This window comes from Physella acuta, unplaced genomic scaffold (assembly GCF_028476545.2).
Source record: "Physella acuta isolate Inbredline_101_S28 unplaced genomic scaffold, ASM2847654v3 ptg000470l, whole genome shotgun sequence".
Taxonomy (NCBI): Eukaryota; Metazoa; Mollusca; class Gastropoda; family Physidae; genus Physella; species Physella acuta.
In genome coordinates this window covers 1-267,500 of record NW_026731989.1, presented here as the reverse complement: position 1 = coordinate 267,500, position 267,500 = coordinate 1, and the positions used below count along the sequence as shown (strand labels likewise).

The window sequence follows — 267,500 nt, the reverse complement described above, 5'->3', positions numbered from 1 at the left end:
CAAATTGTAAAATATTTAAGTTTAAAAAATCTCGTTTTCTCTAAATAGTATTGAGTAATTCAATCTCTAAACAGATGTTAAATGAATTCAATGTATTGATTTGAATGCGTGTGGTTGGTACTCGAAACACTGTTTTTGTGCTTAAAAAGATGAGATGGGGGCATCTAATTAATTTTTAAACAATTATCAAACAACTGCTAGCAACCTGTATTTTTATATTAAAAGAACTTTTTGTTTTGTTTTTCAAGCCATACGATCCGTCTCATGTGATCTCTCTCGGAAAAACATGTTTAATACAATGTTAACTTATTTAAAGATTTAACTTTCTAACTGAAACAATCTTTGTCTGTCTTTTTGACGAAGTATTTTCAAAAAGAAAAACAATAAACTTTACTTAATTTCAGTAAAAAAAAATCGTATGCGCATGTAGAAAAACACGCTTGTCTTTATATCAGTGTAGACTATATGTCCTTTACATCACTCTGAGACATTCAGTAGATAATTATAACCTGGTGTCATCAACGTTAATCAAATCATAAGTATAATTAATGAATAGAAAAACGTCCATAAACTACTGAAGCCAATGGATTCATGTACACGTGAATTTGGCTTCGTGTGTACACGTAGCTAGCCACGTGGTCAGCCCAACGTTTACTCCCTGAACAACTCACATTTTTTATTTACCTCGCCTCTAAACTATCGATAAATGTAACACGTGTTGGCCTAATCTTAATCCACGGAGCCTTAAGCCGCTCAAACTCCAACTTTCCACCGAACGTGTCGCCATTGATCTGCCATGTTGGCCGCTTACAGATTCCAGCCTTCTGATTGGTCCGAGGTGTGCACGTCTTCGTGGCGCGTGCATGAGTTTTAAAGTTGATTTAACTTCAACCTTTCTCTTCTAGTCTACCAAACCGCGAGCATCTCCCACCACAAGTAAGTTTCTCGAACATTCCAGACTTACCCTAGGCCGGGACTTTGAAATATTTTGTGTAGTTATTGTAGTATTAATACTCAACTTAATAAATAGTGAGTAGAGCCGTCAACTTTATAGCTTAAAAATATTTAATACAATATTTTATAAACCAGTCAACTCAAGTAGTTGATAATATTAACTTTTCAAATCGTTTATAGAGTCTATCGTACTGCTTGAGGTATAAAGCATGATTACATTTTAAATTATTATTTTTTTAAACGGTTAGTACCTAGTAACACCGGGTTTCAATGGCGAATAGCAGCTTACAGCATTAGATTCTATTGGCGATTAGCTTATAGCACTAGATTCTATTGGCGAGTAGCTTATAGCACTAGATTCTATTGGCGAGTAGCTTATAGCACTAGATTCTATTGGCGAGTAGCTTATAGCACTAGATTCTATTGGCGAGTAGCTTATAGCACTAGATTGTAAAGTTTAAATTAGCGAGTAGCTTGTAACAGCAGGTTCTATTGGCGAGTTCCTAGTAACACCAGATTTCACTGGCGATCAGATTATAGCACTATATTCTATTGGCGATTAGCTCATAGCTCCAGGTTCTATTAGCGTGTAGCTTGTAAACCAGGCTCTATGGTAACACCAGGTTTCCTGTCAACAGATCAAACGATGAAGTACGCCTGCCTGTTGACGGCCGTGCTGGCCCTTGCTGTGTCCATTGTGGCAGCGGCAGACAAGAAAGAAGAATGCCAGTGGCAGTCCGTCAAGGTCAACGAAACAGTTACTGCAGGTACACGCCCTTTTTCATTTGACCTTTCTTAAATTTGGTCCCAGTTGAATCGGGACAATCAACTTGAAGCTTCTAAACATCTGATATTATTGATCTCATTATAAAGCAAAACTAAAAAACAGTTTTCTCCTAAACTAGCTTTAAACTCTGAGAAAACAAACGTGTCGGTTCTGTTTTTATGTAATCTCCGTCCTGTGGGTACTTATCGTCTACTTTGTACTTGCTTCCCCAGAGGTTACATTAGACATTCTAGTGAAAAATTACGACGCTTCCGGTGACCTCCATGGCACTCTCAGAATTGCTCTCTTCGGCGAGACCGTCCCCATGACCGTCCTCAACTTCTTCAGTATCTGCAACGGTGTCAAGAGGCCATCAGTAAGTCTGTGTTTTGTCTGCTATATAGGCCATTAATAAGAGTGTTGTCTGATTTATAGATCAGCAGTAGGTCTGTGTGATATCTGATAAATAGAGCATTTGTAAGTCTGTGTGCTGTCTGTCATAATGGCTATCAGTAAGTCTGTGTGATGTCTGATATATAGACTGTCAGTAAACCCTTTTTTTCGTTTGCTATTCACATCCCCTTTAATTATTCAAATGATGTATTTACACGATGTATATAATATGAATATTTCACGTACACATAAAATGATAAACGTGTAGAGGGTGTGTGAGTAGATGATTGGCACGTGTCTCCTCCCCCAGGGTGAGCTGAAGTACGCCAACACCTACTGCCACAGGTTCATCAAGGACTTGAACTTCCAATGTGGTGACACAACAACAGGCGATGGCTCAGGAGGTCAGTGACGTCATCGTTATCTTAGGCTGGGTGTCTTAGTTAACTAATGCGCCATGTTTGTGGGTGTCTTAGTTGACTGCTCAGAGATGCTTTAGTCTGAAGACATTCTCCCTTCCTGAACTCACTCTAAACGTATTACCACGCTGTGATTATTGTCACGTGTAGGTACCTTATCGGGTCTGTCTCTTGCAGGTATCTCCATGTACGGTGACACCTTCAACGATGAAAACTTCAACATTGGAATCAGCGAGAAAGGCACCATCGCCATGGCTAACAGAGGCCCCAACACCAACGGTTCTCAATTCTTCATCACCTTCAGGAGCTGGCAATTCCTTGACAACATGCACGTCGGCTTCGGACAGGTCGTAGGCAAGGAATCACTGGTGAGTTTCTGGTGCTTTAAGCACTCACAGTTGACCATCCTATAGCTGACGATAGGGCGAGTAATTGCTGACTAGTATGAAGCTAATAGTTTATGATACAGCTATTGGTTTCTGACTACATAGCTATTGATTTCAATCTATTGAACGACTTCCGACGTTACAGTAACTAATTGTTATCTGAAAGTAACGCTCAGTTTTTTTGATGAGACAATGCAGTAAATATAAAAAAAAAATTAAAACTGTTCAAATGCTGCCTCGCACACTAACATTAAGAAATAACACAAACGTATACATACTGTAAAAATGTATGATAAAAAAAATATACATCTTTTTGAAAACCAAAATATGAACTTAAATGACGTATAGTTAAGAGATGTAATCAAAATTATGACGCGATTGAGTAAAAGTAGATGAAGTAGAGTTTATCAAAACGTATGCATCTATCGCAGGACTTCCTGGACAAGCTGGCCGAGATTGATGTTGAAGACGATGGTCTGACACCCAAGAAGCGTGTCAAGATTGTCGACTGTCAAGCCAAGGACGTCAAGAAATACAAGATCCAGAGACGTGCCTCAGTCAACGACGACAAATTCTAGACATTTCTAACGCCATCATTTTGTGTCAATAGCCATTTTTTAATCTTTTCTCAGATTACATAACTGTGTCGTCTAAAAGTCGGTGTGTGTGCGTGTGTGCGTGTTCGTGTGTTTATGTTTGACTATTACATTCTCCTAAAGGCGCCAGCCTTGATTGGTAGACATGACGTGAGAGATGAATTGTGAGCTGTTATTAGGTCAACATGGCGCTCGGCGCATGATGATCACGTGATCACAAATAAAGATAATACTTAGTATAACGGTCTATGAGTTGGTTTGTGAATGCGTGATGTGGATGGGTGGGGTCAAATGGTGACCCGGATGTACTAAGCTCTGGTCCCGTGCTTGTGTCTGTACCACATGGTAGAGCCAGTCAGCTCTAATGGGTACCCACTTAAGGTTGGGTAAGTAGAGGACGCGAGGCACCGTTCTGACGTCATCGCCTCATACGTCTGTCACGTTTTGTAAGCCTGACTAGACGTCAGCTTAAGGTTAGACAAATATCTAATTATATTTTAACCTCTCATCAACATGAAAGTAATTTAAAATACAGTTACCCTTTCGGACCTGTCAGTGTAGAGGGAGATGAAGTAGAGTTTTTTTGTTTCTATGACATCAGCATATCAGATATGTTCTTTGTCCATTGGAGCTGGGTGGAATCAGGGTAGTCCGACGAACTCTAGAGTGGGATTCGAACTCGAGACTTTTGGGTTAGCATGCATGACCTTTAGCGCCCGACCAGGCCGTCCCATATAAGTAATTTAAAGGATGGTTTAATTTTGGAAGTTACTTTTTTTTAAATATGTGCTACACTGGAAGACTAGACACATCGCACTGGGACGTGAGTTAAAAATAAGCTAAGTCTAGTCAAGGTACGGTCAGACGCCGCTTAAAGTATGGAGATAAAGACTCAGGATCAAATCTTCTGCAGTCTAATTCAACAATATTTATGTACGGCTATAGAAATGTTGTGTTCAAAAGTGAAATCTGGAAATTTCTGTAACAACTAACAAGGAAAAATGTAATTTTAATTCCCCCAGTCTTTGATTAAAAGAAAAAAAAAATAACATTAAGGGAGGCTACTGTAAGCTGTCCAGAGCTAAACGAATAATAGGTGTTATCCCCCTTTCATTTAAGATGTGAAACTTGAAACAGCCTCTGCTTATTATTTAGTTTGAGGTAGAAAATACTTTTTAGTATTAGGACAGATGTCATAGTTTGGGCGATTGCAGCTGGGGGGTGGTACTCTGTCGCAGCTGTAAGTGGTACTCTGTCATAGCTGTAAGTGGTACTCTGTCGCAGCTGTAAGTGGTACTCTGTCGCAGCTGTAAGTGGTACTCTGTCGCAGCTGTTAGTGGTACTCTGTCACAGCTGTAAGTGGTACTCTGTCGCAGCTGTTAGTGGTACTCTGTCGCAGCTGTAAGTGGTACTCTGTCGCAGCTGTTAGTGGTACTCTGTCGAAGCTGTAAGTGTTACTCTGTCGCAGCTGTAAGTGGTACTTTGCCGCAGCTGGGGCAGTACTCAGTCGAAGCTGGAGGTGGTAGTATAATTTCGACGCAGGAGCTAGAAATATCCACCAAGTAAAAAATGAGTTTTTGTTTTGATGTTCTTTTATTTGGTTTGTTGCTAAACGTGAGATCCGTCCAAAGCTCAGATTCTTTGTTAGCCTTAATGGTTGTTTATACAAACATTCTTTCTTTCTCTCTCTCTCTCTGTCTCTCTCTCTCTCTCACACACACACACACACATTCTCTCTCAAACACACACATTTACTCACTCTCATCTTTTACACACACAAACATTTTCTCGTACTCACACAAGTTCTCTCTCTCTCTCTCTCTCTCTCTCTCTCTCTCTCTCTCACACACACACACACACACATTACATGAGATTACAAGATCACAAGATCATGTGACCAAAATATTTGCCAAACGGTGTTATTGATTTGTTAATGTTAACAAATAACGTCACTCTTTTATCTTAAGACCATGCCCCCCCCCCCCCCACATCGACGAACATAGTCACAAAAAAGTCACTCACCCCCCCCCCCCCCCCACACACACACACACACCATACCACACGCCATACTTAAGCTTAGACTTTTAAAACATTGTTAGATTTTTTTCTTGACTTTAGTTCGTGGTAAATTGTGTGTATTGGGGTGTTTGCCCTTCTCGAAGATATTGAAATACACAACAATACGGATTTAAAAATAACACATACAGTGCGGGTTTGTTTTGAAAATTGTATTCCCGACATTTAGATAAATAAATAAATACACAAATAAAGTAACAGCATGTCCTTAGATTTCTTTATGAAATAAACATCGCTTACAATCAACAGCTTTCTCGTCAATATAGAGAATCATGGACAATTTTAAAATCAACAATATCTCGATATCTCGTCAAAATAGACAATCTTAGACACTTAGAACATTAAAAAACCATTCAAAACATTAATACTTAGTTATCATAATCTCCACTATGCACCCCAACCGCATATAACACACAGAGCATCCGTGCATTTCTTGTCATAATCCACTCTTTAAGCCTGATTACCTGTTAAAATACCCCCTCTCACCCCACCCCCGCTAAGGTAAAAAAAAAATCTACTTCCCTCCCAATGCTCCCGCACCTCTCCCGTCAACTCCCCACCGACCTCCCAACCAACCTCTCTACATCTTTGTTGTCGCCTAGCCTTAGCCTCTCTCTACAGCTTTGTTATGTCACCTAGCCTTAGCCTCTCTCTACAGCTTTGTTATGCCGCCTAGCCTTAGCCTCTCTCTACAGCTTTGTTATGTCGCCTAGCCTTAGCCTCTCTCTACAGCTTTGTTGTCGCCTAGCCTTAGCCTCTCTCTACAGCTTTGTTGTCGCCTAGCCTTAGCCTCTCTCTACAGCTTTGTTGTCGCCTAGCCTTAGCCTCTCTCTACAGCTTTGTTATGTCGCCTAGCCTTAGCCTCTCTCTACAGCTTTGTTGTCGCCTAGCCTTAGCCTCTCTCTACATCTTTGTTGTCGCCTAGCCTTAGCCTCTCTCTACAGCTTTGTTGTCGCCTAGCCTTAGCCTCTCTCTACAGCTTTGTTATGCCGCCTAGCCTTAGCCTCTCTCTACAGCTTTGTTATGAGTGTCTAGCCTTAGCCTCTCTCTACAGCTTTGTTATGAGTGTCTAGCCTTAGCCTCTCTCTACAGCTTTGTTATGAGTGTCTAGCCTTAGCCTCTCTCTACAGCTTTGTTATGAGTGTCTAGCCTTAGCCTCTCTCTACAGCTTTGTTATGCCGCCTAGCCTTAGCCTCTCTCTACAGCTTTGTTATGAGTGTCTAGCCTTAGCCTCTCTCTACAGCTTTGTTATGAGTGTCTAGCCTTAGCCTCTCTCTACAGCTTTGTTATGAGTGTCTAGCCTTAGCCTCTCTCTCTCTCTCTACAGCTTTCTTATACCTGAGCCTCACATAACCTCCATCAACAAACGATCACCCACATACATATTATGTCATCTGTCCTCTATACATCCTAATCTCTCTAACATCTCTAAATATTCTCCTTCAGCTAGCCTTAATCTTATATTCTCATTTTCTCTGTCCCGATTAACCTTAAAATTTAAAAAATACAAAAGCTACAAATAAACACGTCTAAAATTTCTATCACACAAAGAACAAGGCATCAAAAATTGGACGATAAAATATTGTTTACAATAATTACATCAGCTGATTAAATTGTATGTACAGTTTAGATACAAGGTCTCACGCTGTGTAAGATCTCCATATCGTATGCTGCACTGAAGCACTCATTAGTTTAACGCTTCTTCTTAGCATGCACTAGCTGTATGCTTCTTAACAGCATACACAAGCTGCTGGCTCTATTTTGTAGCGCACACTTTCTGTATGCTGCATCACTATATATATATATATATATATATATATATATATATATATAATGCCATTTCATAGCATACACTACATGTAGACTACATTATACCATGCACCTGCTATATGCTGCAACATAACATACAATACCTGTATGCTACATAATAGCATACACTACATGATCAGCATAAGATATGTAGCATATCCAGTTCATTCTGCTTTGATTTGCTGCAGTTCAGCAAACAATTCGATATCTTCAGTGTAAGATTGTGTGAGTGGTCACACGTGTTAAGCACGTGCCGTTGAAAACACTCCAAGAGGATAAGTTTCTGGCCAACGAATCGAACAATAACGTCGTTATTGCTCACCACGAACTGGTGTGCGTCTGGGGCTGAGTACTCGCTCACGTGCAGTGATTTTTTTCTTTACTGGGTTGTGGTGATCTTGTGTCTCAGTGGTAGCACTAATGTGTACGTGTGGCTAGATGGTAGAACTAGTGTTTACGTGTGGCTAGATGGTAGCACTAGTGTGTATGTGTGTCTCGGTGGTTGTGCTAATGTGTACGTGTGGCTAGATGGTAGCACTTACGTGTATGTGTGGCTAGATGGTAGCACTAATGTGTATGTAGCACTTACGCGTACGTGTGGCAAGCACTAATTTTTACGTGTGGCTAGGGTGGTAGCACTAATGCGTACGTGACCATATTTTAGAAACATTCCGCATGAACAAAAAATGTTACTCATATTTTTAGGATAAATCTCAAATGAAATATTATATGGCATGAAATATGAGTTTAACTCACACGCTCACAATGCACGTGAAAAAGGAGCTCCTAGCACTGCTAAACAATGCTATCTGAAGCACGTGAATGGAAACGTTTTTTCCCTAATCCATTGACATTTTTGCTGCGTGTTAAATGTCAGCTACCTACCTCCCTTAGGATCGGCTGAAAACGCTTTGATATTTTAGCTGATCAGCTGACATCTGTTGACATATGTCATGTTATGAAGATGTCGTGAAATGTCACACGGTTCCCATTCCAAACGTGTTTCGCTATTTGTGTTTAGAGCAAACATTTTCCCCAGCACCGTAACGACAGGTGAAGAGACTGTTCAGGTCTACACCAGTAAATGCAACAGCGATATTTGCTCCCAGGTAGAGATCAATTCTCTATGGATTCGATGAAAATGTTCTAGAAATATTATCGTCCACACTAGCTAAGAATCCGCCTAAAAGTTAAAGTACTTAAAAATCGTGAACATGTGCAATTTCTGAGTACAGCGGTAAAAAATGTGTAGTCTACATACCGAGTTCTCGCTTTGTACACATTCACCAAATGATATGTTGATATAAATAGAAATGTTAATAATATACACTGAGCCTAGCAATTTTCTTCTATAAATAAACTTTGGCAATTGCTATCCATCGTTACTTAGTTTTGCCATACGGCAAAAAGTTGATGTTAATTGAAAATTTTGAAGAATTTGTTCAAAGTTTTCTTTTGTTGTATTTTCTCGTCCTTTTTGTCCGTGGCGCCTTTGGGAGACTTGGGTCTCCGTTGTAGGGTCATCTGGGACTGGGCCTGCTGCTGGGGCCCCCAGTGGGCCTGACGGTCGTCTGCTATGTAGACGGGCTGCATGATGTGACCGTACTTGTCGTGGTGGGCCTCCTGGATCAGCCGGTGGAAGACCTTCTCCACTAGCTCGTACTCTTCCGTCGCTGTCGTCTCGTAGAACACAGAGTCGTACTCGGTTGCTAGGGACGCTCCTTCAGATTTATTCACCTGTCTGTTTGAGTGTGAGATAGAGATACAGGGAGAGAGAGGTTATATTTATATGATAGTACGGTTGTTATATATTTAAAACACTGAATAATGTTTAGATTTTTAATTATTAATCGGAATTCAAAGAGTCGAAGCCAATTACAAACACTCAATTTATTTACAACACACACACACACACACAGAGTGAGAGTAAAGTAATGCGCAATTGATTTCATGTACAGTTTCACCATCTGCAGGTTATAATTTCAATTCAATTACCTCGAAGTTAGGTTAAAACACCGAATGTGTACACAAAGATTATTTTTATCTAAGCCAGGACACAACAACAGGAGCCATGTTTTCCTACCCTGAGTTGACCTACTTTTTTTTAGTTCTCTCACAGATCACGAAGTCGGTCAACTTTTCAGACCATCCCCCCAATGTATTTAACCATCTTCTAAATGTACGAGCTCTGCTAGTTACAACTTAAAGACCCAGATATTCTACTTGTAGATAGTAGATGCGAGTAACGCTTCTTTCAAAAGTTTATCCTACCTTGTGAAAGCTGACAAGATAACACACACTAGCGGTTGCCGGCGTATGATTTAATAAATTGAATATTTTAAATCTGAGTCACGTGATATTATTTGATTATTGAATTCATGTGATGCTGTATGTTCTGTAATGGACAGTTCGATCTCCAGTAATAGCAGCGCCTTCAATCTAGCACCAGACGGATCTATACGAGGTAAAGGTTACTTTTATCTGTGGTACAATCAGAAGGTAACTTTAGACGGGTCTACCGCTGGGATGGGGAGCTGAAAATGGCGGAGGACATAGAGGAATGGAGGAAGTTGATCAAAGCACACTCGTGGAGCCAAATGGGTCCATTTAGAGTGCGGGGCCGACGATGAGGTCGCAGTGTTATAACTTTAAATAGAGAAACTTCAACTAGAGACCTAATCACTCAATTAAATATTTCATTAGATGAGCTACTAGCGGGATCACAAATAAGTACGTTAATCCCCCACCTGATTTGTTAATCCCCCACCTGATCTGTACATCTGTAACACCTACAACAGGTGCCGCACTTCTTATCTCACATTCGCCTTTTACATTTTTTTTAAATTCATCTTTTATTCAGAGGAACCTGCTACAAATTTTTTTATCAACCTTTAATCTTCTAATGAATACAACAACACACCTGTTTAGGTTAGTTTAACCAACCCAATCCACCTACTCAACCACTCCTACTCCCTACCACTCTTCCCCTATAAATCACTCCCACAACCACACCTTCTCCGAAACCACTCCCCCCCCCCCCCCCACACGGTGCCAAGAAGCGCCGATTCTCTCTACCAGATGCTCACCTGATAATATGGACTCACCTGTAACGTTCCAAATCTATTTTATTGCCCACGAGAGCTAGTGGGCATTCTCGGCCTTGACCTTTGAGGTAGATAGAAATACTCTCCATGTACTCCTTGGCCACGTCATAGGTCTGTCTGTTGGTTATACTGTAAACTATCAAAAATGCGTCGGCCCACTTCAAGTATCTGCTTGGGTCACAGTCCTCCTAAGCTCCGTCAAAAAAAATATTTAATTTTACATTTGATTTATGTAGAAATATTTGAAATGTTTACATTAGATTTAAATAGAAAATTTGAAATTTTACATTCGATTTAACTTAAATAGAAAATTTGAAATTTTACATTAGATTTAAATAGAAAATTTAAAATTTTACATTTTGCACATCAGTATCATTTATTTTCAATTCATAAGAATTCTCTAACAGTAATTAATAGCAGCACGAAGGTTCACTAATCAAAACTACGGTTAATTCTAAACAATTAATACCATGTTTGTTATGACTTAACCAAGTAAAACATTTGTTAATTATTGCTCATGTTGTTGTCCATGTCTTTCTACAAACTGTAGAGCATTCTAGATCAGATAATTTTTGTCTGTCTTGGTCTGTGAGGATTAATGTATGTGTAATGGTAGGCCTTTTGTGACTTTATGTACCAGTTATGATAGGTCTACACTTACACACTGTAATAGAAGCTTACACTTACACACTGTAATAGTAGGCCTACATTTACAGACTATAACAGTAGGCCTACAATTGCAGAATGTAATAGTTGGCCTAAACTTACAGAATGTAATAATCGGCCTAAACTTACAGAATGTAATAATCGGCCTAAACTTACAGAATGTAATAATCGGCCTAAACTTACAGAATGTAATAATCGGCCTAAACTTACAGATAGCTTCAGGTACATGTGTAATGCTAGCTTACTTCTAACAATGTACGAGTAAGAATTGTTTTATAAGTAACTCGTGGGTGGGTTGTGTTCAGAATTCTACGAGAATATGTGTTGAACACGATTTGGTGTGATGTAATAAATTAGGTGGTAATTAATGTTTAATATATTAGATGGTTTGTGTTAGTGGAAACATTAGGCCTAAAACATGATTCGCAAGACTGTAATTCTGCCTTCTATGGACCTCAGACCTTGCTGTCCTGTCTTCTAGAGACCTTAGACCTTGCTGTCCTGTCTTCTAGAGACCATACAATTTGTCCTGTCTTCTAGAGACCATACAATTTGTCCTGTTTTCGAAAGACCTTAGACCTTGATGTCCAGTTTTCTAGAAACCTTATCCTGTTTTCTAGAGACCCGAGCCTTTGCTGTCATGTCTTCTAGAGACCTGAGCCCTAGCTGTCCTGTCTTCAAGAGACCTAAGACTTTGCTGTATTGTCTTCTAGAGACCTTGGATATCGTGTTTCGTCTTCTAAGGAATGTTTTTCCAGTTTTGTTTTTAAAAACACACCATGAAAACCGTTGTTGAATTTTTCAATGTGCGTTGTAAATCTTAATGTGAACAGGTAGTTCATTTTTACACCTGCTATCACTATGTCAGGGGGAAGGGGAGGTAGATGGTGAAAGGTGCATGCATCACGTATTTATCTTCCCCTGGATTCTGATCATTTCTCTCTCCATATCTCGGCTTCTAATCTCCCAGAAAACAGCCTGCCTCAACAGCGTACTTATGACATCATTAGAAATGGCGGATGTTTGTTTATAATCAAATGAAGTACCAGGGTATTAAAAGAATGGACGCCGTGTGCGATGCAGATTTCACGATAAAATAGAAGGAGAAAAATATGAGAATGTTAGCTTTTGGAATAATGGGTGTATTGTTTAAAATGATAAAATCGGACGCACGCTGAGCTAAACTTAGCTTGCTGACAAATTCTTTTAATAAACTATTTTAAGGGAGCTTTGAGAAGATATTTCACAAGTTTTAGACTTGTAGTACTCTCTAGAGGCACAGTGTAAAAACGTTAAAACTCAACCTTAAAGAATTTTTTAAACGAACTAATTTCGACTTGAGCAATCTATATGTTAAATAGATATAAGAGATATGATCACGTGTCTAATGGAACTTTGGAAATCTCTACAAGAAAATTCTAGCAGACAAAAGTCCCAGGGGGTGTTACCTTCTCTAGTGCTAGAGCTTAGGGCTGTCAGGTTTTTACCTTTATCACTAGTACCAGGTGAGTGCTTGGGTGCAAGGTAAAACACCGGTTGGCTTGCAGGAGAAATCTAGATTCATTTGGGGGATGTCCAACCTAGTTGAGACCCGTTGCAAGACACTTCGGGGATTGTCCAATCTATTTGGGAAACTTTGCAAGACACCTTAATTTTGGGGATGGCCCAGCCACGTTGAGAACCAACCAGTTGAGACCCGTTGCAAGACACTTTAAATTGGGGGATGGTCCAATCAAGTTGGGGACCGCTTAAATAAATTTTCCTAGTAGAAAAGCAACCAATTCATTCTCGGAGTGAAAAAGCAATTCACACAACAGCTTTGTGAAAAACTCTATCCACATAGTATCATGGTGGGAAAGGCTGTCCAAATAGTAGCTGGGTGGAAAAGGCTGTCCAAATAGTAGCTGGGTGGAAAAGGCTGTCCATATAAATCTTGGTGGAAAGCTACCATCATAGTATGTTTGTGGGAAAGGCTATCCACATTGTACCTTGATGGAATAGGCTGTCCAAATAGCATCTTGGTGGAAAAGGCTATCCACATAGTAATTTGGTAGAACAAACTGTCTATATAGTGTCTTGGTGGAACAGCAATCCACATAGTATCGTGGTGCAAAAAGCTGTCCACATAGTATCTTGGTAAAAAGGCTATGCACATAGTATCTGGGTGGAAAAAGCTATGCACATAGTATCTGGGTGGAACAGCAATCCATACAGTATATTGAAGCCATCACAACACAGGGACGATAACTCAATTTGCAAGGTTTGACTGCGCCGTTTGTTGACTCGACTTTCTCAAATCTGCAAGCCTAAGCTGGTAATTACGGTTGAAAGCTGCGTAAACAAGACGTCAGTGCAGGACGTGCTGGCTCTAATGACGTCTGTGACGTATAAAAACACGACTGCAGAATCAGTGAAACAAGATGCTGGGTATTTTAATTAGCTGAGATCGTAATCTCATGTTTGTTAGGTGTAGGTCTTCAACTTGGGAGCAGTAGGGTAGTTTTAAGTTAGGTAAGTTAGTGAAGGTGTCAAGATTTTAGGGGTAGGTCTTTAACTTTGGTGGTTTGGTAGCTTAAAGCTAGATAAATTAGTGGAGCAGACTTTCTTCCAGGCATCTCTTCGAGGGGGGGGGGGCAGAGCCGAAGAAAGTATAACGCCCCGCAAATGGAATTTATATAGAAATATATACTTTTAACAGTGTCCGCCCCCCCCTCCCCGGAGAAAAACGTCTGGAAGAAACACTGCCTATCAGTATACGTGGGTATAGATGAAGTGGGTAGATTAAAGTTAGTGTGTAAGAGATTCATGCTTTTATTTTTATTTAGGTTTGAACTGGTTTTGTTCAGTTTAATTTAAAATATTTGGAATTTTTTTTAAAAGAAGGTTATAACATAAGAAAGTTTCCAGATAAGTAAGTGCAGCTTGGAATAAGTCAATCTAGAACTGACTCCTGTACAATCCAGTTATACAATATTACAAACCCTGAACGCAATACAAACAATTAATTAAACTTGCTATAATGAAACGAAAAATCTTTTAAAACCATTTATTATGTGCTACTGACCTATCACATGTGTCCATGATGTGCTACTGACCTATCACATGTGGCCATGATGTGCTACTGACCTATCACATGTGGCCATGATGTGCTACTGACCTATCACATGTGTCCATGATATGGACGATGTATGATGTGCTACTGACCTATCACATGTGGCCATGATGTGCTACTGACCTCATCACATGTGGCCATGATGTGAACGATGTATGATGTGCTACTGACCTTATTGTGGACGATGTATGATGTGCTACTGACCTAATCACATGTGTCCATGATATGAACGATGTATGATGTGCTACTGACCTAATCACATGTGGCCATGATATGGACGATGTATGATGTGCTACTGTCCTTATCACATGTGTCCATAATGTGAACGATGTATGATGTGCTACTGTCCTTATCACATGTGTCCATGATGTGGACGATGTATGATGTGCTACTGACCTTATTGTGAACGATGTATGCTGTGCTACTGTCCTAATCACATGTGTCCATAATGTGAACGATGTATGATGTGCTACTGTCCTTATTGTAAACGATGTATGCTGTGCTACTGTCCTAATCACATGTGTCCATAATGTGAACGATGTATGCTGTGCTACTGTCCTTATCACATGTGTCCATAATGTGAACGATGTATGCTGTGCTACTGTCCTTATCACATGTGTCCATAATGTGGACGATGTATGATGTGCTACTGACCTATCACATGTGTCCATAATGTGCTACTGACCTTATCACATGTGTCCATGATGTGGACGATGTATGATGTGCTACTGACCTATCACATGTGTCCATAATGTGCTACTGAACTTATCACATGTGTCCATGATGTGGACGATGTATGATGTGCTACTGATCTTATTGTGGATGATGTATGATGTGCTACTGACTTTAGCACATGTGTCCATGATATGGACGATGTATGATGTATGATGTGCTACTGACCTTATTGTGTACCATGTATGATGTGCTACTGACCTATCACATGTGTCCATAATGTGGACGATGTATGATGTGCTACTGATCTTATTGTGGATGATGTATGATGTGCTACTGACTTTAGCACATGTGTCCATGATATGGACGATGTATGATGTATGATGTGCTACTGACCTTATCAAATGTGTCCATAATGTGCTACTGACCTTATCACATGTGTCCATAATGTGCTACTGACCTATCACATGTGTCCATAATGTGCTACTGACCTTATCACATGTGTCCATGATGTGGACGATGTATGATGAATGATGTGCTACTGACCTATCACATGTGTCCATAATGTGCTACTGACCTTATCACATGTGTCCATGATGTGGACGATGTATGATGAATGATGTGCTACTGACCTATCACATGTGTCCATAATGTGCTACTGACCTTATCACATGTGTCCATGATGTGGACGATGTATGATGAATGATGTGCTACTGACCTATCACATGTGTCCATAATGTGCTACTGACCTATCACATGTGTCCATAATGTGCTACTGACCTTATCACATGTGTCCATGATGTGAACGATGTATGATGTGCTACTGACCTTATTGTGAACGATGTATGATGTGCTACTGACCTTATCACATGTGTCCATGATGTGGACGATGTATGATGTGCTACTGACCTTATCACATGTGTCCATGATGTGGACGATGTATGATGTGCTACTGACCTTATCACATGTGTCCATGATGTGGACGATGTATGATGTGCTACTGACCTTATCACATGTGTCCATGATGTGGACGATGTATGATGTGCTACTGTCCTTATCACATGTGTCCATGATGTGGACGATGTATGATGTGCTACTGACCTTATTGTGAACGATGTATGATGTGCTACTGACCTTATCACATGTGTCCATGATGTGGACGATGTATGATGTGCTACTGTCCTTATCACATGTGTCCATAATGTGGACGATGTATGATGTGCTACTGACCTTATTGTGAACGATGTATGATGTGCTACTGACCTTATCACATGTGTCCATAATGTGGACGATGTATGATGTGCTACTGACCTATCACATGTGTCCATGATGTGCTACTGACTTATCACATGTGTCCATGATATGGACGATGTATGATGTGCTACTAACCTTATCACATGTGTCCATGATATGAACGATGTATGATGTGCTACTGACCTATCACATGTGTCCATAATGTGGATTATGTATGATGTGCTACTGACCTTATCACATGTGTCCATGATGTGCTACTGACCTTATCACATGTGTCCATGATGTGGACGATGTATGATGTGCTACTGACCTTATTACATGTGTCCATGATGTGCTACTGACCTTATCACATGTGTCCATAATGTGGACGATGTATGATGTGCTACTGACCTTATCACATGTGTCCATGATGTGCTACTGACCTTATCACATGTGTCCATAATGTGGACGATGTATGATGTGCTACTGACCTTATCACATGTGTCCATGATGTGGACGATGATATCTTGACCGTCCAGGTCCTCGTGTTTTGTGTACGTGCCCTCTAGAGGAGAGAAACATGGTCTATTTTTAGCCTGACTCTTGAGTTCTATATTTAGATTAAACTTCTTTGAACTTCAGGAAAACTTAAAAATTATGCGCATTTTTAAAACATCTTAATTTTGTAATTTCGAATCAGATTAATTAACAGATATTTTATATGTTGTAATGACATATTATAATGCTGTTAGTGTTTCTTAATAAAGCGCTTACACAGTGATCTTTTTACTATCTATTTGGTTTTTTGCCATTGATGACGTAAGTTCTGTCATGTTACAGATATTGAACTCTGCACCCCTCTAGAATCCCCCCCCCCTCCCCAACCCCCAACTAACTAGCTCTAACATCAACACATATATGTTAAGCCTATATTTATCTGGCATGTGTTCTTGTGGTGATGATCCGTCAAAACATCTGTCATCGTTTTTCTCTTTCCAGATAGTTTTTATATCCGTCGAGTCTTTGAATGAAAATATTGTTTATACCTGTCATGTTTCTTAATGAAAATATGTCAAGCCTTTGAATGGAAATAATTTTATACCTTTTATGTCTTTGAATAAAAAATATGCTTGCACCTGTCATGTCTTTGAAAAGACATTTTTTATATGTTTTATGTTTCTGAATTTTAAAAAAAAATGTGTGTTTATAAATCGAGACACCTGGTAGGGCCTACACACTTTCCTAAAAGAAAAACAAACGCTATTTTTATACTGAATACGGTAATGATTTATTCCAGTTCAAATATACATTGATAGCGCAATGATTTAAGAATTTAAAAATTTGACAATCTTTCAAATTTCGCAAGTACTCTTTGTGAGAACTTAAGTTTATGATCTTCGTAAAATGTCAATTTTTCTTTAATTAATTCACCCAATTATCATTTTTTTTAAATATTTTGTACATAAAAAAAAATAAAAGCTGGATAAGAAAATAATATATTTGATTATATTCTTTGACATGTTTTGATATTCAACAAAGTGATGATTAATTGCTGTTTTTTTTTCTTCCATTATTTATTCAATTTACTGTTAGTTTAACTTTTCTTTAAGTAATCATATTTCCTGCACGCGCGAAAATCACGTGACTTCAACTTCCGCTCACGTGGCTAAAGGATAACACATATAAACTAACATGGCTTTCTAAAACCTATCATTCACCTGTTATGCTAGTTAAAAGGTCGATAAAAACACTATATTAGTTGTTATCGAAACTTTTGTTTCAAATTTATTGTAATAAAGAGATTATACGTCACTTGTAGAACTGCTGAACGTAGTTGTTTAACTTGATGTGTTTAAAGTGATATAATCTGTCTGCCGGGTTTAACTTAGTTTAACTATTATTTTGCTAATGTTGTTGTTAAATGCTGATTTGTTTTGTCTATACAACAAACCATGTGGCAAGGCTAGTAGAAACTGTCACGTGACTGACCTAAATCAGGATCGTATTCCATGATGAACCTCCTCGTGATGTACTTGACCGTCAGAGCTGGAAAAGTGAGAGCATAGATGTTCAGGTGTTAGGGAACACGAACATAGAGTATGTTCAGGTGTTAGGGAACACGAACATAGAGTATGTTCAGGTGTTAGGGAACACGAACATAGAGTATGTTCAGGTGTTAGGGAACACGAACATAGAGTATGTTCAGGTGTTAGGGAACACAAACATACAATATGTGTCGACGTTTGGGAAAACAAACATAAAATATGTTTAGAACTTAAGGAAAACAAACGAAACAAACATAAAATATGTATAAAAGTTAGGGAAAACAAACGAAACAAACATAAAATATGTTTAGAACTTAAGGAAAACAAACGAAACAAACATAAAATATGTATAAAAGTTAGGGAAAACAAACGAAACAAACATAAAATATGTTTAGAACTTAAGGAAAACAAACGAAACAAACATAAAATATGTATAAAAGTTAGGGAAAACAAACGAAACAAACATAAAATATGTCTAGAGGCTAGAGAAAACCAGACACAACAAACCTAAGATAACAACACACAAAACCTCCCCAATTAACTAATTAACCCATAACAACAGTTACAACCTCCTCTTTACACCTATGAAAACAACCTTTACAGATTCCCTGATAAACATTTAACAGCAACATTTACAACTTCGCGTATAAACCTTTGACTACAACTTTTACAATATCCACTATACACATCCTCTGATACACTTTTTAAAATGTTTCTAATTCTGTTGCCTTGCCGAATCCATCCACCCCCCCCCCCCTCCCCAACATCACTCCCCCCCCTCCTCAAGATGTTTTTCTTGTGTAAACTGAGACACAGGGACCTGACAACCAGCCCCCACCACTACACATGTTTTCCTTAAGCACGCGCTAGCACGAGTAATCTGATTGATAGGACGGCTTTGTAGAGTGTCTACTGTAGTGGTTTTATAGTGTCTACAGTACTCGATGTCATTTGTAGAGGGTCTACTGTAGTGGTTTTATAGAGTGTCTACAGTACTCGATGTCATTTGTAGAGTGTCTACTGTAGTGGTTTTATAGTGTCTACTCAGTGACTTTGTAGAGTGTCTACTGTAGTGGTTTTATAGAGTGTCTACAGTACTCGATGTCATTTGTAGAGTGTCTACTGTAGTGGTTTTATAGTGTCTACAGTACTCGATGTCATTTGTAGAGTGTCTACAGTACTCGATGTCATTTGTAGAGTGTCTACTGTAGTGGTTTTATAGTGTCTACAGTACTCGATGTCATTTGTAGAGTGTCTACAGTACTCGATGTCATTTGTAGAGTGTCTACTGTAGTGGTTTTATAGTGTCTACAGTACTCGATGTCATTTGTAGAGTGTCTACAGTACTCGATGTCATTTGTAGAGTGTCTACTGTAGTGGTTTTATAGTGTCTACAGTACCCGATGTCCTTTGTAGAGTGTCTATAGTACTCAGTGGCTTTGTAGAGTGTCTGCAGTACTCATTGGCCCCTTCTGATTTGAATGGGCCTGGTCTATTGCGCATTGTGTTAAAGTGCCATATCATTCATGACCATCCTTTGAGATTTATTATATATTTTTTGTATACGGTTCTTTGGGTATGATTTAGGCGTGCTAGATTTTTTGGGGGTGAGCAGTGTTGTTGATTAAATGTGTAGACACGTCGGTGTGACCTAGATCCCGCTCACGGCTGCTGCTATGATTATGTTATGATGAGCGTCAGCTACGGGAGAGAGAGCAGAAACGCCTGCAGTAGACTGGCGTCTGCTACAGAACTCAGGTATCGCAGACTTGGGTTACAAAAGGTAAGGCACGGCGGGGGTCTCGGGGTGCGAGCTGTAACAAAAGGGTTATATCATCTTTTGCTACTTCCGGTTTTTATTTGAAACATTTCAACTCACATCCGCTCTCGGTTGTTGCTAAAAATAGCCGCCCTATATTCGCCTAATGGCTGTAGTACATGTTAAGTTTAAACAACCTCGTGATGTAAAACACATTTTTTTTTCTCGAGACATACAAGTTACATCCCATATCTGTTTGTGCTTTTAACAGAGTGCTATAATTACATCGGCAGTATAGTACACAATGGTCGCATGGTAGTGCTTACGAATGATAACACTAGGGTATCGAGTTCGGATCCCGGCATCGAGACCTACTGACGTCTGAGTCCACCTAGCTGTAATTGGTACCCATCTCACATTAGGGAAATCAATGCGGCCGGGCATAGTACTGGCGACACTACCCCCTGAATGTTGAGATCATTAAAACAAATGAACTCTACTGTATCTGCTTTATGTGTCTTGATCACGAACGGAATAAACCGGGAGTGATCTCCCCTAAACTTTCTCGAATATTCTTATGTAAAATAACAGGGGATGGGAACTCGGGCTATAGACATGATTTTTAATCCATTTTAAATACTTAAAGTTTTAAAAATATAATAAAATCTAGTAGACAAATTAATTGCACACCAAGTGAACGCCAAATAAAAAAGCGCATAATAGTGCGCAATATTATTAGTACTTTTAAAATTTACATTAGTTTTTTGAGAAATCGGAAGTAGCGTAAATTACTACTTCCAGTCAACGGAAATTACTCAAAATTTAACAGATGGTAGAGAATTAGATCTTTTACTTTCATGTGAAATTTCGTTTATCTATCTGAAATAGTACTCAAGTTATAGGCTTTTGAAAAATTCAAAGTAGGAAAAGTACCACTTCCGGTTATCGGAAATCGCTAAAAAGTTGATACGGATCTACGATTTTGATAAAATACTTATATATGAAATTTCATCAACCTAGCTGTAACGGTACTCAAGTTATCGTGTTTACACACGGACAGACAGACAGACAGACACACAGACAGACACACAGACATACGGACAAGATTGCAAAATTATGTTTTTCCGTATCAGTGAGGTGTAAAACGTCGAGATTTGTAAAAATCTCGATTTTTTTTTTTGCACGATTACAACTTTCTCTATACTTCGTATATACGAGAAAGTAAAAAGAAGATGATATTACACAAAGAAGTTTAAATCATAAAAAAGAACTATTGCAGCGTTGTATCTTTATGTTTTTCATCTGGGGTTTTAAGCTGTGTCGAAGGAGCGAAAGACGGTTATACGAAGCTACAAGATAGGTTTAAAGTGGTTCAACAATGTTTTTCGTTACGACTGGAACTTGGCCAAATCAAACAATAAGTTCGCGTGTTGAGAACACACCCTGGGGAAAATACCTGCTTGTCTTTCAGTCAAATCTATTGTAACCTAACACTTACTGTAGACAGTTTCATTTCAAACCTTTTATCAACAAGTTTTAAAATAAAATCGATGTTTCTGGAACGTTCGGTAGCTTACATCTATTCCAGCATGAATACCGTGAAGCATGTTTTATACAGAGATGTTAAGCTACACTTACAGCATGTTTATCTCTTAAAGTACGGAAGCGGGTAATAGACCGGGGGTAATGTTATATTGCAGTTGTTGTTTTTTTGTTTGTTTGTTTGTTTTTTTTGGGGGGGGGCTGGTGGGGGGAGGGGGGTAATTTGACAGGGAAGTAATTGGCTTGGGGTAATTGCTGGGAGGGGGGTGCGGAGGCCATGACGTGGGGGGACTGTCTATAGATAATTGACTGGAGGGGGGGGGGCGGATAATGTCCTACGCCTATCTTTAACAATATTTTGTTTTGGTGAGAGTGTAACCTAACTCTATTGATGTAGCCTGGTTCGAATCCCTACCCTTTCTGCCGTCACGTGACGCATCTTCCCACACATCCACTTTGTACTTTACCCCTCCATAGACTGTTCTTCGTTAATCCACACGTTCTATCCAAGTAGTTTTCACCTTTTCCTATCAGGTAGCGTAGCCTGTCTAATTTCTGAGTTGTATCAAGCTAGTGTTATATAAAGCCAAACACTATTATAATAAATTTCAAATTATTTTTAAAACCATTTACATACATCAAGTTCAGTGATATTTTTTTTTAAACTATCTAAGATATTTTTCGTTCAAATAAAAATAATTTCAAGGTGTGATTAAAGCTGAGCAGTCAAAGCTCGTGAGCTTCTGCACGTGCTCCTGGCCAATCACCTGATGTTGACGTCACAAGATGGATGGTAATGACCTACTTTAAGATAAGATGGGACATTAAGCATCGCTCGTATCGTATAACAATCAACATTACCCGGGGTTTTTTTTAAATGACATTTTGTGTAATAACATTGAGAAAATGTTTGCATGTCACTACGTCTTTGAGAGTCGGGAACCAGAACACTTCTGCCATGTGTGACCACAGAGATTTGCCCAGATGTGGAGCTGGGCTAATCGTAACCTAGATCATCGCTAATTTGTTAACTTCAAAAGAAGACTAATTGGATAGCTCGTAAAGTGTAGCGCCACTCTTTGTCTACATACATTCTGAGGGTTTGAACGGCCTTGTTTCCTAGGATGAGTTCAAAGAATAGTCTTTAAAGTTTTAGAGATAATTTACTGGATTTAGGACTTACCAGTCAATTAATAACGAAGCACAAGATTAATTAACTAAGAACCACCAAATGTATTATTAAGATCCGCTGCCTTAATATAAGAGGATCTACCACACTTTAATTAGGATCCGATACATTAATTAATTAGGAACCACCAAATTGACTAATTAATAACCACAAATTTATTTTAATTGTGAAACACCAAATTTATCATTAGGGTCCGCTACATTAATTAATTAGCAACAACCAAACTAATTAATTAAGAACCATTAAATTAATTAATTAGGAACCAGCTCATAATTGATTATTAGCCATCTAATTAATTAATTATTAACCACCACATTAATTAATTCGGACCCACATAATGTCGGTCTTTAGGCGTCAGCTCTGAGACTGCCTTTAATTTTATGTCCTCATCTCACTGAGTCCGAGTGCCTATTCCAATCAGTGAAGGAGAGAAGTAGGGCAATGGCTGACTGACACACTACCGAGCGGATTACATTACAGATTCCCACCTTCCGTTATCTCATGCCCCGTAAAGTGGCAACAGATAAAATAAGATTTGAACCAATTAGATGTGAACCAAATGTTCCTGTTTGATTACGATTCTCGGTAAACCTTGTCACGTGTGTCAGTCACATGACCACGGGGAGACTTGTTGCTGTAGGGCCTGCCGGATCTACCTCAAATTTCCCTGGAAATGACTTGCCTACACGGCACATGTAAGGTGTTTTGTTTCCCCAGCGTGTTTTCGTCCCCTCAGCTATTTGTAAAGCAAACAGCAGTAATCCACACAGCCTGTCGACAGCCACAGGCAGGCAGGGGCGGCACCAGGCTGGCAGGAAGAGCGCAAATGACGCAGGTAACGGGCCCAAATAGACCCCATTCAGCCTTATCTCCCGACTCAAGCTTGACGCGTCTTCTTATCTGTTATCATTGTCGGGGATTGGCGGAAAGACCCGATTCATTTTTGTGTTGATTTGAAGTATCATAGCTGCCCCGCAGTTACAGTGTTGCTAATAATAGATAGAGATAAACAATATCAAAGCACAAGAATACAATAGACGTAATTCCCGTGTTTGTTGTTATGGCAATTGTAAACACAGATACATAATTCTGGTTAGGTCATGAACATTAATAGGTCCTAAGCAAATAGAGCAATTGCGATGGTAAACCATCAATAAATAGGACATACCACGTTAAAGATTATTTGTCCTAATAGTCCGAAAAAAGTAATAGAATTAAATACAACGAGCCGACCCGCGGCGTATCATACGCCGCTATTTAGTTGTTTAATTTTCTACTTTTCAGTAATTCATAATTTGTGAGTTCGACAGTATCAATGCTGCCACTGAAAATATATGCTTTAAAACACTATCAGTAGGCCGTTAAGGACGATAACCCCCCACCCCAACCCTCCTTTCCCCCACCCCTACCCTACACCCCCCCCCTCCCCGTGAAAGCAGCCTTCTCTTAATTACCTCCCCTAAGTTTAAAATAGTTTCAAACTAAATTATCTGCCCCTAATAGGCGTCACTAAACCCGGCTGTACGATTGTAAACATTTAGCGTGAACCACAGCTCACCAGACTATGTTGGGGTGGGGGAGGTTGATTTATGCCTTACAGCTTGTTTTCTAGGGTCTCCAAGAAGAGAAATATATATATATATATATATAGATGTGAGAGTTAAATAATCCTATAATCCTGGACTAAATTGGCAGGGGGTTGGAGGTTATTTGTCCTAATAGTCCTAAACAAGTTGAACAGGACGCAAGATTTTATGGGTCTTAACAAAACATGAACAAAAGCTTAGCCAACAGCGCCGGTAAGATTTGAAAGCGTAGGATGTCAACATCGTTAAAAATGTTCAACAGCTTTTCTGTGAGGAGCCGATCTTTAGAGGGATTCTGAGCCAGGTATGTGCCCAGTGGGGTGCAAATAACTCAACTTTTGAAAGCTGTTAAAAGTCAGGTGAGTGTTTTGAGTCGGGTGTTGTGTTGATCTATGTGTAGGGGTCGGTACACGGCATGTAGGGTTATGTGTACATGGTGTACTGAGGGATGTGTTCACGTCAAGTAGGGTTTTGTGTACATGATGTACTGAGGGATGTGTACACGGCATTTGTTTATCTGTACATGGTATATTTTAAGGATGTGTACACGACATAGGTTATGTGTCAATAGTGTACTGAAAGATGTGGACTTACGGGTTCTAGCAGTGTACACGTACATTATAAAAATGTACACCACAAAATCTAACAATGTATAGAAGTACGTTTATGAGTGTACACTATAAATACACCAAGATCTGTCATTTTTAAATGTAGTGGTGGATTTATCTATTTTCCACTAATAGCTGACTCAAGTTACGAACAGAAAATTACGATTTAACGGCCTCAAATATTGAAGGCGGCTATTTTAATAACTCAAAATAGGTTTTTGCATCTGATTTATGTGCGCTTATGGGGTGTTTGTGTGTAAAACTGTAATATAGGGGGTGTTACGGCTGTACAGCAGTGATTACTTGTTTGCAGTGATACCCTGACACCACTAAAGATAAAAAAAATACAGCAAAAAAAAACCAGTTTAAAGAGATGCAACTCTTCTTGTAAGACGCCGAGCCGAGTGGCAGTGGACAAAAAAAAAACAAGAAGTAAAGAAAGGTACAACAGTACAAAACTGAGCTAGTCGCTACAGAAAAAAAGGTCACCAAATCTTCCACCCCACATCTTCATCAGAATCCCTTGATTATTAGACTTTTTTTGTTATATGTTACAACGCTTTCTTTATCTAGGGACTCAAATGTGTTTTGTAGTGACCGAAAAATTTCACATCGGCTCTACTTCTACTGCTCCAAATGACCGACATTATTGAAATTCTAATTTTTAGTATTTTTTTAACATGGACACGCCCTTGATATTTAGCATTGTGTCTTTTGTGTATTGGTTAAAAAAAACTTTAATATAAAATAACGGATTAGAAGTAATTAACTTTAAATTAATGATCATCAAAATCGCATACCAGCTTTAAAAAAAAGATATAAAATTTAATTTTACTGAAGGTGTTTTTATGTTGACGAGAAGGAATCAGTGGCGGATCGACTAAATCAGAAGGGACTTCGACAAAAGGTATGCATCAATACAATTATCTGCTGTAGGGCCCACGTCAAAAAGCCGTGCAAGTAATGATGAAACGGGTATAAATTTCCCGAAACATACTTCAAAAGTTTTCAATTCACATCCATTGCTCGTTTCAATTAGAAAGGGACATTACAATTTGAAAACATCATTGCTAGTTTTAAAAAAAAACAACTAACTAGTACGTATTTACCAATAGTTTACCTATAGTTCTAGTTCTGCTTTAAATGTTAAACATCCTTTTTGTTAAGAGTTATTTTTTGGATGGATAAATTGTTATTTTTATTTCGTTTCGATTCTTTTGTGTGCATGTATATTTATTTTTTTATGTATATGTACGTTAACTTGTTTACTTTGTTTTCCGTTTGTTTATTTGTGTCTATGTGTGTGTCTATTTTGTGTGAAATTTAATGTGAAAAACCACATCCCAACTCAAACAAACGCCAGTACTATCCAACGTCTGCTGCGTGTTTCCGGTCTGTACAGTTTTCACGTCATCACGGAGCAGACGGCAGGTTTTATGGATTAATTGCCGCGCGCCATCTGGCGGGTATCGGGAGCATCTTGCAGGGAACAATAACATTTTCATCTCGTCTGTTTGAATAGCGGGCCAACCACACAGCCACTTAATGGCGGGACAACCACACAACCACTTAATGGTGGGCCAACCACACAGCCACTTAATGGCGGGCCAACCACACAGCCACTTAATAGCGGGCCAACCACACAGCCACTTAATGGCGGGACAACCACACAACCACATGATGTAGGGCCAACCACACAGCCACTTAATGGCGGGCCAACCACACAACCACTTAATGGTGGGCCAATCACACAGCCACTTAATGGCGGGCCAACCACACAGCCAGATGATGTAGGGCCAACCACACAACCAGATGATGTAGGGCCAACCACACAACCAGATGATGTAGGGCCAACCACACAACCACATGATGTAGGGCCAACCACACAACCACATAAATACGGGCCAACTACACAGCCACATGATGTAGGGCCAACCACACAACCACATAGAGACGTGCCAACCACACAACCACTTAATGGCGGGCCAACCACACAACCACACGATGTAGGGCTAACCACACAACCACATAAATACGGACCAACCACACAAACATATAATGGCTGGCCTAGCTCTTAACCACATAAGGCGGGCTAACCACACAACCACATAATGTAGGGCCAACCACACAACCACATAATAGCGGGCCAGCCTCTCACTGCTGGACGGTTTTCTTTAAACCAGCATGTAGTGGTAAGTGCTAGGGGGGGGGCGCTATTCTTTACCCTTTACAGTCGTCTGTAATAGTTATTGTACTTTTATGCTTCAACATTTTAAGGTAACAAAAGACACACCCATATATTCCCATCGAAAACACTCAAATACTGCACCGGAAATCATAGTTTAAAAATTCGAAAAAATGATGCCAAACCGGAAATACCTGATAGCACTACGGAAACACCCTAAAATACACCCGGAAACAACCGACTGCCCAGACACTGAAACAAGACACAAATCTGCTAAAGCTGCCACTATTCTGCTAATCTACCAAACAACCAGGTCTAATTAACCATTTGACTTGATTGTATTAGATCATGTCGGGTTACCTAACATTTTAATTTAGTCCTGATCAAGCGTTGACCTAATTTACTGACCTGATTTCCCGACGCCCAGTGCACCAATGAGAGCGATGTTAAACTCCGGCGTCGCCCCATTTCTGTGGAACGGCTTCCTGCCACTCATGCTGACCACCTGTGTTCTGCGAGTCTGGCACCCTCGACTGGGCCTCGTCCGCTGCCTGCACGGTTTATTTATGCTCCGATCTAAAGCTGTTCACAATCCGTCACCCTCTCCACAGAAAATATCCACCTTGCTTGGTAACACACTAGATCCACTGTAACTCAAGCACATTATTCCCGTCCACACAATGTATCCACCTTATCCAGAGCAGACACGATATCCACAGTACCTGGATAACATTAACCCACAATTCTCCCTGTCTTGAAGCCGCTTTGAACACACTAATAGGCTAATATAAAATTAGGTGTAATATTTGTAGCACGTTGCCCACTTGACGCCAGCTAATTGACTGCATTGAGTTCCATCTACAAAGTTTACAAAGATAAAAGAATATTTGACATCACACATAAAACGAATACTGGGATAAAAATACTTGAAGGATTGATGTTTTCGGGGAGTGTCGGGGTATTCGACAAGTAAGATTTTGTTTACTTTACACGTACAGGGGTAAAAGATGTTTGAGTTCAAGTACTCTTCGTACTGACATTCAGCTCAGCGTTCACATTAACATTTGCATTAACTTTTGTATCAGGATTCACATTAACATTTGCATCAACTTTTGTATCAGGATTCACATTAACATTTGCATCAACTTTTGTATCAGGATTCACATCAATCTTTTGTTTTAACATTCACATAAACTTTTGTATCAAGATTCACATCAACATTTGTTTTAACATTCTCATCAACTTTTGTATTAACATTCTCATCAACTTTTGTATTAACATTCACATCACTTTCGTATTAGTTAACATTCACATCAACCATATTTATATAACAGGTGAGTTCCAATAGTTACATCAATTATTGCATCAACATTCACAATAACTTTGCATCCAACACTCACATCAACGTTCCCATCAACATTTGTTTTAAAAAAAATTTCAATTTTTGTATCAACATTCTCATCAACTTTTGTATTGACATTCACATCAACGTTTGTATCAATTAACATTCACATCAACAATATTTATATTACTGCATTAACTTTCAAATCAACTTTTGCATCTAATATTCACATTAACATTCAAAATAACATTTCTATCAACATTTACACCAACAGTAACAGCAGCATTTGCATCGAACATTCACGCCAACACGAATATTAATATCAACATTCACAAGCCCATCAACATTAACATGCACATCAACATTCACATTAACATTATATCCATCGCAACATGCGCATCAGAAATTCATCCATAATTACAACTTAAAACCCATAACTACGGATGCATTGTTATAAACATTGACAATAACATTTAAATTTAACGTTTATAATAACATTGACAATAACATTTAAATTTAACGTTCACAGTAACATTTACAATAACATTTAAATGTAACGTTCAAAATAACATTGAAAATAACATTTAAATGTAACGTTCATAATAACATTGACAATAACATTTAAATGTAACGTTCATGATAACATTGACATTATCATTTAAATTTAACGTTCACAATAAAATTTATAATAACATTAACAATTCATTTAAAATTAGCATTACAAAATACATTAAAATCAGCATTTACATTTCAAATAAAAATTCACCCTAACTTTATACAATAGACATCATATTTCAGTTCGTTATACACATCAACATTCCTGATAACATTTGACATTTACATCAAAGTTCACATCAAAAGTAGCCAACATTATGTGTGTTGTTTTTATTATTTCTGAAGTTGTTTCCACTAATTTTGTTTTTAATTTTCACAGTGGTTTCCAAATGTTTGTTTTTCCTTTTTAGTTCATAAATAAAGTGTCTTTAAAATATCTCTAAATATTTTTTCGTTAAATTATGTTGTACTCTAGACGTAACTATTCACTGAAAAAATTATTTTTAAAATTGTATTCATTCATTTTTTTTTAGATTTTGTATTTGTTTCCTTATTAAATGTATGAATTATTTTCCGACTTCGAATTTTAACTGACCTTAATTAACAGCAATTAATTTAAAAAGCAATTTTAAAAACATTTAAATAGCTGCTAATTGAGCCAAGGGTAATTAGGATGGAAGTTTTAAAAAATTAATTGCCAAGTCCGAGTTTTAAAATTATTGATTTGACACCTACAAATATATGGCAAAAACTTTCTTAGAATAAACACCACGTACGGCATCTTCTTATCTAGTTCTTTTAACGTAATATATCTACTTCAACAACCGAAACACCTTGATAAGTTTAGATGTTGATTATCTGTTGTTGTCCTTGATCTCACATGTTCAAATATTAAGTTTCTTTGTGTTTGCTTTACTTAGGATTAGATAACTTAAAATGTATGTCCTGGTTATATTTGGCTCACTATATATAATGATCATTTAGTTTCTTTGTGTTTCCTTTACTTAGCTTTAGATAACTTAAAATTTTAATTTTTTATTATATTTGGCTCACTGTATATAACGATCATTAAGTTTCTTTGTGTTTCCTTTACTTAGGATTAGATAACTTAAAATTTAAGTCCTGGTTATATTTGGCTCACTGTATATAACGATCATTTAGTTTCTTTGTTTTTCCTTTACTTAGGATTAGATAACTTAAAATTTAAGTCCTGGTTATATTTGGCTCACTGTATATAACGATCATTTAGTTTCTTTGTTTTTCCTTTACTTAGGATTAGATAACTTAAAATTTAAGTCCTGGTTATATTTGGCTCACTGTATATAACGATCATTTAGTTTCTTTGTTTTTCCTTTACTTAGGATTAGATAACTTAAAATTTAAGTCCTGGTTATATTTGGCTCACTGTATATAACGATCATTTAGTTTCTTTGTTTTTCCTTTACTTAGGATTAGATAACTTAAAATTTAAGTCCTGATTATATTTGGCTCGCTGTATATAACGATCATTTAGTTTCTTTTACTTAGGATTAGATAACTTAAAATTTAAGTCCTGGTTATATTTGGCTCACTGTATATAACGATCATTTAGTTTCTTTGTTTTTCCTTTACTTAGGATTAGATAACTTAAAATTTAAGTCCTGATTATATTTGGCTCACTGTATATAACGATCATTTAGTTTCTTTGTTTTTCCTTTACTTAGGATTAGATAACTTAAAATTTAAGTCCTGATTATATTTGGCTCGCTGTATATAACGATCATTTGGTTTCTTTGTTTTTCCTTTACTTAGGATTAGATAACTTAAAATTTAAGTCCTGATTATATTTGGCTCACTGCATTTAACGATCATTTAAAAGTCTAGCTCCTGATTATATTTGTCTCACTGTATATAACGATCATTTAAAAGTCTAGTTCCTGATTATATTTGTCTCACTGTATATAACGATCATTTAAAAGTCTAGTTTCTGATTATATTTGTCTCACTGTATATAACGATCATTTAAAAGTCTAGTTCCTGATTATATTTGTCTCACTGTGTATAACGATCATTTAAAAGTCTAGTTTCTGATTATATTTGTCTCACTGTATATAACGATCATTTAAAAGTCTAGTTCATGATTATATTTGTCTCACTGTATATAACGATCATTTAAAAGTCTAGTTTCTGATTATATTTGTCTCACTGTATATAACTATCATTTAAAAGTCTAGTTTCTGATTATATTTGTCTCACTGTATATAACGTTCATTTAAAAGTCTAGTTCCTGATTATATTTGGCTCACTGTATATAACGATCATTTAAAAGTCTAGTTCCTGATTATATTTGTCTCACTGTATATAACGATCATTTAAAAGTCTAGTTTCTGATTATATTTGTCTCACTGTATATAACTATCATTTAAAAGTCTAGTTTCTGATTATATTTGTCTCACTGTATATAACGTTCATTTAAAAGTCTAGTTCCTGATTATATTTGTCTCACTGTATATAACTATCATTTAAAAGTCTAGTTTCTGATTATATTTGTCTCACTGTATATAACGATCATTTAAAAGTCTAGTTCCTGATTATATTTGTCTCACTGTATATAACTATCATTTAAAAGTCTAGTTCATGATTATATTTGTCTCACTGTATATAACGATCATTTAAAGGTCTAGTTACTGATTATATTTGTCTCACTGTATATAACGATCATTTAAAAGTCTAGTTCCTGATTATATTTGTCTCACTGTATATAACGATCATTTAAAGGTCTAGTTACTGATTATATTTGTCTCACTGTATATAACGATCATTTAAAAGTCTAGTTCCTGATTATATTTGTCTCACTGTATATAACGTTCATTTAAAAGTCTAGTATCTGATTATATTTGTCTCACTGTATATAACGTTCATTTAAAAGTCTAGTTCCTGATTATATTTGTCTCACTGTATATAACGATCATTGAGAGGTGGGGGTAATGCTGTGATGTGAGATTTTAATTATAAAAATAGTAACTGTGTCAATGTTTGATGCAGGCAGTGTTACACCTGTTTGATCGTAGGCGTATTGAGGTGGATTTTCCAGAGTAGTTACTACTCTAGGCTCATCAAATAGGCGTAGGGCTAGGCTAAGGAAACTGCAGATCTACGATAGGCAAACGTTAAAACATTTTAGGCTGGTTTTTATGCGAAGTTGTTTTAATTGTGTATGCTAGGAAAAATGTTATATTGGTTTGGTTGAAGAGTGCCTAAGATGTTTCAAACGAACATGTATTCTATTATAGCATCAGGGCCGCTTTACTGAGTGATCGATGGTCGCTGTAACAAATATTTTAAGATATTCGCCATAACAGTGACTTTAAGACATATCCTCTTTAAGATATTCGCCAACGTATATAGTAAGATTGTCGGAATCACAGTGCTTTTAAGAAATTCGCCATCAAGGCAACATGAATACATTATAAATTCGCAAACACTTGTACCTATTAAACCATATTTGTAAATAAATAATATTAACTCACTAAGCATTAATACACATTTACAATCACAACAATTTGCCATCACAAAACATATACCATAATGATATATCTGTGATCTCAATGCCGCTGCCATTGTGTCAATACATCACATATTATAAATAATAACAGCACATCTACCATATCAACATATTTACCATCAAATAAACCTTCATACCATCATTACATCGTCTACTATCAGAATACTTCAATCATAATAAAAAACACTTCTAACATAACAATACAGCTACCGAAACATAGACCTTCACAACTCATCCCCTCAGAACAATTACTATCTATCATAGCATATCTACCATCATACCTACCACTTCAGCACATTTACCATCACAACTACCACGGCAACATATCTACCATCACAACTACCACGGAAACACATCTACTATCATAACTACCACGGCAACACATCTACTATCACAACTACCACTTATGCACATCTACCATCACAACTACCACGGCAACACTACTACCTTCAAAACCGCACGGGCAACATTTTTACTATCACAACAACCACGGCAACACAGCTAACACCACAACAACCACCACAACACTTGGACCACTTATGAATTGATCCAGGCAGCGATGATGTCGACCTAATCTCTCCCCCACTAGATCACCCGGTGTTCATCCCTCTAAGGCACGACCGTAACACGTACTTGCCTTGAACCGGGGCATGTCTAGAAATAGCAGATCAAACACAATCAGACGTAAACAGTTTCCACCATAGTCCCACACGGTGCTAGAACTCACACACTAGTGCTAGAACTCACTGCACCCCCGAGTGCCGGGCCTTGCCACTGGCTCCTGCCTGAACACGCGCGCCTACACGCTCCGAGCACCTGTCTCTCGATCGTTCCACTTCTGCCAGACACGGCCTGGACAACACGAGCGGGAACCAGAAGATAAGACCGGGGATTCTGGGAGTGGAATAAAAAAATGGTTGATTTTTTTTTTAAACTAGGTAAGGAGGGGGAAATTAAAGGTGATCTTTGTCTAGCATGCTTTTGTAAAAAAAATATATAGTGAAATAGATGAAGCTATCAATAGTTTAATGGCTATCAACAATTCAACAGGTATCAGCAATTCAAATGTATCGAGATTTCAACAGCTATCCACCATATACCATATACACCTTTCGAAATGTATCAACAATTAAACAGTTCTAAACTTTTCAAAATCTATTAACATTTGAACCTCTTTTAATCATTACACGTCATCAACTCTACATCTACAAGCGTCTTTCTTCGATACACTTTACACACATGTTTTATGTGTTACTTTCTTACACTTTACACGCGTGTTTTATGTGTTACTTCCTTACACTTTACACACGTGTTTAGGTGTATCTTCATTACATTTCACACATGGGTTTTAGCTGTCTAAGTGCTTAGCTGCCCAAGTTCTTAGCTGTCCATGTTCTTAGCTGTCCAAGTTCTTAGCTGTCCATGTTCTTAGCTGTCCAGGTTCTTAGCTGTCCAAGTTCTTAGCTGTCCAAGTTCTTAGCTGTCCAAGTTCTTAGCTGTCCAAGGTTTTAGCTGTCCAAGTTCTTAGCTGTCCAAGTTCTTAGCTGTCCAAGTTCTTAGCTGTCCAAGTTCTTAGCTGTCCAAAGTCTTAGCTGTCCAAGTTCTTAGCTGTCCAAGTTCTTAGCTGTCCAAGTTCTTAGCTGTCCAAGTTCTTAGCTGTCCAAGTTCTTAGCTGTCCAAGTTCTTAGCTGTTCAAGTTCTTAGCTGTCCAAGTTCTTAGCTGTCCAAGTTCTTAGCTGTCCAAGTTCCTAGGTGTCAAGTTCTTAGCTGTCCATGTTCTTAGCTGTCCAAGTTCTTAGCTGTCCAAGTTCTTAGCTGTCCAAGTTCTTAGCTGTCCAAGTTCTTAGCTGTCCATGTTCTTAGTTGTCTATGTTCTTAGTTGTACAAGTTCTTAGCTGTCCATGTTCTTAGCTGTCCAAGTTCTTAGCTGTCCTAGTTCTTAGCTGTCCAAGTTCTTAGCTGTCCAAGTTCTTAGCTGTCCAAGGTTTTAGCTGTCCATGTTCTTAGCTGTCCAAGTTCTTAGCTGTCCAAGTTCTTAGGTGCCTAGTTCTTAGCTGTCTAGTTCTTAGCTGTCCAAGTTCTTAGCTGTCCAAGTTCTTAGCTGTCCATGTTCTTAGCTGTCCAAGTTCTTAGCTGTCCAAGGTTTTAGCTGTCCAAGTTCTTAGCTGACCATGTTCTTAGTTGTACAAGTTCTTAGCTGTCCATGTTCTTAGGTGTCAAGTTCTACTGTTTCTAGTTGTGTTCACCCTTGTTTATTTCAACGTACAACATCACAAAAGCTGCATTAAAATAATGTTTATCCTTGTTTTTTTGTTGTCTCACGTTGAAGACAACATAGAAAATGAAACGACCGTATGGTGAGCTGCTTTCGTATTTTGAGAAGATTTTTGAGATGGGAATTGTGTTTTAGATTAAAACGTCTTTTGAACTACTTCTATGAATAATTTGGGGCGACTGGCATGTGTTTATAATTTAAATGAACAATGTAAGTATTTGAGTGAATAGGAGAGAACGTGTAAATGACTTTTGTGACTTTAATGTATAGTTTGTGTGGGATGACTGTAAAGATCAACTTTAATTCATAATATTTGTGTGAGTGACTTTGATGAGTGACTTGTGTGAGGACTTCAGTGACGCGAACACTGAATACCACAGCAATAACAATTTGACCAACAAAGTACCCAGCGTTCTTTAAATCGGCAGAGCTGAAGAAAGAAAGCACTAATTGAGGTGTGAAGTGGGGGGAAACCTAATTAACGGCACTGCCAAGGTAAGGCCGGGTCATTGTGCTAGTAATTAGCCAGATTTGTTACAACTCAGCAAAGTTCTCCAACAAATTGATGGCTTTCTCTGTAATGAACGAGACAAGCTATCTACTATAGTGCATCAGGACAGGCTAATATTCTCATTAGATTCGACGTATCTTTAATCAGAGCAGCAGGAACTATGTTTAACCAACCCTTTTTGTTCCTCTTTACCCACCAAACTCTTGAGACGAAAACATGTGTATTGATCTTTTATATAATCAGAATGTTATTTGTGTTTATCAACTGTTCATCAGATAAATCAAGGTTGGGACTTCAGAATTTCAACAGCTTTGAATAAACTGAACCATTAACGTTAAGAATTGGATAGTTGGTAAGCCTTTGATTAATACATGCGTCACTTTTGTAGCCGCCACTACCTGCTTGTATTTCTTCTTTCTGATAATTAAAGAAAAAAAAATGATGCGTCAGCCGGGAGTCGAACCCGGTCTAATTGCTTGGAAGGCAACTATGCTAACCGTTACACCACCGACGCTTACATATACTATTATAGTTTTTGTCAAGATATTGCTTTTCAAATGGCGGCTTTAAAACTGACGTTCAATATTTTCAACTGAAGAATTTCTCCAGCAAGGATTAAGGCGAAACATCTGGTTCTTATTGATCTCAAGTACAGCTACCTCAGTAGAGGATATGAGTCACGTGGTACAACACAAGACATACATCATACCATACATTACAAGACACATAGATGACACATCACAAGATACGCATTATATGTGTTATATCACAAGATATCACAGAAGACACACATCGCAAGATAAAAGACATAAAGCATACATGACAAGACGAAATCAAATTAGACACCACAAGATAACATAAGACCAATATTATAAGATATATAATACTAGAAACATAAGACAACACAATACAAAACGCATTGCTTGTAAATTCACAAGAAACAATACAACAAACATTACAAGATACACATCAATAAACATAACAAGAGACATTGTATGAAACACAATACCACCTTACTCTATGTCATGCCAAAAAAAAACTGTCTGGTAAAAACAGGTGAAATAGATTTTTTTTCAATTTCTATACATCAGACTAAAATTGTTTGGTAGTTCTTGCACTGTATATTACCCCCATAACCCCAGCAGGGGCGGAACGGCTAAAGACTTTCTTTTAGTGTTGATTTAACATGTAGACCGATATCGTAAGCACCAGGTCACCAAGGTAAGGTCCATCACACACCACATCACAGTAAATAACACAACATTTGCCCTTTTAACACCTAGTACAGCATAGATTTTAAACATTTTTCCAAGCTTTTCAGGTATTTGTTTTTTGTTTTCATTTCTCCAACCTTTCCATAAATATTCTCGTCTTTTGCAATGCTCCAATCGGTAGGCAAGAACTAATCAACTTTGTTTATAGTTTAGTCCAGTCCACGGCCAAACGTATTACCTCTGTTTACCTCCGAAAGGAAATGTACTGATGTCGATGTGTTTGGTGTCCACAAAAAATTGTGGGCCTTAGGATGCTGCCCGGTCAGCCTCCCCATTTATCCGCCCCTGAATACACCCACTAAGGTACACATGACTGAAACAAACGCGACAAGAACTCTCTCGCTTAAGGAAATAAAAAAGTTTTATTCTGTAACAAATGTGTCATGTTCAGGTTTGTTGGTAAACACTCGACGTTTGGTAGACCGTAGTCAGCTGACTTGATGACCCCGTCCTTGACCTCCAGCCTGACGGCGTCACGTGATCCGACAGACGGACACTCGTGGAAGTAGTTGTAGGGCAGGAGCGAGATGGTGGCGCTGGTGCCTACAGTCGGGGTGTTGGGGATGTCCTCCGTGTGGGGGATGTGGTGGAACCCCACAGTCACCCAAAACACAAGGTCCTGGGGAGTGTGTGATAAAGCGGGTTAAAAATTTTAACATAGAACTTTTATAGTTGTCTGGGTTTAATATTTTAATTTTAGCCCATATAGTTGGCCAACTTATACAGAGAGCCACCTCCACCATCTGGCCACCTCATACACCTGGCCACCTGATACAGCTGGCCACCTCATACAGCTGGCCATCTCATACACCTGGCCACCTCATACATCTGGCCACCTCATACAGCTGGCCACCTCATACAGCTGGCCACCTCCAACAGATGGCCACCTCCACCATCTGGCCACCTCATACATCTGGCCACCACATACAGCTGGCCACCTCATACAGCTGGCCACCTCCAACAGCTGGCCACCTCCACCATCTGGCCACCTCATACATCTGGCCACCACATACATCTGGCCACCACATACATCTGGCCACCACATACATCTGGCCACCACATACATCTGGCCACCACATACAGCTGGCCACGTCATACATCTGGCCACCTCATACAGTTGGCCACAAATCCCACCTCCACCATTGGCCTCCATCCCTAGCTGGCCACCTCATACATCTGGCCACCTAATACAGCTGGCCACCTCATACAGTTGGCCACCTCATACATCTGGCCATCTCATACATCTGGCCACCTCATACAGTTGGCCACCTCCACCAGCTGGCCACCTCATACAGCTGGCCACCTCATACAGCTGGCCACTTCATACACCTGGCCACCTCATACATCTGGCCACCTCCACCAGCTGGCCACCTCATACATCTGGCCACCTCATACAGTTGGCCACCTCATACAGCTAGCCACCTCATACAGCTGGCCACCTCATACACCTGGCCACCTCATACAGCTGGCCACCTCATACAGCTGGCCACCTCCACCATCTGGCCACCTCATACAGCTGGCCACCTCATACATCTGGCCACCTCATACATTTGGCCACCTCATACACCTGGCCACCCCCACTATCTGGCCACCTCCACCATCTGGCCACCTCCACCATCTGGCCACCCCATACATTTGGCCACAAGTGACGCCTCACCTGGTCCACGATGCTCTCGTCGTCCCTGAGGTAATGGTCCAGGTCGACCTGTGGCCCGGCCCCGTCAAACATGGAGAAGATGGAGCTGCTCGACTCCTCTTCTTCCTTCCTTCTCGTCACCGCCATCTGGTACTTGCTCCACTGCCGGCTCTTTAGAACCGGCGACTCGTCCGGCAACAGCTGTTTGGTGAAGCCTTGCACGGCCAACCTGGATGGGAGAAAGGTGGGTCTGTTCTGTCATGATGGCTATGCTGGACCACCCCGTCTTACCATCCACCCTTATCTCCTTTCTAGTTTCAATTACGTGACTAATGAGATCAATGTGTAAGTTACCATGGAAACCAATGAACTCCTCCTACCTGTAAGCCTTGTGGTTTCCAAACGAATTTTTCTCCCTATCGTTGTAGACGATGTGGTACTTGGGCTCTGAGAAATTGTAGTGTAGCACAGCGTCCTGCTCCGTCTGCCTAAGGTTGTGCTTGAAGGAGATCTGGTGGAACTCCTCGCTGCCAGACTTGTACCAGGGCCAGGGCCGCTTGTCTAGGGCCAGGTCCAGGCTCTCGTAACGGTTAGATTGACCTTGAATGTCAAGGTCAACTTTAAAGTTCATCAAGTGGTGGTGGATGGAGCCCACAGAGTCGCCGTGGATTCTGTGGAACGATTAAAAAAAGATGGTTCATGTGACCATTACAGTAACGAAGTGCTATTTGTGGCTAACGCGTCTCTTATATATTATCTTACATCCAATCGACGAAATAAACACTGTGCTTATTTATTCTCAACCTTAAGAGGATATAAGCACAGTGTTTATTTCTACGATAGAATGTGTGGTGGTTTAAGCACTCTGCGTATTTTTTGGCCGAAATAAGCACTCCATTACAGTAGATACCACAAGTAGTTAGTATAAAAATCATACGTTAAAATTACACTTTTTTGTCATGTGGATTTCTTACTTCTTATAGATTCTGCAGTTGTGAGTATAAAATTATCCTACACAAAAATTAATATGAACTGATAGTGTAAGTTTCTTTCAGACCATTTTTTTAAATTTAGCGAATAATGCATAAAATGCTTTATTTCTCCTAGATCATTGTTTCGTCGAATCCGTCAAGCAACACGAACAGTCTTGAGAGCTATACTAGCCTGGAACAAACCACCCCTCTTACCACATGATATTCAAGTAGGCATATTTTAAAATATTTTTGACTGGTAAAAAAAGTAGCGTCAAAATTAAGGCATACTTTTGTATGAATTAAATATGAAAACACGTGTTTACAATACTAAGCCACGTTTAAAAACAAACCAAAAAATCAAATTTACATTATAATAACTATATTGGGAATATAAAAAAAACATCTTTAAAGAACGAATTACCTAAACCCAAATGGCTCCTCCTCTTTGTGAAATATCTGTGACATAATGTACCCAGTGGCGTAAACTTTGACCTCCACGGCGCCATTTTGGTGAAACACCCAATCAAAGATGTAGTCGTAGTTGTACTCAACAATGATGGTGCGCAGGATGAGAACACGGTCCAATAGACCACCGTAGTTGCTGGCAGATACAGGAGGAGAGGGGGGGGTCAAAGGTGAACAAATTGACTTGCTGGTAGCATAGTTGTGGCATTGCTGTGTATTTACATAATGGTGGAGCCTTGACAATATGGTGGAGTATGGATATTTTTGGTGGAAACTGGACAAATTGGTGGAGTATGGATATTTTTGGTGGAGCCTGGACAAGTTGGTGGAGTATGGTCGTGTTGATGGAGTATGGGCATGGTGGTGGCAAATACAATGCGATAACGATTATTGACATGAATTGATGAAATCAATGAATAGTATTGCCATTGATGTGGGGTAATAGCTTGTAGGTGGAGTATAGGCATATAGGAGGTATAATGACATTAATGAGGAGCATACCATGTTGGTGGAGCATACGTTATTATGGCGCATAATTTAGAACAATGGTGGGTTAGAGCATAGCATGGACTAAAGTCTTGAAGACCCACCTGCCAATAGATGGGTCATTCGTGTAGTGACGTCGTAGGGGAATCCCCATGTTGTGTTCAAACAGACAAAAACAGTTGTTCAGTGTTCTGGTTACGTGTTGCTCATTGTCATAAATTGCCTGAGGTAAAAATGTGGCGTAGTCCGGACAGTCCACTCCAGGCACGAGACCAAAGGCCTGGAACAAAAGTCACAGTACGTCAGCTGTCAAGTCATTTCACTCAAAACTTAGGCTGAGGGTCTCTGGTTAGCTAATTTTGTTGCTAATTAACCATCTAAAGTAATTACCTGAACCATCTTACCTGGTTACCTAGACCCTCAGAACTGTCAGACAGGTGAGTGTAAAAGGCGTTAGGATTAGCCCCAAAGTAGATAACCGCGACCTCCTGTAGGCTAATCTCAAACGCGATTCTCTCCCCTGCCCAGCGAACATCCCACACCTGGGGGCCAGCAACTGCGGACATTCGGACATTGAAGCTCCACTCCAGGTACTCCACATGTCCGGCACTTACACTGTATAGGGAAAAAAAACAACTACCTTAATGTAGATTTCCATACAATAAATTACACTAGCTACTTGTGAGTAAAACCTTGACATTTAACCTGTTGTGTCATCTGGCATCTGAAATTGGAGGGTATTCCCTCTAATAAAGATTTAAAGATTTACTTGTCAACATGGTCATATGGTCCCATGGCTCCGACTTCAGCCTGCTTTTCTTTCTGCATTTGCTTCGATAGCCTTTTGACCATCCAAGAATTTTTTTAAACTGTGATCTTACCTTACATTAAACCTGCTATATCGCCTGTCATCTAACTATAACCTAACCTGTCACCTCAGATGTCAACTCGATAGTCCCCTCTGTCATCTCGACTGTGATCTCACCTGTCATCTCACCTGTCATCTCACCTGTCATCTCACCTGTCATCTCACCTGTCATCTCACCTGTCACCTCACCTGTCATCTCACTTGTCGCTTGTCATCTCACCTGTCATCTCACCTGTCACCTCACACGTCAACTCGATAGTCCACTCTGTCATCTCGACTGTCACCTAACTTGTCATTTCACCTGTTAACTGTCACCTGTCATCTCACCTGTATCGTTTACCTGAAGGCTGGTATTCCCTTGAGCCTGACAGACCTGCGGCAGGGAAGGTCCTGCCCCTCAAGTTGACCGTCCCTGGCACAGAAGTCTGCTGGGGCCTGGGGAACGTCTTGCGGACCTTGGTCATCCTGTCCCCCTCATAGGCTGCCACAAAGTCTCGGACTGACGTGAAGTAGTAGCCGCCATAGAACACAGAGTCCACCTCAAACTTCAGGCTGTCTGAAACGTCACGTCACGGTAACCATTTAGTTGCGACTAATACTTCAAATTTTTTAACAACAACAGGAATTTTCCACTTCCAATCAATAATTGAGCGAATTAGTTTTAGGAAATTTGGATGAATAGACATTAAATAAACCGGGAGTGATCTCCCCTAAACTTTATCGAATATTCTTATATAACACTACTGGGGATGGCAACTCGGGATATAAACATGATTTTTAATCCATTTTTAATTATTTTAACTCTTTAAAATGGAATAGCATCTCCTAGAAAAAAAAATTGCGCACCAAGTGAACGCCAAACAATATGTATATAATAGTGCGGAATAGTATTTATACTTTATAAATTCACATGCGTTTTTTTTTCGAGAAATCAGAAATAGCGTAAATTACTACTTCCTGTCAATGGAAATCATTCAAAATTTAACATAAGGCAGAAAATTAGATCTTTTACTTACATGTGAAATTTCATCTATCTGAAATAGTACTCAACTTATAGGCTTTTGAAAAATTCAAAGTAGAAAAAGTTCCACTTCCGGTTATCGAATATCGCTCAAAAGCTGATACAGATCTACGATTTTGATATAAAACTTATATATGAAATTTCAACATAGCTTTAACGGTACTCAAGTTATCGTGTTCACAGACACACACACACACACACAGACATACGGAAAAAACTGCAAAACTATGTTTTTCCCGAATCAGGTGTAAAACGTCGAGATTTGTAAAAATCTCGAATTTTTTATATTTTTTTTACACGATTACAATACTTCCTCTATACTTTGTATACGAGAAAGTAAAAATATATCAAAGATCAAAAAATTTTATCGTCGAAGCATATTGTTCTGTACTGTGGAGGTAGTGTTTACTTTCACTCTATGATCACCTGGTTAAACTACTGGTTATAGTATAAGAAGAAAATAGCCATCTCAGGGAGTTAACTCAAATAAAGAACTTAAAATATACATGTGTTCTCTCCCTTGTGCTGAGTCTGTCTATCACACACAAATGGCTGCATTACATTTACCTAGTGATGTTTCTTTCATCGTGATCATCAAATCTCCAGGATTAATAGTGGGGAAGTCTGTTTGGTAATAGACCCCCATGACGATGAGGGTCGTGTCGGTGTAGGCGGAGCTTGTCTTCTGGGGGATGATCATCAGACACTCACCCCCGCACTCGGAGAAGAAAGTCCCGTAACTCTCGAGTATGATTTGTTTTACCCTGGGGCTCAAGAGGACCTTCATAACTGCCGCTGTGGCCTCATCGACTCCGTAAGTTGGGTGGTATCTGTTGGTGGTCACAGGGAGATAACAAATGTCAGATTTCTTTTTAATTAGATCCAACCAAATTAAACCAAATTAATAATTCCTTATGTTTGTTAACTGTTTTGCCAAAAATTGCACAGGTTTTAAAACTCGAAAATAAAATGAAACTTCCAGGGTGGATTTAGTTAAAAACCTCATGTAACAAAGATCTACCCGTAAAACTAATGTAACAAAGATCTACCCGTAAAACTAATGTAACAAAGATCTACCTGAATGGAAGAGATTTTATTTCACGCCTTGGGTTCGGATCCATGCGAGTCGGGGACGGCAGAGGACCGACAACATACTCCTCCACCCTGGGCACGTCTGGCCGCACGATGACCACCCTCGCCTCCCGAACTGGTTTCGAACCCTGTCTGTCCAAGAAGTTGATGGCGTCGGTTTTGTTGGGCACGTGAAGCTCAATGCCATACACACTGCTGTTCTTCCAGTTGACCAGGGCGGTGTCTGATGGGATGGTCAGGTCATTAGACAAGAGAAGGGATATTTGGATGGTCAGGTCATTAGACAAGAGAAGGGATATTTGGATGGTCAGGTCATTAGACAAGAGAAGGGATATTTGGATGGTCAGGTCATTAGACAAGAGAAGGGAAATTTGGATGGTCAGGTCATTAGACAGGAGGAGATATTTGGATGGTCAGTTCATTAGACAAGAGAAGGGGTATTTGGATGGTCAGGTCATTAGACAAGATTGACAAGAGAAGGGGTATTTGGATGGTCAGTTCATTAGACAAGAGAAGGGGTATTTGGATGGTCAGTTCATTAGACAAGAGAAGGGGTATTTGGATGGTCAGTTCATTAGACAAGAGAAGGGATATTTGGATGGTCAGTTCATTAGACAAGAGAAGGGGTATTTGGATGGTCAGTTCATTAGACAAGAGAAGGGATATTTGGATGGTCAGTTCATTAGACAAGAGAAGGGGTATTTGGATGGTCAGTTCATTAGACAAGAGAAGGGGTATTTGGATGGTCAGGTCATTAGACAAGAGAAGGGATATTTGGATGGTCAGGTCATTAGACAAGAGAAGGGATATTTGGATGGTCAGTTCATTAGACAAGAGAAGGGATATTTGGATGGTCAGGTCATTAGACAAGAGAAGGGATATTTGGATGGTCAGTTCATTAGACAAGAGAAGGGATATTTGGATGGTCAGTTCATTAGACGAGAGAATGGATATTTGGATGGTCAGTTCATTAGACAAGAGAAAGGGTATTTGGATGGTCAGTTCATTAGACGAGAGAATGGATATTTGGATGGTCATGTCATTAGACAAGAGAACGGATATATGGATGGTCAGTTCATTAGACAAGAGAAAGGATATATGGATGGTCAGTTCATTAGACGAGAGAATGGATATTTGGATGGTCAGTTCATTAGACAAGAGAAGGGGTATTTGGATGGTCAGTTCATTAGACAAGGGAAGATATTTGGATGGTCAGTTCATTAGACGAGAGAATGGATATTTGGATGGTCAGTTCATTAGACAAGAGAAAGGATATTTCGATGGTCAGTTCATTAGACAAGAGAAGGGGTGTTTTTATTGGTCAGTTCATTAGACGAGAGAATGGATATTTGGATGGTCAGTTCATTAGACGAGAGAATGGATATTTGGATGGTCATGTCATTAGACAAGAGAAAGGATATTTGGATGGATAGTTTAAAGTAGTGTATTTGTCGCTTAAGGTCTTTCTTGACCTCTCACTTCACAAGTACTTGTGACCCCTTTACCTCTATCCTTTAGTCACGTGTTGACCTTTCACCTTCCATGTTCTTTTTAACCGGTTATTTTTCATGTACCTGTCAATTTCTCACGATACAGTTGATGGTTGACCTACCTCTGACCTTTCGTGTAATCTTTGACCTCTCACCTTTCAAGAACTTGTTGACAGCCTCGATCTCCTCAAAGCTCAGATCCAGAAAAATGTTCTCATACGTCACGCCAGCACCGCCCAACACCCCGGGACAGCGGGGCAGCACGGTGCCTCCACACTTCTCTCCCCAGGTCCCCCCACCCTGGGGCTGTGAGCTGTTGGGCTGGGACTTCTGCTGGCCACCCTTGTTCACTATGAGTATCCAGGTCAAGGTCACGTTGACGATCAGAGACAGGACGAAAAGTGCCAGGATCAGGTGGACACGGCGGTTCTGAAACGGGTCAAATATTTCAAGAGGTTGGTCTTTTTCATTTGTATAGAGCAAATAGATGGCCCATAGGGCAGCTCGCTGACTACAGGATAACTAGCTGACCCATAAAGCATGTAGTTAACACATATGCTAACCCATAGAGCAACTGTGTCAAATACTTCAAGTGAATTGTCCTACACATTCTCAGAGTGTGCAGTTACACACCGACCTGGTTCAGTTGTGTTCTGACATGTGTTCATTTAGTAAGCTCGTCTGACACAGTACAGTTAAATATCTTTCATATGTGATTTGACATGGATGACCTGTCAAGCTATTTTTAAATACGCCGTTACGATTATGTAGTTCAAGAGTCAGTTCTTTTCAAATGTCTACACACTAGACAAACTTTCAACTAGGGGAGACTACTGCTAATATATTTTGACTGTTATGGTTGAGCAGGTTTAACTGTAACTATTTGGTTGGCTGTCAGTGTTAGAAGTATATGCTGTGTAGCAGGCAGGAAGAGATAAAGCAACAGAGACACAATAACAAGCTGACCTATAGAACTAGATAATCTCAATATAACTGACCCATGCGGCAACTATCTGACCCACAGAGCAACTAACTGACCCATAGAGCAACTAACTGACCTTCATAGAACTGACCCACAGAGCAACTAACTGACCCATAGAACAACTAACTGACCTTCATAGAACTGACCCACAGAGCAACTGACCTTCATAGAACTAACCCATACAAAAACTAGATGACCTATTGAACAAATAGATTATCCAATAAAGTTTAGCCACCCACAAAAATGAGCGAGGAAAATTCGAGTATGGGGGTGAAGTTAGTAGTCTGGTCTATTGAATTTGAATCCGCTGCGTTGACTACACAAGGGCTGTTAGTTCAGGTTAGAGGATCGAATCCAGCCAAGCCTTACCTTGTGGTTGCAGCCATTCTGTCTGGCTCTGTTTCTCAAAGCTGGAGCCGTGAACAGCTGCTCATCCTCCGACTCGGTCAACAGCTCTTTGAATGAAACGCTTTCAGACATGTTGGCTCAGGTGTCTCAGGCCTGTAAAACACGAAACCTGACTGTGACAGAGGAAGTAGAGTTTACCTGTTTCTCTGTCACATGTGATGTGCTACCAGATCAGAAGACCATGCCTTTGCTTTCTCAGAACTTCACCGTCCTTTTATACTACTGAGCTATGCACACATTTACTGAGGGTTTTAATCATGTTTGCTTATTGCATGTCAATATTAAAACTTTAAAAAAATTCCAAAGCTATAAAACTACCGACAAGTAGAACGCTAACAGCGTAAGACACCTACCTGTTCCTTCCAGCGCCCAGCCAAGCGCCCCGACTGAATCAGCGAGTTTTTTACATTGCTGTCGAACCATTACAAGTGTAGGGAACCAGCGAAGCGTTCACATGACTAGGTGCTTCAATAAACTGATTTCTATGATACTGCACTCTTGTGGAAAGGCTGTTCGCCTCGCGTGTAGAAGGGTCAAAGTTCAGGTATGGGGAGGGCCCGGTGGTATTGACGATCTGATATCTGAGAAGTTCCATATCCGAGTTGGTAATTCGATCAACGGAACTACAATCTACTGCCACTTCCATCATCTACTGATACTGGCACTAGCACCTTTTACTGACACTAACACAATTTACTGACACTGACACTGATATCATCTGCTGACACTGACATCTGTACTGACACACCTTCTAATGGCACTGTCACTAAAATCATAAACTGACACTGATACTGATACACTGACATCATATACATTTTAAACTGTTCTCAATGTCCTCTATATGACTGAGGTCGCTTAATTTTTGTGAAAGCATAGTTGCGAACTACTTCTGTGAATAATTTGTGTGATGGACGTGTGAGACACGTGTGTAAACGGCTTGTATAAAATGAGTGAATGATTTTACTGAGTATTCACAAATAGCACCTTTAGTAATGGAGGTTACAATTTTTGTAAACGCTCTAAAACATGAACCCATGACAAAAAGCTTTCGATAAATACATATACTTATACATATCGGGTTCTTGTTAGTCTTGGAAAAATTAATGTTGTCATTCGAGCCGATGTCCAGTGAGGTTGTTTATTACATGTCTAGAAAGTCTGGGTACGTCTAACAACATTCATGAGACATTACAACAGCGCAACAGCTCAGTTTATTGTTTACACCAGTCCACGAGCACTATGTGTTACATCTATTTACATGAGACGGTCAAAGAAAGTGCACTGATGTTGATGAAGTGTTGTTTGATTTTTATTTATTTTTTTCGGTGGTGGGGGGGGGGGGGGGGGTACAATATGCTTTGGGCCTTAGGCTGCTGCCCAATCAGCCTTCCCATTTGTCCTCCACTGAATACATCCACTAAGGAGCTCGATGATTGGAACAAAAGTGACAAGAACTCTCTCGCTTAAGGAAATAAAAAAGTTTTATTCTGTAACAAATGTGTCATGTTCAAGTTTGTTGGTAAACACTCGACGTTTGGTAGACCGTAGTCAGCTGACTTGATGACCCCGTCCTTGACCTCCAGCCTGACGGCGTCACGTGACCCGACAGACGGACACTCGTGGAAGTAGTTGTAGGGCAGGAGCGAGATGGTGGCGCTGGTGCCTACAGTCGGGGTGTTGGGGATGTCCTCTGTGTGGGGGATGTGGTGGAACCCCACAGTCACCCAAAACACCAGGTCCTGGGGAGTATGTGATAAAGCGGGTTAAAACATTTTAACATAGCACTTTAATAGTTGTCTGTGTTCATTGTTTTAATTTTAGCTTCGTACATTTGGCCAGCTCCAACAGCTGGCCACAAATCTCACGTCCACCAGTTGGCCACCTTATACAGTTGGCCACCTCCACCAGTTGGCAAGCTCTAACAATTGGCCACAAATCCCATTTCCACCATTTTGCCATCTCCACCAGCTGGCCACCTCCCCCATTAGGCCACCTCATACAGCTGGTCATTTCATACAGCTGGCTACCTCCACCATCTGGCTACCTCCACCATCTGGCTACCTCCACCATCTGGCCACCCCTACATCTGGCCACCTTCACCATCTGGCCACCCCTACAGCTGGCCACCTCCACCATCTGGCTGGCCACCTCCACCATCTGGCCACCCCATACATCTGGCCACCCCTACATCTGGCCACCTTCACCATCTGGCCACCCCTACAGCTGGCCACCTCCACCATCTGGCCACCTCCACCATCTGGCCACCCCATACATCTGGCCACCCCTACACATGGCCACCTCCACCATCTGGCCACCCCATACATCTGGCCACCCCAACATCTGGCCACCTTCACCATCTGGCCACCCCTACAGCTGGCCACCTCCACCATCTGGCCACCTCATACACCTGGCCACCTCCACCATCTGGCCACCCCATACATCTGGCCACCCCTACATCTGGCCACCTTCACCATCTGGCCACCCCTACAGCTGGCCACCTCCACCAGCTGGCCATCTCATACATCTGGCCACCTCATACACCTGGCCCCCTCCACCATCTGGCCACCTCATACAGCTGGCCACCTCATACAGCTGGCCACCCCATACATCTGGCCACAAATCCCACCTCCACCAGCTGGCCACCTCCACCATTTGGCCACCCCATACATCTGGCCACCTCCACCATTTGGCCACCCCATACATCTGGCCACCTCCACCATCTGGCCACCTCCACCATCTGGCCACCTCATACATCTGGCCACCTCCACCATTTGGCCACCCCATACATTTGACCACCCCATACATCTGGCCACCTCCACCATCTGGCCACCCCATACAGCTGGCCACCTCCACCATCTGGCCACCCCATACATCTGGCCACCTCATACATCTGGCCACCCCATACACCTGGCCACCTCATACACCTGGCCACAAGTGACGCCTCACCTGGTCCACGATGCTCTCGTCGTCCCTGAGGTAATTGTCCAGGTCGACCTGTGGCCCGGCCCCGTCAAACATGGAGAAGATGGAGCTGCTCGACTCCTCTTCTTCCTTCCTTCTCGTCACCGCCATCTGGTACTTGCTCCACTGCCGGCTCTTTAGAACCGGCGACTCGTCCGGCAACAGCTGTTTCGTGAAGCCCTGCACGGCCAACCTGGATGGGAGAAAGGTGGATGTGTTCTGTTATGATGGCTATGCTAGACCACCCCGTCTTACCATCCACCCTTTTCTCCTTTCTAGTTTCAATCACCTAATGAGATCAATGTGTAAGTTACCATGGAAACCAATAAACTCCTCCTACCTGTAAGCCTTGTGGTTTCCGAACGAATTTTTCTCCCTATCGTTGTAGACGATGTGGTACTTGGGCTCTGAGAAATTGTAGTGTAGCACAGCGCCCTGCTCCGTCTGCCTCAGGTTGTGCTTGAAGGAGATCTGGTGGAACTCCTCGCTGCCAGACTTGTACCAGGGCCAGGGCCGCTTGTCTAGGGCCAGGTCCAGAGTCTCGTAACGGTTCGATTGGCCTTGAATGTCAAGGTCAACTTTAAAGTTCATCAAGTGGTGGTGGATGGAGCCCACAGAGTCGCCGTGGATTCTGTGGAACGATTAAAAAGAGATGGTTCATGTTACCATTACAGTAACGAAGTGCTATTTGTGGCTAACGCGTCTCTTATATTATCTTACATCCTATCGACGAAATAAACACTGTGCTTATTTATTCTCAACCTTAAGAGGATATAAGCACAGTATTTATTTCTACGATAGAACGTGTAGTGGTTTAAGCATTCTGCGTATTTTTTTGCCAAAATAAGCACTCCATTACAATAGATACCACAAGTAGTTAGTATAAAAATCATACGTTAAAATTTCACTTTTGTCATCTGGTTTTCTTACTTCTTATAGATTCTGCAGTTGTGAGTATAAAATTATCCTACACAAAAATTAATATGAACTGGTAGTGTAAGTTTCTTTCAGACCATTTTTTTTTAATTTAGCGAATAATGCATAAAATGCTTTATTTCTCCTAGATCATTGTTTCGTCGAATTCGTCAAACAACACGAACAGTCTTGAGTAAGCTATACTAGCCTGGAACAAACCACCCCTCTTACCACATGATATTCAGGTAGGCATATTTTAAAATCTTTTTGACTGGTAAAGAAAGTAGCGTCAAAATTAAGGCATACTTTTATATGAATTAAATATGAAAACACGTGTTTACACTACTAAGCCACGTTTAAACACAAAAATTTCAAATTTACATTAAAATAACTCTATTGGGAACAGAAACAAACATCTTTAATGAACGAATTACCTAAACCCAAACGGCTCCTCCTCTTTGTGAAATATCTGTGACATAATGTAACCAGTGGCGTAAATTTTGACCTCCACGGCGCCATTTTGGTGAAACACCCAATCAAAGATGTAGTCGTAGTTGTACTCAACAATGATGGTGCGCAGGATGAGAACACGGTCCGCTAGACCACCGTAGTTGCTGGTAGATACAGGAGGAGAGGGGGGGGTCAAAGGTGAACAAATTGACTTGCTGGTAGAATAGTTGTGACATTGCTGTGTATTTGGTGGAGTATAGACATTTTTCGTGGAGCTTGGACAAGTTGATGGAGTATGGTCGTGTTAATGGAGTATGAACAGGGTCGTGGAAAATACAATGCGATAAGTATTATTAAAATAAATTGATGAAAGCAATGAATAATATCGCCATTGATGTGGAGTAGTAGCTAGTAGGTGGAGTATAGACATGTAGGAGGTATAATGACATTAATGAGGAGTATACCATGTTGGTGGAGCATACGTTGTTATGGCGCATAATTTAGAACAATGGTGGGGTAGAGCATAGCATGGACTAAAGCCTTGAAGACCCACCTGCCAATTGATGGGTCATTCGTGTAGTGACGTCGTAGGGGAATCCCCATGTTGTGTTCAAACAGACAAAAACAGTTGTTCAGTGTTCTGGTGACGTGTTGCTCATTGTCATAAATTGCCTGAGGTAAAAATGTGGCGTAGTCCGGACAGTCCACTCCAGGCACGAGACCAAAGGCCTGGAACAAAACTCACAGTACGTCAGCTGTCAAGTCATTTCACTCAAAGCTTAGGCTGAGGGTCTCTGGTTAGTTAATTTTGTTGCTAATTAACCATCTAAAGTAATTACCTGAACCATCTTACCTGGTTACCTAGACCCTCAGAACTGTCAGACAGGTGAGTGTAAAAGGCGTTAGGATTAGCCCCAAAGTAGATAACGGCGACCTCCTGTAGGCTAATCTCAAACGAGATTCTCTCCCCTGCCCAGCGGACATCCCACACCTGGGGGCCAGCAACTGCGGACATTCGGACATTGAAGCTCCACTCCAGGTACTCCACATGTCCGGCACTTACACTGTATAGGAAAAAACAACAACCTTAATGTAGATTTCCATAACTTAAATTAAAGTACGTAGCTACTTGTGAATAAAACCTTGACATTTAACCTGTTGTGTCATCTGGCATCTGAAACTGGAGGGTATTCCCTCCAACAAAGATTTACTTGTCAACATGGTCATATGGTCCCATGACTCCGACTTCAGCCTGCATTTCTTTCTGCATTTGCTTCGATAGCCTTTTGACCATCCAAGAATTTTTTTAAACTGTGATCTTACCTTACATTAAACCTGCTATATCGCCTGTCATCTAACTATAACCTAACCTGTCACCTCAGATGTCAACTCGATAGTCCCCTCTGTCATCTCGACTGTGATCTCACCTGTGATCTCACCTGTCATCTCACCTGTCATCTCACCTGACATCTCACCTGCTACTTGTCGCCTAACTTGTCATTTTAACTGTTAACTGTCACCTGTCATCTCGACTGTCACCTAACTTGTCATTTCACCTGTTAACTGTCACCTGTCATCCCACCTGTCATCTCACCTGTCATCTCACCTGTCAACTCACCTGTTAACTGTCACTTGTTATCTCACCTGTCATCTCACCTGTCATCTCGACTGTCACCTAACTTGTCAATTCACCTGTTAACTGTCACCTGTCATCTCACCTGTAACGTTTACCTGAAGGCTGGTATTCCCTTGAGCCTGACAGACCTGCGGCAGGGAAGGTCCTGCCCCTCAAGTTGACCGTCCCTGGCACAGAAATCTGCTGGGGCCTGGGGAACGTCTTGCGGACCTTGGTCATCCTGTCCCCCTCATAGGCTGCCACAAAGTCTCGGACTGACGTGAAGTAGTAGCCGCCATAGAACACAGAGTCCAACTCAAACTTCAGGCTGTCTGAAACGTCACGTCACGGATAACAATATAGTTGCGAATCATAATTCAATTTTTTAACAACACGAGGAATTTTCCACATTGAATCAGAAATAATTGAGCGAGTTAGTTTTAGGAATTTTGGATGAATTAAATAAACCGGGAGTGATCTCCCCTAAACTTTCTCGAATATTCTTATATAACAAACGGGGGATGGCAACTCCGGATAGAGACATGATGTTTAATCAATTTTTAATTACTTAAACTTTTTAAAATAGAATAGAATCTCGTACAAAAAAAAAAGAATTGCGCACCAAGTGAATGCTAAACAATATGTGTATAATAGTGCGGAATAGTATTAGTACTTTATAAATTCACATGCGTTTTTTTTTTTTTTTTGAGAAATCGGAAATAACGTAAATAACTACTTCCAGTCAATGGAAATCACCCAAAATTTAATAGAAGGCAGAAAATTGGATCTTTTACTTATATGTGAAATTTCATTTATCTATCTGAAAGATTACTCAAGTTATAGAATTTTGAAAAATTGAAATTAGAATAAGTTCCACTTCCGGTTACCGGAAATAGCTGAAAAGTTGATACAGAACTACAAATTTGATAAAATATTTATATACGAAATTTCATCAACCTCGCTGCAACGTTATTCAAGTTATGGTGTTCACAGACACACAGACACACACACACACACACAGAGAGAGAGAGAGAGGGAAAGAGAGAGAGAGAGAGAGAGAGAGAGAGAGAGAGAGAGAGAGAGAGAGAGAGAGAGAGAGAGAGAGACATACGCACACAATTGCAAAACTATGTTTTTTTCGACTCAGGTGTAAAACGTCGAGTTTGTAAAAATCTGGATTTTTTATGTATTTTTTACACGATTACAATACTTCCTCTATACTTTGTATACGAGAAAGTAAAAATATATCAAAGATCAAGAATTTTTAACGTCGGAGCATATTGTTCTGTGCTGTGGAGGTAGTGTTTCACTCCATGATCACCTGGCTACACCACTGGTATATTAGAAGAAAATAGCCATCTCAGGGAGCTAACTCAAATAAAGAACTTAAAATATACATGTGTTCTCTCCCTTGTGCTGAGTCTGTCTATCAAAGACACACCAATGGCCACATAACATTTACCTAGTGCTGTTTCTTTCATCGTGATCATCAAATCTCCAGGATTAATGGTGGGAAAGTCTGTTTGGTAATAGACCCCCATGACGATGAGGGTGGTGTCGGTGTAGGCGGAGCTTGTCTTCTGGGGGATGATCATCAGACACTCACCCCCGCACTCGGTGAAGAAAGTCCCGTAACTCTCGAGTATGATTTGTTTTACCCTGGGGCTCAAGAGGACCTTCATAACTGCCGCTGTGGCCTCATCGACTCCGTAAGTTGGGTGGTATCTGTTGGTGGTCACAGGGAGATAACAAACGGCATATTTCGTTTTAAAATGAGATCAACCAAATGAAACCAAATTAATAATTCCTTTTGTTTGTTATGTTTTGCCAAAAATTGAAGAGTTTTTAAATCTTGAAAACAAATAAAAACTTCCAGGGTTCATTTAAAAACCTCATGTAACAAGGATCAACCCGTACAACTCATGTCACAAATATTTACCCGTAAAACTAATGTAGCAAAGATCCAAATAACAAATATTTACCTGAATGGAAGAGATTTTATTTCACGTCTTGGGTTCGGATCCATGCGAGTCGGGGACGGTAGAGGGCCGACAACGTACTCCTCCACCCTGGCCACGTCTGGCCGCACGATGACCACCCTCGCCTCCCGAACTGGTTTCGAACCCTGTCTGTCCAAGAAGTTGATGGCGTCGGTTTTGTTGGGCACGTGAAGCTCAATGCCGTACACACTGCTGTTCTTCCAGTTGACCAGGACGGTGTCTGATGGGATGGTCAGGTCATTGGTCAAGAGAAGGGGTATTTGGATGGTCAGGTCATTGGACAAGAGATATTTGGATGGTCAGGTCATTGGACAAGAGAAGGGGTATTTGGATGGTCAGGTCATTGGACAAGAGATATCTGGATGGTCAGTTCATTAGACAAGAGAAGGGGTATTTGGATGGTCAGTTTATTTGACAAGAGAAGGGGTATTTGGATGGTCAGTTTATTTGACAAGTGAAGGAATATTTGGATGGTCAGTTTATTAGACAAGTGAAGGAATATTTGGATGGTCAGTTTATAAGACAAGAGAAGGGATATTTGGATGGTCAGTTCATTAGACAAGAGAAGGGGTATTTGGGTGGTCAGCTTATTAGACAAGAGAATGGATATTTGGATGGTCAGTTTATTAGACAAGAGAAGGGGTATTTGGATGGTCAGTTTATTAGACAAGTGAAGGAATATTTGGATGGTCAGTTTATTAGACAAGAGAAGGGGTATTTGGTTGGTCAGGTCATTAGGCAAGAGGAGGGATATTTGGATGGTCAGTTCATTAGACAAGAGAAGGGGTATTTGGATGGTCAGTTCATTAGACAAGAGAAGGGGTATTTGGTTGGTCAGGTCATTAGGCAAGAGGAGGGATATTTGGATGGTCAGTTCATTAGACAAGAGAAGGGGTATTTGGATGGTCAGTTCATTAGACAAGAGAAGGGGTATTTGGTTGGTCAGGTCATTAGACAAGAGAAGGGGTATTTGGATGGTCAGTTCATTAGACAAGAGAAGGGGTATTCGGATGGTCAGTTCATTATACAAGAGAAGGGATATTTGGATGGTCAGTTCATTATACAAGAGAAGGGATATTTGGATGGTCAGTTCATTAGACAAGAGAAGGGGTATTTGGATGGTCAGTTTATTAGGCAGGAGATATTTTGATGGTCAGTTCATTAGACAAGAGAAGGGATATTTGGATGGTCAGTTCATTAGACAAGAGAAAGGATATTTGGATGGTCAGTTCATTAAACAAGAGAAGGTGATATTTGGATGGATAGTTAAATGTACTGTTGTGGTCCCTTAAGGTCTTTGACCTCTCACTTCTCAGGTACTTGTTACCCCTTTACCTCTAACCTTTCACCTTCCATGTTCTTTTTAACCGGTTATTTTTCATGTACCTGTATCTCACGATACAGTTTATGATTGACCTCTGACCTTTCGTGTAACCTTTGACCTCTCACCTTTCAAGAACGTGTTGACAGCCTCGATCTCCTCAAAACTCAGATCCAGAAAAATGTTCTCATACGTCACGCCAGCACCGTCCAACACCCCGGTCGGGCAGCGGGGCAGCACGGTGCCTCCACACTTCTCTCCCCTGGTCCCCCCACCCTGGGGCTGTGAGCTGTTGGGCTGGGACTCCTGCTGGCCAACTTTGTTCGCGATGAGTATCCAGGTCAATGTCACGTTGACAATCAGAGACAGGACGAAAAGTGCCAGGATCAGGTGGACGCGGCGGTTCTGAAACGGGTCAAATATTTAAACAGGTTGGTCTTTATCATTTGTATAGGGGAACTCGCTGACTAGTGGGTAACTAGCTGACCCATAAAGCATGTAATTAATACATATGATAACTAGCTGACCCATAAAGCAAGTAGTTAACACATATGATAACTAGCTGACCCATAAAGCATGTAGTTAACACATATGATAACTAGCTGACCCATAAAGCATGTAGTTAACACATATGATAACTAGCTGACCCATAAAGCATGTAGTTAACACATATGATAACTAGCTGACCCATAAAGCATGTAGTTAACTTAACACATATGATAACTAGCTGACCCATAAAGCATGTAGTTAATACATATGATAACTAGCTGACCCATAAAGCATGTAGTTAACACATATGATAACTAGCTGACCCATAAAGCATGTAGTTAACACATATGATAACTAGCTTACCCATAAAGCATGTAGTTAACACATATGATAACTAGCTGACCCATAAAGCATGTAGTTAACACATATGATAACTAGCTTACCCATAAAGCATGTAGTTAACACATATGATAACTAGCTGACCCATAAAGCATGTAGTTAACACATATGATAACTAGCTGACCCATAAAACATGTAGTTAACACATATGATAACTAGCTGACCCATAGAGCAACTGTGTCAAACACTTCAAGTGAATTGTCGTACACATTCTCAGAGTGTGCAGTTACACACCGACATGGTTCAGTTGTGTTCAGACATGGTTTATTTAGTAAGCTCGCCTGACACAGTACAGTTAAATATCTTTCATATGTGATTTGACATGGATGACCTATCAAGCTATTTTTAAATACGCCGTTACGATTATATAGTTCAAGAGTCAGTTCTTTTCAAATGTTTACACACTAGACAAACTTTCAACTAGGGGAGACTACTGCTAATATATTTTGACTGTTATGGTTGAGCAGGTTTAACTGTAACTATTTGGTTGGCTGTCAGTGTTAGAAATATTCTGCTGTGTAGCAGGCAGGAAGATATAAAGCAACAGAGACACAGTAACAAGCTGACCTATAGAACTAGATAATTTCAATATAACTGACCCATACGGCAACGATCTGACTAACAGAGCAACTAATTGACCCTCACAGAACTGACCCATAGAGCAACTAACTAACGCACAGAACAACTAACTGACCTTCATAGAACTAACCCGTACAACAACTAAATGACCTATAAAACAAATAGATGATCCAATAAATAAAGTTTAGCCACCCACAAAAATGTGCGAGGAAAATTCGAGTATGAGGGTAAAGTTAGTAGTCTGGTCTATTGTATTTGAATCCGCTGCTTTGACTACACACGCGAGTGCTGTTAGTTCAGGTTAGAGGATCAAATCCAGCCTAGCCTTACCTTATGGTTGCAGCCATTCTGTCTGGCTCTGTTTCTCAAAGCTGGAGCCGTGAACAGCTGCTCATCCTCCGACTCCGAGCTGGTCAACAGCTCTTTGAATGAAACGCTTTCAGACATGTTGGCCCAGGTGTTGGCCCAGGTGATGTCCCAGGTGTTGGCCCAGGTGTTGGCCCAGGTGTTGGCCCAGGTATTGGCCCAGGTGTTGGCCCAGGTGTTGGCTCAGGTGTCTCAGGCCTGTAAAACACGAGACCTGGCTGTGACAGAGGAAGTAGAGTTTACCTGTTTCTCTGTCACATGTGTTGTGCTACCAGATCAGAAGACCATGCCTTTGCTTTCTCAGAGCTTCAACGTCCTTTTATACTACTGAGCTATGCACACATTTACTGAGGGTTTTAATCATGTTTGCTTATTGCATGTCAATATTAAAACTTTAAAAAATTCCAATGTTATAAAACTACCGTCAAGTAGAACGCTAACAGCGTAAGACACCTACCTGTTCCTTCCAGCGCCCAGCCAAGCGCTCCGACTGAATCAGCGAGTTTGTTACATTGCTGTCGAACCATTACAAGTGTAGGGAACCAGCGAAGCGTTCACATGACTAGGTGCTTCAATAAACTGATTTCTATGATACTGCACTCTTGTGGAAAGGCTGTTCGCCTCGCGTATAGAAGGGTCAAAGTTCAGTTATGGGGAGGGCCCGGTGGTATTGACGATCTGAGAAGTTCCTTATCCGAGTTGGTAATTCGATCAACAAAATGACAATCTACTGCCACTTCCATCATCTACTGATACTGACACTAACACCTTTTACTGACACTAACATAATTTACTATCACTAAAACTAACGTCATCCACTGACACTGAAACTGATATCATCTGCTGACACTGACATCTCTACTGACACACCTTCTAATGGCACTGTCACTAAAATCATAAACTGACACTGATACTGATACACTGACATCATGTACATTTTAAACTGTTCTCAATGTCCTCTATATGACTGAGGTCTCTTAATTTTTGTGAAAGCATAGTTGCGAACTACTTCTGTGAATAGTTTGTGTGATGGACGTGTGAGACACGTGTGTAAACGGCTTGTATAAAATGAGTGAATGATTTTTCTAAGTATTCACAAATAGCACCTTTAGTAATGGAGGTTACAATTGTTGTAAACGCTCTAAAACATGAACCCATGACAAAAAGCTTTCAATATATACATATACTTATACATATCGGGTTCTGGTTAGTCTTGGAAAAAATTAATGTTGTCATTCGAGCCGATGTCCAATGAGGTTGTTTATTACATGTCTAGAAAGTCTATGTGCATCTTTCAACATTCATGAGACATTACAACAGCGAAACAACTCTGTTTATTGTTTACACCATGAGGACTATGTGTTACATATATTTACATAGGACACTTAAAGAAAGTGCACTGATGTTGATGAAGTGTTGTTTGTTTGGTTTTTATTGTTTTTTTGGGTGAGGGGGGGGGGGGGGTTGGCGCAATATGCTTTGTGCATTAGGATGCTGCCCAATCAGCCTCCCCATGTATCCGCCCCTGAATTCTCCCACTAAGGAACGCGATGACTGAAACAAAAGTGACAAGAACTCTCTCGCTTAAGGAAATAAAAAACTTTTATTCTGTAACAAATGTGTCATGTTCAGGTTTGTTGGTAAACACTCGACGTTTGGTAGACCGTAGTCAGCTGACTTGATGACCCCGTCCTTGACCTCCAGCCTGACGGCGTCACGTGATCCGACAGACGGATACTCGTGGAAGTAGTTGTAGGGCAGGAGCGAGATGGTGGCGCTGGTGCCTACAGTCGGGGTGTTGGGGATGTCCTCAGTGTGGGGGATGTGGTGGAACCCCACAGTCACCCAAAACACAAGGTCCTGTGGAGTGTGTTAACATAGCACTTTTATAGTTGTCTGGGTTCAATATTTTAATTTTTAGCTTCGTACAGTTGGCCACCTCCACCATTTGGCCACCTCCACCATTTGGCCACCCCATACATCTGGCCACAAATCCCACCTCCACCATTTGGCTACCTAATACAGCTGGCCACCTCTACCATCTGGCCACCTCTACCATTTGGCCACCCCATACATCTGGCCACCTCCACCATTTGGCCACCCCATACATCTGGCCACCTCATACATTTGGCCACAAATCCCACCTCCACCATTTGGCTACCTAATATAGCTGGCCACCTCATACATTTGGCCACCTCATACATCTGGCCACCTCATACATCTGGCCACCTCATACATCTGGCCACCTCCACCATCTGGCCACCTCATACATCTGGCCACCTCATACATCTGGCCATCTCATACACCTGGCCACCTCATACATCTGGCCATCTCATACATCTGGCCACCTCATACACCTGGCCACCTCATACAGCTGGCCACCTCCACCATTGGGCCACCCCATACACCTGGCCACCTCATACAGCTGGCCATCTCATACACCTGGCCACCTCATACATCTGGCCACCTCATACACCTGGCCACCTCATACATTTGGCCACCTCATACATCTGGCCACCTCCACCATCTGGCCACCTCATACACCTGGCCACTTCATACACCTGGCCACCTCATACATCTGGCCACCTCATACATCTGGCCACCTCATACATCTGGCCACCTCATACATCTGGCCACCTCCACCATATGGCCACCTCATACATCTGGCCACCTCATACATCTGGCCATCTCATACACCTGGCCACCTCATACATCTGGCCACCTCATACATCTGGCCACCTCATACATCTGGCCACCTCATACATCTGGCCACCCCATACATCTGGCCACCTCATACATCTGGCCACCTCATACAGTTGGCCACCTCATACATCTGGCCACCTCATACATCTGGCCACCTCATACATCTGGCCACCCCATACATCTGGCTACCTCATACATCTGGCCACCTCATAAATTTGGCCACCTCATACATCTGGCCACCCCATACATCTGGCCACCTCATACATCTGGCCACCTCATACAGTTGGCCACCTCATACATCTGGCCACCCCATACATCTGGCCACCTCTTACATCTGGCCACCCCATACATCTGGCCACCTCATACATCTGGCCACCTCATACAGCTGGCCACCGCATACAGCTGGCCACCTCATACACCTGGCCACCTCATACATTTGGCCACCTCATACATCTGGCCACCTCCACCATCTGGCCACCTCATACACCTGGCCACTTCATACACCTGGCCACCTCATACATCTGGCCACCTCATACATCTGGCCACCTCATACATCTGGCCACCTCATACATCTGGCCACCTCATACATCTGGCCACCTCCACCATATGGCCACCTCATACATCTGGCCACCTCATACATCTGGCCATCTCATACACCTGGCCACCTCATACATCTGGCCACCTCATACATCTGGCCACCTCATACATCTGGCCACCTCATACATCTGGCCACCTCATACATCTGGCCACCCCATACATCTGGCCACCTCATACATCTGGCCACCTCATACAGTTGGCCACCTCATACATCTGGCCACCTCATACATCTGGCCACCTCATACATCTGGCCACCCCATACATCTGGCCACCTCATACATCTGGCCACCTCATAAATTTGGCCACCTCATACATCTGGCCACCCCATACATCTGGCCACCTCATACATCTGGCCACCTCATAAATTTGGCCACCTCATACATCTGGCCACCCCATACATCTGGCCACCTCATACATCTGGCCACCCCATACATCTGGCCACCTCATACATCTGGCCACCTCATACAGTTGGCCACCTCATACATCTGGCCACCTCATACATCTGGCCACCTCATACATCTGGCCACCCCATACATCTGGCCACCTCATACATCTGGCCACCTCATAAATTTGGCCACCTCATACATCTGGCCACCCCATACATCTGGCCACCTCATACATCTGGCCACCTCATACATCTGGCCACCCCATACATCTGGCCACCTCATACATCTGGCCACCTCATAAATTTGGCCACCTCATACATCTGGCCACCCCATACATCTGGCCACCTCATACATCTGGCCACCTCATACAGTTGGCCACCTCATACATCTGGCCACCCCATACATCTGGCCACCTCTTACATCTGGCCACCCCATACATCTGGCCACCTCATACATCTGGCCACCTCATACAGCTGGCCACCTCATACATCTGGCCACCTCCACCATCTGGCCACCTCATACACCTGGCCACTTCATACACCTGGCCACCTCATACATCTGGCCACCTCATACATCTGGCCACCTCATACATCTGGCCACCTCATACATCTGGCCACCTCATACATCTGGCCACCTCCACCATATGGCCACCTCATACATCTGGCCACCTCATACATCTGGCCATCTCATACACCTGGCCACCTCATACATCTGGCCACCTCATACATCTGGCCACCTCATACATCTGGCCACCTCATACATCTGGCCACCTCATACATCTGGCCACCCCATACATCTGGCCACCTCATACATCTGGCCACCTCATACAGTTGGCCACCTCATACATCTGGCCACCTCATACATCTGGCCACCTCATACATCTGGCCACCCCATACATCTGGCCACCTCATACATCTGGCCACCTCATAAATTTGGCCACCTCATACATCTGGCCACCCCATACATCTGGCCACCTCATACATCTGGCCACCTCATAAATTTGGCCACCTCATACATCTGGCCACCCCATACATCTGGCCACCTCATACATCTGGCCACCCCATACATCTGGCCACCTCATACATCTGGCCACCTCATACAGTTGGCCACCTCATACATCTGGCCACCTCATACATCTGGCCACCTCATACATCTGGCCACCCCATACATCTGGCCACCTCATACATCTGGCCACCTCATAAATTTGGCCACCTCATACATCTGGCCACCCCATACATCTGGCCACCTCATACATCTGGCCACCTCATAAATTTGGCCACCTCATACATCTGGCCACCCCATACATCTGGCCACCTCATACATCTGGCCATCTCATACACCTGGCCACCTCATACATCTGGCCACCTCATACATCTGGCCACCTCATACATCTGGCCACCTCATACATCTGGCCACCTCATACATCTGGCCACCCCATACATCTGGCCACCTCATACATCTGGCCACCTCATACAGTTGGCCACCTCATACATCTGGCCACCTCATACATCTGGCCACCTCATACATCTGGCCACCCCATACATCTGGCCACCTCATACATCTGGCCACCTCATAAATTTGGCCACCTCATACATCTGGCCACCCCATACATCTGGCCACCTCATACATCTGGCCACCTCATACAGTTGGCCACCTCATACATCTGGCCACCCCATACATCTGGCCACCTCTTACATCTGGCCACCTCATACATCTGGCCACCTCATACATCTGGCCACCTCATACATCTGGCCACCCCATACATCTGGCCACCTCATACATCTGGCCACCTCATAAATTTGGCCACCTCATACATCTGGCCACCCCATACATCTGGCCACCTCATACATCTGGCCACCTCATACAGTTGGCCACCTCATACATCTGGCCACCCCATACATCTGGCCACCTCTTACATCTGGCCACCCCATACATCTGGCCACCTCATACATCTGGCCACCTCATACAGCTGGCCACCTCATACATCTGGCCACCTCCACCATATGGCCACCTCATACATCTGGCCACCTCATACATCTGGCCATCTCATACACCTGGCTACCTCATACATCTGGCCACCTCATACATCTGGCCACCTCATACATCTGGCCACCTCATACATCTGGCCACCTCATACATCTGGCCACCCCATACATCTGGCCACCTCATACATCTGGCCACCTCATACAGTTGGCCACCTCATACATCTGGCCACCTCATACATCTGGCCACCTCATACATCTGGCCACCCCATACATCTGGCCACCTCATACATCTGGCCACCTCATAAATTTGGCCACCTCATACATCTGGCCACCCCATACATCTGGCCACCTCATACATCTGGCCACCTCATACAGTTGGCCACCTCATACATCTGGCCACCCCATACATCTGGCCACCTCCACCATCTGGCCACCCCATACATCTGGCCACCCCATACATCTGGCCACCTCATAACTCTGGCCACCTCATACAGCTGGCCACCGCATACAGCTGGCCACCTCCACCATTTGGCCACATCCACCATCTGGCCACCCCACACATCTGGCCACCTCCACCATCTGGCCACCCCATACAGCTGGCCACCCCATACATCTGGCCACCCCATACAGCTGGCCACCGCATACAGCTGGCCACCCCACACATCTGGCCACCTCCACCATCTGGCCACCCCATACCTCTGGCCACAAGTGAGGCCTCACCTGGTCCACGATGCTCTCGTCGTCCCTGAGGTAATGGTCCAGGTCGACCTGTGGCCCGGCCCCGTCAAACATGGAGAAGATGGAGCTGCTCGACTCCTCTTCTTCCTTCCTTCTCGTCACCGCCATCTGGTACTTGCTCCACTGCCGGCTCTTTAGAACCGGCGACTCGTCCGGCAAAAGCTGTTTGGTGAAGCCTTGCACGGCTAACCTGTTATGGGAGAAAGGTGGATGTGTTAGCCTTCTTAGCTAGATCGGATTAATCAAATGTTTTTTCCTTTGTTGGGCAAACCTTCTCATTACACCTGACACAAAACTTGTGGCCATGTTAGGTATTTTAGACCACTCAGGCTTTATACAATATGCATAATCCTTCCTATTCCGCCACAAATCACAGACCTTTGATATCAATGTGTTAGTTACTATGGAAACCAAAGAAATACTCCTACCTGTAAGCCTTGTGGTTTCCATAGGAATTTTTCTCCCTATCGTTGTAGACGATGTGGTACTTGGGCTCTGAGAAATTGTAGTGTAGCACAGCGTCCTGCTCCGTCTGCCTGAGGTTGTGCTTGAAGGAGATCTGGTGGAACTCTTCGCTGCCAGACTTGTACCAGGGCCAGGGCCGCTTGTCTAGGGCCAGGTCCAGGCTCTCGTAACGGTTAGATTGACCTTGAATGTCAAGGTCAACTTTAAAGTTCATCAAGTGGTGGTGGATGAAGCCCACAGAGTCGCCGTGGATTCTGTGGAACGATTAAAAAAAACGCTCATGTGACAATTACAGTAGCGAAGTGCTTATTGTGGCCAACGATAGAGGATACAGGCAAGTCTCTTATAATCCCACATCCTGTCGACGAAATAAACACTCTGCTTATTAATTCTCAACCTTGAGAGGATAAAGGCACAGTGCTTATTTCTACGATAGGATGTGAGGTAATACTGAGCCACATTAAACACAAAAATTTCAAATTTACATTAAAAAAACACCATTGGAAATAGAAAAAAACATCTTTAGAGAACTAATTACCTAAATCCAAACGGCTCTTCCTCTTTGTGAAATATCTGTGACATGATGTACCCAGTGGCGTAAACTTTGACCTCCACGGCGCCATTTTGGTGAAACACCCAATCAAAGATGTAGTCGTAGTTGTACTCAACAATGATGGTGCGCAGGATGAGAACACGGTCCGCTAGACCACCGTAGTTGCTGGTAGATACAGGAGGAGAGGGGGGGGGGTCAAAGGTGAACAAATTGACTAGCTGGTAGCATAGTTGTGGCCTTGCTGTGTATTTGGTGGAGTATAGACATTTTTGGTGGAGCTTGGACAAGTTGATGGAGTATGGTCGTGTTGGTGGAGTATGAACAGGGTCGTGGAAAATACAATGCGATAAGTATTATTGAAATAAATTGATGAAAGCAATGAATAGTATCGCCATTGATGTGGAGTAGTAGCTAGTAGGTGGAGTATAGACATATAGGAGGTATAATGACATTAATGAGGAGCATACCATGTTGGTGGAGCATACGTTATTATGGCGCATAATTTAGAACAATGGTGGAGTAGAGCATAGCATGACTAAAGCCTTGAAGACCCACCTGCCAATAGATGGGTCATTCGTGTAGTGACGTCGTAGGGGAATCCCCGTGTTGTGTTCAAACAGACAAAAACAGTTGTTCAGTGTTCTGGTTACGTGTTGCTCATTGTCATAAATTGCCTGAGGTAAAAATGTGGCGTAGTCCGGACAGTCCACTCCAGGCACGAGACCAAAGGCCTGGAACAAAACTCACAGTACGTCAGCTGTCAAGTCATTTCACTCAAAACTTAGGCTGAGGGTCTCTGGTTAGCTAATTTTGTTGCTAATTAACCATCTAAAGTAATTACCTGAACCATCTTACCTGGTTACCTAGACCCTCAGAACTGTCAGACAGGTGAGTGTAAAAGGCGTTAGGATTAGCCCCAAAGTAGATAACGGCGACCTCCTGTAGGCTAATCTCAAACGCGATTCTCTCCCCTGCCCAGCGGACATCCCACACCTGGGGGCCAGCAACTGCGGACATTCGGACATTGAAGCTCCACTCCAGGTACTCAACATGTCCGGCACTTACGCTGTATTGGGAAAAAAACAACTACCTTAATGTAGATTTCCATATAATAAATTAAAGTACGTATTCCCTCCAACACAATTAAGGGTAACGTATTAAAATGGTCATATGGTCTCATCGCTACGACTTCAGCCAGCTTTTCTTTCTACATTTACTTCGACAGTCTTTTGACCATCCTTACATTGCACCGGCCATATCACCTGTCATCTCACCTGTCATCTCACACGTCATCTAACTATTGCCTAACCTGTCACCTCAGATGTCAACTCGATAGTTCCCTCTGTCATCTCGACTGTCGTCTCACCTGTTACTTGTCACCTAACCTGTCATTTTAACCGTTAAATATCACCTGTCATCTCACCTGTCATTTCACCTGTCATCTCACCATTTATCTCACATTACATCCCACCTGTCGCTTGTCATCTCACCTGTCAATTCACATGTTAACTGTCACCTGTCATATCACCTGTCGCTTGTCATCTCACCTATCATCTCACCTGTAATCTCACCTGTCATCTCGACTGTCACCTAACTTGTCATTTCACCTGTTAACTGTCACCTGTCATCCCACCTGTCATCTCACCTGTCATCTCACCTGTAACGTTTACCTGAAGGCTGGTATTCCCTTGAGCCTGACAGACCTGCGGCAGGGAAGGTCCTGCCCCTCAAGTTGACCGTCCCTGGCACAGAAGTCTGCTGGGGCCTGGGGAACGTCTTGCGGACCTTGGTCATCCTGTCCCCCTCATAGGCTGCCACAAAGTCTCGGACTGACGTGAAGTAGTAGCCGCCATAGAACACAGAGTCCACCTTAAACTCCAGGCTGTCTGAAACGTCACGTCACGGTTACCATTTAGTTGCGACTAATATTTCAAATGTTTTAATAACAACACGAATTTTCCACTTCGAATCAGAAATAATTGAGCGAATTAGTTTTTGGAATTTTGGATAAATAGAAATTAAATAAACCGGGAGTGATCTACCCTAAACTTTATCGAATATTCTTATATAACACTACGGGGGTTGCAACTCGTGATATAAACATGATTTTTTATAATCCATTTTTAATTACTTAAACTTTTTAAAATAGAATCTCGTAGAAAAAAGTATTGCGCACCAAGTGAACGCCAAACAATATGTGTATAATAGTGTGGAATAGTATTAGTACTTTATAAATTTACATGCGTTGTTGTTTTTTTTTGGGGGGGGGGGGTGAGAAATCGGAAATAAAGTAAATTACTACTTCCGATCAATGGAAATCACGTAAAACTTAACAGAAGGCAGAAAATTAGATCTTTTACTTACATGTGAAATTTCATTTATCTATCTAAAACAGTTCTCAAGTTATAGAATTTTGAAAAATTGAAAGTAGAATAAGTTCCACTTTCGGTTACCGGAAACTGCTGAAATGCTGAAACAGACCTACAAATTTGATATAATACTTAGGCCTATATGTGAAATTTCATCAACCTAGTTGTAACGGTAGGCCTACTCAAGATATTGTCTTCACAGACACACACACACAGAGAGAGAGAGAGAGAGAGAGAGAGAGAGACATATGGACAAAATTCCAAAACTATCTTTTTTTCCAACTCAGGTGTAAAACGTCAAGATTTGTAAAAATCTCGATTTTTTAAAATATTTTTTTTTACACGATACAATACTTCCTCTATACTTTGTACACGAGAAAGTAAAAATATATCAAAGATCAAGAATTTTTAGCGTCGGAGCATATTGTTCTGTGCTGTGGAGGTAGTGTTTCACTCCATGATCACCAGGATACACCACTTGTGTATTAGAAGAAAATAGCCATCTCAGGGAGTTAACTCAAATAAAGAACTTAAAATTACATGTGTTCTCTCACTTGTGCTGAGTCTGTCTATCACACACCAATAGCTGAACTACATTTACCTAGTGCTGTTTCTTTCATCGTGATCATCAAATCTCCAGGATTAATAGTGGGGAAGTCTGTTTGGTAATAGACCCCCATGACGATGAGGGTCGTGTCGGTGTAGGCGGAGCTTGTCTTCTGGGGGATGATCATCAGACACTCACCCCCACACTCGGTGAAGAAAGTCCCGTAACTCTCGAGTATGATTTGTTTTACCCTTGGGCTCAAGAGGACCTTCATAACTGCCGCTGTGGCCTGATCGACGCCGTAAGTTGGGTGGTATCTGATGGTGGTCACAGGGAGATAACAAATGTCAGATTTCTTTTTAAAATGAGATCAACCAAATGAAACCAAATTAATAATTCCTTATGTTTGTTATATGTTTTGCCAAAAATTGCAGAGGTTTTAAATCTTAAAAAGAAAATAAAAACTTCCAGGGTTCATTTAGTTAAAAACCTCATGTAACAAGGATCTACCCGTAAAACTAATGTAACAAAGATCCAAATAACAAATATCTACCTGTATGGAACTGTTTTTATTTCACGTCTTGGGTTCGGATCCATGCGAGTCGGGGACGGTAGAGGACCGACAACATACTCCTCCACCCTGGCCACGTCTGGCCGCACGATGACCACCCTCGCCTCCCGAACTGGTTTCGAACCCTGTCTGTCCAAGAAGTTGATGACGTCGGTTTTGTTGGGCACATGAAGCTCAATGCCGTACACACTGCTGTTCTTCCAGTTGACCAGGACGGTGTCTGATGGGATGGTCAGGTCATTAGACAAGGGAAGGGATATTTGGATGGTCAGTTCATTAGACAAGAGAATGGATATTTGGATGGTCAGCTCATTAGACAAGTGAAGGGATATTTGGATGGTCAGGTCATTAGACAAGGGAAGGGATATTTGGATGGTCAGTTTATTAGACAAAAGAAAGGATATTTGGATGGTCAGGTCGTTAGACAAGATTGGCAAGAAAAAGACATATGGATGGTCAGGTCATTAGACAAGAGAAGGGGTATTTTGATGGTCAGTTCATTAGACAAGGGAAGGGGTATTTGGATGGTCAGTTCATTAGACAAGAGAAGGGGTATTTGGATGGTCAGTTCATTAGACAAGGGAAGGGATATTTGGATGGTCAGTTTATTAGACAAAAGAAAGGATATTTGGATGGTCAGTTCATTAGACAAGGGAAGGGATATTTGGATGGTCAGTTTATTAGACAAAAGAAAGGATATTTGGATGGTCAGGTCGTTAGACAAGATTGGCAAGAAAAGGGACATATGGATGGTCAGGTCATTAGACAAGAGAAGGGGTATTTTGATGGTCAGTTCATTAGACAAGGGAAGGGGTATTTGGATGGTCAGTTCATTAGACAAGAGAAGGGGTATTTGGATGGTCAGTTCATTAGACAAGGGAAGGGGTATTTGGATGGTCAGTTCATTAGACAAGAGATATTTGGATGGTCAATTCATTAGACAAGAGAAGGGGTATTTGGATGGTCAGTTCATTAGACAAGGGAAGGGGTATTTGGATGGTCAGTTCATTAGACAAGAGATATTTGGATGGTCAGTTCATTAGACAAGAGAAGGGGTATTTGGATGGTCAGTTCATTAGACAAGGGAAGGGGTATTTGGATGGTCAGTTCATTAGACAAGAGATATTTGGATGGTCAGTTCATTAGACAAGGAAGGGATATTTGGATGGTCAGTTCATTAGACAAGGGAAGGGATATTTGGATGGTCAGGTCATTAGACAAGAGAAGGGATATATGGATGGTCAGTTCATTAGACAGGAGATATTTTGATGGTCTGTTCATGAGAAAAGAGAAGGGATATTTGGATGGTCAGTTCATTAGACAAGGGAATGGGTATTTGGATGGTCAGGTCGTTAGACAAGATTGGCAAGAGAAGGGACATATGGATGGTCAGGTCATTAGACAAGAGAAGGGGTATTTTGATGGTCAGGTCATTAGACAAGAGAAGAAGTATTTTGATGGTCAGTTCATTAGACAAGTGAAGGGGTATTTTGATGGTCAGGTCATTAGACAAGAGAAGGGGTATTTGGATGGTCAGGTCATTAGACAAGAGAAGGGGTATTTGGATGGTCAGGTCATTAGACAAGAGAAGGGATATTTGGATGGTCAGTTCATTAGACAAGAGAAGGGGTATTTGGATGGTCAGGTCATTAGACAAGGGAAGATATTTGGATGGTCAGTTCATTAGACAGGAGGAGATATTTGGATGGTCAGTTAATTAGACAAGGGAAGGGATATTTGGATGGTCAGTTCATTAGACAAGAGAAGGGGTGTTTGGATGGTCAGTTCATTAGACAAGGGAGGGATATTTGGATGGTCAGTTCATTAGACAAGAGAAGGGGTATTTGGATGGTCAGGTCATTAGACAAGAGAATGGATATTTGGATGGTCAGGTCATTAGACAAGAGAAGGGGTATTTGGATGGTCAGGTCATTAGACAGGAGATATTTTGATGGTCAGCTCATTAGACAGGAGATATTTTGATGGTCAGTTCATTAGACAAGAGAATGGATATATGGATGGTCAGTTCATTAGACAAGGGAGGGATATTTGGATGGTCAGTTCATTAGACAAGGGAAGGGATATTTGGATGGTCAATTTATTACATAAGAGAATGGATATTTGGATGGTCAATTTATTAGACAAGAGAATGGATATTTGGATGGTCACTTCATTAGACACGAGAGATAGGATATTTGGATGGTCAGTTCATTAGACAAGAGAATGGATATATGGATGGTCAGGTCATTAGACAAGAGAATGGATATTTGGATGGTCAGGTCATTAGACAAGAGAAGGGGTATTTGGATGGTCAGGTCATTAGACAGGAGATATTTTGATGGTCAGCTCATTAGACAGGAGATATTTTGATGGTCAGTTCATTAGACAAGAGAATGGATATTTGGATGGTCAGTTCATTATACAAGGGAGGGATATTTGGATGGTCAGTTCATTAGACAAGGGAAGGGATATTTGGATGGTCAATTTATTACATAAGAGAATGGATATTTGGATGGTCAATTTATTAGACAAGAGAATGGATATTTGGATGGTCACTTCATTAGACAAGGGAAGGGATATTTGGATGGATAGTTAAAAGTAGTGTAGTGGCCGCTTAAGGTCTTTCTTGACCTCTCACTTCACAAGTACTTGTGACCCCTTTACCTCTAACCTTTAGTTACTTGTTGATCTTTCACCTTCCATATTCTTTTTAACCGGTTATTTTTTATGTACCTGTCAATCTCTCACGATACAGTTGATGATTGATCTCTGACCTTTCGTGTAATCTTTGACCTCTAACCTTTCAAGAACTTGTTGACAGCCTCGATCTCCTCAAAACTCAGATCCAGAAAAATGTTCTCATACGTCACGCCAGCACCGTCCAGCATCCCGGTCGGGCAGCGGGGCAGCACGGTGCCTCCACACTTCTCTCCCCTGGTCCCCCCACCCTGGGGCTGTGAGCTGTTGGGCTGGGACTCCTGCTGGCCACCTTTGTTTACGATAAGTATCCAGGTCAAGGTCACGTTGACAATCAGAGACAGGACGAAAAGTGCCAGGATCAGGTGGACGCGGCGGTTCTGAAACGGGTCAAATATTTTAAGAGGTTGGTCTTTTTCATTTGTATAGGGTAACTCACTGACCCATAGGGCAACTCGCTGACTAGTGGGTAACTAGCTGACCCATAAACCATGTAGTTAACACATATGATAACTAGCTGACCCATAAAGCATGTAGTTAACACATATGATAACTAGCTGACCCATAAAGCATGTAGTTAACACATATGATAACTAGCTGACCCATACAGCATGTAGTTAACACATATGAAAACTAGCTGACCCATAAAGCATGTAGTTAACACATATGATAACTAGCTGACCCATAAAGCATGTAGTTAACACATATGATAACTAGCTGACCCATAAAGCATGTAGTTAACACATATGATAACTAGCTGACCCATAAAGCATGTAGTTAACACATATGATAACTAGCTGACCCATAAAGCATGTAGTTAACACATATGATAACTAGCTGACCCATAAAGCATGTAGTTAACACATATGATAACTAGCTGACCCATAAAGCATGTAGTTAACACATATGATAACTAGCTGACCCATACAGCATGTAGTTAACACATATGATAACTAGCTGACGCATAAAGCATGTAGTTAACACATATGATAACTAGCTGACCCATAAAGCATGTAGTTAACACATATGATAACTAGCTGACGCATAAAGCATGTAGTTAACACATATGATAACTAGCTGACTCATAAAGCAACTGTGTCAAATACTTCAAGAGAATTGTCGTACACATTCTCAGAGTGTGTCGTTACACACCGACCTGGTTCAGTTGTGTTCAGACATGTGTTCATTTAGTAAGCTCGTCTAACACAGTACAGTTAAATATCTTTCATGTGTGACTTGACATGGATGACCTATCAAGCTATTTTTAAATACGCCGTTACGATTATGTAGTTCAAGAGTCAGTTATTTTCAAATGTCTACACACTAGACACACTTTCAACTAGGGTAGACTACTGCTAATAGATTTTGACTGTTATGGTTGAGCAGGTTTAACTGTAACTATTTGGTTGGCTGTCAGTGCTAGAAGCATATGCTGTGTAGCAGGCAGGAAGAGATAAAGCAACAGAGACACAATAACAAGCTGACCTATAGAACAACTAGATAATCCTAATATAACTGACCCATATAGCAACTATCTGATCCACAATGCAACTAACTGACCCTCATAGAACTGACCCATAGAGCAACTAACTGACCTATATAGCAACTAACTGACCCATAGATCAACTAACTGACCCTAATAGAACTGACCCATAGAGCAACTGACCCTCATAGAACTGACCCATAGAGCAACTAACTGACCCATATAGCAACTAACTGACCCATAGATCAACAAACTGACCCTCATAGAACTGACCCATATAGCAACTAACTGACCCATAGAGCAACTAACTGACCCATATAGCAACTAACTGACCCATAGATCAACTAACTGACCCTCATAGAACTGACCCATATAGCAACTAACTCACCCATAGATCAACTAACTGACCCTAATAGAACTGACCCATGGAGCAACTAACTGACCCTCATAGAACTGACCCATAGAGCAACTAACTGACCCATATAGCAACTAACTGACCCATAGATCAACTAACTGACCCTAATAGAACTGACCCATAGAGCAACTGACCCTCATAGAACTGACCCATACAATAACTAGATGACCTATTAAACAAATAGATGATCTAATAAATCAAGTTTAGCCGCACACAATAATGTACGAGAAAAATTCGAGTATGAGGGTGAAGTTATTAGTCTGGTCTATTGAATTTAAATCCGCTGCGTTGACTACACAAGCGCTGTTAGTTCAGGTTAGAGGATCAAATCCAGCCTAGCCTTACCTTGTGGTTGCAGCCATTCCGTCTGGCTCTGTTTCTCAAAGCTGGAGCCGTGAACAGCTGCTCATCCTCCGACTCCGAGTTGGTCAACAGCTCTTTGAATGAAACACTTTCAGACATGTTGGCCCAGGTGTTGGCCCAGGTGTTGGCCCAGGTGTTGGCCCAGGTGTTGGCCCAGGTGTTGGCCCAGGTGTAGGCCCAGGTGTTGGCCCAGGTGTTGGCCCAGGTGTTGGCCCAGGTGTTGGTCCAGGTGTTGGCCCAGGTGTCTCAGGCCTGTAAAACACGAGACCTGGCTGTGACAGAGGAAGTAGAGTTTACCTGTTTCTCTGTCATATGTGATGTGCTACCAGATCAGAAGACCATGTCTTTCCTTTCTCAGAGCTTCAACGTCCTGTTATACTACTGAGCTATGCACACATTTACTAAGGTTTTAATCATGTTTGCTTATTGCATGTCAATATTAAAACTTTAAAAAATTCCAATGTTATAAAACTACCGACAAGTAGAACGCTAACAGCGTAAGACACGTACCTGTTCCTTCCAGCGCCCAGCCAAGCGCTCCGACTGAATCAGCGAGTTTGTTACATGGCTGTCGAACCATTACAAGTGTAGGGAACCAGCGAAGCGTACACATGACTAGGTGCTTCAATAAACTGATTTCTATGATACTGCACTCTTGTGGAAAGGCTGTTCGCCTCGCGTATAGAAGGGTCAAAGTTCAGTTATGGGGAGGGCCAGGTGGTATTGACGATCTGATATCTGAGAAGTTCCTTATCCGAGTTGGTAATGCGATCAACATAACTACAATCTACTGCCACTTCCATCATCTACTGATACTGGCACTAACAACTTTTACTGACACTAACATAATTTACTGTCACTAAAACTAACGTCATTCACTGACACTGATATCATCTGCTGACACTGACACACCTTCTAATTGCACTGTCACTAAAATCATAAATTGACACTGATACTTACATCATATACATTTTAAACTGTCCTCTATATGACTGAGGTCTCTTAATTTTTGTGAAAGCATAGTTGCGAACTACTTCTGTGAATAGTTTGTGTGATGGACGTGTGAGACACGTGTGTAAACGGCTTGTATAAAATGAGTGAATGATTTTTCTGGGTATTCACAAATAGCACCTTTAGTAATGGAGGTTACAATTTTTGTAAAAGCTCTAAAACATGAACCCATGACAAAAAGCTTTCGATATATACATATACTTAAATTATCGGGTTCTTGTTAGTCTTGGAAAAATTAATGTTGACATTCGAGCCGATGTCTAGTGAGGTTGTTTATGGCGTGTCTACAAAGTCTAGGTACGTCTAACAACATTCATGAGACATTACAACAACGAAACAATTCAGTTTATTGTTTACACCAGTCCACGAGCACTATGTGTTACATCTATTTACATAAGACGGTCAAAGAAAGTGTACTGATGTTGATGAAGTGTTGTTTGCTTTTTATTTTTTATTGTTTTTTGGGTGGTGTGGGGGGGGCGCAATATGCTTTGGGCCTTAGGCTGCTGGCCAATCATCCTCCCCATTTATCCGCCCCTGAATTCTCCAACTAAGGGACGCGATGATTGAAACAAACGCGACAAGAACTCTCTCGCTTAAGGAAATAAAAAAGTTTTATTCTGTAACAAATGTGTCATGTTCAAGTTTGTTGGTAAACACTCGACGTTTGGTAGACCGTAGTCAGCTGACTTGATGACCCCGTCCTTGATCTCCAGCCTGACGGCGTCACGTGATCCGACAGACGGACACTCGTGGAAGTAGTTGTAGGGCAGGAGCGAGATGGTGGCGCTGGTGCCTACAGTCGGGGTGTTGGGGATGTCCTCCGTGTGGGGGATGTGGTGGAACCCCACAGTCACCCAAAACACCAGGTCCTGAGGAGTGTGTGATAAAGCGGATTTTAAATCTTTAACATAGAACTTTTATAGTTGTCTGGGTTCAATATTTTAATTTTAGCCCATATAGTTGGCCAACTTATACAGAGAGCCACCTCCACCATCTGGCCACCTCATACACCTGGTCATCTCATACACCTGGCCACCTCATACACCTGGCCACCTCATACATCTGGCCACCTCCACCATTTGGCCACCTCCACCATTGGGCCACCTCCACCATTTGGCCACCCCATACATCTGGCCACAAGTAACACCTCACCTGGTCCACGATGCTCTCGTCGTCCCTGAGGTAATGGTCCAGGTCGACCTGTGGCCCGGCCCCGTCAAACATGGAGAAGATGGAGCTGCTCGACTCCTCTTCTTCCTTCCTTCTCGTCACCGCCATCTGGTACTTGCTCCACTGCCGGCTCTTTAGAACCGGCGACTCGTCCGGCAACAGCTGTTTCGTGAAGCCTTGCACGGCCAACCTGGATGGGAGAAAGGTGGATGTGTTGTGTCATGATGGCAATGCTAGACCACCGCGTCTTACCATTCACCCTTTTCTCCTTTCTAGTTTCAATCACGTAACTAATGTGATCAATGTGTTAGTTACCATGGAAACCAAAGAACTCCTCCTACCTGTAAGCCTTGTGGTTTCCATACGAATTTTTCTCCCTATCGTTGTAGACGATGTGGTACTTGGGCTCTGAGAAATTGTAGTGTAGCACAGCGTCCTGCTCCGTCTGCCTGAGGTTGTGCTTGAAGGAGATCTGGTGGAACTCCTCGCTGCCAGACTTGTACCAGGGCCAGGGCCGCTTGTCTAGGGCCAGGTCCAGGCTCTCGTAACGGTTCGATTGACCTTGAATGTCAAGGTCAACTTTAAAGTTCATTAAATGATGGTGGATGGAGCCCACAATGTCGCCGTGGATTCTGTGAAAAGGTTGACAAAATATGTGTAAGAATTTTGCCAACATACAACGTATGACTTTGTAAATGCATCGTTTATTCGATCAGTGTGACTTTATAGCACAAATAATATTTCCTGTTTCTGGGTCTATTTGAGAATCTTCTTTAATTTTTGTTCAAAAGCAAATTGAAACTTCCAAAAACTCTTTAAGGTAGCCATAGTTTATTTTTTTTTAAAGCTAACACTTACATATCAGGACCTATCGTTGGGACATAACAGAATATATCAAGTTCTGGCTAAGATAACTGAGCCATTACCTAAATCCAAACGGCTCTTCCTCGTTGTGAAAGGTCTGTGACATGACGTAGCCAGTGGCGTAAACTTTGACCTCCACGGCGCCATTTTGGTGAAACACCCAATCAAAGATGTAGTCGTAGTTGTACTCAACAATGATGGTGCGCAGGATGAGAACACGGTCCAATAGACCACCGTAGTTGCTGGCAGATACAGGAGAGGGGGGGGGGTGAATGGTGGGGATTTGGTGGAGTACTGACATGTAGGTGGAGCATTGACATGTAGGTGAAGCATTGACATGTAGGTGAACATTGACATGTAGGTGGAGCATTGACATGTTGGTGGAGCATTGGCATGTTGGTGGAGCATTGACATGTAGGTGGAGCATTGACATGTTGGTGGAGCATTGACATGTAGGTGGAGCATTGACATGTAAGTGGAGCGTTGACATATAGGTGGAGCATTGACATGTAGGTGGAGCATTGACATGTAGGTGGAGCATTGGCATGTTGGTGGAGCATTGGCATGTTGGTGGAGCATTGACATGTAGGTGGAGCATTGACATGTAGGTGGAGCATTGACATGTTTGTTGAGCATTGACATGTAGGTGGAGCATTGACATGTAGGTGGAGCATTGACATGTAGGTGGAGCATTGACATGTAGGTGGAGCATTGACATGTAGGTGGAGCATTGACATGTTGGTGGAGCATTGACATGTTGGTGGAGCATTGACATGTAGGTGGAGCATTGACATGTAGGTGGAGCATTGACATGTAGGTGGAGCATTGACATGTAGGTGGAGCATTGACATGTTTGTTGAGCATTGACATGTAGGTGGAGCATTGACATGTTGGTGGAGCATTGACATGTAGGTGGACTTTGACATTAGTGTGGATAAAGGATTTTTCTGGTGCTCTTCATTAATGAAGGATATTTGGCATGTTGGTGGCGTATTGAAGGTGGATTAGCCTTTGTAGGTGGAGTAATAGATGGAGTGTGACTTGTAGATGAATGAATGACATGTGTGACTGATATAATAGCGTATAGTTTAGACTAATTGAGAAATGACTGTTATAATAGTGTATAATTTAGACTAACGGAAAAGGACTGATATAATAGCGTATAATTTAGACTAATGGAGAATTGACTGATTAAATAGTTTATAATTAAGACTGATAATTTGACTAAAGCCTTGAAGACCCACCTGCCTATAGATGGGTCATTCGTGTAGTGACGTCGTAGGGGAACCCCCGTGTTGTGTTCAAACAGACAAAAACAGTTGTTCAGTGTTCTGGTCACGTGTTGCTCATTGTCATAAATTGCCTGAGGTAAAAATGTGGCGTAGTCCGGACAGTCCACTCCAGGCACGAGACCAAAGGCCTGGAACAAAACTCACAGTACGTCAGCTGTCATTTCACTCAGAGCTTAAAACTAGAACCCCTGGACAACTTGAATGAACGTACCTGGTTACCTAGACCAAAAGCACTATCTGACAGGTGAGTATAAAAAGTGGTAGGATTAGCCCCAGCGTAGATAACTCCAAGGTCCTGTAGGCTAATCTCAAACGCGATTCTCTCCCCTGCCCAGCGGACATCCCACACCTGGGGGCCAGCAGCTGCGGACATTCGGACATTGAAGCTCCACTCCAGGTACTCCACATGTCCGGCACTTACGCTGTATAGGGAAAATAAACCGGGAGTGATCTCCCCTAAACTTTCTCGAATCTAATATATAAAGCTCAGTTCTGTATGTAATGCATTTGTATGTCGTTGGAATTGTACGAATTTAAGTGTTAGAAAATTATCGTGCGCATTTGTCTAAATTTATAAGCTAAAAAATTACTATTGAAAGTGTTGGGAAATAATTTTCATTTTTCAAATTATAGTAATAATTGTCGGTATGTTCATTAAACACAAGTTTTAAAAAAAATATCATCTTTTACAAAAATTCTAATTATGTCTTTATTTAGTCCTATAGCACTTACTTCCCTTTGATAAATTAGGAAAAACACAATTACTTCCCTTTATAAAACCATTGCATTCCGTGAAAATAATTGACTTTTTAATTACTTTGTTTTGGTGTTGGGAAAAAAAATAATTACATAATTAGCGGGGATTGATCAAGTGCAAATGTTGTAGGTATTTTACGGATAAGCTTGGAGTATTAAAATTGTTTATTAAATTGAAACAGGCGCGTTCGTTTAAGTGAGTGCAAAAGACTGTGAATAAGTTGGGGTACTATAGTCGTTCATTAAGCTAAAACAGGTGATTCCGCCCCGGGCGTTTATGTTCGCGTTAGTGTTTTCTTTGTGTTTAGGTGGGTTTGCGTTAGTGGTTGCGTTTTAATTTGGTTCGTTTTTGTTCTTTCTTTTTTCGTTTTTGTTTGTGTTTTTTTTTGTTTGGGTTTGTATTTGTGTTTTTGGTTGGTTTTGCGTTTGGATTTGGTTTGTTTTCTTTTGCTTTTTACGTTGATTTTTTTTTGTTGGTATTGGTGTTTGTGGTTGGGTTTGTTGTTAGGTTTTTGTTTTCGTTTGCTTTTTTGTTTGTTTTTTCTTTGTGTTTGTATTGGTGTTTGTGGGTGTGGTTGTGTTTGTTGTTAAGTTTTTGTTTTCGTTTGTATTTGTAATTGTGTTAGCGTTATGTTTGCGTTTTGTTGTTTTGGTTTTGGTTGGTTGTGGTTTGGGTGGGCAATGCCGGGTTTATGATGATTACTAAACACACAGGTAATGGTCTTTAACAGAAAGGTTTTTCACAGAAGCCAGAGCAGGGCCTGGCCGGGACGGCTAGTATTTTTATATAAAATAACAGGGGATGGGAACTCGGGCTATAGACATGATTTTTAATCCATTTTAAATACTTAAAGTTTTAAAAATAGAATAAAATCTCGTAGACAAATTAATTGCACACCAAGTGAACGCGAAATAAAAAAGCGCATAATAGTGTGCAATATTATTAGTACTTTTAAAATTTACATTAGTTTTTTGAGAAATCGGAAGTAGCGTAAATTACTACTTCCTGTCAACGGAAATTACTCAAAATTTAACAGAAGGTAGAGAATTAGATCTTTTACTTACATGTGAAATTTAATTTATCTATCTGAAATAGTACTCAAGTTATAGGCTTTTAAAAAATTCAAAGTAGGAAAAGTACCACTTCCGGTTATCGGAAATCGCTCAAAAGTTGATACGGATCTACGATTTTGATAAAATACTTATATTTGAAATTTCATCAACCTAGCTGTAACGGTACTCAAGTTATCGTGTTTACACACGGACAGACACACACACAGACACACACACACACACAGACATACGGACAAGATTGCAAAATTATGTTTTTCCGTATCAGTGAGGTGTAAAACGTCGAGATTTGTAAAAATCTCGATTTTTTTTTTTGCACGATTACAATACTTTCTCTATACTACGTATATACGAGAAAGTAAAAATGGATTCACGATTAACTACTTCAAGCGGTCTACGACACGACTATTTAAGCATTGAAAACGATCTTGAAGCAGCTCAATAAATCAACTCTAGAATATACTTGAAGTGTACACGTGCACGAACTGCTCGTGTTACTTTCTAACTCACTAGTGATTCACTGAGTCAATGATATATCATCTGTCTGTAATAGCACCTGTAATCTTACGAACGTTTTTGTCAAGTCACCTGTCAACCACAACTCTATCTAAATGTCATTTCTCTTGTCACATTTATTGTCATATCACCTGTTGATTGTCACCTTTCATCTCACCTGTCATCCCACCTATCACTTGTCATCTCATCTATCATTTCACCTGTCATCTCACAATGTCATCTTACCTGTTAGTTGTCACCCCAGCTGTCAGTTTACCTGTTAACTGTCACCTGTTATCTCACCTTTCATCTAACCTGTCATCTCACCTGTCATCTCGACTGTCACCTAACTTGTCATTTCACCTGTTAACTGTCACCTGTCATCTCACCTGCCATCTCACTTGTCATCTCACCTGTCATCTCGACTGTCACCTAACTTGTCATTTCACCTGTTAACTGTCACCTGTCATCTCACCTGTCATCTCACCTGTCATCTCACCTGTCATCTTACCTGTCATCTCACCTGTCATCTCACCTGTCATCTCGACTGTCACCTAACTTGTCATTTCACCTGTTAACTGTCACCTGTCATCTCACCTGTCATCTCACCTGTCATCTCATCTGTCATCTCGACTGTCACCTAACTTGTCATTTCACCTGTTAACTGTCACCTGTCATCTCACCTGTCATCTCACCTGTCAACTCACCTGTTAACTGTCACCTGTCATCTCACCTGTCATTTCATCTGTCATCTCACCTGTCATCTCACCTGTCAACTCACCTGTTAACTGTCACCTGTTATCTCACCTGTCATCTCACCTGTCATCTCACCTGTCATCTCGACTGTCACCTAACTTGTCATTTCACCTGTTAACTGTCACCTGTCATCTAACCTGTCATCTCACCTGTCATTTCATCTGTCATCTCACCTGTCATCTCACCTGTCAACTCACCTGTTAACTGTCACCTGTTATCTCACCTGTCATCTCACCTGTCATCTCACCTGTCATCTCGACTGTCACCTAACTTGTCATTTCACCTGTTAACTGTCACCTGTCATCTCACCTGTCATCCCACCTGTCATCCATCCTGTCAATTCACCTGTTAACTGTCATCTGTCATCTCACCTGTCATCTCACCTGTCATCTCACCTATCATCTCACATGTCATCTCTCCTGTCAATTCACCTGTCATCTCACCTGTCATCTCACCTGTAACGTTTACCTGAAGGCTGGTATTCCCTTGAGCCTGACAGACCTGCGGCAGGGAAGGTCCTGCCCCTCAAGTTGACCGTCCCTGGCACAGAAGTCTGCTGGGGCCTGGGGAACGTCTTGCGGACCTTGGTCATCCTGTCCCCCTCATAGGCTGCCACAAAGTCTCGGACTGACGTGAAGTAGTAGCCGCCATAAAACACAGAGTCCACCTCAAACTTCAGGCTGTCTGAAAGGTCACGTAAATCGCATTAACGGATTTTAGTTGAAGGCTATGACTCAGTTGCTATTTAAATTAAATTAAATTGTTCGAAGTCCGAAACAATATACGCCTTAACAATGAAATCGAATTAATTATCTGAACAGGGGGAGGGGTTGATGAGGGGGGGGGGGTTGTAAACCCCCATGGACCCCTCTGTAAATTTTTATTTTACTGTCATAATACCACTGTCACTTAAATCTATTTCTGAATCAGTATATATGTATAATTGTATATGTATGTTACAACAGTCGTCTAAAAACTGACGCTATGTTCACTCAATATATTTAATTCCGATTGTAGACAACATATTATTGAAAAAACGAATAGTGTTAAGCTACTATATTACATACTAAAGTAATTATTGTTGTGTTTTGACATTTACAATCAAATTTATAGAAATAATTATCATTAAAAAAGTTTTTAAAAACCCACGTTTTCTGATTGAACTAAAAAGTAGAAAATAAATGCTATACATCACAATAATGCAAGCGATCACTCTACTATAAGCGATGAAAAACGTGGGGCGCCGAAGTAAAAGTTATATTACTATTGATTAGATAATACTATTGACTTTTATTAGGGAGCTTGTAGAGAGTCAACAGTATTAGAAACTGTAAGAAAATCACGGCGCCCCACGTTTTTCATCGCTTATAGTAGAGTGATCGCTTGCATTATTGTGATGTATAGCATTTATTTTCTACTTTTTAGTTCAATCAGAAAACGTGGGGTTTTTTTTAAGTTTTTTTAATGATAATTATTTTCTACATTTTAGTCTTTGTCTGTTTGTTTGCATTAAAATCTTGCTTTTATCTTTTCGCATTCACTTTTTTTTTTTGGGTAAACGAAGACAACTCGTAAAAAACACGTGCCTTGAATCCGTGTCGAGTGGGTTAGCAATCGTGTGCCCCACCACTCGACCATATTGTCTCCCCCATACTGGCCACAAGTTGTTCCGGTTGTTTGTACACAAACACCACGTGAACACTACTCAGTAAGCAAAAAGAGGGAGAGTACCGAACCTTGTTTTCATCAAATTACAATTACTGGGTTATGTCCCTTTTCCCCCACGTTTTTTTTTTGTACAATTATATAGCGGTCTAAAATGATCAATAAAATGTTTCCATGGATCAATTTAGTAATAATAACAATTGAATATTCTATTGTCATCGGAAACAAAGCTTCCCGGAAAATTTCAGCGCGCTAGCTAACTGGGAAGTGCCCGAAATTTTGATCGCAAGATTTGATTGGAAAGACGCGAAAGCAAGTTAAAGAAAACGTGGTAATAATATGCATATTTATATTAAGAGAGTGATTATTTCCCATAGTTCGCTTGTCTTAATTAATATTCTAGGAATCATTACATTAAATTGTTTTCTTACAAGGATTACGAAACAGACTGTGTTGCGTTCATTGTTTTTGGTTGTATTGTGTGTATATTTTTTTGGTTTGTTGTTGTTGTTTCGTTTTTTTTAGAGTGATACATTGTTTTGTTTTGTCGGCCTACATTTTGTGTTCAGAACATTTTGCAGAGTACTACTTTCAATTTATTTTACATCATAGCGAAGAAATGACATACAGCTAGTGTGTATATATATATATATATATATATATATATATATATATATATATATATATATATATATATATATATATATATATATATTTAATGATGGAAAAAAAATTGAAAATTAGTATTGAAATAAAAATGTGCTATCAAACACACACCAATGGCCGCATTACATTTACCTAGTGATGTTTCTTTCATCGTGAACATCAAATCTGCCGGGTTGATGGTGGGGAAGTCTGTCTTGTAGTAGACCGCCATGACGATGAGGGTCGTGTCGGTGTAGGCGGAGCTTGTCTTCTGGGGGATGATCATCAGACACTCACCCTCGCAATCGGTGAAGAAAGTCCCGTAACTCTCGAGTATGATTTTCCTGACTCTTTTCATGAAGAATATTGGCATGAGTGCGTGATACGCCTCTGTGATGCCATAGGTTGGGTGGTATCTAGTTGTGATCAAAGGGAGGTAACAGATAAAATAGCACAATTACTATCACACATAATCATGATCAAAGGGAGGTAACAGATAAAATTTCGCGTAATTTATATCACAACGTTAATTTAAATATTTAAGTTGTTAGGTTGTTTGAAAAAACACTTCAAAAGCTTAAATTTATTTAAACCTATTTTAGGGCTATATGTAAGAAACTAAAAATTCTGAAGATGTTTGCTTACATAGATTTACCTGTTTCTGAATCAGGTATGATAAAGAAAAATCTGAATTAAAACGAACAAAGATCTACCTGTATGGAACTGTTTTTATTTCACGTCTTGGGTTCGGATCCATGCGGGTCGGGGACGGTAGAGGGCCGACAACATATTCCTCCACCCTGGCCACGTCTGGCCGCACGATGACCACCCTCGCCTCCCGGACTGGTTTCGAACCCTGTCTGTCCAAGAAGTTGATGACGTCGGTTTTGTTGGGCACGTGAAGCTCAATGCCATACACACTGCTGTTCTTCCAGTTGACCAGGACGGTGTCTGATGGGATGGTCAGGTCATTAGACAAGAGAAGGGATATTTGGATGGTCAGGTCATTAGACAAGGGAAGGGGATACTGTAATTCAGAGTATGGGTTTGGAGAAAACTAAATGGACAGTTAAACGGACAGTTAGATGGACAGTTTAAATGGACAGTTAAATGGTCAGCTTAATTACATGGGTAGTTATAAGACATCAATACATTTCATTTATACCAATCACAAACTTTCACACTTATTGGTTTCTCCAATTAACATATCAAGCGCCACCCCTTTTTTAACCACACCCAATTCAGTCACATTGTGACCTCTGACCTATCGTGTAATCTTTGACCTCTCACCTTTCAAGAACTTGTTGACAGCCTCGATCTCCTCAAAGCTCAGATCCAGAAAAATGTTCTCATACGTCACGCCAGCACCGCCCAACACCCCGGTCGGGCAGCGGGGCAGCACGGTGCCAGCAAAACTCAAGTTGACCTCTGACCTCTCTTCACCCTGGAGCAGGGAGTAGTTCCGCTGGAACTGGTGAGTGCTGCCTCTGTACATGATGAGCACCCAGGTCAAGGTCACGTTGACGATCAGAGACAGGACGAAAAGTGCCAGGAGCAGCCAGAAGCGTGAGGACTTGGGGTCGGTGCGGCGGTTCTGGAACAATTAGAGGTAGGGCTTAAAATCTGATGTCAGGTCTTAAAATCTAGGTTCTGGAATGTTCGAAACAATTAGAGACAGGTCTTAAAATCTAGGTTCTGGAATGTTCCAACAATTTGTCAGGTCTTAAAATCTAGGTTCTGGAATGTTCCAAACAATTAGTCAGGTCTAAAATATAAGTTCTGGAATCTTCCAACAATTAGGTCTTAAAATCTAGGTTCTGGAATGTTCCAAACGATGAGAGACGGATCTTAAGATCTAGATTTGATTAAGTAAACAATAATTATCCTATCAAAGATTACGGACGTTATTTCCGTGGACAGTATAACGTCGTGTTATCATATACTCTCGTATAACGCTCCACATACATTTTCCTGTGCTATCTCTGTAGGTGACTCAATGTGTTCACTGTGTTTGTGGTGTGTCCCCTCAGGTGTGTGTTCCCGTGCTTAAGTCTATTTCCTATTTTTAGAGTGTCGTGTTTAGTGCCAGTCTGTTGACGTAGTTCAACTGGTTACACTGACCGTGTCCCGAACTCTTTTACCTTTCCTTAAAAACATTATAATGATCAGAATGTGGACACTTTCATGCCAGCAGATATGGAATACATCTCATAGGTCGACACTTCCAGAAGATCTAGAACACATCTCATACTTTTAGTAGTGTAGCCTAGTTGTGGCAACAAGCCATATATATGTGATGTGACAGACGGCTCTGGCAGTCTAATACCCATTTAATAACGTGACTTAGTGACGTGACTGTGTAACGTGACTTAGTAACGTGACTTAGTAACGTGACTTAGTAACGTGACTCACTAGAAAGAAGCAACCATTTGACTCAGCGTTACTAGACACGACCTTGTAAAGGTTTAGATGGATGATGTGTGCCTTTAAGTCCACCACCCCCACCCCTCCCCGATGGGGGCAGGGAAGTCACTCTTTCGAATATTGGTTCTTTATGTAAACATGTAAACATGTACATATACGAAACGTTTGTGTGTGTGTGTGTGTGCTTTTGTACCTGATGGGTGTAGGTGTGGTGTATATAATCTTTCAGACGAATAACAAGACAAGCTATATTTAGCCGTCATATATCATGTTAAACGGCTGGGTTCAATGTTCTATTCACAAATCTACACACACGAATGTTAGTTTTGTATAAGGGGAGGCTACGCATGCTAGTTTTACAAGATAAACAAATTTTAAGGAAATGATGGGCGCCTTTGTGAAGATAAGGGAATTACAGAAACCTTCATTCAGATGAGCGCGCGTTTTAGCTTTTTTTTATTTTCACTCTACTACTTCAAAATGTGAATGAAAAATACGATTGAACAAACTACGTCGCACGTTGGCGGGCGCATTTTCAAGCTGACATTTTATTTGGAGCGCACATGGATTTTAAGACCTGTCTCTAACGTCCTGAAAATACGTGGGTCTAATTATTATGGGGTCTTATTTGGGGTCATATGGGGGTTGTGTGGAATCATGTGGGGTCTTATAGGTGTCGTGGGGTCATATGGAGTCGTATAAGGGTCAAACACATACGAGTTGTTACATACTACTGAGCTTAGGTAAGGGATAAATTTAGCCTAGCCTTACCTTTTGGTAGCCACCTTTCCGTCCGGCTCTGATTCTCAAAGCTGGAGCCGTGAACAGCTGCTCATCCTCCGACTCCGAGCTGGTCAACAGCTCTTTGAATGAAACACTTTCAGACATGTTGGCCCAGGTGTTGGCCCAGGTGTTGGCCCAGGTGTTGGTCCCAGGTGTTGGTCCCAGGTGTTGGTCCCAGGTGTTGGTCCCAGGTGTTGGCCCAGGTGTTGGCCCAGGTGTTGGCCCAGGTGTTGGCCCAGGTGTTGGCCCAGGTGTTGGCCCAGGTGTTGGCCCAGGTGTTGGTCCCAGCAGAAATGTCACATGATCACTGCCACACGGGTCAAGGTCATCCAGAACTTGAAAGAAATTTCTCTTGACAGTCTCTTGACCCTGAGGAGAAGGTTCAAGCGGCAATAGCCAGATCAAAATGTGGTGTTACAAGCGGCAATAATCTAACAACTAGACGTTTAATAACGCCTAATTTATATTTAACTGCAATTAACTTTTCCATTTAACCCTGGGCGATGGTATCACCTTGATACAACAAACAATACACAATACACAACACACAACATACAACACACAACATACAACATACAACATACAACACACAACACACAACACACAACATACAACACACAACACACAACACACAACACACAACACACAACACACAACACACAACATACAACATACAACACACAACATACAACACACAACACACAACACACAACACACAACACACAACACACAACATACAACATACAACACACAACATACAACATACAACCTTATAAAAAGGTAAACAAATATCAGGTTGTGCTGTCAATGTGGTATGAGTTTTTGGCTGATGTCAGGTGTTATGGGCTAATGTCAGGTGTCATAGGCTAGCGTCAATGTCATGGGCTAATATCGTGAGTTCTGGGCTAGTTGTCATGTCTCCAGTGCTAATTGTTACGTGACCTTTCAACCTGGCATGTGACCTTCTCAACTCTAATGTGACCTGGGCTAATTGGCCTGTAAATGTCGGTTGAGTCCAGTACAAATTTACCTGTGACAATTTATTTGATTTGCCGCAGGTCACAGTGACCTGGCAACATTCATCACATTGTAGATCAGTGGTGTTACATAATCACATTGTAGATCAGTGGTGTTACATAATCACATTATAGATCAGTGGTGTTACATAATCACGTTGTAGATTAGTGTTGCGTTAAATTTTTCTACCTAACTTAAATTCTGATTCTTTTCTACACTAAATTACATTTGTTTACAAAATGATACAAATATACCCAGTTTTTGTCCACACTAAAACTCTTAGCTGCCTCTAGTGTCTATAAACCACCATCAACCACACGTGTACCTATCTACCACCACCAACCACACGTATCAACCACCCGTAATTTTATCAACCACCCACTACACATGTATCTACTACACTGTTAAACTGCCGTTGAATGGAATATATCACCTAGTAGTGTACATAAAACAAAGTTTAAAACATGAAAATGTTCGCATAAATAATGTAAGCTTAGTTGTTAATACAATCACTGTGAACTTATCAAGAGCAATAAAGTAAGTTAGAAGACGTGATTTGAGCGTGCACCACTTACCTGTAGCTTCCAGTGCCCTGCCCACTATCCTGGCTACAGACCGTGTTGTGTGCACCTGATGCATGACGTGTTGCAGTGGGCAACGAACCGTGCAAACAGCTAGGTGGTTCCATTAGATCTTGTGATATAATACGCTTCAGTACCGCTTCAGCACCTCCCACCCCCACACACACACCAAATGGCCCACCGGCCCTCCCCTCCCGACTGACCTAGTTGACAGAGTGGAGACGTGAGACTAGGCAAATAGACGCGACTTAAGTCAATAGAAGGTTGAGACTGGGGCGAGTTGCATTCTGGTCTAGGGGCTCTTCTCGTCACGACCTAGTGGCGAGGTCAAAGTTCAACTATGTTTGTAAATGTGCTTATGTTTTAATGCTGTGTTGTTTGTTCAGAGTTTAAAGGTCTGGACTTATTACATGTGGGCCATAAGAGGAGACGGGGGCGAGGGGGGGGACACCCAATATTCACTACCCCCCCCCCCACCCACTCTGTGTTGGTGGTGACGGTGACATCATCTGTTGGTGGTAACATTGACATTTGCTTGTGGTGACACTGACACCATCTGTTGGTGGTGACACTGACATTTACTGGTGGTGACCTAGTTATAGAATAAGTATAATCATAGAATAAAATATATAGTATGCATGCACGTATAATGGAAACAAAATATTGCATTTCTACTGTATAAGAAACTCTAATTTTCTGAATTAGCGTGGTTGGTACAACTGAATAAAATATTCTACTACAGTTCAGATACAAACCTAGAAAGGGAGACCAACTAGCATTTAAGAACAAATTGTTCCATATTTCATACGGGACAAAACGTTCAAAAATTTAAAAATTACATCTGAAAACCGCAACACAAGTGTCGTATGTCGTTCGATTAAGAATGGAAGAAGAGGCAACACGGGTAATTCAAATTATAGTTTTGGGAAAGCCAGATATTGTGCAATACTAAATGTTAACCACATAAGTAATACCACCCATGTGTCACCAAACCACAAATGTGTTCACAATGTATTTTGTGGTCAAAGGGAAAGAGCCCTGTAAATACTTTTATCGATTAAGGATGGTAGAGTTTTGTCCCATTAATTATTTTATTTTATTTTTTAAAAATTGTTTTTACATTTTAGCTCAAAAGCAAGATTTTCATATATTTTTTATGATTTTTATATATTTTAAAAAATGAATGTCTTTGATTTATTTATTTCATTCATAATTCTATCGTAGATTTCTTATTATTTATAAAAAAAAAAAAGAAAATGAGGACATGTAAATGTATGATTATTATATTTTTTATTTGAAAAAGTTTATCCTAGGTATAGTGTTTGTTTTGCAATTAAATTTTTATTACTGTAACTACGATTTTTAAAAATTATTTATTTATTTATTTACTTTTTTCCCTCGGGTATAAAAGGGGTGGCAACTTCTACCACATTGCGAAAAAAAGAGTTTTCTTTGTTATTTCCCTTAAATCCGGTTCAGCTTTGAGTACCTTTCTTTTTAGCGCAATTTCCATTCTGGAGAATTGCGTTTATGAACTCGTCATTTCTGGGAATGTATGGATGGATGTGTGTCCGCAGCTTTAAGTCGTATCTCCTCCTCAACGAAGCAATATCGAGGACTAATTCCAAAGCAATTATGTTAACCAAGTCACGAGGATGAACATAGGCCAAAAAAATTCCGGGTTTCTTTCATGGATTTCCCGGAAAAGCCGAAAAACCTCGAAAAAATGAAGTTCTTTGCCCATATCTCGGCAACCAGACCACTTAGCGACTTGAAACATGTACCAATCGATTCCTGCCATAATTTAGAACAATATTGCCGAAGAAAGTTTTCAAAAATATCCTTTCGTTCGTTCACAAAAAAAATTTTGAATTAATTAAAATTTGGACCGAATTAGTAGGCATTTTTATCCAACCACACCACACGCGTCATCACGTTCAATAGCTGCGCCATCACGTTCAATGGCTGCGACATCACGTTCGGTAGCTAGGCGCGCAATGGTTTTTATTCATGTAACTCTATTGTAAATAAAACATGTAAAATACTGGAAAAAGAAATTAATAAAAAACGCTTTAATAACTAACCAATGTTTTTACTAACCCTGCTCTTGATTTAAGCTACGACAGAGCTATTTTTAGATAACATAAGGAAATTGTCACTAGACTTTTTAATTAACTTGTTTTATATATATTTGATAATATTAATATTAACATGTTCTACTTTTCTTGAAATAATGAGAAAAAAAGAATTTATCTATTTTCCTATTTATTTTTTATTGTTGATAAAATGGGTGACAACTTCTACCTCGTTGCGAAAAAAAAGAATTTATTTTGTTATTTCCCTTAGACCACAAATCCGGTACTGCTTTACAAAATTTTCCTTTTCTATCTACTGGTTTTTTTGTTTTTTATTTTTGGTTTTCTTTAGAATAAAAAGGGTGACAACTTCTACCAAATTATGAAAAAAAAAAAGAATTTATTTATTTACTTATTTATTTTTTTCTAGGTGGATAAAATGGGTGACAACTTTTACCACATTGCGAAAAAGAAGAGTTTTCTTTGTTATTTCCCTTAGACAACAAATCTTGCACAGCTTTGAGTACAGTCTTAGTATGGCCTAATTTTATTTTTTATATATTTGATAATATTTATCCTTTTCTATGTTCTATTTGTTTTTTATTTTATTCAAATACGTTTTCTTGTGAATAAAAAGGTTGACAACTTCTACCAAATAATGAGTAAAAAAGAATGTATTTATTTACCTATTTATTTTTTCTTGTTGATAAAATGGGGGACAACTTCTACCACGTTGCGAAAAAAAAGAATTTATGTTGTTATTTCCCTTAGACCACAAATCTGGCTCTGCTTTACATTTTCCGGGGGTTTTTTTTTTTTGGTTTTTTTTTTTTTGATTTTTTTTTTTTTTTTTGTAATTGTTATGTAATTGGTTTTCTTCCCAGAGTTTGAATTTATTATCTTGTTATGTATTTAAATTTGGTAATGTCGGGGGTAACAACTCCTAGCCGACAAGAATAAAGAAAATATTTATTCTGTTACTTCCCTTTGACCACAAAATTTAGTGCGTTTGTATGTTTAGTTGAATCATCTATATATATATATATATATATATATATATATATATATATATATATATATATATATATATATATATATATATATATATATATATATATATATATATATATATATATATATATATATATATATATATATATATATATATATATATATATATATATATATATATATATATATATATATATATATATATATATATATATATATATATATATATATATATATATATATATATATATATATATATATATATATATAAAATTCTCTTTTTGGAGATGCTAGAAAACAAGCTGTAAGCGCGCTCCCTACCACCCCACCCTACATGGTCTGGTGAGCTTTGGTTCACGCTTAATGTTTACAATCATAGAGCCGGGTTTAGTGACGGCTACTAGGGGCAGATAATTTAGTTTGAAACGATTTTAAACTTAGGGAAGGTAACTAAGAGGAGGCTGCTTTCACGAGGGGGGGGGTGTAGGGTAGGGGTTGGGGGAAAGGAGGGTGGGAGTAGTATCGTCCTTAACGACCTACTGATAGTGTTTTAAAGCAAATATTTTCAATGGCAGCATTGGTACTGTCGAATTCACAAATTATGAATTACTGAAAAGTAGAAATAAAGATCGTGTTAATCATTTTTATAAAATTTCTTGCACACGTTTTATTTCTTCTGCGCAAGAATTTTAAATAATATTGTTTGACTCCTTAAATTTTATTCTTCAAATGTCTGTCTATTTTTTTAAAACAATTAAACTTTTCAGAAACAAGTGGTTGACGACCTGAAAACAGATATAGTTCATAGTTATTATCTTACATAAGACTACGAATGACAGGTTTGTTTTAAAAAAATTGTATCAAGTACTTTTACTTTTCTGTGTACCGTTCAACATGTGTGAAACAACTTATTCCAGTTGATTTGTTTCAAAAATTGCAACTTTAATAAAGCTCCGACAATAATACATTGTAAAATCAACTTTGAAAATTGGTTTTAATTATTTTTTTAAATTAAAAATTTATAAATGTATTGATAACCTTTAAAACAATATCTTTTCAACTAGTTAAAAGTCTAATCATTCTGCTTTTCTAAAAAAAAAAATTACACGACTTAATCAAACATTTAACTTAGGCATAAGCCCACCTGAAACAGAAACACAATAAGGATAGAAGATAAAACTTAAAATTAACACTGGAGCTGACTTCAACTTTAGAGAGTCTTTACCAAAACGGAAGCATCATGTTAAATATAATGTTTATTTTAAGCCTACATCAAAGCATTAATCTAATGCAAAACTGAAATTTAACCTAAAATAACCTAACAGCAAAATGTGTGCTCAACTACAACATTAAAACTAATATAAACCCACCCTAAAACAGTTGTAAAACTATTTGCACACTTAACCTGATACTTCCTAAAATATAAACCCAAGACTCCATTTGATTGTAAAGCAACACCTCGCTGTAAAGTTTTAACTCTGAAAGATCTGGCATAAAATTAAGACAACTGCATGTAACAACATTTAAAACTTCTGTAAGTCTGCGGTCCGCCTAAGTCCGTTTTTGGTCACGCGACCCTTGTGATGTCGATAGTTTTCCCGTGAACCCCGAGACAGAGCGTCAGAGACCTGCTTGGGTGTACCTGGTCTAATCCAGGTGTGTTAACACCCTCCACATTGCAGAACTAAAGTTAATGAACTTGTTGTTAACACTAAAAAAAAATAAGAAGAACAAAATGTAATTCTAGTTAATGTTAACAAATCAAAAGAACAAACTTACATTCAAAATAGCTGTTATCATCTCACAACCTTTTCGGTGTAGGGAACACAATGCCGGCAGATGACCAGAACCATCTTTTCTTTAGTTTGAGAAAATATTTAATTGTAGACCCAGACAGATCTATTTAAATCAGCTCTGGTCGAGATATGTAACAAATGTATAGAACGATGATCGAGTGAATATAAATACAATTGTCATAAATGTTCGATTATGTACCTTGTATGACCAATGTTTTAAGCAAAATGTGTTACTAGTTCATTGTGAAACCTAGTAGCAATAATAAACTGTAATAGGTTGTAAGAACTTCAGGATATGGATTTATATTTCTTCATAAGCCTACACTTTCACAACACGTCATCATTGGTTGTAATCCTACACAGCCCCACACACACACACACACCACCACCAACCTTTATAATAATGCTTACCAAAAAAACGTGTGTCTATTTACTTCCCAACAAGTGTAAATTCTGGACTTCGTTACACTTCATACACTGATCCATTTTTACCAACAATTACCCTCACATCGCTTAAAATATCTAGCAGCCTTCATTCATCCCCCAAAAAAATTGTACATGAATATAAAATGTATCATGTCTGCAAACCATCAGATAGAAGAAGAGAGTTACAACTATAATCTAGGTAAACAAACAAAGAAACCACACCCTACACACCTCGAGTTATTTAATGTCACGAGCACTATTTCATTCATGTCCTCATGCATCCACCTCAAGGAGTAATTACACAAGTTAAATTACACAAGTTTAATTACACAAGTTAAATTACACAAGTTAAATTACACAAGTTAAATTACACAAGTTAAATTACACAAGTTTAATTACACAAGTTAAATTATACAAGTTTAATTACACAAGTTAAATTACACACGTTAAATTACACAAGTTAAATTACACAAGTTAAATTACACAAGTTAAATTACACAAGTTAAATTACACAAGTTTAATTACACAAGTTAAATTATACAAGTTTAATTACACAAGTTAAATTACACACGTTAAATTACACAAGTTAAATTACAGAACTTTTAAAATATGTCTACCGTAGGGACAATCACACAACTCCAATTGTACAAACCTTTTAAACTCTACTAAATCTAAATCCCCTCCATCTATGCTACATCTTACACATTCACGCTAAACCTAGATACAACCTCACGTCCTTTGATCACGTCACTTCACATCTGTCCTAAATGTGATCAATATGAAAAGATCCTAGACTTTACACCTAGACCTTACATTTAGACTTTACACATAGACCTTACATTTAAAATTACTTTAAACAAAGACCACGTGGCTAGACCACACACCACACACCGCACATAAGCAACATCAAGAACCGCAGCTAGACCACACACACCACACCACACATAAGCACATCAAGAACCTCATCAACATAACAGACCACATACAACAACTAGAGGACCACACTCAACCTTACATAAGATTTATTTTAGCTTTGCGTACATTTAAACGTTTATTTTACTTTTAATATAGCGTTTCCTTTCATATATTTCCTATCGTAATTAATAAATCAACCTCTTGTTTAGATTAACTTTTTTTTAAATATTTGTGATACGAAATTGTTACATAGATAAATAAATAGATAGATAGAAACTCGAGAAATAAAACAAACTACCAAATGTGCTCTAACGGCCACCAACTATAAATAGCTCCTATGTAACCTCCAACCAATGAAACAACAGAAACTAGTTCAATTAAAATCTCGAGACAACGAATTGTCTGCTTCACCAAGCCTAGACACATGTTCTACTCAGAGATCAAATAGACACATGTTCTACTCAGAGATCAAATAGACACATGTTCTACTCAGAGATCAAATAGACACATGTTCTATTCAGATATCAAATAGACACATGTTCTACTCAGAGATCAAATAGACACATGTTCTACTCAGAGATCAAATAGACACATGTCCTACTCAGAGATCAAATAGACACATGTTCTACTCAGAGATCAAATAGACACATGTCCTACTCAGAGATCAAATAGACACATGTCCTACTCAGAGATCAAATAGACACATGTCCTACTCAGAGATCAAATAGACACATGTTCTACTCAGAGATCAAATAGACACATGTTCTACTCAGAGATCAAATAGACACATGTCCTACTCAGAGATCAATTAGACACATGTTCTACTCAGAGATCAAATAGACACATGTTCTACTCAGAGATCAAATAGACACATGCTCTACTCAGAGATCAAATAGACACATGTTCTACTCAGAGATCAAATAGACACATGCTCTACTCAGAGATCAAATAGACACATGTTCTACTCAGAGATCAAATAGACACATTTTCTACTCAGAGATCAAATAGACACACGTTCTACTCAGAGAACAAATACGAAAGTCTTACAACTCCTACATCCTACACTTAGACTCTATATATTAAATCTATTTAAATGTCGACGTATATTATAAACCTAGATGTTGCATCTACTCTCGCTCTAGACAAATGTGTAGATCACACGGAGACTAAATCTGGACATTTAGACTATAGTTTTATTTACCACTGGACATTTAGACCACCATACTTATTGACTACACTTGAACGCTTAACTTAATAACACAGACCTAACTCCAGCTCTAACGGACAACCAACCATTAGACCTCACGTCTAGACCCGTCACGTGATACGTAGACCTTCACCGAGACCTAGAAAATGAGCAACGGGTGGTATCAGATTAAGTTACATTCAAAATAACATTTTGTTACAAGTTTTTATTTAACTTGATCCCTCGTGCATGATGCCTTTAACTTTTTTTTTTTTTTACTTTATTCATCGTGCGTCAAAACTTGCAACAAAAAATTGAGCACTCAAACCGGACCGATTTTCTCGAAACTTGACACGTAGAACATGAACGGATAACGATTCAGTGTGTCATAAAAATTGAATGTATTAAATGTTTACATTTCTTTTATTAATTAAAGATTCCCATTTAAGGTATCAGTTTTTCCTAGAAATTAAACAGTTCATTTGGTGAGCTATTCGTTTTAGCTTCGCAATTCTATTACAATTTAAAATGTTTTTATTTAATTAATAAAAAAAATTACAAAACTAACTTTTATATGTACACTAACAAAATGAAAACAAAAATTTCTTTTACATATGCAACAGTATTTAAATGACTATAAAGAAAAGTTATTTTGGAAAGAAAAATAACATTAATTAAGTTTAAAAAATTAACTCCTTTTCATTTATTTATATATTTTAAATATGTTATTTATAGACAGTAATCGGTGTACCCAGCTGAATCATCGAAATTGTAATATTTTAAAAATTAAATTGTAACATTTTTTAAATAAAATTGTAATATTTTTATAATCGAATTGAAACATTTTTAAAATCAAATTGTAACATTTTTTTAAATAAAATTGTAACATTTTTATAATCGAATTGAACATTTTTTTTTAAATCAAATTGTAACATTTTTATAATCGAATTGAAAAATTTTTGAAATCAAATTGTAACATTTTTATAATCGAATTGTAACATTTTTAAAATCAAATTGTAACATTTTTATAATCGAATTGCAACATTTTTAAAATCAAATTGTAACATTTTTATAATTGAATTGTAACATTTTTAAAATCAAATTGTAACATTTTTATAATCGAATTGTAACATTTTAAAAATCAAATTGTAACATTTTAAAATCAAATTGTATCATTTTAAAATCAAATGGTAACATTTTAAAAATCAAATCGTCCTGATATGATGAGGTAAGGATATTTTGATGTACAATAGTATGTCCCATAAAAAACACTACCATATTTACGCATGTAATTGTTGTAAACACAATAATTTGTGCTAACACATCAGCTACTGGTTGGCGATGTGGTATATGCTAGAGTGATGGATTTGTTAACTTTACCCATCTGATAGCATACGTAGCTTTCTTAACGACTGGCTTCAATGGCCATTTAAAGTTGTATGAAGTTAACCTCCGACCTTTGACCCGGTGACTCACGGCATTCTGCTGTATCTTGGCCAATGTACCACACTGTCTGAGGTCTGACAGTCCCCCCGACACATCAATACAGACGGTCTTAATCCGCCCCTGGACGAGGAACTGACCCCCATAAGCCGCCGCCGATGTCAGCCAACTAGGGCGGCAGACGTGAGACTGCTGCCGACCGATGGGGCACAATTTGAGCGCGCCAGCTTGCAGTACAAAACGTTTCTTCACCGAATTTATCGATTAGCTTTGGCGATTTGTCTACGATTGTGTCTTATCACAGCAGTACAAAGTGATAAAAAAAACAAGGGGGAATATTTTTCTCGCCGGAAGTATGACTCATGGTCTTATTGAATTACATCCGGGTCGAGGCTATGAGTCACGCTGTTTTCCTGAAACAAATCTCCCAAACTGACAGTCGGCCCCGAGTTCAGCATTCACACACACACACTGCTCATACACACACATACACGTCTACTCAACCGTCCACACACACACACTCACATTCGTCTATTACAACCGTTCACACGCACATCTACACAACCGCCCGCGCGCACACACACACACACACACAAACACACACACATACACAGCTAAAACAACAATTTTAAGAAGAAAAAATATTTTGTACAATCCGGAAACTCTAACAAGATTGAATCAGGTAAAAAACTTGATGAGACCGCTGGTCAAGTCCAACTAGACACTGTGACTGTCATGTTATAAAAGCAGTCACTGTGTGATTGTGGTGTTATAAAAGCAGTCACTGTGTGATTGTGGTGTTATAAAAGCAGTCACTGTGTGATTGTGGTGTTATAAAAGCAGTCACTGTGTGATTGTGGTGTTATAAATGCTGTCAAAACGTAGAGAACCAGTTCAAGACGAGAGAAAACACAAACATGTTGTCCTGTTGGCCAGACTACTCTGGCACACGTTTCTAGAACAATTGTCCCCAGTAACACGGGCATGAGTATCGTCTGGTGTATGGTGTCTATTGTCTGGTGTATGATGCATGGTGTATAGTGTGTGGTGTCTGGTGTCTGGTGTCTGATGTCTGGTGTTTATTGTCACCTATGGTTACCTACAGCAGCATCAAACACGGACGGGTAGTGGAATATATATCATACATATATGTATGTATGTATGTATATATATATATATATATATATATATATATATATATATATATATATATATATATATATATATATATATTCATATATATATATATATATATATATATATATCTGTATATATATAGGCCTGTTATATATATATTATAAATACATATATACATATATATATATACATATATATATAGGCCTATATATATATATATATAGGCCTATATATATAGGCATATATATATATATATATATATATATATATATATATATATATATATATATATATATATATATATATATATATATATATATATATATACATAATGCTGGTCGTATTTTATGAACAAGAAATATACTCTATCTTAGCTTGAAGTTTAAAATCTGCAGAGAAAAAAAAATGGACATATCCCCTGAACTATTTTCCCCAATAAAATGTCTAGAAATCTAAAATACTGTTGGGGAAATCCAGCCCATAAGTAATTCACGGAACATGTCGACGTGTTCGAAGATATTGACGGAAATAGGGGAGGGAGAGGGATTTCGGGAGGGTGGGGTTTTTTATTTCAGAAAATTCTTGAATGACGTAAGACGAAGCGGGAGGCGGAGGGTGGTGGAATCAAGGGAGAAAACTGTATGTAAATCAGGGGGGATAACTTTACTTAAAATTTCTTGGAGTTAGCGGGATGATGTCATTGAAAATATTTGTGAACATAAACAGATCTAAGAACACGGATCTGCAATTACGTCGTAGATCACTGTGACTTTTGCCTCAAGTTCAAGTACACTAAACTAGAGAGCAATGTCACATGTTTAAAAAAAAAAGGAAATTTTGTTTTCTGTCTTAGCTTGTAGTGAAACAAAATGATAAAATCCGACGGGGGGAAGGGGGAGGGGAGGGTTGTTACAAGCAGTGGCGGTACCATGCAGGGTGGTGTAGGGAGGGGAGGGAAGGGGAGATCAGGGAGCCTAAAACTTGTTTAAAGTAATCAGAAATTAAATAATAAAAAGATTTAGTTTTATTTCATACAACTTTGCTCTATTTTGTAAAAACGATTTTTTCTCACTTCAACACCAACACTAATCCACTTGTTATCATTTTTTTAAAATAAATAAAAACCATTAGTGCGGAAAGTTTGACAGACTTGAGTAGACTCACGTGATTGGCGCTCTGGTGTGTCCGCGTCAGATGTGGAGGTGGGTTGGGGTGGTAGGGGAGGGGGGAGGGATATACAGAATCAGGTCAAAAAAATGTCATTACCAAAAAGTTAATCGAATTTTTTATGCGAAAATTTAGTTTAAAAGGTAATTTTAATTTTACTTGTAGAGAATTTCTTTTGACCAGCCATTGATTGTTTCTTGCTGGACTTCAGGACGCCCAGATACGTCACCACAACCGATGTTTAACTTACATGGACCCTTGACAGAATAGTACCGACAAAACGGTCTTGAGAAGAGGTTCCCGAAATAAAAATAATTGTTCGTCCGTCTGAGACTGGGAAAAACTTGACGGAAAAAAAGGACCCCCGATAATAAGGCTCTAAAAATTTTGTTTACAACAAACTAAAATCCACTGGTTGTCCCCTATAGTTGCGGATCCCAAATCGAAATTAAGACAAGCTCATAAACTTTTAAAATGAGTTACGTACATGATGCAATCGTCATTAGTTTCATGTGCGGAAACAGCTGAGTGAATTCGGTATGCCTTAATGAACTGTGTTAATTTAGTCATGAGCCTTGTATGCCTTAATGAACTGTATTAATTTATTCATGAGCCTTTTGACTTATGTTGTGTGCCTTAATGAACTGTGTTAATTTATTCATGAGCCTTGTGACTGTTGTATGCCTTAATGAACTGTGTTAATTTATTCATGAGCCTTGTGACTATGGCGTGCCTTAATGAACTGTGTTAATTTATTCATGAGCCTTGTATGCCTTGATAAACTGTGTTAATTTATTCATGAGCCTTGTGACTATGGCGTGCCTTAATGAACTGTGTTAATTTATCCATGAGCCTTTTGACTTATGTTGTGTGCTTTAATGAACTGTGTTAATTTATTCATGAGCCTTGTATGCCTTGATGAACTGTGTTAATTTAATCATGAGCCTTGTGACTATGGCGTGCCTTAATGAATTGTGTTAATTTATTCATGAGCCTTGTATGCCTTAATGAACTGTTTTAATTTATTCATGAGCCTTGTGACTATGGCGTGCCTTAATGAATTGTGTTAATTTATTCATGAGCCTTGTGACTATGGCGTGCCTTAATGAACTGTGTTAATTTATCCATGAGCCTTTTGACTTATGTTGTGTGCCTTAATGAACTGTGTTAATTTATTCATGAGCCTTGTATGCCTTAATGAACTGTGTTAATTTATCCATGAGCCTTGTGACTGTTGTGTGCCTTAATGAACTGTTTTAATTTATTCATGAACCTTGTGACTATGGCGTGCCTTAATGAATTGTGTTAATTTATTCATGAGCCTTGTGACTATGGCGTGCCTTAATGAACTGTGTTAATTTATCCATGAGCCTTTTGACTTATGTTGTGTGCCTTAATGAACTGTGTTAATTTATTCATGAGCCTTGTATGCCTTAATGAACTGTGTTAATTTATCCATGAGCCTTGTATGCCTTAATGAACTGTGTTAATTTATTCATGAGCCTTTTGACTTATGTTGTGTGCCTTAATGAACTGTGTTAATTTATTCATGAGCCTTGTGACTATGGCGTGCCTTAATGAACTGTGTTAATTTATTCATGAGCCTTGTATGCCTTGATGAACTGTGTTAATTTAATCATGAGCCTTTTGACTTATGTTGTGTGCCTTAATGAACTGTGTTAATTTATTCATGAGCCTTGTATGCCTTAATGAACTGTGTTAATTTATTCATGAGCCTTGTGACTATGGCGTGCCTTAATGAATTGTGTTAATTTATTCATGAGCCTTTTGACTTATGTTGTGTGCCTTAATGAACTGTGTTAATTTATTCATGAGCCTTGTGACTATGGCGTGCCTTAATGAACTGTGTTAATTTATTCATGAGCCTTGTATGCCTTGATGAACTGTGTTAATTTAATCATGAGCCTTTTGACTTATGTTGTGTGCCTTAATGAACTGTGTTAATTTATTCATGAGCCTTGTATGCCTTAATGAACTGTGTTAATTTATTCATGAGCCTTGTGACTATGGCGTGCCTTAATGAACTGTGTTAATTTATTGACTGGGTCCATGTTGTCGCGAAACGTTTGAGGGGGGCTCTTATGTCGGAGCCCGGATTTATAAGGTATTTTTGTCAAAGGCGGATTTGATGGTGTCGATTGGACGGATCAATTTTGATGGGACTGTAGGGTAGCGGCAGGACATTTTTCCCAAATCACAATATTCCAATTTTTATCTTTCCCACACTTTGTTTTTACAAATAATGCCAGAATCACTGAAAATCTGTGTGTAAAAATATTAGTTTAAAACATTTACAATAAAAATATTTTGTATTGTGCTAAAGATTTAAAAAGAAAGAAAAAAGAAAGAAAGAAAATATATATTAAAATAAATGACAGAAGAAGAAAATAAAATGGGTTTTTTAAAAAAAAGATAACAATGCAGTTCTTTTAAAAATAAGTGTACAGTGAAGCTTGCTTATAACATTTTAAGTATGTGTTTTCAGTACGGTCTTTATGTAACGACCCACGCTCTTGATAGTTATTTTAATAATGGTGCATTATTATTTATTTTAAAAAAAGAAGGTCAATTTTGTTTCTGCTTTTTATTGGGTTTTTTTTTTTTTTTTTTGCTTTTTCGTATGTAAAGTATAGAGGAAGTATTGTAATCGTGCAAAAATTCGACCTTTTACATCTCCCTGTGTCGGAAAACTTAGTTTTACAATTTTGTCCGTATGTTTGTGTATATGTGTGTGTCTGTGTTGTTGTGTGTGTCTGTTAACACGATAACTTGAGTACCGTTACAGCTAAGTTGATGAAATTTCATATATAAGAATTATATATAGAAATTATCAACTTGTCATCAATTTCCGGTAGCCGGAAGTGGTACTTATTCTACTTTTGGTTTTTCAAGAGCCTTGAGTACGTTTTCGGATAGATAAATCGAAATTTCTGATAAAAGTAAAAGATCGGATTCTCTTTTATTTAATTTTTTTTCTGCTCTTTAAAGTTTTTTTTAATTGTTCAGCATTATCATATATTTAAAGAAAATGTTTTTATTTTCTTCTTTTTTGTGCATATACTTATAAAAGCCTTGTTATTGAAGTTTTTTTACATATATTGTGTAATGGCACTATAAAAAGTGCAGTTCAAATTGATTAGTTTAATTAATTTTAAAAATTCATAAAATAGTTATTTATGTCAAATTGTATCACAATGCATCATCATGAAACACATTGGTTTGGTAGTAATGGTTTAAATAGTAGGTCATTGGAGTGGTTATATAACAGAAGGTCATTGGACTGGTTATGTAACATAAGGTCATTGGACTGGTTATGTAACATAAGGTCATTGGACTGGTTATGTAACAGAAAGTCATTGGACTGGTTATGTAACAGAAAGTCATTGGACTGGTTATGTAACAGAAAGTCATTGGACTGGTTATGTAACAGAAAGTCATTGGACTGGTTATGTAACAGAAAGTCATTGGACTGGTTATGTAACAGCAGGTCATGACGCTGGTGGTGTAAGAGAAGGTCATTGAGCTGGTGGTGTAACAGAAGGTCATTGGACTGGTTATGTAACAGAAGGTCATTGGACTGGTTATGTAACAGAAAGTCATTGGACTGGTTATGTAACAGAAAGTCATTGGACTGGTTATGTAACAGAAAGTCATTGGACTGGTTATGTAACAGAAAGTCATTGGACTGGTTATGTAACAGAAAGTCATTGGACTGGTTATGTAACAGCAGGTCATGACGCTGGTGGTGTAAGAGAAGGTCATTGAGCTGGTGGTGTAAGAGAAGGTCATTGGACTGGTTATGTAACAGAAGGTCATTGAGCTGGTGGTGTAAGAGAAGGTCACTGGACTGGCCAGGGGAGGCAATGATTGACACCATGTAGAAGAGACCAGTCCGCCCCTGGCTAGAGATGACTCACCACACATATCTTTTCCTGGGCAGTTGGATCAATACTCACACACACACACACGTAGATACTCACACACCGAGGTCAGTGCACACATATACATACGTAGATGATCACACAAACACACACACTTAAAAATTATTTACACACAGACACGTGAATGCAAGCACTCACACGTAGCATCCAACCGACGGACACGTTCTCCTGAATATTTAACTTTAAAAATACACAAAACTTATGTAACATTGTATATTTCAAAGTCTAATATTTTTGCATTATTATGAAATTTAATAACTAGATATTATTTTTTTCCTTAGAACAAAAACTCGATTTTAGCATTGTGCAGGTCTGCCCGCGTGGCTGAAACAAATATTTCTTTCCTTTACAGGTGTTTTTTTTTCTTTTGATGTAAATTGTGAAGCTGGTGGTTGGGATGAGGGAGGGTGGTGGATAGTAAGACGAGAGGAGGGAGGGTGGTGGATAGAAAGATGGGAGGAGGGGGAGGGTGGATAGAAAGATGGGAGGAAGGAGGGTGGTGGATAGAAAGATGGGAGGAGGGAGGGTGGTGGATAGAAGGATGGGAGGAGGGTGGTGGATAGTAGGATGGGAGGAGGGAGGGTGGTGGATAGAAAGATGGGAGGAGGGAGAGTGGTGGATAGAAAGATGGGAGGAGGGTGGTGGATAGTAGGATGGGAGGAGGGTGGTGGATATTAAGATGGGAGGAGGGTGGTGGATAGTAAGATGGGAGGAGGGTGGTGGATAGTAAGATGGGAGGAGGGAGGATGGTGGATAGTAAGATGGGAGGAGGGAGGGTGGTGGATAGAAAGATGGGAGGAGGGTGGTGGATAGTAGGATGGGAGGAGGGTGGTGGATAATAAGATGGGAGGAGGGAGGGTGGTGGATAGAAAGATGGGAGGAGGGTGGTGGATAGTAGGATGGGAGGAGGGTGGTGGATAGTAGGATGGGAGGAGGGTGGTGGATAGTAAGATGGGAAGAGGGTGGTGGATATTAAGATGGGAGGAGGGTGGTGGATAGTAGGATGGGAGGAGGGAGGGTGGTGGATAGTAAGATGGGAGGAGGGTGGTGGATAGAAAGATGGGAGGAGGGAAGGTGGTGGATAGAAAGATGGGAGGAGGGTGGTGGATAGAAAGATGGGAGGAGGGTGGTGGATAGTAAGATGGGAGGAGGGAGAGTGGTGGATAGAAAGATGGGAGGAGAGTGGTGGATAGTAAGATGGGAGGAGGGAGAGTGGTGGATAGAAAGATGGGAGGAGGGTGGTGGATAGAAAGATGGGAGGAGGGAGGGTGATGGATAGAAAGATGGGAGGAGGAAGAGTGGTGGATAGAAAGATGGGAGGAGGGTGGTGGATAGAAAGATGGGAGGAGGGAGAGTGGTGGATAGTAAGATGGGAGGAGGGTGGTGGATAGAAAGATGGGAGGAGGGGGAGGGTGGATATTAAGATGGGAGGAGGGAAGGTGGTAGATATTAAGATGGGAGGAGGGTGGTGGATAGAAAGATGGGAGGAGGGTGGTGGATAGAAAGATGGGAGGAGGAGGGTGGTGGATAGAAAGATGGGAGGAGGGAGGGTGGTGGATAGAAAGATGGGAGGAGGGAGGGTGGTGGATAGAAAGATTGGAGGAGGGTGGTGGATAGAAAGATGGGAGGAAGGTGGTGGATAGTAAGATGGGAGGAGGGTGGTGGATAGAAATATGGGAGGAGGGTGGTGGATAGAAAGATGGGAGGAGAAGGGTGGATAGTAAGATGGGAGGAGGGTGGTGGATAGAAAGATGAGAGGAGGGAGAGTGGTGGATAGGAAATACTGGAGAAAGAATAAAAGTATAAAGGGATGGATAGAAAGATGGATGTATCGAAAGTGTGATGAGATATTTCTGAATAAAGGCATAAAGGATATTTGTGTCAAAGAATATTAAGAGAAGGAGAGTGTGTGTGTGTTTGTGTGTGTGCGGATGTGTGTGCGAGAGGGAGAGATACATAGAGGCCAAGAGAGGGAGAGGGATAAGCATCACATTTTAAGTATAGATAGAATGCTGACATGAAATAAAAAGAGCGAGATAGTTAGCGGTGGGGGCCGGGATGCGGGTTGGGATAGAGGTCATGATAGTTAGGGGTGGGGGTCAGATCGAAGGGCGCGCAGATTTGTAGAGAAACCGTTGACCTTTCAACTTGCTCGGCAATCTCAGCTCAAGAATTAGGAATCAATTAATTTCTTGCATTTAGAAGATCCTGCTTCCCCCTACCATCCTCCCCTTTCCCACCCCCACCCTCTCCCCCACCCCCTCCCCCACCCCCTATCTAACCGCTACATATCCCCCAACTTCCCTGCCTGAACCAGCCCAGCCAATCAATGATTTGTACTTGTACGAATGGGTATCGCATCTTGACACAGTTCCTAAATTAGTAGTGCGCGCTCTAGTCATTAATGGCAGTGTGATCTATCTTTAGTTTCAAGTCTCAGAATTTAGACACTATTGTGTTCTACGATTGCTACTCTCAGTACGTACGTAGTTTAATCGACCTAAATAGAAAATTATTGTCGTACAACAAAGTTTGGTACTGTGTAAACAACACAAGGACAATTATTGTAAATACGATAGAGTTATATTTTAAGATTATATCATTGAATGTACGTTTAGGTCATGTTTACGATTATATCAGTGAATGTATGTTTAGATTAGTTTAAGACATTGTCATGTTATGTATGTTTAGGTTATACTTAAGACTATGTCATGTGTTATGTATGTTTAGGTTATGTTTAATGTATATTTAGGTTCGGTGAAACCCTAGACATAAAAACGACATACGTGTGTTACACTTTGAAACCCCGCCCTAACCCTAACCGAAACTAATTATGTTATATTAGAATTCTGGTTTCACATTACCAAATAAGAACAATTTTTCAAATGAATTTTTGTTTACATTTTTTGCAATATCGCTATATCAAGAGATATTTTAAAATAACTGCAATTATTTAAAAAACCCTAAATAAAATTTAGTCATTAAAAACTGGATTAATACACACAATAAATGGACTAAGACACAATTAATAAACCAACACACGCAAGTTATAGACTAACATACAAAATTAATATGCCAACACACACAATTAATCGGCTCTCCCTCAAATGGAATTTCCTGCTGATAAAACTGTTTTGTTTTTTTCTAGAACAAATCTGAAGGAATTGAGGTCAGCCGCCCACGACCCAGCTTTCTGCGACTGACCGGAAAATCAGCTCGCACTAATCTAATCATTGTAGGTCAGATCTCCACAACTCCCACACGCCCCACACAGTAGGCCCCACACGCCCCACATAGTAGCCCGCGGGATCTTTTGCCATCTCAGATACCCAGATCCAGATAGATTACTAAAACAATACAAATACTCACTGTTTATATTTTATATAGACCTATATATATATATATATATATATATATATATATATATATATATATATATATATATATATATATATATAAAGATCTTTTTTTTTATTTTCAAGCCTATTGTTTCCCACCTAGTAAAAAAATTGTCATGTTAAAATATTTATAAAATCCGAATATATTTAGGCTCTACTGCCCAGAAACCAAATTTTGTATTATCTGAAATGATGACTCGGCATTTTTTTAAGATTCGGCTGAAATTCGCATTAACATGTCAAATAACCTATATATATATATTTAAACGCACTTAAGAATATAGAAGCTTCCACGAAATGATAAAATCACAAAAATGACAAGCATATTTTCCCTGCAAACTCCTAATTTTTTAAAAAATAATATTTTTTTAACATTATTTTTATTCAACCTAACTAAATTATACTTGGGTTGAACATATTACTCCAATGGGTATTATTATTAATGGTAAGGACATTAGAGTGGTGTTTTATATATTAATTTTTATCTTTCTAAACTTTTAAAAACTTCATAAATAGAGACTTGCAATAATATGCGATTGTTGTTATTTCTTGGATACATTTTCGTGTAACTAAATCAAATAGCATAATTAAAGAACATGTGCACCAAAATGAACACACCGAATGTATCTCTAAAAGCAAAAAAAATTCATAAAAAACGTTTTAATAACAAGCTTTTATGTAATGATGCACTAAAAAGTAGAAAATAAATTATAGACTACTATTTAAATAACTATAAAGAAAAGCGTGGGTCACTTTAGTATCTATTGGATACCTTTACTAATGTTAAGGAAGACACCCACGCTTTTCTTTATAGTTATTTAAATAGTAGTCTATAATTTATTTTCTACTTTTTAGTGCATCATTACATAAAAGCTTGTTATTAAAACGTTTTTTATGAATTTTTTTTTCAGTACTTTACATGTTTTATCTACAATAGAGTTACATGACTAAAAACCATTGCGCGCCTACTGAATATCACGTTCAGTAGGCGCGCAATGGTTTTTGAACGCAGCCATTACGTGGTCTTGATGGCGCAGCTATTGATGACGCGTGTGGTGTGGTTGTCTAGACATGCCTACTAATTCGGTCCAAATTTTAATTAATTCATAAAAAATCAATTAGGCATCCAATTAAGTCAAATTTAGTTTCAGATTGCATTGTCTTCATGTCTTGACCCACGTGCCAAATGTGAATCGTATCGGTCAAGTAAAACTGTCCGAATTTTCACTCCTGCGTTTCCGTCTAGACTGACGACTGACGACAGACAGAATGACGAGGAAGTGAGTTAAATAAAAGCTTGTAAAAATTCATAAAAAACGTTTTAATAACAAGCTTTTATGTAATGATGCACTAAAAAGTAGAAAATAAATTATAGACTACTATTTAAATAACTATAACGAAAAGCGTGGGTCACTTTAGTATCTATTGGATACCTTTACTAATGTTAAGGAAGACACCCACGCTTTTCTTTATAGTTATTTAAATAGTAGTCTATAATTTATTTTCTACTTTTTAGTGCATCATTACATAAAAGCTTGTTATTAAAACGTTTTTTATGAATTTTTTTTCAGTACTTTACATGTTTTATTTACAATAGAGTTGCATGACTAAAAACCATTGCGCGCCTACTGAACATCACGTTCAGTAGGCGCGCAATGGTTTTTGAACGCAGCCATTGAAGCTATTGAAGGTGATGACGCGTGTGGTGTGGTTGGCTAGACATGCCTACTAATTCGGTCCAAATTTTAATTAATTCATAAAAAATTAATTAGGCATCCAATTAAGTCAAATTTAGTTTCAGATTGCATTGTCTTCATGTCTTGACCCACGTGCTAACTTTGAATCGTATCGGTCAAGTAGAACTGTCCGAATTTTCACTTCTGTGTTTCCGTCTAGACTGACGACTGACGACTGACGACTGACGACAGAGGAAGTGAGTTAAATAAAAGCTTGTAAAAACAGTAGGCCCTACATCTACTTCATTTGGCGATTCTTAATGGACACAAACGGAATAGTCTCGAAAGGACCATTAAATATTTAAAAAATCAGGTACCATGTTATTCAAATAGATATTGTTATAAAAACGTGACAGTTTGATTTTTGTCGTGCTTTATAGATGATTTTACGTATTTCATCTTTTTTGTAATTTCGGCAAATAGACTTTTTTTTTAAGTGAAAAAAAGGTTGGTTTGTTTTATCCTCATCTTTACATGGTAAATAAAGACATCCTGCTGTTTGATAGGCTAGCATAAATTAAAAGGAAATGCCGCACATTTAATATTTTAATAATATTTATATTAAAAGTAGCAGACGCGATACTTCAAAAACATGTTGATCCGGAAGTTTATATATTTATGCAAAAAATATAAAAATATGAGCAAATTGAACATGGGAAATGTTTACTGAAACAACTTCTTTATAATAATATTCTTAATATCTAGATCTAGGCTTATATTTCTGATGGGGTTTTTTTCGAGCAAGTGTTTGTTGTGGTTTTTTTACGGCTTGTGTGAAGAAAAAACTGACAAGAACACGATTTTTATCCATGTCATCACGAATGAAGAGAGATCTTTCGTCAAACTCGTAACGGTTCATTAATTATAATTTTTTTTAGAATAAATTAAGCATCTAATTATTTCAAACATTTTGTAATGGGTTTCTTCTTTAATTCGGTGTTATATTAAATACGTCTTTTAATCTCCAGTGAATGTGACGTTCACGTGATTCATCAAGCTCTCAGCCTGTAATAATAATTTTTAAAAAAACCTGACATTAATTTTTAGCGCAATTTCCATTCTGGAGAATTGCGTTTATTAACCCGTCATTTCTGGATGATGGATGGATGGATGGATGAATGTGTGTCCGCAGCTTTAAGTCGTATCTCCTCCTCAACGAAGCAATATCGATGACTAGTTCCAAAAGCAATTATGTTAAGCAAGTTACGAGGATGAACATAGGCCATAAAAATTCCGGGTTTCTTTCATGGATTTCCCAGAAAAGCCAAAAAATCTCGAAAAAAAGCAGTTTTTGGCCCATATCTCGGCAACCAGACCACTTAGCGACTTGAAACATGTACCAATCGATTCCTGTCATAATTTAGAACAATATTGCCGAAGAAAGTTTTCAAAAATATTCTCTCGTTCGGTCACAAATTTTAAAATTACATAAACACCTACAAACCGATTGTTCTTCTAGCTTGAACGCACCCCAACATTATACGTCAGAGCTATTTTTAGATAACATAAGGAAATTGCGCACAAATGTCACTAGACTTTTTTAATTAACTTGTTTTTAAATAAATTAAGCATCTAATTATTTCAAACATTTTCTAATGGAATTCTTCTTTAATTTCTGTGTCATGTTAAATACGTCTTTTAATCTCCAGTGAATGTGACGTTCACGTGATTCATAAAGCTCTCAGCCTGGAATAATAATTTTTAAAAAAACACTGAAAGCAAATCTTGTTTCAGATATCAAGCTTTCGCCCACCCACCTATCCGTCCACCCGTCCATCCATACATATCCATCATCCATTGATGTAAGTTTCCTATAAGCCAAATTGTACTCTAAAAGTGATGCCTTGTCTGTCACAAGGACTACCACGTGATAGCGCCAAATCGTGAATCTATTTCAACATAACAAACTTTGGCTTCTTTCTTACAATCACTTAAATTTCGTCTTTAAAATTGCCAATCGAATAGCCCAGAACAGAAAACTGAGGAGCCAATTAGACTTAAGTAATGACGTAACGTGTCCGAGTTTTTATGTCTGACATAGACACCCGGTCATGGAAAAACTCTAGGCAACGAGTGACCTCAGATGAGTCACCGCTGCCCTGTCAGTAACTAAAGATATCAAAGACAATCGATACCACTATATGCTGGACCACAGACTTTTTCATGACCATGGTTCGACCTACTATTCTACTACGGCTTTTTTTAAAAAGCTATACATATGTATATTATATAAGTATATATATATATATATATATATATATATATATATATATATATATATATATATATATATATATATATATATATATATATATATATATATATATGAGAAACTCACGTATTTTGTAGTTATATAAATTGTCATGTATTATAATAATTATACTCTAATACATATTATATTTAGTTTTACTTTTAAAAAATTATATATGTATTAGTAAATGTGAGCCCGTTGAGTAAAATTCAAATGGGGGGGGGGGGGGGCTAGAGTTTTGATAAAGTTACCCTTTCGGAGCTGAAGTAGAGTTCATCTGTTTCTGTGACCCCGGCATATGAAGGTGTAGTGAGGTCTTTACTTTCCCTAACGTGAGTCAGGTACTCATCAGAGCAACCTGTATTAGAGTAGTCCTTGATATGATAATAAAATATTGATCTAATCTAGAAGCTATTTATCGTCTTTTACACTGCTACTGTTTAGGGTACAATGTATTTAAGTCTTTATAGGCAGTAGTAGTTGGAGTAGGGTGTTAAACTGCTAACCCGAAAGTCTTGAGTTCGGATCAATGTCCGAACAAGTCTTCATGACGTCACTAATCCACTCAACTCTGATGGGTACCGGATTTACAGTAGGAAATGTCTCCCTAGTCCACACCTAACAAGACAACCCAAACACCTAACAAGACAACCCACACACCTAACAAGACAACCCACACACCTAACAAGACAACCCACACACCTAACAAGACAACCCACACATTTAACAAGACAACCCACACACCTAACAAGACAACCCCCACACCATACGACACAGTGTACGAGTGTTCAGCTACTGTTCTTTCATCACGCAGTGAAGACATGTAAAACACGTGTACATTTAGCTCGTATATTCCTTTGAGAATTTTACGAAGGTCTAGTAGTATAATTGAGCTGCGAGCTGTATATTTTGAACCACTTAGCAACTCTTTCTCTGACATTCTGCCTGGTTGCTTTTGTGAACCAGTCCCTTAACCGGTGGTTCGCAGAACAACGAAGGTTTAATCCTGCGGTCATTCAGGTTTATTACTGCAGGTAGGTTTAATCCTGCGGTCAATCAGGTTTATTACTGCAGGTAGGTTTAATCCTGCGGTCATTCAGGTTTATTACTGCTGGTAGGTTTAATCCTGCGGTCATTCAGGTTTATTACTGCAGGAAGGTTTAATCCTCCGACCATTCAGGTTTATTACTGCAGGTAGGTTTAATCCTGCGGCCATTTAGGTTTATAACTGCTGGTAGGTTTAATCCTGTGGCCATTCAGGTTTATTACTGCAGGTAGGTTTAATCCTGTGGCCATTCAGGTTTATTACTGCAGGTAGGTTTAATCCTGTGGCCATTCAGGTTTATAACTGCTGGTAGGTTTAATCCTGTGGCCATTCAGGTTTATTACTGCAAGTAGGTTTAATCCTGCGGCCATTCAGGTTTATTACTGCAGGTAGGTTTAATCCTGTGGCCATTCAGGTTTATTACTGCAGGTAGGTTTAACGCTGTTACTTGCGTGTTGATTTGGAGCCTATAAATTGTGTCCTCTATAATCAGGGTAGAACTAGGTAGTCTAAGCCAATCAAAGGGGCAGATATAAACCACGCTTCTGTTGATGTTTTGTGGCTTATACGTTAGTATTATGTTGATCGTATGTCAGTTCTTTTGGTTATCTGAAACTCATTAGATGCTGGTCACATATTGGTCATATGATGGTCTTGTGTCGGCCATTTTAGGTCATTTGTTGATGGTCATCTATAGGTCATTTGTCGGGGGTTATAAGTGGGTCATTTTCTTATGTCTGCACTTCTGGCCCTAAATTAGTCAAAACGTGATAGTTTGTTGATGATATGTGTAGGTCGTTTTCGCCCGCTAAAACATTGTGGCTTTAAATTTGTGTAATAATTTAGGTCCGTTTAACATACAAAAATCGTTTTCGTGTTTACATTAGCAAATCGTCCTAAGATTAAAACTAAATACTAAACGCCATTAAAATAAACCGGGAGTGATCTCCCCTAAACTTTCTCGAATATTCTAATATAACACTACGTGGGATGGCATTGATTTTTGTTTACTTAAACTTTTAAAAATAGAATAGAATCTAGATCTAGTAGAAAAAAAAAGAATTACGCACCAAAGCGAACGCCTAAGAAAATGTGCATATAGTGCGGGATATTATTAGTACTTTATAAATTTACGTGCGTTTTTTGAGAAACCGGAAATAGCGTAAATTAGTACTTCCAGTCAACGGAAATTACTCAGAGAGAATTAGATCTTTTACTTACATGTGAAATTTCATTTATCTATCTGAAATAGTACTCAAGTTATAGGCTTTTTAAAAATTCAAAGTAGAAAAAGTACCACTTCCGGTTATCGGAAATCGCTCAAAGGTTGTTACGGATCTACGATTTTGATAAAATACTTATATATGAAATTTCATCAACCTAGCTGTAACGGTACTCAAGTTATCGTGTTTACACACAGACACACACACACACACACACACAGACACACAGACATACGGACAAGATTGCAAAATTGTTTTTCCGTATCAGTGAGGTGTAAAACGTCGAGATTTGTAAAAATCTCGATTTTTTTTTGTTTTGCACGATTACAAGACTTTCTCTTTACTTCGTATATACGAGAAAGTAAAAAGAAAAGAAAAAAAAATATTCTTTTCACTCACTTCAGAAGCCAATTTTTAGCGGAGAATGTAAATAATAATTGTGTTTTAGAACCCAATTACCTATTTTAGAATTCCATATATTAATTAGACGGGAATATGCGTGTGTAACTGTTTTAATAACCTATTTTAATGGTTTACAAAACGGGTGATGCAAGCTACGACCAAGTGAACATAAACAAAAGGCGTTGTTTACATTTTATGCTAGCAGTGTGGTGCTTCTGTTGGTACAACAATACGGCTGTTGTCAGCGCTTCCGTCATATAAACAATCCAATGGTGGCTTAACACTGACAACAGGAACTACTGAACTACAGGTCAGGTGAGGGCACAGAAACAACGTCAACACACGGATGTCTTTGTTTGGTTAGTAATAGCAGGAAAAATATTATTGATATAGAGCCATACCCATCCCTATAACTGGCATATCTATGTCAGGAATACATATATATACATTTTGGAATAGACAGACAGCGACATTAGCGCATGCCGTCCAGAGCTGTAGCAATATGTGAGAACATTCCGTGTGAGGTCTGTTGAGCAGTGTTGTAACCCCCTCTGATGACGCCACTGCTGATTTCAGTAGGTGACTTACATTGTGAAGGAGTGTTGTAGCCCCCTCTGGTGACGCCACTGCTGATTTCAGTAGGTGACTTACATTGTGGAGGAGTGTTGTAGCCCCCTCTGGTGACGCCACTGCATATTTCAGTAGGTGACGTACATTGTGCCTCTATTTGTCATAGAAAATCTGAATCTGAAAGTGAAATTAGTGGCACGTGCGCGACGTAAAAAATGCAGCTGTGCTTAAGTGTGTGTGGGAGGGGGGCTGTTTGTAACCCACCTAAACCCCTTCAAATTCCAATGATTATACAAACACACACACACATATATATATATATATATATATATATATATATATATATATATATATATATATATATATATATATATATATATATATATATATATATATATATATATGCATGGATGACCTGATAACAAGATGTAGGATCACTAAGGCAACAAATAGGGAAGTTTAAGAACTAACCATAGAGGCATCTGGAAAGAGATATAGGGCCATAGAAATAAATGATTAGAACCATTGTGACATCGGTATTGTAGATAAGGACCCTAACTATGAATGAACTAGACATAAGGGAGGTAAGTGCCCGAGCCGTGAATAAACTAGACTATAGGAAGCGGATTTAAGGACCTTAGATATGAATATACTAGACCTCGGGGAAAGGGGAGGTAATGGTTCTAGCCATGTAAACGCTATTGAAGGGGAGGTAAGGGACCTAACCAGGGCGATTAGAACCACTGTGATCCATCGCTTCCCGCCTGTTCTGGAGTGGCGGGTTGAGATTATTGACTGGCTCCTAGGCTGTGGTATTAACCACAGTACTCACCACGGGCGGTACTCTGGCCGGGGTCGGGCTGTTTACAAGCGTCCTGCCGCACCACCCTCACGCTGGACTATAAACACAGTTCCTGTCACCGGTGTTTGATTCTTTCCTGACCTCAGGTGAGTTCTGCTACATAGTTGACGCTTACAACACCTCCGTGACTTACAGTTGTCACCGCTCACAACACTAGAATATCTAGATTTTTCTAGATATTAATCTAATTTTAACTTAGTTAAAATTTTAATTTGAAGATCACTATATCCAATAACATGTTTGTTAATCGAGTCATTAGAATAGACATACCATTTGTCTAAGTTTAATAATAAATTAAAGAAGTTTAAATGAAAATCTAAAACAACATTTAAATGTTTATTGGTATGTTAATTGGTATGTCTAGTCGGTCAATAAGGAAGACAATTTTTCGTATATGTGTATTTATAAAATCAGTATAAATTATCGAATATATGTATTTATAAAATCAGTATAAATTATCGAATATATGTAATTATAAAATCAGTATAAATTATCGAATATATGTATTAATAAAATCAGTATAAAATTATCGAATATATGTATTTATAAAATCAGTATAAAATTATCGAATATGTGTATTTATATAATCGGTATAAAATTATCGAATATGTGTATTTATAAAATCAGTATAAATTTGGAACAGAAAACATGTAGAATGTAAATGAATTCTGTAACCAAAGACTGTAGTCAATAAATGTAAAAGGAGAAAACGTTTTCTAAATAGGAATCGATCCCAAGACCCTAGGGCCGTCGATCAATGACCTTTATAAGGTAACCACTGGGTTACATAACTAGCCACAGTTAAAGTATTACAATAGGTTTACTTATCCGAACTGCCTAGAAGTTGGCTGTATAGTGCCCGATCGGTTTATGGCGCAGTCCTACGGGCTACGCTATCTACTAAAATCGACTTTTTGGGTGGATGAAACTTTAGACCTTCACAGACGACAAAGAGTGGCAGTTAAATTAGGCTGGTAATTAACAGGCCCTAGTGCAACAGATTGGGATGAGAAACTGTTGGCTTAAAGTATAATAGTAGTACAATAGTATGTATTATTTGGTTTTTTTATATTATATATAATATATATATATATATATATATATATATATATATATATATATATATATATATATATATATATATATATATATATATATATATATTATACATATATGTATATAAATTAAAGCCAAAATGCTCATAGGCATATAACACACACACACATATATATATGTATATATATATATATATATATATATATATATATATATATATATATATATATATATATATATATATATATATATATATATATATATATATATCCGAATGTCTGCTGTATGGGAAAATTTCAACGGTGAGAATATTCTGTGAGTTTTTTCGTCCCTGTCTAGGGCAGATGTGGGTCACCAAATAGGATACAATGGATCACGTGACCCTGTTATTTTGTGAGTCTGTTATTGCCAGATTTATCATGAGAACAAAGAGACATCTCCGGTTACCTCCCCTCCCTGTGTACGGCTAATCCCATCAATCCGTAGAGTTCTCTAGATGTGAATACAGCGCGACGACCAGCCGGCTCATACAAAACCTCACAATTACATCTCCCAAGGTCAGTAGTTCACGACAGAACGCCTACCTGTTTTGCGCCATTTTATTCTTTCTTTGTCTTTAATCTTTTAGAACCGATATAAAACTATTGACAATCACATTGAAATAGCGAAGCAATTGAACCTTTAAATTTATAATTACAGTTTTTAAAGTTTTTAAAAAAAATTCAACAAATAATGGGAAGGTAGACATAAAGATTATGCCTTTGTATGTTAATACACACTTGTACAAAATATAGATCTATATACATGTAAAAAAAATTAAAATTATAGAAGTAAGAATATCTTCTGAGTTGTCGCTCCAGTGCATATATATTCATTACAAAAGGTGTTTTACGTGGCTAAGTTTAGACGCTAGATACAACAGATGTTAAACGATTATTTCCAGAGCATCATGTTAAAACCTGTTTCACCTGTTGAGACAGCCGTGGCCTTCAGACCCACGTTTAAACCTTGTCATAAATTTGTCACTGTTTAGATCAACAAAAAACTGTTTAGATACTCATTCAACCGTTAAATCGTCGAATTTATTTTTATAATACCTTTACACCATGTTTAATTTTCACGACAAAAAGAAACATCTTTACGGTAAGACGTCATTAGTAGTATGCTAATTAACATATCTGATAAAGCGGAACCTAAGAGGCTATCTGTAAGAGATTGAGATGTTTTTGCCTTTGATATTCAATGAAGCGGTGTCTTTGTTGTGCTAGTTCAACTGGCCCATTGAGCTAGATTCAGCTATCTCGAGTACTCAGCTAGTGACGAGAGCCTCGCACTCAAGCTGAATTATCACTTTGCTCCAAGACCGTTTTTGGTCTATTTATCTTCTAAATCAAAAACAAAAATAAACTTCTTTTGAAAGCTATTTAAAAACTCCTTAACTTTTCCTTTGTTACATTTTTATAACAAGGAACAGACGGACGAATTTGTACACAAAAACAAGCCGTTATTTTTTGTCCGCTTCTAAAAGTACAATCTACTGAAGCGTGGATACGTTCAGGTCTAAAGTTGGTGTCCTAATAGCTTAAAGAAACTGCAGTGTGCTTTTATTCTTCATTCAATATCACATTCAAAAACTTTTGGCCACAGACTGATAAATTCGAAAAGTTTTTCAACATCCGATTAATTAAAAATGTTTTGCCGTATACGGCAGTTGCTAACCTAAGTCTACGTATACGGCAGTTGCTACCCTAAGTCTACGTATACGGCAGTTTCTACCCTAAGCCTACGTATACGGCAGTTGCTACCCTAAGCCTATAGGAACTGTAGGCCTATATGAAGACAAGGGAACTGACTGTTGGGGAACGTAGGTTGGTGCTGGGGGCGTGTTGGTGGGACAGTGTTGGGCCATGGCTGTTGGGGGGGGGGGGGGGTCATAAATGATAAATGATGGGGATAAGCTGTTGGGGATAGAAGAAGTGTCGGATCTGATGGGGATAGTTGTCCCCATTAGGGGCAGGGCGAACAGCGTCTGTTATAGCTGTTAGAGCACCGTCCATTAGGGATGTGGAACAGTGGTGTTGGTGATTGAGGGTTGGGGAGGCTGGTTGTTTATTGGTGTTACGACGTCGTCCACAGTCCCTCATCTATGACACGTGATTAACCACTGCTTATCATCGATACACATCTAGTCCAAATATTTGACCGCAGGATTTCAAGTTCCCATAACTGATTTCGATTAAACGGAGTTTGATATACTCGCTGAAGTTCTCTTCTCTTGGTCATACATCAATTAACTTAAATAAAGAGGGAGTGATATTGCCTAAACTCGAATGTTCTTATATAACACTACGAAGGATGGCAACTCGGGATATAGACATGATTTTTAATCCATTGTTAATTATTTAAACTTTTTAGAATAGAATCTCGTAGAAAAAAAGAATTGCGCGACAAGCGAACCGCAAAAAAAATGTGTATAATAATGCGGAATATTAGCACTTAATAAATTCAGATGAGTTTTTTAAGAAATCGGAAATAGCGTAAAATACTATTTCCTTTAAACGGAAATTACTCAAAATTTGAAAGAAGGCAGAGAATTAAATGTTTTTACTTATATGTAAAATTTCGTCCACCAAGCTGAAACAGTACGCAAGTTACAGGCTTTAGAAAAAAAGGTACTGAGTTCCACTTCCGGTTACCGGAAATCGCTGAAAAGTTTATATAGAACTACAAATATAATATAATACTGATATAGGAAATTTCATCAACCTAGCTGTAACGGTACTGAAGTTATCGTGTTCCCAGACATACCCACAGACATACGGACAAAATTGCAAAATTTAGATTTTTGAACGATTACAATGGAAGCGACAGAGTTGACGAGAATCCTTCCATCATATTGTTGACATGGATTAAAAACGCGCTTTTAAAGATTTTGCAATCAAAGCTACCGTAAAAAAATAATTAAAATAAAAACTTAAACCTAAAACTAAATAAGAAATTTTATATTTTTAGAATCAATGTTATAAAAGTTTTAAATCCAGAGAACTTGAAAATAATTAGTTGAGTTTAAGGCTAAATATCTATTTATTTTCACAATGCAAATTTAAACCTGAAAAGATGTAGTACGAAATCTGGTTGCTTTATTATTTGTTTTTATAATTACTCTATGTTGTTCTGACTATATTTTTTTAACTGCACAAAGTATCCAATAAATTAATTAAATATCCATTAATCTCGTGTAGCACCCAATTACACCAAGTATCCAGTTATCTTCGAATCATCCAGTAAACTCACTAAATAACGCCCTAATAGAACATTGTTGAGCCACCACTCCTCCCTTGTTTTCGTTGTATATAACACTTTCATCCACCACACATCTCCACACTACACACACATCCACACACTACACACACACATCCCCACACTACACACACACACATCCCCACACTATACACACATTCCCACACTACACACACATCCCCACACTACACACACATCTCCACACTACACACACATCCCCACACTACACACACATCCCCACACTACATACACATCTGGAAACCACTCTGGAGGAAAGTCTGCCTTAAAAACTTAGTCTACAAATTATACTTTTCAAACTAAAACTGTGTTACAGAACAGTCTACTCTATGATAATCTATGTCATCAGTCTGTCTATTTAATACTTCAATGATGCATGAGTCTCTGTTAACTCGTTCATCCTATTCCTTGGGTAGAGAAAAAAATATTTTACGTCTCCCACACGACCATTCACATTGTGATCATACGCGACCATTCACATTGTGATCACCCGACCACTCACATTGTGATCATACACGACCATTCACATTGTGATCATACACTACCATTCACATTGTGATCATACACGACCATTCACATTGTGATCACATTACCATTCAGATTGTGATCACATGACCATTCGCATTGTGATCACCCGACCATTCACATTGTGATCATACACGACCATTCACATTGTGATCACCCGACCATTCACATTGTGATCATACGCGACCATTCACATTGTGATCATACACGACCATTCACATTGTGATCATACACGACCATTCACATTGTGATCACATGACCATTCACATTGTGATCATACGCGACCATTCACATTGTGATCATACGCGACCATTCACATTGTGATCATACACGACCATTCACATTGTGATCACATGACCATTCACATTGTGATCATACACGACCATTCACATTGTGATCACATGACCATTCACATTGTGATCATACACGACCATTCAAATTGTGATCACATGACCATTCACATTGTGATCATACACGACCATTCACATTGTGATCACATGACCATTCACATTGTGATCATACGCGACCATTCACATTGTGATCACATGACCATTCACATTGTGATCACATGACCATTCACATTGTGATCATACGCGACCATTCACATTGTAATCATACACTGACATACACGATCGTTCTCCTAGCACAAACCACTGGTCACCCAACTGTTCCTCCAGCCGTAACCACCGTCCAGCAGTCAGCAAACAGCAAACAGCAAACAGCCCTCTAACAACGGATCAAATCCCACATCCCATCCTTCACACCCCACACGGACCTACAATTTGGGCTGACTGGAAGTGGTCATTGACCCCATTGTGATGCCGCTCAGGATGTCTGGTGCTATTTTTGTATCGGGAGTAGGACCGAGTCTTTGGGCAGAGGGGCTATAAATAGACCAGCGAGGGATATTAGGTTAGGCGTCTAGAAGCTGAGCACGGCCGTATAAGTGACGGGCTGAAAGGGTACGGTTAAACGGAGGTGGGACAATCTAGGGTACAGTCCAATAAAGTAGGGACAAGTAAGGTACAGTCTGAGGACACGTAAGGTACAGTTTAAGGGACAAATAAGGTACAGTCTGGGGACAAATAAGGTACAGTTTAAGGGACAAATAAGGTACAGTCTGGGGACAAATAAGGTACAGTTTAAGGGACAAATAAGGTACAGTTTAATGGACAAATAAGGTACAGTCTGAGGACAAATAAGGTACAGTCTGAGGACAAATAAGGTACAGTTTAAGGGACAAATAAGGTACAGTTTAAGGGACAAATAAGGTACAGTTTAATGGACAAATAAGGTACAGTCTGGGGACAAATAAGGTACAGTTTAAGGGACAAATAAGGTACAGTCTGAGGACAAATAAGGTACAGTCTGAGGACAAATAAGGTACAGTCTGAGGACAAGTAAGGTACAGTTTAAGGGACAAAAAAGGTACAGTTTAAGGGACAAATAAGGTACAGTCTGACGACAAGTAAGGTACAGTTTAAGGGACAAAAAAGGTACAGTTTAAGGGACAAATAAGGTACAGTCTGAGGACAAATAAGGTACAGTCTGAGGACAAATAAGGTACAGTTTAAGGGACAAATAAGGTACAGTCTGACGACAAGTAAGGTACAGTTTAAGGGACAAAAAAGGTACAGTTTAAGGGACAAATAAGGTACAGTCTGAGGACAAATAAGGTACAGTCTGAGGACAAATAAGGTACAGTCTGAGGACAAATAAAGTACAGTTTAAGGGACAAATAAGGTACAGTCTGACGACAAGTAAGGTACAGTTTAAGGGACAAAAAAGGTACAGTTTAAGGGACAAATAAGGTACAGTCTGAGGACAAATAAGGTACAGTCTGAGGACAAATAAGGTACAGTCTGGGGACAAAAATAGCCCACGGACAGAAATAATGTACTAGGACAAGTTGGTTATTATGTAACAGTGGAAGGACAAAAATGTACGGTCAAATGGAGTACGGAAAATATAGGACAAATTACTGATTAAAAAATAGTAAGGGTATAATAAGGACAAAGTGGGAGCGGACAAATAGAATACATACATAAATTACGGTTAAATAGAGTACCGAGATACAGAGCAGGGACTAATTTGATAGGCCGAACTGAGTCTGGAAATAAATGTATGTATAATCATAGTACAGGCAAATGATCATGTGGGCGTGGAGGTTATAGTCAAATAAGGATACAATGTAACTGCTCCGAGGGTGGGGCACTTGAAACTTTTTGGGGGTGAGGGCAGACACAGGTTAATATATATATTCTAGTTTTTTATGTACTGTTCTCTATATTCCTTCCGGGGTATGTAGGTGCGCTGCATGGGTAGTGAAGGCCTACCCATCGCCACCCCCTGGAAAGATGTATTTAAAATAAACCGGGAGTGATCTCCCCTAAACTTTCTCGAAAATTCTAATATAACACTACGTGGGATGTCAACTCGGAATATAGACATGATTTTTGTTTACTTAAACTTTTAAAAATAGAATAAAATCTAGTAGAAAAAAAATTGCGCACCAAGCGAGCACCAAAACCAAATGTGCGTAATAGTGCGCAATATTATTAGTACTTTAAAAATGTACATTAGTTTTTTGAGAAATCGGAAGTAGCGTAAATTACTACTTCCGGTCAACGGAAATTACTCAAAATTTGATAGAAGGTAGAGAATTAGATCTTTTACTTACATGTGAAATTTCATTTATATATCTGAAATAGTACTCAAGTTATAGGCTTTTGAAAAATTCAAAGTAGAAAAAGTACCACTTCCGGTTGTCGGAAATCGCTCAAAAGTTGATTCGGATCTACGATTTTGATATAATACTTATATATGAAATTTCATCAACCTAGCTGTAACGGTACTCAAGTTATCGTGTTTACACACGGACACACAGACACACAGACACACATACACACACACAGACATACGGACAAGATTGCAAAATTATGTTTTTCCGTATCAGTGAGGTGTAAAACGTCGAGATTTGTAAAAATCTCGATTTTTTTTTTTTGCACGATTACAATACTTTCTCTATACTACGTATATACGAGAAAGTAAAATCACTATGTGAATATGTACGTATGACATTACTGCACCAAACCTCCAACCCCTGATTCCTACTTTTTATATTTAGCTCTATTTCTTTTATGCACAAGCCTAGCCCTATATTCTATATTCACTCTAGTTCTATATTATGTTCCCATGACTAGCTCTATATTTCATATTCACAGCTAGCTCTATAGTTTATGTTCTCATGGCTAGTACTATATTTCGTATTCACACAGCCTAATATAATTTGGATTACCTGTCGTCAACTTGATATTTGCTAGTATTTTCATTCGGTATGATCGGTGTTATTTTTTAATAACACCTTTATTTGTTGTGTCAAAAAATATTTTTTTAACAACATAAGCTTGAAGTATGAGTGCGAATGGAGCAGCCGCTAATAATCCTAGCAAATTATTTTTGGATATGAATGGGATTAATTCATAATGAGAACAACACGGAAAATCAATAGCGAATACACGCTAAGTACATAACAATAGCCTTGACATTTGAGATGAATGTAATGTAAACTAAAGTGCCGGGCAGGTATTTTTTCTATCTTCTTAATCAACGCCCGTTAATAAAGCTGACATTCAAAGTCAGAGTTCTTGGTGGAGGCTGGTGCTGGCGGGGAAAGGTCAGATTTGATGAATAAATCGGTTGCTAGTGTGACGACAGCTTGCCTACGCGACTCAACATTCGAGTGCCTCCGACTGGGAAAATGACGTCAAAACGGACGGTGCGCGAGAAAAAGTAGGTCGTAGTGCTTAGAAGGCTATCTCTCGCGTCGAGACGTTTAGACGGTCGGTGTGGACGGCCAAACGTTGGTGTTAGTTTTTTCAATCGTACGTTTCGTTTGACAAGTTTTGTTGCCAAGTTTGTTGTGGAGAGACATGTCTAGTGTGGATGAGAAAATGTGTGGTAGTCTACACTATAATTCAAACAGTCAATTACAAACTCTACATTGTATAACTGTCTTTTTCGTTAACAAAAAGTCGTTGACAAATCAGTTTCCCAGGTACTGGCACCAGTAGACTACACGTCCCATCTGTCCCAGCTTACAGTCCCTGGTTACATCGAGTTTTATACCTCCCTGTCAGTATATACCTGCATGGGGTGCCCCCTAAAACGCCCTCTGCTACCACCTACAATGATGTACTCTGTCAGTATATACCTGCATGGGGTGCCCCCTAAAACGCCCTCTGCTACCACCTACAATGATGTACTCTGTCAGTATATACCTGCATGGGGCGCCCCCTAAAACGCCCTCTGTTACCACCTACAATGATGTACCCAGTAACCTTCTTTGGCCCAAATTCTGCAAAGGTGCCATCTCTTAAGAAGCCTTAACTCAATAACGAGAACTTTTACCAAGGAACATTTCCTTAGAAGCTTTGGGCAAAATTGTTACCACATACTTTTTATTATTTACATTTTACCCCACACACTTTTTCCCACACATAATATCCCACATATCTTGTCTTATACATTTTGTCCTACATATTTTTGTCCCACGTATATTGTCCCACACACCTTGACCCACACATATTGTCATACACATCTAGTCTCACATACCTTGACCCACACACCTTATCCCACACATGTTGTCCCACACACCTTGACCCACACATATTGTCATACACATCTAGTCTCACATACCTTGACCCACACACCTTGTCCCACACACCTTAACCTACACACCTTATCCCACACATGTTGTCCCACACACCTTGACCCACACATATTGTCATACACATCTAGTCTCACATACCTTGACCCACACACCTTGTCCCACACACCTTAACCTACACACCTTATCCCACACATGTTGTCCCACACACCTTGACCCACACATATTGTCATATACATCTAGTCTCACACACCTTGATCCAAACACCTTATCCCACACATGTTGTCCCACACACCTTGACCCACACATATTGTCATACACATCTAGTCTCACATACCTTGACCCACACACCTTGTCCCACACACCTTAACCTACACACCTTTTCCCACACATGTTGTCCCACACACCTTGTCTCACACACCTTGACCCACACATCAGGCCCCACACACCTTGTCTCACACACCTTGTTCCCCACACCTACCCGACACATCTTTAGATTTTTTATTTTATTTTTTGTGCATTTTACTTGTTTACGTAGTAAGAAACACTGAAGAAAAATAGAGGGAGGGGGAGAACTCTTGCAGTCTCAACCACTGAGTTAGACAACCTTGATTATGCTGACTTAACACAATCTTTTGGCTATTGGAGAAATATATTAACTTTTATGTCAATTCAGACAAAAATACGAACCAACAGGAATCAGAATGTAAAATGGAAACTAGGTTTTTTTTTCTCACACTATGATACTCCGACATGACGATCGATAATAGATCTGCGATTGATGTTATTGATCTGATAAAACTAGAGCAACGCTGGGTTCAGACATCACGCTAGGGTAGGGCAATTAACTTAGGGTACACAAACAAGGCGAAGGGCACAATTTCATTAGATCACACAAAGGGAAGCAATTACTTAGTAAACATTCACTAAACACCAGCTATTAAACAGGTGGGTGATCTTACCTCCCCTTCCGGGCTATCTTTTTGGCATCTCCTCACCAACTTTGTCTTCTCGGCTGTGACGTCACGAGCAGACGACCCTTTTGTTGTTAAGATAAGGTGACTGTTGTGTCTGTGACGTCAGTGGTCTGGTCATTGGGTTTGGCGTGATATGTTACTCTCAGCGGATCAAACACTCAATGGGCGTGGCACAGCCCAGAGCAGCGAAATGGGGGGGGGGGGGTTTTGTAGGGCAGACTCTAAATAAAACATTTAACCCAGCGCTACTCCATTTCCCACCCTCTGATCTAAAGTTACAGCAGGCCCTGACGCCTCTAGTTACAGCATGCCCTGACGCCTCTAGCTACATGGTGCCACATAGCTTAGTTGCAATGTGCCCTTAAGCCTAGTTGCAAGATGCCGTGACGCCTCTAGTTACAACATGCCCTGACGCCTCTAGTTACATGGTGCCCTTAAGCCAAGTTGCAAGGTGCCCTTAAGCCTAGTTGCAAGGTGCCCTTAAGCCTAGTTGCAAGGTGCCCTTAAGCCTAGTTGCAAGGTGCCCTTAAGCCTAGTTGCAAGGTGCCCTTAAGCCTAGTTGCAAGGTGCCCTTAAGCCTAGTTGCAAGGTGCCCTTAAGCCTAGTTGCAAGGTGCCATTAAGCCTAGTTGCAAGGTGCCCTTAAGCCTAGTTGCAAGGTGCCATTAAGCCTAGTTGTAAGATGCCCTGACGCCTCTAGCTACTTGGAGCCCTTAAGTCTAGTTGCAAGGTGCTGTCTGGTGCCCTTAAGCCTAGTTTTAAGATGCCCTGACGCATCTAGCTATTTGGTGCCCTTAAGCCTAGTTGCAAGGTGCCCTGACGTATTAGCTACTCGATGCCCTGACGCGTATAGCTACGAGATGCCCTGACGCCACTGGTCACAATATCCCCTGACACCTCTAGCTACAGTGTGCCCTGACATCTAATTACATGGAGCTGACACCTCTAGCTAAAGTGTGTCCTGACGCATCTAGCTACGAGATGCCCTGACGCCTACGGTCACGAGATGCCCTGACGCCACTGGTCACAATATCCCTTGACGCTGCCCCCATCCCACATGATGCCCTCATTCGCCCCTATTGTTTAAACAAATGTTATTTCCCATCCTGGATTTTCCTCACAGCGCCAAAACTTTGAAACCTAAGCTTCCCTTTGACAGTATTTTTATATATTACAAAGCTTTTTAGCTCTTCTACCATGTTATAAAAATGTCTTCTGGTCTTCAGTCGACTTCAAGGGCTTGATGTTTGATTGTTTAAACACACCAAATGAGCTGGCGACACGTTCTTGATCCTGGGATACTATCACCCCCTTTTCTCTCAGCCCAGTGCATTGATGGGGGGGGGGGGTCGGGCACGCAAACGTTACGCCCCCTGCCTCTACTGAACATGGCGTCAGGGCAGGGGCGTTACTACTCACATCTGTACCCGATGGGTGCTCTAGTTTTTTGAAGAGGAAAATAAAGCAAATGTAAAATAAAAAAGCCTTTAGAATTATACGTTTTTAAAATGAATATAAAAATTAGAAGAAGAAAAAATCTTGCTTTCAGTAATAAAAGCATGAGGTCACCCATTAGATCTCTTTCATATTTTTCACCATCCTGAGTCGAAACTCCCAGATGTGCATTTTAGCCTGTTTTCGCAACTTACTTAATTTTTTTAGTAATTTCCGATATCCGGAAGTGATACTTTACTCTATTTTCGGATTATAAATTCATATAATTTCAGTACCGTTTTATTAAGGTGAACGAAATTTCATACTAGATACGTCTCCAGTAACAAAGTTGCGAGTTGAAGTTGTAATATTTTTATTCCATCCTACTGAAAGTAACAAAACAAAGTTTCGGGTTGAAGTTGTCATACTTTTATCCCACCCCGGCAACAAAACGAGGCTAAGGTTTGTTTTGTCACATCCTCTGTTTACCTTTTGCTGGGCCGGGATGGAGCACGACGGACCACCGGGAGAGTGTTTCTCACGTCGTTACCACGGGCTATAGTACACCATCGAGCGTGGACCGCATACAATTATCTGCCGGGGGGCGGGGAATCCGTTACAACACCGTACCGAGATATTGACGTCAGTCTGGGGGTGAAGAATGGACGAGCTGTGGGTCTGGGGACGGGTTATGGGTCTGGGGGACGGGTTGTGGGTCTTGGGGACGGGTTGTGGGTCTGGGGGGCGGGTGGTGGGTGGTGGGTCTGGGGGACGGGTTGTGGGTCTGGGGGACAGGTTGTGGGTCTGTGGGACGGGTTGTGGGTCTGGAGGTACCGGTTGTGGGTCTGGGGGAACGGGTTGTGGGTTGTGGGTCTGGGGGACAGGTTGTGGGTCTGGGGGACGGGTTGTGGGTCTGGGGGAACGGGTTGTGGGTCTGGAGGTACGGGTTGTGGGTTGTGGGTCTGGGGGACAGGTTGTGGGTCTGGGGGACAGATTGTGGGTCTGGAGGTACCGGTTGTGGGTCTGGGGGAACGGGTTGTGGGTCTGGGGGAACGGGTTGTGGGTCTGGGGGAACGGGTTGTGGGTCTGGGGGACAGGTTGTGGGTCTGGGGACAGGTTGTGGGTCTGGAGGTACCGGTTGTGGGTCTGGGGAACGGGTTGTGGGTCTGGGGTACGGGTTGTGGGTCTGGGGGACGGGTTATGGGTCTGTGGGAACGGGTTGTGGGTCTGTGGGACGGGTTGTGGGTCTGGGGGAACGGGGCAACGGGTAGTTGGTCTAGAGGGATGGGTTGTGGGTATCAGTGGGGGGGGGGGTTGTGGGTCTGGGGGGACGTGTTATGTGCATCAGGGAGGGGGGGGGGGGGGGTTGTGGGACTAAGTTTACAAAAATGGACAGTTTGTGGGTCTGAGTTTATAAGAATGGACGGGTTTGTGGTCCCGTGTCTACCAAATTGTAAGACGTTGACAGTTGTAGGTTTGTGTGTAAGTGTTGTAGAGGTGCAGGATATGGTTGGGGTGTCGACAGTGGTTTGGGGTCTACAATGGTTGGGGGTGTCGCGGCAATGGTTGGTGGTGTCGACAATTGTTCGGGAGATAGAAATATTGGGGGGGGGGGGGGTGTAGATAAAGGTTGGTTGGGTTGGAGCAATTTTTTAGGGGTGTAGACAATAATTGCGGTAGGTAGTGTGTAGTGCAGGTTTGGATGAAGTGTAGTCAGATGTTTAGGGGTGTAGACAATGATTGTTATAGGTAGGGTGTAGTGCAGGTTTGGATGAGGTGTAGTCAGATGTTTAGGGGTGTAGACAATGATTGTTGTAGGTAGAGTGTAGTGCAGGTTTGGATGAAGTGTAATCAGATGTTTAGGGGTGTAGTTGGGTTACAGTTGGGTGGTGCAGACAAGTGTTGGGTAGGGTGTGGATAACGGTGGGGTGGGGGTCGTGTAAATATCAACCAAACACACGCAACGTATAGTGTAAGGTGAGATGGTGGCGCGCCCGTAGAGAGGGGGTGTGGAGGTGGGATCCTGTTATACATGAGGTGGCGAGTTTTTCTCTCGGCCCAATTGAGTTACTTCAGTGTATACATTCACAAGGGGTTACTTGAGGGGGTTACTTGAGTAGTGGTTACATCAGACTGGATGCTATTTAAGGTTACCTTAGCAAAGAAAAGCTTTGCCAGGAAAAACCCGTCGACCTGAAAAAGTTCAGGAAAAAGAAAAGTCACCACCTTGGGTAGACGGGAAACTAGCTCAAGTACCTGGAAAACTTTTCTTCGTGGCCAGAACAATACCAGCTGACCTAACGGAACTGATCCACATCGTCTACGTTTTGCTTTAAATAAATAACTACCTTAGATTCGCGTGTTCAAATGCTAACGTAATAAACCGGGTGTAATCTCCACTAAACTTTCTCGAATATTCTTATATAACACTATGGGGGATGGCAACTCGGGAAGTAGACATGACTTTTAATCCATTTTTAATAACTTAAACTTTTTAAAATAGAATAATATCTCGTAGAAAAAAAGAATAGCGCACCAAGTTAACGGCAAACAATGTATGTATAATAGTGCGGAATAGTAGTACTTTATAAATTCATTTTCGCTTTTTTTTTTTTTTTTTTTTTTTTGAGAACTCGGAAGTAGCGTAAATTAATACTTTCGGTCAACGTAAATTACTCAAAATTTGATAGAAGGCATAAAATTAGATTGATTTCTTACTTGTGAAATTTCATTTATCTATCAGACAGTACTCAAGTTATAGTCTTTTGAAAAATTGAAAGTAGAATAAGTTCCACTTCCGGTAACCGTAAATCGGTTAACAGTTAATACAGAACTACAAATTTGATATAATACTTTTATATCAAATTTCATCAACCTAGCTGTAACGGTACTCAAGTTATCTTGTTCAAAGACACACATACATACACACATACATACCCGCACACACAGACATACGGACAAAATTGCAAAACTGTGTTTTTCCGACTCGGGGATTTTTAAAATCTCCTTTTCGATTTTTTGCACGATTACAATACTTTCTATAAACATCGTATACGAGAAAGTAAAAAACGCGATTTTTTTTTCAAAAGCGCAGTTGTACTAGAATTAGCGTCTATGGTTAAAATTGCGTTGTGTCCAGTGGGAATAGATCAAGTAATATTTGAAGAATATTCTCTTTATATCTTGTCACCCAAACAAAGATAACCGTGGCAAATAGCAGACGGCTTGAATGGGTCACGCCTGCTGTTACTGCTTGTTCCAGATTTTTTGTTCACTTTCTAGTTGACATTGTTATGTTGGGTAACTGCCGTGTCATGTCATGTCATGTCATTAAATACGTTGTGTTGTCTAATTCAAACAAACTTTGTAAAAGTTTTATATACTAACGTTTCATTGTGGTGTCACCATCCCACCCCATTTCCCCCCCCCCCCTCCACTTTGCTTACTACTGTTTGATATTGCATATCACGATCATCAATACTAAGCATTTCCTTCATATAGGAAAAAAACTGTCTAGCTGATTAGGAATTAAAAACTTATTTTAATTTGCCTGCTCGAGAAGGTAGGTTATATCTATTTAAAAAGCAGCGAAAAAAATGTTCTTGAAATGCAAAGATTTTTCCATATCCAATCTACGGATATTCACCGAATTGTAAATACATACAATCAACTGGATGGAAAATGTTTTACTTTTTCAAGATATTTTGGCCTAATCAGGTTTAAGAACTCGATGTTATGAAAACCCCACTTCATAAAAAAAATCAGTAATTTGTACTCAAATTGTGTCGATATTATTTTTAAATAAAATTCAATTTTTTTTAACCACATGACCTAGTTTAGCCATTTTTGCTTTTAATTTCTGAGTTTTATGTAAACAATTATTAAATTTGGTTTAGCCTTTTTCTTTTTTTTTTTTTTAGCTATCGAAAATACTAAAAACCTCAGTAAAGTCTTACAAAAATCAAATAGTCAGATTTTTATAACCATGTTAATTTTAAAATAACATCGCACACGAGTTTTCATGTTTGAGTTGGCTTTTCGACTAATTTAGAGACTGTTCTCGAATAAGTCCATTTTACTCCATGTGTTCACTTAACACCAGCCATATCCTTTCAGTAGAGTCTTGCACATTGACCCAAACAATTCCGTTTTTTTACAGATGAAATATGAATCATCCAAATGTCTGTTATACAACATCAAACACGCAAATTAAAACAATCTGATCACACATCTACTACTAAAACAGACTTGTTTAATTGGTTTTCATTACCGTGTCATTCAGTAGAAAACTTGTGGCTACACATATTCCAGTTAAAACATTAAACAGCAGCTATTTATTGAAAGAAAAAACAACCCCCTTTCTTTTCTTTCTTCCTTTCGTTTGCCCGTTACGTCTGAAATCAAACAGATATTTTTTTCCCCTAGATCTGATGGGAGCCTTGACCTATAATGACAACAATGGGACCAGAGGAAACCCACTCTACAAGGTCACATCAAGGTAAGGCGAACCCCTGGCTCGGTCGCACTTCAAACATATTTCAAACTGCCGCTGCACTCTAGCACTCCGTGAACTTCTAATGCTCACATATGTTCATATAAAGATACGACATATATTGTTTCTGATGTAGAAAACGTTATTTCGTCTGTTACAGGAGACAAAGTGAATGACAGTCGCTGGAAAAGTCGGGCCGTGGACTTTTCATTGATGCATCGGGCGGCTACTCTCAACCACTGAACCACACGGAGACATTCCGGACTGTTTTCTCAACGCTGTCAACGTGTATCAACGCTAGACTCCGTGTCACACAACATTGGACGGTTTCTTCGTTTAATGTTTTAGTGTCAAGTTCCGTGGATCCTGGTTTTAGACAGACCGTACCCTAACAATCTGGTCGTATAAAATTCATCATGCATTGGTCTAGTTCCATCTGCGCCGTATCCTCGCTGGTCGTCATTGTTTTCGTCATGCCGCAGTCCAGTTTGTTCAAAGTGGGCGGGACGGCGGTGCCCGCGGGTCGGGAAAACTTCAACAAGACCCTCAGGGACCACATCATAAAGCAGCGGTGGTTTGAAAGGGTCAAGCAAATAATGAACCTGGGAGACCAGTCCCCCGCGACCAAAAGTACGAAAACACCTCGAGAGAACGAACAGTTCATGGTCACCAATACCCTGACAACTGACCTCTTGCCGAAGCAGTTAGAGTTATTCCAAAATGTTTATCATTCGGAAATTGTCGGTAAGTTGGGTCAATTACATCACTAGTAGAAATAAAGTTGTAGGCCTACATTTTTACAATGAATGCTTGTAGGCCTACATTTTTAATTGAAATATTTTAAGCAATGTTATCTTAACCTGTATCCTTTTATTTTGTTGTCGTATGTCTTTAGAAATAATTTGGGATTTCTTCCATACTTCATTCGCTACTCTCTATCGGTGTATATATATATATATATATATATATATATATATATATATATATATATATATATATATATATATATATATATATATATTTATGAAAGTCCATGATAGAAATCCAAGCGTCTAACCCTAATGTGTTTGTGTCTAACACACAACATTAACATAATCTCAGATTAAAAAGTAATAGCACTTTAAATGCACTTCAAAAGAAAGTCAACTGTTTTTGTTTATTAATTTTAATAGAGACAATTTAGACATGACTTTATGTTAGACATTTTTCTTATAAATCTTCCACTTCCTGTTCAAGTTTACCATGGTCACATAATTGGCATAGTAAGGGCGGTAATCTCGTGTTGCTTTTCTGTAGTTAAACATGTAAAAACATGGATGACGCGGACGAAATGTCGACAATAAAAATATGTATGACGTCAGATATAGGTTTGTTGTGTGCAAAGGGGGAAGTAAGTGGATGGGGGAATACACAGGTGGGGGAAAACAGGTGGGGGAATATATGGATGGGGGGGTCGAGATTTATGATAAAGAATGACGCAAGGATGGTAGAGACGTCAGTGGTTATGTATCTGTAAGGTAGAGACGCTGATGGTTATGGTATGGGATGGTAGGGACGCGATGGTAACGGGATGGGATGGTAGAGACGTCAGTGGTTATGTATCTGTAAGGTAGAGACGCTGATGGTTATGGTATGGGATGGTAGGGACGCGATGGTAACGGGATGGGATGGTAGAGACGTCAGTGGTTATGTAGGCCTATCTGGAAGGTAGAGACGCTGATGGTTATGGTATGGGATGGTAGGGACGCGATGGTAATGGGATGATATGGTAGGAAGATAATGGTAAAGGGATGGTAGGAACACTGGTGGTTATGGAATGGGATGGTAGGGACATTGGTGGATATAGGATGGGTTGGTCTGAACGCTGGTGGTTATGGGATGGGATGTCGTTGCATAAATGTTTCTCTCAAGTTTAATTAAGAGAAAAGTTTGATATAACATACATGCACATCGTTTTCTTTCGAACAGACTTTCAGCTAGCTCTCTATAGAACATTCTAGCACTCATTTCGCTGTAAAACAGACTTTCACTTAGTTCTCGTAAACAGACTTTCGTTTAGTTCTCTGTCGAACAGACTTTCAGCTAGTTCTCAATAGAACACTCTTGCACTCATTTCGCTGTAAAACAGACTTCCACTTAGTTCTCTTTTGATGCCTTTATACTGGACTCTTTACTAACGGACGTTAAGTGCTAGTATCAACACTAACCTCACCTCAGTCCTAAATGTATATCTAACATCCTTCCTAATATCGCCTGAACGAGATTTGCTATGTTTGTTTAAACTGACGTACAAAAACTGTCTTGTTAAAATTTACGAATTTATAATTTATTTTTGGTAAAAAAAAAAAAAAAACTAGATCAAGGCTACTAGGGCAAAGGTCATGACCTCTAGTTTATTATGACATTTGTCACCTTAATGTTCCAGATGTTTTGGCCTATTTTATCGTGGGACGCCGCTAGCCTTGTTTTTATTGTCAACGTTTGAATACCAGATGTTCGCTGGTACCTACTGCTTGGCTTGATGTTTGAATACCAGATGTTCGCTGGTACCTACTGCTTGATGTTTGAATACCAGATGTTCGCTGGTACCTACTGCTTGATGTTTGAATACCAGATGTTCGCTGGTACCTACTGCTTGATGTTTGAATACCAGATGTTCGCTGGTACCTACTGCTTGATGTTTGAATACCAGATGTTCGCTGGTACCTACTGCTTGATGTTTGAATACCAGATGTTCGCTGGTACCTACTGCTTGATGTTTGAATACCAGATGTTCGCTGGTACCTACTGCTTGATGTTTGAATACCAGATGTTCACTGGTACCTACTGCTTGATGTTTGAATACCAGATGTTCGCTGGTACCTACTGCTTGATGTTTGAATACCAGATGTTCGCTGGTACCTACTGCTTGATGTTTGAATACCAGATGTTCGCTGGTACCTACTGCTTGATGTTTAAATACCAGATGTTCGCTGGTACCTACTGCTTGATGTTTGAATACCAGATGTTCACTGGTACCTACTGCTTGATGTTTGAATACCAGATGTTCACTGGTACCTACTGCTTGATGTTTGAATACCAGATGTTCGCTGGTACCTACTGCTTGATGTTTGAATACCAGATGTTCACTGGTACCTACTGCTTGATGTTTGAATACCAGATGTTCGCTGGTACCTACTGCTTGATGTTTAAATACCAGATGTTCGCTGGTACCTACTGCTTGATGTTTGAATACCAGATGTTCGCTGGTACCTACTGCTTGATGTTTGAATACCAGATGTTCACTGGTACCTACTGCTTGATGTTTGAATACCAGATGTTTGCTGGTACCTACTGCTTGATGTTTGAATACCAGATGTTCACTGGTACCTACTGCTTGATGTTTGAATACCAGATGTTCACTGGTACCTACTGCTTGATGTTTGAATACCAGATGTTCGCTGGTACCTACTGCTTGATGTTGTAATAACCAGTTTGTGTACACAGTCAAGTGGGGAGGGGGTGGATACCAGAGGCGTAGCGAGGGGGGTGCGGACCGCACCGGGTGACACCATTTAGGGGGGTGACACCAAGGCAAAAAATAGTAAAATATATAGAGAAAAATTTGAGGGGGGGGGGGGGGTTGCAAATCGAAAGTTTGAGGGGGGGTGCAAATCGAAAGTTCGAGGGGGGGGGTGCAAATCGAAAATTGAAAGTTTGTCGCCTGATAGAGTCGCTACGCCTCTGGGGGTGACACCATTAGGTGCCGCACCGGGTGACACCCCACCTCGCTACGCCTCTGGTGGATACATTCAGTAACTAGCTGTGACTTTAATACTAAAATTTAAGCCGTGACTTTCTTTGTAAGCAGTATATCCAATATATGACGGCAAATACTAAGAGGCACACGTTAGCCCACATTCAATGCCCACGTGATGCCGTGGGGGCTTCTTGACCTGCGAGTTATCGAAATGAAAACATTTGACATCGAGGTGACTTTTTTTTTCTTTTATGCGACGAGGTGGAGACTTGATGGAGGGCTGGGGCCACTGACAAAACGGCCCAGACAAAACGGCCTAGACAAAACGGCTCAGACAAAACGACCCAGACTAGTTAATTTAAAACTCAGTTTTTATTTAGTTCCTGTGGCACAAATACGTCTTAAAATTGTATTATCTTTTGACTTCCAAACTTTTTTTTTTTCATTTTTAAACTATTAGAGTTTCTCGGTACTAGTTAATACATCTAAAATGCTTTGTACAACAATATATAGCTAATCAAGCACAAATGTGAAAGGGAAATAACCATCAAGGGATTATCCTTCAATAAGGTCGCGGTTTTTGAGAATTTTTAACTCCCCCATCCCCATCCTCATACATTGTCGTTAAAAGCCAGCTCCCCCCCCCTCCTAAAATGGCGTCACACCTCAGCCCACAAACCATTTTTTCGATGTTTAGTTGTCCATTCACGGGGATAGTATTTCATGACAAAAATTAAGAAGAAGATGGTTTACATTATTTTTCTAATTAAAACCATGCAGTCGTCTGACCGACTGTATTGCACGTTTGGAGGGAAATGTTGCTGTGCAATAAAGAATCGGGATAGACAAGCAATGTGCAGTGGGGAATGTGACTCATGATGGTATATGTCCGTTTAGTCTATGTTGGTCTATGACCGTCTATTCTATGTTGGTCTAAGACCGTCTAGTCTATGTTGGTCTATGACCGTCTAGTCTATGTTGGTCTGAGCCACGACAAGAAAATGCTATCTATAAAAGATGTGTGTAAAAACCTACCTTGGACCATCCAGCACATAACTAACTGACACACCGGTGGGCGAGCGCTGACAAATGCGCTATGTGACGACAAGATTCGATGTCTTGGGACATGTTACCGCTGCACTGATTGCATGTCTGTGTCAGTCCGTCAGGACTATTTATCTTGTTTCCTTGGTGACGAATCGCGGCTAGGTAAGGGAGATCACTTCCAAAAAAGGCTTAAGAAAATAACTGGAATTTGCGCAAGTTTATTTCAGTTAGGTTATAGATTACCAACCTCTCATGACAAATGACATCAGAAGCCAACCAAATCTCATGTTAAATGACAGCAGAAGCTAACCCATCATGACAAATGACTTCAGAAATCAACCTCTCATGACAAATGACACCAGCAACCAACCTCCCATGACACATGGCATTAGAAACCAACCCCCATGACAATGGCACCAGACACCAAGCAAATCTCATGACAAATGACATCAGAAGCTTACCTCTCATGACACACGGCATCATACACCAACCTCTGATGACACATGACGTCACACACCAACCTCTAATGATACATGACGTAACCAGTGTAACCTCAGATTTTGCCTGGATACCAAAGGTCCTTATAGTGGAGAACTCCCCTCTAAAACAATGTCCCCATCTTTACCTCACCCCCCCCCCTTCTCAGTCTGCCAGATACAGCAGTCAGTGCCTTGTTAAATCTTCACTTTATCTTTACCAATCTCTTAAATGCCCCTTTTGTTCTTGTTATAGTATTGTGTTTAGTATTAAACCCACAAAGTTTTGACTGTAAACATAATTTACCTAAATTAAAATAAAACTACCTAAATCAAACGTCCAAGTAAAAATTATCCACATTCATCGTTTGATTTGTAGGTCAATCATCTGTAAATGTTAACGAATTCATCATGGGGGACTAGGCTTTCAGCTGCATGAGTTTGTATCACCAATTCAATAAAACAACACGCAATGATCAAAATGACATCCAAACATTTGCTTTGCAACGCCATTTCAAACTGTAGGGGAAAACATTAAATATCAAATTATAGGCTACAATGTTAATTTATTTATTCAGATTCACCAAAAAAGACCAAGGCGGCTTTTTTTATATACCAAATCAAGGGACTTGCAACAATTAACTGATTTGTGACGTTTGTGTGGAGTAGCTTTTATAATGTTAATTTTAATTAATTACGTGAGACTTTAAAACTTTCGACATCTCATTACGTCTTGCTGTGGTAAATCTTAGAGACTTAATCGTGATCTAGAGAAAACTATTGGTGGTCTAAACGTGATCCTGAGAAAACTATTGGTGTTATAATCGTGATCTTGAGAAAACTATTGGTGATCTAAACGTGATCCTGAGAAAACTATTGGTGTTATAATCGTGATCTTGAGAAAACTATTGGTGATCTAAACGTGATCCTGAGAAAACTATTGGTGTTATAATCGTGATCTAAAGAAAACTTTTGGTGATCTAAACGTGATCTTGAGAAAACTATTGTGTGTTCTAATCGTGGTTTTGAGAAAACTATTGATGTTCAAAACTTAGTCATTAGAAAATTAATGGCGCAATAAACCTTCTTCTGAGATAACTCGTGAAATTTAAAAATTTATTTCTATAAATTCCTGGTAAACCTAGGTCAAATATAGTCATAACTTTTGGTTAAAAAGGTTATTTTATTTTTGTCAAATATAGCTATTAAATTTGGTTAACAGATAGTATTATTTTTTTAAGTTAAACTTCTGATGTAAAATAATTTGTTGAGAGATTTTCCAGTTGTATTAGCGTCTTTGAAACCTGTTGCTAATTTTTTATGTTTATTAGTTTAGGTAAGCTTTGATTACTTTCGCTCAGCTCTAGAATAAAGCATTTAATGTCATCACAGTGGTGTCCACGTTACTGTCTAAAGGTCAACCTTTTCAAATCTCAAGCATTCATGCCCGTTAAAAAATGTCATTTACAATAGCAGTATCATAACTACATTAGAAAGTGAGACTAGTACCATCTCAGTAACTACAAGAGGAAGTGAGACTAGTACCACCTCAGTACATGAGGGTGTGAGACTAGTACAATCTCACTAACTAAAAGAGGAAGTGAGACTAGTACCACCTCAGTACATGAGGGTGTGAGACTAGTACCATCTCACAAACAAGAGGAAGCGAGACTAGTACCACCTCAGTACATGAGGACGTGAGACTAGTACCATCCCTATATCTACCATTGTTAAATAGATCATGTAGGGGTGTTGCATGACGTATACTCTCGCAATCAAGGCTCTTCCTAGATTACCATAAAGCGTTAGCCTGCTGGTCTTACTACTAGACGACCATAGTAAATGTTACAAAGATTATCTAAAGTAAAATAAAAATGTTAACACGAGTGCGTGGCTGCTGGCCGAGCAAGTTGTTGACTAAAAAACAATAGGACTGTATGTGTGGTGGGTGGTGCGTACGGTTATATAAATAGCTTATTGTTATCCGAGGGAGCGTCGGCCGTGCGGCGAGATTTGTAACACCTGCTTGAGTCGTGAGCTAACGGCGGCTTAAATGGCACGTCAGAGCCAGCCGTTGCATGGGCTCAGTCTCCGTGTGAGTGACAGATACACTCTAGACTGAGGTGAGACGGTGCACGAGAGGGGAAGTAACCGAGCTTACTCTTACGTAAATAGATTCGACACTCAGACAATGGAATACTCCCAATAAGGGGTCCTCACACCACTAGACTCGGTACTCAGACACTAACATGCTCCCAATAAGGGATCGTCACACCACTAGACTCGGTACTCAGACACTAACATGCTCCCAATAAGGGATCTTTACACCACTAGACTCGCTACTCATACACTAACATACTCCAAATAAGGGATCTTCACACCACTAGACTCGGTAGTCAGAAAGTAACAAACCCACAATAAGGGATCTTCACATTACCTGACTTGGCACCCTAGAATTACAATATGTATAATAAGGAATTCTCGCACCCATCACCAGATACTGAAATAAAGCGCGCTAGGATTTCTTTCTCATCTAGTCACCATGCCATAAGAAAAATTGTAAATAATTGAATAATAATTTGTTTCAACGATCGAATTTGACTTGCACCCTCGCAACTGTTCGTACCACAACCTACATGGAATGTGAGCAAGGAAATAATGTCAATGGGTGTTGATGTCGCTATAAAAGGCATCACTACTAACGGATACCGTATAACAGTTTTCCTAGATTTTTCCTTACTCGAACCTACTCGATCATAGACTTGACCTAGACTTTCCCTTAGAATTTACCAAAGATTGTACTACTAACCATGCAGACATACTTGCGATAGATTTTACAACTGTGTTTACTTCTAAAACGAATGTTAGAATATAAAATCCTAAATACGGTACTTTTAAGCTATAGGCTAATATACTGAATATTGAGTTTTTAAATTTTTAAAATACTTTTAAAACAATTGCTACACTATGTTCTACAGTTTAGCTTTAAAACAATTGTTACATAATATTCTACATAATGTACTTCTGTTACGTAGTATCATAACTGCTGCACTTTGAAGACGTTGGGTAAACTGTCTACCAAAGGACCGTTTCCCGCTTTTGTATATTGATCTTTTATCTTTATCAAATCATCGCCGGACAAGCCTTAATCCTTAATCCTAACTTAATCGCCCACTGTCCTAATACATACATCGATGCCACTTGAAAATGTGGAATGTAGAAAATAGCCAGTAGTCATCCACCTTGGATCTAGAGAATTAGCTGAGGAGAAGACAAAATTATTCCAAGAAAAATGTCTGCCTCAAAATTTGTTTTTTTAATTTTTTTAATCTAGAAAGTTTTTAATAATTGAGTTATTTTTTACCAGACGTCATTAATGCATGGAAGAGTTTAAGAATCCTAAGCTGGAAATCTTTATATCGACACCAGCGGCGACCATGAGCTCATTCTGCTCTAATGGGTACCTGACCAGTTAGTAGAAGTAAAAACAACGGCTAGGCAAAGTTCTGAGCGCATTATCTCCCAGAAATCATACTTCATAAATTTTTGAACCTTTGCAAATGTGTATTTGCTTTATCAGTCTACAACTTTCGTTGCTTTAGTTTTTGGCTAGTGTATCGTCAACAAAACTCAGCTTCCTCTATCTGATTGTTGTGGTTTCTGTACTTGCCTCGACCCCACCCCACCCCTTGAACAGTACTTGGGTGTTTCGATCCCGGGTTTCCGAAATCCAGGACCATTCCCACTTCCTGTCCCACTGACCAATTCAATTTGGCTGAGCTAGTTCCGACCAGGCCAGGGATGTCGCTTCCAAGACTGCCACCTTCCCCCCTTTCTCTCCCGCTAATCACACAAATGGTGGAATGCTAACATTTTCACGTCTAGGAATCAGATTTACCGTCCATTTTATGAGGCTCCTAGTTGCACAACAAATCCAGCCACTTCCGTACAAGTACAGCAAACTTCACCGGCGGGCTGTAGCGATAGATCACAACATTATATTTCCAACATGTCAGGAACGTCTAGACATCAGACCCACCAATCACATTTCTGGTTATCATTTTAACTGAGCTGGGTTTTTTTTTCATCTTATCTTATTTTTTTAACCAATTTCTCTGTTAACCAAATATGATAATATATTTGTATGTACTACCGCCTAGACAAATAGCCGGCTGAACTTGTACTTTGCGCGAATGCTAAAACTGATGCGCAGTATACTGCAGCAGACGGCTCAGCCAAGTGTAAACAATAGTAACATAACATCATTTACATTTATAAGCTCGAACAGTTCCGTAGTCTGTTTCCAGTAAGCCTTGGATAGTTTTGAAATATAATGTCTTATAAAGTACAACGTCATTTACGTCAGGCAATTGTTCTTTATTTGTCTTTACGACAAATTCAGCAGTGAAAGCCAGAAAAAATGGACGGATAATTTACGCATTCTGCGGTGATATAAAAACAAACATTTGTGTATGTAAGGATGATAAAACGAGACATGATTGTTAGGCTGACACTGAACACGATCTTAAAATGTTGCATCGGATTGTGAAACTAGCCAATTGAGGCGTTCAATTCTGATCAGTGGTTCTCAGCTTGCACGGTAGTACCCAGCCTGTTGCAGCTTCTTCAGGCTCGATTAGATATACACGGGGGGAGGGGGGCGAACAAGTAGTGAGGGGAAATTGAAGTTGGGGAATAACTACTGCATGACCTTGACCTGATTCTCTGAAGAGCCTGCGAAGAGCAGTAACGAGGAAACAACCGGGACAAATGGGGGGAAAATAAAGGGGGAAAATAAGGGGGAAAAGTTACGAGGGAAAATAATAGATCTGGTTAGAAAATGGACTGACATTGGTCATGCCATTTGAACGGCAATTCGGTACTAACTTTCCTAAAGTACAGTTTGCTTAAGCATAAAATGTACGTAACCACATAATGCATGGTTCAATGTAATTTCAACCGTGGATAATGTTGAACTCACGTGTCGTCATAAAATTATGGCCACATCGACCATTCAATGTTGTTGCTTTATGGGCTTTAAGAAAAATAATCCAAATCCTAAATGTCTATACAGCTAAGAAATATTTTTTTAAGACGGCGGTAAAAAAAACTTTAAGAACCGCTGCATTAGATTATTAGCACCCTTCCCTCACCTCATCCCCCCTCCCTCGTCCCTTCTTCCCCCCCCCCCCCCCTTCCCCCTCCACACGAGTGTTTAACGTGCATTAGACTGAACCCAACCGCCGACTTTTCTTCCATCCCGCGGCTTGAAGGAAGCATGACTCACCCATCTTTTAATAAATAAGACCGAGAAAAAGGAGAAAGTCATTTTCTCTTTGGTCAGATACATCCAATAGAGAAATAGAATTATAGCATTGTCTTAGCCTGTCTCGTCTGGCTATCGAGATGGGTCACCTCATTTCTGGAGAAAGGGGTGGAGGGTGGGTAAGCAGGTAAATGGGGTGGGGGGGTCTTCGGAACGTGACGGAAAGACCTTCCTTGTTAGACACTAAGGTCTTTCATTAGATGAAAATCTTTGAAAACTGTTTGGTGTCATGTGTACATGTCTGACGGGGTGTCTGAGGGGTGTGGTGTCATGTGTACATGTCCTACAGGGTATGGTGACATGTGTACATGTTTGACGGGGTGTCTGAGGGGGTTGGTGACATGTGTACATGTCTGACGGTATGGTGTCATGTGTACATGTCTGACGGTATGGTGTCATGTGTACATGTCTGACGGTATGGTGTCATGTGTACATGTCTGACGGTATGGTGTCATGTGTACATGTCTGACGGTATGGTGTCATATGTACATGTCTGACGGTATGGTGTCATGTGTACATGTCTGACGGTATGGTGTCATGTGTACATGTCTGACGGTATGGTGTCATGTGTACATGTCTGACGGTATGGTGTCATGTGTACATGTATGACAGGGTATGGTGTCATGTGTACATGTCTGACGGTATGGTGTCATGTGTACATGTCTGACGGTATGGTGTCATGTGTACATGTCTGACGGTATGGTGTCATGTGTACATGTCTGACGGTATGGTGTCATGTGTACATGTCTGACGGTATGGTGTCATGTGTACATGTCTGACGGTATGATGTCATGTGTACATGTCTGACGGTATGGTGTCATGTGTACATGTCTGACGGTATGGTGTCATGTGTACATGTCTGACGGTATGGTGTCATGTGTACATGTCTGACGGTATGGTGTCATGTGTACATGTCTGACGGTATGGTGTCATGTGTACATGTATGACAGGGTATGGTGTCATATGTACATGTCTGACGGTATGGTGTCATGTGTACATGTCTGACGGTATGGTGTCATGTGTACAAAAGTCAACTGACATCTATGTCATATGTACATGTTGTGTCTGGAAAATTTATGACAAGTCTACGTACTACAAGTGATTAGTCTTTAGTAGACGAGGTGGGGGTGGGGGGTGAGTCCAGATAACGGCGCAGCCCCGTGAGTTCCTGGGGGAAGGGTTGGAATTGGTGCAGACTTGTGGAGTGGACTTCCGCCCAGACAATATGCGTGACTCACCCCGTTTGCCTCTGTTTTTTTTTTTTTTTTTTTTTTTTTTGTCTGGATCTTACAACAAAATAGATTGAATTCTGAGCTATTCTATCGGGTGTAGTATTTAATACTTTTTTTACGGCGCTTGTCTGTTTGTTATTTTATTTACGACTTAATTTATTGAGCTATATTATTTGTTGTTGTATTTAAGACTTAATTTACTGTGATAGTCTATTATTTGTTGTATTTAAGACTTTATTTATTGTGCCAGATAATTTCTTGTATTTGACACTTTATTTACGGCGCTAGCAAATTATTTCTTATATTTAATACTTGATTTATTGCGCAGGTGCGCAGAGTTTAATTAAGCAGCTGGTATGCTGATTTAGTCTAGAAAGTCTATTGGTTGTGTTATTTAACATTTTACCTAATGCGCTAATCAAGGATGTATTTAGGAGGGGTTTAGCCTGTTAGGTCGCGGTTTGGTTGGAGTTTTTGTGACGACCATCTACGTTCGGTAAGGGGGTTAATAAAATGTGATGCAGAATTAATTTTGTTTATCCTAGGAATAAAAAAATAACGAAAAACTGGGATAAAGAAATGGTCGGATGTAGATGGGTGTGACGGTTTGAATGATTACGTAGCTGTAGTCGAGTTCTGTTAACTGTAGACATCGAAAGTTAACATAAAAATTAACACTCAACGGTTGATTTTAAGTCAAACTTTTTTAAATTAATTTATTTGATACTTTACCATGGACTTAACCTTAGAGTTGGCCTAACACTCTACCTTAGAGTTGAGCCAAAATTAACTTGAAACATCACAACATAATCTACTCCATATATGACCATAGATTTTAGTACAAATATGAAGTTTGACTTAACCATAGACTTGACCACTCTAAACATTGCCACACGCCAACATACAGCGCCATCTACATTCTGTCGTCTGCTTACCGTCTCATCGCTACCTGTGACAAGTGTGCAGACAGCAGAATTGTTTGCTACGACCAAACAGTCGTTGAACTAGGTTAATCTATGCAAGTACGGTGATCCTCTTCAAATTAACAACGTTTATAAAGCTAATATATTCAATTAAATAAATTAATGAGCAATATCATTCGTAAAGTTAATGAATACGTGCGCTTAGATGACTTTAAACGACGCTCGTAGATTTAAAGAGAACACGTGAAAAATAGTGGATGTCATTTTGTATTCACGTTCCCCTGCCCCTGCTGAGAGACTATCACTTGTTTCTTCTACCTTCAAGATTTATGTGTATTATTTCTGTCAAACCGATATTCGGATCAAAGTCTGTTTAGGATAACCTTTAAGGGACTGTAAAAAATGGTCAGTTTTTTAAACACACTACAATTAAAAACGTGTATATTACACTACACACAGTACCAACCACAGTCCTGTGATCAAATCCTAAAATTCGGGAGAAATTATAGGAGGTTGTCCGACTTCTTTCCAGTGATTTGAAGAGGGGAGGGAGGGTCTGCCAAAATCGCGTGACGTCATGAATAGATGACCCTCATACCAGCACAACTTTTTTTCTTGATGATTGATCAGGACTGAAAAAAATGGAGTGGGGTGGGGAACCGCGGGGTGGGGAACCGCGGGGTGGGGAACCGCGGGGTGGGGAACCGCGGGGTGGGGAACCGTGGGGTGGGGAACCGCGGGGTGGGGAACCGTGGGGTGGGGAACCGTGGGGTGGGGAACCGCGGGGTGGGGAACCGTGGGGTGGGGAACCGCGGGGTGGGGAACCGCGGGGTGGGGAACCGTGGGGTGGGGAGCTGCGGGTAGATGTTAGTAAACAAAGCCGTCAGACTGTCTGGCCCGTCTAGACTCTAAGCCTTGGCCCAGTTTGTGCATTGATCTAATACTTGCTCTGTCCAGGTCTGTGGCTGACTATTACACTGGTGCTACCCAGTAGCCATCTCATTACACTGGTGCTAGCCAGTAGCCATCTCATTACACTGGTGCTACCCAGTAGCCATCTCATTACACTGGTGCTAGCCAGTAGCCATCTCATTACACTGGTGCTACCCAGTAGCCATCTCATTACACTGGTGCTACCCAGTAGCCATCTCATTACACTGGTGCTACCCAGTAGCCATCTCATTACACTGGTGCTAGCCGCTAGCCATCTCATTAATACACTGGTGCTAGCCACTAGCCATCTCATTACACTGGTGCTAGCCACTAGCCATCTCATTACACTGGTGCTAGCCACTAGCCATCTCATTACACTGGTGCTAGCCACTAGCCATCTCATTACACTGGTGCTACCCAGTAGCCATCTCATTACACGGATGCTAGCCAGTAGACATCTCATTACACTGGTGCTAGCCACTAGCCATCTCATTACACTGGTGCTAGCCACTAGCCATCTCATTACACTGGTGCTACCCACTAGCCATCTCATTACACTGGTGCTAGCCACTAGCCATCTCATTACACTGGTGCTATCCAGTAGCCATCTCATTACACTGGTGCTAGCCACTAGTCATCTCATTACACTGGTGCTAGCCACTAGCCATCTCATTACACTGGTGCTACCCAGTAGCCATCTCATTACACCTGTGCTAGCCAGTAACCATCTCATTACACCTGTGCTAGCCAGTAGCCATCTCATTACACCTGTGCTAGCCAGTAGCCATCTCATTACACTGGTGCTACCCAGTAGCCATCTCATTACACCTGTGCTAGCCAGTAGCCATCTCATTACACCTGTGCTAGCCACTAGCCATCTCATTACACCTGTGCTAGCCACTAGCCATCTCATTACACTGGTGCTACCCAGTAGCCATCTCATTACACCTGTGCTAGCCACTAGCCATCTCATTACACCTGTGCTAGCCACTAGCCATCTCATTACACTGGTGCTACCCAGTAGCCATCTCATTACACTGGTGCTACCCGGTAGCCATCTCATTACACTGGTGCTACCCGGTAGCCATCTCATTACACCTGTGCTAGCCAGTAGACATCTCATTACACTGGTGCTACCCAGTAGCCATCTCATTACACTGGTGCTACCCAGTAGCCATCTCATTACACCTGTGCTAGCCACTAGCCATCTCATTACACCTGTGCTAGCCACTAGCCATCTCATTACACCTGTGCTAGCCACTAGCCATCTCATTACACTGGTGCTACCCAGTAGCCATCTCATTACACTGGTGCTACCCAGTAGCCATCTCATTACACCTGTGCTAGCCAGTAGCCATCTCATTACACCTGTGCTAGACAGTAGCCATCTCATTACACCTGTGCTAGCCAGTAGCCATCTCATTACACCTGTGCTAGCCAGTAGCCATCTCATTACACCTGTGCTAGCCATTAGTCATCTCATTACACCTGTGCTACCCAGTAGCCATCTCATTACACTGGTGCTAGCCAGTAGCCATCTCATTACACTGGTGCTATCCAGTAGCCATCTCATTACACTGGTGCTACCCAGTAGCCATCTCATTACACTGGTGCTACCCAGTAGCCATCTCATTACACTGGTGCTACCCAATAACCATCTCATTACATGGGTGCTACCCAGTAGCCATCTCATTACACTGGTGCTACCCAGTAGCCATCTCATTACACTGGTGCTACCCAGTAGCCATCTCATTACACTAGTGCTACCCAGTAGCCATCTCATTACACTAGTGCTAGCCAGGCTAGTTGTGACCTAACCTAGAGCCCTGATAGCTACAGGTAGCCATGACCTAACTGAAGTAGCAAATAAAACTTGCCATTACTCATGACCTAACGGAGCTGTATTAACCTCTGAAGCTAATCCTCGCCTACTTTTTCAGCTGTTTACATAGCGGCTAGACATTTTTCCGGCTGCGCCATACGTCAGTCGTTTAGTGGTGTCATTGATTGGGTTCAAGGTGCTTTCATGTAAAAAAAATAAAAATATGGGGTTTAGATTGATTCCACATTTCACCTATTTCGTGTCATGTACATCGCCCAATACCCTTTATCAAAACAATGCTGGGTGATTTAATCTTAGGCTCATATTCTCAAGAAATTGTCAGATGGTCCATTTGGCCCAGACAATGTGTCTCAGACAATGGACCATTTGTCTCTATCTATAATAGTGTTGGTCAGGAAGGTTATCTCTCCCTAGTCTTACGTCTACACATATTTCCATTGCGCCATAGACTAATACTTTTACCACAGATCTTTTCAACCTCTCACGAAAATGTGCCGATATATTTGATGCTAAACATTTATGAGGACAAAAAATACAAATTTTGTGCGGTTACAAGATTATATTGTATAGCTTTTTTTAAATGGACCCCTTCGCGAAAAGTCTCGAAAGGTTAATAAAATATTTCTAAAATAATCTACAAGGTTATTAAAATAAATATCGCTATAAAAACTTGACCGTTTGCTTTCTGTCATAATTTATTAAAGATTTGACGTTTTTCACTTTTTTTGTAATTTCGGCAACTAAACAAAATGTTTAAAAAAGACAAAAACAACTTCGTTTCTTCCTTGGTTTCTCTAAGGTAATGGAGACACAAACATAGACATCCTATAGTTAGATAGGCTAACATAAATCATAAATAAATGCTGCACGTTGAAGTAATAGTTTCATAATAGTGATATTAGACAAGTTTACCATGAAAATTTATTTGTTTACTGAAATGTATCTCCAGAGCAAAATATTTTTCACGTTCTCTTCATTGGCAACTTTTATATTATTGATTTTTTTTAAATATTAAATTTCTGAATTTTTTCAGGCCTGTGTTTTTTTTAAAGGCAAAATTGACAAACATACGATTTTATCCATGTCAACAATAATGCTGGAAGACTTTTCATTGTTGTCCAGGCAGGCATACGAGATGAATTTGGTGCATGCTATCTTTTTAACACGTTTTTATTAACTCAGCTTCGTGTGGATGTGTTTGTTGTTAAAATTGACATCGAAAATTAGCCCACTTCTGATTGCTCTATAGATCTGAAATTTGGCATGCAGGTTACTTTCGCCTAACAATTTCAGATGCAATCATAAAAACTAGCAATTAGAGACCGTAATTAGCTTAATTTAATTACGCCCAAAGGACCATAAAATTGAGGACATGATTTCTAAAGATACCGACAAGACTGGAGGCTTGTTGACACAGTTACTTCGGCCCCAATCGATGTGAGCGCGCTGGCCGTGATCGTATAGTGGTTAGTACTTCGCGTTGTGGCCGCGACAACCCAGGTTCGAATCCTGGTCGCTCAAGATTTTTTTAGTCCGTGTATTTATAAACACTTAGTCAATTCATACTTAATCAAGTCATTAGATAAAGTAGAAAATAAACTATATAAAAAACTTTTTTAAAAACCACGTTTTTCATGTGTAGCAACGGACTAAAAAGGAGAAAATAAAATACTTAAAAAAAACTTTTTAAAAAACCACGTTTTTCTTGTGGACTAAAAAGTAGAAAATAACTATTTACATACATTTGATGACAAAAAACGTGGGTCGGGCAGATGGGTCGGGAAATTTGATGGTGAACGTACCCACGTTTTTTGTCATCAAATGTATGTAAATAGTTATTTTCTACTTTTTAGTCCACAAGAAAAACGTGGTTTTTTAAAAAGTTTTTTTTAAGTATTTTATTCTCCCTTTTCCCTCATGTTGTTATGTCTATTCCAAGACTTTTTACAACGTTACAAAAGCCTTGCAAATTTTATCCTGATTTTTTTAAAAGCAAATAATGAACTTTGTGCTTGGTGCGTTACTTAAGAAAACTAGCCATTACATATTTTGAAATGTAGACTAAGCTTACAAGATTGGTTTACTAAACAAGTCCCATGTTTGTTTTATAACTCACCATTGTATATGTGTTCTTTTATTTCTTCTTGCAGCGAAAAATGTTTTAAAGTTTCGCCTGAGAAATGAAACGATCAACAACAGGCCGAACGTGACGAAAATAAATCTTTACATCTACGTCCAGATGAAGGAACCGTCTGCTCCTGCGTCACGTGATTTGAGCAAAAAGAAAAACGGGAAGAAAGCCAAAAGTAAAACTATCAAAATTGAAGGGTTTCTGGTAGACTCTCAGGGCAATCGTATGCAAAGTGTTGGCACCTTGCGGAGGACGGTCATTGGCAGTAACTGGGAGAAAATGCCGCTGCCGCTGTACCTGATCAACGCAGCGGCTGAGCCAGAAGGAGACAACACGTTTCGTCTGAAGATCGAATGCAAACGCTGTAAAAACCGCGCGCAGCTGTACATACCCAACAGCACGGGCTCATCCTGCAAGTCCCAGCGCCGGCTCCGGAAGAAAAAGAAACGTTGCGATAAGGGAGCTAATCCGGTGATTGATCAAAAGAAAGTGCCGTTTATCTACATTGAAGAAAAGACGATTTTCGGCGGCGGTAGGCGTAAAAGAGCCTCAAAACCAAGCGCTGCTTCGCACCACCATTTTTCAGATTGTACAAATGAGACAGGCGCTCAAACACTAGAAAATGCCAATGGCAGTGCGGACTGTTGCATGTCGGTTAAATCCTACATCGAGCTTAGTGATCTCAAACTTGATGACGTCATCGTGGCTCCAACTGGCTTTGATTTTGTGACGTGTACGGGTACCTGCTCCAAAACCGCTCTATCGCTGCCGCATCATAAAAAGCTCCATTCTAAACATGTTCAGCACAGAACTTCACAGATAATTCAGCAATTGCGTCACAGCTCAAAAACTACGCAGTTTCCAAGCGTCACGCCATCGTCTGCCAGAGAAAAACGTCATTCTCAAGGTCAAGAAACAAAAAATGACGATGTTTTGCAGAATCCAAAATGGGGCAGATTGAAAGTGGGTCGCGCATGCGCACCAGTTGAAACAGAAAACTTGGTGTTGTTGCACTTTTCTCACGATCAGAACTTAGTGATGTCGCAAATACCAAATTTTTTGGTCTCACGCTGCGGGTGTGACGGTCAGCTACCCTCTCTTCAATGACATGAATAAAATGGCATTTAGACAGTGGTGCAATGTTTTTTCCCAGAAAGTGGTTTTTCTTCTTGATTCCTTGACATTACATTGTGTATATAGTCAGTTCCGCTACAACTCGGATCTCAGAAGTCCCACTGCAGAACTCTGACGTTCCAAATTTCAGACGTCCTAGAAGAGACGTCTCAAAACTGGTAAATCGGACGTCCCTGAGCGGATCTCAGTCTTCCTACTGTGTATCCCTGATGTCCGTTAGGAAATGTGTACATATTGAGGTGTTTACCTACGTAGGTCATGAAAAGGCTACTTTCAGACCGAGTCTACAGATGTTTTTATGCTGAATAACACTTTACATTCAGTTACTTCACGTTACTTGTCAAATTGAACAATTGCAATGTTAGGGCTAACTAATGTAATCTGTTGGCTAAGCATTATATCGCAATTTTATTTTAAGGCACATGATTGAAAATATCTAATAAGAAAATTGCCTACAAAACGAACTTAAACTGATAAATGGCAGTAATGGGGAGGGGTTCTTTGTAAAAAAAAATTTGCCCCAAATATTTATGTGATATTGTTTGAACTACACATTTCAGGTTGTTTGAACTACAAATTTCAGGCTTAAGTCTTTGAATATAGCTTATAGTTAAATGTAGTTAGAATATACAGAAGATGTGCTAAAATATTCTAAAAGTATGCCAGTTTATAAGAATGTGAAAGACAAAAAAAAAATATCAGAATCTATTATCATACTGTTTTAACATGTATTTTAACATAACGTTGGAAAACTGTCACTTAATTAAATTAATTAGATGTACCTCGTACAAACCTTGAGATGGTAGAGTGACTTTCATATGTTCTCTAGCTCCTCCTCACTATAACACAACGCTATTAATAGATTTTTAACAGTTTCCCTCGTAAATTTGTCTGAAATCGTGGGGCTACCGAATGACGACTTAAAGTAAATCGGTGAGAGCTCCATTCACTTTATATAATTAATTAGGCTAATATTTAGTTTTTAAGATGTGTTTTAGATATTTTAAAAGGTATGTTATATTGAATAACTCATCAAGCCTAGCAGTGATATGGCTGTTTAACGACACTTATGAAGGATATTGCAATGTGTTTTACATATGTAGATCTCTTCTGCATATTTTGAAAAAATGTATATACGAATGTTTGCTTGTCCATGCTTTTGTTTGTGTATGTAAATATCACTGACCTGTTTGGCACAGACTAAAACTGTCGAAATACAGAAAAAATAATTTCGAATGTAATGGCAACCAGTCAGCTAATGCTAGTAAGTGTTACATTGTGTAAGCTTAAGTCGCTCGTTAAAAGCCACGGACACTGAAAAAGCTGGATGACTGTTGGGCTTCTAAAAATTGTATGTGTTTGTTACGTTATAAGTAAGTATGGTTTAAATATTTAATGCATAGTCCCACAACGGTAAATACAATATTTCCACAATTTAAAAAGCACGTAGGCCTAAATGTCTGCAATGTGTCGCCATTAGGCTATATAACAAACAAATGTTAAATGTCCCTGCTGACCCACAACACATTTTCCCCCTTAATCTTTAAAGTAAAAGTGCAGGTCGCTTGAATAGATTAAATGAAGGAAGGTAAAGAGGGGTATATCTATAGGCTTATGAGCATTAGTTGTTTTAATTGCTTTGGGGTGTAAAGCAAACAAGCAGGCGATGCCGGGTTGTTGTTTGTTTTTTCTGGGTTTTTTTTTTTTTTTTTTGGGTTTTTTTTTTTTTTTTTTTTTTTGGTTTTTGGTCGCGCCAAAACCGAGAATGAACGAGAACTTAAAAATTAAAACTTCTGTTGCGCGTAACTATTTTGTGTACGCCTAGCCAGTAGCGTAGCGAGGGGGGGGGGGGGCGGGGGTCATATGTCCCCGGGCGCCGACCTTAGGGGGCGCCAAATTGGGTTGGACAAATAAATTGAAAGGTTGAGGGGGGTGGAAATCGAGTTTGAGGGGGGGGGGGTGCAAATCGAAAAGTTTGTCCCCGGGCGCTGGGAAGGGTCGCTACGCCTCTGCGCCTAGCATGTTGGTATACAAATGCACCGCCTCCTTCACTAAACTTTTCGTTTCGTTAATTTGTTAGCTTATAGAAAAACAATAAATCTAATTTTCGATAAGACAGGGTGGAGCTTGATTTTTTAAAATATAATCATTCAATAGGTTCAGAAACTTAAGCTTTTCATTGTTTTACTAATTAAAAACTTAAAAAGCCGCTCTGTCTTATGTAATATCCGCCCTCCCTTTCTCCCCCCCCCCCCCCCTCCAAACACACCAATGCAGTCCGCCACAACCCACTCCAAGCCCGCTTCTTTTCAATTCATCTGTAACCGTACTTTTACTTGGCCCAACAAGCAAAACAGGTTGAACTACGTCCAATAATTAAAATTCATTTGAAATGTCTCGTGCGTGAATGCTTTTATTAAAATGGTAACATCATTAGACATCTAGCATATTGTTTATCTGCTTCCATTCATAATATATTGAGCTGTTTATTTTTATATTGATCATGCTAAGGTCTGGGAGTAGATTTTCTATCTCTATAGAATACAGATCAATTACATCGTGAGCATAATACATATTGTCTGTACATTGCACTTTCTCTAGTAGCCTACGTGTTATTTTTCTCTTCTTTCTTCGTGTTACATATTTTAAGTATTTAGCCTACACGTATTCATGTCGTTATGATAGTTATAGTGTTATAATTATATTATTGATGTTAGGTTTGTTGCGATGTCTACTTTAATTGTTGCGTTTTACCCTTTTGATTTTATAAATTGATTATTGCAAATGATTTTGAATATATGTAGCGCTTGTGTAACTTAGTAATTTTTGTGAAACGAAATGTTTTAAAACTGCCAACTGGCAATTATTTATTTTTTGGCCAGAGATTGGTCAAAAAACAATTTTAAAGGTCAAAATAACTGTGGTTTTCTAGTATTAATCTTATAAGTTGCTCTCTAAAATTCGTTACAAAAATGAAAGTTTAAATTTCAGCAGTACAAAAATAAAAGAGTAACTTAAAATTCAAAAGTGCATAAGCTTTATACATTCTAAATAAAGTGATGTTATTTGCCCAAATTTGTAACTAAAAATGTGTTTGTCCGAGCAAAATAAAATTGCTCCCTTTTTAAACTAACCCTTTGGTCTATAAATTTTTAAAACTACCCGTGTTCTGATAGCGTTACACTACCTCTTCCTGACCTGGTTCAGGTTGTCTTTCCATAACTGTTAGCCCATGTACCCCACCTGCATTTTACCTGTGTTCAACCAAGTCAATACCTCACCAGAATGAACCAAACAATACTTTGATATTTATTTTTGTGACTACATAAATACACATAGAGAATATGTTATTCCTGTAAATTAAAAGTAGCAATGTTTGTTGGAGTCATGTAGGAGTTGTTAAATTTTAAACATACACTAACATGACTTCAGCTGATTTTAAAAAGTTGACTGTTTATACTTAACTTTTCTATATACAATTTTTCTCTAAAATATTTAACGAAAACAATGCTCTTGCATCATTGAAAAAACCCACAGAACACAATCAAAATAAAAAAGATGATTGGTTGATAGGATGTAAAGAACTGTTACCTTTAGCATCTCTAAGAGCACAATAGATCAAGTATTGATACTCATCCAGAAAGCTGGGATGTCTATTGATGATTGTTCACTTTTTACATAGCTTTTTCCTTCATTTACATGTAAAATATCAAATCTTGCTCTACCTCAATTGTAAAATTGCCATTGATTTATTTATTGCTTTTACCTATTTTGACTACTCTTTAAGCATTGTTGTAGATTTGCTCCGGACATTTTATTCCATATGACGATGAATCAAAACTTTAGTTTCAAAGACTGAAACTCACAAAGTTTTTTCTTAAACCTTATTCAGAGAAGTTGCTAAATATTTTTTTTAAAGTACAGATCAAAAGAATGTCCAATTCTTCATGTAAATAAACAATTATTTATTGGCTTTCTTTATTGTTGGATCTCACAGACTCTATGCTAAGGATTGAAGCATTCCAGAGGAGACTTTCAGTTCTGGCCATACGGAGCTCTAGTTTTTGATGTTTAGTTAACACTAGACTATTGTATTCTCATATCTTGAATAAAATTGTTTTGTAGAGATTAAGAATAATTGTGTGGTTTGTTAAAAATATTTTCTTATAAATATGCAAGATAAAATACTAAATAATTTGTCAAAGAAGTAATTGTAGAGGTTGGGTTTTTTTTTTTTATTTTCAAGAAGAAGAAGTACAAAACAATATTTGCATTTAAAAATATAACAATTAAAAAAAAAACAATTTAAACAATTACCATTACTATGTTCTCTGCGTTTTTCTATTCAACTAAAAGATAACTAAACTCTATATTAAACCTTTTATTATGATACAAATTTAATGAAAAGAATTATAATAACTGATTTGGAATATATTTACTATGATGGATTTACTTATCGTCATTCTTAACATTTTAGTAGTAACTGCTTCAAATAGGTGTAATACAATAAAGTGTTCAAAGAAATACATGAAAGAATTAACACTATTAAAACACAGCTTAAATGATCATCCTACTAATTTCTACACCATTAGAAGTCAACATCGAGTTGCCTAATGTCTCTTTCAACATTTTTTATCAAGCACATCTTTACTAAGTACCAACAAGTGAACAACTTAAAATAATACAGTAATAGTCATTTCATAAAAAAATATCAAACTGCTTGCTCTGATCTTTCATTATACTTAATTAACCAGACCTTTATTTAGTAGCATATGAAAAAATTTTAACCTACAAAAATGGACAGAAACAATGGAAATGTACATTTTTACATAGGGTAATTCAACATGACATCCTGTTTAGCCAACTCCAGCAACATAGGATCATCGAAAAATTTGTTGATACTTACATCCTCACTCAGGCCCTGAAACAATCATTTTCAAATTATTTCTTTCATTGATAAATACAATTGTAAATACTTCTGAAAATTGATTTCAGCTTTTACCAAAACATGTCAAATCTACCCTCAGAATGAAACGTAATAGCTGAATGGCAAGCTTATGTAAAATACTTAATGTTTACCTTTCTCCTGCGTGTCTTTATCATGAATTCTCGGGCCAGATAATTCGCAGGTTGTGCTTCCAATGGTCGAATATGGAGAGATTTATCAAGGGGATCTCCAGGAACAATCTAGTTGGTTGAAAAATATTTAACTAAATGAACATTTACAGCACATTTTTTTTTGTAAACAAACACATTTCAATAACCTTGATTAAAAGGATGATATTGAAATTAATTTTTGCTGAACTGGACAAGAAAATACAATGGACAAAATGCATTCTTTACCTGCCAATGGTGGAAAACAGACAGACAGAATGCCTGGCCTTGTGTATGAGTTCTCAGATCTGTTTCAAAACCAAAAGAATCTATTGCTGGGAGAAAAGCTTTTATGGTGTATAGTGGTGAACCTGGTACTGGGGCGTCTTGAGTCACATGACCTCTAAAAATAGAGCACATTTATAATTTTTATTTATTTTTCTGTAATTCAACTTTCTAAATTTAAAAAAGTGCTACCTCAAGAACTAAAACACCTTGTTCAATGTACAACTGAATTTAACTACTTTAGAAAGTACTACAGTTATGAGATATTTTTATCAGAATTATAAACAAATAATACAAACCTTCTTTTAGCCAGAACAGTATAAACAGCAGATACGCAATCGGCAGGTGCCATAACTTGCACAAATAAATAAGGTTCCATCATACGAGGTGTAGCCTTAGAGAAATCATAATTGTAAACAATTGTAATGATCATATCTTAACAAGTAACACACTAAACAGGCAGCTAGTGGTATAATTACATTAAGTTAGACTGAAATAAAAAGTTAATTGAAATACAAAAAGGTCATGGACTATAGGATATTCAGCAGTAGCTTCACTTACCATAAGAAAAGCTGAATAAGCAACTCTTCTGGCTGTAGGAATGATTTGTCCTCCACCTCTGTGTATTGGCTCTTGAGCTATTGTAGCATCCAGAATCTTGAATTTTACGTTTCTTATGGCTGTATTTCATTAAAACAAATATTTCTTCAACGGTTGTGGATGATTGATTAGAATTGACAAAAACTATATACAAGATGTTTTAAGAGAAAGAATTGTAATGTCTCATTAATAAAAAAAAACCAACATACGTTCATCACACAGCGGTCCTTCACGCGTTGCCCACTGGAATCCCTGTACAATACTGTCTTTCACAGTAACCAAAAGATTTTTGTCAACCTAGAATACAAATTTTAAAAACTTATACTTAGGGTAAAAAAAACAAAGGAAATTAAATTACCTTTTTAGACCTGCCAAACAAAGGTCAGATGAATTAGTCACATATGCTGGGACTTTAGCATATGGTATAACGGTAAGCTTAGCACTATGCTTATTCATCCAACTTTCACTAACAAGAGTTAGGTACCCTGGGATGGATTAGCAACCAAGTGCTCACCTCTTAATGTCATTGCACAGTGTAAAAAAGAAACATTTTGGAAATCATAGGGCAGAAAGACTTACCTCAGAGGGCAGGGTGTCATCTACTAGAATGTTAGGCCCGGTTGAATCTGGACCAAAAGCCCAAATAGAACGAGCTGCCAGCAAATCCCAATCATATTTTGTCTGGAAAAATTCACCCAACTTTTTTCTTGGCCAAGTGATTTGAACAACTTCATTTTCAATATCTTCAGCAAGACCTTTCTCCAGAGGTTCAGCAATCATAGTCAATTTGTTTCTGCCGAACAACAAAATACAGTTTAACACTCAGGAACATTTAAGCTTGCTAAACTTTAAAAGCTTGCATATTCAACAAAAAAAATAGGCTAACTTTTTGTTAGGAGTCTCAGCAAAGCACTTGAGTGATGATGTTTCCACGACTGTCTCACAGAAGGCAACCACAGGATCCGCTACTTTGATGTCTGATAGACAAGAGGGAGAGCGAGGTGTGGATTAGCAGGGTATTTTTTTTTTAAGTTACATTTTTTGTAGAAAGTGTCCACTAAAATACTAGAAAACAACCTCAGAATTTTCCCCCACATTGGTTTTAAGCAATAGAAAATTATTTGCTGCCTACCTATTTCTGAATACATCCTACGCAAATCATGCATGACACAATCCAAGTACAATTCACCAGTACCAAGTACAACATGTTCCCCCGATTCTTCAACCTAAAGGTAAGCACATTTTCATTATTTTAGGTTTGAAGATTTGTATACAGCTGTGTAAACTATTTTTTTTTAAATATAAATTAAATGCAGAGTAAATTATAAAATCCATTGTATCTTTAACAAAATTAAAATCCAGAATAATAATAATTTTCATAATCAAAATGTTAATGCAAAAACATGAAAAACATAAGAAAATATAAAGTAGTCTAGTTAAAAGAGATTGAAATTTTACCTTAGTAGTGAGCAGTGGGTAACTTTTGTTTACTTTACGCAAGCCATCCAACATTTTAGGCAACTCTGATGGGTTGACAGGTTCAACAGCTATTTTAATGACACTAGCAGTATTGAACTTCAGAGGTCGAAATATGTAAACCTGTTGTGGTAGTGGAGTTTTTACAATAAATAAATTACTTTACAAGTATTCAGCTTTGTGATATAAAATAATTTTTAAAAGCTTTTCATAAAATATTTTGTAACATTCATGAATTTCTGATTGATCTAGATCAGGGGTCTCCAAACTTTTTAGACCGAGGGCCACATTAACTATCGAATTTCAGTTTGGGGGCCAGTTTCTTCCAGGCATGTCTTTGATTTCTCTGGGCAAAGGTCCTCAACCATCACCAACAAACGATTTTTCCTTAGACAAAAAGATCTCCGCGGGCCGGATGAGAGGACTTCGCGGGCCGCATCCGGCCCGCGGGCCGTAGTTTGGAGACCCCTGATCTAGATCAAGAATGAAGTGATATTTGTATAACAGCAATGTTACCTCTTCATGCCCGGATACATCTACAATAGTTGATGTCTTAACGATAGGCTGGTCAACACCTTCAATCAAAATCCAGTTACCACAGGAAACTCTACTGACTTCAATTTTGTACCTGTCATTCATTGGTTAAACAATGTATTCAGTTTGGCTAAAAGCATTTTTTTTTAAAATCATTACTATTATTACTAATGCAAACTTAAGGTTGAACAATAGCATTTTGTTTACCTAGCTTCAGCAATCCAAAGTCGCCCAACTTGACCAAGCCTAGAATCTTCTTCATCCTGTAATGTATAGTTTTCACCCAGAATACGAACTTCTTGATTAGCATACAGGGTCCCACTCATGACCCTACCAAATACATGAAAACTTGTGCCATCTTCAGTGGGATAAAGTTTTGTTGTATGTACCATCAGAGGTCCCTGTAAAGCAACACCAGGCAGGTTCAGAGCTTCATCATTTCAAAAATTAAATTAGGACTATTTATTTTTAACGTTGCTGACTGTGCCTGTAAATTAAAAAAAAAACATTCTACCTCAGCTTCACACTGTAACATTTCTTCTGCCAAATCAGAGTCCATTGCTCCTGTGTAGATGTGTTCAATTTTTCTTTTGGCATTTTCTACAGGTGATGGGATGTGCTCTACACACATGTCTACAAAACCTATAAGTATATAACACATTTGATGCTGTTATTTATCTTCAAAAAAATTATTTACTTTTTATAACTAGCAATGAAAATAAAAAATTTGAAATACTACTAGGTAAAAAAATTGTAAGTTTACCAGTAAAATCGCCAAAAAATCTTCTACACACGAGTCTTAGCAATGGTCTTATATTCAGTTTTTGTTCTTCCTTCGACAAATGAATTCCCAACTCATCACACACTCTTGGAAGACTTTCATCTACATCCCCAACAATCTGCAATGAATTGTTTATTCTGGAGTTATAACAAAAAATTTAGAAAGAATGAAGTACTGGCCATAAATGAATAATGGTTGCATAGTTAAAGTGCATCACTCTTTTTTTTCTTATAATATTTAGGCACAATACTACTGTTCTTGGATAAATATTGGATTATTAAAGTAAAAAAGAAAATTCCCTAATGTGTGAGCTGAGAGCAAATTAAAAGATAATGCTAATTTTACCTGCGAAAATATTTTATAAAGTGGCTCAAGGATAAACTCTACAAAACTTCTAGAAGAAGAAGTAGTTGGTGGTTTCTTAGAAAACTTCCTCCTATAACAAAATAAAAAAAGATAAACTGATATACACTGTTAATTAAAATCATCACTGATCATCATTATAATCAACCTGTTGGTTTATAAGTTTAAGACAAGTGAAAGCCAACTTCTGAAATCAAGGTAGACCATGAAGAACAATTTTTTTTAAATGCCAGAGAGGAATGGGACACTTCAAATGCCCTGAGTTTGGTGTTATAATGAAGAGTTACTAAAATACTAAGATACACTTACGTCTTGCTGTTGAAGTAAATGTCACCCCACAGTCTTCTTGCAAATTCTTTATCATTAATGCCCTCTGTTTTGAATATAACTTCTTTACAATACACTATTTAATATACTCTACAATAATAATTATTATATTAAAAAAACCAATAAATAAGATTTAATTTTATTATTATATATAAACATTTATTTTTAACTTTATTTAAAGAATACTGTAAAGAATGTTTTCCTATATTTTTAACGCCACTATACTCACCATATGTCTCTGCATATATATTTGCAAATGACTTCAGTGTAAAGCAGAATCTATAGTATGAACTAGCAAAACAGACGTTGCCAAGCAGTGGAGAAACCATTTGATTTGGATCATCTTCAGCATAGAGACTGACAAAGATAAAGTAAAATTTAACACACAATAAAATATTACTGTTACAATAAATTATCAATACTAATGATTTCTAGATAAGTATCTCATTAGTTGCAAATTTGAACAAAACTCTTTAAAATTATAACACCCATTAACCATATCTTATCCTGTGCTATAATTAAACGCAAACCTGATTATGGCGTTGACTTCGTCAATAATTTGTCTAAGTTTAAAATAAGCATCAGCTGGTGGAAGTTTTAGTTCCAGCACAAGTCTATCAATTTTGTTGATGCAAATTGTCATAGACAATCTTTCCTGCATAGCATGCTTGATCAGGCGCTCAGTGTTTAACATCATCTAAAATTTAGAATATACTTTATTTAATTTTTTGCAAATAAAACAATAGAACTAATTGCTCTATGTATATAAACTTTAGTTCAAAATGTATCTATGTTTAGAGATCAGGAACACTATTAATGGACAGTTTATTTGTTAATTTACACTTGCAACAATATACATAAATTAAACCAAAAGTTTGACCAACCCCTTCAGCTGCATCTATAAAAACAACAACACCATCACTCAGCCTAAAAGCTGCTGTTACTTCATCAGAAAAATTGACATGGCCTAGAGTTAAAAAAAAAAACAGTAGATCTTTAATGTGCAAAAAAATAACTAAAATATTTTATCTGACAGTTTTTTATGATCAAAAAATTAGTTCACAAAAGTTAACCTTTGTGGGTTTTTTTTCAACAAATAAATGTAAATTCTTCTTCCACCTTTCACAATTGTGTAAATAAGCAAATAAATTGTATCTTGTTACCTGGTGTATCCATGATATTGAGCAAAAAAGATTTTGCTTTGGTGTCAGGTAGTACTAGTGTCACAGGTGTAGATTTGATGCTGACACCTCTCTGAATAAAATTTGTAATTTAGTTAATATACTAAATTGTACAATTAAATTATAAAAATTGTTTAAATTTAAATTGACTGTTAAAAGTAGACAGCTTACCTCCTGTTCAGTAAACAGAGTATCTGTGTACCTCATCTGAAAATATTTTTTAAATTTTAGCCATCAATTAAATCAATTTTATTTATAATTAAAATCAAATTATATTGTTCGGCAGATCTAATTGTCTAGCATGATCAGAAGTGATGGAAAAATGTTACTATCAATTTACCTCGTTGGCCTGTTTTATTTTTTTAATATGTATAGATTATTTGCCCTTTTTTTTTACATAAACAGCATAAAAAGTTGTATATGAATGAAATAAAAGAAGCAATAATCTTGCAAATAAAAACTTTAAAATCCTAATACAGATATTATAGATACCCAATCAAATACCAGGCTGATGGGATTGAACAAGAATATCCCATAAGTTTAATTATATACTAATAACTCAAAATGATTAAAACAAAAGTATATACAGCTAGTACTAATATAATAAAGCACATCATCTTACATCAGAATCATAATCACCAACAATTTCTGGGTGAGTCTGTTCCATTAAGCAATCTACAAATGAAGTCTGAAATATTTTTTTTTAAAAAGACATCATAAACAAAAACTTAAGTAAAAAAAATTTCTTACATTATATGTCAATAATAGTTTTTCCACACTAAAATAGAGTAAGCATAAAAGGATCCTTACTTTGCCATGATGAAGATGACCACAAAGTGTAACATTTCTAACAAGATTAGGGCAATCCATCAAGTCAGCAAGAAATCTAAAACAAAAATATTAAATGAATTAGAGCAAATGAAAAAGAGGAAAGAAATGATAATAAATATTTTACAGCAAAAATACTTACTCCATGTTGTAAATTGTAGTTGGTAAATTTTGTTCCACCATGCTGAACTTCTTCTTTTTTACAGGTGCAATAATGGGCTCTGCAAAAAAAATACACTTTAAAACCCAATAATCACTGGATTATAGTATTACTTTCAATACACAGTTCAATACACATAAAATTGTGAAGCAAATATGATTTTAAACTTATTCATGTCACCTGTTAAAGGCTGAGTGTCTTCTTCCTGGACGATGGTCTGATAAGAAAAAAAAATTGAGATAAAATTATACCATGAAATGATAGTGGGTATTCATTTCAAATGTACAAAAGCACAATTCAAACTGGCGCCATCTAGTTTATCTAAATTTATTGTATTTAGTTCCAATTTGATGATATCAGGAGTTCTTTCGAAACAAAATAATTTTAAAATACAAGTAAAACAAAAAACACTTTCAAGATACTAAATTAGCTACTTACTTCAACATCGGGTCCATACACTTCTTCTGGTGTAGGGTAATATTTTTTATCTTCATGAAGAACAACCTGCATTTCAGCTTGATGATCTGCATCATCCTGATCCATATCATCTTCCTCCTTTTGATTTTAATAGTTATGGAGTGTATTTAAATTTAGTGGCAAGACATTGATAATTTATATTCAGTAAACTTATATGCAGTCATATATTAGTTTAAAGGTAAAAAAAATTAGGTTTATGTGTTCATACTTACATCTCTATCAGCATAGTCATCATCATCATCATCTTGGTCTTCTTCTTCTTCCTCTGCATCATCACTGTCTAATTCTGGGCCAATATAATTTCCAAATTCATCATACAGATCTGCATCCATCTTTGTTGTCTAGAATGTAAAAAAAAAAATCTTTAGAAATGAGCTGCAGAGTTTTTTGTAACAGAATTATTAGTCCCTATGTAACCTTAAATTTCGAATTTGTTCATTTGTTTTCTATTTTCAGAGTGCAAACCGAAAACCATGTGTATTTCATTTTCCGGAATGTCATAAATAAATTTGTTTTAAGTAACCTAGTGAAAAAGTCTCTTGCTGTATATGGATGTTTAATGAGCGTTTTTAATAGGTAATATATGCATATTTTAATTTCTAGCCTGCCTACCTTTTGTGTTAAAATAACACTATACTAATATTATGATGAAATAAGCTGCCAACCAATCAAACGCACGCATTCTCAGCGTTTTGGTTGGTGGCTGACATCATGTGATGCGTTTTTCTAGCTAAATAGGGCAGTGTAGTTTGATTTTTTTTTACGTTTTTCAAAATTGGCTGAAAAATGACCCCTAAAAAATTGGACAGCCATTTTTCAAAGTAGGGCTGTTTTTTGTGTGTGATGTTTGGATATTAACAACTGGCCATGTCAACAGGTGTCAAACCACGTGAAGCAATTGATGATTTTGGTCACGCATAAATATTTTCGTACGTTCTCATGAACTAAATACCAGTTTCTTGACAACAAAACCGGAAGACAATAAATTTGTGACAATTACGACCCTAGCGGAATGGAATTTGAAGATTATTAAATAAATGATTGCATTGGGTTCATGTATAAGTATTGATCGTATAGTTGTCTACAGTAATTTACCTAATAAAAAAGGGCAGTATGAAATAATGGCCATAGGTTGCTGTGTAGTGTGCAGTTTTGGAAAAGGTTAATTAATCTGCACTGACACAGATCCCCTGCAGACTGTTAAATTGGCTTATTGTTAAAATCCTACTACTTACGAATTAGTTTTGAATATACACATCACAAAAAATAATCCCAAAGAAAACACAAAAATAAAAGTGAGAAATGCACACCATTGAAATATGAAAACCAAATTTGTCAACCAGCCATCTTCAGTTAGAGGTCATTAGCCAACATGTGCCTTGTGAATGATGCTATGTTATTAATTTAGTTTCTGATGTTACATGACATTTACATACTAATTAACAAAGTTAGAGAATTCCAATATTATATCAATATAATCCCAATATTGAAACATAATTTGAAGCATAAATAAATAAGGAATAAAATTCCACAGAATGCAAGTTTTGCTGCTTTCATCCGTAGTGTGTAGCCTAGTGTTGTGAGTAAATTCGCATGATCTTATAGTTGTCTACAGTAATTTACCTAATAATTTTTTAATTATTAGGTCATCGATAGATAACACATCTTAACGGGGTTCAAAGTGTAACTTTATATTCAACTAGGCAAGAGGTGGAGTCATTCAAACTATGGAGCTATATTTCTTCCAGAGACTAGGCTTTTTTTCTTCAGGGGGTAGGGGGTGAATAGGGTGACACTGGTAAAAGTATACATTATCTACATAAATTACATTTTATTTAGGGGGTAGACTTCCCAGGAAAGCAGAGTTGGAAGCCGGCATTTCATTATTTTCATTATTATTGGCTACAGTCCTTTATTCCAGTTTAATGAGGAACTAGGCTACGCGTTACGATGTCTCAAAAATGTACATAAGGTACTGCAAAAAAGCCTATTAGATCTACTGAAATGGGTAGGTATTTGAATTTGTTTATTTATATGTAGATGTCGTTACCCTAAAAATATTTGGAGACACATTTTAGTAATATCGAAAGTACAGCCAAGTATTAATATTAAAATATAATGTTACTATCGGTAGCTGTTACTTAGAGCAAGACATTATTCCAATAGTTCACCTTATTTGCAATCTGAGCTTGAAACTCGCATCGCCAAGCAATCGTACAATAATAGGCCTAATGCTTGTAAGTTGTTACTAACTTGAATGTTAGGCTAGGCTAACATGTCAAACATTACTGTGTGTGCATGATATGTGGCCTGACCGTCTGAAAGGAGATTGATTATATTGTTGTTTTGAGTTTATATTTATTTAGCCATTTAGCTCAATGCAACAAGCCTGCCTGTTGGCTGAGCCTAGGCAGGGGGATACGTTCTGTCCAGGATTCAAAGGGTCGACTCAAAATAGTGTCCAAAATTCAAAATTGCCAAATCATATACCAAGGTCTGATAGTCACATTGTTCAACGGAACCTGCCCACTAGGTTTGTAAGAATTGCACTACTGGTTCTAAATTATTAAAATTAAGTTGTAGGAGTATTGATTGTTGGAACACAGTTGTCAGTGGGATAGCCCTGGCTTAAATCTACGACACGGCTTTTCCCAATCGACTGAGAATAGACACTAACGAAAGCTAAGATATAATTACCAGTAGGGCCTATAATGTATAATACTGTCTGGTCTCCAGATCTAAAATGACCTAAATCGTCCAAACTTAAAATTAAAAACAATCTTTTTTAGCTATTTACGTATTTACGACGGATCGGTGTCGTTTTCGCGTGTTGTTTATCAATTACTTTTTACTGTATTATGCCGCTTGCCAGCGTTTCTGAAAGTTTGGTTTTCAAAAAAAAAATTAATTTGCATACAGATTGAAATTGCATTTGACAGTGGGAGCATATGCTTTTGATATTTTTTTTGTAGAATCTAAAGCAAAATATTCCAACTATCTAGGTATACTGTTTTATGTCTTGAAACATTAGGCTACATCAACAAAAATTTAAACATTGAGATCTAGATGCTAGATCTAGAGGCAAATAATATTTTCAGGGTTTTTCAAACGCTAGAAACTCTTTTAAAAATGAAATTAGCTTAGGTCAAGTAAGTCGAAACAATCGATAAGGAGATTTTGTTTTCGTACCACTCGTAATCAAATAAAAATCAAATCATTTTAATACAATTTTTGGTAATCTTATCGTTTTAAGTAGATCTACGTAAAGAAGGTGACTCATTAAATTTTAGTAATTATTTAAGGTCAAACTCCATTTTAGCGTATTTTATTCCCCGATTCACCTCCAGTTGAGCGTATTTTTTATTTTATTATAAACTACCACTGAAACACACAACAACAAAAATCTAGATTTAACTTTTTTTTTTTTTGAAATATGTAGATCTACGTGTTATTAAAGATTTTCTTTGCAATGGAGTAAAGTAGAAAAGAAACGCATAATTGCAAGGCATGATGAGGATACTATTAGGGTTGTCGGCATCCGCCGAGTTCGCAGTAAAAACATGACCCGAAATCGCCCATTACTTTCTGATACCGGACTCACGAGATTTGGTTTTGCATACTAATAAGTTTTTAATTTATGGTAATTAATTAAGTTTAAAAGGTCATTTCCTAAGGTTAATTAAAAAGTAGAGTGGTTGTCCCTTAGTTTTAATGGCTTTGCGACCTGATTACATGCTGTCTCTGCTTTGGTCTTCCCTCTGTATCAAGGTTAGTTTCAAATACGTTGGAATCTCGATTTTTTAAAGGATTCCTCTAGATGAGAGTAGATTACTGATCAGACATATCTTAAGTAATTGGAAATGAAATTTGTTTTTGGATATTTTGACTCCGACATTAGTTATACTCCTCCGAACGTAGTCACTGTATGTAGGTCACGCTGCCACCATTGTTATATTTTTTCATCCCGATCTTCCGGCCTTTAAGTTTGATCAACTAATAACAGCATTCTTATGGCATGTGCAAACAAATCTAATTTTTTATTTCAAAATATATTTACATACCCATCTTTAATTTTTTCAGCTCTAGTTCTAGTTTTGCAGAATATGTTTTTCCTAAAAATCCAATTTTGTCAGACTAGACTGACAAGAGTCAGACCTAGATCTAGGTTACCTGTCTGTTGCTATACACTAGCATTGTGCTAACTGTAATTTTAAGTATTCAAGTTCTACTTACCCTTAGATATAGTTATATGCTGAAAATCAGAATCCATACACAATTCACACATAAAAACATTGATCTGATAACTTCATTTCACTTATTACAAAATGGCTTTTATATGGACTCTACTTCACCTGCCCAAAATAACAAGGCAGTTATAGACACATTACAGTGTTCAAGTCATAGTCATTTACTTTAGATTTCTGACTTTGTAGTTTTCTCATTCACTGTATTTATATAAAATATTGCTTTAGAAACATTTTCATATTTGCGCAGCAGTTTTATAACAAAATGGCTTAAAGATGGACTCTACTTCACCTGCCCAAAATAATGAGGCAATTATATGCACATAACAGTGTTCAAGTCATTTACTTTAGATTTCTAACTTTGTAGTTCTTTCATTTGCTGTATTTATATAAAATATGGCTTTAGAAACATTTTCATATTTGCGCAGCACACAGTTTTTTGGGGTTATGGGAGGAAGCCAACACAAAAATATAAGTTCTGTATTATTTTTATTCATTTCAACAGCATTTACAAGTTCTATATATCATTCTAGTTAAACTCTGCAAATATGAACAAAATACAACTGCAAGTAAAATAACTATGCTCAATTTATTAAGGTATACCATGACTTGTCACAATTGGCCAATGCAAAAGCAAGGGGATTCCACCCCTCACAAAAAAATTCGCAAAAAAAAAACTATTTGAGCTAGACAGAAAATTTTTTTTGTTTTGTTTTCATTTTGTTGAGCTCTACAAGAATATGTAATTTTTATTTTTATATGATGATTAGTGCTTTTTTACCAAAATCCCTAATACTATAAATTAACTTACATGAACGCACAATGACCCTAAGCCCTAAGCCCTAAGCTATGACGTATGCTGATTTTATTAAAGTCAAAGTGAACTCACAGTGAACCTTTGACCATGTACTCGGCATGTAGGGATTTTCTCACGCCGACGATCACACGCTATTGAATTAGATCTGTAATGCTATTTATAATATTTTTTACCTTTTCTAATCAAAACACATTCATAAAAAACTAAGTAGATCTCTAGATCTATATCTATCATCTAATGATTCTAATCCTAGTGTTTTCCTAATGTTTTTGTGTGTTTTGGCTGTGTTTATAATAAAATACACTCAACCGGTGGTGAACGTGGTGCGGTGATTAAATATGCTAAATTGGAGTTTTACCTTATTTCACATCTTTAGGAGTATTTAAGTTTTGAAAGTTACTAAACTAAAATGTTTCAAAGTTTCATTATTCATTAATCATTAATGTAGGTCTACCTGTCTTTGAACAATTGTATTAAAACTTTTCAGTAAAAAAAAAAGACTAGCGATGTTTTCATCAGATGCAACCAAGCACGTCATTTACTTGTTTAAGTTTATTTTTGTAAAATTATAGTTAGACATTCAATTGAATAACAACTCTAACTTACAGATGGCCGCTGTTTATATATATAATATAGCAAATTTTGCTTGCAAACACTGCTGTTTAATGTTTAAAGTTAATTTCTGGCCTATATTGATATATTTAGCCATTGCTTTTTGTTTATTATTAAGTTATCTATTATATTTGAAACAACTATCACAATATAGGCCTACTTTTACTAAAGCCATAAAAATGAGGCAACTTTTTTTTCAAATTACTAGCCTCGGTTGATTTTACGCACCTAAAATGATAGATTACCAAAATAATTAATGTCTTTGTATGTCTTATCACTTATCTATATAGGCCTAAAAAGGCTTTAATATATTAATTTAATACAAAATATAAATAATCTTATAATAATGATTATTATTTATTTTATTAGTAATAATGTTAATTAGGCCTAATTGATATAAAAATAATAATTGTCTATCTTAATCTATGTCCTATGACATGTCTATAATTATAGTCATACTTAGTAGATCTAGAATCTCAGTAATAAAGAAGTTTTTTTATTGGTCACTACAAATTGACAATGTCAAAAAACTATAAAATATTTAGGGCCCATACTTCTAAATTTTATATTAATGTAATTACATTTTTTTCTTAAACAGTAAAACTTGATTCCATGACTGAGTGCTGAAAATATGATGACCTGCATGAAACGAAAAGAGCTGGAATCTTATTTGCAAGATGTGGATGTATTTGATAATCCAAAAATAAAACTTGAACAATACCCCACAACACCACACATTGCAGGTGATTACTTTATACTTATATATATATATATATATATATATATATATATATATATATATATATATATATAAAACAAAAACATCACAACTTATCAATGGTAAAGTAGTTTGTCTGAACATTTTCAGCACCTCCTACAACTTACAAATGACACATGCTAGTAACTTCCGGGGTATTAAGTAATTTTAAAGTTATTATTTTTGTATTCAACAATTAAAATTTGTAATAATCTGACCTTAAATAATTTGACTGAAATGTGTAACATTTATAACTTATTGTACATGCAAAAGACAATAGCCGCTTCTTTTGTGACCTTTATAGCTATTGACAGACAGTTTACTAAAAATGAAAAAGATGCTTTAGAATGGACCAGAAAAGTTTTAATAAAGATTATAGGGTGATTGTGTTAACAGTTATTTCAAAGTACTTTTAATTTTAACTGAATATAACTTAAAATATTCCTAGCATGTATGCTGCACACAATTTCTGCAACGTATGATGATTTGGCTGGAAAAACTATAGCAGATCTTGGTGTAGGTTGTGGAGTGCTAAGTATTGGGGCAACTATGTTAGGAGCTAGGTAAAAGCAATTTCTGATGTACAGTTAAAAACTTCTAAACTTTACTTTATAAGACATTTTAACTTTTTAAAACTAATTTTTATATAAATTTTGGTACTTGCTTAATGTTTTGTATAAATATATGTATTTTACACATATAAATATATACATATATTTATATAAATAAATGTAAAATATGCAAGTAAAATGTATGTACCAGGCTCTATTTTAATTATGTTTTTTTTAATTAAGTGCCTAAGTGGTGTAACTAAGTCAGATGTCACCCCCTCCCTTGTAATAATTGTCAATTTGTACTTAAAAGACTATTTAACTTTGTTTAATATCTAATGGAACTGGCTAAAAAGCATTTTTCTTCTGTACATTTTGCAATTTTTTGCCTTGGTGTCACCCCCATAAATGATGTCACCAGTTGTGGTCCGCACCCCCGATCTCGCTACACTTCTGAAGTGCCTACTAGTATGCACTACAGAGACCAAAAAGAATTCTTATAGTTATATGTGGATTTGTATTTTAAATATTGCTAAACATTCGATCTGTTTATTATCCTTTTTGCTAAGAAGAAATGATTGTAACGTTTATAATACTCATGCAGGTATGTACTTGGTGTTGATATTGATGAAGATGCCTTAGAGATATGCTCAGGAAATTTAGAAGAATTTGAAATGACAAGTATCGATCTTGTTGCTGCAGATGTAAAATATCTGTTTGGCTCTAACCCTGAAAACAGTCGTTTGTATAAACAGTTTGACAGCGTGGTAATGAATCCCCCTTTTGGTACCAAACGTAATGAAGGTTAGTTTTTAAAATAACAGTTTTTTATAATTCAAACCATTCCTTTTTCTAAGTTCCATATTTTAGATGAATTTTATTATCCTTTCAGGAATAGATATGGATTTTCTGCTGGCTGGTCTAAATTTGTCTAACAACTCAGTTTATTCTTTACACAAAACTTCTACAAGAGAGGTAAGTTATTTTATCTGGAATAGTATGCCAGGTATGTTTTTAAAAAAAAATGTTTTACCAATGTGAGTCCCATATAAAGAACATGCTCTTGCATGAATAATTTAAAACCTATTACATTTATTATATAGAATAATATCCTTTTTAATACCTTAGGTGTACATTAAGCTATTACATTTATTATATAGAATAATATCCTTTTTAATACCTTAGGTGTACATTAAGCTATTTACATTTTTTTTCCTTCACTGATGTAGCATATATTGAAAAAAGCATCAAGTTGGGGAGTAGAGGCTACTGTTGTAGCTGAGCTGAGGTATGACTTGGCTAACACTTTCAAGTTTCACAAGAAAAAAGTTGTCGATATTGAAGTAGATTTTATCAGATTTTCTCATACAAAAAAATTAAAATAAACTTTTTCTTATACATTTCTGAGTTTGGGTTTTTAATAGACTTTTAAATTACAGAATTTTAAGTAAATCCAAAAATTTAATTTGTACAAAAATAGGCAGTTAATAAGTTATTGCATACATGAATCACATAATTAACACATTTTTATAGATATCAACATAAAAAATATATAAATTTAAAATATTTTTTAATTTAACTAAAGTGCATTTTTTTTAAAAAAAACATAAAATAACAAACATGGAGTTAAAACAATGTGTCATGATGATATAATACAAGTACAACTATTACAGCTCATTTAAAAATCATAATAAAATTATCATAGTTGCATCTTTGAACTATTAAAATTATTCTGGAAATTTATTTCATACTTAAAAAATGAAGCTATCATTTTTTTTTTTAAAAAAAAAAGCTTATTTTGTATCCCAAGTAAACTAATTCATTGAATTCTTTTTTTTTTTAAATCAAAAAACAATTCAAGAAATACTTAGTTCTGTATTTTTACAAAACAATCACAGTCCTAGATTCTATATAATTTTAATATCTAAAATCAAATTGTTTAACATCAAATAGTGTATGGCCTATTGACTGACAATTTAAAAAATAATGTCATTAATTTAAATTAGTTAAAATAAACATGAATGACATTTAATGGATCCCTTCACAGAGCTGTAATTTAAATTGTTGCAACATCTTTGAGATAACAACCTGAGTCTCCATTCAAAAGGGTTGTAACAACATCTTGTAGTCCAAGTTCATTGGCCAATCGGTATTGAAGTTGTATATCTTTGCAAAGGTTCAAAAGTTTCTTTATAGGTTGAAGAGCTGATGTGGGTTTCACGGGTGACAGTTTATAACTAAAATGTTAAAACAAAAATGTATCAAATAAAGAGTATTGGAGCTGCTAAAAATGCAAGTGGCAAAAGGTGGTCACTCTATAATAAGATGCAGTAGAAGTGGCACACTGAACGTACATTTTTTGTGTGTAAAAGTAAAAGCAGCTTTTCAAATATATTTGTAAACACTAAGGATAAACAGTTCAAATTTGTGTCACAGAAAATATAAAATGAAAATATAAAAAATTATTTTTAGTACAAATGTTATTTAAATGGTGATGGTTGTAAATGTGAATACAGGAGGGTTGAAATTATAAACTTTTCCCCTTATAAAAGATTTTAAAAAGACATACATTAGTAACATTATTTTAAAACATTACAAATATATTATTTTTAATACTTTATTCAAACTTTGATTTTAGATTATTACTATTGTATTGTAAGATTTTTTATTTTTTGAAATGAGTGATTTTTAAAAGAAATATAAATCTAAACCTTACTGTTTTATTATCTTAACTATTTGAAATCAAATATGAATTTGATATGAATGGTCGAGGCTGTTAGTTGGAATATGCTATGGTATGGTTCTGTTTTTAAATTTTGTAAGTTATGTTATGTGAAACAGGCCAGTAGCTGGTGAACTTCAGTATAATAAGCCAAGATGTGAATTGGGCTAGATGTAGGTAAATGTTACCTTTTGACAACATCCTCTACAAGTGATGGTGTAATGTGGACATGCAGCTTCATCTCCTGCAAGTAGCACATATCCCCTTTCATCACAACATTATTAAATACAGCTTCTGCCCAGTCAGCTCTTTTTTCATAAGCATCAGAAACAATCATAGCCTATTTGAAAAATTGATTTGTTTAGCAAACACATTTTTTTAAAAATAATTATTAATAGTATTATTAACTCTCTTTGTATATAAAGTGTGTTGTTTTTGTTTTTATTTCGAGGAGGGGAGGGAACAAAGGGAAGCTTCTGTGAGTTTCATAACACACCTTTTTTTTTAAATATTTAAAGCATGCTGAATATTATTTATTTAAATATACAAATATCAATACACATAAAAAAAATTGAGCTTTCAGAAACTACTGCTACAACACAATAGATGATGGAAAAAAAAATTAAATCAATACAAATAATTTTACAAAAGAAAATAACTAAAGCTGCTTTAATTTTCTATTTTTAAATAATTCATGGTTTTTAATCCCTCTTTAATGGATGTCTTAATTCTGACATATCAACCACATCGAAACCAGCACACTTTTTAAAAATTATAATTTTAAAATTGATAAAAGACTGTTACACTTTTTTAATGAAACAAAACAAAAAAATCAATACAGTATGTTATGAAACATGATTTGAAATACTAACAGGTTTTATGTGTGTATGTTTAGATTTTGTGGACTCTTGACTATTTTGTAGTTACATAAACAAAAGAAATTGTGGTGGGAGTGCATGGCGTTTTTATTAAATTAAAAAGTATGAGAATGTGACAAAATGTTAAGATGCATTTAGTATTTTCATAGGGCAAAATTAAATACATTTAATTTTAAGTCCTTGTCTGGAGATTATTTTTCCATCAAACAATTTAGAATATTCGATTGTTGTCAATGTCAACAAGGCTAACAATTAATTATGCTCCCAATAAATTTTTTAACACTATGACACAAATTGATATACTTGATTATAAGTCATTTTTACCTCAATAAATCTGTTGTGTGTGTTGATGAAGTTATTCAACTGTTCTCTGCTGAGGTGAATAATTGTTAAGCCATTGGCAAGGAACTGTAGCTGAAGGGACAGAAGTCTGGCTTGCTTAACACAGTGCTGTGCCTTCCTTACACTATTGTCCTGATAAACACAAAATAATTTTTCACTGCCATTACTTTCTATAACTATAAGGTAGTATATAACAGGGAAGCATTTACACTTTTTACATTTAAAAAAACCCAGTAAAATAGTTAACACGTAGTTGTAACTTCTAGACAATCATCAAAACATGAAAGCTCAGAGCAGTCACATCAAATGGTCAACTGGAAACAAAGATATTCCTACAAGGCACAGTACTAGGCAAAAGAAATGAGAAGATAACTTTAAAGAAAGAATTGGTTTGAAACACCCAAACAGTCTACTAAACTATGGGACAGATAGAGCTCTTACACTAATTTGCTGCATTCATTCTCTTACTCCACTATGCTATCTAGTTGGGCCACATAAAGCTACTCAAAAGTAACAAAAACCATTCCAAATTGGGAGTTTGATGCTGAACTGAAGAACTTATTGTGCAGTTGAATATTTTTTCCGAAAGCAAAAAAGTTTTTATCCTTAAGCTTAAAGTATCTTTTATATACCAGTAAAATGTAGTAATGATAAGAAAAGGGCTAACAGAAGTGTGTTATAAAGCTTTTAAGTAAATAAAATAGTCACATTTTAATAAAGGTGTACCTTCACATAGCTTTCAGCTGCATCTTGATAATATTGTAAACATTTCTTCAACAAGTCTTGTGTTTCTTTAGAATTTTCTATCAAATTCAACAAAATAATACAAAAATAGTACATTGTCAAACTGTTGTTGCCCATACCAATATCGCTATGTATTATAATAATGTTTTCATACACTACTCTTTAACTGAAATCTTATCTCAATTCACCAGAAATGCAAATGCTCCATGTTGCTACTACTAATGTTAATATTATATTATCTAGCGAGTGTTAGTAAAAAAAAATGCACAGAAAAGGGTCAAACATTACAAACCTAGGGGCTTGTCTTTCAAAATTTTTAGTGACTTGTGAGCACAAGCTTCCAGCATCCCTGCAATATCTCTGTACATTGTAAATTTAAGAGCTACCATTGTGTAGGCATCATTATCATCTGGTTGGTAATGCTTCAAATAATCTAGGATGGCAACCTTCAATTTGTCTTCCTGTAACAATTCAGTAAGTGTTAGTTTTTCTTTAAATGAAATAAAAACACATTTCTGATTGCAATGTTTGAAATTTGTTCAAGAAGTTACAGTTAATTGATATAAAATATCCTCAATAATCAAGTAAGTTATCAATACTCATACCCTGTCCATGCCTTTACGAAGTAGCAGTTCAAACTGATGATGCTGCTGTAATGCGTGAAAAATATATGGCATCTCACTGTATCTACCCACTCCTGTCAACAGCCGAATCTAAAAATTAAATGAAACATTATTTATTACTACTGTTATTGTAAATATTTTGAGACATTCATTATTCTACATTTATTACAGAAACATTTACTTTTAGGCCTCCTTGAACAGTAATTTGGGAATAAAACAGCTTCATTTTGTAGTTGTATCATGTGTACAAACATTTTCAATAAAAGAAAAATTTTACCAGCAGATTAAAAAAACTAACCATTAAATTAAATTCCCCAGCTGCTGCAAGATTTTCACAACACAATCGAGCGGCTCGAAGTACGTGAGATATTCCCTCCATGTTAGAGGAGATAGTGAAACATTCATGGGCCATGACTATAAGCTCGGTCTGAACTTTAAGCACTGAAAAAACAATTGTAACTTTAAATGCAAAATCAATTTTAAAGAGTTGCAGAGTATTATTTTATTTCAGAAAATGCTTTAAATGATAATTTTGTTTTTAAATTACTAACCTGTGCTAGACAATTCTTTCTGATTAGCAGGTGATAGAGTTGCAACAGATTGTAGAATATGGTTACCAAGTAGAGCAGTATTTTCTGATAAATGGACAAACTGACTCAGCACTTCTGAGGTCTCAGTGGGTTGTACAACGAGCTCTAAAACAGAGGACATTTTTACTGTAGCAGTCCATTAAGCTGTAATCTACTGCTATAAAACCCATGAAAAGCTATTTTAGTTACTGCAGCAAAAAATATAAATGTCTACTACACTGCTCAACAACCTTGCTTGCTTTTACTAGGCAAATTAGAGCCAAATGTAAACTCAGATACAAATAAATGAAGTCATGATTATAATAACTAAAGGTGAAGTTAGTGACAATAAATTACAAGTGGGTTTAAACACTGCACAATAATACTTAGAACTGCTTTAATTGTTTTAATTCTGGGATGTTTTTAAATTTGAAAAAATGTAACTCCTTTTTTGGTCACAAAAACTGTGGGTGTGTGGGAGGGTTTTTAATAAAATGATTATATTCAATAACAAAAAGGGAGATAATCATATACAAGCAGCAGTCTAATCAGCCATTTGACAGTGTTGAGTTGTGTTCATTGATACATACTCCAGAGCTGACAACAGACTTTAATAAAGGACAGATAATTTTTGTTAATTAGGATTGCAAACTACTTATCAGGTTTTGAAGCAAATAGCTTTAGTTGTGTCGAGTGTTGACTTATTTAATATTGTGAGCAGTAAAAATAAGAAAATAAAACAAATTTTCCTGCTTTAGGAAAAGTGATGGTTAAAAAACGTGTCAGGGGTTTCATGACCAATGGTTTTACTTTACTATAGAAATAAATTCACTTATCTTCTTATTTTCAGTACATTCAAAGATTGTTATTAATATGTTTTTTATATTTTTACTTTTTAGCATGTAAGCCTACATAGGTAAAAAGCTGTTTCTTCCTCAGAAGCACGCAGGAAATGGTGAGAAAAATATTTTGCAGGATAGAGCCTACTTTGTGGTCAGAAGCTGTAAGTGTTTCATTTTAAGAACCCACCACAGAGCTAATTCTCACCTGATTTTGTATTTCCCTTCACACATTTTTTCAGTAGGTCTACAATAGAATCAGCCAAGAAGCTAGCAATCTGAAATATTTTATTGATTTATGTTTGTTTTATTTTAGCCCTAAAGCATGCTAGCTAATTTTGGAAAAAGTTTTATATTTATGTTTGTAAAGAACCCAGAGGAGAACCTAGCTCTATGCTTATAATATAGTACCTCATCATCTGAGAGACCACTTGTTGCCAGGAAATCACGGGCAATGCTAAATTTGTTTGGATGATTTATTCTCAATAGTTTCCTTAATGAGTCAAACTCTGAAGACATCACCACATTTTCATAACTTTGTCCAAGTATCTATTTTAAAAAAAAAATTTAGATTAAAAAAATATTTCTTTAAGAGCTGTCCGTAAATGACATCATACACCTAGGGGGAAAAGCATCAGAGATAGTGTGATCTGGAGAAATTAGTTAAAACAAATATGAGGAAAGTATTGTATAACCTGTTTTTTCTGTGCTAGATTTACATATACTCATGTTAGGGAAAATAAAGGTTGCTGAGAATAGTGCTGACCATACTATCCCTTGATATGCCAAGGTCACAAAAACAGTGAACTCTACTTCACTTGCCCCATTGACCATCAGGTTTGAAAGGGATTGACAACACAAGAGAAATTACTCTGGTTGGTAAACTCAAAGCTGTCTATAATTTAAATTTTCAAACTGGTGAATCTACCAAGTATAATCCACTCATTTTATTTACAATGAAAACTTATTCAAATTCTTTAGCGAAACAAAGAAATAACAGAACTTTATATCATCTTCTGAATTTGGTCCAAATAGCACTTTATTTTACAATTTACTCAGTTTTAATTAAACACAATAATTTAAGAATGTATTTGAAATGTATCTTCACCTCAGCAATCTTGTAGCAGGTGATTATACGAAGGCACACTTGAGCCCCCTTGACACAATGAGAATAAAGTTTTTCCATTGAGCTTATGACATCTGGTGTCTCTGTTGTGCTGGTCTCAGCTACTGTAGGTGACATACTGCTCATGCTGCCAACTGAAATGATTGGTATCTTGATATCAATCTCTAAGTTCAAGAAACAACAAATCAGATGGGTTCAACCAGATATTGATGCTTGAGATGCTGCCAAATGATATGATTGTTATCTGGTATCAATCACTTAAGACAGGAAACAACAAACCAGATGATGCATGAGTGTAAAATATATACAAACCAATGAATGAATTCATTAATTAATCAGAGTAATAGGTTTCATTAACATGTAATTATATTGATTTATATAGACTTCATAATTTCTTATAAATAGGAATGGATAAATTTGAGTGCGTTGTTTTAAATAAGCTCAATATTTGTACATTAGCTATTTTTTTACAAGAACTGGTTCACTAAATCGGACTATGTTGAGTTAGATAGAGTAGTATAGGAGCAGACTTTCAGATTAGCAAATGTGTGTTCTACTATTTGACCATCCCATTTTCTAGAATTGACTGCATATTTGAGAGTATTTTGGAACACTAGTCAAGGTGAACAACTCTAAATTTAAAAAGTATATTTATCAATGAGTGTACTTACTACTATAGGATCTGTTCAAGGTTAAGGAAATTTTTCTATTACGTTGAGTTGAAGATTTAGCAATGAGGCGTTTCATTGCAGGTTCAATGGTATCAATGCTGCTCTGTCCATTTGCTAAGGCAATGCAGGTCTAAACCACAAAAACAAATTTGTATAAATATTTTTTAAACAGAAAACAAAATAAAATACAATACACAATTTTTTTATGGAGATTTATTAAAATGCTCGTGAGCTATCAGTACATATTTATATACAGAAAATATCCATTAACAAAATTACCTGTATGATGGCCAGATCCTGGTTATAATGGCCAAAGACAGCAGCTACATGGGCACAAGCACAGACACGGCCATCGTCTAAGTAGTTGCCCATTAGGGTATCTAAAATTTCTAACTCCTGAAAAAAACAAATTATGAGATCAGATCATCCACAATCCGTAGAAGATTTTGTAAATGCTATCTCATAGTACTTAGATTAATATTCATGAAGTATTATATTCACAGCAAAGCAAAGATGTCTTGTCACTGCTTCAAATCACTGTTTAAAACTCACTTCTGCATTTAAGTCCCCTTGTACATCTGGTCCACTGTGGTGAATCACAGATTTTTCTACCAGATCAACTTTCAGGTTGCCTTGTTTCTTCACACTTTGATCCATCTCATCAAAAATTTTGTCTAATGGGTGATGCTCTTCAAATGTCACCTACAATAGTAAAATTGAAACAGTTTAAAATTTTAAAAAGTATCACTTTGAATTTAATCATATGTAATATTTGACAAAATTAAACTTTAGTTAGGCCTATACATTTATTTATTTGTTAAATTAATTTAGTAAATTTTAGTTGTAAAAAAAGTTTCACTTTGGCAGCAATGCGATGCTTCCACATCTTTCTGAAGACACTGTCTTTTACAGCAATAATTTCCTTCTCTGTGTTGTTTTCCAATAAAAACAACCAATGCTGACATAACAAAGCCTTTTCAAACTCGCTGTTGGTTCCTTCTATCTCTTCCTAGTTTTAAAAAAATTTCAAGTTAATATTTGTGCAAAATTATATTTTTTACATATAAAAATAATATGATAGAAAATGTAAAAAAAATCCAAAAGCAGGCAGAAATTTTTATATTCATGATTAATACAGAATTTTAAAATGACTTATTGCAACATTCTTGTCTATTAAAATTACCTGGAAGAAGAAAGCACATGTCTCTGGACTACACTTAGATTCATCCATCAGCTGTTTACATTTCTCCCAGTACTGAGTTCTTACATACTTTGCTGCCCAAATGTTGCAAGACATTAAACGCTCTTTTTCTTTCTTCAGCTGATTGATAAATAATAATTGTTATGAAATATTTTAATTTTAAAACAACAGATAAAATTCTCAGGTAAACTATGACTACCTGGCTAATGGCCACTCCCTCTCTGCTAATCCCTGACAAAGTAGCCAGTTCATGTGCTTCAGAAAACTTGCCACAGCCTATCAAATAATTTACAGCTCCTTCACACTGCTTCAGAAAGTTATCAGATTTTGTTCCTGATGTTAGGAGAGAACTGATGACAATATTGGGAACATCGTTGCCATGGAGAATGGTTACCACTTTATATAAAACAGCAAAGTCGAGAACTGGGGAAAAATGTATGTAATAACTTCAATTGTTTGGAAATTTATTAAGTGAGAAGTAATATTTTATTGAAAACAATTGTTCAAAAGATAAAATTTTCATTAAAAATGTATGTAAAAAAACCCAGATGTAATCACCATCAAAGCTAAATATGAGACACAAATTGTGCTTGACAAGAATTTCCAACAGATGTTTGGCATGGTAAAGGCTGGGCACTGACTTCAACTCATGCTTTATCACTTGATAGGTTACTTTCTCCCACCACGGTCTCTCACCAATTGTTGCAATATCTGTACTAATTTTTTCTTTCTTTGTGTCACTTTCACTCTGAAAGTAAGGTTACAGACATTAAATAAACCGGGAGTGATCTCCCCTAAACTTTCTCGAATATTTTTATATAAAATAACAGGGGATGGGAACTCGGGCTATAGACATGATTTTTAATCCATTTTAAATACTTAAAGTTTTAAAAATAGAATAAAATCTCGTAGACAAATTAATTGCACACCAAGTGAACGCGAAATAAAAAAGCGCATAATAGTGCGCAATATTATTAGTAATTTTAAAATTTACATTAGTTTTTTGAGAAATCGGAAGTAGCGTAAATTACTACTTCCGGTCAACGGAAATTACTCAAAATTTAACAGAAGGTAGAGAATTAGATCTTTTACTTACATGTGAAATTTCACTTATCTATCTGAAATAGTACTCAAGTTATAGGCTTTTGAAAAATTCAAAGAAGAAAAAGTACCACTTCCGGTTGTCGGAAATCGCTCAAAAGTTGATACGGATCTACGATTTTGATATAATACTTATATATGAAATTTCATCAACCTAGCTGTAACGGTACTCAAGTTATCGTGTTTACACACGGACACACACACAGACACACAGACACACACACACACAGACATACGGACAAGATTGCAAAATTATGTTTCTCCGTATCAGTGAGGTGTAAAACGTCGAGATTTGTAAAAATCTCGATTTTTTTTTTTTTTTGCACGATTACAATACTTTCTCTATACTACGTATATACGAGAAAGTAAAAAACATTTATTTTTATTATATAAGAATATTTCTTAGCAGAACTAAAAGGAATATCAAAATACTTACATTTGCCATTGCATCCTTGAAGTGATCAATATGAATTTGACAGGATGCATAATTTCTTTTGTTTACAAATTCATTCACAAAACACAGAAATGGTAGCAGGGGAGAATACTGCAGGTAAAAATATAGTAAGTTTTATGAACAATTAATTTAGAATAATTTATCTATTAGTACTATTATTACAGAACTTATATAAATAATTTGTTCTTTTTGACTGAATTTCATTTCATATTTTTTTATACTGCTGCAGCTAATGCCCAAAAATGAACTATCAAAATTAGTGATTATGTAAAATTTATTATTAGGCTTTGATCACAAAATCTTTTATACAGATGTACCAATCACTGTATACACATTAAACAATATTGAGGACTGTGTCAAGTCTGCAGTCAATTACTACCTAGCTCAACACAAGAAAAAGAGATCTTGGAAAACCAAAATATTTTAATTATTTATGTAAAAAGAAAGCAAATAATAAAGCTTACAGGCTGTAAAATTTTAAATGCTGTTGCTAACGAATCCTCTTGGCGACATGACAAAGTTGTATCAATTAGAGCTTCCAGATGTTCAAGGGTCCACTTGGTTACCTGATGGCCATGTTTATTCAGAAAAGTTTGTTTGGTTTCAGCAGAAAGAGAAGCCAGCAGCCAACCACAAACACAGGCCAAAGCTGGACATCCCTGGAGACCAAGAAACATTTTTATGATCATTTTGTTTTTTAAAATACATATTTAAACTCATTCAATCAATTTAAAAAAACTGGTACTATCTTATATAAATAAAATCTCTATGAAGCACTCCAAAATCATTTAAAACAATTCTATTCACCTGTCAATAATAAAGAATGTATACATAATATTTTCATTGGCCATTTAACAATTTAGGAAAAAAAAACAATCTGAACTCACACAGCATGCCGACAATTCAGCAAAAAGAGGATTTCTCAAACAAACTGCAGCAGAGAGTAAACATCTCCACTGTGATGGCATTGACTGGCTGTAAAACAACATGCGGAACACATCGTCTGGTGCAGTTGCTTCATCCATTTCACATTCTAGGAAACAAATTTTATCCTCTAGTAATTTTTTTACCTACATATAATATAGGCAACAGACTATCTAAAAATAAAATAAAAACCGAAAGAATAGCATGAATGCAGTGAAGGACTGCCACTTAATACCAAGTCTTCTGAAGAGGTATGATTAAAAAGTGAGGTGGTTCCCTTTTGTATAACAGTATTATTTAGTTGCCTAACAAAACATGCATTGAAAACAAGTTAACTTACAAGTGTATCAATAATACAAAGGTAGAAAAAAAAATGACAGATGAATTACATGTTAAATTTGCTTTTGGGTACCTGAAAACTTTACATACCATTAATTTCTGTCTGCTTTAATCTGGATGAAAAAGAAGAAATTCCAGCATGTTGATTTTTTTCTTCATCCTCTTCACTGCTTGAGCTTACTGTAGAATAAAAATTTCAATTTTGAAAGTTTAAGTAAAATACTTAAGTTATACAAATCGGTTGTTAACTTAATATTTATAATGCTAAGAAAGAGAAAATAGTCATCAGATGTAAGTAAATCACCTCTTTCTCTTGATCCCTGCAGACCCATCCTGCTGTATAAATAGGCCCGTTTTGATTGGCTGGATGTTTTATCACTGGAAGTTTGTCTTTTAGTAGAAGATTTGGCAGATGTTGTAAACCATTTGCTGTCTGCATTATTGATCACATAGTGAAGGTGATCTCTTAGATGTGGACTTTTAAAAGTGTTTAGGAGACTCTGAAGCTGTAACATTTTTTAATGTTAAATGTTAATTAGCAAACAAGGAAGAAGAAAAATCTGGTTAAACACAAAAACAGATAAACTAGGGGTGAAATTATAAACATTTGCCTTTTATTAGCATAAAAATAGATTACCTGATGAGTAGGGTACTGATGGAGCTGGGCAAACCAGATAAACATTAACCAATTGTCATTTTCTGCACAAGCTTTCAGGAAACAGGTACTTAATGGTAGGGAAAGTTGCTGGCAAAATACTATGGCTAGCAGCCATTTTTGACTGGCATCAAAACTGCATCTAATTATAAGTCAACATACATCAACATGTAAAAATTTACTACATCTAACGTTAACAAAAATAAATGTAAAAATTATTTTTAGGGTTATGTTTTAATTACAGGTACTTTTAGTATTGAAAGAGATAAATATTTTAATGACATACCTGTCAATGACTTCATGCTTAATCTCTTCTTCAATAGCCTCTTCCAGTGACTTCAACAGTGTAAGGCCATGACGTGTACGACTTTTCACACAAGCTAACATCTCTGTGACTAATAATTCAGTGTTTATTAATGAATACTTTTTAGATTACTTTTCATCCACCTAATATTGTATTAAAAACATTATTTCATTAACACTCAAAGGAAAACGTTTTAGTAACAGCTTTAATTTGCTAATGGGATGGCATGGCCTAGCAGTACAGCACTAGACTGCTAACCTGAAAGTATCAAGTTCAAATCTGGAGTTCAAGTGAGTAGAACGTCCCTGAGTACACCCAGCTTTGATGGGTACCTAACTCATGTTAGGGAAAGACAAGGCAGCTGGCATAGTGGTAACCACACTATCTCTTCAAATGCCGAGGTCACAGAAACAGGTGAACTCAACTTCACTTGCCCAATGGACCATTAAGTTCAAAAAGGAGAACTTTACTTTTTTTTTACTTTTATTTTCTAGAAATTGTTATATTTATAAAAGTGTAATGATACAAAGTTAATATAAAGATATCTCAGTTAATTTCAGACATTATTATAACCTTTAAGTGGATGTTTATTTACCAATGTCTGCAACAACAGTTTTTAGTTGTTCTTGTCTTGCCTCTGTTGCCCCACTAAGGCCCCTGTGTTTATGTGAAAGCAGGACACGGCCTGTATGCAACATAGTGCGAACAAGGGCACTGTCCTGACCTAGAAGCTCAACATACACAACACATGCACTACTGACATGTGGATCGTTGAAGTTTTGACATGCTATCCACAGAGCTGCACCACAGGCCTGATGGATTCTGGTTATTTAAAAATGGGATACATATTTAAAGGAAAAAAAATTTAATAGGAATAGTAGTCTAAGGAGATTTTCAATAAAGGAATAATTTTTTAACATTTAATGTAATAGCACAATAACTTGAATAACTTAACTGCAGAATAAATGAAATGACTAGCTACAAAACAAATAAAGTTATTTAATTTAAACATTCAATCATGTGCTTGGTTGTTTTTTAATCTGGCAATGGTTACACACCTTTTTAAGGACAGTGGAGCTTCACTCCTTTCTGACTCTTCTGATAAAAAGGTCAGATATGCATACACTGGACGACCTTTTTTAATATAATAAGGGAATGGAAGTTTCTGATTTCTACTATAAATTGCAGTTAGAGCTGGATCAGAAAAGTGAGGCATTGTTTTGGGACTATCTGAAATAAAGAGTTGTTTGATAAATCTTCAAAATGAAAAACATGATTTATGAATATACTAGTTTACTCATTTTTTACTCCATAATACAACTATTAAATCCTAAGAATAAAAATTGAGTAGTGTGCAGTACTGTGTTCAATGTAACACTGATGAACCACTTATTGATACAAGTGCTTAACTACTTATTTTGTTTTGCTATTTAAAAAATCTGTCAACATAAATTAATTTAACTATGATCAGATTAACAATCACTTGTATATCAAACATATGGTTTACCTAACTGTTTATGTACACATATTTTTTCACTAACCTTCGCCAGCAAAAATATTTGTTGACTGCCACCCAAATAATTTCCTTACATCAAAAGGAGTACTGCCCTAAAAGTAATTTTTTACGCTAATTAGTAAATGTTGCAATAATCTACAAATTTTGGAATGTGTTTGTTTTAATGGATTGTAATGGTATAAAAACAATGTCTTTTCAAAAAAAAATTAAAAGAGATATAAAATATTTTTGGGTGACTGCTGCCTTACCATAAGTAAATGGTAAACAGAGATGTCCTGTTTGGATGACTTCTCGCCCCTGTCTGGCATCAAGGCAGCCATTAATTTTGGGTACTTCTGAAGGTGTTTCTCCACCAATGATGAACTTAGGTTAGGAATGTTCTGATGAAAAATTATGTGTTTGTCACTTAAAAGGTTTCAGTTAAATTTATACTAAATAAAAACTTAAATGAATGTTTCCGAATCTGCATTCATTTCAGGAGTATTTGTGTAATTAGATCAATCATTTTAAGATAACTTCTTAAAAAGATTGTTTTCTTTTTGTTAAAACCTTTATTTTAATTTTTTTATTATATGCAGCATAAAAAGTAAACAAAAAGATTTTCAATATTAACAACATACTAAATTCTTTAGCAAACGGTTTAGAAAACATTTGATAGTTACCTCTGGCATATAACAAAGTGTGCCAAGTGCTGCTAAAACTTGATTTTTCTCCAACATCATTTCTACACTAACTTCAGATGGTGAAATCGACCATAAGTCAGCAGCAGCTAACAGGCTTGCAGATAGCATTAAATTTCTGTCTGTCAAATGTAGAAATAATACAAGTTTATAAAAAGAAAATATGAAAGCATTAATCATGTATAAGTTTTAAGTTAAGTAAAAAAAGATAAATAATGTATAATTTAATTTCAACCTGTTGGATGTCTTGGTATTTTGTGAACAGCTTGAAACAGTGGATACCATGAAGGTCCATGACTTATTTTTATATCTGATGGTTCTATACTAAAAATACAACAAATAATAATCTAATTTTCATTTTGTTTTGTTTTAAAACTGGAAAATATAAAAATATATTTTATAATAAACTCTGGTTAGTAAAAAAACCTGCACTATTTATTTATGCCCATGGTTACAATACACTTTAAAAATATGTCTTAGTTTTTTAAGCTGAGAAGTTCATAAAGCTTTTACAACAGATTATTTTGTGAAAATTTAGAGCTATTTTATCAAGCTCACACCAGAATCTGTTTACTATAATGAATACAATTTCTTCTTACCCATGTACTGTGCAATACACCCACAAGGGTAACAGCAACCCTGCATTAGCAAACTGATTGACAGTTTCAATATGGAGCTGTTTCATATAGGATGATCCCATGTATGAGAGAGGATGTGGCTTTTTCATGATACCTCCAACAGTTGGCAATAAAGCATTGATGTCAATATCCTGTTCTTTTAACTGTGCTATATCCAATTTTCCAAGTCTACATCAAAATTTTAATAAGAGTATCACAAGTAAAAATAAAATATATAAATGTTTTAGTTTTAATCAAAACAAAACAAAAACAATTAATGATTTAAATATTTTCTTCAAGAAATAATATTTTGAATAAAACATCAATAAAAAAAGTTATATGTATATTAGAACAAAGCAAATTTTATTTAGAATAATAGTATGAATGGAATTACATTTCTTTAAAGCATCTCAAATTTAAACAACCGTAATCTTTAAACTAAGTGGTGATAAATAGTAAATTTTTTATTAAGCTTGAAATGTTCATGTAAAAAATTAAGAGATTAGGTATATGTGTTATTTGGTAAGAGTCTCTAGAAGCTCTAAATGAATTGCAAGTATTTACCTAAGTAATTCTCGTGCTATTTCTTTTCTCATATGAGACCAACACAGGTGCAGATACTTTGTAGGATTGTCAGGCCAAGGAAAATTGGGGTCTCTTCCTGCAGATCTGATCAGTGGCAATAAAATATTTATCAAATTGTGTGATAAAAGAAATTTCCATGTTGAGACAGGGTCAGACTTGAACATTGGCATTGCATCATCTGAAATATAATTTTTTTCAATTTTTTAACACACTTTTAAGGGTGATGTAAGAAAAATAAATAAAAAATTTTCCCCTTTTTATAACCAACTTAGTGTTCTAAATTATATGGGTTAACTTATACTAAAAGTATGTGAAAAGTATCAAAACTGTTTTCAATGTAAACAATTTTGGATGATGAATAAATGGAGTAAGGTTCATTTTCAGGAAAAAGTGGAAGCAGAACATTTTTAACTATTTAGGAGGAGAAAAAATATTTTCAAATAATTACCTGAAGTCAAGAAATGAGAATCTATTAATACAGACTGCCTCATACTTGGTGTCCATTTAGCAACCCATGCTCCATAAACAGCAACATATAGACTCTGGTCTTGGTGACCTGTGCTAGTCTTCCCTTCTGTATGTTGTGTTAGTTCACCACAGTGAGTTAAAAGCAACATTTCATTGCCCTTTATGACACTTTTCAGTGGATCTTCTCTATCTTGCCAAGTGCTAAAAGATAAGAGTTTGTAACTAATGAAAACATAATGTACTAAAATTAAACCAAAATATACATTTTAAACTAGTTTCTGTAAAAAAAAATACAGCACTCAAAATGCATCATAAAATTTTAAAAGTCAGACCTTTCATGATCATGAACTTTTTGCTCCATGGCTAGAGTAAAAGATTCTTGAGGGTAAGCCTTGTACAAGAGATCAAGGTACTGAAGAAGCTCATGTTGACTAGTTTTTAATGAGGTTGATGTTAACAGCTGACTAGAAATAAATTTTTGAAGGGACCTGCTCACATAAAACTGTGAGAGTGACCACAGTACACTTTTAACATTACAGCCCTGGAAAGAAATAATCATTGTGTTACATAGATTACATTGGATGTAAACATTTTAGTAAAATAGGAGTAACATCCCCTTTGTTTTTATATATGTTACGGTCAAAGCCGGAAGTCGGCCAAAGCACGCATTGGCCAATATTGACTCCCATTGACCGGTCAAAGTCCGAAACTTTACTTGTTTTCGGCCTTTGGCCGGTCCACCATGGACTGGCCATGGTGGACCGGCCAAAGTCTGAAATGGCTCTTGATTTTGGCCTTTGGCCGGCAAAGTCCTCAGTAACTAAATTATCGAAGAGCCTCTCTAGGTAGATTTGAAGTGCTAGATCCCAACTTTTGCTTTGCATCCAAACAAAGGTTCGCATGGCGATTGTTGGATTCCTTGATGAAAAGAAAAGTTTTTTCATAAATTGAAAATAGACCGTAACACAATGGGCTGATTCATTTGTCTACATCAGGGGTCTCCAAACTACGGCCCGCGGGCCGGATGCGGCCCGCGAAGTCCTCTCATCCGGCCCACGAAGTCCTCTCATCCGGCCCGTGAAGATCTTTTTGTCCAAGTAAAAATCGTTTATTGGTGATGATGAGGAACTTTGCGCAGAAAAATCAAAAACATGCCTGGAAGAAACTGGCCCCCGAACTGAAATTTGATAGTTAATGCGGCCCTTGGACTGAAAAGTTTGGAGACCCCTGGTCTACTTCAATGTCATCATCATATTTTGAGCATCTTGGTTGGTATGTTCGACTGAATCTTGGCTTTGGCTATGTCTTGGTTTTCCGTGAACTATATTAATTTCAGACCACATGTTCTTTAGTTCAGAAATAACTTCATTCACAAATTCTATTCCATTAGGATTAGGATTATTTATTTTGGCAGCCATCTGGTATGTCTGTCTCTTAGTCTGACTGCCCTTTTAGTCCATGTCGCATTGCATATAGAATGCTATACAAACAAGAGCCAAACAATACGTTACTCACAATGAAACCCCACCCAGAATAATGAAAACGCGATCACTACTTAGTCTAGATAGGACATTGGCCAGGACATCCCAGCCAGTGAGTGCATTGGCCGGTCAATGTACAAAATACGCTCTCATTGCTAAGCTTTTCGGGCTTTGGTCAAGAGAGCCGGCCAATGCGCACATTGGGCGGCCAAAGCTAGCTTTGGCCGCACTTCGGGCTTTGACTGTAACATATATACAAATAGGCTAGCAGCATACTATGGGACAGAGTGGTCTAGCGGTAGAGAGCTGGACCGCTAACCTGTAAGTCGCGAGTTCGAATCTCCGGGTTCTAGTCTGATGGGTACCTAACTCACATTAGGGAAAGTAAAGGCGGCTGGGCATAGTGCTGACCACACTATCTCTTCATATGCCGAGGTCACAGAAACTAGTGAACTCTACTTCACTTGCCCCATAGAACATCAGGGAAAGGGAAACTTTTTAAAGCATACTAGTGGGATGAGACATATATGGTATATAATTATGCAAAAAGGTTAAAGTAATGTAGTTATGAAGCCTTTTGCTAGAGTGTCATTTGTTGTGTATTGTAGTTGATAATTCAATTAGGAACCAAGAACTTGCACACATGCTTAATTGTTAGTGACTAAGGTTAATTGTTACAAGTTTTTACAGTTGGAGTACATCTTTATCAGTGTTAATTATTACCATCAACACCTTGTTGTGGTACCAACATTTCACAACTATAGTGTGCTGTAAGTAAATAATTTTTAAATGTTGACTTCAACTATTAAAAACAAAAATTGAATCTCTCTTGTACTTGATAGTCAATAAATTATAAATTCCTTTCTGAGTATTTCATGAAAGAATTTTTTTTCTTACCAAGTTAGTGAGAATTAATTGACAAGCAGGAATATTTTTATTTTCCAAGTCAATTTTAGCCTGTTGTAAAAGCTTTTTAACTATATCTCGATAATGCAACTTGTCCTTGTCATCTCTAGCCATCAATATGGCTTGCAAACTTGAAACTTTGTTTTCTTTTACAAATTTCTCAAAACTGATCTAGAGCAGTAAAAAGAGATAGGACTTGAAAAGGTCATCTAATACAATAAAAAATAAAAATAGAGTTATGTATGCGAGCATGCATATAGTTGATATATAAGAAATTAAAAAATCAAGATAAATCCTGATAAAATATGTAATTATTTCCTACTTGTTATTGACTATATTTAAATTTATACTTATTTATTTTTTGTAGGAAATATTAACTTTTCTGCACCATTTTTAAAACATTTAAAATTTAAAACCAACCAAATAAGTGTGCAGTTACTCACTTCTTCTAATGTCTCACCATTAACCACTTCTAAATCAGAGTTATGTGATGCAGCCCTAGCTTGTGAACTTCGATACTGAAGAGCTTTCAAGCATTTTCGTAATGCAGGCATGTAAGACATGAGCAAATCACATGATTCTTTAATTTCCTCCTTGATATCACTATTTATCTAAAAAGGTTAAAAATTAAAAGATTTGAAAAAGTTCAGATTTTTTAGAGTAAATAAAATTCAATTATCAACAGTATCATTATTATTTAAAAATACAATTTAAGTATTAAAATGTTTCATATTTAAGTGTAATTAAAATTTAATTATGCAAGAGCAGTTAACATTCTTAAAATTCAACTGACTTTTAACTTTAAATTGTAATTAAATAAATTTTAAAACACCTTTAAAAAAATCATATACAAAATAACTATTACCTCTGCTTTATAGTCTACTTACTAGAACTTTTTGTAATGCTTGTCTACCATCTTCAAGTAAATCATACAAGAATTCCAAAGTCAAAGAGAGTAATCTTTCTGCAAAAATTCTAGCCTGGGGTTCCAAAAGGCTAGATTTTACTGTATCAGTCACTAATCTTAGAGCCTCTTCTAATTGTCTAACATCTCCCATCAGTGAACCCTGGCTTTGATTTAGGTAAGAACTAAACACTGAAACACAACAAAATAATCTTAAAACAAAAATCTAATCAAAGATTAAGTTTTCTAAGTTATGTAACTTATTCTCATTACACACATTTAATTGATGATTATTCTCAACAATTTCAGTGGTTTTAAATGCCAATGCTCTTGGAGATACATTTTTATTAAATCCTCAAACTATTTAAAAACATTTGAAAGATAAACTAACCTTCTTGTTTAGATTTAAAATAAAACCCTAAAGTGTCTAATTGCCTCTGCTGAAGGCTAGACTCTAGAGTATGTATAGGTACAGCAGTGCGTGTCCATAGATTTGCCTGGCACAGACTATCAGCAGCACTAGGTCCACTGTATGACATGAGCTTAAAAACGAATTTGACAATTAATCAAATACATGAGATTTTAAGAGAGCTTGAAGATATAGCCAACAGAAAGAGAAATATACTTTCAACTTATATTTTAATTTATTTGTCTACATTATATTGTTTAAATCACATTACTATCTGTCTAATGTGAAACTGTTACTTGACATCAATAGCTAGAAAATGAAAAGCTCTTACCCATGAAATTAAATCATCCTTATGTAACTTGCCATGTGGTGAAACAAACTGTGCATATGTATCAGAGAACAGGATATGACAGCAGGTTGGTTTGTCAGATAGTGTGACTAGTACAGTATCTTCAATGCTGGAAATGATTCATTTGATAATCATTTGATAACTTAAAATCATAAAGTATAAACAAAAAACAAACTATTTTTTATGCAAGCTAAGTAAAAAGTTCCATTTTCAAACTTGACGGTCTATAGGGCAAGTGAAGTAAAGTTCACTTGTTTCTGTGACCTCGGCATATGAAGAGATAGTGTGGTCAGCACTATGCCCAGCCGCCTTTACTTTCCCTAACGTGAGTTTGGGTACTCATCAGAGTTGGGTGGACTTAGGGACAGTCTACTGACTTGAACCCGGATTCGAACTCGAGACTCTCTACCACTAGACCACTCTGTCAATTGCAAGCTAAGTGCTTAAACATTAAATAAACACAGCTTTTTTGTTGTAATTTGTTTTTTAATTGAAATATAAAGTACTAGCATATATTCTTATTTACATGCAAACTCAGTTAACTTTAATTATTTTACTAAAAATATTTAAAGAATGCTACCATTCTTGAAGATTACAATTTAACTGTAGTAGTCCTATTTTATGGCCTAATTAAACTTACCTATGAAGATGGGTATTTTCTTCTAAAAAGTTAGCAAAATAAATTGCCTGTTGTTTACTATCTCCAAAAGCTAAAGATTTTCTTTTTAAAACAAAAGAAACCACATCAGAAGAAGCCTCCATCTCTTTTAACCTCCATTCATCTCTTTGTAACTCAGTTAGCTTCAAAGAAAATGTACATTTAGAAGCAGGATCTAACATTGGTTTCACTTTTTCTTTGTGCAAATATTTTTTACTAGCAACACTAAATCCTGTTTTTCTGATGCTTGAGGGCGTCCTGGAAAATTGTGTGGCACTTTCCAGACGAGAGTAGCTTAAATGTTTTTTAACAACTTCTTGTTTCCAAGCACTGTCACCATATCTGCACAAATTAAAACTTAAATACTGATAGGTAAATGCATTTTCACTGTTTTCAAAATTATTCAATATACAATGCTGTGGAAATTGCTCAGCATAGTTATTAATCTTCAACTGCACAAGAATCCAATTTTCAGTTAGTAAAAACAATGAGGAAAGATCAAAAGAAATTTTCCAGTGTAGCAGTGAAGAGGCAGCAATGCCAACTGTATTTAGGTCTATTTGATTAACTGGACTATCACTTGAAACTGAATGGATAACTTGATACAGTTAAGGTACTATAACTTACAATTAACAAGTGATATTTGAAACTGATCTTAAAATTGGTGTATACCTTACAAAACCATAAAGTACAGTGACATAAGCTATGGGCTATAGTTTTTTTTTTTAAATTACTATAAAAACAGAACTATAAAATGTGAAATTACACTACCTTTGAAAAATGTAAAGGAAACCTTAATTATTCATAAAAAATCTCATTCAAGAGCACTACAGATGTGTATAAGAGTTTTGAAAAAGGATACAAATTTTACTAGTTGCATAATCTAACATCACCACGGATCCATTCACTATTTGGTAGACTGGCACAAGTGCAGTCTTAATATCTGATGCTACACCAGGTAATTTCAAGCTACATTTGAGGTTAACTGTGCCACCAAGGGCTACTTCCACACAGTAGAGCTGCATAGAATCACAGGCTAGAAATAACAGTCCTCTGTCACAACCAACCAGCTCAAGGCCTGAAGAAAAAGAAAACATAAATTAATCAAGTCACCAAATTTAACTTAATTTATGGCATCCCAGTATAAGCAGTAAAAAAAAACAATAATTGAAATTTGTAAACAGCTTGCCTGAACAATGTCCTTTAAACAGCCCCTGAATCTTAGAGCTTGTGAGGCGAAGTATCTCTGTCACTCCATTATCACTCACAGAGTATAATAAGATGTCTCCATTTTTGTCCTGGGCACAAAGTCTTTGACTTATTGCACAAGCATCTTCATAATCCCAGAAAATACTGAAAATTACACAATTATTTTACCAAACAATACTTTATAAGCAGAACTTGTATTAAAAGTTTTAATTAGTATAAAATTACGACCCTTTATAAAATATCTCATTAATAAACTAAGATAAATTCTTAGTAAAAACATTTACCAAGTAAGATTTGGATCCAAAACAAAACTTGAAACATGACCTTTATCTTTGATTTTCAAAACAGAAAATGAACCCTTTTTATGTTTGGCTGCAAATGTGTCCTGTTGTGCACTATTTTTAATCCAAAGAAGATTTTGGTAATCTTGACCCCAAATGTGAAGAGGCAATACTTTACAATTAATGCCATGCATCATTTCCATGATGATATTCAAATCCAACTTTGATTTTTAAATTGTTTTAACTAGATTCTAAAAAAAAAAAAGCAAGAGGGTTCAAGTTTAATTTTTATGGCATTAGCCTAGTTGGATGAGAGTCACCCAGTCATAATTGCTAACATGAATTTACATGAATTTAAGTAAACATTTTATATATATATATATATATATATATATATATATATATATATATATATATATATATATATATATATATATATATATATATATATATATATATATATATATATATATATATATATATATATATAATGTATAAGAACATGGCTCAGCCTAATTTTTGAACTAGTACATCTATTCTAATCTATATATATAATTCTCTACGTGGGGACCATGTGAGACTCCACCAAGATGTAAGCTCAACAGACCATATCGTTACCACCCCCACCCACACCAGTCTGATGAGCTGTTTACAATTGTAGTGAAGGCTATTATGGGCAGATAGTTTAGTTTTCAAACTATTTGAAATTAAGGGGATTGGTAATAACATGTTCTGCTTGCTCTTTTCATTGTAAACTGTGGTCAAGAAGGCGGGGAGGGGGGGAGGAGTGGAAAGTGAGGGCGAGGATAATCGTCCTTCATTAGCTACTGATAGTGTTTTAAAGCAAAATATTTTCAGTCACAGCATTGGTAGCGTCAAATTCACAAATTATGAATTACTGAAAAATAGGAATTACACTAAATAGCGGCGTATGCTACGTCGCGGGTCAGCTCGTACTTAATAATTACTTAATAGTAATCAATAAAAGCTCTATTATAATAGCCAATTTTTTTTAAAAATAATTAAAGTGTGTAAACTACTGTCTAAATAAGTAGGAAAGAAATAACTTATGATATGGTTACTTATACATTATATACACACTGACACACATACAGATCACATACAGAGCACAAATATACAAAAATGTAAAAATTCAAAACAGATATTTAAGGTTTTGTTTTAAATAAATTACAGTCATAAAATGTCTGTCAGTATATAATAGTATAAATTGGACTTCTTTATATTTTGTGGTTGTCCTCTTTTCTAGTTTTTATTTGACTTGGATATTTGTAATGCCAACATCTTTTAGCATCTATCTGCAAACATTTATCTTTATATATCAATAACAAAATAGATGTGCAGTTTGAAAAGTTACCTGTGGCAATCATTGTATAACACATGAACCCCTTAATTATGTGTAGCTTGCCTTTTATTCATCTTTCACTTATTCCTATTGTCTACTTACTCTCTAGCATCAGTATATGAATTGTATTGTTTTATCATTGTATGTTTAATGACAAAAATGGTATATAAATCCAAAGAAGGGCACTAACTCACTAAATATTTTGCACCTTACAAGTAAATAGAATCTGTTTAACCTAAAACTTTAAAAATTCATTTTAAAAAAAACCATTGGGCCATTTTGTGATTTACTTCTGGTTATCGGAAATCGCTCAAAAGTTGATCAGGATTTACGATTTTGATAAAATACTTATATATGAAATTTCATCAACCTAGCTGTAACGGTACTCAAGTTATCGTGTTTACACACAGACAGACAGACACACAGACAGACACACAGACATACGGACAAGATTGCAAAATTATGTTTTTCCGTATCAGTGAGGTGTAAAACGTCGAGATCTGAAAAAAAATCTCGATTTTTTTTTTTTGTACGATTACAAAACTTTCTCTATACTTCGTATATACGAGAAAGTAAAAAAGGTGACTCATCAAATTTTTATAATGATTTCACATTTTTAGAAAAATGTATGTTGTAAAAGTTACAGAAATGTTTCAACCCTTCATTCATGTACCTGTTTTTAAACGCTAGGGTTAGGGTTTAAGGATAGTGTTGTTAGGGTTAGGGTTCTGCTGTTTGTTTGTAAACACACGCATGTGTATTACCATCGAAAACATCGCCGCTAAGGAAAGTCGTAGTTTCTATCCATTGCGGGGCCAAAATTTAAACGATAGATTACCAAAAATTACTAGATCTAGATCTATACTTAAGGTCTTATTTAAACTATACTACTACTAGAATAACTAGGTCTATGGGTAATCTATCGTTTTAGGTACGTAAAATCGCCCGCGGCTAGTAATGTACGAAAAAGTTACCTCATTGTCAAGGCTATTAATAGAAGTATATTGTGATACATTTTTGTCAAATATTATAGATAAATGAATAATAAAGCTAAATCAATGGCTATATATATCAATAAAGGCAAGAAATTAACTTTAAACAGTAGTGTTTGCTATCAGGATTTGGCCGATTTGCTATATAACAAGCGGCCATCTGTAAATTAGAGTGGCTTCCCCTGAATCTTGCGCTATAAGTTTAAAATTTAAGGAGTTACCTGTTTTTCACATTACTAGTCCCGGGCAATTTTACGCACCTAAAACGATAGATTAATGACTGTATAAGTATGTATAATAAATTAATAATTGGTAATCTATCGTTTTCGCCCGCGGCTATTAATGTACAAAAACATTACCTCATTGTCAAGGCTTTATTAGAAGTATATTGTGATATATTTGTGTCAATTATGATAGATAAATGAATAATAAACCTAAATCAATGGCTAAATATATCGATACAGGCCAGAAATTAACTTTAAGCAGCAGTGTCTGAGAGCAAGATTTGCTATATAAACAGCAGCCATTTGTAAAATAGAGTGGCTTCCGTCTGAATCTCTCGCTATAAGCTTATGAAAGTAAAACTTAAACAAGATGGCTGCTATAGTAAATGAGCATGGTTGCATCTGTTGGAACATCGCTAGTCTTCATTTATTACGGAAAAGTTTTAATTAAATTGTTTAAAAACAGGTACATAAATGAAACAAGTACACAAGGAAACATGTTTGTATTTTAAAGAACATAAATCTTCCTCAAAATGTGAAATAATTATTAAAATTTAAGGAGTCACCTGTTTTTCACATTACAAGTCGCGGGCGATTTTACGTACCCAAAACGATAGATTACCTAATAACCCTAACCCAAACCCTGGTCCAACCATACGCCTAACCCTAATTTCTAACCATAAAATTAGTCGAGATTACAATACTACTATTACTACTAGTACTAACAACCCAACACCCCTTTTTTACAGAAGATCGGACACTGGTATCTAACTATCTATAATCATCCACTGCAAGATCCAGGGTAACGAGATCGCAGACCAGCTGGCAAAAATTGGGGGAAAGAAACCACAACCGGAAATTTCGCTACACCCAAAAGAAATAAAAAGAATAATAAAAAACAAACGCAAATGTAGTCTGTCACACACCCTCACTACATTAAAGACGACGGCTATTATAATTTAACACGAAAACAACAATACATAATCTTTCGACTTAGAACAGGCCACAACAGACTAAATCAACACATGCACAGAAAATTGAAGGTTGAGTGTAGCGAAATGTGCCCTTGTGGCAAGGCCCCGGAAAACACGGAGCACGTACTCCAGGAATGTACTCTCAGTGTATATCCAGGCACGAGTCAGACACTGGCCCCAGCCCACCCCACTCAGAGAAAAATTATATATGGGACACCTGACAAACTGGAGACCACAGTCCGGTTTGTCCACGAAGTTGGACTTGTCTGAATCCTCCACTCCACCATATTCAAAATTAAAAAAAATTAAGAACGAAGAAGAAGAAGAATATCCAGTTATTTATTATTTAAGGCTATTTACTATTTATTTATAAGTATTTATTAAGGTGTCATGGAGTAAGTTTGAGTAAGGAAAGAATTAAAGCTGTTTTAGTTACTTTGCTGTATCTTAGTGGACAATTCAGGATTACTATTACTAGATCTAGATCTAATCTAGATCTAATGCCATTTTCTGAGGTTTCAGTGTTTGTTTATATTTATTTATAAATTGTCATGTGATTTCAAAAGAAAGATTTGCGGTTTCACTAAAATCTAGAATTTAACGAAACGTTCATTGAAATACCATAAATTATTAAATACAACTTGCACCTTGAACTTTAAACCATTCTCTATTACGGTGTCACATATTCGACGTAGAAAACAAGTCCATAAAGCCAGTTAGCAGTCTATTTTCTTAAACTCGACTTTAAATAATTCAATAATGCTGCTTAGATTCAGCTTTTAATAAATTTAGGATCGTCGCACAGGCGGCCGCCCCACCAGTTCTCCCCTCGCCCCACCGCCCACCTCCATTTATCCGATAGCCAAAACACTTTGGGGTTGTTAAGAATACTCCTGAGAACGTTTGTGCTAAAATTAAATTTCAGAGGGGCTGTGCAGAGAATGTTGCTATTTGGCGCCCAGAGTTCCCCAACGGTTATATATTATCATTTGGAATGTGTTCATCAGGTGTCCTGCAAAGGGGTCATATGTCCTACTTGATTCAACGGTCAAACTGAACCAGGAGCAACAGCCAGCGTCCTGGCGGTCGAGTGACCCGGAGCACCCTGGGCTTACGGGGAGAACTACATTCGGCTTAAAGACTACCATACTCTATGGATATATATTATATTATATTATAATGGGCTACTATAATCATTCACCGAATCAGGCGCGTTCGTTAGGAGCACCCCGAGCTCATCCATAAGCACTATGACGTCTACATTCGTTTCAAAGAGCTACATACAATACTGACACGGTAGGCCACACATTCAATAATTAAACCGAACTAGCGCTGTCGCACCAGGCCCTTGAGTGCGGTAGTGTAACCAGTGTTTCTTCCAGATTTTTTTTTTCTCCGGGGGGGGGGGGGCACTTGAAATTTTCGGGGGGGCGGTAGTCTTTCTTCGGGGGGGGGGGGGGCGGACACTGTTAAAAGTATATATTTTCTATATAAATTATATAAATTTCATTTCGTTCGGGGGGGGGGGGGGCGGTAGAATTTTTTCGAGGGGGGGGTTAGCCCCCCCCCCCCCCCCCCCCCGAAGAGATGCCTGGAAGAAACCAGTGGCTGAACGAGAGTGTCCTGTGACGTCCCTGGCGGTCAATGTGGGGCGGAGGATGATTTACATATGATACACTGAAGGTGAAGTTGTTGTTTTTTTTTATGTAATATGTAGATCTATGTGTTATTACAACAATAGCGATAGGTATGGACAGAAAATTAGGTCACGCGTCTACAAATACATCATTAGTAAAAAAATTAATAATGTTATCATTTGATTGTGAGTGTTTTTTGGCTGTTTTTATTTTACTGTTTGATAAGTTGCCAACCAAAGTTCAAGGGTCAAAGGTAATAATGCTATTATTAATCGATTGTACTTAAAAAGTAAATTAACAAATTGCTGACCTAAACATAAACAACTTAAGACTTAAACAAATCTAGATCTAGTCTAGATCTAGCTCTAGATTCTAAGGCTAAAAATCTACTAAAGTTCTAATTCAACATATTTTATTTTTAAGCCCAACACTACAGAAATGCCTCTAAAAGGGATTCCAAATCAGCTGTCACCCGAATTACTCAAAACATTGGCTGAGATGGGACACGGGGATGAAATAAGTAAGTAAGACTAAGAACTTAAGTTGTAAGAAATAGATTTAAGACCCTAAGCCCTAAGTAATAAGTAGTACTTCTTAGTAAGTACTAGACTCTAGTACTAAGAACTAAGAAGTAGGGGCATCTAAACTATTCTATACTAATCTCTATCTATAGTATAGTGTAGTCTATAGTCTATACTATTACTATTGTAACACTATTGTTACAGAGATCTAGTCTACTAATTACTAATTGCTAATTAGTCAATTAGTCCTAATGACTATAGAGTAGTATAGTATAGAGGGCCTATCTAAGTAGTAAGTGGGCCTAATTATTAATTAATAAAATTATTACTAATTAATTTTAAAAATAACAGTCCTATGTCCTATTGTTTCATCACACTAACCCCCCTCACAAAATTAAATTATTAAAGGACTCCCCTCACCTGCCTCACCCCCTACAAATGTGAAGTCATTTATGGACAACCCCTAACTACAACATGGTATAGGTAGAACTAGTATATAATTAACCATTAATTATTATTAATTAAAATAAAATAAGTCAAGTCACTCAGTAATATTTTAAATATAATTATTAATTAACTATTAAGTAGTATAATGGTGGATTTTTCCTGTAACAGTGTCTGATAATACTCAATAGTGTAATCTTTTTCTTCTGTACTTTCTTGCTCTCAGAGGAATTGCCTGTGTAGCATACATCTAAGGAGACTATAGTGCCAACATGTGTGTTGCATAAATTAGTGGCTATGGCCGTCGTTCTCCTTCCACGCTAAGGCTAAGCCACCAGTTTATATACCCTACCCCCAAGTATCCTGGATGACACTCTGCGCAAATTCTAGCACTTACCTGTGAAAATTTCCACTGATTTTGTGCTAACCTACCCCAAATAACTCTATATTGAAACTTACCCTGATCTCCTAAAATTTTAATAATCTTATCACCAAAAACAGTTAATTCCCATTACAATGATATAAATTATATAAAACATCAATATGTGGTTGTAAACAATAATACCTAAAACATGCAAATAATGTGAACATATCATTTTGCACAACTTATTAAAGTGATTTCCATTGGCTTGGTCCTAATTATCACTAAGATATAGCTTGGCCTAATAGTTCATCCAATTTTTATGCTTAACTAAAAAGTATTTATTAAGATTCAAATTTTAAATTTTTCTTCTTGCCCTACTAAGCACAAATGACTCATTCCTAACAAATTTACTACTTCTTAAAAAAGGAGTGTCAGGTTACTTGTAGTTAACTTTACACATATGACTTGTAATCACAATGCTAACCCTATCCCTAAGCAAAACAATAGTCCTATCATATGCCTATTCCTAATTTCTAACAATAAAATGTGGAGCTGACAATACTACTAACAACCTAACACACAACTCATAAGTCTATTATAGGACATCAGTATCTTCAATCATCCAAACTTTTTATAGTCTATACCCATTTGATATTATACATCTAATAATATTATTTATAGAAGCAGCAGCTAGGCCTAAGACTAAGCATAGACTAAGTAGAGCACTTCTAAGAGATCTAACAGTGTGAGTGTAGTCAGTAGTGTTACTGTGTTAGTACTGTTGTTAGTGTTCTTTTCTTTACAGTTTGGGTGTTCAAATGATGTTATGTTGATGCTAGACTACTACCGCTTATCAGCAGATGACTCGGTCACCTGTTGGAAAACAGTCTGTCATTTGCATTTAGAAGACAAACCAATCTCCCACTACACCCACCTCAACCGTCTTACACCTCTTTACCCTAAATGATTCCCTTTACTCATACCCAAATTCTTGCCCATGCCATCTAGGTCATCTATTCAGGATAAGTGGTTCTAAAGTAGTCATCTTATGTGGACTCTTTCCAATATGGAAAAAAGAAAGCTATAACCATACAATTTTAGGCAACAAAACACCATATTAAAAGCACAAACTAATTCAGAGCCTGAAATAATTAATGTATACAAATGAAGTTTTTTTTTTCTTTAACTAATTAGCTAACAAAAATTGTTCCCTAAGTACCCTTCAGTGATTTCCTACTGACTACTGAGTCTGCCAAAAATAAATAATCAAACTTTATTTATCTCCTTAACAATTGATTAAGCCTAAGCTTTGCCTAATAAACAGCTAAAAAAAGCTTATTGTTTGAAAAGAATAATCAATAAATCAATTAGCCTATATTATGTTAGTTCAACAGTTAATTTTAATGTATATTGAATATTGAGATCAAGCTTTTTGGTTGGATATTGACATTGACATGGTCTAGATATAATTGATAATAATAGTGCCCTGGGCACAAAAGGGAAAAGTTAACTATTAATTCTGTGAGAACTGAGTATTTTCATGTGTCAAGACTACAGGCCTAATAGTTTATTTCCATCTTTTCAGTTTTAGCTGACATTCATTTCCCTTCTGCTTCAATTTGTTCTCATGGTCCTAAACAAATAAGAGCCGATGGTATGTTGTAATTACATCTTATGTACCAATGAATTAAAAGTTTATTATATATGCTTATTTTTCTTAGGGCTGTTGTTTTACCAAATCTCATTGTTATAATAAAGTCATTTTTTAATATGGTATTTCAAATTTAAGGACTCAGTGCTACAGTATTATTAGAAGCCATAATGCAGTTGTTTCCCTTGGACCAGTATGTGGATTATCCTGTAAGATAATGTTTTATTTCATGAAATAAGATTAGTGCCATATTTATATAATTAAGGTGGGTGAGAAAAGATGGACATCCACTCTGAATATTTAAGAAGAGGAACCAAATAGAATTAAACCCGGGGCACATATGCTAAGCTTGACACATTAACCGTAGATTCAATCGCCTACACTACAAACCACAACATAAAAATATTTGCAAACAGGTAGAATTTCAGTTCAAAGCATTGAATAAATTATTGGGCAAGGCAAAATACACATAAGCTTCAAATTTTGTAATTGTCTATTAATGAATGTATATTATGATTATTTCAGCTTCACATCAAGCTTTCTTATTATTATTCAGACATAATGTATAGCTTTTTTTGTCTTATTATAAATATTAGACATATTTTTCATTAATACAGGTTGCCAGAATGGACCTGGTTAGCTCTGATAAAGAGAAAGGTCTGAAAACACCTATCTGGGATAAGTATCAAGAAATCTTAGATGCTGCAGAAAAGAAAAAGGTTGTATCTCTGAAAACTAAGATTGTAACTTGAGTATTTGTTCTATTTTCAGTTAAGTCTTGATTATTTATCAGAATATAGCAGGAATTTTTATTGTCCATCTTAGGCTAAGGGGTCATCCATTTATGACGTCCACATAGAGGGGAGAGGGCCCGAAAAAAAATCGACTTTTGTGGACGAGTGTGGACTGGGGGGAGGGGGGGTTAGGGCTCATGCGGATGTCCACATGTTGAACTGGTTCCATGACAAATGATCTCAGGACAAATGATATTAGACAAAATATCTCACAGACAAATGATCTCAGGACAAATTATCTCACTGACAAAAGATATCAGGACAAATAATGATCTCAGAAAGTATTTCACAGCTAAATATTATTATTATTATTATAATCTTTTCCCTAGATTCTACTTTTGATATTTAGGCTAATAATAAACATTATTAGATACACAATACATGTTATTGAAATAGTATATTTATAGTAAGTTTTGAGCGAGATCTACTAAAATTTTGTGTACGTCCACATGGGAAGGGGTGTGTTTAAAATCCAAAATTTTTGAGGACGTCATAAATGGATGTAAAAGTAGTAAATCAAAATAATAATAAGTAGCATCAAAATAAATCTGTAGCTTAGAAAATGCTTGTTTGAAAAAAAATGGGCCTTGCTAAAATGTCATTTACCATTATGTTGACATAAGTTTAGCCGCATCTCAAATTTTGTTATTGGTGAATGTTTGGAAAATTGGATTTTTTAAATTTAACAATGAATAGTATGCATTATATAGTATTTAATTAGTAATTTTTACCTTCTGGTCTAATACAAGTAAATTATTGAGCAAATAAACTACCAATTGCTAAGTATCATTGAAATTCTTTGTATTTATAAAATAAAAGTGTTCATGAAATAAAACCATTAAAGTATATATATTTTTTAAATGACCACAAACTTTGAAAAAAATCTTGACATTTTTTGCCAACAGTAAAAAAATAAATTGATTCAGTAACAGCCTAATAAACTCTTAAGATGTGAAAAATTCTAATATTACTTTTCTCCAGGTGCAAATACAGTATGTTGAGAGATTTGATTTTTATGAGAGAGCTAAGAAAGCCTTTGCCATTGTACATACTGGGTAAATAATTTAAGTATTTTGCTGAGGTGTGTTAACTTTTGCTTGTGACACTTTAAAATTGTGAATGTTTTTGCTTCTGTGTTATTTTTCAGAGAAAATCAGCAATATGCAAATATCATTCTAAAAAAGGGATGTCTTGTTTGATTATCAAAAGCACCATTATCAAGGGTACCAGTGCCTCCATTTGCCATTACTTTTAAATCAAGTAGATAATACATTTTATAAAACTGTTTCTTTAGTAAATGAAATAAAGAAAATTTTATTCAAGAGAGTATCATTCTTTATTTTACATGTATTTAAGTTTCTCTTATATCAGTTATAATATACACCCCATTCTATGAACTATTTAAATGGATCTTGTGTTGATACAAGGGGAGCAACCTATGTCATTTATGGGGAAGGGATGAGCTTAATTTACTGTGAACTGCATTATAAGTACAACTAGTAATTAAATTACATTGTTAAAATGTATTAACTTAATGATGGTTCATGGGGCAAGTGAAGTAATGTTCACGTTTCTGTGAACTCGGCATATGAAGGGATAATGTGCTTGACACTTTGCCCAGCCGCCTTTACTTTTCCTAATGTGAGAAATGGCATGCGCCATCAAAACGGCCAATGACAAAACAGCCCCGACTTAAGAGCCCTTTCAAATCGACCCCGCCAAAAGGGCCGGCATCTTATGGACCCTGTCATATAGGCTCCTGTCGCTTAAGGCCCAGTCATATAGGCTCCCCACAAAAGGGCTCCAGTCAATAAGGCTCATGACATTTAGTTTCTCGACAAGACGGCCTGTCATTGCCACTCCCGCCGTTTAGTTTCTCCACACAATGGCCCCTGTCATTACAACTCCCAAAAATAGGCTCCCGCCAATTTGGCTCACAACAAATAGCTCCCGTCAATTTCGGCTATGCCTATTTGTTGGTAGCCAATATGTCTGGAGCCTAAAAGTCAGGAGCCCATGTGATGCGAGTCAATATGAGGGGATCCCATAAAAACACACCAAAAAAATTAACTAAAGCTTTTTTAAATTAAAAACAATTTTTTAAAAATATTTTAGTTTTATTTTTACAGTTATATTGAAAAATCCACAAAGAATTAAGCCAAAAATTTATTCAGGATTATTTTCATTAGAATTCTGTTCATCACTAGATCTAGATGCTATTTCCAAACTCCTCCTTTTTCGAAATGCTTTCAGATAACTGACTGGATGCACAGGTAGTAAACCACTCAGCCCTTCAGAAAAAATAAAAGCCCAAACATTTTAATCTAATAAAAGAAATATCCTTCACAAGTTTTTTGTTAAAACAGAATTTAAGATAAACTGAAAATTATGTAAATCAGTAACTATTTTAATGATTAGGGCAGAGTATTATCAAACTATTTTGTACATATATAAACAAATTTAAATCTAAAAGAAATAACATTATAGTTACCTAAAAGATTTTCCACAGGCTTGCTCATGGCTACACCGTTAGCAAGATGAACTTTAATTCTTTCAATGTCTAGAGAGACAATTTTTTCATTGAACATGTTTGGCATGGGATCGTAGGTACCCAACTGCTCAAAAGGTGTAGCATCTCTATCGGATGTATTGTTTAGCAACACAATATGATAAAAAGGTCTATTTGCACAACCATGAAGAGCAAGTTTAATAATTGAAAATGTCTTAGCAGTAGGTAGTCTGGGCATTTTGAGTTATTTCTCTGTAAAAAACAAACAAAAAAAAACAGAGTTATGTCAACATCAATGATGCAGCTGTGAATAGTCTCAAATTGTTTTTTAAGTATTTTTAAAATCTTGTGCAATGTTATTAAAATAAATGTCATTATAAAAACTTAATAGTGGGGATTTTGAACTAAAAGTTATCTGAGTTATTTGATATTTTTAGTATTTTCAGTAACTGAATAAAAAATCAAAAGACATTTTGTGGTTGTTTTTTTTAATTTATCACTGAAAATGTAAATGAACATGGCATTACAATGTCATGTAGTTTTTAAAATAAATTTTGATTTAAATTTTTTACTTACAAATTTTATGAGTAAAAATTACTACAAAGTGGGGTTTTCAGAAAATTGATCACACATTTCTGTACAGCCCACCACTGTTTGTCTTATGAAAGTGAAACTTCAGGTTAGAATTTAGGCTTGATAAAAATAAAGTAGATATGTATCTATAAGATCTAATTCTCCTAATTTTATTAAGGGGTGTTGTGTTGCTAATAGATTATTAATAATTACAGTGGAGTTCAGTCTATTATTAGTAGTAATGTAATACACTCTCAACACTCACACTGCTATCAATGACAGAGTTTATAGGATGGGTTTTTTATACCAATTTTCGATAGTGGCACAACAATAGAATCTTCTTTAAAAAAGGAGTTAGGTTTGGTCAGTGGTAGTTAACTAAATACACATATGGAAAACAGATAATTGTTTCAAAATTATTTTAAAGGCCCATTGAATATTTTAAAAACCATGCATGATGTAGTGAAAATTGGTTATAAAAATCTGACTGTTAGATTTGTTTTGGACTCAACTACTACTAAAGAACAGACGAAATTGATTTTTTTAGTATTTTCGGTAAATAAACATAGATTTTTTTTAAGAAAGCCAAAAACAATTTGAGTGTTTACATTTATCACAAACATAGAAAACATAAATGGCTGAACTAGGTCATGTGACTTAAAAAAAAAAATTTGTTTTATTAAAAAATTGTATCAGCATTATCAAATTTCTGAATTATTCTCAGGCTATATTTTTTTGTTATTTTTCTATGGTCACTTTGATAGAAAAATATTTAAAAAAAAAAAAAAAACCTTGATTTTTATCCATGTCAACCATAATGATGGAAGGATTCTCATCAACTTGGTCATGTCAACAACAGTCAATGCTAACCTTAGCCACATAGCCACTAACTCCAACTCTAGATGCTAATCCTATGTTATGGCTAATCCACTTATTTCTAACCATAAAACTACACTTGAGATTAGTTTACAATATTAACTGTCACTCATCAATGACTAGATAGGGGTTGGCGTGGTCAAGCCAGTAATGCTTATGGTTGCTAAACCGATAAGTTTTGAGTTTAAACCCCCAGGCAGATGAGGCTTGGTAGCTCTTATAGGAGAGACAACTCCAAAATGACGAAATTTTTAAAAAAATGCTGCCTTGTTTGTTTTCGGTTGGACAGAGGGTTATTTATAGAAGCAAATCCAAAAAAAAAGCAGGCTGAAATCAGAGTCAACTGACTCTATGTGATGGCGCATAAGTTGACACGTAATACTTGTGTTGGAGGAAATCCCTTCCACCATTTCAGTTAAGAACTAAGAAGAAGTGACTAGATCTACAGCCTAACAGTCCCACAGGCTAATTATAATAACTACTACTAGATCTACTAGCAAACTAGACTACTGCTGTCACACAATAACACATATTTTTAAAATTTTGGATGCCTTTTTCTGATTTTGCTTTGGATTAAATAAATCAATGTCATAGAACAGTCATAATGAAATGATTTTATTTTTAATTTATGGGCACTTTTGAATATTAAATTATTATTAATTAAGCTTATTATATTATTAGACATTAGGGTAAAGAAGGGCACTAAGAGCCACACTTTTTAGCATCTGTACATTTTAAAAGATTTTTAGAAGTCCAAGTATTTTCTAATATTGAAATTAATGCAAAATTATTCTAACACATCTTATACAATATAAAAATAATAAAGGCTATTAAATTTACTTTTAATTGGTTTAATTTAGCATTTATAGCCAGAGCCCCAAAATCAGTATTTGGGGTAAATGTAGCCGGGCCATGGGGCATTAAGTATTATCTCCTAGTTTAGACTAACTCCACAATAAAAATCATTAATTTCTAACCCCAAAATTATTAATGCTGTGTACACACACTTTAAATGATACCAGCTATCACTAGGTCCACAATTTATACAATTGTAGGTCTACATAGGGCCTACAGTCTAGTAGTTTACAGTAGGCACAATAATATACCTAGCGTGTACCTGTTCAGAGTTAAGATTCTTGGATGTAAAAAGGGGTGGTACTAACTAATCTGCCTTTATGCTTTCCCCTAAAAACTTAAGCCATGTGTGCTATACATTACATAACATGGAGGTGAGAAATGTTGAGAGGAGAGCAGTGGTACTGATTTCCCCTTTGTTCTCCTAGACCCTGAGGGTCATTAATTACAAAAGAGATGCTATCTCTGGTTGGCTGAGATAAAAAAAGCAGCAATTCATGTTACCTATAAAAAGTAAAAAGGGATTAGAAGTTTCATGGTGGTTACTTAATGGTTTTAAGGAGGTGATGAATGTTGTGGTGAGGGCAGTGGTAGGTCTACTGATTCCTCTTTAATCTTTATCTCCTACCTGCTGGACCATGATGGTCGTAAATGACATAACACATGCCATCACTGATTGGCTGATATCAAAGAACAGTTATCTATGTTATGTTACCAACAAAAGGATTAGAAGTTTTATGGTGGGGGCAGGGGTGGTATTTCCCCCCTAAAGAATTAAATGATTAAAAACAGGTACATTAATGAAACTGAAACATTTTTGTAACTTTCTAAATATAAATCTTCCTAAAAATGTGAAATAATTACTAAAATTTAATGAGTGAATGAGGCACCTTCTTAATGATCTTTTCACATTACTTAAACTCTTAAACTAATAAACTAGCCTCGGCCGATTTTACGTACCTAAGCGATGATAGATTACCTAACCTACTAAACTAGATCTAATCTAGATCTAGTACTAAGTTAACTTCTTAGTTGTTAACTAATTTGAATAATCATCTGACATCTATTCTTGAATTTCTTGATCTAGCCTGCCTTTTAGGGCAATTTTAGAAATTTTAGGCAGTTTTACTAAGTTTTAGGTTTAGGCCATTCTTCTAGCCTAGGAGGCCTATGTTAATGTATTATGTATGTATGCAATCAGCAATGTATGGCTATTTCATTTGTATTTAATTTAGAATTTATGAATTTAGACTTAAGTGAAGTGTCTTAAGCTCCTGACATTGGATCTAGATCTTGCAACTAAGTTAGAAATACTTGACTTAGATTTCTAGATCTAGAAAGTAGAAACTACTAGAGTCTAGATCTAGATCTAGATTAGATCTAGCACTAGTCTAGAAACCTACCCGACCTTTACAGTGGTTTATTAATATTTCTTTCTTCAATTCAAGAGACTAGAAGTAAGAAAACTAGTGTACATTACTACACTCTGCATAAATTCAATTTGAGTGTAAATTTATCGGAATTCTCCTACAAAGAAACACGATTTTATATAATAGAAATCTGGTATATCCGGTGCTTATTATACAGCGATTTTTGCAAAACTTGGTAATAAGACTAGAAGATCTAGATCTACAGGTCTGTAAAAGATTGATAATGTCTTCTTTGGAGGATAAATCTATTTGGGATGACGGCGAGGTAAAATTCATTATAGACAGATCTAATAATGTGATGTCTGTAGAATCAGAGTATTTATTTCTTCTTAACTTTACTTGTCTTTGTCAACTAACTGAACTGAAGTCTTAAAAAGTTAAAACTTAAAAAAAAAAATAAAACGAAGTGACTACTCGGAAAAAGATTTTTCTTTCCAACGTCTCCACTTAGTCGGCAAAAGATAGTTCTGCGCATGCGCAGTGACCTATGGTTGGAGTTAGGGCTAGGGTTCTGCGGTTGTAAACACACGCATGCGTAGTACCATTGGTGGCAAGTCGTAGTTTCTCTCCATTGCGCATGCATATCTTTTTCCGGCTAGCATCGGCCAAAATAATATGACTAGGCCTAAATTACTAAATAGATCTAAATTTAAAAAACTAAAACTAGACTTTACTAGACTGAAGCTAAAACTTTTTATTCCCACGTTTTCTTTAACTTGTTTTCGCGTCTGTTTGTTTGGTTCTCTAATCAAATCTTGTGATCAAAATTTCAGGCACTTCCCAGTTAGCTAGCGCGCTGAAATTTTCAGGGAAGCTTTGTTTCCGATGACAATAGAATATTCAATTGTTATTATTACTAAATTGATCCATGGAAACATTTTATTGATCATTTTAGACCCCTATATATTTGTACAAAAAATGTGGGAAAAAGGGACATAACCCAGTAATTGTAATTTGATGAAAACAAGGTTCGGTACTTTCCCTCTTCAGGCTTACTGAGTAGTGGTCACGCGGTGTTTGTGTACAAACCTATGCAAATCTAACACAGAAGAAACGTCGATTGGAAAAGGCACGTGTTTTTTACGAGTTGTCTTCATTTACCCAAAAAAAAAGTGAATGCGAGAAGATCAAATCGATAGCAAGATTTGAATGCAAACAAACAGACAAAGACTAAAAAGTAGAAAATAATTATCATTAAAAAAGTTTTAAAAAATCCCACGTTTTCTGATTGAACTAAAAAGTAGAAAATAAATACTATACATCACAATAATGCAAGCGATCACTCTTCTATAAATGTCATACTTACAAATGTTATTCTGTATTATATATATGTTTGTAGAAGAAATTTTTTTAAAAATTGTTCTTTTTCAATTATTATTTTTAAAATTGTTTGAATTATAATACATTTTTGTAAAAGTAAAGTTCCCTTTTAAAACTTTACTGTCCATGGGAAGTAAAGTTCACCTGTTTCTGTGACCTCTTCACTATGCCCAGCCGCCTTTACTTTCCCTAACGTGAGTTAGGTACCTAACTCATGTTAGGTAACACACTATCTCTTCATATGCCGAGATCACAGAAACAATTGAACTCTGCTTCACTTGCGCCATAGACTGTCAGGTTTGAAAGGGAAACTTTACTTTACTTTTAGTCTCACAACTCTATCGCTAGGCCACACAGTCCCGAATTGTTTTTATTAAATTACTTAATTATATCTTAAATTATACTACAAAAGTTAACTAAATACAAAGCTTAAGGCCCAAACTTTTATAGGTCTATACTTTGCAACCATTGAAATTTAAAATTTAAGTTACACAAGTTTGTTTTTGTATGGTTTCTCATGTCCATTTTACCTATTTTTTCTTTTTGTATTTTTATTAAAACATTGTGGAATAATGCAAATTTAAATAAAGTTATAAAGAATCTGACGCCTTTTAAAATAATATTCATTACAAATGTATATAAAACAGTATTTATATTTTTCATTCAAATTTAGGAATCAGTTGGAGAAGAAGTTCTTCGCATGCCAACAGATGAAATTGTTGGAAGAACTCGTTTACTTGATAATGAGATAAAGGTAAATAACTTGTTGGTTGTTTTGGTGGTGTTTTTATTTTTTTATTGTTGTTTTAATACTGAATACTGTCCTGTGAAGTCTCATTCATTATCCTTTCAATGGGATGTTAAAATAATTTAGTTTGCTAAAAGTGAGGTGTTACCTTACTTTTACTTTTGAAAATTAACCCCTTTGTGTGAATTATAAATGTAAGCAAGTGTGTAAAATATTGTCTCTAAATTACATTTTCAAACAGATAATGAGATCAGAAATTATGCGTATTCAACATGAGCTGCAGGCACAAAAAGAAAAAATTAAAGAAAACACAGAGAAAATTAAAGTTAACAAGACTTTGCCATATTTAGTTTCCAATGTCATTGAGGTAAATGTCTTGATAAGTTTGGTGTTACAATTTTTTATTATTGTAATTTATATTGCATTCTTATGTCTGTGATAATACTAACACTTTGTTTCAAATTGTGCATTATTAACATATTATAAATTTCTTTAATTTATTTTAATTATTTACTATAATTTGCCCTAAAGTTATTAGATGTAGATCCACAAGATCAAGGTGAAGAAGATGGAGCAAATATTGATCTTGATTCTCAGAGGAAAGGAAAGTGTGCTGTTATTAAAACATCAACCCGACAGGTAATTAACCAGTATTTTTTTTTGTTTTTATAGCTACAATATAATAGTAGATCCATCTATTCATACACCCACACACATGTAATAATAATCATGATGTCTTAACATATGTATTATTTTTTTATACACTCTTATACTGTTTCTAGGTCATGGTATTTAAATGATTTATAAAAGTTACAAAGATTCTCTACAGATTTTTAACTTTCATAATTTTTCTTTTATAAGACATATTTCCTGCCAGTAATAGGACTAGTAGATGCTGAAAAACTCAAACCAGGTGATCTTGTGGTATGTTGAAAAAATTTTAAATAATAATCATTTTAATAGTTTAAGTCAACTTAAGCTACCTTGAAAAATGGACTGTGTCTTGTGGCATGATTCAGTGAGTAATTTTGTGGTTTGTCCATGTAAAGTTATTGAGACCAGATGTGCATAAATGATAGAAATAAAGATCAATATTCATAACAAACCAGAAAGGTTAAGCATGTTATGTTTAAGAATTCCTATTCTAAAACTTTTATGCTAAAGCTTTTATGGTATTAGTTTTAGGGTTCATTGCTCTTAATTTAGAATCATGTTAAACATCATTACTTCACATCATTTTATTATACAACTGTTTATTTAAATGTAATGTTGAAACAGATGATGATTAAACCCTTAAAATTGCAGGGTGTGAACAAAGACTCTTATCTCATTTTAGAAACCCTACCTGCTGAGTAAGTATATTTTAAAAGCAGTATTACTGATGTGGTCATTTATAATTGCTACTTTTATATTGATTTTTTTGTTGCAAAGGTATGATTCACGTGTGAAAGCTATGGAAGTGGACGAGAGGCCAACAGAACAGTATGCTGACATTGGAGGTCTTGATAAACAAATTCAAGAGGTAAATGTATATTGAGCATTATAACCTTAGAGATGTGTCAATTTGCTCACTATACAGTAGAAGAGTAATAAGACTTCAGAAATAAACAGGTATGGGATGGCAGTGTAGTGATCTCACCTGTGTAACTGATATTTATCAGCTAGGCTAAAACTGGATATAATTTTTCAATATGTGGGGAAACATTTTCGGGGGTCTGTTCTTAGTGCTGACTGCCAACTTAGGATTTAAGTTAGGGTATTAGTTTTCATGCATTTTTAATTTTAATAGGGCTTTTAACTCACATAGTCTTCAAATTATATATACTGTCCTTTGAATTTCAGCTAATTGAAGCTGTAGTTTTGCCTATGACACATAAAGAAAGATTTGAGGCACTTGGTATTCAGCCTCCAAAAGGTACATGACATTAAAAAAAAAATTATCTTTATTATCTTTACTCCTAAGAATTTATATCATTTAAGAATGCACACTAAGTTTAGCAATGTTTTTTTCAGGTGTACTTTTATATGGTGCACCCGGGACAGGAAAGACCCTTTTAGCTCGAGCTTGTGCTGCTCAGACCAAGTCAACATTCTTGAAATTAGCAGGGCCACAGCTGGTACAGATGTTTATTGGGGATGGTGCTAAGCTTGTCAGGGATGCTTTTGCCTTAGCTAAAGAAAAACAACCAGCCATCATTTTTATTGATGAACTTGATGCAATAGGTATACTCTGTTACTGTGTTTTTAATATTGAATATAGATCTCATTTTGTGAATAGTGTGTACATTTCAATTTCCCTCTCATAAATATGTGGGATTTCTTGTATACTTTGCTATTCAAATTGTTCATTGACAACTGTAACGGCTATCAGTAAAAAGTACTTGAAGGGACCAAAATTTCCGTAATGGTTTGAAATTCGGAAAATAATAGTTTCCTTTTAATAATTTCTCAGAGTTATTGAATTGATGTTGACTGTTGCACCAGCAACGTTGAATTGATGTTGACTGTTTTACCAGCAATACATGTGTACATATGTATGTATAAATGGTTTGTTTTTGTCAGGCACAAAGAGATTTGACAGTGAAAAAGCAGGTGATCGTGAAGTTCAGCGTACTATGTTAGAGCTTCTTAATCAAATGGATGGGTTTCAGCCCAACTCAATGATCAAGGTGCTGATAAAATTAAAACAGTGCTTTCTTTTTTATGTATTCGATAAAATATGTTTTCTTTCGTATCCTGTGTTAGAGATGGTATAAAACCAGGAAGAATATCTTTTATAGACTCCAGAAAATTCACTACTCATTTGAGAAAATCACACATTGCAATGCCTAATAATTATTTGCCTAGTTCTTAAAATACTTCCTGATTATCTTAACTTATCCTTAACTTTGGTTTTTGTCTACTTTTTTAATTAGTTATGTAAGTAAAAGGCAATAATAGGTTATGTGGTGGAAATTTTTAAACCCTGACACATCAGCTCTGACCTGATGCTATTTGTTTCAGGTTATTGCAGCTACTAATAGAGTGGATATTTTAGATCCTGCCCTTCTCAGATCTGGTCGTCTTGACAGGAAAATTGAGTTTCCCCAACCAAATGAAGAAGCTAGAGCCCGTATTTTACAGATTCATTCCAGAAAAATGAATGTGAAGTAAGCAACTTATCATTCTACCAAGAAACATTAAGTGTTATTAAAGCTAATTTTTTTCTAAGATAAATATTCTGCTTATTAAATTCCTAATTTTTTTTAAAGTAAAGACGTTAACTATGAAGAATTAGCCAGATGTACAGATGATTTCAATGGAGCTCAGTTAAAAGCAGTTTGTGTTGAAGCTGTAAGTCTTTTTCTTTTTTAAATTTTATTTGAGATAAAAATAATTTTTGTAATATTTTCCATTCGTTTCATTATGATTATGTATCTAAAAAAATGTACTTTCATGTTGAGGCAAGTTTTTAAATTATTTAAAATATAATTTTCATTTGAACTTAGTAAGTGAAGTAAATACCATTTAATATAATATATGCTGCTATGCTTTACCACAGTTCCAATTAAAATCTTGGAAGTAAAAATTGATTTTTAATTAAATTGCAGGGTATGATAGCCATGAGAAGAGAAGCAGTTGAACTTACTCATGAAGATTACATGGATGCTATAATTGAAGTTCAGGCTAAGAAGAAAGCAAATCTTCAATATTATGCTTAGTATTGTTTTTTTTTATATTTTTTAAACAAAAATTACATTTTGTTATTTATGTTCATTTTGTACACCAGTCTATGATGTAATCATATGCATTTTAAAAATTGTAGTTATTTTGTTCAGCAAAACATCTCGTAAGCATATTACTGTTTGACTAAAATGCATTAATTTAGACTGAGACTGTCATGATGTTTGATTAAATTATTTCAACACCAAAATATGAAAGGACACACAAAAAACCTGGCATTTGACTGCCCTAATTTTATAACACTAAAGCAAGCATAACAAATGTATAATTAGTATGTTTCAATAAGAGTGATCCTAGATGGAACTTTTACTCTGCTGTTAACAATAAATAATAAGATTTAAACTTTATGAGTTGTTTTTTATTTAATATTTTGATTTCTGTCATGTAGCATAGTCCTGTATAATGTGATTTCTTTTATACTAAGATAAGTATGATTGAAAACCATTTTAAAAAATAGAAAAATGAAATGTATAAAAGGACAATCTATTGTGACTACAGGAAAGTGCTTTAACTGCGATTTACTTTTCCAAGCTAATAGAATCTATATCTTTATCTACATATAGTGTTTCTGTGAAATATGAATATGGCCAGTAATAAATACTTATTATATATTAAAGATTAATACATGCAAGCCAACACAGTTGCTTTTGAATATGAATGTTATTTAAAATGCAAAATATTGTTTTAAAAATAGAGCTGTAAAGAAATATATTGTAAATAGTGTATTTACCTTGGAAATAGACTGACTTAAGCTTGTGGAGGAGGTGTAAGGTAGATGGGACCGGCATTGGAGATTCACTTCTAAACTCTTTTGGTCATTTTAATTCACTTACTCATTACACCCTCTTTCCTTACTTTTACCTTAAGGTCATTTCTTCCTCTCTTTCAGAATGTTAAATTAGGCAAGTGCCAGTAAATAGCTCCGAAGTAAAACCAGTTGCAGTTTTTGGGGTGTAAACCTCTAATCAGTATTCTTGTATCTCAAATTTTGCTTGTGCTTGAAAGCTAAACATTGCTTAATCGAGACCTCATTTCTCAATGTCTCTTATGTCCGTGCACTTTTTTATCAAGGTGTCAATCTGTGTGTGTGTGTATGTATATATATATATACATATATATAAACAAAGCTTGATTGTTTATTCTTACACCATTCATTCATCTGATCGCCAAGAAATTTTGTGAGTACACTCCAGAGGTCCTTATTTAGGTGGTAGAAGGGATATAACCAAGCTTTGATTATTTTTTACAAATATATTGAGTCATTCCCCTTCGTCCATTCTACAACACATCTCGCAAATGGTTTATGGCATACACATTTTGTAAATATAGTAGGATACATTCCGACTGTGGTTTGGTGAGCGTCCTGATTTTCACAGAAACTACATTAGAATATGGAGTGCGCTGGTTGAGCGTCCTGCACTGGAGGTCAAGGGTATTACAATATTATGCTGGTGGGGGTCCTCGCATTGGAGCGGATAATTATTCAGCGGTAGCATTTTGGTGTGGATATGGATATTTACAAAGATGAAACTATGGTTTAAAAAAAAGCCAGCACTGTCACGGACGTTCACCCAGATTTCCCTCCTCCCCCTAGCCCGCAACTTATATATAGGCCTATAATAGAAATTTTCAAGAAGAACCTAATACTTAAACTAATGCAAGCCTTTATAATTAAAAACATCTCAGCTATGTGAAAGGTGCTAATAAATTAACAATGGTTCTAAGATACTAAACTATATTAACATATTTGTAAAAAAAACAAATAGTAATAGGAATTATATTTAGCTTTATTAATATTAATTATAAAAATAGTGTATAATTTAACAGACAAAATGCAAATGTAATGCCTAAAAAACAATAGAAAAATGTGTATCTTAACAGGGAAAATGTACATTTAATGCCTCTTAAATATAATGTTTATGCTAAATGGCTAAGATCAGATTCACTGTTCTACGACTTCAATGTACACATAGTTACATAAAAATTGTTTTACAAATGCCATACAAATACAATGAATGCCATACAAATACAAGGGTTATGAGACCAAAAATGCATCAAAAAGTATTACTGCTAATGCCCAACTATAACATTTACACAACAAAAACCAATTTACATTTTTTCATATGTCCACTCATGACCACAAGATGAACAAGTCTTAGAATAGCTATCTTTATCTTCATCATAAACCTCATCACCATACTCATGTTGATGACCTGAGAGATCTTTCCGCCACAAGCTACTCCTTACTGACATGCGTAATTCTGTGGAAGTTAATCTTCATGGTGAGTTGCTATATGTTACATTTGTGAACAATTGCTCATCTGAGTTTTACTACCAGTATGTTCCTTTTTTTTTAAATTAAATGAATTAATTTTTATGGTTAGTAATATAGTATTATGTATTGATAAAAAGAAAAGCCAAAAATATTAGATGCTATGCAATGTCTGCTTTTAAACTAGAAAATACAAACCTTTTAATTTTTTATCATATTTTTTTTGTTTTGTCTTCTCTTTTTTAGCAGCCCTTTCTTCTCTAGCCTCCTCCAGCTTTTCCTCACTTCCCCACACTTCCATAACTCGTTTCCAAATCTGTAAAATTTTTGTGCAATATTTTTATAATTTGAGGATTATTTCATAATTGAGAAAACTGTATCTATAATTGATTAAAAATTAATAATTAATAATTACAAATTGTTTTTAAAATACTACAAACCTTACCTGACTTTGAAGATAAAGTTTCATATCTCCCCATTTTGGATTGTGTGGATTTTTTCTTAAGATATATTTTAATGGAGGCTCTCTTTTATCAAAATCTTCATCTTTTAATAAATAATTGCTCTTTGCATCTGTTCTTGTGATAAGAGAATGTTTTTCATCATCGCTGTTGATATTGTTAAAACAAAATTAGAAAAGAAAATAGCTCTGCTGCATTGCTTTATGCCCAACTGTGTTGGAAAAAAGGAATGTGGCTATAAACTGTGCTTAAACTATAATTATCTTACATAACCTGGGCATAAAAAAACAGCTTACTTTGAGACAGCTAAACATTTTACAACTTACCGACAACTATCACACACTGGTTGATCAAATTTGTTGTATAAGTATGAATCTTGAAATTTCATTTGGCATTCTTCACACACTAAATTACTTTCAATCAGTGGACCTGAAATTAAAGGAATATAATTAAATCTACTTTAAAATGAAATAGAGATATCAGACAATGTGTTGTTTCAATACCATTAGGAGGCTATGACATGGCAGATGAGGCAAATCACTGCAGTGTTGTGACTTTATGAATGACTTATTTCTTTTTAAATTTATCTACTGAGGGCAATGAAATAAGGCTTTATGTCTAACATTGCTACAACAAATATTGATCATGACGAAGTGAAGAATTGAATTTGAGAAAATAGTGCAATAGCTCTGAGTTTAGTTTTGAAGGGAGGGGGGGGGGGGGGGAGATTTCTCTAGAATCCTATTTTTAAATGAAATGGTATTTTAATTTACCTGGTTCATGAATGATCTTTATACTATCTGTTTTTGTTGTTTTTGTATCCACATCTTCTAAAAAGAATCCAGCTCTAGTGTCAATCTCCAATGGAGTCCAATGAATTTTGCTCTCAATATCACTGATTTATTTAAGAAACATATCTTTACTTATAAAAAGTACAATAAATTTTAAAGACATTGTCTAAATTATCTACATAACTTCATTTGCAAAATAAAATTGGTTATCATTAATGAGACTTTTCAATCAATACAGACTTTCTTCATAGGCATCTTAAGAATTAAAATATTTGGCTAACTTTATGAAATAGCAAAAAGGTAGGCTATTTGTGTTAATTATTCATAGATTTAACTTTTTAGATTAAGTCTGTTTTTATTAACCACTTTCTCCCTAAAAATAAATCAAGTACTTAGTCAAGTCTGGTAAATAATAAGGAGATCAGCATACATTATTTTTATTCTAGTTCTTAAAAATCTATTGAATAAATTAAATTTTTAGATCTTAATAATATCAAAATAAGTTTCAAATAACTGATTTTTAATTACTAAATAAACCAAATACTGAATGTGCTGTTAATTTGTATTATTTGCCTTCTCTATGGGCTAATACTAAACTTTAGAGTAAAATATGATGGGGTTCATTAGTTTATTTGTTAAAGGCAGTGAATGGTAACATATTAGCAAAAAAAGTTCAGCAAAAACTTCATTTCTTAAAATAGCTTCTTCTTCTTCGTTCTTAATTTTTAGTGTTGGAAGGGATCTAGCCTTATCTGCCAGAGGATTTGAACTCGAGACTTTTTCGAATTTATAAACCGTTAGCTTTTGCCGACTCAAACCACGCCTCCATCACAGTTAAGAATACGTGTCAACTGGTTATGCACCATTGAGGCCATTGACTCCGCTTTCAGCCTGCTGTTCTTTTTGGGTTTGCTTCCACAGCCTTTGTCCAATCAAGAACAAACTACAAGGCAGCAGTTGTTTGATTTTGGAGTTGTCTCTCCAATAAGAGTGGCTGTCCCCAGCTAACGAGCCTTATCTGCCCGAGGGTTCGAACTCGAGACTTTTCGGTTTAGCAACCATGAGCTTTACCGACTCGACCATGCCGACCCCAAACAATTAAATCCAAACAATAAAAAGGAAAATTTAAATTGTTGATACCTGGATGGCCCTTCCTCATGGGGACGTTTGGTTACCCTTGCCTTCTTAAGAAGCAAAGCTTTTTTTTTGTTTTGCTCTATTCTGGCTTTTTGTTCTTCTGTTAATGTAGTTTGTGATTTTGAAGACATAGCTTTAAAAATCATCCTGAAAGAGAAGAAAAAAGCTGATAACACTAATAACGGACTTACTCCTCTTGAATTTAAACATTTGTCTTTCATCTTATGTTTAGTTTATCTGGCAAGAACAAATGTATTGTATTCCACCTGTTGTGAAGTGAGGTAAAAGGGCAGGATGATGACAGGAGCAAGGCAGGTATGCATGCTGTAACCAGCAATATTCTTGATGACAATTTACTAGTTCAACAGAAAACTACCAAGAAGGACAAAGAAATCAAGTGGAGCTTACTAAAATACTGGGAGATCTTGATTTTGGCAACAAGTCTGCAACCCATCTCATAAACAACATGCTCAATCAAAACATAACAGGCTATCTGAAGAAGCCCTCAAAGTAAGACTCAAATACAAATCAGGAACTCCCCATCCATCTAAATCTAAATCTGGATACCATGATAAACAAAGGCAAAAGCTTTTAAAGGGGCATCAATAACTTGTTTTAACTCCCGACACCTTAAATGAAATGTCCCTCTTGAGTAAGATTACAATCTAGAACACTTCTGTTGAGGCAATAGTGGTATATGGTTCAGAGACCTGAGAGGAGAAGGGGGTCACCAAAATCACACCAACATGCTACAAACCTTAACAAACAAATGCCTCAATCTTAGAAAGAATCTCCAGTGAATTTCTGTGGCAAAATATAAGACAGCAGTCCTTTGAGAAGAAGTTCAAAACACACAAGTAAGGATGGATTGGGCATACACAGAGTAAAGTTGAAGAAAATGTTACCAAGTAGGCATTAAGCTGGAACCTACAGGGATAAAGGATAATGGGGGAGTAGCACTATAAGAAGTGAAGCAAAAGCTGCAGTTCCATGGGCCAAGCTTAAGAGAGATGTCCAGAATCAAGTGAGATATAAAAGTGTTGCTGCAGCCCTTTGATCCACATGAGCCTGTCAGGAAAAAGTCAGTCATAACCTAATTTTGTAGGTTTTTTGGCCTAAGATGATGATTTGTTTGACTGAAAATTCTAAAACAAATGCTTCATTCTTTTATAGATTGTATTTACCAAGACAATATCTGTGTAGCAAACAATGACGTCTTGTGTAACTCACAGTATGAACCAGTTTGGGGTAATTAAGGATAATGTGAGTAGCCTCAATAGTTAAATGTCTTGATGCAATGCACTGAGAACAGAAAAAATAAGCACAATTTTTTAATGAGAGTCTATATTTTCATATTTAGAGTAGTTTTTTGCAGGTCTAAAACTTTTAGCCTTAAATTAAAAGAATTGCCTTATAATCAAAAATATTTTGTTATTATAAATTAGATCACAAATTGTTATATTTGCATTTCAAAAAAGGGATCTTGCACATATTAACAACACAGGGGGCTGAATGGTAGTTTATCGTTTTGTAATTGTAGAATGATGGCCAAAAGCTATGTTATAGGCCTAAAAGATGTATTATTTAATTTGATTTCTTTTTCTTTCAAATTTCTGTTAGTCATTTCAGACTTTTCAGACTTTTCAGTTACTTTTTGCTACTTTTCTCAGTTTGAAGTTTTTCAACACTATAAAAAACAAAACACTAATACTTTATATCTAATATATAAAGCTCAGTTCTGTAACGTGTGGCAAAAAAGTTTGTCGTTGACAGTTCTATGGATTTAAGTGTTAGATTTTTTATCGTGCTCATAGTCTAAATTTACGAGTCAAAAAATTACCATTGAAAGTCTTTAAAAACAATTTTCATTCTATTTACTTAGAAGAATAATTTTCAATTATGAACGCGACATAAAAATTTTAAAAAGTGTATCGACGTTTATAAAATTTCTAAAATTGTGTCGGAAATGTATTGACTGCACAGTTACTTCCCTTTAATAAAAAAAATTCTTAAGAAGAAAGAATTTACATTTTATTACTTTGTTTTTGGTGTTAAGAAAAAAAAAAAAATTACATAATTAGCGGGGATTGATTAAGTGCAATGTCGTTAGGTATTTTTAACACTGCCTTTTATTTATTCTATACACTGAACATACTGTTCAATATTTTTTTTTTAAATCAATAACATTTAATAAGCCAGGTCCTACAAATCCTATATGTTTATTTCTTTCCATTTACGGATAAGCTTGGAGTATTATCATTTTTGTTCACTAAATTGAAACAGGCGCGTCCGCCGGCGCCCTTGCACGGTTCGATTTGGCACCCTGGGCTATCATGTGAGCGCTATGCTGCATAATTTTGTTTTTAACAGTGCGATAGACTATGGATAAGAAAGGTTACTATAGTCTTTAAGTGAATCAAATCCGGGCGTCCCCCGGCACCCCGACAGGGTGCTATTTGGCGCCCCGGGCCTTCCGGTGTACGCTATGGTATATACGTTCACGTGAGTTCAAAAGACTATGAATAAGTTATGTACTATAGTCGTTTACTAAGTTCAATCAGGCGGTGACGTCATGGTGCGTCCTCTGGCGCCCAGACAGGGTGCTATTTGGGGTCCCGGGCCTCCCGTGTTCGGTTTCGCGCCTACGTTCATTAAAGTGAGTGCAAAAGACTATGAATAAGTTGGGGTACTATAGTCGTTTATTAGGCTGAAACAGGCGATTCCGCCCCGGGCTAGACTCTGAGCACTGTGCGTTTATGTTCGCGTTAGTGTTTTCTTTGTGTTTAGGTTGGGTTTGCGTTAGTGGTTGCGTTTTGATTTGGTTCGTTTTTGTTCTTTCTTTTTTCGTTTTCGTTTGTGTTTTATCTTCTTTGCGTTTGTGTTTGTATTTGTGTTTGTGGTTGGTTTTGCGTTTGTATTTGGTTTGTTTTCGTTTGTTTTTTCGTTTGTGTTTTTTTCTTTGGGTGTGTGGTTGGTTTTGCATTTGGATTTGGTTTGTTTTCGTTTGCTTTTTCGTTTTTTTTTCTTTGTGTTCGTATTGGTGTTTGTGGTTGTGGTTGGGTTAGTTGTTAGGTTTTTGTTTTCGTTTGTATTTGTAATTGTGTTAGCATTATGTTTGCGTTTTGTTGTTTTGGTTTTGGTTTGGGTGTGCAATGCCGGGTTTATGATGATTACTAAACACACAGGTAATGGTCTTTAACTGAAAGGTTTTTCACAGAAGCCAGAGCAGGGCCTGGCCGGGACGGCTAGTAATATTTATAAAACAATGCCCACCATATTTTCAGTAGTTGTTCTGCATGCAAAAATAAAACTTTTGTCATGAAGGAATTGTGATAGCTTTCATAGAAAAAAGTTTATATGCACATTTTGAAACTTGCATTGTAACAAGGGTGTGATTTTTCAGACCTTGAAGAATTCTGAGCAGTAGCTATATCAAAAAGTTGTCATGACAAAAGTTTTAAAATATACTAAAATATAAGCCATGTAAATTTGATTGCTATAAGTGCATAAATAAAAAGCTTTAGCGTTTTTAAAAGTATCAAAAAATTCAAAATAGGTTTTTTTGAGTTTTCATGACAACCTAAATTGTTTTCAACCATTTTTTTTTGTGCTGTTTAATACTTACTTTCATTTGTCAAACAGTAAAAGTATTCAAAAGGCTTTAGATGTTAAATTGTAAAAAAAAAACAAAAAAACTGAGCATATCCCCTTAAAGAAGCAAAAATTCACTTTTTGTATGACAGTTCATTTATATTTCTAGACCCATTTGTTAACTTTATTTATTTAACATTACCAATACCTCTAATATTTCTCAAAAAATAAATTAATAATTCATTCTATTTCAATATATTAAAATTTAAAAATAAAAATCTTTATTTGTAAAATTTTGTCAACTTACTATAACTATGTTTTCTCAAATTGGTATAGTGCTGACCACACTATCCCTTTATATGCAGAGTTCACACAAAATCTACCTCACTTGCTCCATTGACTGTCAGGTTCCAAAAGGGAACGTAACACTTAACTAAGCCTACTCTTCAGTTTAATTAATTAAAATTTGTATTTAAATTGCTCTAGTTAACTTTTTGAACCTGACGATCCATGGAGCAGGTAAAGTAGAGTTCACATATTTCTTTCACTACGGCATATGAAGGGATAGTGTATTCATCACTATGCCTAGCTGCCTTTTTATGTGAGTTAGGTACCCGTCAGAGCTGGGTGGAGTCAGGAACATTCTACTGACTTGAACCTGAATTCGAACTGACATGTTAGCAGTCTAGCGTTCTACCCCTAGGCAACGCTGTCCTACATTACCCTAGGCTAGTTATTATTAAAATCCAAGTAGTCTAATAGTGTAGGCCTAGGCCAGTAGCCTAATAGTCTAATACTGCTAATAATACTAATAACAGTGTTTTACAAATAGGCCACCCAAGTCAAGCCTAGCTAGTTAATAGTTAATATTAATTAATATATTAATTTATTAAAATAATTAATAAAGTAATATTAATTATTAAGTTGTTGAACTTACTAATTATACTATACGAGCTGACCCATGCCGTAAGCATACACCGCTATTTAGTTCTTTTACTTTCTACTTTTCAGTAATTCATAATTTCTAAATTCAACACTACCAATGCTGCGACTGAAAGTAGTCGTCCGTGACGACAGTTTAGAGACAACAATGAAAAGATCAAACAGAACTTGTTATTACCTCCTCTTAGTTTCAAATCATTTAAAAACTAAATTATCTGCCCCTAATAGCAGGCTCTACGATCAGAGTTTCTTCCAGGCATCTCTTTGTGGGGGGGATAGCCCCCCCCCTCCTGTTGAAAGTCTACCGCCCCCCCCCCCCCTCACCCCACCCCCAAACGAGATGGATTTTATATTGTAAACATACACTTTTAATAGTGTGCCCAACCCCCCCCCCCTGAAAAATGTTGACCGCCACCCCGAAAATTTCAAGTGATGGGGTTTAGTGGGGGTTGAGCAGGGTAGGAACAGCTAAGCCCTTACGTGGTGGTGTCTCGCATGGTCCCCACGTAGAGAATTATAATAGATAATTAATATAGATCAATAGGTCAGGATGCATCAACTAACAGTGCCATGTGAAAGCCCTTAATTTCTTCATATGATAAGTAGTTTAAGTTAGTAGTAGATCTATTCTAGATCTAGATTAATATTATTTTTTTATTAGGATTTTGTTTTTTGGTTAGAGGCTGCTCATTAGTAGTAAGTAGTAATAGTATATTAACTAAGTGCAGTAGTTTTGTAGTACTAGTTAGTGTAGTTAGGCCTACTTTACTTGTCTACTCTAAGATTACTAAAACTAGGCTTCACTAGATCTTTTATTATTATAATAGACTAGATTCTAGATCTATAATAGCAAATAGAGTATAGAAGAGTATAGGCCACTATAGGCCCACTACATTAGGTTAGTCTATCTAGATCTAGATTACATAACATAATGAATAATGACAATGCCTAGATCTAGATCTAGTTGGCAAGGGGTTAACATGTAAAATGTAAACCATTCATTTAGAAATTTATTTGGATTTGCGTGAGAACAAATCTTAAGGCACGCTCACATTTGAGGGTCTACTCATTTTATTAGATCTAGTTCTAGATCTAGATCTAGATCTAGATCCTAATATTTACTTGAACAGTTCTTAGAAAATAATTTTATTATTTTAGTACATGCCAGTTTTTATAAGCAGGAGCTTCCTAAAATAACCGCGCATTAGATATAGATATACAAATGCCATCCTGGTAATTCTAAAACGAATGGCGTAATCAAAATGTGTGCATAGTAAAATATTGTTGTTTCCCTTTACTTCACTTGTTTCCTGTGCTTGACTGACGTCAGCCTTTGCTAGACCAATCTTGTACGTCCGCAAGTGCCCTGGACGAGAAGATTATCCACCTGATCAGTTTATGATTTAGTTAATACAAATTAACTGCGCTTTAGAACTCGGTTATTAATAAATATCAGGTAGACCATCTATATTATATTATAAATGTTGGTGTCACATGTTTATTCTCAGTTAACGCCATACACGTGGAGAATTTTGTTGTCGGTGAGAAAAATCTCGATTCTTGATCTACGGGAATTCAACGTTTTAACTAACGTACTTCACTTAATCTAAAATGTGTGCTAAATTTTGAATTGCTTTATCTACACAGCTATGAGTGTTGATACCTACGGACCGAATTCACAAACTCTAACGTTTCTTGAGACCGAAGAAACTGATCTTTTAGGAGCGGATACTCAAGGATCTGAATATGAGTTCACGGATTTTACACTTCCTTCACAAACACAATCACAAACCCAGTCTCATCAGCAAGATGTAAATGTTAGCCAGAATCAAAGTCAAGTATGTATAAATTGTGTATAGAATCTAGATCTAGATAATCTAGATCATATTTATGTTGAGAATTACAATACACGATTAGAATTAGATCTAGATTTAGATTTAACATTCTCATTCTAACACAAATTCAAGTTACTTAAGTTACTTAACTTAGACTTAACAGGTCATAACTTAACTAGAATCTAGATCTAATATAATATGAGGGGCATCTAAAAACTAGACTATTTAGATCTAGTCTAGATTCTGTTGTCTTAATGACTTAATGAATATATTTGGTTTTCTTAACTAGCCTACAATATGAACATGTAGGCCCTAGTTAGTTGGTATTTATTCATTTTTTATTTGAAAAGTGTGTGGGTAAAATATGCGACTAATAAAGAAAAGACTTAGCCTAACTAATGATAATGGTTAAATGGTTGATTCCTCTCGCTGTTTACACTACAGTATAACCCCAGGATATAGGCCTACCACTATCTTATCTGGTAAATTGCAGGGATGTCTGTATAAAATAAATCTTTCAGACCCAGAAATTGGTTTCGGTAATTCATATCATAAATTATTTATCAAAATGTTAATTTTTCCCCCTATTTGTCTGTTGTTTGTAGGATTTGTCTGTTGTTTGTAGGCCTTTATTGTCACATAGTGGGTAGCAAGTTAGGGGTCATCCATCAATGACGTCACACTTGTAGGGGGGAGGGGGGTCCGTAATTCTGTGGTGATGAGGGGGAGGGGGTTCAGATGTTGCGATGTCACATTTTTGCATTATAAAAAAGCAATGTTAGAAAACGAATTTTAGACGTTATTTCGCGTTTTAGATAACTGTTTTAATAAATTGTAATAGTTTAGACAAGATTTTGGAAAAATATCGATGTTTAAAAAAAATTCAACTGCAATTTTGAGGGGGGTTGTAGGTTGAGGTGTGACGTGATTTTAGTGGGAGGGGGTCTGACTTTTTGTGTCGACGTGTGACGGAGGGGAGGGGAGGTAAAAATCGTCAAAAAAAGCGTGACGTCATTTATGGATGACCCCTTAGAATAAAATAGATTTTTATGATGTGTCTGGTTTTCTCAAAACTGATTGCGACATCATCAGAAAGCTAGTAGATACATCACCATTTTTTTTTTATACTAGCAATCGAATCTAAGTTTTAAAGTCTCTCAAAGTATCTTATTTACCGGTGGTTTCATTTTACTACTTCCCCATCATTAGTTTTGTGTCCATTTTACCAATACCTTTACAAATAGTGGACTATTTTGTAAGGCATTTAATAGCTTGTTTTAATACAAATGCTGTAAGGCAAATAGGCCTAAGTTATTGTTAATACATTCGTTATGTTATTTTGTTGCTTTGGGCATTGGAAGGACAATTACGTCAGCCAAGCCTAGTTCATGTTTAATACAGCTTGTTTTAGGAAAAATAAAAATGAGACCATGGCCAATCTCAAATAGCCTTGTTGTTCTTGCTGTGATGTGCGCTCTAGGCCTACTATATTCTGACCTCAAATGAACTCACTGTGACCTTTCTACCATTTCCTGTATGGGAGGAGGGGGGAGGGGAGAAACACTCCTTTTTTAAAGAAGATTCTATTATCGGACACTGGTATAAAAATCCCCCAAAATAATTAGACTCCTTCTAATTAAAGCTCATGGCGGCTTATTTGGTCTAGACTAAAATTATATTTTCTATCACATGATTTCAGGCTTAATGTTAAAAAGTAATTGATACCTTGTCCATCTTTAAGAATCTTAGACATTATCATTAGATTGATAACAAAGTGGGCTACTAGATCATTACATTTACATTATTTAAATGTGGAAAAAATTGGGTAACTTTTTTTTGTTGTAGTGTAAAATCTATTTTTAAAAACTGTATATAAATAAGGGAAACATTAAATTGTAATGTTAAATGGCTTTTATTGTTATTTTAGATCATCATAAATTTCTTTTATTTAAGATAATTATAGCTGTATTAAACTATGAATTAGTACAATAGTGGCATAAGACTGCTTTAATTGCAGAAAAAGAACAGATTAACATAAGCGTCTGCGCTTAATCAACTTATTGTAAATGTGGCCATACAATACAGATTTCTTATTTTAAGAATCTCCTGAAATATATTTAAAACTTCTGGAAATGTCCTGGGAAAACTCATGGAATTTATTTTTAGTTTTGCAGCATGAACCCTGTATTATTTATTTATTATAGAACTAGCAAGTTTCTCTATCGGTAATGCTATTAAGGTCAAGTTCGTGGATTGTCATAAACAATACTAGTAGTAAACTCTGAATAGAAAATACTGTATCATTTATCATAAACTTTTATAAGATACATTATTTTTTTACTCTACAAGCAATAAATATTTGGCAGATTCTGGCCGGAAGAAGATGCACATGTATTTTAAAAAGCGCTAAATTGACCATTTTCATCTAAATCTTCGTTGTTTGATGGGACAGGGATTCACCTGATGAATACTTAAATAGTCTATGTATATAATTCTCTACGTGGGGACCATACAAGACACCACCACATAAGGGCTTAGCCATTCCTACCCCGCTCACTAGGCTTATCGCTACCACCCACACCTCACCAGTCTGGTGAGCTGTGGTTCACCCTGAATGTTAACAATGTGATGGCTATTAGGGGTAGATAATTTAGCTTTTAAACAATTTCAAAGTTCTCCTTGATCTTTTCATTGTCGTCTGTAAACTGTCGTCACAGACTGCCGCTTTCAAGGAGGGGTGGGGGGAGAATGGGGAAAGAGGGAGTAGTGTCGAATTCACAAATTATGAATTACTGAAAAGTAGCAAATAAAACATCTAAATAGCGATGTATGCTTACGGCGCGAGTCTGCTCGTAGATGTAAATAGGCTATTAAAATATTATTTTAAAAAAATATTTTATACTTAGACTAGATCTCTTTGCTCGATCTATTATAAGTTAACTATGAACCCTCAACCCCTGATGATCTGCCAGAAAGGCAAAGTACGACTGCATGACCACACAGAATTGATAGTTTTGCAAGAAAAATAAGGCTAAATGGGTAATTTGCACAGCTATAAAGTGATAATTTCAGCACATTGCGCAGCTATTTAAGTAATAGCATTTTGCATTTTCTGTAGGCTAGACTAATGGTTCTGGGGCAAACTCTCGAGTAGTCGTTTTGTATTTTTCTGTTAAACATGCAAGAGAAAAATGAGTTAACACATTAAGCTAGCTGTGCTATAAGTAATGCATTGCTAATAAATAATGCTGCATAACTGACGGGACCACATAATCATGCTGTAGACAATAGAGAGCTCAATTAATAGCAGTTAAGATTTGTTCATTAGTTTAGTTAATGTTTATAGGATGCCTCGGCGTCAACCCAGGTACTGACTCAAGATAAGAAAACTAGGTATAGGGATAAGCACACTATCACTTTCTATATTTAGGTTGATCAATGCATTATCTCTATTTTTAAGATCTGTTTAGAATTCTTAGCTGAAAAAATTGAATGATTTTGGTGTATTGCTTAAAGATAACTTATAAGCACAATGTTAATTTATCTTTAATCAGTACTAAAAGGTTCATTTTTTTTCTGCTACTCTGTACATAACTCTTTAAGTCTAGAACTTTGGTAATGGTTTTATAGATAAATGGCATTGATCATCTGGAAAATGGAGATGTCAGTATTACAGTGGCAAACATCACACAAGGCATGGGTGAGCTGAACTTTGAAGAAGAACCAGAAGAAAACCAATTTTACATGAAAGATTTGCCCAAGCATGCTTGTTCGTAAGTTAATTTTTTTTTCTACCGATTGTTATTAACTTCATTTTTCTTATGAGCTAAACAAATTTTTTTTCAAGAGATTGTAACTCATAGGGATGCTAAAATAGATTTTGTTTTATGACAAATAAGACTATTGCCCTTTAACACCTCCATTGGCCTCAGGCGTATATAGAATGAGCTTGGTATCCGTATTGCAACGACAAGTTAACAGCCTATATATGTCCAGCACTTGACAGCTAATTTTGCTTTATGTACAAAATAGTTTTAATAAATTGGAATGCATTATTAACAAGTTTAAATGCCTTTGGGGATTTTGAAATCAGTTGATAATATTCAAGTTTGTTACTAACCACCAACTATTAATTAATGTGAACTCATTGTTTGACACTACTATGAGATGTATATGTCATAACTAATAAGATTAATTATTATTATTGCAGTTATTGTGGAATTCATGATCCTGCTTGTGTTGTTTTTTGTAATGCAAGTAAAAAGTGGTTTTGCAATGGCAGAGGAAACACTTCTGGAAGGTATTAATCTTGAAAAAAATTATCAAATAAATTTCTTTTGCTTTTATAACGAGCAGTATTTTACCTTCTCTTTATCTTTATCTAGCCACATTATAAATCATCTTGTGAGAGCTAAAACAAAAGAAGTCACCTTGCATAAAGATGGTCCTTTGGGTGAGACTGTACTTGAATGTTACAACTGTGGCTGCCGCAATGTCTTCCTTCTTGGGTTCATTCCAGCAAAGGCGGAGTCTGTGGTGGTTTTGCTTTGCAGACATCCTTGCGCTAATCTCAGTAACCTCAAAGACATGAATTGGTAATTTTATTTTTTATTTTCTTCTCTAATAATATGTTATGATTAAATATTTATTGGGATTTTGTTGTTGTATGTATGGTACATAAATAAAAAAGCTTTTGGAATTAAAAGTTGGTTATTTTTTTTATTCCAATTTTTTTCTTTTTTTTATCCTAGGGATCCTAGCCAGTGGCAGCCTCTTATAAATGATCGATCATTTCTGTCATGGTTAGTCAAAGTGCCAAGTGAACAAGATCAGCTCAGAGCTAGACAGATCACAGCACAACAAATAAATAAGCTTGAGGAGTTATGGAAGGTAAAAATAAAAACAGTCTATCTTTCAAGGGCAAATTCAGATTTTCACCAAGAACTGTACGCTATGACTATTTGTACATTCATATAAAACTTTATATTTGATTATAATAAATTGATTCTATATCTTTCATGGGTGAAAAACTTGAATTTATATACTAAATTTTATGTAGGTTTTGTTTAATCTATGAAAATTCTCTAATGAACACTTTTGCTGTTCATTAGCTCATGCTGTTAATAAATGTTATTGAAAATTTACAATTTAAGTAATTTTGTAAAAAAAAAAGTTGTTGACTTTATTAAAATAACACATTTTCTAGGACAATCCTGATGCAAAACTTGAAGATTTAGAAAGAACTGGATTGGATGAAGAGCCTACACAGGTGCAACTGAGGTATGTATTGATGTAGTTATATGCCTTGCTCTAAATTGTTACACATCTTAAGTAAAAGCATATGTTCAGTATCAATTTTTTTCTTGCAGATATGACGATGCTTATCAGTACCAGAATATTTTTGGTCCTCTGGTTAAACTGGAGGCTGATTATGACAAGAGATTGAAAGAATCCCAAACTCAGGATAACATTGTAGTACGTTGGGATACTGGACTTAATAAAAAGCGAATTGCTTATTTCTGTCTATCAAAGGCTAATGATGGTAAGTGAGAAATAATGAAACAATTGTATTTTTTTTTTAATAGGTCAAAATAATTTACTATTTGATACTTTCCTTTTTATTGTTTGAAGCTTTCTTCTACATCTTGTTAAACTAGTAATTAAAGCTATTTTATAATATGAGCTTTCATTTATATCAGATAGCTACAAGAATATTTTGATTGTACTATAAGAGAAAAATTAAGGAGGTTTTATCACCCGGTTTAGCAGTTACTTTGTAATGATCAACATATTTTATAAATAATTTTTTTCTTGAAACCCATAAGAATACAGTTTAATATTTTTTTCTTATAGAAATGAAACTTATGCATGGTGACGAGCTTAAACTTCGCTATGTTGGAGAACTACAAAAACCATGGTCGGGTGTAGGACATGTTATCAAGATACCAGATAGTATCCTTGAAACTAATAAGATAATTGTTGCATATTTTTTTTGTTGATCTATTTTTTTTCTCAATATTTCATGTATATTTAAATTAACCAAATTTTAAGACCATAGTGATGAAATAGCTATTGAGTTGAAGAGCAATGCTGGTGTCCCAGAAAGCTGCACTCACAACTTTGTCTTGGATTTTGTTTGGAAATCGACATCTTTTGATAGGTTAAATATTCTATTATCTTTTTATATCATTATAATAATAGCTTGAAATAGTATTTCACACCTGATCACAGTAGACATGTTTGTTTAAATTTTTAACAATCACAAACAATCGTTTAAATCTAAAATTATATGATTGGTAATGTTGGTACAGCTTTACAAACAAATCAAATATAAAATATTTAAGCAAATTTTAATGGTCATCTTTTAGCTCTGTATTTCCAAGTGCTTTTGCATTCTAAAATATGTCAAGTTAAATTGATAGCCAAATTAAATATTTCAGAATGCAATCAGCATTAAAGACATTTGCTGTTGATGAAACGTCTGTTTGGGGATATATTTACCATAAGCTTCTTGGACATGAAGTTGAAGACATTGCCTTAAAATGTACACTTCCAAAAAGGTTCTCTGCGCCTGGCTTACCTGAGCTGAATCATTCTCAGGTCTATGCTGTAAAAACTGTTTTGCAGCGTCCACTTAGTCTTATTCAGGTATAGTAGAATATGAAAAAAAGAATTTTGGGCTGATGATGTAACTTTCACCATATGTCAAAATTAAATATAATATAGCATTTTGATAATTGTGTGAATGGTTACTTAACGTATCTCATGACTAACCTTTTTCTTTTCAATCTGGAAAATAGCTAAATAAGCTGATTTTGTTTAGAAAAAAAACAGCATTTTCTTATATATATTGTGGACTGGTTTCCACTGTTTTTTTAACATCTGATTTTTGTTTTTAGGGACCACCAGGTACCGGAAAAACTGTAACATCTGCTACTGTGGTTTATCACATGGTGAAACAAAACAATGGTCCTGTTCTTGTCTGTGCTCCTTCAAATATAGCCGTGGACCAGCTGACTGAAAAGATCCATAAAACTGGCCTAAAGGTTAGTTTTCTTATTTATAACTTTAAACAAAATGTTATTTTTTAAATAAATAATAGGGTAATTAGTAAATGTCTATTCTTTCAATAACTTTAAGATTATTAAAGTGTCAATTACTAGTTTCAAATTAAAAATGCTGACTCATAAGGATTAAAGTAGATAAAACAATTTTTTATACACAATACCTTATGATATATTAATTCTAAACTATTTCAATAGCATTGTACTTGCAGGATGTACATTTAGTGCTTAAGTAAAGCAACAACTTACTCTTGAACAAGTTTCGCTTATTGTATGGCATTGATGTGTTTTAATTTTTTTTTTTTTAAAAACAGTCCATGTTATGATTATAACCTACAGGTTGTTAGACTGTGCGCTAAGTCTAGGGAAGCAATTGATTCACCAGTTTCATTTTTGGCACTGCACAACCAAATACGAAATATGGACACGTAAGATAGTTAAAACTTTAAAATTGTTTGATGTTTTGCCAATTTTAAAATGGCAGTATAAATAGCATTTAAATATAATGTATATTTTGATAATCAACCATGTCTTGTTTTATTTCTAGATTGCCAGAGCTAAACAAGCTGCAGCAACTCAAAGATGAAACTGGAGAATTATCTTCAGGTGATGAGAAAAGATACAGATCTTTAAAAAAGCAATGTGAAAAAGAATTACTGCAGGTAAATTATGCTATGATGTACATATGTGTAGAATATTTTTTCTACTGATATCATTATTGTGTTAATACTATTCTTCATTATTATTTTTAGGCTGCTGATGTTATTTGTTGTACTTGTGTTGGTGCTGGTGACCCACGCTTAGCCAAGCTTCAGTTTAGTTCAGTCCTTATTGATGAGAGCACTCAGGCAACAGAACCGGAGTGCATGATACCTGTAATCTTGGGATGCAGACAAGTGAGGGCTTTTTTTTTTAATTTATGTCTCGTAGTTTATTTATATGTTACAGGTTAAACAGTTTTCTAACCAACTGTCCACAGCTAATCCTTGTTGGAGATCACTGTCAGCTTGGTCCTGTAGTGATGTGTAAAAAGGCCGCTAGAGCTGGTTTATCGCAGTCACTGTTTGAAAGACTTGTTGTTCTTGGAATTCGCCCAATCAGACTACAAGTGCAGTATCGCATGCACCCAGCATTGAGTAGCTTTCCTTCAAATATTTTTTATGAGGGGTCCCTTCAAAATGGAGTCACTGCTGGTAGGTTTATGGAAAATAAAATACTATTTCTGTTAGGTTTAGTGGAAACATTCTATTAAAGAAAAGAATTTCTTTTTGTAGCTGATCGCACTAGATCTGGACTTGATTTTCCATGGCCTCAGCCAGACAAACCAATGTTCTTTTATAGTACTTTTGGCACTGAAGAAATTTCAAGTTCTGGAACTTCATATCTTAACAGGTATACAATTTCTTTTGTCATCTTTTCACTAAATATATGAAAAAAATGTGCATGTAAACTTCAGCACTATTTAAAACAACAAACATCACAATCAAAATTTTATAACACTGATGTTTAAAACCATACAAAACCTTGCTGAACAACTTTTTGAAATTTGCAACTGTAAAATCAACAGAAAATTAATAATGTACTAATATTACATAATTTTTTTACACAAGAGGTAAACAAAATATCTTACAATAAAATTTTGGTTAATCCTAGAACTGAAGCTGCAAACATTGAGAAACTTGCAACTAAACTTTTGAGAGCTGGAGTGAAGCCTGAACAAATAGGAATCATTACCCCTTATGAAGGGCAGAGGGCATATCAAGTTCAGCATATGCAGTATAATGGATCTCTTAACAAAAAACTTTATCTGGTTAGTCATGAACATTTTTGTGTTAAACTGAAACAAAATATTCTGTTGATGATTTTTTAAGCAAGATGTTTTTATACTTGTTTTTAATAGGAAATTGAAGTTGCAAGTGTTGATGCCTTTCAAGGTAGAGAAAAAGACTTCATTCTACTTTCTTGTGTGAGGTCAAATGAGCATCAAGGCATTGGATTTTTAAATGACCCACGCCGTTTGAATGTAGCTCTCACTCGTGCCAGGTAAATTCCAAAAAATATGTTTTAAGATTTTCAATGTTTATATTATAATAAAAACTACTTTTATCACTAATTAACATGCTTTGTTTCATGGCAAAAATTTTTTTTCAGATATGGTGTTATCATTGTTGGAAATCCAAAAATTTTATCAAGGGTATGTTGTATATATACATATATACTGTTATATTTATCTGTAATATTGCTTATATTGTTTTTAATGAAAACTGAAACAATTTAACTATTCATGTATGCCACTTTAAAATTTAAGGAAAAAAAAGAAATACCATAGTTTGAGTTTAACTCTGCATGATAAAACATTTAAAGGGATAATGATAAAGCTGAGAAGCATCTTTAAATTCATTTAGGTAGCATTTTTAAAAATATTTAGATAATTTTGCTTTTGTTTATTTTAGTCTAGTAACATTAAAGGTCCTCATTCAGATCGTATGATCAATAGGGCAGGTGAAGTAGAGTTCGTGTTTCTTGACCTAATGTAAGTCGCATACCCACCAGAGCTGGAAGGACTTAGTCATGATTCCAGATCGAGATCCAAAGTAGACCTTTGGGCTAGCAGTCAAGCACTCGACCATCTCTTATTTTTTTATTTATTTCATCTCAAACATGTACACTTAATTTTATTCCAGCAAACTCTGTGGTGCCATCTTCTAACTTACTATAGAGAACAAAAGTGTCTTGTTGAAGGACCTCTATCCAGCCTTAAAGAATGTTTTGTGAACATAAGTAAACCACGCAAGCTTGTGAATACCACCAATCCTGTAATTCTTTTTTTATTTAAAATGAAAACTATTTCTATTATCTTTCCTGGCACAATAGGTTGAAAGTAATTTATAATTCCAACATTTTTTAGGGTGGTCGCTTTATGAGCAACACAATGTTTGATGCAAGAGAGCTGCTGGTCCCAGGAAATGCTTATGATCGTGGTAGGAAGCTATTATTTTATTTTTAGATTGTTAATTTTGAACAAGCATTTTTAATTTAAGCAGATTGTTGCTTTATATCTTAAAATTAGATATTTCTTCCATGAAAGGTTAACGGTTTCAGCCTATATACGTATATAATTTTTTTTTAAGCAAACAATGCTTATAGAGAACCAGTGATGCGCACTCATGATCAGTTGGGCTTTATTGGGCCAGAGCGAGCATACACAAGATCAGCTATGAATATTCCGGTACCGGTTAACATGTTTTTATCTCACACTGCTCAACAGCAGTTCAACAGTCAAGCTTCTCAAGGTAAAGGTCTTTAATGATAATTTTGAACTTAGTTCTTTTGCAACATTTGGGCTTTAAAAGAAAAATAATTTATTGACTCGTATATTTCTTTATTTAGTCAACATTTTAAATATGCTCAAAAATATGTATTTGGTTTATAATCAAATTAGGGGGTCAAAAGGGTGGGCGTGGCTGGAGCGGCAACCGAAGACAAAAGGCAAATAAAGGATCCTTAGGCATTAACTCCCAGAGTCAGGCAAGTCAAGTACGTAGCACAAATTGTATTTTTATTCTTCAAATATTAATCCTTACAGCAAAGATAAAGAGTGAGGGAATTTTGTTACATTACTTTGAAACTCACATTTGACTGTTGTTCACACCCCTATAAATAATCTGATTCTCTTTAATTTAAATATATTTAAGGACTTCTCACAAGGTCCTTTGACACAAGGAATGTCAATGAGCCAACAGTTTCAGATGAGCCAAGGTCTTAGTGGACTTTCTCAGCCAGGTCTCAGTGGACTGTCACAACCAGAACTGTCTCAGGTATTTGTCTTGTTAGAGTTTATCCTTTAACCCTTTTATAGGTCTATGCTGTCACCTGAGAATTTTTGTGTGGTACAGTCTGGTGCGTCCTCCGTCGCCCTACTGTGTATAGCACTTGTATGTATTCATAGTAGCGAAAGTCTAGTTTGTACAGAGATTTTGAAGATACTGGCAGAAGCGGGAAACAATAAATTCTATCTACGTTGTTTTCTAGTTCTATCACTAGCGGTTCATTTTCTAGGATTTTTCTAAAGTTAAAAATTTTCTCAAAATTATGGGCAATATAATTAGTGAAATTAAATCTAATTGAAATGCCTCTACCTTATTTATAAAGTTTCTATTGGAAAAGAAAGTAGCTCCAGTGACTACATCAAATTATTTTTTGCATTTAAAATTTTAGAAGTGGTGTTTCGTTCACATTTTTCAGGGATTAGTGTTCTTTTTATTAATAATTAGTAAATTATTAAGTTATTTAACCTCATGATTAATAAACTTGGACTAGTTTTGTGTATATTTTTTTTATTATATTTTTTTCACGTCAGTGGTTATTGTTTTTTAAATTATTTTTAAAAAATGCCAGGTATTTTGCTGGCGGTAAGGGAAGTAAAATAGTTTAATGTCTTTTTGTTCTCATTTAATTTCATGCAGAATTCAGTTTTAACCATTTTGGCCCATGTCATTTTCAGGACAGTTTCATGGCAGATGACTTCAGGTCCCAAATGGATGTTCTGCTGTCACAGGACTCCACTTACCAAGGAGATCGTCTGTACCCGGCCTCTCATCTCTCTCAGGGGCCATTTAACTAGGTCACTAAATGCTTCACGTCCCAGTGGAACTCCGGTGACCTAGAACCCCACACGGTCAGGCACAGCTCACCACTTACAGCCGCGAACTGGAGCACCACAGCACTAATTCAAACTGTTAAGGTTGCTGCCCCATTCTTGGTCCTTAGTAAAGGCAAAAAAAATCCAGGTCTCCCTCAAAGGATTATCAAAGCCACAGTAAACTCAGTACTGTACCAGAGTGTCTAACAGCAGTCAAGAAGTCTAACCTAAGGTTTTCTTCCCTTGAAAGAAAACTAGTAATGAATATGTCTTTATTGATTAACTTCTTTTTGTAATTCCCCATAAAATCATACACACTGTTGTTGACAGAAAATCTTTCAGCCATGTTATGTAAAATGGCATGATGGGGTATGGAAGATAGTTTGCAAGTTAGCCATAAATCCCAAGTCTTGATGAGCTAAGGTTGTATTTGTTCAAAGTTTGATACAAATCTAAGCTTGACACCCAATAGGAATAAGACCCTGACATCTGCCTGTTTTCAAATGGCTAATTTTAGATATAAAAATTTAGTTTTGTGCAGCAGTGGCAACCTCAAGTGCTGCAAATGAATGTGAAATTGTGAGCGCTGTGACCTGATTGTCTAAAAAAAAATCACGGCAGATTATTAAAAGTAGGGCTGAAGCTTGATTGTTTCAAAGCTTACCAATACTCCCTTCTCTTTGGCCTGCCATCAGTACCAATATTTCACTGATCAAGACAATTGATGTATTTTATTTTCCTCCTCTGGTGGATGATTGCTTTTTTCTTCACGTTTAATCATTTATACCCCAATGTATAGTAGATAGAACTCCATGTAATAAAGTTTTATTAAACTGCTTTTACTCTTTTAATGACAAAAAATTAAGTCAAATATTAGGCTATCCTGGGGTTTGTTTTAACAAGAGTTTTTTTTAATTCAAAAAATTGAGCAAATTAGGGTTATAAAACAAAATAAAATTTTATCTAAAATGAAGTCTATTTGCTCTTTGTACTAGCAAAAATAAAATAAGGACGACTTATTGAAAGGTCTTGTTCTTTTTCTGTTGTGTTAACTGTTTTATTACAACTATGAGCAAATTTTCAAATGCTCTACAGTGTAATTATTGGGAGAATTCAAATCTTAAGCACATACTCTTCATGTAATTCTCAGTTTTTTCCATTCAACAAAAACCAATAATGTGGCATTCATTATTTTCCCACCCCTTCACCAAATGACAACACCCCACAGCCCTCCCGTAACCCTTTAAATTTCAGATAAATATACCAAAGAAAACAACCTAATATAGCTACTTTGTGTGAAAGGAAATGTATTGGTCATGTGGGAGAGGAGTCCCAAATCTCTCAGCAGATGAGGCTCATGATCTGGGGACAGTTCCCTATATATTATAAATATAAGAAGGGAAATCAAACAATTGCTGACTAGCAGATTGTTCTTTGGTGGACAAAATGCATGTGGCAATATGGTGCATAAGTTAATTCGTTTCAATATTACAATTGAGAACAGAAAATGTCAAGTGGGTTTCACAATTACTGGATGCTCCCTCATCTTAAGAAGTCATAACTACTCCCACACTTTCTACCCAGGCGAGTGGCTTTGTTTATAGACAACATATTTTAACATTTAAACCAAGACCTATCCTAACAAAATTGCTAGAAAGACAATATTATTTATTGAACAAGTCTACGGAACCCATCGGTATAAAATTGGATATGGAAGTGGTCTTTGTTTTTAACTGAATTTGATTGTTGCAACACAGTAGGATGAGTTTTGTGAATTGAAGTGATACTAAATTTGTTAAACTAAGGCAAGATTTACAAATAGTAAACTGACTGCATTGTGAGAAAAAGTATGAAGTACAAAACGTAGATGGTTAGCACTATTAGTTTTAGATAGTCCATTTTTACTTTCTCGTATATAGAGAAAGTATTGTAATCGTGCACAAAAATCACAAAATTTCGAGTTTTCATTGAACACCTCAGTACTTCATCATACACAGAGTATAAAGAACTTATTTTAATCAGGCAAAAATTATAAATGTAGAATTTATCAAAATTTCGGTGTTCTCTGCGTAATTGAGTCGGAGAAACTGGGATTTGCATTTGCAATTCTATATGTATGTGTGTGTCTGTGAACACGACAACTTGAGTACCTTTACAGCTAGGTTGGTGAAATTTCATATACAAGTATCATATCAAATTTGTAGTTCTGTATCAACTTTTCATCGATCTCCGGTAACCGGAGTACGTTTTCAAATAGATTAACGAAATTTCACATATATTTAAACGATCTAATCCAGGGGTCGGCAACCTTTACCGACGGAAGAGCCAAAAAATGCAATTTACAAAATTTACCAGTTCTTATAGAGCCACAAACGTTTTTTTTTTCAAAATTTAGGATTAGGTGTATATATGTGTATCGATTCCAAATAGCTCAAAGTTGAGAAAGTCTGCTATGAACGTCAGAGTACTTGCATTTATTTTAAATTGCTCAAATCTCTCAATGAATCCATCCTTCGTTTTGTTTGTTGTAATGCTGAAGCAATTCATGCTAATAGTTGCGTTGGTTTCATATTTTTCGAAATCAAGTTATTTACCGCTCTCCGTGTCTTCAACAACAAAAAAAAAGTAATTTATTTTCGAAACATCAACTTCTCAAGCAAGGCATAGGCTTGGTTTTCCTTTCCGTGCAGTTTTACATTTACCTTGTTTAGTTTCTTTGTGCTATCCACCATGAAGATGAATGTTTCAATTCGGGATGAACAATTTAATAGGAAGTACACCGAAATAGGGAGTAACTAAATATTCTAATCGAGTCGCGAGTGTTTATGTTGACAATTATTTAATTCATTACCGAGTGTTGCAGAACAATATTTTTACGAATTTCTGAAAATAACATAAAATAATTAATATTTGTGCATGGAGCCAAAACTTGACATCAAAAGAGCCGCAGGTTGCCGACCCCTGATCTAATCCTCTACCTTCTGTCAACTTTTGAGTAATTTCCGTTGACTGGAAGAAGTACTTGACGCGATTTCTCAACACACAAAAACACATATGAATTTATAAAGTACTAGTATTCAGCACCATTATACACATATAGTTTGACGTTCACTTGGTGCACAATTCTTTTTCTACGAGATTCTATTCTTTAAAAAGCAACTTAATACTTATAATACCTTGGACTTATATCACAACAGTATGTGAAATAACAGGAAAATTCCCAATGGAGCAAGATACGTCATACGTTGACTGGAAAAAAACACTGGTTTTACCTAACAAGCAATATCATGGAATTCACAAGGACCAAAAGAAACCTTACAAGACAACATTTATTAAAAAGAAATGGAAAAATAGCAAAGGACAGCTAAGCTTGGTATGATGTAAATGGTGTATGCTTCACTAGGAGTTGAAAAAGTCAAAGGAACAAGATTTGACAACAAATGGACAGATTTAAAAAAAACCAAGATGAATGACAAAATATCCACCTAAAAACAAATGGAGTGGTCAGTAGACCATCCCTGAGTCCACCCAAACTATCTCTTCATGTACCAAGGTCACAGAAACAAGTGAACTCTACTTCACTTGCCCTATAAAGGGAACTAATACTTTTATTATCTGTGAAACAAGGGGGCAAAAAATTTTTCATGATCTTGTGGAAGAGTGCACGATTGCTAACAATGAAGTCCTGAGACCCCTTTATCAGAAAATGAGTGCCATCAAATGGAAATTAATTAGCATGTAGGACTTTAACTCCAAAATAAATTATTGTTTATTATTAAAAAAAAATTTATTAACATAAAATATAATTTTTTAATGTTTTTGTACTTTACATTAACAATGCGAAGGGTTAGGACTAATACCCTCCTGTTAGGTATTAAATTTTAAAAATGATGTACCGAATTATAAGTTGGCTTCAAGTAAAAGCAAAAAGGGTCATTAGTATGCTTTTTCAAATTACTAAATTAATAAAAAGTCAAAGTGTCCATGTTATGCAGAAAATTTATTAACAATGATAAATCTGTCATTAGGAAAATGTGGGGGGATACAGTACAAAACTTGAATCAACTGAACAATGAAAAAAGTATAGTTTGCTATAAACAGATATATTACAAACCAGCAAACATAAAATTCTACCTCTGTCATGAATGACAAAATCTTTTTTTTTCATTTCAGTTTTATTTCAAAACATCTGAAGCAAAAAAGCTATGTTGTACTTCTACTTTGATGATCATACAGTAAATATCTTCATGAAACTAAAAGCAAAATTTGGACATGATATCTAAGCAACAATAATTAAAAGAACAATAGGTGATATGAGCAAATGATTGCTAATCAATACCACCCACTAGGCAACATGCATTCCTATCATATTTAATCATAAAACCTTAAAATGTAAAAACAATGCATTACAAAAATTAAGAGAACATTGTCATTGTTACTTAAATATAAATAATACAGGAACCGTAGTTTTAAAATCCCAGCATGCAACATGGTGGCCAGTTGTTTAAAAAATAATGTTTAATTTTGATATTCATCAGTCCTAATATATATATATTGCTCATTAGATCAACTAGCATTCTTAAAATATTTTAATTTAAACAATGGCAGAACCATCAAGATTATCAAATAAATCAAGAAGAACTATTGAAATATCACAATGCTATAATTTAATAATACAATAAAATTTCAGTACTAAGAGTTTTCTCATTTTGTATTTTTTCACAAACAAGCTATAGAAATATAGATAAAATCTGGTTCATGTTTTAACTTATCCATTTGAAAAAATGGATATTTTGTGTTACAATATTTTAAAAATACCATTAATATTTTCCAAATCTTGATCGCTGGGGGTCCATTGGAGGAGGAGCCCCAGGAAAAGCATTAAATCGTGTCTGCCCGTACTGCTGAACAAAAGCATCTCTATACGCTTGTGTATAAGCTTCAACAGGATCTTTAGTACCTCTTAAATTTTTGTGGGATTTATAGTCTCCCCTGACCCCGTAGCCACTGTATCTGTCATATTTCCTGTCATCAAATTTGTCATATTTTCTCTCATCATCATACTTTTCGTATTTTCTATCATCCTCGTATCTATCACCTTTACTATCCCTACTGTTTCTATTACTTGTGCGTCCTTCAATTTTTTTCACCACACTTCCCAAACTAGAACTCCCTTTGCTATCTTCACCAGACAGTCTAAAATCTTCATCATCACTGTGTGTCCGCTTATGTTTTTTCTTTTTTTTATGTTTGTGAGATCTATCCTTGTCTTTGGATCTTGATCTTGACCTGGATTTATGAGAGGACTTGTGAGTCTTTGATGACCAGGTATTGGCATCTTCATGAACAGTATTGTCATCAATCATATCCTCCTCATCAAGATCATCTTGCACTGCTAGAGTCATTAGATTTGGCCTCTCTGGATTGGGAACAAAGATATGAGACTTAAGGGAACTTTGAGCACAGGTTTTTTGTTTCAGTTTCTGTGCAAATTCTGCTTTAGCCTCGCCTACATTTTCTGTGTGAGTTCCTAAAGAATCTTCATCGTCACTAACAATTTCCATTGCATCTGGATCCATTAGTGTTGCCGAATCTTTAGAATGACTGGATCCTTTACTTTCAAACCCTTCTGCTGGAATCAATTCCTTTAAGACAGAGTTATTATGAGTTGCTCTAACAGAACTTGGGTGATCTGATACCTGACTCCTTCCAATATCAGGCCAGTTTTCTTTCTGGCCTGGAGATGTTTGTTGAAACCCTGGAGGTGGTGTGGAAAAATCTGGATGTAGAACTGATGTTAATGAAAATGGAGGTGGTGGAGGTGGGGGCATATTTAAACCTAGGTTCATGGTGATTGGTGGAGGTGGGACAGGCATAGGAATAGGTGGTGGAACCATAGTGGGAGTTGGGGGAAATTGTGTGGGTGAAGTTAAAACATTTGGTTGAGGAACATATGAAGCTGGTGAAGGCTGTGTGGGTGATGAGTTCATATCTCCAGACTTTGCCTTCCACGCTGCCCATGACTGAGGATTTGTTGAATCTATATGACTTTCATCTGTCTTCTTTGAAATATTTGTCAGCAGTGATAAACTATCCAAAAAACTAGCAGGACCAGATTTAACAGGGGCCTTTTGTGTTTGCGAAATTAACCTTGACAAAAAGTCAATTGGTTTTTCTTTTTTTGGTGGAGTGTTTCGCTTTGGTGGTGAAGCTAAATTTTCATCCTGAACTGGAGTTGTTGGTGTTTCATCATCTAAAGGTGTTGTGCTTCCATCCTCTTCACTAAACTTTGTCATCTTACTGCTAGATGCTAAAGATCGTGGAATCTGAGGTGTGTATACTGGAGGATTGGAACTATTGCCATGACGACTTCTGTCAAAAAAACTTGCCAGGCGTGAATCAAGACTAAGATTCGCTGCAATTCAAAGTTTAAGATACTTAATTTGAGGCAGTAACCGTATATACAATTATCAGAAAAACAAAGCAATCTATAAGAAATCTAATGAAATATGGGCTACGCTAGATCTAAACATTTCCACCACTAATAACCTGAAGTGCCTTTGGCCATCCCCTCCCTGATTAAATTACTGCATTAACCCTTTGAACCCGCTGTAAGGCTTTATCGATCCAAGTCTTAAACCTCCATCTCTGAGATACCTATAAATCGGTATTAAAACCTTACCCCAGATCGACAGTTGCTACATAAAAATGCGAAATTTAAAAAGTATGTAACTGGTACTGTTAGATTCATGGTGAGTTCCTGTCATGACTGCATGCATGAACCAACTTTTTTCTTCTGTTTATGATTTACAATTTACGATGGAAAGACGATTTTATAATTCCAACAATCAGCATTCTATCTATGTCTACAGCTACCTATGTCTGAAAAAAGGGTCTATCTACATGAATGACCAGTATACTAAGTCAAAGTATTGGCAATAATTCATGTACAAACGTTTATTGAAATAATAAAATCAATCTTGTTCTTATATTCATAGTCTTTACTTTTTTTATTGAGAGTCTGTTCTAAATCTTACTTGATTGAGAAACTTCCAAATTAAGATCTGGAGGGGATCCTTCAGGAGATGGTGCTTCTAAGGGTGGAGAATCTAAAATAGGTTAGCATATGATATGTGTTAATCAGTTGTCAGCAGAGAAATGTATGTAATATATTAATCTTCAAACTCTCTAGAAGTAGTTGCATAAAATTTATCAAATGAAACTACATTATGCACACCTTGGAATGTGTTGTCTGAAGCCATTTGATTTGCAACTAAAGATGAACCTGTGCCGTTAAACATCCAACCTAATAAAATGATAAACAAAATTGCTACTTCTGCTTGTGTTGAAACAGTTATGTAAACCATAAAGACCTGGCAATTGATAAAATTACTTGAGATTTCCTGAACAAACTTTTAAAAATTCTAATGAGCCATGTCATTTTTAAAACTTAAATTCTGTAGAACAATTCTTTGTGATTATTTTAAGATTTATAATTATATCTTTTTTAAAGGACTTAACAGATACTGTTTTTATAAGCTGAAATCGGCACCACTCTGAAGAGGTTAGCCAGTTTTTTTATGTGTATCTGTATAAGTAACTAAAACAATTTGCACAAAGACAGCAAAGAGTGCTGCTGGTGTTGAGAGAAAAAGATATTAAATAGATAAGATTGAAAATATATTACTCCAAATTTTGTAACCTATTCAAATTTTTAAGCTACATTTTGTTTTCTAATTTCTACTAAAGAATTAAAAGTAGAAAACCAAATAAAATGTTAGAAATAATGAATATTGGAAAAAGGCGAGCTTAATAATAAAAGTCTTTTTTTTTCAGAAACTAAACATTAACTTAGATGAAATCTTAAAGTTAATAAAAAAAACGTACTAGTTTGTGGCATTGTTGGTTCATATTTCATAGCTGAACTTCCAGAATTATAATGGTAACCAGATCCAGGCATATGAGGTGGAGTATTGCCTGGTGAAGGAGCATTCACATCAGGTGATGGAATTGGACTTTCTATCTCTGGCATACTTCTTTTTAACTCATCCAATTTCTTTTTCATGTTATTGATTCTTGCACCAAAATTTTTGTATGCCTTAATAAAAAAAAACATCATAAAAATGTATTGATACTGAAACCAGGAATCATAGTTGTCTCTCAAACAACAAGAATAAGAACTTCTATTAACTTGATCCAATTTTTTAAATTCTTATTACATAAACACCGATTTAACAAATAATAGTAAATAATTAAGTTACTTCAAGGACTGGTTCTCAATTGAAATAAAATAATTTCAGATAAAGCTAGCATATAATATTGATGAGATTTCCTTTCTTTAAAACTACATATAAAATTGTTATTTAATGGAAATTATGAGTAACTGTGCTATTATCCACCACAAAGTTCTCCCATAAAAATTAAGCGAATATTAATTAAAATTAAGCTCTACAATAATGTGTTGTTTGTTTTTATATTGGTAAAGGGAAAATATGTCTTTTTAGCTCGAAAAACATCACCGCATTGATTTTTATCGACAAAAAAAAATCGTTTTTACCCCTGTATCCCATTCCGACGCTTTGCACTTCGGCACTATGTGACGTATGAATTCTAAACTTAACTTAGCGTATGCAGGATTGAATGACTTTTAGTCTTGTATAAAAAGTTAATAAACTATTTAGTAAACACTGCTTATTTCTCAAATTTTTTTATGTAAATGTGAAAATATGTCTATGATATCAAACATGGCACAAATGGTAAAGCTTGACAACGAATGACATTTTTTACAAAAAAAATCTGCCTGACGCGGTCGAGACCCCTGGCGTGTTTGAATAGAAATCTATTTTTTCCTACACATTATATCAAATTAAAAATAGTTCAATATTAAAGAGAATATAATAAAATATGAAAGTTATTTAGTATTTTTAATTTTAAACTAGTGTTAACATGTAAAATTTGAATATGTTTAGTAAAAGGTCACGGTGAACTAATTTTTATCCATTAACGTGGCGAGAGAAAAGTACAGAAAATTGTCATAAAAACGCTAATAAGAACTGATTTTAAATGTCCAAACTATCTGCTAAATATATAATTTGAGTAATCTATGCATGTATGGGTATACTTTATCACCCGGTAATTCTTATACCTTCAGTAAGGAGTCATAATTTGCTACAAAATGAAACAAATAACAGTCAAAAATAGGTCCTTACTTTTAATCTTGGCCCAATTGTAAATCAGAAATTGTGTATTTTTATTAACGTTTTTCGCCATTTTTGTATTAATGTTTTTCACCAATCTAAAAAACACTAAATTATTTTACCGAGAATATTTTTTTATTTTAAGTAAGTTTACTGTAGTTTTATTAAGTAAATAGCTTTTTGTTTTAGTAATTTTTTAAACATTTTAAAATGCTGACTTAAAGCTGTGTAAAGCCATAAAAGTTCCACCAATACCTTATTTTCTCAAACCTAGACATTTAACTGAATGATTTATAACACTACACTCATTTCAATTTACATAATTAGGTGACATTTTCCTCTTTAAATTAATTTGAAGTTGAATATTGTGGATGCAATAGAAGAATTTTAGTGATTTTGTGAGTGAAAGTTGTTGATTTTGCCTTTTTTTCCGTCCGTTCACAATTTTGATGAAAGTGGTGAAGTACGATTTTTAAGACAAAACATTTATATGTTAAACTTGTGATAATGGTTTGAAAAAAATTGGGTCTTCAGTCAATCGACTTATAGTTTTTGAGTTATTTGGTGTTAAAATCGGGTCTTGGTGAGGCTGAAAAAGGTAAAAAAAAAACCTTCACGTTTCAAAAGCGCATAACTTTTCTACCGACATAATATTGGTATCCACAATCTTACAATCATTAGTACTATGCAAAAAAACTAAAGCCATTATTCTGTGACCGATTTGAAAAATCAGTTTGGAGTACCTACTCATCCTAATATATAAAAGCGCATGTCTGTCTCTCTCTCAGCAAATTATTTTCACAGGCTATGATATCAGTATCTTCAGCGATATATGGAGAACTTGATACAGACTTTTGTTGAAAATAATATGTTGGATGTTTTAAATGTATAAACTAAATTTTATTTAATGAAGGAAAATAAAAATAAAGCCATATTTGAATGTAGAAATAAATTTTAATTATACAACCGGAAAAATGTTTATAGTTGTGACAAGAACGCAATAAACAATAACGTCACATGCCACATGTTTACGCTATGCAAAGAACACAACACTAATGGCGTCATCTTCCGATGTTAGAATATAAAGAAAGGAACTATTTCATTCAAATTTGATTTAGATCTAGAACTATAGATCTACTTATCCAGACATACGCAAAGAAATATATAGAATTTTCTCGATCAAACTAATACAAATTACTTTAAAAAACAACATAATGACCAATCAATAGCCGGGTTTTTAACTGAATATCATTTAAGTCTCTTAATCAGTGTATGCATTTAATATGGCGTTCTGTTGAATAATAATGTATATAATCTGGTTTAAATTTTTCTAATAGGTATTGGTAGCCTATGTTATTTTAAATGTGTCGGATTTTTAGCTATTTAGTTATTTCTTTGCATGGTCACTAATTTTGTTCAACGTTTAGTAAAGCACATTGCGTTTTGACAAATAACTATTGTATAAAATATTTTTCTCAAACATGTATAACATATATAGGCCTATAATTCATATGTAACGCATACCGAAGGCTAGTTATAAATACTCACTCAGAGTAGCTAATATTGATTTTAATAGCACAAATTGAATATGCAAAAGCATAAGAATATTTCTGTTTCCATAAAAGATTGGTTATACAATATGAATAAGTCATATCTTTGAACCAAACTTTATTTATACTTGTAACTAGTTTTTACGCCGATAAATTGGGCTCATAAGAAATATAACTTACGTTTGCAACAATTTTAGCTTCTCTATACTGTTCTTCATAGAATGTTTCACTCGTGTTAAGTGTTTCAAGCAATGCACGTTGGTCTTTTAAGTGCTGAGTCTGCCGCTTCACCAAATCTTCCAGTTTAGTACAAGAGTCTTCAAATTGGCTAGAAAAATCATTGCCGTGAGCCCGATCTAATAAATTAAAATTTAAGCAAGTAAAATTATTAAAATTTTACATATTTAAAAAAGCCTGTAAAAAGCAACTAGTTCACAAACCTGCAAGACTTCATAAACTATTTGTAGCTTAACATTTAATTTTCTTGTCCTTTTAAAATATTAAACCTTTTATTAAAAATGTGGTTTTTCACAAAATCGATGGTGGCAGTTTATGATAATTGTTTTGCTAGCCTAGGGATTTAAAATAATGAAACGTAAAACTGTAAATATATCAGGCCCTAGCCTAAATTAGACACATTTTACAAGGGTTTTTAAGTGTTGGCTGCTTTTTTACTGTCCCAAAGGATCATTTTACTATAAATAAATTTAAACTAAGCACCAAAAGACTTACCTTTGAGTTGCTTAACTGCTTCAATACTAGATGCATCTAATTTTAAATGAGTGAGCTGACTCATTCTAAACTTTATATCAGTTTCTTGGCGTCTAAATGCAGTGATTTGATCAATCATTTCATGAGGCTGTTAATTATTAAATGAAAGTGTATTAATTCTGTTATTGAAAAAAATATATATTATTAACTAAATGAACCTCATCTAGAAGATTACCTTGAACTCCGCCAGAATACGAGCACTTTCTTCTGCTTCTCTTTCACTTATGTTTTCAGCATTTTGAGATTCTGTAGGAACTTCCTTCTGCTCAAACTCAACAAAAGGTGTTCCAGCAGGGCTGATTGGTCCAATATTTGATTCTTCTACTACTTTGTGAGCTTTTTTTGCTTTCACAGACTGCCCATCTGGCAATGGTTTTTTGAAAATAAATTAGAAATACATCTTATAACACTCAATATCAAAATTATCTATAAAACCTGACAAAGTTAAATCTGTACTTACTCAGAATATTTATAAGGCTTTTGATGAAGGCAGAATCATATACATTTCTCTCACCCCAAATGTTAAAAATGCGTTCAACTTTCCCTTTGACTGAGTGATCTCTAAAGAAATAGATAAGACAAAAATTATACCGACACTTTTTATTTAAGCTTTGGTAATTAGTAATATGTGTTTTATTATTTTCACTATGCAAAATAGTGACATGTTTACTGCTAACATTTTAGACTAAATGAAAATTTACCTCACTAAACTAGCAGCTTCTCTTAAATGCTCTTTAAATGTGGTGTTGTAAACAAAAGCTTTTTTCTTCTTGCAAGTTTGTACAACATCGTTGCACAAATAAAACAAAGTTAATCTATGAGAAGGGTGCACTGAAAAGATTGAGAAAAAAAACATAAAAAAGTACATATGTCCATGACATGAATTTCTAATAAAAATTGTACAGATGAGAGTAACAATTTACTTTTAAATGTTGGCTGAATTTTATTTTATAATAAGAGGCATGGTGCTTAATAAAAAAACAAAAGTACCTGTTTTTTTTAGAACTTTCATCCATAACTCTACAATCTTTGCATGATGAGTTTTGTGATGAATGATCCATAGAGAAAGACTTTGTATGCTATCTTGTGTATTGTTAACAGTTTTTAGCTTTTTCTCAACACTTTCCTCATTTAATGCAGAGGCCATTTTTTGACAGCTTAAAAAAAATAGTTAAGTATCTGATCAATTAAATAATAAATAATGTTTAGAATAAGAACCAAAACCATAAAAAGATTAGCTACACTTAAATTTTTTTTTAACTAAGAATTAATTTTTAATATAAAAAAGACTGGACTGAATCATGTTAGTGAGAATGTTGACTATGTGTTGTGAATGTGGAATGGAAGAAGCTGAAAACTAGAGGAAAATAAAAGAAGTAAGAACACGGTAAATATTGAATGGGATAAAATGTGTGAGAAAGGCAAGCTATCAATAATGAGGTTTAACCAGATCAGTCATGTTTTGTTGATCCTTTTTATTTTCTGTCTATCCTGTTTATATTGATTGAAATAAATATTATATTTGTTAGGCTAATGTACGTTTTTATTTTTTTTTAAATTTCAAAAATAAAATTAAAAAATCAAATAAAAACTAGGCCTGTAGTATATGTTAATGTTTCTAAGTTTGCTCAGTACAACAATATAAAAAATAAATATCTTAAGAATTAGACCAGCAAGATAAAAATAAAATTTTACAGCATGGTAGATAGTTCTCAAAAAAGCTGAGTGAGATACTAGCTTTCAAAAAACTAAAAGATTACACTTTATGCATACTTTTATTTTAAAGTCAACAAGTAGACCTAAACCTAAGCTAAACAAATAATAACAACAATCAACAAGCTTGTCCTTGCAATTTACAATATAGGCCTACATCTTTTGCATTTTGAATTAAATATTGAATCGTGCATTTTACTATTTTACTCCAACACCCTCGCTTACAGGAATAGGTCTAATATTATCATCATAGGCCTATTTTATTAGGATTATGGAGGCTGAATTTATCATCATTGAAATTATATCATTATTTCATCATCTCATAGAATCTGTTTAAACAGTAGGTCTAGCCTATTTAATAGTATTGCTCGCTAACCTGGAGGCGTGGCCAGTTGCTAACTACAATATGGCGTCCATACTGGATGCATTACTTCTGACGAATTTTTGTCTTAGTTCCAGTGACGTTCTTAGAATTATTGTTTAAAATATTTACCACGAGCAAAATGGCGAGGTTATCCCGTTATAAAAACAAACCACAGGTGGTAGGGCTATATATGCCAGGAAAGGCATTTTAAAATTTGGTTTGGAGAATGGAGGCTAAATTCAAAAGTTGGTTTCATTAAAATTAATAGAACTTTTAAAATAACAATGGTGTAGGTACAAAAATGAGCGAGAAAGTAGAACATTATTAGTTTTATTAGTCTATGAAAAAAGAAATCAAATATTGTGAGCTGTTTTTTTATAAGACCGGCGTTCATAGCACAACCCATTTTTGTTTATTTTTTAAAAACCATGTGACCATTATTTGGTTCAACACTAGTGAGGAACTCTGATGCATAGTCAGTTAAAAAGTCGAACTGATTTGTGGTTTGCTGTGGCCTCATACGTTGTCATGGAAAAGTGTGTCATGCCATGGCAGTGAGTGACAATTTATATTAAATTAAGTAATTTAGTTTAAAACAAACTTAAAGCTTCATACTTAGAGCCTAATGGATTAAATATGGATGTCTATTATTCAGTGGTCATTGAAAATTGAATAAATTTTAGATTTAATGAGAAGAACTACTATTTAATTAACTACAAGTAACCTAACTTCCCCCTTTTTTTTATTAAGATAAGCCTATTAGATTTTCTATTATTGTGCCATTTTAGGACACTGGTATAATATTATTACACCCAATCTAAGTAAGTTTGATTAGGCCCTACCTAGAAGAGGTCTATAGAATAGTTATTATAGTATAGTATTTTACTTATAAATAAATGGTAATCTATCGCTTCAGGTACGTAAAATCGGCTGAGGTTAGTAATGTAAAAAAAAGGTGACTCATCAAATTTTTGTAATTATTTCACGTTTATAGGCATTTTGATAAAAATTTCAAATTTTTTTTTTTAGAAAAAAGTATTCAACAATAGCTAGCACACTAGTAAACTAAGTCAATTTAGCATATATTAACTTTCTGTGCAAAGTCATTATAACGGGAAAAAAATTCCAAAGTCAGGTTCAGCCTATTATGAGCTATTGAAGAAAAAAACTACTAGACCTCTGACCATATTTCATGGGTGGATTTCTTGATTATTTTTAAAGATTTTTCAATAAAACTTTATAGAAGCACATTAAAATATCTTAGAAATGAATGTAGATAGCTAAAATTCAACACAATCAATAAACAATTAAAAAAATAATTATGCATAGTATTGTATAGGCCTAGGGGTGGCGGATAATGGTAGTAACATTTTTTTTTTTAAATCGAACTTTATATTTTTGAGAGATGACAATATATTTGTACATAATTAACATGCCATGCTTTTTAAATTGACAGATGGTAAGTATGCCATGTTACAAAAACTGCAATCACAACTAATAATTCATGTTTACTTTAAAAAATGATAAAAACTTTAAAAAATGATAAAAACGATCATCAATGAGGAAAGCGCAATGCATTCTATTATTAGATATGACGCTACACGACTCATAAATCTAGTCAAATAATTGGATTTTGGCAAGGTACACATTTTCCCCGCTTTGTTTTCGGCAAAAAGATTATAATAAAATAACATTCATTATAGGGGGTGATATTTCTGGTGTAGTGACCCAAGTACGGACGTGAGAATTATTCTCAGACGTTGTCATATATAGAAAGCTAAGACTCTGAACCGTTGAGGCGTTATTCGCTAGTTAACATACAAAGCGTAGTTTAGAAGTTGTTTGATTCTAAGTTCCCGTTAACACAAGAATAAACAGAGCTACTTTCATTAAAGTGCTGCTTATTAGATAAATAAAGAAATTAGGTCAAAAGTACACTATTTTTGATTAACAGACTTAATTAGAAACTGGTAATTCTGATTACTAAAATTGATGATAGCTTCAAAATCATTAGTTGTATCAATCTACCAATTTGTAAAAATTTTACGTACCTAAAACGATAAGATTACCTTTTAAGCAATTGTATTAAAACTTTTCAGTAATAAATAAAGATTAGCGATGTTTTCATCAGGTGCAACCAAGCTAATTTACATTAGCAGCCATCTTGTTTAAGTTTTTCGGTAACATTTTAGCTAGAGATTCAGGGGAAACCACTGTTTAGATAGCAAATCTTGCTCGCAAACAAGGCTGTTTAAAGTTAATTTCTGGCCTTTATTGATATATTAAAATGAAATGACTACTCAGAAAAAGTTTTTCGCCCCAACATCTCCACTTAGTGGGTAAAAGATAGTTCTGTGCATGCGCAGTGACCTATGGCTAGGGTTAAGGTTAGAGATAGGGTTTGGGCTAGGGTTAAGGTTAGGGTTCTGCGGTTGTGAACACAATACACATACATGCGCAGTACCATCGAAAACATCGCCGCAAAGGCAAGTCATAGCTTCTATCCATTACGCATGCGCATCTTTTTCCAGCTAGCATCGGCCATATTAAAAATATATTTAGGCCTAGACATTGCTTTTGGTTTATTAATCAATTATCGGTAATCTATCGTTTTGGGTACGTAAAATCGCCCGCGATTAGTAATGTGAAAACCAGGTGACTCCTTAAATTTTAATAATTATTTCACATTTTAGGAGGATTTATGTTTTTTAAAATACAAAAATGTTTCCTTGTTTCATTTATGTACCTGTTTTTAAACAATTGAATTAAAACTTTTCCGTAATAAATGAAGACTAGCGATGTTTCCAACAGATGCAACCATGCTCATTTACTACAGCAGCCATCTTGTTTAAGTTTTATTTTTATAAGCTTTTAGCGGGAGATCAGGGGGAAGCCACTCTATTTTACAAATGGCTGCTGTTTATATAGCAAATCTTGCTCTCAGACACTGCTGTTTAAAGTTAATTTCTGGCCTATATCGATATATTTAGCCATTGATTTAGGTTTATTATTCATTTATCTATAATATTTGACACAAACATATGACAATATACTCCTATTAAAGCCTTGACAATGAGGTAACGTTTTCGTACATTAATAGCCGCGGGCGATTTTACGTACCCAAAACGATAGATTACCCAATTATCTATTATTGGACACAAACATATAATTATACACTTGTATTAAAGCCATAATAATGAGCCACCTTTCTCGCACATTACTAGCCTCGGCCGATTTTACGAACCTACAACAATAACTCAATTTAAAAATTTTAAATTCATTAGGCCTAAATGATTAAAATACTCACCCTAAACTAGCTAGCTAGGTAAGGTGATTCCACAACAAAGTATATTAACTATTAACTAGACTCTATCAAAAAACCAGAACTACAGCAAAGTAGTCAGTAGACAAGCCGTGGTGTTGTTCTTTGAATCTTTATTCTTTACTCTTGACAAAACTCTTGTGCTTGACCACAACGGTAGCAATAACACTAACAGTACACACAACAAATGCTAGGCTCAATCCTGGTTTACAACATCTGCAAGTATGACTCACTAAGTAATAGGATATAGTTTATTAAAATCCCACTTGGCAGCATGCAGTAGCTGTTGTTACCGAAAAACACTGACTTCTCCCGTTATTATTGAATGTTTTACTACTACACTCAACTTTGCCAGCAACAAAGCTGCCATGATTGAAGTCTCGTTTTCTTCTATAATTCTCGTGGCCATATCTAAAAATTTCATAAAGAATGATGACCAAATTATTTTATCCAAATGCTTTCTTAATCTTTTTTTTTTTTGATAGATCTACTATTTTCTCGTGAATTATTTTCCCAAGAAAGGCTTTTTTTTAGACATTTATGTAGATCTATAGTCTCATAATGTCTTGCAAAAAAAAAAAAAAGAAAACCGCAGGTCCTAACAGTAATCCAACCTAAACAACAAATATACTCTTATTATTTTATATCCCTTTTTTTTATTACCTACAAATGTCTCAATCGCGTAACAGTGCGTTCGCTGGGTTTATCTCCATCAAGTCAGCCGCTGCTCTAACAGACGCTCAGATCTATAGCCTATAACTATAGGCTATCTATAGGGCCTATAGCCGGGTGTAGGACAAAAGACCGACATCCAAAAAGCCGACAAGACATAAGGCCGACACGGACAAAAGGCCGACATGGACAAAAGGCCGACAGCCAAAAGGCCGACAGGACATAAGGCCGACAGACCATAAGGCCGACAACCATAAGACCGACAAACCATAAGACCGACAAGCATTAAAAATACTAATATCGCAAAATATGTGTTACTGCATAGCTCCTATCTTGATAACAATCGACATAGGGCATGAAATAAGGTGAAACGTTCAAGAGAAGACACGGTGCTAGTTGCTATCATTATAAGGTGAACCATCGGGTCAAGCGACTGGAGATTACGGGAGTGTCTTGAACACAGAGGATCAACACCTAAATATTGCGAAATGTGGTCACTACTGTCTTTCATAGCTCCTTCTATGTAATCAAGGTGAGATAATTATCAAAGAATCAAGTCAAAAGCCGCCGGCATCACCGCCCGCATTCAACAAGGTGGAACGCCAAGAGACAATGCTAGTTACTATCCTTATAAGGTGGACAAAGGGGTCCATGCGTCTGGCGATGACGGGAGTGTACAAGGGATAAACAGATAGGTGGCGTTACCACCGTATTTTGCAAAGAAATCAAAGAAACCGAATGAAGTAGAACAATCGCGTGCCTTGACTGGACTACATGTTAAATACAGACAAAATTTGAATCATATTTTAGTTTTGTCTATTGCGAATTGCGGGAAAAAAAGTGTATACTATATTAGCTGGATTCATTAAATCTGTTGTGATTGTGATACAAGTGTGCCAAAATTGGTACGTTATTTATTTTTTTTGTGTAAACCTACCCCTGTGATTTCCCTATACGTGGACCAATATATCGGAAACAAATAATTGGTTACATCGTGGTTTTATTTTATCCTATTGTATGTACCTAAAAATATTTATGAGAAACTTAAAAAGTCGTATATAATTACATTTATAAAACTTGTCGGCCTTTTGTATGTCGGCCTTTTGTCTTGTCGGCCTTTTGTCCGTGTCGGCATTTTGTCCGTGTCGGCCTTTTGTCCGGATCCCCCTATAGCCAGTGTTTTTTTTTACAGGCATCCACACCCTCCCCCCCCTCCCCCCTCAGTTCTCTTTTCATATTTTCTGGATTTTTTTCTATGTTTAATTTCTAAATCACAAACAATAGATTGCAGGACGATTGACAGGATCATGATCAGGGCAGAGTAACAGCATAACGTTAATCCACTAATACTAACCAGAAAGCTATATTTTAGACAATTTACTGTAGGTAACATGATGTTCTTTATTTTAATCCTGATCGCACTTACTGAAAAAGATTTAACACATACGAGAAAACCCTCAATCAATTAGGCGTTTACCATAGAATTTTAAAAAGTATGTTTTATAATATATTGCGAAATAAAATCTATTGTAGTGAATTTGTAAGGAATGCTTAGTGGGTCAAGAAGAAAATTCGTATCTTAATACAGCATGAAAATTGTATGAGCTATTAGGCCAAGCTAGATCTTTAATTAGAATATCTTAGTGTTAGTTTAGAACCAAGGGCTCCCGGTCAAAAACCCCCTGGACATAAACCCCCTGGACATAAACCCCCCGACATAAACCCCCTGGACAAAAACCCCCTGCGACATAAACCCCCTGGACAAAAACCCCCCGCGATATAAGCCCCCTGGACAAAAACCCCCCGCGATATAAACCCCCTGGACAAAAACCCCCCAATTGAGGTTTATATAAGGAAAAACCAAAGATGACGAGAAACAAAATTAATATAAAAATACAAAACAAACATTAGGAAAAAACTTTTATTTTTAGTATAACTTTAAAAAGACAGATTGTGAGCGATGCCTCGCAAATACTCAATAATGGTGGACTCATTAAAATTTTTAACAACAGTTAAAATTCGAGAGCTGCTATCAATATATTTTTTTTCTGTTTTGGTAAACAGTGACCTGAATTAATCTGTGTACAATAAACCTCTTGGAGAGATTGTTCCTTTTTAATAAAGTCAATAAATTTCCAAATATTTGGGTGGCAACATCCCATATGCGACTGAAAACTTCTGTGCCAGCCTTCAACTGAGTTGTTTGTTTGGCACCGGAATCGAACAGAAGAAATTGTTGTCCATCTTGTGTCATTGTATATTGTTCAGGAATTATTATATCATCAACATTCCTTGGATCAGACAATGGGTGTTTTAACGTTTGACGTTGACGCCTGATGTTACGCCGTATGTGTGGAACCGAGGGCAGCTTGGCCTGAGTGATGATCTGCTGGGGTGTTGCTTCAGTTTCTTCTGCCAGTTGTTTCATCTACTTTACACACTTCCAGTTGAGATGGATCTGGTCCATGCGAATGTTCATTACATCGTCCAACAAGCTCTTCACCATGAATCTTTATGTTTGCTTTGCATTCTGCCTTGTTGCGTCTTTTGGAACACTCAAATGACACAACGCCGTTCGCCAGATCATTTTGCTTGACATAAACATAGCCTTTAAATTTCCTTTATTGGATTGAACGAACTCCATTCCAGAAAATATACGATTTGTCGAGAAATAAATTTGATTTTATATTTATACCATGGTTCTGTATCCAAGGTGGATATGAACCAAGCTTCCGCCGGTGAATCCCTCACATCTTTTGAATTGTTAAGAATGTGTTGCTTTGATACGCACGGCTCACACACGTGGATGACCTATATCTAAGGTGTTGTCGGTGCCCGATCTTTGATCAAATACAACTAAGGTCACTCCTTGATTTCGAAAAGCATTTTTTTAGGTAGAAACTATTTTCTTAGTCGTAAAAAATTAAATTAATTTAATGTAATTTTTTTAATTTCTTGGTTCACATCATCGTTATTTTTTCTTTATATAAACCTCAGTCCGGGGGTTATTATCCGGGGGGTTTATATCGCAGGGGGTTTTTGCCCAGGGGGTTTATGTCGCGGGGGGTTTTTGTCCAGGGGGTTTATGTCGCGGGGGGTTTTTGTCCAGGGGGTTTATGTCGGGGGGTTTATGTCCAGGGGGTTTTTGTCCAGGGGGTTTTTGACCGGACACCAGAACCAAGCCAATATTAAGGAAATCTACTTTAAGTAAGTGTATGAAGCTTTGATGACATTTTCACGTTATTTGCATGTAGTAAACGATTTAGCCTATTGAGAGAAACTATTTTACAAAATTAAATTCAAGTTTAAAATTTTTTGAAGTGCAAAAGTATGACATCACACTTTCTTAAGCCCTTATCCTCACTAAAGTTCCACCCCCCGCCCGCTTTCCGAAGTGCGGCGTCATTTATGGTCGGTTAAAGGGGGAGGGGGGCTTGCCCTCGATTAGAAAGACACATAGGCCTAACTGGGCGAGGGGGTGGGGCGGTCGGCGTCCATGACGTTCTGATTAGAATCAGCAGCAATAAAACGCGTTTTAACACTCTAAGACAATGTGGAATTCAAGTGCTTTGGGGTCATCCATAAATGACGTCACGCTTTTTTGACGATTTTTACCCCCGTCCCCTCCCCTCAGTCACACATCGTCACAAAAAGCCTGACCCCCCCCCTAAAATGACGTCACACCTCAACCTACAACCCCCCCTCAAAATTGCAGTTAAATTTTTTCTTAAAACATGAGATACTTTTCCAAAATCTTGTCTGAACTCTGTCAACATAGAGTATTTTATTCAATTCCTATTATAATTTATTAAAACAGTTTTCTAAAACGCGAAATAACGACAAAAATTGTGTCTTCTAACGTTAGAAATGTATTGCTTTTTTTTATAATGCAAAAGTGTGACGTCGCACCATCTGAACCCCCCCCCCCCCTCCCCCTCATCACACACCGTCACAAAATTACGGTCCCCCCGCCTCCCCCCTACGAGTGTGACGTCATTTATGGATGACCCCATTGTCAAAAAAAAATCGTTAAGGATCTATAGCTAAATGTGAAGTCTCTTTTACTGTGTGGCTCGGAGCTAGATTACAGACAGTGAAGAATGAAATAAGAGCATAGAAAAAGTGGTGGTTATGGCACAATATCAGCAAATAACATCACTAAACAGGTGTTGGTGGAAAGTCCCCGGCGAAAAAGGAAGAGGAGACAAAAAATGCCTGTAGAAAATCGTTCGAACTAGAGAAGGGGGAGATTGGATTATTAGGGTTCTGTCTTCATAAAAATCAACTGAGTTGACGAAGTGTTGCCTACGCCTATGCTCCTTAGGAAACCGAAACAAAAATAAAAGAACAAAATCAACCGAGCTTAGAGCAGTGGTTCTTAACTTGGGTTCGATCGAACCCAAGTGTTCGGTATGTAGGTCTCAGAGCTTTGGCGGAGGTCAAGACACACATCCGACATATGATTTACGATAAGATTTTGTCAATGTTGACGCTAAAGCTGTTAAGAAGGATTCGGTGAAGGCGCATATTAAAAAGGTTAAGAACCACTGCTTTAGAGTACGTAGTTTGCATAAGGTGCAAGCTTATTTGGTCTACTTTTGGTTTTGTCTTTAGAACAATTTCGATAATAGTGTATTGCAGCTTTAATTTATCAGTTAGGTTGAGCAAAGTAACAAAGCATTAGCAAACGTAGTGTTGTACCATTTTTACATCGTTTAGTTATTAGGACGTCTGGTGGCCTTAACTATATGAAAATTGCAGTATTAGGACTTGTTATGAAACAATCAAAAAATGATCTATTCTGTACAATATACTAAATGTTTAGCTCGGGTTAGAGCAAGAGTATCGTCTGCCGCCCAACCTCTCCGATTATATGCTATTTTACTAATCGGATAGCGATTCAATAATCCGTAATATTTATTTCTCTTTACTACAGTGATCCAGGCAAGATGTAATGCAATCAAGTAAAAGTATCTGATCTTTCATGTTAACTAGTCGCGTCAGTTCTTAACAAAACTGGCTAGTGAAATTGTACTTGTACTTTACATGTTAATACAATGGGCTTATTTTCTAAGTGTTTTAAAGAGTTATCTACTAACCAATCCAGAACAAATACTTTGCGATTTTTGTACGCTAAAAGAGAGCCCCCCCCCCCCCCACACACACACGTTCACCTTCCAACCATCTTGGACACAGTTTGTAAAGCGGTTCTCACGCAGTAGCGTACGCAGGGGGGGAGCAGGGGGAGCGGCCGCTCCCCCTCTGGCCATTTTCAGCAAAGTGGCGCCTTTTTGGAAACTTTTTAAACTCAAAGTTTTAAACATTGATATCTATTAAAAAATATTTTTGTTCGGCACATCTATGTAAATCACAAGATTTCTGTTCATGCAGCAATTAAGCATTATTGTACTAGGATAGTAGTGTCTACGTTTACAACACGTATTAACAGCTGTATCAATTTGCCATTCTAAAAATAACCATCACGATGCGTTGGAATTTTTTAAAATCCTCTACCGGTAGTACCACTCGGCAAGAGAGGTGTTAAGTTTAAGGCAACTGTATAATGTATTTGCTTACGAATAATTGCATTAGAAAATGTTATATATAAAACTTCACACATAATTACTTTATATATATAGTTTGAATCGTGTGATTAATTTTTTGAAAATTACAATACAGAAACAAATACAACTGATGTGGCACCTCTATTTAAATATACTTATGGGCAAGCTGTGTAGCGGTGGGGAAATTTTGACACGGTCAACGCCATCACGATGAAGTAGTAGTAATAGTATTCTTACAGTTTAGGCGATAGTGATATGATTACAAATTATATGAAACAGTTACAACCCCCTCCCCCATTGACCCCTCTGTAAAAAAATATTGTCATAATACCACTGCTACTTATTTAAATCTATTTCTGAATCAGTTTACATGTGTAATATTTATGTATGTTTAGAACAGTCATCTAAAAACTGACGCTATGTTCACTCTGAGTTGGTTAACCCCCCCCCCCCCCCATCACACACACACACCTCACCACCACAATTGTGTAGAGCGACATTAATGTCACACCTAGGTATACACTGGGTTGGATAATTGACCTAAAGTGACCGGACAGTAAAAAGGTGTGTGAGCAATACAGTGATCTAACCCATACCTATCACTATGTTAAAAAAATGATCTTTAAAGAACACAAAGAAACAGCAGTTAATTAAAAACATATGATCTGATCTAAAACATGTACATTCAGTTAAATGTAGATTGTTATTACGAATGATTTTATATTCATCTGAGAAGCGCGGCTTTATACCAACTCTGATTTCGAAAACTTTCATTATGCTGTAATACTTTAGCATTTATGATGACGATATATTTAATTCTGATTATAGACAAAAACATTTTGTTTACACAAATAATGTTAAACAATTTCATTATATTCTTAAGTAATTATTTATTTGTTTTGATATTTATAATTAAATGTGTAGATATAAACATATTTATATTAAGACAGGGGTTATTTCCCCTATTTCACTTGTCTTAAATAATTTCCCAGGAATTATTATGTAAGAAATTTTTTTACAAGAATTACAAAACAGATTGTGTTACGTTCATTGCTTTTGGTTGTAGTGTGTGTATATTTTGTTTGTTTTTTTGTTTAGATTGATACAATTTTTGTTTTGTCGGCCTACATTGTGTGTTTTTTCTTATTTCTTCAGAGTGCTACTTTCAATTTATTTTACATCGTAGCGAAGTAATGACAAACAGCTAGTAATTATATATATATATATATATATATATATATATATATATATATATATATATATATATATATATATATATATATATAATACACGTATATAGAACGTGTTAAAAATTCGGCGCCTTTTTTTGTGCTCTTTTCGCTCCCCCTACAACGAAAACCTGGATACGCCTCTGTTCTCACGTAACTAGCTTTCTAACTTTAAAAAATGTTAGACAATTGTACGATGCACTTTAGTACATTTAGTTTCTTTTCTAAGTGCTAAATGTTGTTTAATCAAAATCCAGTGTAATTTTGCGATTTTTAGTTAGCCTAAAAGCCTAAAACCATCTTGATAAAGGTCACTAACGTATTTTTCGGTTAAACAATAGCACAATACGTTTAAAATACAATTGGTGGTTTTTATAAGTGGTAACGTTTATCGACTCATCAATCTAGTGTAAATTCTTCCGATTTTAGTCTAAAAAAGCGCCCCCCCCCCCCCCCCCCGCCCATCTAGGAAAAGCTGGTCACTGTTTCTTAAGAGTATATGTTTTACAGTTAATAATCAAGGTAGAAAACAGTTAAACCAGTATGTAAAGGCGTGTAGCCATTATATTTCTTAACTTAGACTGTTAATGATTCAAAACTGCAGTATAAAATCAGCTTAAAAAAAATTCCATCCGTTTTGGCGCCCCCTGTGGTCGGCGCCCGGGGCGACCCCCTGCCCCCCACCCTAGCGACGCCTCTGGCGATAGTTTACATCATTTAGGGGGTGACAGCCTGGCAAAATAATTGCAAAATACGTAGAAGAAAAATGCTTTTTCCAGTTAAATTAATTAGATCCATAAATTTGCGTCTTTGAACTTGAAGTATAACTTAACAAATCCCAGAATATTGGAGGAGGGGGCGGGGAAGGACACCATGACATAAACATGCTTACTAAAGAGAAAACAATGCTAAATCTAGTTGCAATAATAACCGATTATAGGTAACGTTTGTTGCTATTACTTGTGCATAGTTTAAATCTATCACCGACTGAAAACTTTGCATAATTTACAGAAGAAAAAAAATTGTATTTTTTAATAACAATGAAATGTCTAAACGATCAGAACAAAATACACTGTACAACGAAGTGAATTAGGATTACACGTACCATAATGGAAAATTGGAAATCAAGAAATGATTTATAAGTAGATGCCTAGATGCTAAGTAATTTATCAATGCTAACAATACCTTATCTAGTATATTTATAATATAACAGATTTCGAGTTTGACGGTGTGTGTGCGTGTGGAAGAGGGGGGAGGGGGTGACACAAGAAAAACAACAATTGTAAATTAAATTTTGCAATTTAACTTCAGTAATTTTGCCATAATAAGTCGATAGTCATACATTCGTTTTTGTATTGACTTACTATGAATGATCTGTAATATGATTAATGAGCTACATTATGTAGTTCATTGCTCTGAGGATAGGAGGGGCGGTAGCAGTGGCGTAGCTAGGATTTTATCAATCAGCCTTTAGACAACAACGTAATTAAACATGACCAACGAAGAAAACAACTGTTACTTACGAGGGAGGAGTATTAATAATTACACGTTGTTTGTCATCATTATGAGCAAAAATAGTGTGATTAAAAATTACCTCATAGACACCAAAATCGCCTTCCCGAACAGTGTTTCTTCCAGACTTCTTTTTACGGGGGGGGGGGGGGGGGGGGGGGGGGGGGAGAGGCACTTGATATTATCGGGGGGGGGGGCGGTCAACATTTTCCGGGGGGGGGGGGGGGCAGACACTAGTAAAAGTATATGTTTACTATATAAATTCCATCTCGTTCGGGGGGGGCGGGGGGTGGTAGAATTTCTTCAGGGGGGCCAGGGCGCTCATTAAATGAGCGTCCTGGCGCCCCCCCAAGAAATTCTACCACCACCCCCCCCCCCGAACGAGATGGAATTTATATAGTAAACATATACTTTTACTAGTGTCTGCCCACCCCCGGAAAATGTTGACCGCCCCCCCCCCCCGATAATATATGCACCGTAATACTCAACAGAGAGCTCGGGGCGCATATGTTCACACGAACTCCGGGAAGTCTGCTGATAAGCCTGTGCAGTTTGACCGTTGAATCAAGTAATAAGTAATCCTGACCCCCTGTACAGGAGCCCAATAAAAGGACCGACGGTGCCAAGATAACCGCTGGGTAAACTCTGGGTGGCAAACCGCATCGCACTACCATCGGGGCGCCGCACTCCGAAAAAAATAAAACCAATAACAGAAAACATTCATAAGAGAAAATGCCTGGAAAAAAAAACTTTGCCAGAAGTATTTCCAAAATTTAAAGGTGATTGGATTAATTAAGTATTCACGCAGAGAGACAAAAATCATACAGCGTTAGTAGAGCCACAATTAAAGATAATTTAGATCAACAAACAAAATGTGATTAAGGCTAAAATAGCAGTGTGCCTCATCAAAGCAAGACATGTACAACAGGTGGCATTGGATCTGCTACATATTTTTTAAATTAACATTTTTTACAAGTTTTATATGAAATGTAACATTGTTTTCTCTTAAATGACGCGTTTTCCTTTTATTGTTTTTATAATCACATTTTATTAAAATAACATTGCACTTTACTAATGCTTCGTGTAATCCTAAATAACAAAATTATAAACTACCTCCTAACCTTGTATGTACACGATATCTTGGGGCTTGGTCTTATGAATTACACAATTTGATGTAAATCTAGCAGCTAATAGTTGTTTGCGGTGAGTAGTGCAACCCTCTTGAAGAATAAAAAATTCCCACTTCCTGAAAGGGTGGGAGTGTCCATTCTTGTGATACCATACAGCCATACAGTATACAGTGCTATTTAACTCACCCTCACGTCGTGACAAAAGCTATCAGTTCACGGTCTCACGAAAGGTACAAACGTTTTGTTAAAATGTGTGTAAATAAACGCTCTTGCTTAATATTACAGCAATATGTCTGAATATTCTGTAAAAATCTTAAAATTTATTATTTGGCTTCGCATTTTGCCATGGTGCTGGCCTTGTTCTTATTAGTATTTTTGTTAGCTTTTAGATCTAGCTGGCATATCATATAAGAACTATAAACCATAGTTATAGTCTATACTTACTACAATACTCATATTATAGGCCCAAGGCTAATAGAATAAATACTAAATAGACCTAGATCTAGATCTAGAAATCTATCATCCCAGGATTAAACGCCGTTTCTCTTTTGAGAGTTAATGACTTATTAACGTGTTTAATAATTTTCTACATTGCTGACTCTAGTACTAGATCAAGTAACTCTAGTATTGAGTTTTTAAAAAGGTAGATCTACATTTTAGTAGGGAGGCTCACTAACTTAAAAGCGTCCTTGGTTGCTAACCAGAACATGGCGTAAGGATCGGACCATGACTTCCGGCGAGTTTTTCGACTTAGTTCCAGAGACCTTCTTAGAATTACTTTTAAAAATGTTTATCACGAGTAAAATGGCGGGTTTTCACGTTATAAAAACATGCTATAGGTGGCAAGGCTAAATATGCCAGAAAAGCATTTTCAGAAATTGCTTTGGGGAATGTAGGGCTAAATTTAAAGTCGGTGTCATTCAAAATAATTTAACTTTTTAAATATAGATCTCCCTCTCACAAAATTGATTTCCAAAGTAAAGCATTATTAGTTTTATCATTCTATGAAAAAATAAATCAAATATCTTCAACACTTTTTTTTATAAGATGTGTCCAAAAAATGACAACCAAATTTTTTTATTTTTTTTTGACCACGTGACCGCTATTTGAATGGATACGTTTACCTGGCATGGTTTTTTATTTTGCTCTTTTGTTCAATAAAAAATGTTATAAAATTAAAGAAATAAAAGAATTCAAACATCACTTCTGTCTTGTCTTTTTAAAATTCTTTTCTGATGACATTCTCTTAAATTTTTTCCCTCTATAAATATATCCCGACGATAGACGGGCCAATTCTACTTTTAGGAACTCTCTTGTAAAAAAAAATTAGATCTATTTCACGGTCAATTAAAAAGTTAAACCCCTTCAGCTTTTAAGCAGGTTGTCATGGATGGATCCCTCATAACCATAGCTGTGAGTGGACCAAAAAATTTAAAATTCAATAATTTAGTCTAAAACTTGCAACAACTCCCAAAATTAGTGCCTAGTGGATAAAGTATGGACGTTTTTTATTTAGTTGTCATGTTTAAGTTGAAAATTGAGTACATTTCAAATTTACTAAGAAAATCTACATTTTAGCCTGGGGGGTCATTTAGGAAGAATGAAGTAAAAGAAAAATAATTCTAAAATCTGGATTTAGACCTAGAATCTAGATTATTCTAGATCTACGAGTACTGTGTAGTGTGTACTGTTACTAGATCTACTGTTAAATTTAAATATTAGGCCTAAATACTGTTAATTAATAGAATTAATACTCAGTAACTTACTTAGTAACTCAATGGCCTAACTATTAAACTAAGCTAAGTGTTAGGCTATTAGTATTATTACTAATTTAAGTTTGCTGTTTTTTTTGTTTAGTATTGTTTAGGCATCATAATACTAAATTATAGTAAATACTTAATAGATACTACATAATAAGACATATTGAGTAGAGCCTATTATAATACTATTATGTCAGTATTATTTATTAGGCCTACTGTTTATTTTAGGCATAAGGCTGATAATTAGGCCTATATTAATCATTAGGTATACATTACTAATATATTTCATTAGGCCTATTAGTATATAAATCTATAGGCCTATATCTTTATATATGGTATATGCTGAAGCTATGCTATTTGTTAAGTAATATTTAAGGCTAAGGCCTATAATATAGGCCTTAGCCCCTAAATATTACTTAACAAATAGCATAGCTATTAGGCAATTACTAAGGTATAACTATAGATGCTATTGCTTAATCTAAAAAGTACTAAATACCCCTAATCAAAGTAGAGTTCATCTGTTGCAGTGACCTCAGCAGTATAAAATAGTTCAATATTGGTATTAAAAGGAAATAGTCCGACCTGTCGTTCTATAATCTGACCAACAGTACTTGCATAGTTTTCTTCCAGGCATCCCTTTGCCCCCCCCCCCCCCCCCCCCGAAAAATTCTTATCGCCCCCCGAACTAAATGAAATTTATATAATTAATATAGAAAATATTTACTTTTAACAGTGCTTCCCCCCCCCCCCCCCCCGAAGAAAGTCGACCTACCCCCCCCCCCGAAAATTCAAGTGCCCCCCCCCCGGAGAAAAATGTCTGGAAGAAACACTGAGTACTTGTAGATACTACTAGTAATACTACATGTAGACTATAGTAGTATTAATAAAGAAATAAGTAGTATTAAGTAGGCCTAGATCTAGATTATGTATTATTTTTACAGAATTACCATAAAAATCCTAGCAATTTAGAAATGACTGTGGTTGTAATTTTAAATTTTATAAACTCCACATAATTTTATCTGCCTTTGATTAAAGATGTAGGCCTTAATTGATCTTTAATTTTTTTTTAAAGTGTCCTATACACTTTACTCCAATTTTTTTCTCTGCCTACAAAAAAAAAACCCATTATTTATGCAAATGCTGAAGGGGTCGGTGTGGTCAAGTCGGTAAAGCTCATGGTATCTAAACTGAAAATTCTCCAGTTCGAACCTTTGGGCAGATGTGGCAACGTTAGCTGGGGACAGCCACTCTTCTGGGAGAGACAACTCCAAAATCAAACAACTGCTGCCTTGTAGTTTGTTCTTGGTAGGACAAACGCGTTGGAAGCAAATCCAAAAAGAAAAGCAGGCTGAATTTTTGAGTCAATGGCGCAATAACCAGTTGACACATATACTTAATTGTGTTCAAACCCTCTGAATCCCTTCCAACACTAAAATTAAGAACGAAGAAGAAGATGCAATGCTGCATACTAGCAATTAAAACTTAATATTTAAAAAAAAAATTATTGCTTAGGCCTATAGCGTATATTTAGTTAATAAGTAGCCTAATTATTTAAAAAAAGATATATTTTCTTTTACAGACAATTTCAAATATACTGCAGTACAAACTAGATGTCAACTATATTGATGACAAGCTGATATATTGCTGAATTTTTGATATATTTGATGTTACTGAGCATATAATGCCTGGGGAAAAAATGATGCACAGAATACACGACATTAATGCATTAGACCCGCCTTACAGTCTTCTAAATGCCATTCAGCTACAACTCATTTTACTTTAGCCCAATCACCTGACTTGGGTTTAATTTAAACATTTATACATTTAATTTATACATTTTAGTATATCATCAGTCAGTATATATTGAACAGTTAAAGACTAGATCTTCATAAGGTTAAAATTAGGAAATATATTAGTGTAAAATGCCTCATATAGCACAACCAAATGGAACTATTCGACATAATTCATCTTCAAAAAAGCATGTCAGTGGAAAAAAAGGGATACAACTTCATCCTTTTTACTAGGGCTTTTAGGATTTATTGTGGTGTTTTGTTAGTGAACTGGTGTAAAGTTGGTGTTCTCTCTAAATGTGCATCTGGGTGGTATGTGTTGTAAAGAAATTCGACTCGGTACAGTGCAAGTAGATACCTCAGAAAATCAGTTGGAGAAAAAAAGATGAAACATCAGACATTAATAATGACAAAATTTTATATTTGTGGGAATCATGACTGCAAAGAAATTCATTGACAACCGTGGATTAGCATCACACACAACTTGGGCTAGTAATATTAATGGAAAAGTTATGTTTTTTTCTAGTGAAGGGTCCAACGTCAAGTTATGGGGTGCCTGTGGTACCTCTACCTGGTGTAGATGACCATTATCCGCCTCAGAAGAAATCTTTCATGATGCTAAAGTACATGCATGACCATTTCTTGGATAAGTATGAATGGTTTATGAGAGCAGACGACGACGTGTTCATCAAAGGGGATAGGCTAGATGAGTTTTTAAGAGGGATTAACAGTTCACAAGCACTGTTTATAGGCCAGGCAGGTACTGGCAAAGCCGACGAGTTGGGAAAGCTGGCGTTGTCTGCTGAGGAAACTTTTGTATGGGTGGACCTGGAATGATATTTAGTCGAGAGACACTAAGAAGAATGGCACCCATATAAGTTACTGCTTGAGGAATCTCTACACTTCACATGAAGATGTGGAAATTGGGCGATGTGTTCGAAAGTTTGCCGGAATCCAGTGTAACATGGTCATATGAGGTTGGTACATTTTTTTTTTTCAGGCTAAGGTTAATTATTATAGTATAAAGTTTTAAAATGTATTGGCAGTAAAATTTCAAATCAAACAGCAACTCGAATGTATCAAAGTAGTCAAAATGTTAGCTTATACCTACTACTAGTGGTACACAAATATATATCTCCTCCAGCTTTAGACACTTCAGCATTGAGAAG

At 36.8% G+C, this 267,500-nt stretch overlaps 15 protein-coding genes and 1 non-coding gene across 35 annotated transcripts; 6 read left to right on the top strand and 10 right to left on the bottom strand.

The window, feature by feature from the left end:
* The first annotated feature begins 801 nt into the window (after positions 1-801).
* LOC131943868 (uncharacterized) lies at positions 802-3,756 on the top strand. The gene is made up of 6 exons (XM_059304169.1): positions 802-936; positions 1,593-1,721; positions 1,954-2,096; positions 2,424-2,517; positions 2,710-2,900; positions 3,350-3,756. The coding sequence occupies exons 2-6, from the start codon at positions 1,601-1,603 to the stop codon at positions 3,494-3,496; spliced, it is 696 nt and encodes a 231-aa protein (XP_059160152.1). The 5' UTR covers positions 802-936; positions 1,593-1,600; the 3' UTR covers positions 3,497-3,756.
* A 4,178-nt stretch (positions 3,757-7,934) lies between these two features.
* Positions 7,935-33,361, bottom strand: LOC131943853 (ras-like protein family member 12). 2 transcript variants are annotated; one of them, XM_059304139.1, is made up of 6 exons: positions 33,175-33,361; positions 27,509-27,958; positions 18,176-18,232; positions 16,678-16,751; positions 10,504-10,691; positions 7,935-9,140 (listed from the first exon to the last, which is right to left on the bottom strand). In XM_059304139.1, the coding sequence occupies exons 2-6, from the start codon at positions 27,594-27,596 to the stop codon at positions 8,816-8,818; spliced, it is 732 nt and encodes a 243-aa protein (XP_059160122.1). In that variant the 5' UTR covers positions 27,597-27,958; positions 33,175-33,361; the 3' UTR covers positions 7,935-8,815. The 2 variants fall into 2 exon arrangements, with proteins under 2 accessions (XP_059160122.1, XP_059160123.1); XM_059304140.1 differs by having other exon boundaries at positions 33,269-33,361.
* Positions 33,362-35,769: 2,408 nt separating this feature from the next.
* Positions 35,770-35,841, bottom strand: Trnag-ucc (transfer RNA glycine (anticodon UCC)). The gene has a single exon. It is a non-coding gene; the product is annotated as a tRNA-Gly (tRNA).
* Positions 35,842-36,944: 1,103 nt separating this feature from the next.
* LOC131943849 (putative amine oxidase [copper-containing]) lies at positions 36,945-46,410 on the bottom strand. 2 transcript variants are annotated; one of them, XM_059304134.1, is made up of 12 exons: positions 46,377-46,410; positions 45,985-46,116; positions 44,789-45,062; positions 43,129-43,366; positions 42,619-42,881; positions 41,358-41,586; positions 40,567-40,777; positions 40,267-40,442; positions 39,633-39,812; positions 38,618-38,908; positions 38,259-38,466; positions 36,945-37,220 (listed from the first exon to the last, which is right to left on the bottom strand). In XM_059304134.1, the coding sequence occupies exons 2-12, from the start codon at positions 46,093-46,095 to the stop codon at positions 36,945-36,947; spliced, it is 2,457 nt and encodes an 818-aa protein (XP_059160117.1). In that variant the 5' UTR covers positions 46,096-46,116; positions 46,377-46,410. The 2 variants fall into 2 exon arrangements, with proteins under 2 accessions (XP_059160117.1, XP_059160116.1); XM_059304133.1 differs by lacking the exon at positions 46,377-46,410 and having other exon boundaries at positions 45,985-46,142.
* A 1,075-nt stretch (positions 46,411-47,485) lies between these two features.
* Positions 47,486-73,552, bottom strand: LOC131943847 (putative amine oxidase [copper-containing]). 2 transcript variants are annotated; one of them, XM_059304132.1, is made up of 12 exons: positions 73,501-73,552; positions 72,973-73,242; positions 70,833-71,109; positions 68,015-68,252; positions 67,516-67,778; positions 66,203-66,431; positions 65,401-65,611; positions 65,101-65,276; positions 64,531-64,710; positions 63,956-64,246; positions 48,970-49,177; positions 47,486-47,762 (listed from the first exon to the last, which is right to left on the bottom strand). In XM_059304132.1, the coding sequence occupies exons 2-12, from the start codon at positions 73,087-73,089 to the stop codon at positions 47,487-47,489; spliced, it is 2,466 nt and encodes an 821-aa protein (XP_059160115.1). In that variant the 5' UTR covers positions 73,090-73,242; positions 73,501-73,552; the 3' UTR covers position 47,486. The 2 variants fall into 2 exon arrangements, with proteins under 2 accessions (XP_059160115.1, XP_059160114.1); XM_059304131.1 differs by lacking the exons at positions 63,956-64,246; positions 64,531-64,710; positions 65,101-65,276; ... (5 more) ...; positions 72,973-73,242; positions 73,501-73,552 and adding exons at positions 49,325-49,615; positions 50,334-50,513; positions 50,903-51,078; ... (5 more) ...; positions 57,083-57,316; positions 57,576-57,600.
* A 1,045-nt stretch (positions 73,553-74,597) lies between these two features.
* On the bottom strand, positions 74,598-86,068 carry LOC131943846 (putative amine oxidase [copper-containing]). Its single transcript, XM_059304130.1, has 11 exons — positions 85,914-86,068; positions 84,009-84,312; positions 83,432-83,669; positions 82,872-83,134; positions 80,864-81,092; positions 77,542-77,752; positions 77,283-77,458; positions 76,101-76,280; positions 75,516-75,806; positions 75,157-75,364; positions 74,598-74,873 (listed from the first exon to the last, which is right to left on the bottom strand). Exons 1-11 carry the CDS (start codon positions 86,028-86,030, stop codon positions 74,598-74,600), a joined length of 2,493 nt encoding a protein of 830 aa, XP_059160113.1. The 5' UTR covers positions 86,031-86,068.
* Positions 86,069-114,110: 28,042 nt separating this feature from the next.
* On the top strand, positions 114,111-151,067 carry LOC131943859 (uncharacterized). The gene is made up of 4 exons (XM_059304149.1): positions 114,111-114,214; positions 130,532-130,604; positions 130,759-131,342; positions 148,268-151,067. The coding sequence occupies exons 3-4, from the start codon at positions 131,015-131,017 to the stop codon at positions 149,353-149,355; spliced, it is 1,416 nt and encodes a 471-aa protein (XP_059160132.1). The 5' UTR covers positions 114,111-114,214; positions 130,532-130,604; positions 130,759-131,014; the 3' UTR covers positions 149,356-151,067.
* Positions 151,068-153,631: 2,564 nt separating this feature from the next.
* Positions 153,632-164,305, bottom strand: LOC131943857 (116 kDa U5 small nuclear ribonucleoprotein component). The gene is made up of 28 exons (XM_059304147.1): positions 164,186-164,305; positions 161,701-161,829; positions 161,450-161,566; positions 161,192-161,228; positions 160,994-161,072; positions 160,834-160,909; positions 160,646-160,711; positions 160,195-160,230; positions 160,006-160,096; positions 159,727-159,809; positions 159,373-159,539; positions 159,072-159,199; positions 158,825-158,888; positions 158,498-158,588; positions 158,135-158,270; positions 157,886-158,013; positions 157,579-157,772; positions 157,354-157,465; positions 156,820-156,960; positions 156,494-156,587; positions 156,248-156,338; positions 155,941-156,154; positions 155,571-155,658; positions 155,323-155,441; positions 155,061-155,155; positions 154,726-154,879; positions 154,462-154,569; positions 153,632-154,303 (listed from the first exon to the last, which is right to left on the bottom strand). The coding sequence occupies exons 2-28, from the start codon at positions 161,818-161,820 to the stop codon at positions 154,208-154,210; spliced, it is 2,925 nt and encodes a 974-aa protein (XP_059160130.1). The 5' UTR covers positions 161,821-161,829; positions 164,186-164,305; the 3' UTR covers positions 153,632-154,207.
* Positions 164,306-164,629: 324 nt separating this feature from the next.
* Positions 164,630-169,869, top strand: LOC131943863 (rRNA N6-adenosine-methyltransferase METTL5). 2 transcript variants are annotated; one of them, XM_059304154.1, is made up of 6 exons: positions 164,630-164,759; positions 167,760-167,904; positions 168,367-168,481; positions 169,074-169,273; positions 169,362-169,444; positions 169,699-169,869. In XM_059304154.1, the coding sequence occupies exons 2-6, from the start codon at positions 167,793-167,795 to the stop codon at positions 169,852-169,854; spliced, it is 666 nt and encodes a 221-aa protein (XP_059160137.1). In that variant the 5' UTR covers positions 164,630-164,759; positions 167,760-167,792; the 3' UTR covers positions 169,855-169,869. The 2 variants fall into 2 exon arrangements, with proteins under 2 accessions (XP_059160137.1, XP_059160138.1); XM_059304155.1 differs by having other exon boundaries at positions 164,634-164,722.
* Positions 169,870-170,334: 465 nt separating this feature from the next.
* Positions 170,335-196,054, bottom strand: LOC131943855 (spatacsin). Its single transcript, XM_059304141.1, has 45 exons — positions 196,014-196,054; positions 192,028-192,275; positions 191,724-191,887; positions 191,397-191,612; positions 190,517-191,132; positions 189,859-189,985; positions 189,510-189,660; positions 189,102-189,310; positions 188,658-188,825; positions 188,206-188,385; positions 186,160-186,368; positions 185,808-186,028; positions 185,339-185,537; positions 184,757-184,963; positions 184,393-184,481; positions 184,140-184,279; positions 183,726-183,857; positions 183,503-183,569; positions 183,020-183,191; positions 182,557-182,783; positions 181,944-182,052; positions 181,640-181,799; positions 181,307-181,508; positions 181,093-181,182; positions 180,627-180,772; positions 180,204-180,398; positions 179,722-179,829; positions 178,743-178,932; positions 178,384-178,607; positions 178,167-178,304; positions 177,843-177,992; positions 177,536-177,685; positions 177,263-177,379; positions 176,984-177,113; positions 176,295-176,446; positions 175,598-175,735; positions 175,395-175,464; positions 174,330-174,473; positions 174,077-174,219; positions 173,761-173,868; positions 173,448-173,616; positions 173,138-173,214; positions 172,394-172,543; positions 171,380-171,531; positions 170,335-170,706 (listed from the first exon to the last, which is right to left on the bottom strand). Exons 2-45 carry the CDS (start codon positions 192,225-192,227, stop codon positions 170,526-170,528), a joined length of 7,287 nt encoding a protein of 2,428 aa, XP_059160124.1. The 5' UTR covers positions 192,228-192,275; positions 196,014-196,054; the 3' UTR covers positions 170,335-170,525.
* Positions 196,055-197,187: 1,133 nt separating this feature from the next.
* LOC131943864 (fucose mutarotase) lies at positions 197,188-202,314 on the top strand. 4 transcript variants are annotated; one of them, XM_059304159.1, is made up of 7 exons: positions 197,188-197,260; positions 197,638-197,734; positions 200,129-200,197; positions 200,333-200,403; positions 200,812-200,913; positions 201,970-202,043; positions 202,136-202,314. In XM_059304159.1, the coding sequence occupies exons 2-7, from the start codon at positions 197,653-197,655 to the stop codon at positions 202,185-202,187; spliced, it is 450 nt and encodes a 149-aa protein (XP_059160142.1). In that variant the 5' UTR covers positions 197,188-197,260; positions 197,638-197,652; the 3' UTR covers positions 202,188-202,314. The 4 variants fall into 4 exon arrangements, with proteins under 4 accessions (XP_059160142.1, XP_059160139.1, XP_059160141.1 ...); XM_059304156.1 differs by lacking the exon at positions 197,188-197,260 and adding an exon at positions 197,339-197,467; XM_059304158.1 differs by lacking the exon at positions 197,188-197,260 and adding an exon at positions 197,474-197,492.
* An 828-nt stretch (positions 202,315-203,142) lies between these two features.
* Positions 203,143-252,491, bottom strand: LOC131943865 (small ribosomal subunit protein bS16m). Of its 8 annotated transcripts, none has more exons than XM_059304168.1 (3): positions 252,473-252,491; positions 203,480-203,749; positions 203,143-203,279 (listed from the first exon to the last, which is right to left on the bottom strand). In XM_059304168.1, the coding sequence occupies exons 2-3, from the start codon at positions 203,733-203,735 to the stop codon at positions 203,155-203,157; spliced, it is 381 nt and encodes a 126-aa protein (XP_059160151.1). In that variant the 5' UTR covers positions 203,736-203,749; positions 252,473-252,491; the 3' UTR covers positions 203,143-203,154. The 8 variants fall into 8 exon arrangements, with proteins under 8 accessions (XP_059160151.1, XP_059160145.1, XP_059160150.1 ...); XM_059304162.1 differs by lacking the exon at positions 252,473-252,491 and adding an exon at positions 207,205-207,291; XM_059304167.1 differs by lacking the exon at positions 252,473-252,491 and adding an exon at positions 207,210-207,284.
* Positions 207,361-213,021, top strand: LOC131943860 (26S proteasome regulatory subunit 6A-B). The gene is made up of 13 exons (XM_059304150.1): positions 207,361-207,496; positions 209,225-209,305; positions 209,541-209,666; positions 209,831-209,938; positions 210,161-210,223; positions 210,605-210,651; positions 210,731-210,821; positions 211,142-211,214; positions 211,313-211,522; positions 211,862-211,968; positions 212,303-212,448; positions 212,551-212,632; positions 212,890-213,021. Exons 1-13 carry the CDS (start codon positions 207,455-207,457, stop codon positions 212,998-213,000), a joined length of 1,287 nt encoding a protein of 428 aa, XP_059160133.1. The 5' UTR covers positions 207,361-207,454; the 3' UTR covers positions 213,001-213,021.
* On the bottom strand, positions 214,812-223,470 carry LOC131943861 (DNA repair protein complementing XP-A cells homolog). Of its 3 annotated transcripts, none has more exons than XM_059304152.1 (8): positions 223,378-223,470; positions 218,868-218,985; positions 217,687-217,830; positions 216,529-216,650; positions 216,082-216,184; positions 215,740-215,902; positions 215,493-215,610; positions 214,812-215,283 (listed from the first exon to the last, which is right to left on the bottom strand). In XM_059304152.1, exons 3-8 carry the CDS (start codon positions 217,827-217,829, stop codon positions 215,132-215,134), a joined length of 801 nt encoding a protein of 266 aa, XP_059160135.1. In that variant the 5' UTR covers position 217,830; positions 218,868-218,985; positions 223,378-223,470; the 3' UTR covers positions 214,812-215,131. The 3 variants fall into 3 exon arrangements, with proteins under 3 accessions (XP_059160135.1, XP_059160136.1, XP_059160134.1); XM_059304153.1 differs by lacking the exon at positions 223,378-223,470 and adding an exon at positions 223,269-223,374; XM_059304151.1 differs by lacking the exon at positions 223,378-223,470 and adding an exon at positions 222,212-222,325.
* On the top strand, positions 223,339-236,776 carry LOC131943856 (regulator of nonsense transcripts 1). 4 transcript variants are annotated; one of them, XM_059304144.1, is made up of 26 exons: positions 223,339-223,449; positions 223,864-224,054; positions 227,682-227,824; positions 228,262-228,351; positions 228,437-228,646; positions 228,803-228,941; positions 229,258-229,331; positions 229,421-229,593; positions 229,905-230,003; positions 230,103-230,211; positions 230,492-230,699; positions 230,951-231,097; positions 231,455-231,543; positions 231,663-231,777; positions 231,868-232,011; positions 232,095-232,308; positions 232,390-232,507; positions 232,769-232,925; positions 233,016-233,158; positions 233,267-233,309; positions 233,800-233,931; positions 234,024-234,096; positions 234,247-234,408; positions 234,558-234,652; positions 234,811-234,933; positions 235,620-236,776. In XM_059304144.1, the coding sequence occupies exons 2-26, from the start codon at positions 223,866-223,868 to the stop codon at positions 235,737-235,739; spliced, it is 3,309 nt and encodes a 1,102-aa protein (XP_059160127.1). In that variant the 5' UTR covers positions 223,339-223,449; positions 223,864-223,865; the 3' UTR covers positions 235,740-236,776. The 4 variants fall into 4 exon arrangements, with proteins under 4 accessions (XP_059160127.1, XP_059160129.1, XP_059160125.1 ...); XM_059304146.1 differs by lacking the exon at positions 223,339-223,449 and adding an exon at positions 223,513-223,672 and having other exon boundaries at positions 234,558-234,643; XM_059304142.1 differs by lacking the exon at positions 223,339-223,449 and adding an exon at positions 223,513-223,672.
* Positions 239,625-253,051, bottom strand: LOC131943858 (regulation of nuclear pre-mRNA domain-containing protein 2). Its single transcript, XM_059304148.1, has 11 exons — positions 252,660-253,051; positions 248,266-248,432; positions 247,977-248,106; positions 247,736-247,836; positions 247,451-247,638; positions 247,237-247,363; positions 246,685-246,860; positions 243,645-243,855; positions 242,995-243,063; positions 242,795-242,866; positions 239,625-242,172 (listed from the first exon to the last, which is right to left on the bottom strand). The coding sequence occupies exons 2-11, from the start codon at positions 248,420-248,422 to the stop codon at positions 240,578-240,580; spliced, it is 2,826 nt and encodes a 941-aa protein (XP_059160131.1). The 5' UTR covers positions 248,423-248,432; positions 252,660-253,051; the 3' UTR covers positions 239,625-240,577.
* Positions 253,052-267,500: the final 14,449 nt, after the last annotated feature.

What these genes read in the sequence shown, in the direction of transcription:
- LOC131943865 (XM_059304168.1), bottom strand. Translation starts at nt 203,735, where the DNA reads ATGCCCAGACTACCTACTGCTAAGACATTTTCAATTATTAAACTTGCT. An exon ending in GCCTGTGGAAAATCTTTTAG is followed by an intron (nt 203,280 to 203,479) that starts GTAACTATAATG and finishes TTTTTTCTGAAG; the next exon opens with GGCTGAGTGGTTTACTACCT.
- LOC131943857 (XM_059304147.1), bottom strand. Translation starts at nt 161,820, where the DNA reads ATGGATGCAGATCTGTATGATGAATTTGGAAATTATATTGGCCCAGAA. An exon ending in TTGGTGATTATGATTCTGAT is followed by an intron (nt 160,231 to 160,645) that starts GTAAGATGATGT and finishes AAATATTTTCAG; the next exon opens with ATGAGGTACACAGATACTCT. An exon ending in TTTATAAAATATTTTCGCAG is followed by an intron (nt 158,271 to 158,497) that starts GTAAAATTAGCA and finishes AATTCATTGCAG; the next exon opens with ATTGTTGGGGATGTAGATGA.
- LOC131943846 (XM_059304130.1), bottom strand. Translation starts at nt 86,030, where the DNA reads ATGTCTGAAAGTGTTTCATTCAAAGAGCTGTTGACCAGCTCGGAGTCG. An exon ending in GAAGAGCCGTTTGGATTTAG is followed by an intron (nt 75,807 to 76,100) that starts GTAATGGCTCAG and finishes ACCTTTTCACAG; the next exon opens with AATCCACGGCGACATTGTGG. An exon ending in ACGAGAGCATCGTGGACCAG is followed by an intron (nt 74,874 to 75,156) that starts GTGAGGTGTTAC and finishes CACACTCCTCAG; the next exon opens with GACCTGGTGTTTTGGGTGAC.
- LOC131943860 (XM_059304150.1), top strand. Translation starts at nt 207,455, where the DNA reads ATGTCTTCTTTGGAGGATAAATCTATTTGGGATGACGGCGAG. An exon ending in TAGTTTCCAATGTCATTGAG is followed by an intron (nt 209,667 to 209,830) that starts GTAAATGTCTTG and finishes TTTGCCCTAAAG; the next exon opens with TTATTAGATGTAGATCCACA. An exon ending in TCAAACCAGGTGATCTTGTG is followed by an intron (nt 210,224 to 210,604) that starts GTATGTTGAAAA and finishes TTAAAATTGCAG; the next exon opens with GGTGTGAACAAAGACTCTTA.
- LOC131943863 (XM_059304154.1), top strand. Translation starts at nt 167,793, where the DNA reads ATGATGACCTGCATGAAACGAAAAGAGCTGGAATCTTATTTGCAAGAT. An exon ending in TGGTACCAAACGTAATGAAG is followed by an intron (nt 169,274 to 169,361) that starts GTTAGTTTTTAA and finishes TTATCCTTTCAG; the next exon opens with GAATAGATATGGATTTTCTG. An exon ending in ACAAAACTTCTACAAGAGAG is followed by an intron (nt 169,445 to 169,698) that starts GTAAGTTATTTT and finishes TCACTGATGTAG; the next exon opens with CATATATTGAAAAAAGCATC.
- LOC131943858 (XM_059304148.1), bottom strand. Translation starts at nt 248,422, where the DNA reads ATGGCCTCTGCATTAAATGAGGAAAGTGTTGAGAAAAAGCTAAAAACT. An exon ending in AGCAGTTAAGCAACTCAAAG is followed by an intron (nt 246,861 to 247,236) that starts GTAAGTCTTTTG and finishes TTAATTTATTAG; the next exon opens with ATCGGGCTCACGGCAATGAT. An exon ending in AAGCTAAAATTGTTGCAAAC is followed by an intron (nt 243,856 to 246,684) that starts GTAAGTTATATT and finishes TTTTTTATTAAG; the next exon opens with GCATACAAAAATTTTGGTGC.
- LOC131943849 (XM_059304134.1), bottom strand. Translation starts at nt 46,095, where the DNA reads ATGTCTGAAAGCGTTTCATTCAAAGAGCTGTTGACCGAGTCGGAGGAT. An exon ending in AGAATGGCTGCAACCACAAG is followed by an intron (nt 45,063 to 45,984) that starts GTAAGGCTTGGC and finishes GACCCGTTTCAG; the next exon opens with AACCGCCGTGTCCACCTGAT. An exon ending in AATGACCCATCTATTGGCAG is followed by an intron (nt 39,813 to 40,266) that starts GTGGGTCTTCAA and finishes TGTATCTGCCAG; the next exon opens with CAACTACGGTGGTCTATTGG.
- LOC131943861 (XM_059304152.1), bottom strand. Translation starts at nt 217,829, where the DNA reads ATGATTTTTAAAGCTATGTCTTCAAAATCACAAACTACATTAACAGAA. An exon ending in AAAGATCATTCATGAACCAG is followed by an intron (nt 216,185 to 216,528) that starts GTAAATTAAAAT and finishes CTTTAATTTCAG; the next exon opens with GTCCACTGATTGAAAGTAAT. An exon ending in ATATGATAAAAAATTAAAAG is followed by an intron (nt 215,284 to 215,492) that starts GTTTGTATTTTC and finishes TAACTTCCACAG; the next exon opens with AATTACGCATGTCAGTAAGG.
- LOC131943868 (XM_059304169.1), top strand. Translation starts at nt 1,601, where the DNA reads ATGAAGTACGCCTGCCTGTTGACGGCCGTGCTGGCCCTTGCTGTGTCC. An exon ending in ACGGTGTCAAGAGGCCATCA is followed by an intron (nt 2,097 to 2,423) that starts GTAAGTCTGTGT and finishes CTCCTCCCCCAG; the next exon opens with GGTGAGCTGAAGTACGCCAA. An exon ending in TCGTAGGCAAGGAATCACTG is followed by an intron (nt 2,901 to 3,349) that starts GTGAGTTTCTGG and finishes CATCTATCGCAG; the next exon opens with GACTTCCTGGACAAGCTGGC.
- LOC131943864 (XM_059304156.1), top strand. Translation starts at nt 197,384, where the DNA reads ATGTTATCATTTGATTGTGAGTGTTTTTTGGCTGTTTTTATTTTACTG. An exon ending in TAAACAAATAAGAGCCGATG is followed by an intron (nt 200,198 to 200,332) that starts GTATGTTGTAAT and finishes TTCAAATTTAAG; the next exon opens with GACTCAGTGCTACAGTATTA. An exon ending in ACCAGTATGTGGATTATCCT is followed by an intron (nt 200,404 to 200,811) that starts GTAAGATAATGT and finishes TCATTAATACAG; the next exon opens with GTTGCCAGAATGGACCTGGT.
- LOC131943853 (XM_059304139.1), bottom strand. Translation starts at nt 27,596, where the DNA reads ATGAGTGGCAGGAAGCCGTTCCACAGAAATGGGGCGACGCCGGAGTTT. An exon ending in TCATGGACACATGTGATAAG is followed by an intron (nt 10,692 to 16,677) that starts GTCAGTAGCACA and finishes GACGGAGCTTAG; the next exon opens with GAGGACTGTGACCCAAGCAG. An exon ending in ATAGATTTGGAACGTTACAG is followed by an intron (nt 9,141 to 10,503) that starts GTGAGTCCATAT and finishes ACACTCAAACAG; the next exon opens with ACAGGTGAATAAATCTGAAG.
- LOC131943855 (XM_059304141.1), bottom strand. Translation starts at nt 192,227, where the DNA reads ATGGAAATGATGCATGGCATTAATTGTAAAGTATTGCCTCTTCACATT. An exon ending in AAGGGGACTTAAATGCAGAA is followed by an intron (nt 177,380 to 177,535) that starts GTGAGTTTTAAA and finishes TGTTTTTTTCAG; the next exon opens with GAGTTAGAAATTTTAGATAC. An exon ending in AGGATCTGGCCATCATACAG is followed by an intron (nt 177,114 to 177,262) that starts GTAATTTTGTTA and finishes TTTGTGGTTTAG; the next exon opens with ACCTGCATTGCCTTAGCAAA.
- LOC131943856 (XM_059304144.1), top strand. Translation starts at nt 223,866, where the DNA reads ATGAGTGTTGATACCTACGGACCGAATTCACAAACTCTAACGTTTCTT. An exon ending in AACCTCAAAGACATGAATTG is followed by an intron (nt 228,647 to 228,802) that starts GTAATTTTATTT and finishes TTTTTATCCTAG; the next exon opens with GGATCCTAGCCAGTGGCAGC. An exon ending in TTGTGAATACCACCAATCCT is followed by an intron (nt 233,932 to 234,023) that starts GTAATTCTTTTT and finishes AACATTTTTTAG; the next exon opens with GGTGGTCGCTTTATGAGCAA.
- LOC131943859 (XM_059304149.1), top strand. Translation starts at nt 131,015, where the DNA reads ATGCATTGGTCTAGTTCCATCTGCGCCGTATCCTCGCTGGTCGTCATT. An exon ending in TTATCATTCGGAAATTGTCG is followed by an intron (nt 131,343 to 148,267) that starts GTAAGTTGGGTC and finishes TTCTTCTTGCAG; the next exon opens with CGAAAAATGTTTTAAAGTTT.
- LOC131943847 (XM_059304132.1), bottom strand. Translation starts at nt 73,089, where the DNA reads ATGTCTGAAAGTGTTTCATTCAAAGAGCTGTTGACCAACTCGGAGTCG. An exon ending in GAAGAGCCGTTTGGATTTAG is followed by an intron (nt 64,247 to 64,530) that starts GTAATTAGTTCT and finishes ATCGTTCCACAG; the next exon opens with AATCCACGGCGACTCTGTGG. An exon ending in GGAAACCACAAGGCTTACAG is followed by an intron (nt 49,178 to 63,955) that starts GTAGGAGTATTT and finishes TCTCCCATCCAG; the next exon opens with GTTGGCCGTGCAGGGCTTCA.